This window comes from Somniosus microcephalus, chromosome 13 (genome assembly GCF_052327205.1).
Source record: "Somniosus microcephalus isolate GS21.2 chromosome 13, FLI_Smic_1.0, whole genome shotgun sequence".
Classification (NCBI taxonomy): domain Eukaryota; kingdom Metazoa; phylum Chordata; class Chondrichthyes; order Squaliformes; family Somniosidae; genus Somniosus; species Somniosus microcephalus.
In genome coordinates this window covers 62632869-62902994 of record NC_140999.1, presented here as the reverse complement: position 1 = coordinate 62902994, position 270126 = coordinate 62632869, and the positions used below count along the sequence as shown (strand labels likewise).

The window sequence follows — 270126 nt, the reverse complement described above, 5'->3', positions numbered from 1 at the left end:
CTCTCTCTTACTTCGCTGGACCACAGGTGAGCAGAGTGTTCTGACTCCTCAACAAGGCAACCTAGCAGGAGTTAAGGGGTGGTGATTTAAGGGTATTGCTAAGATTGTTTAAATAACATTGTAGCCATTGTATCCCTCGTTTTCGCCGTCTGCAACCCCCTGTTATATAGTTTTATTGTAATTACTGTGTTCGTGTGGTATTCTTTTGGTTGTAGTTTATTTAGGTAATATAACTTGATTTTTTTCTCTCATCCAAACCACTTGTTCCATTTTAATATCATTAATTATAAGTTCCTCCACTCAGAACTAAAGGAGGGGTAGCGATTCGGAACCGCTGTTTTAAAATTGGTTTTATTGGAATTGGTCTGAGTGCAGGCAAAGGCTGCAAGACCAGGAAAAATTACTTTAAACCAGTTTAAAGAAGCCCCCAACCCTTACAGATGGGGTTAGGGGGGCCTACCTGCGGCCAGGGAGGCATAATTTAAAGGTGAGGTGCTGGGCAGCCATTTTTGTTGCTGGTTGTCTGCCAGCACCTGCTTGCGCTCCCGTCCCCGGCCTCCTGACCAGCCCCCCCACGGAGTGCCAGCTGCACTCAATGAGCCCGTCACTTCTCTTGAGTGCCGGGCTCTTTTGCCGGCACTTGCAATCCCCGGGGGCCCAAATGGGCCCAGGTCACGCTGCGCAAGGCCCCTCCCCTTTAAGAAGGGGAGGAAGGCCTGCAGTACTGCGTCACGTAGTGCCGCGATATTGACTCGCAGCACCCCAAGATGGATGTGGGGTGCTTCCAGTAGTGCCCCGCTTCCCTCTTGAGGCGCAACCACTCAATTTCCGGTGCTGGAGTGTTAATTTTTCCGGGCCGGCGAAGTTTGGGGTGCTACTCAATTTTTAGCTCCAAAACTGTACGCAGTACTCCAGGTGTAGTCTCACCAACACCCTGTACAGTTGTAACAGGACTTCCCTACTTTTATACTCCAACCCCACCCACTTGCAATAAAGGCCAACATTCCATTTGCCTTCCTAATTACTTGCTGTACCTGCATGCTAACTTTTTGTGATTCATGTACAAGGCCCCCCAGATCCCTCTGTACCTCAGTATTATGTAATCTCTCTCCATTTAAATAATAATTTGCTTTTTTATTTTTCCTACCAAAGTGGAAATCTTCGCATTTTCCCCCATTAAACTCCATCTGCCAGATTTCTGTCTACTCACTTAGCCTATCTATACCCCTTTGGAGATTCTTTGCGAACTCCACACAATTTGCCTTCACCTGTCCTAATATCTCATTACGAGGCTCGGTGTCAAGTTTTGTTGGATAATCGCTCCTGTGAAGCGCCTAAATTTCAGGAGCTACATAAATGCAAGTTGTTGTTGTTTTACACCCCGTCCGATTTTACTCTCCATTGAAGTTAACGGTGAGCAATATTGGACGGGGTGTGAAACCACCATTCTATCCGATCCCGTGGATCTCCTGCCCGGCACGTTAAGTTAGAATTAGCCCCGACATTTCAGGTCGATGGCCTTTCATCGTAACTGGAAAATGTTAGAGATGAGCAGCTTTGAAGCAAGTACAGAGCCAGGAAAAAGGGCAAGACAAGAACAAAGGGAGGGTCTGTGATAGAGGGGCGTGCCGGAGTGTCTGCCATGGCTCAGTGTGTAACACTCTTGCCCCGGAGTCAGAAGGTTGTGGGTACAGTCCAGAGACTTGAGCACAAAATCTAGGTTGAAACTCCAGGGCAGTGCTGAGGGAGTGCAGCGCTGTCGGAGGTGCCATCTTTCGGATGAGACATTAAACCGAGGCCCCGTCTGCGCTCTCAGGTGGATGTAAAAGATCCCATGGCACTATTTCGAAGAACAGCAGGGGAGTTATCCCCGGTGTCCTGGCCAATATTAATCCCTCAACCAACATCACTAAAACAGATTATCTGGTCATTATCTCATTGCTGTTTGTGGGAGCTTGCTGTGCACAAATTGGCTGCCGCGTTTCCTACATTACAACAGTGACTACACTTCAAAAATAGTTCATTGGCTGTAAAGTGATTTGGGATGTTGTGAAAGGTGCGGTATAAATAGAAACATAGAAACATAGAGATAGGAGCAGGAGTAGGCCATTCGGCCCCTCGAGCCTGCTCCGCCATTCAATGCGATCATGGCTGATCATCCAAATTCAGTACCCTGTCCCTGCTTTCTCCCCATAACCCTTGATCCCTTTAGCCTTAAGAAATATATCCAACTCCTTCTTGAATATATTTAATGAATTGGCCTCTACTGCCTTCTGTGGTAGAGAATTCCACAGGTTCACCACTCTCTGGGTGAAGAAATTCCTCCTCATCTCTGTCCTAAATGGCTCACCCCTTATCCTTAGACTGTGACCCCTGGTTCTGGACCTCCCGACCATCGGGAACATCCTTCCTGCATCTAGTCTGTCTAGTCCTGTTAGAATTTTATAAGTTTCAATGAGATCCCCTCTCATTCTTCTAAACGCCAGCGAGTATAAGCCCAATTGACCCAATCTCTCCTCATACGTCATTCCTGCCATCCCAGGTATCAGCCTGGTGAATCTTTGCTGCACTCCTTCCATGGCAAGAACATCCTTCCTCAGATAAGGCGACCAAAACTGCACACAATACTCAAGGTGTGGTCTCACCAAGGCCCTGTACAACTGCAGCAAGACATCCTTGTTCCTGTACTCAAACCCTCTCGCTACGAAGGCCAACATACCATTTGCCTTCTTAACCACCTGCTGCACCTGCATGCTTACCTTCAGCGACTGGTGCACAAGGACGCCCAGGTCTCGTTGCACTTCCCCTTCTCCCAATCTATTGCCATTCAGATAATAATCTGCCTTCTTGTTTTTGACACCAAAGTGGATAACCTCGCATTTATCCACGTTATATTGCATCTGCCATGCTTCTGCCCAATCACGCAACCTGTCCAAATCATACTGGAGTTTCTCGGCATCCTCCTCACAGCACACATGCCCACCCAGCTTTGTGTCATCTGCAAACTTGGAGATATTACATCTAGTTCCCTCGTCCAGATCATTAATATATATATTGTGAATAGCTGGGGTCCAAGGACCGATCCCTGCGGTACCCCACTAGTCACTGCCTGCCACTTGGAAAAAGACCCATTTATTCCAACTCTTTGCTTTCTGTCTGCCAACCAGATCTCTATCCAAGTCAATACCTTGTCCCCAATCCCATGTGCCTTACCTTTACACGTTAATCTCTTATGTGGGACCTTATCGAAAGCCTTTTGAAAGTCCAAATACACCACATCCACTGGTTCTCCCTTATCTATTTTACCAGCTACATCCTCAAAAAATTCCAGTAGATTAGTCAAGCATGATTTACCTTTTGTAAATCCATGTTGACTTTGTCCGACCCTGCCACTGTTTTCCAAGTGCTCTGCTATTACATCTTTTATAATGGACTCTAGCATTTTCCCCACTACCGATGTCAGGCTTACCGGTCTGTAATTCCCCGTTTTCTCTCTACCACCTTTTTTGAACAGTGAGGTAACATTAGCTACCCTCCAATCCATGGGTACAGTTCCAGAGTCTATCGAATTTTGGGAGATGACCAGCAATGCAAGTCTTTCTTTATTAAATGACAAAAAGTGGTAATAGTACAAGACAAAATGAGGTGATAATTAGACAAGTAAATAAACAAACTATGGGTCTAGAGGAGATGTCAAGCTTGACTTTACGTTTGCCTTTCATGAATCTATGATCCAAGTCACACAAGCCAGCATGAATCATGTCTATTTGAATCAGTAATTGTTTACTGATAGAAACTGTGAACAGTTAGTCAGAGGAAAGGAATGTACACAAAGTAATCAACAGCAAGTTCCACAGTTTGCCTTTGTTGATAGAACGAATTCCTGTTTCTCAGGAGGTAAATGGGGAACAGAATTCAAAGGTTCTGCAGCAGTTACAGGAACTATTAACGCACAGCAAACATGACGAAATCCCATCTTAGTTTTTTCCGTTGTTTCATTGTGTTTATGAAAAATTGGGGATTTTAGTCCCGGCTGTTCATGTTAAAGGGACACCACCATCATAAGAAAAGTGCTTGCAAAGCTTTGTTTATGTTTTGGAAAAGAAAAAAGTGCAGTAATTCATGGATTGTTTTTATTAATTTGTATGTGGAATGTGGACAGCACTGGCAAGGCAGAATTTATCACCATCTCTGATTGCCCTGAGGGCCCTGAGTCACCCACATGGTGTGGACTGGAGTCACATGTACGCCAGGGGTAGTGGTGGCAGGTCCCCTTCCCTGAAGCAGATTAATGAACCAGCTGGGTTGTTAGGACAATCCGACAGCTTTTCATAACATTTTTCTTCTGGTCGACCAACATCCACTATAATCCGGAAAAACTCAGCAGGCCAGACAACATCCGTGGAGAGAGAAATAGAGTCAACGTTTCAGGTCGAAACCCTACGTCCTGACGAAGGGTTTTGACCTGAAATGTTGACTCTATTTCTCTCTCCATGGATGTTGCCTGGCCTGCTGAGTTTTTCCAGCATTTTCTGTTGTTATTTCGGATTTCCAGCATCCGCAGTATTTTGCTATCATCCACTATAAGCCCACTGACTCCCACAGCTACCTGGGCTACACTCCCTCCCACCCCGCTTCCTGTAAGGACTCTATTCCATTCTCCCAGTTTCTCCATCTCCACCTTATCTGCTCTGACGATGCCACCTTCCATACCAGTGCTTCCGATATGTCTTCCTTTTTCCTCAACCGAGGATTCCCCTCTACCATGGTTGACATGGCCCTCGACTGTGTCCGTTCCATTTCCCGCACTTCTGCTCTCACCGCTTCCCCTCCCTCCCAGAACCACGATAGAGTTCCTCTTGTCCTCAGCTTTCACCTGACCAGCCTCCACATTCAACGAATCGTCCTCCGCCATTTCCACCACCTCCAGCGTGATCCCATCACCAAGCACATCTTCCCCTCCCCCTCCGTTTCAGCATTCCAAAGGGACTGCTCCTTCTGAAACACCCTGGTCCACTCTTCTATCACCCCCAACACCCTTTCCCCTTCGCCCGGTACCTTCCCGTGCAAGCACAGGAGATGCAACACATGCCCTTTTACATTCTCCCTTCCCACTGTCCAGGGCCCCAAACACTCCTTCCAGGTGAAACAACGATTTACTTGTACTTCTTGAAATTTAGTATACTGTATTCGCTGCTCATATTCGCTGCTCACAATGTGGTCTCCTCTACATTGGGGAGACCAAACACAGATTGGGTTACCGCTTTGTGGAACACCTCCATTCAGTCCGTAAAGGGGACCCAGAGCTTCCAGTCGCCTGTCACTTTACTGCCTCTTATGCTGTTCCAACGAAGTTCAATGTAAGCTCGAGGAACAGCACCTCATCTTTTGATTAGGCACTTTACAGCCTGCCGGGCACAACATTGAGTTCAAAAATTTCAGATCATAACCTCTGCTCCCATTTTTTCAGATGGCAGCTGTTGATGATTCTGCCATTGCCATTTACGCCTCTAGCCCCATCTTTTGTTTCTTTACTTGTCCCATTACCATCCTCTTTTGCCTTGCACCATCATCCCTTTTGTCATTTAATCTCTCCTGCCTTCCACCCTATCACAGACCTTCCCTTTTGTTCTTTCCTCCTCCACCCACTTTCCCTGCCTCTGTGCTTGCTTAAAACCTGTTACATCTCTAACTTTTTCCAGTTCTGATGAAACATCAACACCTGAAGCGTTGGGCTGGATTTTACCAACCTCGGCAGGTCCGTGGTGGGCAGCGTGGGTGGCAGTTCCCGGCCTCACTATCGGCTCAAGCCCGCTGTCCAAAATGATTTTCCCCGATTGGGATTGTTAAGCCCGCCCTGCAACATTCCCGGCCAATTGAAAGAAGTGAATCTGATGATGTCATTTGATGTCACGTCATCAGCCGGTTTCCTTAAAGGGACCATGCGCAAATTAAATTTGACATTTGTGCTGTCAGTGTTCTACAGCATTGAGGTGCTGCAAACACTGACAAGCACTACACAGAGGTTCAGGGCTGCACCCAGGCTCTCCCATGACTCCTTCCATATATGCTTATGGAGGGAGTCACAGCACGCAGGGAGGTTCTCTTCCCTTCCCATGGGCAGAAGAGGCCTCCCCAGGAGACCAACGCAGCCTGGTTGCACATTGCACAGGAGGGCACAAGCAGGGATGTCATTAGGAGGACCAGGCTGCAGTGGCGCAAACCTTTCAATGATCTGAGTAGATTATGAAAGGTTACTGCAAAGCCACACTCAACCTCATCCTGCTGTGCCACTCATCACATCCCCATCACTTTGCCTTCCCTACCCTACTCCTGCACATCCTTACTCACACCAACTTACCTTGCACCTCCACCCATCCCTCTCTATCTACATTATCACTTCCCATCTCACTAGCCACCCCTCACACCCTCATCCTAGTCCAATCATACCAACTAACAACACACAAGGGTAGGCATTTGGGTGTTTTATGCAATTACATAGGATTACAGAGGATATACAGCATAGAAGCAGCCCATTCGGCCCAACCAGTCCATGCCGGTGTTTATGCTCACTCGAGCCTTCTCCCGTCTTTCCTCAGCTAAATTTCCACATCCTGTGCCATGTGGTAAATCCTGGATGCTTCTTGCAGCCTGGATGACCACGTGAGCAGGAAGTGTTGCCAACTGCAACAACTCGAGCTCCGGGTTTCAGAGCTTGAGCAGCATCTGGAGTCACCGCAGTGCATCCGTGAGGCTCAGAAATACTTGGAAAGCACGTTTCAAGAAGTGGTCACCCCGCAGCCTCAGAATGTGCAGGCAGAGAGGGAATGGGTGACCACCAGACAGAGAAAGAGGACCAGGCAGGTAGGGCAGGAATCTCGCTCGCTAACAGGTTCACAGCTCTGGAAACTGGTGGGGGTGATGGTTCCTCTGGGGAGAGCAGCCAGAGCCAAGGCCAAAGCACAATGGGTGGCTCAGCTGCACAGGGGGGCAGGAAGAAGAGTGGGAGAGCAATAGTGATAGGGGATTCATTAGTTGGGGAACAGATAGGCGTTTCTGTGGACGGAGACGTGACTCCAGGATGGTATGTTGCCTCCCTGGTGGCAGGGTCAAGGATGTCACTGAGCGGCAGCAGGACACTCTGAGGGGGGAGGGTGAACATAGAAACATAGAAACATAGAAGATAGGAGCAGGAGTAGGCCATTCGGCCCCTCAAGCCTGCTCCGCCATTCAATGCGATCATGGCTGATCATCCAAATTCAGTACCCGGTCCCTGCTTTCTCCCCATACCCCTTGATCCCTTTAGCCTTAGGAAATATATCGAACTCCTTCTTGAATATATTTAATGTATTGGCCTCTACTGCCTTCTGTGGTAGAGAATTCCACAGGTTCACCACTCTCTGGGTGAAGAAATTCCTCCTCATCTCTATCCTAAATGGCCTACCCCTTATCCTTAGACTGTGACCCCTGGTTCTGGACTCCCTGACCATCGGGAACATCCTTCCTGCAACTAGTCTGTCCAGTCCTGTCAGAATTTTATAAGTTTCAATGAGATCCCCAGCCAGAAGTCGTTGACCCACGTTGATCAACGACATAGGCAGAAAGAGGGAGGAGGTCCTGTAGGCAGAGTTTAGGGAGCTAGGGGAGAGATTATAAAGCAGGACCTCAAAGGTAGTAATCTCCGGATAACTCCCAGTGACACATGCTAGTGAGTACAGGAATAGAAGGATAGAACAGATGAATGCGTGGCTGGAGAGATGGTGCAGGAGGGAAGACTTTAGATTCCTGAGACATTGGGACCGTTTCTGGGGAAAGGGGGACCAGTACAAGCCGGACAGGTTACACCTCAACAGAGCCGGGACCAATATTCTCACGGGGAGTTTTGCTAGTGCTAGTTTTGCTAGTGCTGTTGGGGAGGGTTTAAACTAGTTTGGCAGTGGGATGGGCACCAGCATATAGGAGTAGAAAGGAGGAATTAGGTGCATAAAAAAGCGATTGTTTTGGATAGTACTAGAGAAGATAGTACGAGAGGCGGTAGTAGTACCATATTAGATAGGAGCAGACTAAGAAAGACAACGAAAAATTCAAAAATGGGCTTAGAATGCATGTACGCAAATGCACAAATAATGTTGCTGAACTACAAGCACAATTAGCCATGTGGCAATATGATGCTGTGGCAATAACGGAAACGTGGCTTAAAAACGGTGGGGACTGGGCACTTAATATTCAAGGGTACAAGGTGTTCAGAAAAGTTAGGGAAGGGAAAAAGGGAGGTGAGGTGGCAGTGCTGATTAAGGAAGACATTGGGCCAGAAATTCCAGGCCAGAAGCGTGAGTGCGCTCGGGGTACTCACGCTTCTGGCCGTTGGAAATGCCGGCGTTCAGCAGGAACAGCGCATGCGGGGAACGCCGGCATTTCCAGACCTCGAGCGCGTGCGACTGCACAGGCAGCGCTTGCGCAGTGAACTTCGTGGATTTCATTCATGAAATCCGTGAGGGTAAGTCCTCAGAACTTACACTGAAAAAAAGCAAGTGTAAAGTGGTTCATTGGCTGCGGAGGAAGATATATTTTATCGTGGAGCTTTTGAAATGCAATATTTTTGTTTGGGAAAGGGAGGGAAGTTATTTTAAGAAATTTTAAGTAAGTTTTAAAGTTAAAATTTTTTTTTTTTTAAAGGGTTTTCAGAACGGTAGGTAGAAGGAGCAATTGTGGCTGTGTGAATGGAATGTGAGAATGAGTTATGTATGTATGTCCACATATATTCCTTTACGTATATGTATGTATGTTTTATATTCCTTTACTATGAATGTATGTTTTTAATTATGATTTTGCAATAAGTTACTTTCTCTGAAAGTCATAATTAAATAATACATTCATACACATAAGTAAAGGAATATATACATAACACGCAAAGGAATATATACAGACATACATACTTTCAGAAGCTCCACGATAAGAAATATCTTCCTCCGCAGCCTCTGTAGCAACTGTACCCATGCTTTTTTCATGTGTAAGTTGTAATGACTGGACCTCACTGAAAGCATTAATGAAAGCGGCGAATTATACTGCGCACGCGCTGCATGTGCAGTCGCACGCGTTCTGCCTCTGAACCCCTTCGTTCAGAGGACAGGAAATGCCGGTTTTCCCCACATGCACTGTGCATGCTGAAAACCGGCATTTCATCCGGCCAGATGCATAAGTACCCCGACCGTACTAGCGCATTTGGAAGGGAATTATTGGGCCAACATTTTACATGTCAATAAAATAAAAAATTTAACACTTGCACCACTTGCCCCCTCGCACCTGCGACTGAGGGTCCAAGGAGGTGCATTGCGCAAGAGGTCATCATCGGACGTATCCTCACACTGTTCCCTTTGGGGAACTGTATGAAGTGGTGGAAGGATTTATGGCCGTGATTAACGCTCATTCCGTGACCGTAACCATCTTTGAACCAGCCATTAGGGTGGTTAGTCCTATGGCGGGAGGGTTTTACGGGCTCCCACAACCGATCTGAGGGGGGGGGGGCGGCCACCAACACCCACGGACGCAAGTATCCCGCTGGATGTCCACCCAGAATTTAAAGTTGGAGCTCCGACTCCACTTGCCGGGACTGTCTGGAGTGGGGTTCAAAACCCTACTCCTTCTGGCCCAGCGGCGGGGATGCTTACTGCTACGCAAAAGGCCCACTCCGCACAAAAGGTGACACCCATACGTTTCCTGCACCTTTTCCCTCCCCGTGACTGGAGCCCTATGCTGCCATTTCACGTTGCTAATCGGATTGGGCCTTTGTCATAGCGGTAGGATCCCTGCCGCTGGGCCAGATCAGGGTAGGGTTTCGAACCCCGCCCCAGACAGTCCCGGCAAGTGGAGTCGGTGTTAAGTATGTGTATTGTATTGAACAATTAACACAAAGACTTAAACGTATAACTCAAACAGGTCTTTACTGGTTGGAGGTAGGGACTATACGTAGGTCTTTACTTCATGCCCACAGGCGGGAACTGAGGGGAGATCAGTACCCACAGTACTATTTATACCCCTATGGCCAGGAGTGGTACTGCGTATCACTACGCCCTACAAGTAGTGCAGTCCTGTCCATAGGTTCAAAGTAGCACACATATTACATACACAACATTCCTCCCTTCCTAGCTTTACAGTCATCTCCCCATTTAACATAACATAATAACATATATACATATATAACTTCAGGTTTACATAACAGAATAACATAGATACATAGATAACTTCATGTCAAAACAGATCACAGATTCAGTCTCTGCGGAAAACAGTTCACAGATTCAATCTCTGTGGTGTAGTCGGTTCACGTTGCTGGAGTGACTCATTCAATAGTCCTTCCATGGATTTAACAGTTTGAACTTCCGAACTGAATTGGCTCCGTTCGGAGGGACCACGTGTGTGATCTGGTAGAGGTAATAATGGTTCAGATGGGTCATCTTCTGTTTCGACTTTTCCTTTTCTGCTTCTTGGAGACTCTCTGGTGATCCACTGTCAGCTGCCAGCTGCATGCGCAGTTCCTCCTTCTCTTCCTCCTTTTTCCGTAGTAGAGCCACCTTCTCCCGATGTTCCGTAGACTTTCGGTGCTCCTCCATGATTTCTGTATGGTGGGAGTCGAAGTTACAAGTTGGGCAGGACAGGACATAGTAATATTCGGTGTCGTCCTGATCTAGGCCAGCGAGAGGGTCTTCTATTTCCTCCATACCCAGCTGGGCATTAGCCAGCTTTTGTTCCAAGTCCAGACATCTTTCCTGAAGAGACTTCTTCATGCGTACCTCTTCATCCAGCTTTTTCTGGGCTTTCAGCAAATCGTTTACTAATGACCTCATTTGAGATTTTACTACTTCAACTTCTTTTGGAGATTGATTGATCGGACTATTCAATCCCTCTACCGGAGCAGCTGTTTCAGCGGTCTGTTGTTCTACGTTGACGTGAGTCAGCGTACTTTTGGCATCCAAGGGCTGCTCTGTTGCAGTCATCTCAGTCTGTGTTGCCACCTCAGCTCTTCCAATAACCTTTGAGAGCTCCGAACCCCTTTCATTTGAATATTGAAGTTCGTGTTCAAGTTTTTCCCATTTCAGAGTCCTGTCCTTCAGCATATGCAAGAGTTGGCTGACCGTTAACTCCTCTGACATCAGACGTTTTGTGTGCTCCTGCTCCATTTTCTCCATCAGCTGCTTCGGTTGTCTTTCCAGATTCTCCAACTCTATATCAAAGAACTCTTTCGTTGCATTCAACTCTTGCTCACAACGGCAAAGCATTTGTTCTAATTGCTGTTGTAGTTTGAAATGGAGTTGAGTTCGAGCCCGGTGTCCCTCAGAAATGGGCACATCAGTAGACTTGCCAGACTCAGAATCCACAGTTAAACTATGCTGTTGTTGCTCAGTGGAATTCTGTGCTGAAACTTTGTCTTTTGCACCTGAGTTGGGCTTACCATCATCCGTTCCAGAGCCTGGGCTGACTATCTTCACCGAGCTCTCACTCGTTATTGTTTGTAGGAAATGCCAGTCCATATTCATTTTCCTAATCCACTCCCATCCTAGTAGTGGAGAACCTCCTTCAGATATCACATATAAGTCCATTATTTGACTGTCTTCGCCCTTGTGGACCACTGCAACCTCTATTTTCCCGATGGGGTACACTCTTTGCCCCGTGTATGTTTTCAATATAATCCCCGTATCTTGTAGGGGAATATGTTGGAATAACTTTCCGTAATCTTTCTTATTTATGACCGTCAATGCCGATCCAGTGTCCAATTCCAGTTTTACTTGGACTCCTTCTATCTGAAGAGTGACCCAAATTGTCTGGAGGTCTGCACCCTTACCAGCGTTGAGTACTCTTAAGTTAGCCAGTTCATTACAGCTTAAGCTAGCCAGTTCATTACTGCTAGCGTCTGAATCGGACTCCTGTTCGGTCACCTTGTGTACCTTTGCGTATTTTCCTTGCGGTGACTTCTTGTTGCTGGTCTTCTTCCCTGACCTGCATACTCTAGCTATATGTCCAAGCCTACCACAAGTTCTACATTCTTGGTTTTTAAACCAACACTGGTTCTGATCATGCGTTGTCTTTCCACAACGATAACATTTGCCAGAACTCACACCCAATTTGTGTGCACTGAGCTCCGGTGACCGTAGCTGCATTACTGCCGTGCCTCTCGCTGCGGCTTCATGTGCTGCTGCCATAGTGACCGCCTTCTCAAGCGTCAGCTCATTCTCCTCGAGCAGTCGCTTTTGTGTATCCTGTTTAAATAAACCACACACAAATTTGTCTCGTAGTGCATCTGTCAGTCCCGTTCCAAACTGGCAATATTTCGCTAATTTACGCAATTCCAGCAAATATTCAGCATTGCTTTCATGCTGTAGCTGCCTTCTGTCGTAAAATTTAAATCATTCCGCTAGCATCAGCGGCGTGGGGTTTAGATGATCTTTCAGGACAGTAACAATCTCATCAAACGTCTTATCCGCCGGTTCATCTGGTGATAACAGGTGTTTCAATTGCCCGTATGTCTTCGCACCCATTAAATTTAATAATGTTAGAGCTTTATCTTGGTCACGAATTTTATTGGCCTTACAATAATTTTTTTACTCTTTCAACATATATGGCCCAATCTTCGAGGTCACTATCAAAGGTGCTAATATTCCCGTGTTTAGGCATTGTAGATTTGCAATTTCTCAGATTTTATTTTGTTTACTTGTTATCAAAGATGGCGGCTTCCCGCTCTTGCCGTCGTCCTCCGCCCACAAAATGGCGGTTTTCCCGCGCTTGGCGGTCTTCACCCGTCCCCCGACGCCATCTCCCTTCAGCCCCCGAGTGCGGCCCTTATCTTCGCCGCGATCGATAGCCCGCGCTGTGCACCGCGGCTCTCGCACCTTGAGCTTCTGCAGCCGCCGCGCCTTTCAGTCCAAGTGCGGCCCTTATCTTTGGTCCCGATCGCTGGCCCGCGCTGCGCCTCGCACTTGAAGCGGCTCCCGGCCTCTGGCTCACCCGCTCGCGCGGCTCTTGCTCGCTCCCTCCCGGGCTCTGGCTTACCCGCTCGCGCGTTTCACCGCGGCTCTTATCAGGGATTGCGATCGCCCTTATCTTCTCCAACTTCCCCAGCCCTGTCTTTGCAGCCAACGCTGCACGGCTTACCCCACCACCTAGGTTGAACAAGGAAACTGCAGAAAGACTTCTGTCAGTCGCTGGAAGCTGTCAGGATGGCTGCTGCACTCCAGTGCTCAGTCGCTGATGGAGGCTTCAGAGTCCTAAAGCCTGTCGCTTCTAGTGGGGTGGTGATGTTTGAAACCTCTCTTCAACTGCCGCAGGGTAAGAACCTGACTCATCGCCAGTGTTAAGTATGTGTATTGTATTGAACAATTAACACAAAGACTTAAACGTATAACTCAAACAGGTCTTTACTGGTTGGAGGTAGGGACTATACATAGGTCTTTACTTCATGCCCACAGGCGGGAACTGAGGGGAGATCAGTACCCACAGTACTATTTATACCCCTATGGCCAGGAGTGGTACTGCGTATCACTACGCCCTACAAGTAGTGCAGTCCTGTCCATAGGTTCAAAGTAGCACACATATTACATACACAACAGTCGGAGCTCCGGCTCTAAATTCTGGGTTGACATCCAGTGGGATATTTGCATCCGTGGGTGGCCCCCCCTCCTTGTATAGCTTGTGGGAGCCCGTAAAACCCTCCCGCCATAGGACTAACCGCCCTAATGGCTGGTTCAAAGATGGTTACGGTCACGGAATGAGCGTTAATCACGGCCATAAATCCTTCCACCACTTCATACAGTTCCCCAAAGGGAACAGTGTGAAGACACGTATGACGACGACATTGCTAAATATATAAATGGAATTTAAAAAATTCTTTTAGGGCTTTTAAAAGTCTTTAAATTGCTTTAATTCTCTTTAAAACTACTTCAGATTACTCAAAATAATGTAAACATTTTAAAACGTTTATAAAAGTTACCAAAATCTTCAAAAAACTTCCAAAAACCTATTTAAACTGCTGCTTTGCATGTAAAAAAGCAAAGCAGCTTGACAGAAACATTGGGGGCGTGTCCAGTGAAACTGAGACCTCAAGGGGCGTGTCTCACTTACACTGCACGCTCCTGGGTCCGCGCTGGCTGCGCTCCTGGGCGGCGTGACGTCATACGCTGCCCGGGATTCTTGCTTCAGTTTCTGGAAGTGCAGGCGTCCCTGGAGCTGATCGGCAGGAGCGCGGGGTAAGTGCAAATACGGGGCTTGCACGCGCTGCAAGCCCCGTTCTGGAATTTCTGGCCCATTGTAATGTTAGAAAGGGAGGATGTTCTTGAGGGGACAAGGACAGAATCCACTTGGTTAGAGTTGAGGAGCAAAAAGGTATGATCACGCTATTGGGGGTATTCTATAGGCCTCCAAATAATGAGAGGGAGGTAGAGGAGCAAATCTGCAGGGAAATCGCAGAGATATGCAAGAGCTATAGAGTGGTGATATTGGGGGATTTTAATTACCCAAATATCGATTGGGATAATGCTAGGGTAAAGGAAAAGGAGGGGCAGGAATTTCTGAAATGTGTTCAGGAGAATTTCCTTGACCAATATGTTCTTGGCCCAACTAGGAAGGAGGTATTACTGGATCTGATGCTGGGGAATGTGGTGGGCCAGGACGACCAAGTGTCTGTGGAAGAACACTTGGGTACGAGTGATCATCATATCATAAGATTTAGATTAGCAATGGAGAGGAGCAAGGAACAATCTTGAGTGAAACTTCTAAACTGGAATAGGGCTAACTTCAATCGGATGCAAAAGGATCTAGCCAGGGTAAAATGGAACCAAAGACTGACAGGAAAATCTGTAACAGAACAATGGGTGATCTTTAAGGAGGAGATGTTCCAAGTAAAGGCTAGGTACATTCCAACAAGAGGGAAGGGTAAGGGAACTAAAGCAAGGGCTCCTTGGATGACGAGGGAGATAGAGAAGATGATAAAACAAAAAAAGAGTGTATGATGCATGTCAGGTGAATTCTTCAAGGGAGAACCAGACCAAATACAATAAGTTGAGAGGGGAAGTGAAGATGAAAATATGATTGGCAAAGAGAGAATATGAGAGTAGAATGACGGTTAACATAAAAGGGAACCCAAAAATCTTCTACCGGCAGGTAAATAGTAAGCGGGTAATAAGAGGCGGGGTGGGGCTTATTAGAGACAAAGAAGGTGATATATGCTTCGAGGCACAGGGCAAGGCTAGAATACTCAATGAGTACTTTGTATTGGTGTTTACTAAGGAAGTGGATGCTGACAAAATATCGGTAGAAGTGGAAAAGGTAGAAGCAATGGAAGGGGTGAAAATTGATAGACAGGATGTACTCGAAAGGCTGGGTATGCTTAGAGTGGATAAGTCACCTGGTCCAGATGGCTTGCATCCCAGGTTGCTAAGGGAATTGGGGGAGGAGATAGCGGAAGGGCTTGCCATAATTTTAGTCTTCCCTAGATGCGGGGTAAGTGCCTGAGGATTGGAAAGTGGTAAATGTGACACCATTGTTCAAGGAAAGGGTGTAAGGACAATCCTAGTAACTATAGGTCGGTCAGTTTAACATCAGCGGTGGGTAAAGTTTTAGAAATAATAATCAAGGAAAAAATTAACGGGTACTTGGAGAGGTTTAAGATAATTAAGGCGAGCCAACATGGATTTGTAAAAGACAGATGGTGTTTGACTAATCTCATTGAATGTTTTGATGAAGTAACAGGGAGGATTGATGAAGGGAATGCAATGGATGTTGTCTACATGGATTTTAGGAAGGCGTTTGACAAAGTACCACATAGAAGGCTGGGTAACAAAATTGAGGCTCATGGAATAGGTGGGTCAGTGGCAGCTTGGATAAGGAATTGGCTTAATGACAGAAAACAGTGAATTGTGGTAAATGGCTGTTTTTCAGGCTGGAGGATGGTAGACAGTGGTGTTCCCCAAGGGTCAGTGCTGGGGCCACTGACCTGGATATTGGAATACAGAGTAGAATTTCTAAATTTGCCAATGACACCAAACTTGGGGGTGGGGCAAACAGTGAGGATGATACCAATCGACTGCAATGGGGCATTGAAAGGCTAGCAGAATGGGCAGACAAGTGGCAGATGGAATTTAATACAGAGAAGTGTGAGGTGATGTATTTTGGCAGAAGGAACAGGAAGAGGCAATATACACTTAATGGCACAATTTTAAAGAGTGTGCAGCGACAGAGGGACTTGGGAATTAATGTGCATAGGTCCCTGTAGGTGGCAGGACATATTGAGAGACTGGTTAGCAAAGCATATGGGATCTTGGGCTTCATAAATAGAGGTATTGAGTACAAAAGTAGAGAAGTTATGCTGAACCTTTATAAAGCGCTGGTTAGGCCACAACTGGAGTATTGCGTCCAGTTCTGGTCACCACACTTTAGGAAGGATGTGAAGGCCCTTGAGAGGGTGCAGAGGAGATTTACCAGAATGGTTCCAGGGATGAGGGATCTTAGCTACAAGGACAGGTTGGAGAAGCTGGATTTGTTTTCATTGGAGCAAAGGAGGGTGAGGGGTGACTTGATAGAGGTGTACAAGATTATGACGGGTTTGGATAGGCTAGATGGGAATAGGCTGTTCCCACTAGTTGATGGTACAAGGGCTAGGGGACACAGATTTAAGGTTTTGGGCAAGAGATACAGGGGGGATGTGAGGAAAAACATTTTTACGCAGCGAGTGATGATGACCTGGAATTCACTGCCGACGGAAGTGGTGGAAGCGGAGACACTCAATGTTTTCAAGGGGAGACTGGATAGACACTTGAGGGACATAAACTTGCAGGGCTACAGGGATAGAGCCGGGGAATGGGACTGACTGGATTGCTCTACAGAGGGCTGGCACAGACTCGATGGGCTGAATGGCCTACTTCTGTGCCGTTATGACTGTATGGGGGAAAAATTTGGTTGGTTTGCGCCTCCCGTTAGCACCTTAAGAATGCGCTAATGGGGCGCAAAGCAACTAGTGCCCGGGTGCGGCGATGTATGCGCTGCTCGCAAAATTGACCAGACATTTTGCAGCAGCGCTAAACACTACCGCCATGATCTCCTGCGCCTGCAGATCGTGACGTCAGTCGAGCGTGCAACGTCTCGGAAGCACCCCGGACTGGATATTGAGTGGCGCCCCCTGTCTTACTGCCTGCCACTAGCAACGACAGGTTGAGGGGAGCGTTTTGCAGTCAGGAAGGGACTGGGGGAGCGCTATTTAAAGGCGACCGCTTCCTGCCTTTTTTTTCAGTGACATTTTTGCACCACGCATTCTGAGAGAGAGAGAGACTTCTGGAGAGATTCAACGCTGTGTGAAGGAGTTTTGGGTACTGAGCAGCTCTTTGCAGGTTCATTTTGATTTCATCTTCCTTGCATCAATTTAGAAGAGACAATGGGGGCTGCACTCTGACATCTTTCCCTGGGCCTCTCCATTGTTCTTTCCAGCAGATTTGATGTACAGGTCTCTCCAGGCCGAGATTCAAGCCTGCAATGAGCAGGGTGTGGATGGAGAGCAAGATCGACCCTCCCCTTTAAGAACTGGCCAGCGCCAGTGTGTCTGTGTTCCATTGCTGACTGACATCACATGAGCTTCGCCAAGCGCTTTGAGATAGCATCTCGCACCTCGGCGTTAGCGCCTTGAAAGGTGTGTAGTGCCTGATTTACCGCTCCAATCACCTCCAGGAGCGATAGAAGCCAAGTTTACAGTCGGAGGCGATAATTAGCGGCAGGCGCTAAACTTTGCACCCGGCCGATAATTGTACCCAAAACGGGGCGATACCGAATTTCTCCCCATGACTCAATCTATCAGCATAACCATTTATTCCCTTCTCCCTCATATGCTTGTCTTCGCTCTGTTCCTCTGTTCTTCAAAAATACTTCACCCTCCCTCTCCTCAAAAAGCTCACCCTCAGTACCTCGATTCCCTCCAACTATCATCACCTCTCCAGCCTCTCTTTCCTTTCTCAGGTCTTTGAACTCATCATCACCACCCAGTCCTTTGCTCACCTCTCCTGTCACTCCCTGTTCCAATCCATTCAGTTCAGTCTCCACCCTGTTCACGGCACCGAGACCATCCTGGTCAAAATCACCAATGTAACTTCAATAATGGCACCCTATTCATCGACCTCTCCATGGCATTCAACCATTCCACCCTCCTAAACCATCTCCCCTCTTTGGGCCATCTCTGTGGCACTGCTCTTGCTTCGTTCCTTTTCTCCCTGTCTGAACATGGCCAAAACATTACCTGTAATGGCTTCTCCTTCCAAACCTGCAAAGTCACACCATGAATGTCCAAGATTCCATTCTAGGCCTCCTCCTATTCCTTGTCTACAAAATGTCCCTTGCGAAATTATCCACAGACATGCAGTCAACCTTAATTTAATTCTGATGACACTCAGTGCTACCTCTCTGCCATCACTCCCAAATCTATGACCGTGCTCTATTCTCTGTCTTCTTGAATAACTTCTGGATGAACCAGAACTTCTTCCGTCATAGCATTGGCAAGAATGAAGCCACTTCATTTGAATTACACCAAAATTTTGCAACTCAGACTCAACTCCATCTTCCACCTGGCTGCTTCCTCAGCGTAAGCCTCATGTCCTATTTGACCCGGCTCTGAAAACCCATCCAGTCTATCAACTCAACTGGTACGATAGCAAAATACTGCAGATGTTGGAAATCCAAAATAACAACAGAAAATGCTGGAAAAACTCAGCAGGTCAGGCAACATCCGTGGAGAGAAATTTGAGTTGACGTTTCGGGTTGGACCCTTCTTCAAAACTGGAAAGAAAAGAAACTAGATCGGAGGCAGGGCTGCGATCGGACAAAAGAATAAAAGAAACAAAAGAAGTAAAAGAGATTAGAAGCTAGACGGTAATAGGCTGGGATTAGGTGTAAAGTGTACTGGCAGGGCAAAAGATAGCTGCCAGGTGTGAGAGAGAAACAAAAGGAAAGGGGGGGGGGGAAAGGAGTGGAACAATTACAAGAGAAAATGAAATGGGGGCCGAGCTTATGATCTGAAATTGTTGAACTCAATATTGAGTCCGGAAGGCTGCAGACTGCCTAATCGGAAGATGAGGTGCTGTTCCTCGAGTTTACGTTGAGCTTCCGTGGAACAATACAAGAGGCCAAGGACGGTGAGGTCCGAGTGGGAATGGAGCGGTGAATTAAAATGACAGGCGACCGGAAGCTCGGGGGTCACCCTTACGGACTGAACGGAGGTGTTCCGCAAAGCGGTCACCCAATCTGCGTTTGGTCTCCCCAATGTAGAGGAGGCCGCATCGTGAGCAGCGAATACAGTACACTAGATTGCGAGAAGTACAAGTAAATCGCTGTTTCACCTGGAAGGGGTGTTTGGGGCCCTGGACAGTGGGAAGGGAGGAGGTATAGGGGCAGGTGTTACATCTCCTCCGCTTGCACGGGAAGGTGCCAGGCGAAGAGGAAGGGCTGTTTGGGGTGATAGAGGAGTGGACTAGGGTGTCTCGGAGGGAGCGGTCCCTGTGGAATGCTGAAAGGGGAGGGGAGGGGAAGATACGTTTGGTGGTGGGATCACTTTGGAGGTAGCGGAAATGCCGGAGGATGATCCGTTGAATGTGGAGGCTGGTGGGGTGAAAGGTGAGGACAAGGGGAACCCTATCGTGGTTCCGGGAGGGAGGGGCAGGGGTGAGGGCAGAAGTGCGGGAGTTAGAACTGACACGGTCGAGGGCAGTGTCAACCACAGTAGAGGGGAATCCTCGGTTGCGGAAAAAGGAAGACATGTCTGAAGCACTGGTGTGGAAGGTGGCGTCGTCGGAGCAGATACGGCGGAGGCGGAGAAACTGGGAGAATGGAATAGAGTCCTTACAGGAAGCGGGGTGGGAGGAAGTATCAACTCAACTGTTTGTTTTCACATCCACAACATTGAACATTACCTCTACTTCCCAACGAAACTCCTATGCATGCTTCAATCATCTTCGGACTCAACTTCCCCAGTGCTCTACTCACTAGTCTCCTGTACTACACCCTACATAAACTCCAACTCGTCGTCAACACCACTGTCTGCATCCTATTTCATACGTCTCCTATTTCCCCTGTCATCACCAACCTTCATTGGCCATCCCCGAACATCTCAATTTCAAGGTCCTTGTTGTCATTTACAAGACCCTCGTCAGCCTCACCCCTGCGCTGCAATGTCCTTTAGCCCGATGTTCAAGTACCTCCGTTCTTCTGATTCTGGCTTCCATTGTCCCCTTCCTCCACTCCACCTTTAGCCTTTCTGGTCCTACACTGTGGAACGGTCTCCCTAAACTTCTCCATCATGCTATTTCTCTGCCTTCCTTCAAAAGCCCCTTCTTAACTCATTTGATCATGCCTTCAGCCACCTCCCCAACCCTTCTTCAAACACTGTTCAGCATCCGATTATTTATTTATTCTGCCTTTAGGAAGTTCTATTACATTAAAGGAGTTATATCAGTATAAGTTGCTGAAAGGGACAATGGATAGTTGCATAGATACAAACAACATTACCTGTTTTTATTTATTATGTTGCTGGTGATCTTAATGTTCCTTTCAGAGACAGATTAGCAGATTATGATGATGGGGAAGCTCAGGACAGAACAATCATAAATTGACTCTGGATGGAGTGGGCGTGAGGGTTCGAATAACAATTATTTACTTGTTTTATTAATTTATGAGATGTGGATGTCACTGGCAAGGCCAGCATTTATTGCCCAGCCCTAATTGCCTTTGAGCAGGTGGTGGTGAGCCACCTTCTTGAACCGCTGCAATCCGTGTGGTGAAGGTACTCCCACAGTGCAGTTAGGGAGGGAGTTCCAGGATTTTGACCCAGTGACGATGAAGGAACAGCGATATACTTCTAAGCCAGGATGGTGCGTGACTTGGAGGGGAACTTGGAGGTGGTGGTGTTCTCGTGCGCCTGCTGCCCTTGTCCTTTTAGGTGGAAGATGTAGTGTATGTGCCTTTAAGTCAGAACTACTTTTACAGCTCCTGTATACTGTAGTACCGGCAGTGACCACACCTGTATATAAGCTTTGCGCATGCCTTTGTACCCCCAGTCTTGAGACTACCCTCCTCCAGTAAATACCTGTTTATTGTTAATTTACAGCATCCGTGTGATTATTGAATAATAACATATCCTCAGAATCACGGATCTAAAAGTGGCGACGAGTGTCGATTCGAATCTACCTGCAACATAAAAAAAAAGTCGAGGCCAGGAACACGGGCGTCGACCACGAGCAACCGCCCAGCCGTCAGGCAGAGAGTGAACATCGCAGGGGAGGCTGTGGAGAGCCGGGCTTGGTTCCCCAGCCACGACGATCAGCAAGAGACCGACGACAGGTCCAGCGCAGACCCTTCCTGAGCAGCGGCGGCTGGAGCCGACCGACGGCGGAGAGAAAGCTGAGCAGCGTCGACAGGGTAAGACAGAGGGTGAAGCATGCAGGGCACAGCCGGGGGTTGAACACTGGGCGTCGTCGAGAAAAAGAAAACAAACCAGAGAGAGAGAGGGTAAAGAAACAGCCGGGTTCAAGACTGAGCGGCGTCGAAAAAAAAAAAAGAGAACACGCAGAGCACAGCCAGGGCTCACGGGCTGAACAGGGTCCGCGTGGAGAAGAGGGAAGAGCGCAGGAGATGCCATTGAGCCGCGGAGAAGAAGGAAGAGCGCGGGAGACACCATTTTTAGAAGCCGCAGCGGAGAAGAAGGGCGAGCGCGGGAAGGAAGGAAGAGCGCGGGAGACGCCATTTTTAGAAGCCGCAGCGGAGAAGAAGGGCGAGCGCGGGAAGGAAGGAAAGCGCGGGAGACGCCATTTTGTGCCAGCGGAGAAGAAGGGGAAGCGTGGGAGACGCCATTTTTGTCAGTTAACTCACACCCAGGGATGCCGAAGAGTGGCAGTATCTCTACGTTCGACAATGAAGTCGAAGATTGGGCAACCTATGTGGAACGTATTGAGGTGTACTGCAGGGCGAATGAAGTGCCAGATGCTAATAAAGCACTGGTTTTGTTAAATTCCATGGGTGCAAACACTTATGGGTTATTGCGAAATCTAATAACCCCAGAGAAGCCGGTGAACAAGAATTTTGAAAGCATAGTAGAAATCCTACAGGACCACTTAAACCCCACACCGCTGCTGATAGCAGAACGATTTAAGTTCCATAAAAGGAACCAACACAAAGACGAAAGCAATGCTGAGTACCTAACGGAAATGCGCAAGCTATCGAAACACTGCCAGTTTGGAGCAGGACTAGCAGATACGTTAAGGGACAAGTTGTGTGTGGGCTACAAAGTGAAGGAACCCAGAAATGGCTTCTATCAGAAAAGGATCTTACGCTGGACAAAGCTTTCAGTATGGCAGTATTACACGAAGCAGCCGCAAGGGGCGCTGCAGAGATACAACGGAGACCGCAAGAATATGGCACCAATGAAATGTCCTATGGAACAGGGAAGTGTTATCGCTGCGGCAGAACAACACATGGCCAGAAAGATTGTTGGTTCAAGGACGAAGTGTGCAGACAGTGTGGGAAAGCAGGACACATAGCAAGAGTCTGCAGGTCTGGGAAGAAAACCAACAGTAAGAAATCTCCACAGGAGAAGTACAAAAAGGTACACCAGGTGATGGACAGTGGTTCAGATGAACAGAAAAGTGACACAGACTCCGGAAGCAAGGAGCTGGGTTGTCTGAAACTACATAAGGTAACCGAAATGGAAGATCACAGACTATCTGGGTAACACTCAAGATAGACGGAGTCCAAGTGAAAATGGAATTGGACACAGGATCAGCTCTAACAGTCATAAATCAATGAGACTACAAGCGGCTATTTTCACACATACCCTTGAAAGCTACTGAGATAGTCTTGAAGATGTATACGGGGCAAAAAGTCTACCCCAAAGGAAAAATAAGGGTGAAAGTGGTATATAAAGGCCAGGAAATACCTAAAATGGATATATATGTATTGCCAGATGGAGGACCGCCACTGCTAGGATGTGAATGGATCCGGAAGATACAATTAGATTGGCATTCCATACAGGCACTGAAGGTGGAGGCCAAAAAGGATGACGACGTCACACCTGGACGACTGTCAAAAATGCTAACTGACGCAAAAGAAGTGTTCCAGGAGGGACTAGGAATACTAAAAGGCATAACAGCAATGATTAAAATAGAGGAAAATGCAAGCCCAAAGTTTCTGAAGGCCAGACCAGTGCCTTATGCGATCAGACCAGCTGTTGAAGCAGAGCTGGAAGGGTTGGAACGTTCAGGAGTACTGTCCAAAGTGGACTGGTGCGAGTGGGCTACACCCATCATTCCTGTAATGAAGAGGTCGTTGAGTAATACGCCTGGGGAACCAAAGAAGGTCCACATCTGTGGGGATTTTAAGGTGACAGTGAACCCAGTCCTTCACACGGTACAATATCCGCTTCCACGAATTGAGGATATTTTCGCCTCGCTATCTGGAGGTAAACTCTTCACCAAAATTGACCTAGCCCAGGCGTACTTGCAAATGGAGGTAGAAGAAGCTTCGAAACAATACCTTACGATTAACACTCATAAAGGTCTCTATCAATACAACCGGCTGGTGTTTGGAGTAGCCTCGGCTCCGGCTATCTGGCAAAGGGCGATGGATCAAGTCCTGCAAGGGATTCCAGGGACCCAGTGTTATTTGGACGACATCTTGGTCACGGGCGAAAATGGCAGTGATCACCTCGCCAACTTGGAGAAGGTGCTCACCAGATTAAAGGAGTATGGGCTACGAGCTAATCGCCACAAGTGCGAGTTTTTCCAGAAACAGATCTCGTATTGTGGCCACGTCATCGATGAAGAGGGGTTACATAAGTCCCCTGAAAAGATTGAGGCAGTAGTCAAGGCTCCAGCACCGGAAAATGTGTCACAACTGAGGTCGTTCCTCGGGCTGGTAAACTACTACCACAAGTTCTTACCAAATTTGTCCACGGTATTACACCCACTGAACACCCTACTGCAAACAGGGGTACCATGGAAGTGGGATGACGAACGTAGACGAGCTTTCCAGAAGTGTAAAGAATTGATCACATCAAAAGAGGTGTTGGCCCATTTCAACCCAGCACTACCAATTTGTTTGGCATGTGATGCATCACCCTATGGTGTTGGAGCGGTGCTGTCGCACAAATTCCCAGACGGGTTAGAGAGGCCAGTAGCCTTTGCGTCTCGGTCACTAACCTCAGCCGAGCGCAACTACGCCCAGATTGACAGGGAGGCCCTCAGCCTAGTATGGGGAGTAAAAAAATTGAACCACTTTCTGCATGGGCAGAAGTTCACCTTGCTGACTGACCACCAACCACTTGTCTCCATCTTTAATCCTAAGAAGGGCATTCCAGTGATGACTGCACAGCGGTTGCAAAGATGGTCCCTGTTTCTAGGGGCGAATCAATATGAAATAGAATATAAAGGCACGAAACAGCATGGGAATGCTGATGGGCTATCGTGCCTGCCACTGCCTACTGTGGAGGAAGCACCAGCAGTGGACCCTATCGAGATATTTTATTCGTCAATAATTGAACAATTGCCAGTAATGAACGCGGATATAGAGAAGGAGACCCGCAATGATCCGACGCTGTCTCGGGTATATGAATTGACGGTGAGGGGATGGCCAACACATGGCGACTCACTGTTGCCAACATTCTCATCCAGAAGAGAACAGCTGTCAGTATGCCAGGGGACAGTGATGTGTGGATCCAGAGTGGTGATTCCACCCAAGTTAAGGGAGAGAGTGCTAAATGAGCTACATGAAGTCATCTGGGGGGAGTGAAAATGAAAAGCCTTGCTAGGGCTTATGTGTGGTGGCCGGGAATCGATCAACAAATCGAAGACCTAACTAAGAGCTGCTTAGGATGCCAGAAGTTCCAAAATGCACCACCACATGCCTCTGTACACCCATGGGAGTGGCCCTCCTCTCCATGGCAATGGGTGCATATTGATTTTGCTGGTCCATTCATGGACTCAATGTTCTTAATAGCAGTGGATGCTCATTCAAAGTGGCCTGAGGTGAAAAAATATCTTCAACCACTACAGAGAAAACAATTGCAGTCCTACGGACCATATTTGCCAGAAATGGGTTGCCAGAGCAGATTTGCTCTGATAATGGACCACAGTTTGTGTCCGACGAGTTTCAAAAATTTATGAGAAGGAATGGGGTAAGGCATTACACATCCGCCCCGTATCATCCAGCCACAAATGGATTGGCTGAGAGGTTCGTACAAATCTTTAAGAAGGCGATAAAGGCCATGTGCGATGATGAAATTCCACTACAGCATAAGATGGACAATTTCTTATTAGCCTACCGAAATGCAACAGATGCAGTTACCAACCAGACCCCGGCCATGATGTTCTATAACCGAAGGTTGAGATCTCGTCTGGACTTGCTCAGACCAAATGTGCGAAGAAATGTTGAGGACAAACAATTCCAGCACATCAATGAGAAGCTGACAAGGAGCTTCAATGTAGGGCAACCAGTCTTGGCCCGTGACTATCGAACAAAGAAATGGCAACCCAGAACGATATGCACAAGGCAGGGGCCATTAATGTACACAGTGGATGTCGGGGAGAACATTGTGAGACGCCACGTCGATCAGATCTTAGCGTCACAGGAACGCGTCAACCCCATGTCTCGAGTACCTGGGAATGAACCTGACATACCGGTAGCATCTACCTCAGACCCAGTAGCAGTGGAACCCGATGAACTACCCGATGAAAAGGGGTCAGAATCGCCTCTGCACCAAGAACAAGACCCTCCGGAAAGGCGCTATCCCGAAAGGGTCAGGAAGCCGCCCCAAAGACTGAATCTATAAATGGACTTTTGTTGTTTAATGTACATGTTAAAATGTTAATTGTTATTTGAATATTAGGGGTACTACTAATCTTAAAGGGGAGGAATTGTAGTGTATGTGCCTTTAAGTCAGAACTACTTTTACAGCTCCTGTATACTGTAGTACCGGCAGTGACCACACCTGTATATAAGCTTTGCGCATGCCTCTGTACCCCCAGTCTTGAGACTACCCTCCTCCAGTAAAGACCTGTTTATTGTTAATTTACAGCATCCGTGTGATTATTGAATAACAGCATATCCTCAGAATCACGGATCTAACAGAAGAGGTCACGGGTTTTGGGAGGTGCTGCCGAAGAAGCCTTGGCAAGTTGCCGCAGTGCATCTTGTAGATGGTACACACTGCAGCCACGGTACGTTGGTGGTGGAGGGAGTAAATGTTTTAGGTGGTGGATGGGGTGCCAGCCAAGCGGGCTGCTTTGTCCTGGATGGTGTCAAGCTTCTTGAGTGTTGTTGGAGCTGCACTCATCCAAGCAAGTGGAGGGTATTTCATCACACTCCTGACTTGTGCCTTGTAGATGGTGGAATGTCTTTGGGGAGTCAGGAGGTGAGACACTCGCCATAGAATACCTAGCCTCTGACCTGCTCTTGTTGCCAATGTATTTATGTGGCTGGTCCAGTTAAGTTTCTGGTCAATGGTGACCCCCAGGATGTTGATGGTGGGGGATTCAGCGATGGTAATGCTGTTGAATGTCAAGGGGCATTGTTTAGACTCTCGCTTGTTGGAGGTAGTCATTGCCTGGCACTTCTGTGGCGTGAATGTTACCTGCCACTTATCAGCCCAAGCCTGAACATCATCCGGGTCTTGTTGCACGCGGGCATGGACTGCTTCATTATCTGAGGAGTCATCAGTGAACATCCCCATTTCTGACCTTCATTTGGAGGGATTGTCATTGATGAAGCAGCTGAAGATGGTAGGGCCTAGGACACTGACCTGAGGAACTCCTGCAGTAATGTCCTGGGGTTGTGATGATTGACCTTCAACCACCACAACCATCTTCCTTTGTGCTAGGAATGATTCCAGCCAGTCGAGCATTTTCCCCCCGATTCCCACTGACTTCAGTTTTACTAGGGCTCCTTGCTGCCACACTCGGTCAAATGCTGCTTTGATGTTAACGGCAGTCGCTCTCACCTCACCTCTGGAATTCAACTCCTTTGTCCATGTTTGGACCAAGGATGGGCCGAATGGCCTGTTTCTGTGCTGTATGTTCTATGTTAATTCTATGTATGCAACTTCCTCCCCCACCTCCAACCCCCACACACCCCCCCCAAATCAGGGAATTCCCCGGTGTCCATCTTCCGTGTTTGTGGGTTCCGCCTGATTTCCCAGACCCACCAGCCCTCTCCCTCTCCCTCGGATACCAGATCGCTGACACAGACCCCAGGGAAATTCGGGGCCCCTGACTTTTGGATGCAGAAGCTTCAAGTGTCTCAAAAAGAGCAAGATAAATTGGTTGTCGTTTAAATATTTCCACTTTATTGGTTCGGAGTCCATACCGGTACATTCAGTGTAGGCCTGCAACACCAGCTGACTTATCCACCATACCGGTTTCATTTTCACACCTTATCCATTCGATAAAATAAGTGCAACACCACACAGGCTATGTCTCTGTTTCTCTTAAAGTTGAACTGCTTCTTTAACATCTTGAAAGAGGTAAAAGGGGAAAGAAAAAATGTACTAGATAATTTGAACCTTGTCGTTGGGGGCGATAACTAGCTCATTATCATTAAAATACTATTGTTGTCATCTTAAAAAGTGTCACATTGTCTGCTCGTGATGTTTGTGCATTTTTAAGATCTGAAGTAAGACATTTTGGACATCTTCATCCATTCGACCCTGCAAAAGGGACACAACAAATCAGCTCTTTTAACCAGTGATAAGAATCACCTCAATTCCTTTCATATGCCAAGTTTCAAACTTTTGAGTTACATTATAAGCTGCAAATTAGCAGAGTTATTAGTCATGGAGTTGTCTCCCTCTTAGCTCCAGGATTTCCTCTTATTCGCACACGCACAACTTCAAAACTACAGGATCTCACGCACACAAACAAAAAGTTTGGCTCACTCCCAGTAACTTCAGTGCATTACCAAGCCCGTGCCTTCTTACCATGCCTCAGTTGGCAGCACTCTCACCTCTGAGTCAGCAGGTAGTGGGTTTCAGTCCCACTCTAGAGACTTGAGCACAAAATCTAGGCTGACACTCCGCTTCAGTACTGAGGGAGTGATGCACTGTCAGAGATGCCGTCTTTTGGATGAGACGTTAAACCGAAACCCCGTCTGCTCTCTCAGGTAGAAGCAAAAGATCCTATGGCACTATTTCATAGAAGAGCAGGGGAGTTCTCCCCAGTGTCCTGGCCAATATTTATCCCTCAACCAACATCAATAAATCAGATTATCTGGCCATTATCGCATTGCTGTTTGTGGGGCCTTGCTGTGTATCAATTGGCTGCAGTGACTACGCTTCAAAAGTACTTCATTGGCTGGAAAGCACTTTGGAATATTGAGGTCAGGAAAGGTGCTATAGAAATACAAGTTCTTTCTTTTCTTCTTTTACCAGTGACAGTGCAAGTGGCTGAGATAACCCCATCTGCTGCTCTTGACTCAGTGCAAGCAAAGCCAGGCAGACCAGTGGTGAGATTGGTCTCCAGCATGTTGGGGAGCTCATCCTCTCCAGCACTGAGGGTTGCCAATCCATTTCCAGATTATGGCTGGGGCAGCACCACGTGTTGCTGGTGCTTATGCCAACGACGCAAGGGTCGCTGCAGATCCTTCGATGTTCTGTGTCGTACAACAGCTACACTCAGAGTGCCAACGCCAGCATGCACATTCTGCCGCCACTTTTTGAGGAACTCCCTGCCACTTGGAAATCTCCCTTGCATTGGGTCACCAACCCTCCTGGAGTCCCCAGGAATTAAAGCTAGACACTGCTGAAAGCAACAACCGGGAGAAAAATCATAGGAGCATTAAACAAAAATTGTGCGATCTTCTCATTCTTTTTTTTTGAACGCTTTCATTTATTCATAAAAATAGTGGCGATGGAAAAGGAGGCAGTTTGACTGGGCGGAGGGAGGTCATGTGATGTAACGTCCAGGAATATGCCCAACCAGAGTTGGCAACCCTGCCCTTGCTAGCAGCAGGTTAACTATCCAAAAATGTTAACCTGCCTTTTGTTTGTGGATGTTGACAGACCTGCTGCCTATTTCTAGCATTTTCCTTTTGTAAAATCCCCAAACTGCAGCATTCCCAGTTCTTTTACTTTCTGAGCTGCAGGATTGCTGGAGCGTCCATTAAGCCATAAGACATTCGTTGGTCTTTGGTACAATCTCTCCAACTTTTGGACACATCGCCAGAGAGGAGAGAAAATGGGATAGGGAATCTCCACCGGGCCATTGTCACTTGCCTGCTGGCAATGGGCAAAGAGCTTTCTTGGTGGTGGACCAGAAGCAGGCCATCACCTGACCTGTCAGAGAGTCAAAGCCTCAGGATGGGGCGGGGGGTGGGGGAGAATGAGCCAACAAAATAGGTGGAAATGGAGGGTGTGTGTCCTCGGTGGAGAGTACATCTCTCGAAACAGAAGAGTAACTCCTAATAAAATCAATCTTGCCATTGTAAATGTCTTTGGTGCTAATTTTCAAACAACCCATCCTCTGGATCCAACTGTGGTGAATCAACCCTGTCAGACGTGTGATCTCCACACTGAGCTCCTTACCTGAACAGCATAAAGGAGATGTGATCGGTAAATGGTCACAATGGCTCTATGGTCGCTCTCTGCTTGCTGTCAAGAACAAAAGACCCAGTTTTACTGGAGCATTTCCAAACAATGACATTTTGTGACAAATTGGCCGAGAATTTCCTCAAAGTGAGTTAAGCCATTGCTGCCCTTGTAAAAGAAAAACGCGCCCACCAGTGGCCAGTAGAGAGAGTTGCACGCAAGTTTCCTGGGTCTGTTGATTTGCTTTCCCATTGGTGCAGTCATTAGTGTAAAATGGGCCTAAGTAGCAGAACTGGAAACTCCTGTGCAGCCTTTAATAGCACAGTTCAACCTGCAATCTTCAGTAACAGACTGGGGGACATCCAGGTAGGAGAGAATCAGCGATTAGCTCTTTCACTTCATGCTCTAATAATTTCACTGTATGTCTTAGTGACATTTTTATTATATAGGTCAGGGCACTGAACCACAGAAGAAGAAAGCAGAATTTCACTGATTGGGATCCTCCAAACCCTCCTCGAGGAATTCGAAGGCAGGAAGCAGAGCCTCCTGGGTGTGGGGGCATCCCAGAAATGTAGCTCATGCCACCTGGAGGGAGGAGGCACTGGCACTGAGTGCCAACTCCTTCACCTGAAGAACAGTGCAGTAAAAGTTCAATGTCCTCAGCAGGGCTGGTAAGGTAACATATTAGACACTCTCTTGCCCACCCTCGGAATCAGAATACTCTTCACCCGCTTAAAGCAACACTTTCACAACCAACCCTTCACACTGCACTCTGCTAAATAACCCAGCTCCCTTCACAGCAATTACATGCACAACCCTAAAACCCCTCTTTCCACTTGAACACCACACCCCCCCGCCCCCCTTCCCCCCAAAAAATGCCCCCACATCTCTTACTTCACCTCTCCCATGCCACTTGGCACACACTCCACAAATGGTAGCCTTATGTCTAATTCTGGGCACACCACATTAGGAAGGATGTAAAGGTCTTGGAGAGGATGCAGAGCAAATTTACTGGAATGGTAGCCGGGATGAGGAACTTCAGTTATGTGACGAGACTGGGGAAGCTGGGTTTGATAAATTCCTTTCTTTACTAATTAGTCACTGGTGTCAGGGTGATTGGTTTATAGTGACTGAATAAATCACAGAGGATTCCCGGAACATTACCATTGTATTGGAGATTGCATTCCACAGTTCTGTCCAGCAGACAAGTGGCCCTGCTGTGAGCGAGTGGTCAATCAATGGAGCAAGCTCCCTGGGGAGATGGAGGAGGCAGAGAGTGTTGATTCATTCAAATGCAAGTTAGATAGTTTTCTTTCAGAAAATAATATTTTGGGATACAGTATATGAGTAATTTGAGATGTGACGTGTGGTGAGTGAAGCATGTTTGGGAGCAACAGGTGACTTTGGACCTGTGGTTCCCAAAGCTCTCCACCACTGGGATATCCTCACTGTAGTGTATGTACCCGTCTACCTTTAAGAGAACTATTGTATGTAACCGTTCACCTTTAAGAGAACTATTTTAGGTGTGGCACTACTTTGTTTGGCTTCTGTATACGGTAATACCGACGGTGACCACACCAGTATATAAGTGTTGTGCCAGGAGTTATTGGGCAGATTCGCCCTGACCTTCGAATAGTAAAGTCCTGTTTTAAGTTACTCTTGGAGTCTGTGTATTAATTAACTAAACAACCCACAGACTTTACAGTGGCGACGAGTCCGATCGTACCCTGCGGCAACAATAATTCCGAAGCAGTTAACGAGCGTCGAGAAGAGGCAACCGCCCTCGTCATTCTGCTGGGAGAAAACTCGAGTCTGCAGAGCTGGAAAGGAGGAAGAATTCAGAGACAAAGACTTCCATCAGCAACAGGCACTGACTGTCCCTTCTGCCACGGGGAGGAGTGAGCCCATCAGCACGAGAAGCAAGGCGGCCACGGTGACTGTGAGTAAGGGAAAAGTAAAAAGAATAACCGGAGGATAAGGGCGGTGCACTCGACCACGGTCGAGGGGGAAAGGAGCCGGACAGAAGTCGGGCCCAGAGGCGCTGAGGCTGGGGCAGCGTGGAGCAAGGAAGCCGCGGTACAGACAGGCTGGAGACGCAACGGCGTCATGAGACAGCTAGACCGTGACCGGCGAAAAAGGCCGGGCAGCGACCGAAGCCACGAAGCGCTGCGACTGGGAGCGTAGGCGCGGGAAGATATAAAAACTCAGCCGCAGCCGGGGAGGGAAGCACCGGACTGCGAGACGGCTGGGAGAGGCGTTTGGGAGCCGAGCGAGCGGGAGAGGCAGAGCCGACCAAGGGAGACTGCGCGAGAGCCAGTCCAGCGGCTGAAACTGTTCTCCGTCAACGGGGTGTACCCAGCGCCGGTAGAGCCGAGAGAGCGGGAGAGAGACCGAGCCCGAGCAAGGGGAACTGAGCGAGAGCCAGCCCAGCGGCTGAACCTGTTCTCCGTCAACGGGGTGTACCCAGCGCCGGTTGCCTTGCCGAGAAAAGGGAAAGCACTGAAGCCGACGCGCAGGCTGTGAATCTGAAAGCCAGCGGCCATCGCCTATAGGGGAAAGTGTACCCCTCCCGCTAGGGAAGAAACGCGGGAAGCCGCCATTAGGCGGGGAAGAAGACAGAAGCGGGAAACAGCCATTGAAGTGGGCGGGGAGAGAAGGTAAGCGCGGGAAACCGCCATTTTCGCGGGAAAACCGCCATCTTAGAGAGAAAAAAAAATAAGTTAAAGAGATAATTCGGGGTGTTATCAGAAAGAGAGGAAGATGCCTAAGCGTGGTAACATCAACGATTTTAATGCCGAGGTAGAAGACTGGGCCACATACGTGGAACGCATCGAGATCTATTGTGAGGCCAATAAAATAGAAGAAGATGACAAAGCTATAACCTTGCTAAACTCGATGGGCGCGAAGACATACGGGCTCTTGAAGCATCTACTATCACCAGCTAAACCGGCGGATCAGACTTTCGATGATATTGTGGCTGTTCTGAAGGATCACTTGAACCCCACACCGTTGATGTTGGCGGAACGATTCAAATTCTATGCGAGAACGCAACGGAAAGACGAAAGCAACGCAGAATACTTGGTCGAACTGCGTAGACTAGCGAAATACTGCCAGTTTGGAGGGAATCTGACAGAGGCATTGCGAGACAAGTTCGTGTGCGGGTTGGCAAAGGAAGGAACGCAAAAGCGACTACTCGAAGAGAACGACCTTACACTTGACAGGGCTGTCCTTATTGCAGCATCGCACGAAGCCGCAGCGAAGGGAACTGCGGAAATGCAGCTAAAGACAGCAGCACTAAGTGTGGATCAAATTACCTCGACAACAACAAAATGCTATCGTTGTGGGAAGACAACACACGACCAGAACCAATGCTGGTTTAAGATGCCAGGAATGTAGGAAATGTGGCAAACTGGGTCACATAGCTAAGGTATGCCGGTCAGGGAAGAAGACCAACAACCAAAGGACCAACAACCAAAGGAAGCCATCACAGGAAAAGTACAACAAGGTACACAAGGTGGCTGAGAAGAGTTCAGATGAACAGAATTCAGACTCAGACCCAAACGGCCAGGAGCTGGGTAGTCTGAGAATTCACAATGTGAGTAAGGAAGCTGACCTACAAACTATCTGGGTCATGCTAAAAATAGCTGGAATCCAAGTGAAAATGGAGTTGGACACTGGATCAGCTCTATCAGTCATAAATCGAAGGGATTACCACCGGCTATTCTCACATATACCCTTAAGAGATACCAAGTTCGTATTGCAGACATACACGGGGCATAAAGTATACCCCATGGGAAAGATAAGAGTCAAAGTGAGAGATAGGGGTAAAGAACACCCAAGAATGAACTTATACGTACTACATGAGGGAGGACCACCACTTCTAGGACGGGAGTGGATCAAGAAAATAGACATGGAATGGCACTATCTAAAAGCCATAACGAGTGAGGACTCGGTGCAGACAATCAGCTCAGATTCTGAAACGGATGACGATAAGACCAACCCAAATATGAAAGACAAGGCTGAAATGGACTTGCCGACGAAGGTTGGAAAAACGAAGGCATGCATAAAGGCTTATGCTCCAGAGAAGAACAAAGTTTCAGAGCAGAACTCCACCGAACAACGACAACCTAGTTTGACAGAAAATTCTGAGCCTCTTCAAGTTACGGACATATCCATGACGGAAGAACACTGAGCTCGGACTCAAACTTATTTCAAATTACGACAACAATTAGAACAATTGAGTTACCGTCTCGTACAAGAGATGAAAACAATGAAAAAGTTCTATGACACCGAATGGGAGAATCTGGAAAGACAACAGAAGCAGCTAGCTCAAGCAGAGAGCGACCATAGAGCCATCGTGACCAATTACCGATCACATCTCCCTTATGCTGTTCAGGAGTTAGAATATTTGCAGGAAGAAGCAAATGAAGAGGAATCTTCAGGAAGCCAGGATTTTATTCCAGTTCTTCTCTACGACTCCTTACAAGCAGAGTGTGAGAAGTTGAAGGAACAGTATGAACAGGCCCAGGCCACAATTCTGGAAGGGGTTAACTCGGCAACCTCCGAAAAGCTAGTTTCAGTGGAAGCATATGAGCAACTGAAGGTTGAACATGAGCAAGAAGTCCAAAGGCTGCAGGAAATTCTTGATGAGCTCAAGGCCAAGACAGACTCATCGGTAGAAGTTCCATCCATAGATGAGAAATTAGAGGTGAAAGACATGGCAGAACATGAAAGACAAGATGTACAAGAACTCATAAAAATATTAAAGGAAACCCAAGACAAATATGGGGCGGCAATGACCGAGATTCAACAACTTGAAGAACAGATTCAACTGGGAATCCGTTCAGTGGAAGAAAAGGGAACTGTAAGAAACACAGAGACTGTAAGCATGGCCTCTGAACATGAGCTAGAGAGCATCAAGGCGCAACTTCTCCGAGCGCTGGAAGCCAAAGTACAAGAGGAAAAGAAGGTGAAAGCATTGGAGGAAAAAGGTGGATGAAATGGAGAAGACTCTGACCCACAGTGTTCCCGTGGAAGAGTTAACGGTCAGCCAACTCCTTCATATGCTGAAGGACAAGACTCTACAATGGGAACAATCTGAACACGAGCTTCAATCTTCAAAGGGAAGGAGTTCGGAGCTCTCAAAAGTTATGGAAATAGCTGAGGTTGCAACACAGATTTTACAGGGATGCCAAAAGTATGCTGAATCACGTCAATGTGAACAGCAGAATGTTGAAACAGCTGCTCCAGTAGAAGGATTGAATAGCCTGATCAATCAATCCCCGAGGGAAGGGGAAGTATTGAAATCACAAACGAGGTCATTAGTGAAGGATTTGCAGGAAACCCAGGAAGAGCGGGATGAATATGAACGCATGAAGAAGTCTCTTCAGGAAAGATGTCTAGGGAGGGAACAACAGTCGGCTAACGTCCAGTTGGGTACGGAAGAAGTAGCAGGCCCTCTCGCTAGACTAGCTCAGGACGACACCGAATATTACCATGACCTGTTGAGTGACACGGAATATTACGATGACTTGGTCTGCCCAGCTTGTGATGAAAACTCCCAAAGTGCAGAAATCAGGATGAAGCACTTAAAGTCTAAGGAACATAGGGAGATGGTGGCGCTACAGCTGGCAGCGGATAAGGGAGCCCCGAGAGTCTCCAAGAAGCAAAAAAGAAAAAGACGAAGCAGAAGACGATAACCATCTAAATCATTATCACTTCTATCAGATCATGCACGTGGGCCCCACGAAGGGGGCCAAATCAGTTGGAAAGTAGGAAAAATTACCAAGGCAGTCCAGCTGTTTGTAAAAGTCAGCACTGCTGGTTCAGCAGGACGGAAGTTCAAGCTGTTAAGCCAAGGGAAAGACTATTGGATGAGTCATGCTAGAAATGTGAACCGGCTACACCACAGAGATGTTGTTCGGACCGAGTCAAGACCAGAGACTGAATCTGTGAACTGTTCCCACAGAGACTGAATCTGTGAACTGTTTCCCGCAGAGACTATATCTGTGAATTGTTTTACATGAAGTTGATTATATGTTATGTTTAATGGGGAATAAGTATGTTGTAAGCTAAAAAGGGAGGATTGTAGTGTATGTACCCGTCTACCTTTAAGAGAACTATTGTATGTAACCGTTCACCTTTAAGAGAACTATTTTAGGTGTGGCACTACTTTGTTTGGCTTCTGTATACGGTAATACCGATGGTGACCACACCAGTATATAAGGGTTGTGCCAGGAGTTATTGGGCAGATTCGCCCTGACCTTCGAATAATAAAGTCCTGTTTTAATTTACTCTTGGAGTCTGTGTATTAATTAACTAAACAACCCACAGACTTTACACTCACCTCATGTGATAGAGATTGATAGCGATGATTCGGCAACAAAATTTAGAGCCAGGCCATTCAGGAGTGAAATCAGGAAGCACTTCTTCACACAAAGGGTAAATTTTCATGACTGAGATCGATAGATTTCTGTTGGGTAAGAGTGTCAAGGGATAAGGGGCAACGTCGATTAAATGGGATTGAGGTGCAGATCAGCCATATCTAATTGAATGGCAGAACAGCCTTGTGGGGCCGAATGGCCTCCTCCTGTTCCTATGTTAACAACTCCATTATCGTCTCACGCAACTACCAGGATGGTAGAAGACCAGCTCGATGAACTGTGGTCTTTTCTCAGTCTAGCAATTCCGATGCCTAGGTTATCCTCCTACCAATCCCCCGCTGCGGCAGAATGTCCTACTTACAGCTAGCTGCTGCTGTAGCAACCTGATCTGCCTCTGCGTGGATTCTGCATGCTGCTGGTTGGGCTGGGAGGCTGGTTTGGGAGGGAGTGCTGCAGTGTTAGACCGCTCCGACAGACTGTTCAAAGCCTCCTTCAGTTTAAACACCTCTTTGGATAGTTCGGTTATCTACAAAAAAAAGAATTACAACAGGAAACTAGCAGCAAGAAACATTCTGGATACAATAAGAAGATACCAACATGGAGAGCAGGGACTCCATTTGGGATCTTATTGAAACATATAAGATTCTGAAGGGGCTTGACAGGGTAGATGCAGAGAGGATGTTTCCCCTCGTGGAGGAATCTAGAACTAGGGGGAATAGTTTCAGAATAAGGGGGCACCCTTTTAAATCGGAAATGAGGAGGAATTTCTTCTCTCAGAGGGTCGTGAATCTTTGGAATTCTCTTCCCCGAGAGCTGTGGAGGCTGGGTCATTGAATATATTTAAGGTGGAGATAGACAGATTTTTGAAAGGTAAGGGAGTGAAGGGTTATGGGGAGTGGCAGAGAAGTGGAGTTGAGGCCAAGATCAGATCTTATTGAATGGCAGAGCAGGCTCGAGGGGCCGAATGACCTACTCCTGCTCCTACGTCTTATGTTCTTATAAACCTGCCTTTCCCACCCCTACCCTTTGATCTCGGGAGGATGGGGTCAGAGGGCGATTGACAAACACACTTGAATGTAACTGTCCAGAAGGAAATAATTCTTAATGCACCAATCCATTGACTGATAGCTAAGCAGAAGGTAATTGAGAGCAATTTGATCAACACTAATGGTCTTGCAATTAAAATGTGCTCAGAAATTAAGTCTGTCTAGACTCCTTCTGTCTCAATTCGCCATTCATGGAGCAATGCAAGCAAACTGGCGCTGAAGTATGCACAGTTAGTTTTAGAGTATCCTGTGATTTTGTACATTCAACGAGCGAAGCAGTTGCAATGAGTTAAATGCAAAGTTAGCTGCCCGCTCTCATCCCAGAATTGTATGTGGTTAAGAGCTTTCCCCAGTTGGATACAGGTGTCCTTTGATTTTACCCTATAAATTGGCAGTTGTGTTTCGGGATGTTTGACTATTTTGCTACGGAGGCCCTGGGTATGTTTTATATTGAATTCTTACTTTTAAGTTAAATTGAATTCACAAATGATTAAAACGCCCCTCTTCTGCAGGAAGCTGGTGCTGGGGATAGGTGGGGGAAAGATGTACATTAAAGTCAGATGGGCCGGCCTGTGGAATGTGGAGTATCTTCAGATGAGACAATGGGCTGGATTTTCATTGAGGAGGTGTGTAGGAGGCGGGACTACAACTTTCGGGGTTGTAGTCCCGCCTTCATCGAGTTGTGGCCAACCCACGCGATTATCACTTGATTGACCTTGTTGAGCCCACCCAGCAGGCTCAGCAGGCCAATTAAGGGCCACCCGGCAACAGGTGACGTCACAGATTGACATTTCATCTGTCAAGAGATTTTGACAGGTGAAATATCAGCGTTTGACAGCTGTTTGAAGCTATCAAACACTGACAATCTGTACTCTAAGTTAATTCCTTCCTTTCAGGATGATTTAGAGATCTCTCCGAAACAGAAAGCTGAATGCTGCAAATTTTGACAGATCACAGTCATTCTGCTTTCTGTGCCGGTGAGATGAGGGACTCCCGAGACCTGAAGGAAGGAAGGCTGTAAAGGTAAGTAGAACTTCTTTAAACACTTTACACACACCAAACACACTTACCTCTGCACTCATGCACCCATCACTCACCTGAACACTGGACATCTCGACCCCTCCAAGCCCTTCATCCCGACGGCCTGCCTCGCTAACTTGGCACGGTTTGAAGCCATCGGGAATCCCACACTTCACCAATAAAAATAGGGATTAGGCTAAAAACTGCTTGTTAACTACCTGTTAACAGGCAGTTAATTGGCAATAATCCTCTTCCAGCCTCGGGGAGGCGGGTCCCAGCGCGGGTTGGGTACCCGCCTCCTTTGAAACTGGCATGGAGGCGGGTTGGGGGCGGGATGGGTTCGTGCCCCCCGATTTTGAGATTTTAACTCCCCACACGCCTCCAATCCCGCTTCCACGGCCCAATGAAAATCCTGCCCAAGGTGTTAAGATGACCCTGTTTATTTTGAAAGAAGCCTTGGGTTAATTGCCAGGGGTCTCCACCCAGAGGTAAGTTAGTAAGATGGTATGGATTCCACAATATTACTTTAAATTAAGCTGTGGGAATAGGACAAGGGGATATCGATTCAAACTAGTTAAAGGTAACTTTGGGACTGCTAGCAGGAGGAGGTTGTTCTTCACACCGAGTGATCAACACTTGGAATGGACTCCCGAGCAGTGGTGGAGCAAATAAATGCAGGAATCATTTAAGGAACAATTAGATGCTGCAATGCTGCACGTGGGGTAGTTTAGGGTTGTTCTGGGTGGATGCATTAAGATGGGCCGAATGACCATCCTCAGCCTGAATTATTTTGTGATCTTGTTGGCTGGAACACTGAGAGAACTCCCCTACTCTTCTTCAAATAGTGCTGTGGGATCTTTAACATCCATCTGAACAGACAGAAGGGACTTCAGTTTAACATATCATCTAAAAGACACTATCTCCAACAGTACATCACTCCCTGAGTATCAGCCTAGATCATGGGCTCAAGTCAGGAGCAAGGCTAGAACCCACAACCTTCCAACTCAGAGGTGAAAATGCTAGCACTAAGCCAAACTGGCATTTATCTCAGCTAGATTAACAATGATTATAAATACCTCGACTACAACAAGAATTGCACTTAGCTGCTTCATATAGGAAATGATCTCACAGCACTTTACAATGGAGGGTACCGCACAGGAGATGGGAAACATTAATAGATGGAGGGAATCACAGTCAATCAAAGAGTTAGGTTTTTAGGAGGCTTTTGAAGGAAGGAAGAGAGTGAGTGAGGCAAAGTGGTTTGGGGAAAGGGTCCCAAACAGCAGGTTATAGTGTAGCTCCCAGTAAGGAAACTCTGCATAGCTTTGAGATTTACTGGTATCTTTAGGTAGGAGATTAAATCAATGCGGTGGGTTCACGATTGGGTGGATTGCACATGTTCAGTGGAAGGAGTGATTTTCATTAGCTAAGAGGCCTGCATCAATCCATGTTTCATCTCGTTAAGAGATGAAACGGAAGAAAATTGGCAATTAAATTTCAGAATGTACAGCAAAAACATCTAAGAGCGATCAGACAGACACGTGAGATAATATTGATTCCACAGCACTGAAGACTTGAATGATTGTGAAATCTTTCAATACCTTCTTATCCTTTTCCTTAACAAGATCAGCGGAGTCCTCAATGTGTTTATGCAGTTCAATGACCCTCTTTGACTCCGACTTTAAGTTGTTGAGCTGTTTCTGCACTGCAGCCACCTGGTCCTCTGCAGCGTGCTTTTCGCTCTTCATAAAGAGTGCCTCCCTCTGGACCTGGAACACCTCAGTGCAGGTCTTCTCATGCTTCTTGGTCAGATCGTTTAATTTAATTATCAAAGAATTTACCTCAGCCTTCAGTGAGGTAGTGATCTTTTCGTGCTCTTCTTTTTGAATGGTTTGTCCTTTCATTGCCTTCAGCTCCTCCAGTCGCTGGGAAATCTCTTTTTCCTTCAAGGACAATTGATTCTTCAGATTGTTTACCATCCCTTTTGTATCCTGCAGGGATTGCTCAAGTGATTCCTTCATTTTCACGTGCTCATTCCGAGATATGGAACTCATCCGTTGATGTTCTACCTCATTTTGTAGCCTTGTGATTTCTCGCTGGATTGCATTGTGCTTCGCTTTTAAATCAGAGAGTTGCTTGTTAGCTTCACTGAGGGATTTACTTAACTTCTCCCTCACCTCTTCGTGCTCCTCTTTTGGGACATACGTAGACTGTACTGACCCGAGTTCCTCAACTTTCATTTCATATTCTGTTTGAAGCTCTCTGCATTTTTCCTGCAATTCTTTGTGGGCTTTTGTCAGCTCTTCCAACTGCTCCTTGTCTTCTTTGGATACTTTAGTTGCCTCCCCGCAATGGCTTCTCTTCAGTTCTTTGAGTTCATCTTCTACCTCATTGCATTTTTCTATTAGCACGGAATTCTTTTTAGAAATTTCTTCAAGTGAAATATTTAGTGACATTCTCATTTCATCGTACTCTTCCAAAGGGACACTGTGAGTCAGAGTCTTCTCCATTTCATCCACCTTTTCCTCCAATGCTTTCACCTTCTTTTCCTCTTGTACTTTGGCTTTAAGTGCTCGGAGAAGTTGCACCTTGATGCTCTCTAGCTCATGTTCAGGGGCCATTCTTACAGTCTCTGTGTTTCTTACAGTTTCCTTTTCTTCCACTGAAAGGATTCCCAGTTGAATCTGTTCTTCAAGTTGTTGAACCTCGGTCATTGCCGCCTCATATTTGTCTTGGGTTTCCTTCAATATTTTTATGAGTTCTTGGACATCTTGTCTTTCATGTTCTGCCATGTCTTTCACCTCTAATTTCTCATCTATGGATGGAACTTCTACCGATGAGTCTGTCTTGGCCTTGAGCTCATCAAGAATTTCCTGCAGCCTTTGGACTTCTTGCTCATGTTCGACCTTTAGTTGCTCATATGCTTCCACTGAAACTAGCTTTTCAGAGGTTGCCGAGTTAATCCCCTCCAGGATTGTAGCCTGGGCCTGTTCATACTGTTCCTTCAACTTCTCACACTCTGCTTGTAAGGAGTCGTAGAGAAGAACTGGAATAAAATCCTGGCTTCCTGAAGATTCCTCTTCATTTGCTCCTTTCTGCAAATATTCTAACTCCTGAAAAAAAATGCAAGGGTGATAAAGTTGAAGATCTTAAATACTGATTAGTAACTCACTCTGTAATAGGTCATACATTGTCCATGTGTTAATTATCTTGGCTTGGTATCATTTATACCACCCAGGTACGGTTGAGAATGTTGGTTTAATGCCCCAATGTACCATTGCTGCAACTACTTTGCAAGTCTATTTTCACATGACCCAAACCCACTGAGCTGCTCTTTTGCACAACTCAGATGTTCCTTCCTGCATGTTCCTATCTTCTCTCTGTCATTCCAATCTTCTTATGTTTTAATACAGGCCAACCCAACAAGCTAATAAACAACTGACAAGTCAGAATACCGCCCGCCTCAGTACAGCGCTAATCACACGTCAATGTTAATTTTCCGACCAGCATTACTAACCTGTTTAAAATAAACTTGTTAATTTTTTTTAATTCATTCTTGGGATGTGGGCATTGCTTGCCCATCCCTAGCAGTTCACTACAAGCGAGCGGCTCGCTCGGTCACATTAGATGGCAGTTAACAGACTATAGGCTGGTGCGGGACTGGAGCCACGTATAGGCCAGACCGGCTAAGGATGGTAGGTTTCTTTCCCCAAAGGACATTAGATTTATTTTATTCATTCACAGGACATGGGCGTTTCTGGCAAGGCCAGCATTTATTGCCCATCCCTAACTGCCCTGAGAAGGCGGTGGTACCACTGAGTGGCTTACTAGGCCGTTTCAGAGGAATGTATTTTAAACTGAATTCAAATTCTCAAACTGCCATGGTGGGACTTGAACTCATGTTCCCTAGATTAGTGGCCTAGGCCTCAGGATTACTGGTCCAGTTACATAACCATGACACTACTATACCCGAATGTCAGCACTGAAATTGGACAGAGAGTCTGGCCTATGGAGGCAAGAGGAGAATTTTAAAAGAAAGACTTGCATTTCTATAGCGCCTTTCACAACCACCAGATGTCTCAAAGCGTTTACCGACAATGAAATACTTTTGAAGTGTAGTCATTGTTGTAAATGTGGGAAACACGGCAGCCAATTTGCACACAGCAAGATCCCACAAACAGCAATGTGCTAATGACCAGATAATCTGTTTTTGTTATGTTGGTTGAGGGATAAATATTGCCCAGGATACCGGGGAAAACTCCCCTGCTGTTTTTCGAAATAGTGCCACGGGATCTTTTACATCCACCTGAGAGAGCAGACGGGGCCTCGGCTTAACGTCTCATCCGAAAGACAGTACCTCCGACAGTGCAGCACTCCCTCAGCACTGCACTGGAGTGTCAGCCTAGCTTTATGTGTTTGAGTCCCTGGAGTGGGACTTGAACCCACAACCTCCTGACTCAGAGGTGAGAGTGCTGCCCACTTTTTTTTTTATTACTTTATTGAACATTAAGAACATTTACAACATCGTGATCATTTCATTGTATGATACAAATCAATTCCGCCGCTCTGCACAGCCATTCTGCCACCACACTTTAACATCAAAACCTGAAGTTTAATTTGTCCTCTGTAACATATATTAATCGATTGTACTTTAAAACTTGGTTGTAAAATACTGTCCTTAAATTCCTTTCTGAATAAAACATCCAGAGAGCCGTATAATGATCTTTTAGCTTATATTTAAAATACTCTTTTAGATTGATTCTCCTCCCCTTAAAAAACAGAGCATTCCTTCTTTGCACAATCACGGATCTAGCCAAACTGAACATTAAATTAATTGCCGCTCCGCTAGACTCGGGCAGACTCTCCTGCAATCCCCATCTCAAAATTGAGTCCCACGGGATTCCCATTCTCGCTCTTCGGTCCCCACCCAGCACAAAAGCTTCACACAACTGTCGAACATAGTACTTAAAGTCATTTAACTGCGGACATAACACCAGTAAATTGGACAGAGTCTCATCCCGTGTCCCACACATTGGGCAAGTTGCCGCCTCCACTCGTCCAATCTTGCACAAGACTGTCATGGTAAAAATCTGGTTATGAGCCAATTTGAAATCCAGTTCAATCCACTCTGGGCATTTAAAATTTGCCCACACTCCGTTCCAAATCCTGTTGAAGTCCAGCTGTGGGTATATACTCTGCCAAAACTCCTGACCAGCAGGGGTCTTGAATCTCCATTCTCTGAATACCTCATAGAAATCTCGAGTATTACAGTTGTCAAATTGGACCAACTCTCCCCCTTTCTCCAGTACAAAGCTTGGAAAAGCAGGACGCATTTTACTTCCTTTGGAGATTTCCGCAGTTATTTCTTCCATCCAATCCTGTGGCATTGCCCTCACAATCTTCTCATACATGATTCCTATTGCTTTTTCCTCTACCTCCTGATCCTCCTCCCACACCATGTCCCTCATTATCGCTTCCGGCAACCAACCTGGAATTACCTCGTATAATACATCTTTCACAGATATAATCCCAGCTTTTATAAAAGCTTGATTAAATAATACCTCCCCTTCGATGTTGACCCACCTATTCAAAAATAAGGGCTGTTCTAAAAATTCCTCAGCCCCCTTGGGCATAAACTGCACACTCTTTAAAAATTGGGCCCAAGTCTCTACAACCCCCTTATAAAACCTAGGGAGAAGTTTAATCGATTTCAAAAACATATTATTGTATTCCATATACAATATCCCCTGCCCTCCTATCCCACTTCGTTTTAAAAAATGCTCAAAACAACAGGGTTGATTTTCCCGAAGCTGTTGGGAAGGAGGCGGAGCTACAACTTTTGGGTTTTAGACCCGCCTACTTCGACGTCCGGCCAATCCACGCGAATTTCCCTTGATTGACCTTGTTGAGCCCGCCCAGCGGGCTCAGCAGGCCAATTAGGGCCACCCGGCAACAGGTGACATCACAGACTGAAATTTCATCTGTCAAGTGTTCTTGACAGATGAAATATCAGCGTTTCACAGCTCAATAACAACAGAAAATGCTGGAAAAACTCAGCAGGCCAGGAAACATCCGTGGAGAGAAATTAGAATCGATGTTTCGGGTCTAACCCTTTTTCAAAACTGGAAAGGAAATGAAATAGATCGAAAGGCAGGGCTGCAAGAGAACAAAAGAAATGAAGAGACATTAAGAGGTATTCAAAACAAGACGAGATGGTGATAGGACTAGTGGAGACAAAAGATGGCTCAGATTAGGTGTTAAATGTTCTGGCAGAATGAGAGACAGCTGCCATGTGGGAGAAAGAAAAAAAAAGGAAAGGGGGGGGTGGAGGGAAAAACCAAAACAAAGGGGTGGATAAAATACATAAGTAAAAATGTAATAGGGGCCGAGGTTATGATCAGAAATTGTTGAACTCGATATTGAGTCCGGAAGGCTATAAAGTGCCTAATCGGAAGATGAGGTGCTGTTCCTTGAGTTTACGTTGAGCTTCCGTGGAACAATGCAAGAGGCCAAGGATGGTGAGGTCCGAGTGGGAATGGAGTGGTGAATTAAAATGACAGGCGACCGGAAGCTCGGGGTCACCCTTACGGACTGAACGGCACTTTACAGGCTTCCGACCCTCGCTGCCCGCTGCTGTCTTTGTTCCCCTCCACAGCACTTGGCGTGTTTTCCGCCATCTCGATCCCGTTCTCCGCTCCACCATCCTCTGCCTCTTCCTGTGCTCCTTTCTCCTTCATTTTACCGGCTGTGTCCTCCGACCGCACCGCTCCTCCAGCCGTTCCACTCTCATCTCCTGCTCCTTCTCCCATCTCCTCATCACTCATATCGCTCCCTTTTGCCACACACTCACAGCGGGTGGGGCCTTTGTGACACACCCCACAGCTCTCCGCCTTGCAGCTCCGAGCGATGTTTCCTGACTCACTGCAATTGTAACAATACAGGTCTGGACAGTTTCTTACGAGATGGTCATGTCCAAGACAATAATAGCACACCTTTACTTGGTTATCATGCAGCACACGAAAGTACTGCACTCCTGCCAGTGTCTCGAACTTCATACTGTACGGCAATGATCTCACCCCCTCTGGGAACCGCACCTTTATATACCGGGTTCCGTCTGCTACCCGTGTTCCCGGATAGTACCTCCTCTTTATTGCAGAACAGATTTTAATGTCCCACGACTCCAACTTTTTGCTTAGCACTTCATCTTCAATGTAAACTGGCAAGTTTAAAAATTAAACCACCACCTCCTCTGAATATAGCACAGTGTGGAAATTGACATTATACTTAGCATGCTGGGTAGAATAAAATGGCCAAGTAAAAGAACAAACTTGCTTAGGTTGTAGCTAAAGCAAGAAAAAGTAAATGTGTCACAACGTGTCCAGGACCAAGAGATCTTTCATAATACCCACCCACATTGAGGATGTGATAACAGCTATAATTGACTCACTAGCACAAAGGAGGCATAAGGCTATAGAATAGATAAACTAGTAATGATTGTCGCTAGACAAAGAAGCAAAACGATTGAGTAAGCCAATCATCTTGGTAACAAGATGGTCAGACATGAGTAAGTAAATCATTTTGGTAACAAGATTCAGACAGAACCTCCTGACAGAATATATGATTAACTAACCTTGTCTGGAGATATTTCTGTCCTGCTGACCTTTTGATTGTCCTTGTGCAAACTCTTAATGTGTTTAAAATGATGCAATGCCATTACACGTGATTTATGGAACGCTTGCTTGTTTGAGTATATAAATATGCTGCATTCACTGATGTTCAGTGGAGATGTTGGCCTAGCCTTTGTCCAGGCAGCTCTCCCCTTGTACAAGTAAAAATTAAACTAACAATCTGACGGTACTGCTTGTGTTTTAGAGTCTTACTCGGAGTCGAGATTTCGACAGTAAAACTTGGAGGTTCCACCGAGATCGCTTACTACCTACCGGTGAGTAAACGGACAAAAACACGATGACTCTCTAAGAACGTACCCTAACTGGCCAGTTATCAGTGGTGCTTAGTCACCAAAGGGGTTCCTCCTTGGACAAGTACAGTAGTGTAGTCTGTTTGTCTCGGCGGGAGTACTGCGATCTGTTAAGACTCATTTCAGGGTTGAGTTGGAAATTTTTGTTATCACTTCCTCTTTCAGCTTGACAGAAAAGGGAGACAGATTTCGAAAACCTGAACTCTGAAAACAGGCCGGGCAGATTGTTGAAAGGAAGGTAAGAAGAGACGTCTGTAGAGGTCCCTGTTTCTTGAAGGAAGGAAACGATTACCCTTGAAAGGAAGGGAGAGATATCCTTGAAATAGAGGAAAAGTAAAAAAAAAGGGACGCTCGTCCTTGAAAGATAGGACTTATCCTTGAAAAACAGGATTTTAAAGTAATAAGTTTTACTGTTAAGGACTCAGTCTGTAGGTGCGTACAACACAGACCGAGAATTGGCTATTTGTTTAGTTAGTGTATAAGAATTTTGATCTGTATACCCCTCTGGGTTTTTGCAATTTTTGTCATCTCTGTAATTTTTTTTAGCTTTGTATTATTGTGCTACTATTGTCTGTGAGCTCTTGGAAAAACATAACAGGGGATTCAACAGGGGAGGTTGGGTCTTAGAAATACTTAAATTGGTAAAGAGTAAAAAGTGATCAGGGGATCGCACCCAATAAAAATGGGAGCCAGAGCAAGTAAAACACCAGAAAAAGGCACACCTGCCTGTTACATGCTCCAGAATTGTGGTCAGACATCAATAGATGACTTACCCAAATGGGTAAAATGGACCAAAAAGGGAAAAACGCCATTCCCACCGGATGGTACATTTAATCTAGACCAAATAACGTGTCTCGAGGGGTGTCTCTTAGAAAGGGACCCAGGGAGAAGCAGTAGAAAGAAAGTCAAAACTGGCAATTACAACAAAATGGGGGACAAGGTAATGAATTTACCCAGGGAAATGGTTCTACCCAAGCACAGGCTCACACCCGCCCTCAAGCGAATTTTTCAGTCCACAACCAGTGGGGAGCACAAAATGCTACCCAGAATCAAAGTGGACAAAGTTTAAATTTACCCTATTCAACATGACGCCTGGGACCTGACCCGCAGATTGCCCAAAAGCAATTACCCCTAGTACGATTGCCTGCAGTTTCAACCAATATGACAAAAGAACCCACCTTAATAATAAATATGGAGGGAAAAGAAATTCCTTTTCTGGTAAATACGGGAGCCACCAACTCAGTGTTGACAAATCAATATGCAGAAGGAATTCCGTGTACAGCCAGTAGTGCCAGTTGCGTAGGATTGTCAGGAGTTACTCAGACCATGACTTGGTCAGAACCCCTCAATGTGCAAGTAGATAATTACAGGAATCTCGAGAAGTACCAGTGAATTTATTAGGAAGAGACTTATTATGCAAAATGAAGGCAACGATTGTTTGCTCTGAAAAAGGACTTGAAGTCCATGTTCCCGTAGACAGATGTGGTATGCACCCACTACAGATCAAATTGTCCCCAGTCCTATACGCATGGCAGATTTGTGAAGATGGTCTTAGCAAAACATTGTCAACTATTATAGGCTCCCTCCAATTTGTCCTTAGATCAGTGTCCGAATACCAGAAAGAATTGCATTTGGGCCATTGGCATACAGAGCCCCACTGCACAGCCTTTTATGATGAGACAGGAATGGACAAATACCACAAAAGATATTATAAGCCTGTTCTGCAACACAGATATTTGCTGAAAATTCAGAAAATTTTAATTGGTCCCGAAGGCATAACCACCGCTGTTCTTTTACCCGTGGAAGCATGGGACCTGTTAGAAGAAAAAGACAGTAAACCACATTGCACCCTAGCGGTGGCACAAGGACATGCACCAAGGGACTTGGGACCAATGGTTAAAAGAATGGGAGGACTAGGAATAGAAAAAGAGTGGCAAGTGTCTCAGGGTACCTTGGTCCAGTATGAAGAAAAGCAGGGATACGGGGTGGAATTGCAGACAAGCCTGCTGTTCGAAGGCAAATTTGAGGCAAGGGCGTTGGACATCCATAACTTCCCGCTCCTACCAGAAGTAGAGAAACTTCTGAGTCAAATCCCCAAGCAAGTATGGTCCAGCCACCCCAATGAGGTTGGAAAGATGTTAACTGCACAACCCTACAAGGTTACCCTCAATCCTGCAGTCCCACTCCCAAGATAGGCACAATATCCTCTCTCCCAAGCAGCAGAACAAGGCATTGAACCAGTAATCAAGTCCTTACTTGACCAGGGCATTATAATACCAACAAGAAGTCGGTCTGCCGGGATGCCTGCCTGCACTCGCCGCCGCTTACTATGCTGTACAACAAGCACAAACTGTGTCTCTAAATCATCATACAGTACTACATGTCCCACACTCTGTCGAGGTGCTGTTAACCAAATATGCCACTCAACACCTAACATCAGCACATACCATTAAGTACGAAGTAGAATTACTGTCCAATTCAAACTTGACCATAAAGCGATGCGCAACCCTAAATCCAGCTACGCTCCTCCCGACCATTGAGGATGGCACACCCCACTGCTGTGAGACGGTAACCCAGCTGGTCACCAAACCCCGAGTGGACTTAAGTGAAACACAGCTAGAAAATCCAGATTTAATATATTTCGTCGATGGCTCAGCCCTCCGAGATGACAAAGGTACTTCCCGCACTGGCTACGCCATCACGACGGACAATTCAACTGTGAGGCAATGTTATTACCAAACTCCTTTTCAGCACAACAAGCAGAATTATTCGCGCTCACAAGAGCATGCATCTTGGCCACAGACAAAACTGTTAATATTTATACAGATTCAAGGTATGCCTTTGGAGTTGCCCATGATTATGGACAGATCTGGAAATTTAGGGGTTACTTGACCTCCGCAGGCTCAATGATCAAGAATGCAGAACAAGTTGACAATCTTTTACGTGCTGTCCAGTGTCCACGTAAAATTGCTATTATTAAATGTCACGCACACACAGGCAATCAGGACCAAATTGCATTGGGCAATGACAGGGCTGACAGGGCTGCAAAAGGTGCTGCTTTGTCAAATACAGGTTCCCAGGTGTCAGCCTATGTTCTTAAAAACACAAAACCCGTTGATTTGCCGCCCACATTGGATGATGTATTGGCCTTTCAGTCACAGGCCAGTACTGAGGAGGTGTTAGCCTGGGCACAAGATCAATGTGATAAAACACCTAAGGGAGTGTGGGTTCACCATGACGGCCGCATGGTGGCACCAAGATCTTTGCTCCCATGGATTGCCCGCTGTGTTCATACTTTCACACATGCAGGCAAAGGGGGGATGGCAGACTATATCGCACAGACCTGGTACGCACCGGGTATTTCGGCAATTGCAAAACAAATTAGTGAAAAGTGTACTACCTGTCAGGCGATGAATCCGGGAAAAACGGAGAAGGTACAGTCTGCCTCCCACCCAAATCCAACAGGACCTTTTGTGAATTTGCAAATGGATTTTATTGAATTACCCGCATGTATGGGTTTTAAGTATGTATTAGTTATTATAGATGTGTTTTCTAAATGGGTTGAAGCTTTTCCATGTAAAAAGAATGATGCTGTTACCGTCGCTAAACATTTGTTAAAGGAAATTCTACCACGATTCGGTATACCTGTACAACTCTCGAGTGACAATGGGTCACATTTTACTGGGACAATTATGCGAGAGATGTGTAAGGCTTTGCAAATCAATCAGCATTTTCACTGCAGCTATCACCCACAGTCAGCTGGGCTGGTGGAGCGATATAATGGAATGTTGAAAAATAAGTTAGCTAAGCTATGTGATGAGACTGGACTCAAATGGATCGAACTGTTACCCCTAGCATTGATGGTAATGCGGTCAGCAACAAACAGAACAACAGGATTATCACCACATGAAATCATCATGGGACGTCCCCAACGATTGCCTTTTTCCGCACCGTTTACTGCTAAACAAATGGACCTTCACAAAATGGAAGAAAATATGCTAAACTATTGCATTGCTCTAACAAAATGTATTTCTAGTTTCCATTCGCACGTAAAAGAAGCCCAAGTTGACCCTGCCGAAGGAAGATGCCATAGCTTGGAGCCCGGCGAGTTCGTCTACGTAAAGGTGTTCAAGAGAAAGAGTAGCCGTCATCCAAGATTTGAGGGTCCGTCCCAGATCCTGTTAACCACCAACACTGCTGTAAAGGTGAAAGAGAGACCAACATGGATCTACGCCTCGCACTGCAAATGAGCCCCAGAACCCAAGGAAGAGGAATCGCCAACCCCATCAGTAAATGGAAATGGACATTAGGACTATGTTTCCTTGTGACACTTATAATACCTGTAATGCCTGAATTGCATGTAAACACCTTTTTGTATATGTCTTACACTTATGCTAGGGGAACTAATGCCTCCAGTTGTTGGGTATGCACACAGGTGCCCATCCGTATGAAGGGAGGAATTCCATTAAGACCTATCCCCTTTAATTCCAATAAAATGGCATATTGGCTGTTTCAACAAAATTCAGAAAAGGCAGAAGCCATTGAGTTAGAAAGGCTCCGAAGAATCCAGATCTGATTAGATTATTGTCCTAGTTAGGGCAAAAGGGGGGAATGTGGAAAGTGACATTATACTTAGCATGCTGGGTAGACTAAAATGGCCAAGTAAAAGAACAAACTTGCTTAGGTTGTAGCTAAAGCAAGAAAAAGTAAATGTGTCACAACGTATCCAGGACCAAGAGATCTTTCATAATACCCACCCACATTGAGGATGTGATAACAGCTATAATTGACTCACTAGCACAAGGGAGGCATAAGGCTATAGAATAGATAAACTAGTAATGATTGTCGCTAGACAAAGAAGCAAAACTATTGAGTAAGCTAATCATCTTGGTAACAAGATGATCAGACATGAGTAAGTAAATCATTTTGGTAACAAGATTCAGACAGAACCTCCTGACAGAATATATGATTAACTAACCTTGTCTGGAGATATTTCTGTCCTGCTGACCTTTTGATTGTCCTTGTGCAAACTCTTAATGTGTTTAAAATGATACAATACCATTACACGTGATTTATGGAACACTTGCTTGTTTGAGTATATAAATATGCTGCATTCACTGATGTTCAGTGGAGATGTTGGCCTAGCCTTTGTCCAGGCAGCGCTCCCCTTGTACAAGTAAAAATTAAACTAACAGTCTGACGGTACTGCTTGTGTTTTAGAGTCTTACTCGGAGTCGAGGTTTCGACAAGAGTCACCTCCAAGAATTTCTCACCAACTTTCAGACTGAGTAACAGTCTTTCCACCTCCTCACGGCCACTGACCGTCACCTCGAATCCCACATTCGGTTTTGGTCGGCAGGCAAAGCAGCTTCCCTCGCCACAGTCCTCATGAACCGCCTGGATAATATCCCAAGCTCGAATCTTCTTATCCTCACACTGCACCACCACCGTGTTTTCTTTACCAAACCTCCTGGTGTCCCGGCCCAAATCTTTGGGCCTTTTTTTTCCTTTCCCACCACAGTTTCTTCCCTAATTAAATTCCTCTCGGGAACATTGTCCTCTGAGAGGCCCAGCACTCCGGACCCCTCAGCAGCCATCTGGCTGTTTTTGTGGGCCAAAAAGGCCCTAAAACCTGAAAACAAAACCCCAAAACCCACCACCAACTTTTTACAAAACTCCCTCCAACTCCCAGCTGCAATCAGGCAACCAGTAACACCTGGCTCACTCCTAGCCCCTCCCACCTAGAGAGTGCTACCCACTGAGCCACAGCTGACATTTTAACCCCCATGACGGGTGGGAGAGGGGGTTAAAATTTCAAAAATCTGAAACCTGACCCAACCCGCCTCGGAGACACCCATTCTAACAGGCGGGCTGGGGGCGGGCGGGCAACTAACCTGCTCACCAGAGGCGGGTCAGTTATTTAAATATGTTAATGAGGCTGCGGGCCTCAGATTTGAGCAGCCATTTAGATTGAACGGCTGCGGCCAATGTATCCCAGGGCTCCGGTAACCCGGCAACTGGAGGGAGGTGAGAAAGGCCGGATCCAGCAGGTCAGTGCCTTTCCAGCACTGCTTGTGGGCCAGGAGGAGCAGGAGTCCTTCCCCCCATCCCCCTTCCCCCCCTCCCCCGTCCCCTTCCCACCTCCCCCGCGGAACCCCCAAACGAACCTGCTTCCCATCCCCCGTGATCGGCCTCCCTCCCGCGATGCCTCCACCAGCCCCCCCATGATCACTTCAACCCCTGACCCATGGTCTCCCCCGCCTTGACCCTGCAATGTCTTCAAACCTCCTGTCGGATACAAGATTGTTTCGGGTCATTTAAATGTCAGGAATATTTGACACTTTGCCTAATGGGAAACCCAGGCTGTAAGTTAACATCAAACTACAGACTTTTGTCCACTGCTAGAAAAAAACAGAAAACAGAAAAGGTAAAGGTCGTGACTTTGGACATTGCAACAAAAAATAACAATGACAGTTTATGGGAGTCGACTCAGCTGCCCAAACTCTATAAATAGGAAAGGAATCATCAAGCAGAGGCACCGCAGATACAGGAACAAGATAAGGAAGTATCGCTTGGGTGGACACTCCTGGGCTCTCCTCCAGAACAAGGGTCTGGTTAATCTGTGCTCCCAGTTGTGAGTACTGTTTAGAGTTTATTGTTGTTCGGGAACCGATAAAGTGTTTAGTAATCTTAGTACCAGTTTCTGTATTATTTTTCTCTGCTTAAGGTTAGAACTAGTAATAGAGATATTTCCCTAAACACAGGGACAAATTAATAATAATCCTACACCCCCCATGTTAACTTCAACCCCCGACCCATGATCTCTCCCCGACCCGCAACCTCTCCCCGACCCGCGACCTCTCTCCCGACCCGCGATCTCTCCCCCAACTCGCGATCTCTCCCCCAACCCACGACCCCTCCCCTGACCCGCAACCTCTCCCCGACCCGCGATCTCTCCCCCAACTCGCGATCTCTCCCCCGACCCGCGAACCCTCCCCAGACCCGTGAACTCTCCCCCAACCCGCGACCTCTCCACCGACCCAATCTCCAATCTGATCCACAGTGTCCCCCTGCCTCCCCTTGACCTACGACCTCCCTGACCCACGACCTCCCCCGACCCACAATCTCTACCCTGACCCGCGATCTCCCTCCCGGCCTGCGATCTCCCTCTGAGTTTGGTAGAGCAAGTAGGGAGAAACTGTTTCCTCTGGCGAGTGGGTCAGTAACCAGAGGTCACAGATTTAAAATAGTTGGCAAAAGAACTAGAGGGGAAATGAGGAGAAATTTCTTCACACGGGGTTGTTAAGACCTGGAACGGACTACCTGAAATGGTGGTGGATTCAAATTCCATAGGAGCTTTCAAAAGGCAATTGGACATGTATTTAAAAAAGACTAATTTGCAGGGTTATGGGGGAAAAGCTGGGGTGTGGGAATAAATTGTGCAGCTGTTTCAAAGAGCCGGCACAGGCACGATGGGCTGAATGGCCCCCTTCTGTGCTGTAAAAGTCTATGGGGGAGAAATTTGTCTGTTTAGCGCCACATGTTAATGCCACGAGATGGTGCTAAAATGCTATTCAGAGCTCTCCCGCCAGCTGATGGCGGTTCCAGTGCCGCATGCCATATCCGTCTTGCCGGTAGAGCTGGCGCTAAACTCGATCCCCGGGGACATCGCAATCACTGAGTGAGTGTGCAACGCTCACATGATGCCCGATCACCCATCTTCATTTTGGCTGGAGAAAGCAACGACAGGTTGAGGTGGCGGCAGCAGCAGGAAGCCGGCTCCAGCGACACCATTTAAAGGGATCCTCACCAATCACTTGGGCCTGGCAGGGTTCTGAAGTTTGAGTGGCTGTGTGCGCTACTTCCTGCTACTGCAAGAGTTTTCTTCATTCCTGTTAAGGTTCTTTGGTATCAGGGAGTGTTGTGGCAAGTACAAAACTCCATAATTATTTCAGAAAAGCTCCAGCATACAACACTTGCTAAAAGTCATGGGGAACTGTACTGGCAGTGGACCTCGCCCTCTAGGATCTACGGCAGAGGCAGGGAGACAACCGGCCTTCTGGACGGGCTGTCTGTGACTGGCTCATCAGAGTCCGATTCGCATGAATGAAACCCCAGATCTCCGTGGCTCACCACATGCCCATCCTACAATCCCTGTCTCAGGTCATATCACAGCATCCTCCTGGGTGCAAAGGTGAAATGAGAGAGACCACAAAATATTCCAAACACAATCAATAACTTTATCTATAAACATATCACACATATCACATGAATCTAATAACTAATGATCCTTGTGCCTGCCATAGTTGAATAGCTATCATTGTGTGCAAGGTGTGAGACATGGGTGTGAGTATTGCCAGGTAGAGATTGTTGGTAAGTGAGTGCTGGAGGTGTGGTGCATTGAGCAGCGTGTGAAGCTTGTGGTACAGATGGTGGTATGGAACATTTGTTGAAGCCTTCACTCACCCTGACCACCCGTGTGGGGTCATTAACATAGAAACATAGAAGATCGGAGCAGGAGTAGGCCATTTGGCCCCTCGAGTCTGTTCCGCCATTTAATGAGATCATGGCTGATCATCCAAATTCAGTACCCTGTCCCTGCTTTCTCCCCGTATCGCTTGCTCCCTTTAGCCTTAAGAAATATATCTAACTCCTCCTTACTAAACTTCTTCCTGCACTGGGTATGGATCTTGGGGAGCACAGTGCTGCCCATGATGTGGTGGGCCACCTCCCTCCACATAGTCCAGCTGACTTGTGGCGAGGGCCTCCTGCCAGTTGACAGGTACAGGACTGCCCGCCTTCTCTCCACCGCTAAAACTAATGCCTCCAAAGCTTCATCGGTAAACCTCCGGGCCCTCTCCCTGGGGCGGCGATCTGCCATCAGGATTTGTAAATAAGTGCTCCTTCTCCTTCTTCTTATGGTTGTTGAAGCAGCTGCACACTCAACACTGCTGAGAATGAGGTGCTGCAGCATCAATGAACCTCCCCTTTAAACAGTGAAAAAGGCCTGTGACAATCATTACTTGCATTTAGCGCCACACGTTAACACCACGAGATGGCGCAAAAACACCATTCAGAGTCTACTGTCTTTTCCATCTTTTCAGTGTAATGCCAATGAGCTTGGGTTTTTAGATGAGAATCATGACTGCAATCATTTTAATGAGGAGTGAGGACGAATTTTGTGTGCAGCCTAGACGATTTTCAACTGGCGCTACTTAACCATTTTTAGTCAAAACACTGCCCATTTCTTGGCTATAATGATTTTATGACTTCGATTTCTGATACTTTTTTTGGTTTGTTTTAGAGCCTAAGAAATTATTGTAAGATTTGTTCTCGGGCTGTTGGTGACGAGGGCAAAAACAGATTTATTGCCTGTACCTAGTTGGCCAGAAAAGGTTGTGGTGGACCTTCTCCTGGAACTGCTGCAGTCCATGTGGTGATGGTGCTCCAAAGATAGTGTTTGGTTGGGAATTCCAGGATATTGACCCAGCGATAACTGCAATTCTGCCTTTCCAATCCAAAAATATTTGAAACTTAAGTTAAAAGTAGTTGTGAGGGCTTCAATAAAATTTTAAGAAAAAAAGAAAGAACTTGCATTTCTATAGCAAAGGAAGTCCTTTTGAAGCATAGTCACTGTTGTAATGTGGGAAACACTGCAGCCAAGTTCTGCAAAGCAAGCTCCCACAAATAGCAATGAATAAATACCAGATAATCAGTTTTCGTGATGTTGGCCAGGACACTGGGGAGAACTCCTTTGCTCTTTTTCGAATCGTGCCATTGGATCTTTTATGTCCACACGGGGTCCTAGGTTTAACTTCTCATCCAAGAGATGGCACCTGTGACAGTGCAGCACCTCCTCAGCACTGCACTGGGAGGGCTACCCGAATGGCAATTGTTAAATTTAAATCAGGCTCTCAATTGAAATGTGGGACCCTAATTTAAATATGTTAATGAAGTGTCCCGCCACCCCACGACGCCACACTTGCATGCCTCGAAACCAGCCTGACGTAAGAAAACTACTAGGCAATTGGTCTAAGCGTTAAACAAAGCTTTAATCAACTGTTTTACAACATGGAGGTCTAGTTGTGTCCTTCACTGGTTCCTGTTAAGAATGTCCTGTGCAAGCTGGGCCCGTGCCCAAGTATTTATACTCTCCCTGGACAGCCACACCCGAAGGCCGCTCAGTATTATTTCATAAGTCTTTCTTTCATGAATGACTGATTCATGTCACTGCCGACATGAAAATGGCGACAGGTGCATACACAGCACCTTCAGGGCGCATTCCTTTTTTATCCATTTTTAGCCCCTCCCTCAATCCTCTCCCGCCCATCATGGGGAGGGCGGGGGGGGGTTAATAGCAAGGCCCAAGTTTTGAGGGTTCATTACCTGCAGTCTTCCTTGCAGCTCCTGGTTTTCAGTAGTGAGTGACTCCACTTGACTCTGCAGTGATCCAAGCCATTCTTCGCTAGATTGATTCATACACTTTTTAGAAAATAGCTTCTCAGTCCCTGAAACAACACAATGCAAAAAAGAGTAGGCAACGTAATGAAGCACTTTATGGTTCAATCTAAACTAAAACTGAATCAAAATCAAGACCAGTGAGAGTCAGGGCCAAACTGTACCCCAGTGAGAGTCAGTGCTGGGGAACTACACCCCAGTGTGAGTCAGTGCCGGGGAACTGTACCCTAGTGAGAGTCAGTGCTGAGGAACTGTATCCCAGTGAGAGTTAGTGCTAGACGAAATGTACCAAAGTGAGAGTCAGTGCTGGGGAACTGTACCCGAGTGAGAGTCAGTGCTGAGGAACTGTACCCCAGTGAGAGTTAGTGCTAGACGAAATGTACCAAAGTGAGAGTCAGTGCTGGGGAACTGTACCCCAGTGAGAGTCAGTGCTGAGGAACTGTACCCCAGTGAGAGTTAGTGCTAGACAAAATGTACCAAAGTGAGAGTCAGTGCTGGGGAACTGTACCCCAGTGAGAGTCAGTGCCAGGATAACTGTACCCCAGTGAGAGTCAGTGCTGGGGGAACTGTACCCGAGTGAGAGTCAGTGCTGGGGAATTGTACCCTAGTGAGAGTCAGTGCTGGGGAATTGTACCCCAGTGAGAGTCAGTGCCAGGGGAAATGTACCCCAGTGAGAGTCAGTGCTGAGGAACTGTACCCCAGTGAGAGTCAGTGCTGGGGAACTGTACCCGAGTGAGAGTCAGTGACAAACTGTAACCCACTGAGAGTCAGTGCCGGGGGAACTGTACCAGAGTGAGAGTAAGTGCTGGGGAACTGTACCACAGTGAGAGTCAGTGCTGGGGAACTGTACCCGAGTGAGAGTCAGTGCTGGGGAACTGTACCCCAGTGAGAGTCAGTGACAAACTGTAACCCACTGAGAGTCAGTGCCGGGGGAACTGTACCAGAGTGAGAGTAAGTGCTGGGGAACTGTACCACAGTGAGAGTCAGTGCTGGGGAACTGTACCCGAGTGAGAGTCAGTGCTGGGGAACTGTACCCCAGTGAGAGTCAGTGACAAACTGTAACCCAGTGAGAGTCAGTGCCGGGGGAACTGTACCAGAGTGAGAGTAAGTGCTGGGGAAGTGTACCACAAAGAGAGTCAGTGTCGAACTGCACCCCAGTGAGAGTCAGTGCCAGGGGATCTGTACCCCAGAGAGAATCAGTGCCGGGGAACTGTACCATAGTGAGAGTCAGTGCTGGGGAACTGTACCACAAAGAGAGTCAGTGTCGAACTGTAACCCAGTGAGAGTCAGTGCTGGGGAACTGTACCCCAGTGAGAATCAGTGCCATGGTAACTGTACCCCAGTGAGAATCAGTGCCGGGGAACTGTACCCCAGTGAGAGTCAGTGCCAGGGGAACTGTACCCCAGTGAGAATCAGTGCGACGGAACAGCACCCCAGTGAGAGTCAGTGCCAGGGAACTGTACCCCAGTGAGAGCCAGTGCCGGGGAAGTGTAACCCATTGAGATTCAGTGCTGGGGAACTGTACCCGAGTGAGAGTCAGTGCCGGGGTAACTATACCCCAGTAAGAGTCAGTGCCAGCGGAACTTTACCACAGTGAGAGTAAGTGCTGGGGAAATGTACATCATTAAGAGTCAGTGCCAGGGGAACTGTACCCCAGTGAGAGTCAGTGCTGAGGAACTGTACCCCAGTGTGAGTCAGTGCCAGGGGAACAGTGCACCAGTGAGAGTCAGTGCAGAGGAACTGTACCCCAGTGAATGTCAGTGCGAGAAAACTGTACCCCAGTGAGAGTCAGTGCTGGGGAACTGTACCCCAGTGAAAGACAGTGCTGGGGGAACTGTACTCCAGTGAGATTCAGTGCCAGGGGAACTTTACCTTGGTGAGAGATAGTGCTGGGGAACTGTACCCCAGTGAGAGTCAGTTGCATGGGAAATGTACCCCAGAGAGAGTCAGTGCTGGGGAACTGTACCCCAGTGAGAGTCAGAGCTGGGGAACTGTATCCCAGTGAGAGTCAGTGCTGGGGAACTGTACCCCTGTGAGAGTCAGTGCTGGGAAACTGTATCCCAGAGAGACTCAGTGCTGGGTAACTGTATCCCAGCGAGAGTCAGTGCCAGGGGAACTGTACCCCAGTGAGAGTCAGTTGCATGGGAAATGTACCCCAGAGAGAGTCAGAGCCAGGGTTGCTGTACGCAAGTGAGAGTCAGTGCCGGGGAACTGTACCCCAGTGAGAGTCAGTGCCAGGGTAACTGTACCCCAGTGAGAGCCAGTGCCGGGGGAACTTTACCCCAGTGAGAGTAAGTGCTGGGGAACTGTACATCATTAAGAGTCAGTGCCAGGGGAACTGTACCCCAGTGAGAGTCAGTGCTGGGGAACTGTACCCCAGTGTGAGTCAGTGCCAGGGGAACAGTACACCAGTGAGAGTCAGTGCAGAGGAACTGTACCCCAGTGAGAGTTAGTGCCAGGGGAAATGTACCAAAGTGAGAGTCAGTACTGGGGAACTGTACCACAGTGAGAGTCAGTGCCAGGGGAACTGTACCCGAGTGAGAGTCAGTGCTGGGGAACTGTACCCCAGTGAGAGTCAGTGACGAACTGTAACCCATCGAGAGTCAGTGCCAGGGGAACTGTACCAGAGTGAGAGTAAGTGCTGCGGAAGAGTACCCCAGTGAGAGACAGTGCCAGGGGAAATGTACCCCAGTGAGAGTCAGTGCTGGGGAACTGTACCCCAGTGAGAGTCAGTGCCGGGGAACTGTACCCGAGTGAGAGTCAGTGCTGGGGAATTGTACCCCAGTGAGAGTCAGTGATGAGGAACTGTACCCCAGTGAGAGTTAGTGCTAGGGGAAATGTACCAAAGTGAGAGTCAGTGCTGGGGAACAGTACCCCAGTGAGAGTTAGTGCTACGGGAACTCTACCCCAGAGAGAGTCAGTGCTGGGGAACTGTACCCCAGTGAGAGTCAGTGCTGGGGAACTCTACCTCAGGGAGAGTCAGTGCCAGGGGAACTGTACCCCAGTGAGAATCAGTGCCGGGGAACTGTACCACAGTGAGAGTAAGTGCTGGGGAACTGTGCCCCAGTGAGAGTCAGTGCCAGGGTAACTGTACCCCAGTGAGAGTCAGTGCTGGGGAACTGTACCCCAGTGAGAGTCAGTGCTAGGGAACTGTACCACAATGAGAGTCAGTGTCGAACTGTAACCCAGTGAGAGTCAGTGCCAGGGGATCTGTACCCCAGTGAGAGTCAGTGCTGGGGAACTGTACCCCAGTGAGAATCAGTGCCATGGTAACTGTACCCCAGTGAGAGTCAGTGCCGGGGAACTGTACCCCAGTGAGAGTCAGTGCCAGGGGAACTGTACCCCAGTGAGAATCAGTGCTGCGGAACTGCACCCCAGTGAGAGTCAGTGCCGGGGAACTGTACCCCAGTGAGAGTCAGTGCCAGGGGAACTGTACCCCAGTGAGAATCAGTGCTGCGGAACTGCACCCCAGTGAGAGTCAGTGCCGGGGAAGTGTAACCCATTGAGATTCAGTGCTGGGGAACTGTACCCCAGTGAGAGCCAGTGCCGGGGGAACTATACCCCAGTAAGAGTCAGTGCCAGCGGAACTTTACCACAGTGAGAGTAAGTGCTGGGGAAATGTACATCATTAAGAGTCAGTGCCAGGGGAACTGTACCCCAGTGAGAGTCAGTGCCAGGGGAACTGTACCCCAGAGAGAGTCAGTGCCAGGGGAACTGTACCCCAGTGAGAATCAGTGCCGGGGAATTGTACCATAGTGAGAGTCAGTGCTGGGGAACTGTGCCCCAGTGAGAGTCAGTGCCAGGGTAACTGTACCCGAATGAGAGTCAGTGCTGGGGAACTGTACCCCAGTGAGAGTCAGTGCTGGGGAACTGTACCACAATGAGAGTCAGTGTCGAACTGTAACCCAGTGAGAGTCAGTGCCAGGGGAAATGTACCCCAGTGAGAGTCAGTGCTGGGGAACTGTACCCCAGTGAGAGTCAGTGCCGGGGAACTGTACCCCAGTGAGAGTCAGTGCCAGGGGAACTGTACCCCAGTGAGAATCAGTGCTGCGGAACTGCACCCCAGTGAGAGTCTGTGCCAGGGGAACTGTACCCCAGTGAGAGTCAGTGCCGGGGAAGTGTAACCCATTGAGATTCAGTATTTGGGAACCTGTACCCCAGTGAGAGTCAATGCCGGGGAACTGTACCCCAGTGAGAGTCAGTGCCAGGGGAATTGTACCCCAGTGAGAGTCAGTGCTGGGGAACTGTACCCCAGTGAGAGTCAGTGTCTGGTGAACTGTACCCCTGTGAGAGTCAGTGTCTGGGGAACTGTACCCCAGTGAGAATCAGTGCTGGCTAACTGTACCCCAATGAGCGTCAGTGCCAGGGGAAATGTGCCCCAGTGAGACTTTGTGACAGAGCAGCTGTGCCCCAGTATGGGTCTGTGCTGGGAAACTGTACGCCAGTGAGAGTCAGTGCCAGGGGAAGTCTACCCCAGTGAGAGTCAGTGCTGGGGAACTGTTCCCCAATGAGAGTCAGTGCCAGGGGAACTGTATCCCAGTGAGAGTTAGTTCCATGGGAACTGTACCCCTGTGAGGGTCAGTGCCAGGGGAACTGTACCCCAGTGAGAGTCAGTGCTGGGGAACTGTATCCCAGTGAGAGTCAGTGCTGGGTAACTGTATCCCAGTGAGAGTCAGTGCCAGGGGAACTGCAGCCCAGTGAGAGTCGGTGCCAGGGGAAATGTACCCCAGTCAGAGTCAGCGCCAGCGGAACTGTACCCCAGTGAGAGTCAGTGCCAGGGGATCTTTACCGCAGTGAGAGACAGTGCTGGGGAACTGTACCCCAGTGAGAATCAGTGCCGGGGATCTGCACCCCAGTGAGTGTCATTGCTGGGGGAATTGTACCCCAGTGATAATCGGTGCTGGGGAACTGTACCCCAGTGAGAGTCAGTTCCCGGGGAATTGTACCCCAGTGAATGTCAGTGCCAGAAGAAATGTACCCCAGTGAGAGTCAGTGCTGGGGAACTGTACCCCAGTGAAAGTCAGTGCTGGGGGAACTGTACCCCAGTGAGAGTCAGTGCTGGGTAACTGTATCCCAGTGAGAGTCAGTGCCAGAGGAGTTGCACCCCAGTGAGAGTCGGTGCCAGGGGAACTGTACCCCAGTGATAGTCAGAGCTGGGGAACTGTACCCCAGTGTGAGTCAGTTCCCGGGGAATTGTACCCCAGTGAATGTCAGTGCCAGATGAACTGTACCCCAGTGACAGTCAGTGCTGGGGAAATGTACCCCAGTGAAAGTCAGTGCTTGGGGAAATGTACCCCAGTGAGAGTCAGTGCCAGGGGAACTGTACCCCAGTGAGAGTCAGTGCTGGGGAACTGTACCCCAGTGAGAGTCAGTGCCGGTGAACTGTACCCCAGTGAGAGTCAGTGTCTGGGGAACTGTACCTCAGTGAGAGTCAGTGCCAGGGGAACTGTACCCCAGTGAATGTCAGTGCGAGAAAACTGTACCCCAGTGAGAGTCAGTGCTGGGGAACTGTACCCCAGTGAAAGACAGTGCTGGGGGAACTGTACTCCAGTGAGATTCAGTGCCAGGGGAACTTTACCCTGGTGAGAGATAGTGCTGGGGAACTGTACCCCAGTGAGAGTCAGTTGCATGGGAAATGTACCCCAGAGAGAGTCAGTGCAGGAGAACTGTACCCCAGTGAGAGTCAGAGCTGGGGAACTGTATCCCAGTGAGAGTCAGTGCTGGGTAACTGTATCCCAGTGAGAGTCAGTGCTGGGGAACTGTACCCCTGTGAGAGTCAGTGCTGGGGAACTGTATCCCAGAGAGAGTCAGTGCTGGGTAACTGTATCCCAGCGAGAGTCAGTGCCAGGGGAACTGTACCCCAGTGAGAGTCAGTTGCATGGGAAATGTACCCCAGAGAGAGTCAGAGCCAGGGTTGCTGTAACCAAGTGAGAGTCAGTGCCGGGGAACTGTACCCCAGTGAGAGTCAGTGCCAGGGTAACTGTACCCCAGTGAGAGCCAGTGCCGGGGGAACTATACCCCAGTAAGAGTCAGTGCCAGGGGAACTTTACCCCAGTGAGAGTAAGTGCTGGGGAACTGTACATCAGTAAGAGTCAGTGCCAGGGGAACTGTACCCCAGTGAGAGTAAGTGCTGGGGAACTGTACCCCAGTGAGAGACTGTGCTGGGGAACGGTACCCCAGTGAGAGTCAGTGTCAGGGGGACTGTACCCCAGTGAGGGTCAGTGCTGGGGAAATGTAACCCAGTGAGAGTCAGTGCCAGGGGAACTGTACCCCAGTGAGAGTAAGTGCTGGGGAACTGTACCCCAGTGAGAGACTGTGCTGGGGAACGGTACCCCAGTGAGAGTCAGTGTCAGGGGGAATGTACCCCAGTGAGGGTCAGTGCTGGGGAAATGTAACCCAGTGAGAGTCAGTGCCAAGGGAACTGCACCCCAGTGAGAGTCACTGCAGGGGAACTGTACACCAGTGAGAGTCAGTGTCAGTGGAACTGTACCCCAGTGAGAGTCAGTGTCAGTGGAACTGTACACCAGTGAGAGTCAGTGTCAGGGGAACTGTACCCCAGTGAGAGTCAGTGCTGGGGAACTGTACCCAAGTGAGAGTCAGTGCCGGGGAACTGTACCCCTGTGATAGTCGGTGCTGGGAAACTGTGCCCCAGTGTGAGTCCCTGCCAGGGGAACTGTACACCAGTGAATGTCACTGCGAGAAGAACTGTGCCCCAGTGAAAGTCAGTGCTGGGGGAACTGTACCCCAGTGAGAGTCAGTGCCAGGGTAACTGTACCCCAGTGAGAGCCAGTGCCGGGGGAACTATACCCCAGTAAGAGTCAGTGCCAGGGGAACTTTACCCCAGTGAGAGTAAGTGCTGGGGAACTGTACCCCAGTGTGAGTCAGTGCCAGGGGAACAGTACACCAGTGAGAGTCAGTGCAGAGGAACTGTACCCCAGTGAGAGTCAGTGCCAGGGGAAATGTACCAAAGTGAGAGTCAGTACTGGGGAACTGTACCCCAGTGAGAGTCAGTGACGAACTGTAACCCATCGAGAGTCAGTGCCAGGGGAACTGTACCAGAGTGAGAGTAAGTGCTGGGGAAGAGTACCCCAGTGAGAGACAGTGCCAGGGGAAATGTACCCCAGTGAGAGTCAGTGCTGGGGAACTGTACCCCAGTGAGAGTCAGTGCCGGGGAACTGTACCCGAGTGAGAGTCAGTGCTGGGGAATTGTACCCCAGTGAGAGTCAGTGATGAGGAACTGTACCCCAGTGAGAGTTAGTGCTAGGGGAAATGTACCAAAGTGAGAGTCAGCGCTGGGGAACAGTACCCCAGTGAGAGTTAGTGCTACGGGAACTCTACCCCAGAGAGAGTCAGTGCTGGGGAACTGTACCCCAGTGAGAGTCAGTGCTGGGGAACTCTACCTCAGGGAGTGTCAGTGCCAGGGGAACTGTACCCCAGTGAGAATCAGTGCCGGGGAACTGTACCATAGTGAGAGTCAGTGCTGGGGAACTGTGCCCCAGTGAGAGTCAGTGCCAGGGGATCTGTACCCCAGTGAGATTCAGTGCTGGGGAACTGTACCCCAGTGAGAATCAGTGCCATGGTAACTGTACCCCAGTGAGAGTCAGTGCCGGGGAACTGTACCCCAGTGAGAGTCAGTGCCAGGGGAACTGTACCCCAGTGAGAATCAGTGCTGCGGAACTGCACCCCAGTGAGAGTCAGTGCCAGGGGAACTGTACCACAGTGAGAGTCAGTGCCGGGGAAGTGTAACCCATTGAGATTCAGTGCAGGGGAACTGTACCCCAGTGAGAGTCAGTGCCGGGGAACTGTACCCCAGCGAGAGTCAGTGCCAGGGTAACTGTACCCCAGTGAGAGCCAGTGCCGGGGGAATTATACCCCAGTAAGATTCAGTGCCAGGGGAACTTTACCCCAGTGAGAGTAAGTGCTGGGTAACTGTACATCAGTAAGAGTCAGTGCCAGGGGAACTGTACCCCAGTGAGAGAAAGTGCTGGGGAACTGTACCCCAGTGAGAGACAGTGCTGGGGAACGGTACCCCAGTGAGAGTCAGTGTCAGGGGGACTGTACCCCAGTGAGAGTCAGTGCTGGGGAACTGTAACCCAGTGAGAGTTAGTGCCGGGGAACTGTACCCCAGTGAGAGTCAGTGCCAGGGGAACTGTACCCCAGTGAGAATCAGTGCTGCGGAACTGCACCCCAGTGAGAGTCAGTGCCGGGGAAGTGTAACCCATTGAGATTCAGTATTTGGGAACCTGTACCCCAGTGAGAGTCAATGCCGGGGAACTGTACCCCAGTGAGAGTCAGTGCCAGGGGAATTGTACCCCAGTGAGAGTCAGTGCTGGGGAACTGTACCCCAGTGAGAGTCAGTGTCTGGTGAACTGTACCCCTGTGAGAGTCAGTGTCTGGGGAACTGTACCCCAGTGAGAATCAGTGCTGGCTAACTGTACCCCAATGAGCGTCAGTGCCAGGGGAAATGTGCCCCAGTGAGACTTTGTGACAGAGCAGCTGTGCCCCAGTATGGGTCTGTGCTGGGAAACTGTACGCCAGTGAGAGTCAGTGCCAGGGGAAGTCTACCCCAGTGAGAGTCAGTGCTGGGGAACTGTTCCCCAATGAGAGTCAGTGCCAGGGGAACTGTATCCCAGTGAGAGTTAGTTCCATGGGAACTGTACCCCTGTGAGGGTCAGTGCCAGGGGAACTGTACCCCAGTGAGAGTCAGTGCTGGGGAACTGTATCCCAGTGAGAGTCAGTGCTGGGTAACTGTATCCCAGTGAGAGTCAGTGCCAGGGGAACTGCAGCCCAGTGAGAGTCGGTGCCAGGGGAAATGTACCCCAGTCAGAGTCAGCGCCAGCGGAACTGTACCCCAGTGAGAGTCAGTGCCAGGGGATCTTTACCGCAGTGAGAGACAGTGCTGGGGAACTGTACCCCAGTGAGAATCAGTGCCGGGGATCTGCACCCCAGTGAGTGTCATTGCTGGGGGAATTGTACCCCAGTGATAATCGGTGCTGGGGAACTGTACCCCAGTGAGAGTCAGTTCCCGGGGAATTGTACCCCAGTGAATGTCAGTGCCAGAAGAAATGTACCCCAGTGAGAGTCAGTGCTGGGGAACTGTACCCCAGTGAAAGTCAGTGCTGGGGGAACTGTACCCCAGTGAGAGTCAGTGCTGGGTAACTGTATCCCAGTGAGAGTCAGTGCCAGAGGAGTTGCACCCCAGTGAGAGTCGGTGCCAGGGGAAATGTACCCCAGTCAGAGTCAGTGCCAGGGGAACTGTGCCCCAGTGAGAGTCAGTGCCAGGGGAACTGTACCCCAGTGATAGTCAGAGCTGGGGAACTGTACCCCAGTGTGAGTCAGTTCCCGGGGAATTGTACCCCAGTGAATGTCAGTGCCAGATGAACTGTACCCCAGTGACAGTCAGTGCTGGGGAAATGTACCCCAGTGAAAGTCAGTGCTTGGGGAAATGTACCCCAGTGAGAGTCAGTGCCAGGGGAACTGTACCCCAGTGAGAGTCAGTGCTGGGGAACTGTACCCCAGTGAGAGTCAGTGCCGGTGAACTGTACCCCAGTGAGAGTCAGTGTCTGGGGAACTGTACCTCAGTGAGAGTCAGTGCCAGGGGAACTGTACCCCAGTGAATGTCAGTGCGAGAAAACTGTACCCCAGTGAGAGTCAGTGCTGGGGAACTGTACCCCAGTGAAAGACAGTGCTGGGGGAACTGTACTCCAGTGAGATTCAGTGCCAGGGGAACTTTACCCTGGTGAGAGATAGTGCTGGGGAACTGTACCCCAGTGAGAGTCAGTTGCATGGGAAATGTACCCCAGAGAGAGTCAGTGCAGGAGAACTGTACCCCAGTGAGAGTCAGAGCTGGGGAACTGTATCCCAGTGAGAGTCAGTGCTGGGTAACTGTATCCCAGTGAGAGTCAGTGCTGGGGAACTGTACCCCTGTGAGAGTCAGTGCTGGGGAACTGTATCCCAGAGAGAGTCAGTGCTGGGTAACTGTATCCCAGCGAGAGTCAGTGCCAGGGGAACTGTACCCCAGTGAGAGTCAGTTGCATGGGAAATGTACCCCAGAGAGAGTCAGAGCCAGGGTTGCTGTAACCAAGTGAGAGTCAGTGCCGGGGAACTGTACCCCAGTGAGAGTCAGTGCCAGGGTAACTGTACCCCAGTGAGAGCCAGTGCCGGGGGAACTATACCCCAGTAAGAGTCAGTGCCAGGGGAACTTTACCCCAGTGAGAGTAAGTGCTGGGGAACTGTACATCAGTAAGAGTCAGTGCCAGGGGAACTGTACCCCAGTGAGAGTAAGTGCTGGGGAACTGTACCCCAGTGAGAGACTGTGCTGGGGAACGGTACCCCAGTGAGAGTCAGTGTCAGGGGGACTGTACCCCAGTGAGGGTCAGTGCTGGGGAAATGTAACCCAGTGAGAGTCAGTGCCAGGGGAACTGTACCCCAGTGAGAGTAAGTGCTGGGGAACTGTACCCCAGTGAGAGACTGTGCTGGGGAACGGTACCCCAGTGAGAGTCAGTGTCAGGGGGACTGTACCCCAGTGAGGGTCAGTGCTGGGGAAATGTAACCCAGTGAGAGTCAGTGCCAAGGGAACTGCACCCCAGTGAGAGTCACTGCAGGGGAACTGTACACCAGTGAGAGTCAGTGTCAGGGGAACTGTACCCCAGTGAGAGTCAGTGCTGGGGAACTGTACCCAAGTGAGAGTCAGTGCCGGGGAACTGTACCCCGGTGAGTGCCATTGCTGGGGGAACTGTACCCCTGTGATAGTCGGTGCTGGGAAACTGTGCCCCAGTGTGAGTCCCTGCCAGGGGGACTGTACACCAGTGAATGTCACTGCGAGAAGAACTGTGCCCCAGTGAAAGTCAGTGCTGGGGGAACTGTACCCCAGTGAGAGTCAGTGCCAGGGTAACTGTACCCCAGTGAGAGCCAGTGCCGGGGGAACTATACCCCAGTGAGAGCCAGTGCCGGGGGAACTATACCCCAGTAAGAGTCAGTGCCAGGGTAACTGTACCCCAGTAAGAGTCAGTGCCAGGGGAACTTTACCCCAGTGAGAGTAAGTGCTGGGGAACTGTACCCCAGTGAGAGTAAGTGCTGGGGAACTGTACATCATTAAGAGTCAGTGCCAGGGGAACTGTACCACAGTGAGAGTCAGTGCTGGGGAACTGTACCCCAGTGTGAGTCAGTGCCAGGGGAACAGTACACCAGTGAGAGTCAGTGCAGAGGAACTGTACCCCAGTGAGAGTCAGTGCCAGGGGAAATGTACCAAAGTGAGAGTCAGTACTGGGGAACTGTACCCCAGTGAGAGTCAGTGACGAACTGTAACCCATCGAGAGTCAGTGCCAGGGGAACTGTACCAGAGTGAGAGTAAGTGCTGGGGAAGAGTACCCCAGTGAGAGACAGTGCCAGGGGAAATGTACCCCAGTGAGAGTCAGTGCTGGGGAACTGTACCCCAGTGAGAGTCAGTGCCGGGGAACTGTACCCGAGTGAGAGTCAGTGCTGGGGAATTGTACCCCAGTGAGAGTTAGTGCTAGGGGAAATGTACCAAAGTGAGAGTCAGCGCTGGGGAACAGTACCCCAGTGAGAGTTAGTGCTACGGGAACTCTACCCCAGAGAGAGTCAGTGCTGGGGAACTGTACCCCAGTGAGAGTCAGTGCTGGGGAACTCTACCTCAGGGAGTGTCAGTGCCAGGGGAACTGTACCCCAGTGAGAATCAGTGCCGGGGAACTGTACCATAGTGAGAGTCAGTGCTGGGGAACTGTGCCCCAGTGAGAGTCAGTGCCGGGGAAGTGTAACCCATTGAGATTCAGTATTTGGGAACCTGTACCCCAGTGAGAGTCAATGCCGGGGAACTGTACCCCAGTGAGAGTCAGTGCCAGGGGAATTGTACCCCAGTGAGAGTCAGTGCTGGGGAACTGTACCCCAGTGAGAGTCAGTGTCTGGTGAACTGTACCCCTGTGAGCGTCAGTGTCTGGGGAACTGTACCCCAGTGAGAATCAGTGCTGGCTAACTGTACCCCAATGAGCGTCAGTGCCAGGGGAAATGTGCCCCAGTGAGACTTTGTGACAGAGCAGCTGTGCCCCAGTATGGGTCTGTGCTGGGAAACTGTACGCCAGTGAGAGTCAGTGCCAGGGGAAGTCTACCCCAGTGAGAGTCAGTGCTGGGGAACTGTTCCCCAATGAGAGTCAGTGCCAGGGGAACTGTATCCCAGTGAGAGTTAGTTCCATGGGAACTGTACCCCTGTGAGGGTCAGTGCCAGGGGAACTGTACCCCAGTGAGAGTCAGTGCTGGGGAACTGTATCCCAGTGAGAGTCAGTGCTGGGTAACTGTATCCCAGTGAGAGTCAGTGCCAGGGGAACTGCAGCCCAGTGAGAGTCGGTGCCAGGGGAAATGTACCCCAGTCAGAGTCAGCGCCAGCGGAACTGTACCCCAGTGAGAGTCAGTGCCAGGGGATCTTTACCGCAGTGAGAGACAGTGCTGGGGAACTGTACCCCAGTGAGAATCAGTGCCGGGGATCTGCACCCCAGTGAGTGTCATTGCTGGGGGAATTGTACCCCAGTGATAATCGGTGCTGGGGAACTGTACCCCAGTGAGAGTCAGTTCCCGGGGAATTGTACCCCAGTGAATGTCAGTGCCAGAAGAAATGTACCCCAGTGAGAGTCAGTGTCTGGTGAACTGTACCCCTGTGAGAGTCAGTGTCTGGGGAACTGTACCCCAGTGAGAATCAGTGCTGGCTAACTGTACCCCAATGAGCGTCAGTGCCAGGGGAAATGTGCCCCAGTGAGACTTTGTGACAGAGCAGCTGTGCCCCAGTATGGGTCTGTGCTGGGAAACTGTACGCCAGTGAGAGTCAGTGCCAGGGGAAGTCTACCCCAGTGAGAGTCAGTGCTGGGGAACTGTTCCCCAATGAGAGTCAGTGCCAGGGGAACTGTATCCCAGTGAGAGTTAGTTCCATGGGAACTGTACCCCTGTGAGGGTCAGTGCCAGGGGAACTGTACCCCAGTGAGAGTCAGTGCTGGGGAACTGTATCCCAGTGAGAGTCAGTGCTGGGTAACTGTATCCCAGTGAGAGTCAGTGCCAGGGGAACTGCAGCCCAGTGAGAGTCGGTGCCAGGGGAAATGTACCCCAGTCAGAGTCAGCGCCAGCGGAACTGTACCCCAGTGAGAGTCAGTGCCAGGGGATCTTTACCGCAGTGAGAGACAGTGCTGGGGAACTGTACCCCAGTGAGAATCAGTGCCGGGGATCTGCACCCCAGTGAGTGTCATTGCTGGGGGAATTGTACCCCAGTGATAATCGGTGCTGGGGAACTGTACCCCAGTGAGAGTCAGTTCCCGGGGAATTGTACCCCAGTGAATGTCAGTGCCAGAAGAAATGTACCCCAGTGAGAGTCAGTGCTGGGGAACTGTACCCCAGTGAAAGTCAGTGCTGGGGGAACTGTACCCCAGTGAGAGTCAGTGCTGGGTAACTGTATCCCAGTGAGAGTCAGTGCCAGAGGAGTTGCACCCCAGTGAGAGTCGGTGCCAGGGGAAATGTACCCCAGTCAGAGTCAGTGCCAGGGGAACTGTGCCCCAGTGAGAGTCAGTGCCAGGGGAACTGTACCCCAGTGATAGTCAGAGCTGGGGAACTGTACCCCAGTGTGAGTCAGTTCCCGGGGAATTGTACCCCAGTGAATGTCAGTGCCAGATGAACTGTACCCCAGTGACAGTCAGTGCTGGGGAAATGTACCCCAGTGAAAGTCAGTGCTTGGGGAAATGTACCCCAGTGAGAGTCAGTGCCAGGGGAACTGTACCCCAGTGAGAGTCAGTGCTGGGGAACTGTACCCCAGTGAGAGTCAGTGCCGGTGAACTGTACCCCAGTGAGAGTCAGTGTCTGGGGAACTGTACCTCAGTGAGAGTCAGTGCCAGGGGAACTGTACCCCAGTGAATGTCAGTGCGAGAAAACTGTACCCCAGTGAGAGTCAGTGCTGGGGAACTGTACCCCAGTGAAAGACAGTGCTGGGGGAACTGTACTCCAGTGAGATTCAGTGCCAGGGGAACTTTACCCTGGTGAGAGATAGTGCTGGGGAACTGTACCCCAGTGAGAGTCAGTTGCATGGGAAATGTACCCCAGAGAGAGTCAGTGCAGGAGAACTGTACCCCAGTGAGAGTCAGAGCTGGGGAACTGTATCCCAGTGAGAGTCAGTGCTGGGTAACTGTATCCCAGTGAGAGTCAGTGCTGGGGAACTGTACCCCTGTGAGAGTCAGTGCTGGGGAACTGTATCCCAGAGAGAGTCAGTGCTGGGTAACTGTATCCCAGCGAGAGTCAGTGCCAGGGGAACTGTACCCCAGTGAGAGTCAGTTGCATGGGAAATGTACCCCAGAGAGAGTCAGAGCCAGGGTTGCTGTAACCAAGTGAGAGTCAGTGCCGGGGAACTGTACCCCAGTGAGAGTCAGTGCCAGGGTAACTGTACCCCAGTGAGAGCCAGTGCCGGGGGAACTATACCCCAGTAAGAGTCAGTGCCAGGGGAACTTTACCCCAGTGAGAGTAAGTGCTGGGGAACTGTACCCCAGTGAGAGACTGTGCTGGGGAACGGTACCCCAGTGAGAGTCAGTGTCAGGGGGACTGTACCCCAGTGAGGGTCAGTGCTGGGGAAATGTAACCCAGTGAGAGTCAGTGCCAGGGGAACTGTACCCCAGTGAGAGTAAGTGCTGGGGAACTGTACCCCAGTGAGAGACTGTGCTGGGGAACGGTACCCCAGTGAGAGTCAGTGTCAGGGGGACTGTACCCCAGTGAGGGTCAGTGCTGGGGAAATGTAACCCAGTGAGAGTCAGTGCCAAGGGAACTGCACCCCAGTGAGAGTCACTGCAGGGGAACTGTACACCAGTGAGAGTCAGTGTCAGGGGAACTGTACCCCAGTGAGAGTCAGTGCTGGGGAACTGTACCCAAGTGAGAGTCAGTGCCGGGGAACTGTACCCCGGTGAGTGCCATTGCTGGGGGAACTGTACCCCTGTGATAGTCGGTGCTGGGAAACTGTGCCCCAGTGTGAGTCCCTGCCAGGGGGACTGTACACCAGTGAATGTCACTGCGAGAAGAACTGTGCCCCAGTGAAAGTCAGTGCTGGGGGAACTGTACCCCAGTGAGAGTCAGTGCCAGGGTAACTGTACCCCAGTGAGAGCCAGTGCCGGGGGAACTATACCCCAGTGAGAGCCAGTGCCGGGGGAACTATACCCCAGTAAGAGTCAGTGCCAGGGTAACTGTACCCCAGTAAGAGTCAGTGCCAGGGGAACTTTACCCCAGTGAGAGTAAGTGCTGGGGAACTGTACCCCAGTGAGAGTAAGTGCTGGGGAACTGTACATCATTAAGAGTCAGTGCCAGGGGAACTGTACCACAGTGAGAGTCAGTGCTGGGGAACTGTACCCCAGTGTGAGTCAGTGCCAGGGGAACAGTACACCAGTGAGAGTCAGTGCAGAGGAACTGTACCCCAGTGAGAGTCAGTGCCAGGGGAAATGTACCAAAGTGAGAGTCAGTACTGGGGAACTGTACCCCAGTGAGAGTCAGTGACGAACTGTAACCCATCGAGAGTCAGTGCCAGGGGAACTGTACCAGAGTGAGAGTAAGTGCTGGGGAAGAGTACCCCAGTGAGAGACAGTGCCAGGGGAAATGTACCCCAGTGAGAGTCAGTGCTGGGGAACTGTACCCCAGTGAGAGTCAGTGCCGGGGAACTGTACCCGAGTGAGAGTCAGTGCTGGGGAATTGTACCCCAGTGAGAGTTAGTGCTAGGGGAAATGTACCAAAGTGAGAGTCAGCGCTGGGGAACAGTACCCCAGTGAGAGTTAGTGCGACGGGAACTCTACCCCAGAGAGAGTCAGTGCTGGGGAACTGTACCCCAGTGAGAGTCAGTGCTGGGGAACTCTACCTCAGGGAGTGTCAGTGCCAGGGGAACTGTACCCCAGTGAGAATCAGTGCCGGGGAACTGTACCATAGTGAGAGTCAGTGCTGGGGAACTGTGCCCCAGTGAGAGTCAGTGCCAGGGGATCTGTACCCCAGTGAGATTCAGTGCTGGGGAACTGTACCCCAGTGAGAATCAGTGCCATGGTAACTGTACCCCAGTGAGAGTCAGTGCCGGGGAACTGTACCCCAGTGAGAGTCAGTGCCAGGGGAACTGTACCCCAGTGAGAATCAGTGCTGCGGAACTGCACCCCAGTGAGAGTCTGTGCCAGGGGAACTGTACCCCAGTGAGAGTCAGTGCCGGGGAAGTGTAACCCATTGAGATTCAGTGCAGGGGAACTGTACCCCAGTGAGAGTCAGTGCCGGGGAACTGTACCCCAGTGAGAGTCAGTGCCAGGGTAACTGTACCCCACTGAGAGCCAGTGCCGGGGGAATTATACCCCAGTAAGATTCAGTGCCAGGGGAACTTTACCCCACTGAGAGCCAGTGCCGGGGGAATTATACCCCAGTAAGAGTCAGTGCCAGGGGAACTGTACCCCAGTGAGAGAAAGTGCTGGGGAACTGTACCCCAGTGAGAGACAGTGCTGGGGAACGGTACCCCAGTGAGAGTCAGTGTCAGGGGGACTGTACCCCAGTGAGAGTCAGTGCTGGGGAACTGTAACCCAGTGAGAGTCAGTGCCAAGGGAACTGCACCCAAGTGAGAGTCACTGCCAGGGGAACTGTACACCAGTGAGAGTCAGTGTCAGGGGAACTATACCCCAGTGAGAGTCAGTGCTGGGAACTGTACCCCAGTGAGAGTCAGTGCCGGGGAACTGTACCCCAGTGAGTGCCATTGCTGGGGGAACTGTACCCCTGTGATAGTCGGTGCTGGGAAACTGTGCCCCAGTGTGAGTCCCTGCCAGGGGAACTTTACACCAGTGAATGTCACTGCGAGAAGAACTGTGCCCCAGTGAAAGTCAGTGCTGGGGGAACTGTACCCCAGTGAGAGTCAGTGCCAGGGTAACTGTACCCCAGTGAGAGCCAGTGCCGGGGGAACTGTACCCCAGTGAGAGTCAGTGCTGGGGAACTGTACCCCAGTGAGAGTCAGTGCCAGGGGAACTGTACCCCAGTGAGAGTCAGTGCTGGGGAACTGTACCCCAGTGAGAGTCAGTGTCTGGTGAACTGTACCCCTGTGAGAGTCAGTGTCTGGGGAACTGTACCCCAGTGAGAGTTTGTGACAGAGCAGCTGTGCCCCAGTATGGGTCTGTGCTGGGAAACTGTACGCCAGTGAGAGTCAGTGCCAGGGGAACTCTACCCCAGTGAGAGCCAGTGCTGGGGAACTGTTCCCCAGTGAGAGTCAGTGCCAGGGGAACTGTATCCCAGTGAGAGTTAGTTCCATGGGAACTGTACCCCTGTGAGGGTCAGTGCCAGGGGAACTGTACCCCAGTGAGAGTCAGTGCTGGGGAACTGTACCCCAGTGAGAGTCAGTGCCATGGGAAATGTACCCCAGAGAGAGTCAGTGCTGGGGAACTGTACCCCAGTGAGAGTCAGTGCTGGGGAACTGTATCCCAGTGAGAGTCAGTGCTGGGTAACTGTATCCCAGTGAGAGTCAGTGCCAGGGGAACTGCACCCCAGTGAGATTCGGTGCCAGGGGAAATGAACCCCAGTCAGAGTCAGTGCCAGCAGAACTGTACCCCAGTGAGAAGCAGTGCCAGGGGATCTTTACCCCAGTGAGAGTCAGTGCTGGGGAACTGTACCCCAGTGAGAATCAGTGCCGGGGATCTGCACCCAGTGAGTGTCATTGCTGGGGGAATTGTACCCCAGTGATAATCGGTGCTGGGGAACTGTACCCCAGTGAGAGTCAGTTCCCGGGGAATTGTACCCCAGTGAATGTCAGTGCCAGAAGAAATGTACCCCAGTGAGAGTCAGTGCTGGGGAACTGTACCCCAGTGAAAGTCAGTGCTGGGGGAACTGTACCCCAGTGAGAGTCAGTGCTGGGTAACTGTATCCCAGTGAGAGTCAGTGCCAGGGGAACTGCACCCCAGTGAGAGTCGGTGGCAGGGGAAATGTACCCCAGTCAGAGTCAGTGCCAGGGGAACTGTACCCCAGTGAGAGTCAGTGCCAGGGGAACTGTACCCCAGTGATAGTCAGTGCTGGGGAACTGTACCCCAGTGAGAATCAGTGCCGGGGAACTGCACCCCAGTGAGTGTCATTGCTGGGGGATCTGTACCCCAGTGATAGTCGGTGCTGGGGAACTGTACCCCAGTGAGAGTCCGTTCCCGGGGAATTGTACCCCAGTGAATGTCAGTGCCAGATGAACTGTACCCCAGTGACAGTCAGTGCTGGGGAACTGTACCCCAGTGAAAGTCAGTGCTTGGGGAACTGTACCCCAGTGAGAGTCAGTGCCAGGGGAACTGTACCCCAGTGAGAGTCAGTGCTGGGGAACTGTACCCCAGTGAGAGTCAGTGCCGGTGAACTGTACCCCAGTGAGAGTCAGTGTCTGGGGAACTGTACCTCAGTGAGAGTCAGTGCCAGGGGAACTGTACCCCAGTGAATGTCAGTGCGAGGAAACTGTACCCCAGTGAGAGTCAGTGCTGGGGAACTGTACCCCAGTGAAAGACAGTGCTGGGGGAACTGTACCCCAGTGAGATTCAGTGCCAGGGGAACTTTACCCTGGTGAGAGATAGTGCTGGGGAACTGTACCCCAGTGAGAGTCAGTTGCATGGGAAATGTACCCCAGAGAGAGTCAGTGCTGGGGAACTGTACCCCAGTGAGAGTCAGAGCTGGGGAACTGTATCCCAGTGAGAGTCAGTGCTGGGTAACTGTATCCCAGTGAGAGTCAGTGCTGGGGAACTGTACCCCTGTGAGAGTCAGTGCTGGGGAACTGTATCCCAGAGAGAGTCAGTGCTGGGTAACTGTATCCCAGCGAGAGTCAGTGCCAGGGGAACTGTACCCCAGTGAGAGTCAGTTGCATGGGAAATGTACCCCAGAGAGAGTCAGAGCCAGGGTTGCTGTACCCAAGTGAGAGTCAGTGCCGGGGAACTGTACCCCAGTGAGAGTCAGTGCCAGGATAACTGCACCCCAGTGAGAGCCAGTGCCGGGGGAACTATAGCCCAGTAAGAGTCAGTGCCAGGGGAACTTTACCCCAGTGAGAGTAAGTGCTGGGGAACTGTACATCAGTAAGAGTCAGTGCCAGGGGAACTGTACCCCAGTGAGAGTAAGTGCTGGGGAACTGTACCCCAGTGAGAGACTGTGCTGGGGAACGGTACACCAGTGAGAGTCAGTGTCAGGGGGACTGTACCCCAGTGAGGGTCAGTGCTGGGGAACTGTAACCCAGTGAGAGTCAGTGCCAAGGGAACTGCACCCCAGTGAGAGTCACTGCAGGGGAACGATACACCAGTGAGAGTCAGTGTCAGGGGAACTGTACCCCAGTGAGAGTCAGTGCTGGGGAACTGTACCCCCGTGAGAGTCAGTGCTGGGGAACTGTACCCCGGTGAGCGCCATTGCTGGGGGAACTGTACCCCTGTGATAGTCGGTGCTGGGAAACTGTGCCCCAGTGTGAGGCCCTGCCAGCGGAACTGTACACCAGTGAATGTCACTGCGAGAAGAACTGTGCCCCAGTGAAAGTCAGTGCTGGGGGAACTGTACCCCAGTGAGAGTCAGTGCCAGGGTAACTGTACCCCAGTGAGAGCCAGTGCCGGGGGAACTATACCCCAGTAAGAGTCAGTGCCAGGGGAACTTTACCCCAGTGAGAGTAAGTGCTGGGGAACTGTACATCATTAACAGTCAGTGCCAGGGGAACTGTACCCCAGTGAGAGTCAGTGCAGAGGAACTGTACCCCAGTGAGAGTTAGTGCCAGGGGAAATGTACCAAAGTGAGAGTCAGTACTGGGGAACTGTACCACAGTGAGAGTCAGTGCTAGGGGAACTGTACCCGAGTGAGAGTCAGTGCTGGGGAAGAGTACCCCAGTGAGAGACAGTGCCAGGGGAAATGTACCCCAGTGAGAGTCAGTGCCAGGGGAACTGTACCCCAGTGAGAGTCAGTGCCGGGGAACTGTACCCTAGTGAGAGTCAGTGCTGGGGAATTGTACCCCAGTGAGAGTCAGTGATGAGGAACTGTACCCCAGTGAGAGTTAGTGCTAGGGGAAATGTACCAAAGTGAGAGTCGGTGCCAGGGGAAATGTACCCCAGTCAGAGTCAGTGCCAGCGGAACTGTACCCCAGTGAGAGTCAGTGCCAGGGGATCTTTACCCCAGTGAGAGTCAGTGCTGGGGAACTGTACCCCAGTGAGAATCAGTGCCGGGGATCTGCACCCCAGTGAGTGTCATTGCTGGGGGAATTGTACCCCAGTGATAATCGGTGCTGGGGAACTGTACCCCAGTGAGAGTCAGTTCCCGGGGAATTGTACCCCAGTGAATGTCAGTGCCAGAAGAAATGTACCCCAGTGAGAGTCAGTACTGGGGAACTGTACCCCAGTGAAAGTCAGTGCTGGGGGAACTGTACCCCAGTGAGAGTCAGTGCTGGGTAACTGTATCCCAGTGAGAGTCAGTGCCAGGGGAACTGCACCCCAGTGAGAGTCGGTGCCAGGGGAAATGTACCCCAGTCAGAGTCAGTGCCAGGGGAACTGTACCCCAGTGAGAGTCAGTGCCAGGGGAACTGTACCCGAGTGATAGTCAGTGCTGGGGAATCGTACCCCAGTGAGATTCAGTGCCAGGGGATCTTTGCCCCAGTGAGAGTCAGTGCTGGGGAACTGTACCCCAGTGAGATTTAGTGCCAAGGGAAATGTACCCCAGAGAGAGTCAGTGCTGGGGAACTGTACCCCAGTGAGAGTCAGTGCTGGGGAACTGTATCCCAGTGAGAGTCAGTGCTGGGTAACTGTATCCCAGTGAGAGTCAGTGCCAGGGGAACTGCACCCCAGTGACAGTCGGTGCCAGGGGAAATGTACCCCAGTCAGAGTCAGTGCCAGGGGAACTGTACCCCAGTGAGAGTCAGTGCCAGGGGAACTTTACCCCAGTGAGAGTCAGTACTGGGGAACTGTACCCCAGTGAGAGTCAGTGCCGGGGAACTGTACCCCAGTGAGTGCCATTGCTGGGGGAACTGTACCCTTGATAGTCGGTGCTGGGGAACTGTGCCCCAGTGAGAGTCAGTGCCAGGGGAAGTGTACACCACTGAATGTCAGTGCGAGAAGAACTGTACCCCAGTGAAAGTCAGTGCTGGGGGAACTGTACCCGAGTGAGAGTCAATGCCAGGGGAACTGTAACCCAGTGAGAGTCAGTGCTGGGAAACTGTACCCCAGTGTGAGTCAGTGCCAGGGGAACAGTACACCAATGAGAGTCAGTGTCTGGCGAACTGTACCCGTGTGAGAGTCAGTGTCTGGGTAACGGTACCCCAGTGAGAGTCAGTGTTGGGTAACTGTAACCCTGTGAGAGACAGTGCCAGGGGAATTGTACCCCAGTGACAGTCAGTGCTGGGGAACTGTACCCCAGTGAGAGTCAGTGCTGGGTAACTGTAACCCTGTGAGAGTCAGTGCCAGGGGAACTGTACCCCAGTGAGAATCAGTGCTGGCTAACTGTACCCCAATGAGCTTCAGTGCCAGGGGAACTGTGCCCCAGTGAGAGTTTGTGACAGAGCAGCTGCGCCACAGTAAGTGTCTGTGCCGGGGAACTGTATGCCAGTGAGAGTCAGTGCCAGGGGAACTGTACCACAGTGAGGGGCAGTGCCAGGGGAACTATGCCCCAGTGAGAGTCAGTGCCAGAGGAATTGTACCCCAGTGAGATTCAGTGCCAGGTGATCTATGCCCCAGTGAGAGTAAGTGCTGGGGAACTGTACCCTAGTGAGAGTCAGTGCAATGCGAAATGTAGCCCAGAGAGAGTCAGTGCTGGGGAAGTGTATCCCAGTGAGAGTCAGTGCTGGGTAGCTGTATCCCAGTGAGAGTCAGTGCCAGGGGAACTGCACCCCGGTGAGATTCAGTGCCAGGGGAAATGTACCCCAGTGAGAGTCAGTGCCAGGGGAACAGTACACCACTGAGAGTCAGTGCAGAGGAACTGTACCCCAGTGAGAGTTAGTGCCAGGGAAATGTACCAAAGTGAGAGTCAGTACTGGTGAACTGTACGACAGTGAGAGTCAGTGCTAGGGGAACTGTACCCGAGTGAGAGTCAGTGCTGGGGAACTGTACCCCAGTGAGAGTCAGTGTCGAACTGTAACCCAGTGAGAGTCAGTGCCAGGGGATCTGTACCCCAGTGAGAGTCAGTGCTGGGGACCTGTACCCCAGTGAGAATCAGTGCCATGGTAACTGTACCCCAGTGAGAGTCAGTGCCGGGGAACTGTACCCCAGTGAGAGTCAGTGCCAGGGGAAATGTACCCCAGTGAGAATCAGTGCCGGGGAACTGCACCACAGTGAGAGACAGTGCTCGGCAACTGTACCCCAGTGAGAGTTAGTGTCAGGGGGACTGTACCCCAGTGGGAGTAAGTGCCAGGGGAAGTGTACCCCAGTGAGAGTCAGTGCTGGGGAACTGTACCCCAGTGAGAGTCAGTGCCAGGGGAACTGTACCCCAGTGAGAGTCAGTGCTGGGGAACTGTACCCCAGTGAGAGTCAGTGCCAGGGTAACTGTACCCCAGTGAGAGCCAGTGCCGGGGGAACTGTATCCCAGTAAGAGTCAGTGCCAGGGGAACTTTACCCCAGTGAGAGTAAGTGCTGGGGAACTGTACATCAGTAAGGGTCAGTGCCAGGTGAACTGTACCATAGTGAGAATAAGTGCTGGGGAACTGTACCCCAGTGAGAGACAGTGCTGGGGAACGGTACCCCAGTGAGAGTCAGTGTCAGGGGGACTGTACCCCAGTGAGAGTCAGTGACAAACTGTAACCCATCGAGAGTCAGTGCCAGGGGAACTGTACCAGAGTGAGAGTAAGTGCTGGGGAAGAGTACCCCAGTGAGAGACAGTGCCAGGGGAAATGTACCCCAGTGAGAGTCAATGCCAGGGGAACTGTACCCCAGTGAGAGTCAGTGCCGGGGAACTGTACCCTAGTGAGAGTCAGTGCTGGGGAATTGTACCCCAGTGAGAGTCAGTGATGAGGAACTGTACCCCAGTGAGAGTTAGTGCTAGGGGAAATGTACCAAAGTGAGAGCCGGTGCCAGGGGAAATGTACCCCAGTCAGAGTCAGTGCCAGCGGAACTGTACCCCAGTGAGAGTCAGTGCCAGGGGATCTTTACCCCAGTGAGAATCAGTGCCGGGGATCTGCACCCCAGTGAGTGTCATTGCTGGGGGAATTGTACCCCAGTGATAATCGGTGCTGGGGAAATGTACCCCAGTGAGAGTCAGTTCCCGGGGAATTGTACCCCAGTGAATGTCAGTGCCAGAAGAAATGTACCCCAGTGAGAGTCAGTACTGGGGAACTGTACCCCAGTGAAAGTCAGTGCTGGGGGAACTGTACCCCAGTGAGAGTCAGTGCTGGGTAACTGCATCCCAGTGAGAGTCAGTGCCAGGGGAACTGCACCCCAGTGAGAGTCGGTGCCAGGGGAAATGTACCCCAGTCAGAGTCAGTGCCAGGGGAACTGTACCCCAGTGAGAGTCATTGCCAGGGGAACTGTACCCCAGTGATAGTCAGTGCTGGGGAATCGTACACCAGTGAGATTCAGTGCCAGGGGATCTTTGCCCCAGTGAGAGTCAGTGCTGGGGAACTGTACCCCAGTGAGAGTTAGTGCCATGGGAAATGTACCCCAGAGAGAGTCAGTGCTGGGGAACTGTACCCCAGTGAGAGTCAGTGCTGGGGAACTGTATCCCAGTGAGAGTCAGTGCTGGGTAACTGTATCCCAGTGAGAGTCAGTGCCAGGGGAACTGCACCCCAGTGACAGTCGGTGCCAGGGGAAATGTACCCCAGTCAGAGTCAGTGCCAGGGGAACTGTACCCCAGTGAGAGTCAGTGCCAGGGGAACTTTACCCCAGTGAGAGTCAGTGCTGGGGAACTGTACCCCAGTGAGAATCAGTGCCGGGGAACTGCACCCTAGTGAGTGTCATTGCTGGGGGAATTGTACCCCAGTGATAGTCGGTGCTGGGGAACTGTACCCCAGTGAGAGTCAGTTCCCGGGGAATTGTACCCCAGTGAATGTCAGTGCCAGAAGAAATGTACCCCAGTGAGAGTCAGTGCTGGGGAACTGTACCCCAGTGAAAGTCAGTGCTGGGGGAACTGTACCCCAGTGAGAGTAAGTGCTGGGCAACTGTATCCCAGTGAGAGTCAGTACTGGGGAACTGTACCCCAGTGAGAGTCAGTGCTGGGGAACTGTACCCCAGTGAGAGTCAGTGCCGGGGAACTGTACCCCAGTGAGTGCCATTGCTGGTGGAACTGTACCCCTGTGATAGTCGGTGCTGGGAGACTGTGCCCCAGTGTGAGTCCCTGCCAGGGGAACTGTACACCAGTGAAGGTCACTGCGAGAAGAACTGTGCCCCAGTGAAAGTCAGTGCTGGGGGAACTGTACCCCAGTGAGAGTCAGTGCTGGGGAACTGTACCCCAGTGAGAGTCAGTGTCTGGTGAACTGTACCCCTGTGAGAGTCAGTGTCTGGGGAACTGTACCCCAGTGAGAATCAGTGCTGGCTAACTGTACCCCAATGAGCGTCAGTGCCCCAGTAAGGGTCTGTGCTGGGGAACTGCACGCCAGTGAGAGTCAGTGCCGGGGAACTGTTCCCCAGTGAGATTCAGTGCCAGGGGAACTGTATCCCAGTGAGAGTCAGTGCCAGGGGAACTGCACCCCAGGGAGAGTCAGTGCCAGGGGAAATGTACCCCAGTGAGAGTCAGTGCCAGGGGAAATGTACCCCAGTGAGAGTCAGTGCCAGGGGAACTGTACCCCAGTGTGAGTCAGTGCCAGGGGAACAGTACACCAGTGAGAGTCAGTGCAGAGGAACTGTACCCCAGTGAGAGTTAGTGCCAGGGGAAATGTACCAAAGTGAGATTCAGTACTGGGGAACTGTACCACAGTGAGAGTCAGTGCTAGGGGAACTGTACCCGAGTGAGAGTCAGTGCTGGGGAACTGTACCCCAGTGAGAGTCAGTGACGAACTGTAACCCATTGAGAGTCAGTGCCAGGGTAACTGTACCAGAGTGAGAGTAAGTGCTGGGGAAGAGTACCCCAGTGAGAGTCAGTGCCAGGGGAACTATACCCCAGTGAGAGTCAGTGCTGGGGAACTGTAACCCAGTGAGAGTAAGTGCAGGGGAATTGTACCCCAGTGAGAGTCAGTGCTGAGGAACTGTACCCAAGTGAGAGTAAGTGCCAGGGGAACTGTACCGCAGTGAGAGTCAGTGCCGGGGAACTGTACCCCAGTGAGAGTCAGTGCCAGGGGAACTGTACCCCAGTGAGAGTCAGTGCCGGGGAACTGTACCCTAGTGAGAGTCAGTGCTGGGGAACTGTACCCGAGTGAGAGTCAGTGCTGGGGAACTGTACCCCAGTGAGAGTCAGTGACAAACTGTAACCCAGTGAGAGTCAGTGCCGGGGGAACTGTACCAGAGTGAGAGTAAGTGCTGGGGAAGTGTACCCCAGTGAGAGTCAGTGCCAGGGGAAATGTACCCCAGTGAGAATCAGTGCCGGGGAACTGTACCATAGTGAGAGTCAGTGCTGGGGAACTGTGCCACAGTGAGAGTCAGTGCCAGGGTAACTGTACCCCAGTGAGAGTCAGTGCCAGGGGAACTGTACCCCAGTGAGAGTCAGTGCCAGGGGAACTGTACCCCAGTGAGAGTCAGTACCAGGGTAACTGTACCCCAGTGAGAGTCAGTGCCGGGAAACTGTGCCCCAGTGAGAGTCAGTACCAGGGCAACTGTACCCCAGTGAGAGTCAGTGCTGGGGAACTGTGCCCCAGAGAGAGTCAGTGCTGGGGAACTGTACCCCAGTGAGAGACAGTGCTGGGGAACTGTACCCCAGTGAGAGTCAGTGCTGGGGAACTGTACCACAATGAGAGTCAGTGTCGAACTGTAACCCAGTGAGAGTCAGTGCCAGGGGATCTGTACCCCAGTGAGAGTCAGAGCTGGGGAACTGTACCCCAGTGAGAATCAGTGCCATGGTAACTGTACCCCAGTGAGAGTCAGTGCCGGGGAACTGTACCCCAGTGAGAATCAGTGCTGGGGAAACTGCACCACAGTGAGAGACAGTGCTCGGCAACTGTACCCCAGTGAGAGTTAGTGTCAGGGGGACTGTACCCCAGTGGGAGTAAGTGCCAGGGGAAGTGTACCCCAGTGAGAGTCAGTGCTGGGGAACTGTACCCCAGTGAGAGTCAGTGCCAGGGTAACTGTACCCCAGTGAGAGCCAGTGCCGGGGGAACTGTATCCCAGTAAGAGTCAGTGCCAGGGGAACTTTACCCCAGTGAGAGTAAGTGCTGGGGAACTGTACCCCAGTGAGACAGTGCTGGGGAACGGTACCCCAGTGAGAATCAGTGTCAGGGGGACTGTACCCCAGTGAGGGTCAGTGCTGGGGAACTGTAACCCAGTGAGAGTCAGTGCCAAGGGAACTGCACCCCAGTGAGAGTCACTGCCAGGGGAACTGTACACCAGTGAGAGTCAGTGTCAGGGGAACTGTACCCCAGTGAGAGTCAGTGCTGGGGAACTGTACCCCAGTGAGAGTCAGTGCCGGGGAACTGTACCCCAGTGAGTGCCATTGCTGGGGGAACTGTACCCCTGTGAGAGTCAGTGCTGGGAGACTGTGCCCCAGTGTGAGTCCCTGCCAGGGGAACTGTACACCAGTGAAGGTCACTGCGAGAAGAACTGTGCCCCAGTGAAAGTCAGTGCTGGGGGAACTGTACCCCAGTGAGAGTCAGTGCCAGGGGAACTGTACCCCAGTGAGAGTCAGTGCTGGGGACCTGTACCCCAGTGATAGTCAGTGTCTGGTGAACTGTACCCCTGTGAGAGTCAGTGTCTGGGAAACTGTACCCCAGTGAGAATCAGTGCTGGCTAACTGTACCCCAAAGAGCGTCAGTGCCCCAGTAAGGGTCTGTGCTGGGGAACTGTACGCCAGTGAGAGTCAGTGCCAGGGGAACTGTACCCCAGTGAGAGACAGTGCTGGGGAACTGTACCCCAGTGAGAGTCAGTGCTGGGGAACTGTACCACAATGAGAGTCAGTGTCGAACTGTAACCCAGTGAGAGTCAGTGCCAGGGGATCTGTACCCCAGTGAGAGTCAGTGCTGGGGAACTGTACCCCAGTGAGAATCAGTGCCATGGTAACTGTACCCCAGTGAGATTCAGTGCCGGGGAACTGTACCCCAGTGAGAGTCAGTGCCAGGGGAAATGTACCCCAGTGAGAATCAGTGCTGGGGAACTGCACCACAGTGAGAGACAGTGCTCGGCAACTGTACCCCAGTGAGAGTTAGTGTCAGGGGGACTGTACCCCAGTGGGAGTAAGTGCCAGGGGAAGTGTACCCCAGTGAGAGTCAGTGCTGGGGAACTGTACCCCAGTGAGAGTCAGTGCCAGGGTAACTGTACCCCAGTGAGAGCCAGTGCCAGGGGAACTGTATCCCAGTAAGAGTCAGTGCCGGGGAACTTTACCCAGTGAGATTCAGTACCAGGGTAACTGTACCCCAGTGAGAGTCAGTGCTGGGCAACTGTGCCCCAGTGAGAGTCAGTGCTGGGGAACTGTACCCCAGTGAGAGACAGTGCTGTGGAACTGTACCCCAGTGAGAGTCAGTGCTGGGGAACTGTACCACAATGAGAGTCAGTGTCGAACTGTAACCCAGTGAGAGTCAGTGCAAGGGGATCTGTACCCCAGTGAGAGTCAGTGCTGGGGAACTGTACCCCAGTGAGAATCAGTGCCATGGTAACTGTACCCCAGTGAGAGTCAGTGCCGGGGAACTGTACCCCAGTGAGAGTCAGTGCCAGGGGAACTGTACCCCAGTGAGAGTCAGTGCTGGGGACCTGTACCCCAGTGAGAGTCAGTGTCTGGTGAACTGTACCCCTGTGAGAGTCAGTGTCTGGGAAACTGTACCCCAGTGAGAATCAGTGCTGGCTAACTGTACCCCAATGAGCGTCAGTGCCCCAGTAAGGGTCTGTGCTGGGGAACTGTACGCCAGTGAGAGTCAGTGCCAGGGGAACTGTACCCCAGTGAGAGACAGTGCTGGGGAACTGTACCCCAGTGAGAGTCAGTGCTGGGGAACTGTACCACAATGAGAGTCAGTGTCGAACTGTAACCCAGTGAGAGTCAGTGCCAGGGGATCTGTACCCCAGTGAGAGTCAGTGCTGGGGAACTGTACCCCAGTGAGAATCAGTGCCATGGTAACTGTACCCAGTGAGATTCAGTGCCGGGGAACTGTACCCCAGTGAGAGTCAGTGCCAGGGGAAATGTACCCCAGTGAGAATCAGTGCTGGGGAACTGCACCACAGTGAGAGACAGTGCTCGGCAACTGTACCCCAGTGAGAGTTAGTGTCAGGGGGACTGTACCCCAGTGGGAGTAAGTGCCAGGGGAAGTGTACCCCAGTGAGAGTCAGTGCTGGGGAACTGTACCCCAGTGAGAGTCAGTGCCAGGGTAACTGTACCCCAGTGAGAGCCAGTGCCGGGGGAACTGTATCCCAGTAAGAGTCAGTGCCGGGGAACTTTACCCAGTGACATTCAGTACCAGGGTAACTGTACCCCAGTGAGAGTCAGTGCTGGGCAACTGTGCCCCAGTGAGAGTCAGTGCTGGGGAACTGTACCCCAGTGAGAGACAGTGCTGGGGAACTGTACCCCAGTGAGAGTCAGTGCTGGGGAACTGTACCACAATGAGAGTCAGTGTCGAACTGTAACCCAGTGAGAGTCAGTGCCAGGGGATCTGTACCCCAGTGAGATTCAGTGCTGGGGAACTGTACCCCAGTGAGAATCAGTGCCATGGTAACTGTACCCCAGTGAGAGTCAGTGCCGGGGAACTGTACCCCAGTGAGAGTCAGTGCCAGGGGAAATGTATCCCAGTGAGAATCAGTGCTGGGGACCTGCACCACAGTGAGAGACAGTGCTCGGCAACTGTACCCCAGTGAGAGTTAGTGTCAGGGGACTGTACCCCAGTGGGAGAAAGTGCCAGGGGAAGTGTACCCCAGTGAGAGTCAGTGCTGGGGAACTGTACCCCAGTGAGAGTCAGTGCCAGGGGAACTGTACACCAGTGAGAGTCAGTGCCGGGGAACTTTACCCCAGTGAGAGTCAGTGCTAGGGTAACTGTACCCCAGTGAGAGCCAGTGCCGGGGGAACTGTATCCCAGTAAGAGTCAGTGCCAGGGGAACTTTACCCCAGTGAGAGTACGTGCTGGGGAACTGTACATCAGTAAGGGTCAGTGCCAGGGGAACTGTACCCCAGTGAGAGTAAGTGCTGGGGAGCTGTACCCCAGTGAGAGACAGTGCTGGGGAACGGTACCCCAGTGAGAGTCAGTGTCAGGGGGACTGTACCCCAGTGAGGGTCAGTGCTGGGGAACTGTAATCCAGTGAGAGTCATGGCCAATTGAACTGCACCCCAGTGAGAGTCACTGCCAGGGGAACTGTACACCAGTGAGAGTCAGTGTCAGGGGAACTGTACCCCAGTGAGAGTCACTGCTGGGGAACTGTACCCCAGTGAGAGTCAGTGTCTGGTGAACTGTACCCCTGTGAGAGTCAGTGTCAGGGGAACTGTACCCCAATGAGAATCAGTGCTGGCTAACTGTACCCCAATGAGCGTCAGTGCCCCAGTAAGGGTCTGTGCTGGGGAACTGTACGCCAGTGAGAGTCAGTGCCGGGGAACTGTTCCCCAGTGAGAGTCAGTGCCAGGGGAACTGTATCCCAGTGAGAGTTAGTTCCATGGGAACTGTACCCCTGTGAGGGTCAGTGCCAGGGGAACTGTACCCCAGTGAGAGTCAGTGCCAGAGGAATTGTACCCCAGTGAGATTCAGTGCCAGGGGATCTTTGCCCCAGTGAGAGTCAGTGCTGGGGAACTGTACCCCAGTGAGAGTCAGTGCCATGGGAAATGTACCCCAGAGAGAGTCAGTGCTGGGGAACTGTACCCCAGTGAGAGTCAGTGCTGGGGAACTGTATCCCAGTGGGAGTCAGTGCTGGGTAACTGTATCCCAGTGAGAGTCAGTGCCAGGGGAACTGCACCCCAGTGAGAGTCGGTGCCAGGGGAAATGTACCCCAGTCAGAGTCAGTGCCAGCGGAATTGTACCCCAGTGAGAGTCAGTGCCAGGTGATCTTTACCCCAGTGAGAGTCAGTGCTGGGGAACTGTACCCCAGTGAGAATCAGTGCCGGGGAACTGCACCCCAGTGAGTGTCATTGCTGGGGGAAATGTACCCCAGTGATAGTCGGTGCTGGGGAACTGTACCCCAGTGAGAGTCATTTCCCGGGGAATTGTACCCCAGTGAATGTCAGTGCCAGAAGAAATGTACCCCAGTGAGAGTCAGTGCTGGGGAACTGTACCCCAGTGAGAGTCAGTGCCGGGGATCTGTACCCCAGTGAGAGACAGTGCTCGGCAACTGTACCCCAGTGAGAGTTAGAGTCAGGGGGACTGTACCCCAGTGGGAGTAAGTGCCAGGGGAAGTGTAACCCAGTGAGAGTCAGTGCTGGGTAACTGTAACCCAGTGAGAGTCAGTGCCAGGGGAACTGTACCCCAGTGAGAGTCAGTGCCGGGGAAGTGTAACCCATTGAGATTCAGTGCCGGGGAACTGTACCCCAGTGAGTGTCAGTGCCAGGGTAACTGTACCCCAGTGAGAGTCAGTGCCAGGGTAACTGTACCCCAGTGAGAGCCAGTGCCAGGGGAACTATACCCCAGTGAGAGTCAGTGCCAGGGGAACTTTATCCCAGTGAGAGTAAGTGCTGGGGAACTGTACATCAGTAAGAGTCAGCGCCAGGGGAACTGCACCCCAGTGAGAGTAAGTGCTGGGGAACTGTACCCCAGTGAGAGACAGTGCTGGGGAACGGTACCCCAGTGAGAGTCAGTGTCAGGGGGAATGTACCCCAGTGAGAATCAGTGCTGGGGAACTGTAACCCAGTGAGAGTCAGTGCCAAGGGAACTGCACCCCAGTGAGAGTCACTGCCAGGGGAACTGTACACCAGTGAGAGTCAGTGTCAGGGGAACTGTACCCCAGTGAGAGTCAGTGCTGGGGAACTGTACCCCAGTGAGAGTCAGTGCCGGGGAACTGTACCCCAGTGAGTGCCATTGCTGGGGGAACTGCACCCCTGTGATAGTCGGTGCTGGGAAACTGTGCCCCAGTGTGAGTCCCTGCCAGGGGAACTGTACACCAGTGAATGTCACTGCGAGAAGAACTGTGCCCCAGTGAAAGTCAATGCTGGGGGAAATGTACCCCAGTGAGAGTCAGTGCCAGGGGATCTGTATTCCAGTGAGAGTCAGTGCTGGGGAACTGTACCCCAGTGAGAGTCAGTGTCTGGTGAACTGTACCCCAATGAGCATCAGTGCCAGGGGAAATGTGCCCCAGTGATAGTTTGTGACAGAGCAGCTGTGCCCCAGTAAGGGTCTGTGCTGGGGTAATGTACGCCAGTGAGAGTCAGTGCCGGGGGAACTCTACCCCAGTGAGAGTCAGTGCTGGGGAACTGTTCCCCAGTGAGAGTCAGTGCCAGGGGAACTGTATCCCAGTGAGAGTTAGTTCCATGGGATCTGTACCCCTGTGAGGGTCAGTGCCAGGGGAACTGTACCCCAGTGATAGTCAGTGCCAGAGGAATTGTACCACAGTTAGATTCAGTGCCAGGGGATCTTTGCCCCAGTGAGAGTCAGTGCTGGGGAACTGTACCCCAGTGAGAGTCAGTGGCATGGGAAATGTACCCCAGAGAGAGTCAGTGCTGGGGAACTGTACCCCAGTGAGAGTCAGTGCTGGGGAACTGTATCCCAGTGAGAGTCAGTGCTGGGTAACTGTATCCCAGTGAGAGTCAGTGGCAGGGGAACTGCACCCCAGTGAGAGTCGGTGCCAGGGGAAATGTACCCCAGTCAGAGTCAGTGCCAGGGGAAGTGTACCCCAGTGAGAGTCAGTGCCAGGGGAACTTTACCCCAGTGAGAGTCAGTGCTGGGGAACTGTACCCCAGTGAGAATCAGTGCCGGGGAACTGCACCCCAGTGAGTGTCATTGCTGGTGGAACTGTACCCCAGTGATAGTCGGTGCTGGGGAACTGTACCCCAGTGAGAGTCAGTTCCCGGGGAATTGTACCCCAGTGAATGTCAGTGCCAGAAGAAATGTACCCCAGTGAGAGTCAGTGCTGGAGAACTGTACCCCAGTAAATTGTCAGTGCTGGGGGAACTGTACCCCAGTGAGAGTCAGTGCTGGGTAACTGTATCCCAGTGAGAGTCAGTGCCAGGGGAACTGCACCCCAGTGAGAGTCGGTGCCAGGGGAAATGTACCCCAGTCAGAGTCAGTGCCAGGGGAACTGTACCCCAGTGAGAGTCAGTGCCAGGGGAACTGTACCCCAGTGATAGTCAGTGCTGGGGAACTGTACCCCAGTGAGAATCAGTGCCGGGGAACTGCACCCCACTGAGTGTCATTGCTGGGGGAACTGTACACCAGTGATAGTCGGTGCTGGGGAACTGTACCCCAGTGAGAGTCAGTTCCCGGGGAATTGTACCCCAGTGAATGTCAGTGCCAGATGAACTGTACCCCAGTGACAGTCAGTGCTGGGGAACTGTACCCCAGTGAAAGTCAGTGCTGGGGGAACTGTACCCCAGTGAGAGTCAGTGCCAGGGGAACTGTACCCCAGTGAGAGTCAGTGCTGGGGAACTGTACCCCAGTGAGAGTCAGTGCTGGGCAACTGTGCCCCAGTGAGAGTCAGTGCTGGGGAACTGTACCCCAGTGAGAGACAGTGCTGGGGAACTGTACCCCAGTGAGAGTCAGTGCTGGGGAACTGTACCACAATGAGAGTCAGTGTCGAACTGTAACCCAGTGAGAGTCAGTGCCAGGGGATCTGTACCCCAGTGAGATTCAGTGCTGGGGAACTGTACCCCAGTGAGAATCAGTGCCATGGTAACTGTACCCCAGTGAGAGTCAGTGCCGGGGAACTGTACCCCAGTGAGAGTCAGTGCCAGGGGAAATGTATCCCAGTGAGAATCAGTGCTGGGGACCTGCACCACAGTGAGAGACAGTGCTCGGCAACTGTACCCCAGTGAGAGTCAGTGCCAGGGGAACTTTACCCCAGTGAGAGTCAGTGCTGGGGAACTGTACCCCAGTGAGAATCAGTGCCGGGGAACTGCACCCCAGTGAAGGTCATTGCTGGTGGAACTGTACCCCAGTGATAGTCGGTGCTGGGGAACTGTACCCCAGTGAGAGTCAGTTCCCGGGGAATTGTACCCCAGTGAATGTCAGTGCCAGAAGAAATGTACCCCAGTGAGAGTCAGTGCTGGAGAACTGTACCCCAGTAAATTGTCAGTGCTGGGGGAACTGTACCCCAGTAAGAGTCAGTGCTGGGTAACTGTATCCCAGTGAGAGTCAGTGCCAGGGGAACTGCACCCCAGTGAGAGTCGGTGCCAGGGGAAATGTACCCCAGTCAGAGTCAGTGCCAGGGGAACTGTACCCCAGTGAGAGTCAGTGCCAGGGGAACTGTACCCCAGTGATAGTCAGTGCTGGGGAACTGTACCCCAGTGAGAATCAGTGCCGGGGAACTGCACCCCAGTGAGTGTCATTGCTGGGGGAACTGTACACCAGTGATAGTCGGTGCTGGGGAACTGTACCCCAGTGAGAGTCAGTTCCCGGGGAATTGTACCCCAGTGAATGTCAGTGCCAGATGAACTGTACCCCAGTGACAGTCAGTGCTGGGGAACTGTACCCCAGTGAAAGTCAGTGCTGGGGGAACTGTACCCCAGTGAGAGTCAGTGCCAGGGGAACTGTACCCCAGTGAGAGTCAGTGCTGGGGAACTGTACCCCAGTGAGAGTCAGTGCTTGGGAACTGTACCCCAGTGTGAGTCAGTGCCAGGGGAACTGTACCCCAGTGAGAGTCAGTGCCGGTGAACTGTATCCCAGTGAGAGTCAGTGTCTGGGGAACTGTACCTCAGTGAGAGTCAGTGCCAGGGGAAATGTACCCCAGTGAATGTCAGTGCGAGAAAACTGTACCCCAGTGAGAGTCAGTGCTGGGGAACTGTACCCCAGTGAAAGTCAGTGCTGGGGGAAATGTACCCCAGTGAGATTCAGTGCCAGGCGAACTTGACCCTGGTGAGAGATAGTGCTGGGGAACTGTACCCCAGTGAGAGTCAGTTGCATGGGAAATGTACCCCAGAGAGAGTCAGTGCTGGGGAACTGTACCCCAGTGAGAGTCAGTGCTGGGGAACTGTATCCCAGTGAGAGTCAGTGCTGGGTAACTGTATCCCAGTGAGAGTCAGTGCTGGGGAACTGTACCCCTGTGAGAGTCAGTGCTGGGGAACTGTATCCCAGAGAGAGTCAGTGCTGGGTAACTGTATCCCAGCGAGAGTCAATGCCAGGGGAACTGCACCCCAGTGAGAGTCAGTTGCATGGGAAATGTACCCCAGAGAGAGTCAGTGCTGGGGAACTGTACCCCAGTGAGAGTCAGTGCTGAGGAACTGTACCCCAGTGAGAGCCAGTGCTGGGGAACTGTATCCCAGTGAGAGTCAGTGCTGGGTAACTGTATCCCAGCAAGAGTCAGTGCCAGGGGAACTGCACCCCAGTGAGAGTCAGTGCCAGGGGAAAAGTACCCCAGTGAGAGTCAGTGCCAGGGGAAATGTACACCTGTGAGATTCAGTGCCAGGGAAACTGTACCCCAGTGAGACTCAGTGCTGGGGAACTGTAACCCAGTGAGAGTCAGTGCTGGGAAACTGTACCCCAGTGAGTGCCATTGCTGTGGGAACTGTACCCTTGATAGTCGGTGCTGGGGAACTATGCCCAAGTGAGAGTCAGTGCCAGGGGAAGTGTACACCACTGAATGTCAGTGCGAGAAGAACTGTACCCCAGTGAAAGTCAGTGCTGGGGGAACTGTACCCGAGTGAGAGTCAGTTCCAGGGGAACTGTAACCCAGTGAGAGTCAGTGCTGGGGAACTGTACCCCAGTGAGAGTCAGTGCTGGGAAACTGTACCCCAGTGTGAGTCAGTGCCAGGGGAACAGTACACCAGTGAGAGTCAGTGTCTGGGGAACTGTACCCGTGTGAGAGTCAGTGTCTGGGGAACTGTACCCCAGTGAGAGTCAGTGTTGGGTAACTGTAACCCTGTGAGAGACAGTGCCAGGGGAACTGTACCCCAGTGAGAGTCAGTGCTGGGGAACTGTACCCCAGTGAGAGTCAGTGCTGGGAAACTGTACCCCAGTGTGAGTCAGTGCCAGGGGAACAGTACACCAGTGAGAGTCAGTGTCTGGGGAACTGTACCCCTGTGAGAGTCAGTGTCTGGGGAACTGTACCCGAGTGAGAGTCAGTGTTGGGTAAATGTAACCCTGTGAGAGTCAGTGCCAGGGGAACTGTACCCCTGTGAGGGTCAGTGTCAGGGGAACTGTACCCCAATGAGAATCAGTGCTGGCTAACTGTACCCCAATGAGCGTCAGTGCCCCAGTAAGGGTCTGTGCTGGGGAACTGTACGCCAGTGAGAGTCAGTGCCGGGGAACTGTTCCCCAGTGAGAGTCAGTGCCAGGGGAACTGTATCCCAGTGAGAGTTAGTTCCATGGGAACTGTACCCCTGTGAGGGTCAGTGCCAGGGGAACTGTACCCCAGTGAGAGTCAGTGCCAGAGGAATTGTACCCCAGTGAGATTCAGAGCCAGGGGATCTTTGCCCCAGTGAGAGTCAGTGCTGGGGAACTGTACCCCAGTGAGAGTCAGTGCCATGGGAAATGTACCCCACTGAGAGTCAGTGCTGGGGAACTGTACCCCAGTGAGAGTCAGTGCTGGGGAACTGTATCCCAGTGAGAGTCAGTGCTGGGTAACTGTATCCCAGTGAGAGTCAGTGCCAGGGGAACTGCACCCCAGTGAGAGTCGGTGCCAGGGGAAATGTACCCCAGTCAGAGTCAGTGCCAGCGGAATTGTACCCCAGTGAGAGTCAGTGCCAGGTGATCTTTACCCCAGTGAGAGTCAGTGCTGGGGAACTGTACCCCAGTGAGAATCAGTGCCGGGGAACTGCACCCCAGTGAGTGTCATTGCTGGGGGAAATGTACCCCAGTGATAGTCGGTGCTGGGGAACTGTACCCCAGTGAGAGTCATTTCCCGGGGAATTGTACCCCAGTGAATGTCAGTGCCAGAAGAAATGTACCCCAGTGAGAGTCAGTGCTGGGGAACTGTACCCCAGTGAGAGTCAGTGCCGGGGATCTGTACCCCAGTGAGAGACAGTGCTCGGCAACTGTACCCCAGTGAGAGTTAGAGTCAGGGGGACTGTACCCCAGTGGGAGTAAGTGCCAGGGGAAGTGTACCCCAGTGAGAGTCAGTGCTGGGTAACTGTACCCCAGTGAGAGTCAGTGCCAGGGGAACTGTACCCCAGTGAGAGTCAGTGCCGGGGAAGTGTAACCCATTGAGATTCAGTGCCGGGGAACTGTACCCCAGTGAGTGTCAGTGCCAGGGTAACTGTACCCCAGTGAGAGTCAGTGCCAGGGTAACTGTACCCCAGTGAGAGCCAGTGCCAGGGGAACTATACCCCAGTGAGAGTCAGTGCCAGGGGAACTTTATCCCAGTGAGAGTAAGTGCTGGGGAACTGTACATCAGTAAGAGTCAGCGCCAGGGGAACTGCACCCCAGTGAGAGTAAGTGCTGGGGAACTGTACCCCAGTGAGAGACAGTGCTGGGGAACGGTACCCCAGTGAGAGTCAGTGTCAGGGGGAATGTACCCCAGTGAGAATCAGTGCTGGGGAACTGTAACCCAGTGAGAGTCAGTGCCAAGGGAACTGCACCCCAGTGAGAGTCACTGCCAGGGGAACTGTACACCAGTGAGAGTCAGTGTCAGGGGAACTGTACCCCAGTGAGAGTCAGTGCTGGGGAACTGTACCCCAGTGAGAGTCAGTGCCGGGGAACTGTACCCCAGTGAGTGCCATTGCTGGGGGAACTGCACCCCTGTGATAGTCGGTGCTGGGAAACTGTGCCCCAGTGTGAGTCCCTGCCAGGGGAACTGTACACCAGTGAATGTCACTGCGAGAAGAACTGTGCCCCAGTGAAAGTCAATGCTGGGGGAACTGTACCCCAGTGAGAGTCAGTGCCAGGGGATCTGTATTCCAGTGAGAGTCAGTGCTGGGGAACTGTACCCCAGTGAGAGTCAGTGTCTGGTGAACTGTACCCCAATGAGCATCAGTGCCAGGGGAAATGTGCCCCAGTGACAGTTTGTGACAGAGCAGCTGTGCCCCAGTAAGGGTCTGTGCTGGGGTAATGTACGCCAGTGAGAGTCAGTGCCGGGGGAACTCTACCCCAGTGAGAGTCAGTGCTGGGGAACTGTTCCCCAGTGACAGTCAGTGCCAGGGGAACTGTATCCCAGTGAGAGTTAGTTCCATGGGATCTGTACCCCTGTGAGGGTCAGTGACAGGGTAACTGTACCCCAGTGATAGTCAGTGCCAGAGGAATTGTACCACAGTTAGATTCAGTGCCAGGGGATCTTTGCCCCAGTGAGAGTCAGTGCTGGGGAACTGTACCCCAGTGAGAGTCAGTGGCATGGGAAATGTACCCCAGAGAGAGTCAGTGCTGGGGAACTGTACCCCAGTGAGAGTCAGTGGCAGGGGAACTGCACCCCAGTGAGAGTCGGTGCCAGGGGAAATGTACCCCAGTCAGAGTCAGTGCCAGGGGAACTGTACCCCAGTGAGAGTCAGTGCCAGGGGAACTTTACCCCAGTGAGAGTCAGTGCTGGGGAACTGTACCCCAGTGAGAATCAGTGCCGGGGAACTGCACCCCAGTGAGTGTCATTGCTGGTGGAACTGTACCCCAGTGATAGTCGGTGCTGGGGAACTGTACCCCAGTGAGAGTCAGTTCCCGGGGAATTGTACCCCAGTGAATGTCAGTGCCAGAAGAAATGTACCCCAGTGAGAGTCAGTGCTGGAGAACTGTACCCCAGTAAATTGTCAGTGCTGGGGGAACTGTACCCCAGTAAGAGTCAGTGCTGGGTAACTGTATCCCAGTGAGAGTCAGTGCCAGGGGAACTGCACCCCAGTGAGAGTCGGTGCCAGGGGAAATGTACCCCAGTCAGAGTCAGTGCCAGGGGAACTGTACCCCAGTGAGAGTCAGTGCCAGGGGAACTGTACCCCAGTGATAATCAGTGCTGGGGAACTGTACCCCAGTGAGAATCAGTGCCGGGGAACTGCACCCCAGTGAGTGTCATTGCTGGGGGAACTGTACACCAGTGATAGTCGGTGCTGGGGAACTGTACCCCAGTGAGAGTCAGTTCCCGGGGAATTGTACCCCAGTGAATGTCAGTGCCAGATGAACTGTACCCCAGTGACAGTCAGTGCTGGGGAACTGTACCCCAGTGAAAGTCAGTGCTGGGGGAACTGTACCCCAGTGAGAGTCAGTGCCAGGGGAACTGTACCCCAGTGAGAGTCAGTGCTGGGGAACTGTACCCCAGTGAGAGTCAGTGCTTGGGAACTGTACCCCAGTGTGAGTCAGTGCCAGGGGAACTGTACCCCAGTGAGAGTCAGTGCCGGTGAACTGTACCCCAGTGAGAGTCAGTGTCTGGGGAACTGTACCTCAGTGAGAGTCAGTGCCAGGGGAAATGTACCCCAGTGAATGTCAGTGCGAGAAAACTGTACCCCAGTGAGAGTCAGTGCTGGGGAACTGTACCCCAGTGAAAGTCAGTGCTGGGGGAAATGTACCCCAGTGAGATTCAGTGCCAGGCGAACTTGACCCTGGTGAGAGATAGTGCTGGGGAACTGTACCCCAGTGAGAGTCAGTTGCATGGGAAATGTACCCCAGAGAGAGTCAGTGCTGGGGAACTGTACCCCAGTGAGAGTCAGTGCTGGGGAACTGTATCCCAGTGAGAGTCAGTGCTGGGTAACTGTATCCCAGTGAGAGTCAGTGCTGGGGAACTGTACCCCTGTGAGAGTCAGTGCTGGGGAACTGTATCCCAGAGAGAGTCAGTGCTGGGTAACTGTATCCCAGCGAGAGTCAGTGCCAGGGGAACTGCACCCCAGTGAGAGTCAGTTGCATGGGAAATGTACCCCAGAGAGAGTCAGTGCTGGGGAACTGTACCCCAGTGAGAGTCAGTGCTGAGGAACTGTACCCCAGTGAGAGCCAGTGCTGGGGAACTGTATCCCAGTGAGAGTCAGTGCTGGGTAACTGTATCCCAGCGAGAGTCAGTGCCAGGGGAACTGCACCCCAGTGAGAGTCAGTGCCAGGGGAAAAGTACCCCAGTGAGAGTCAGTGCCAGGGGAAATGTACACCTGTGAGATTCAGTGCCAGGGAAACTGTACCCCAGTGAGACTCAGTGCTGGGGAACTGTAACCCAGTGAGAGTCAGTGCTGGGAAACTGTACCCCAGTGAGTGCCATTGCTGTGGGAACTGTACCCTTGATAGTCGGTGCTGGGGAACTATGCCCAAGTGAGAGTCAGTGCCAGGGGAAGTGTACACCACTGAATGTCAGTGCGAGAAGAACTGTACCCCAGTGAAAGTCAGTGCTGGGCGAACTGTACCCGAGTGAGAGTCAGTTCCAGGGGAACTGTAACCCAGTGAGAGTCAGTGCTGGGGAACTGTACCCCAGTGAGAGTCAGTGCTGGGAAACTGTACCCCAGTGTGAGTCAGTGCCAGGGGAACAGTACACCAGTGAGAGTCAGTGTCTGGGGAACTGTACCCGTGTGAGAGTCAGTGTCTGGGGAACTGTACCCCAGTGAGAGTCAGTGTTGGGTAACTGTAACCCTGTGAGAGACAGTGCCAGGGGAACTGTACCCCAGTGAGAGTCAGTGCTGGGGAACTGTACCCCAGTGAGAGTCAGTGCTGGGAAACTGTACCCCAGTGTGAGTCAGTGCCAGGGGAACAGTACACCAGTGAGAGTCAGTGTCTGGGGAACTGTACCCCTGTGAGAGTCAGTGTCTGGGGAACTGTACCCGAGTGAGAGTCAGTGTTGGGTAACTGTAACCCTGTGAGAGTCAGTGCCAGGGGAACTGTACCCCAGTGAGAATCAGTGCTGGCTAACTGTACCCCAATGAGCGTCAGTGCCAGGGGAACTGTGCCCCAGTGAGAGTTTGTGACAGAGCAGCTGCGCCACAGTAAGTGTCTGTGCCGGGGAACTGTATGCCAGTGAGAGTCAGTGCCAGGGGAACTGTACCACAGTGAGGGTCAGTGCCAGGGGAACGATGCCCCAGTGAGAGTCAGTGCCAGAGGAATTGTACCCCAGTGAGATTCAGTGCCAGGTGATCTTTGCCCCAGTGAGAGTCAGTGCTGGGGAACTGTACCCCAGTGAGAGTCAGTGCCATGGGAAATGTAGCCCAGAGAGAGTCAGTGCTGGGGAAGTGTATCCCAGTGAGAGTCAGTGCTGGGTAGCTGTATCCCAGTGAGAGTCAGTGCCAGGGGAACTGCACCCCAGTGAGAGTCAGTGCCGGGGAACTGCACCCCACTGAGAGTCAGTGCCAGGGGAAATGTACCCCAGTGAGAGTCAGTGCCAGGGGAACTGTACCCCAGTGCGATTCACTACCAGGGGAACTTTTCCCTGGTGAGAGATAGTGCCGGGGAACTGTACCCCAGTGAGAGTCAGTTGCATGGGAAATGTACCCCAGAGAGAGTCAGTGCTGGGGAACTGTACCCCAGTGAGAGTCAGTGCTGGGGAACTGTATCCCAGAGAGAGTCAGTACCGGGGAACTGTACCCCAGTGAGTGCCATTGCTGGGGGAACTGTACCTGTGATAGTCGGTGCTGGGGAACTGTGCCCCAGTGAGAGTCAGTGTCAGGGGAAGTGTATACCAATGAATATCAGTGCGAGAAGAACTGTACCACGGTGAAAGTCAGTGCTGGGGGAACATTACCCGAGTGAGAGTCAGTGCCAGGGGAACTGTACCCCAGTGAGAGTCAGTGCTGGGGAACTGTACCCCAGTGTGAGTCAGTGTCTGGGGAACTGTACCCCAGTGAGAGTCAGTGTTGGGTAACTGTAACCCTGTGAGAGTCAGTGCCAGGGGAACTTTACCCAGTGAGAATCAGTGCTGGCTAACTGTACCCCAATGAGCGTCAGTGCCAGGGGAACTGTGCCCCAGTGAGAGTTTGTGACATAGCAGCTGCGCCACAGTAAGTGTCTGTGCCGGAGAACTGTACGCCAGTGAGAGTCAGTGCCAGGGGAACTGTACCCCAGTGAGGGTCAGTGCCAGGGGAACTGTGCCCCAGTGAGAGTCAGTGCCAGAGGAATTGTACCCCAGTGAGATTCAGTGCCAGGGGATCTTTGCCCCAGTGAGAGTCAGTGCTGGGGAACTGTAACCCAGTGAGAGTCAGTGCCATGGGAATTGTGGCCCAGAGAGAGTCAGTGCTGGGGAAGTGTACCCCAGTGAGAGTCACTGCTGGGCAACTGTACCCCAGTGAGAGTCAGTGCTGGGCAACTGTATCCCAGTGAGAGTCAGTGCTGGGTAGCTGTATCCCACTGAGAGTCAGTGCTGGGTAGCTGTATCCCAGTGAGAGTCAGTGCCAGGGGAACTGCACCCCAGTGAGAGTCAGTGCTAGGGGAAATGTACCCCAGTGAGAGTCAGTGCCAGGGGAACTGTACCGCAGTGAGAGTCAGTGCCAGGGGAACTATACCCCAGTGAGAGTCAGTGCTGGGGAACTGTACCCCAGTGAGGATCAGTGCCGGGGAACTGCACCCCAGTGAGTGTCATTGCTGGGGGAACTGTACCCCAATGATAGTCGGTGCTGGGGAACTGTACCCCAGTGAGAGTCAGTTCCTGGGGAATTGTACCCCAGTGAATGTCAGTGCCAGATGAACTGTACCCCAGTGACAGTCAGTGCTGGGGAACTGTACCCCAGTGAAAGTCAGTGCTGGGGGAACTGTACCCCAGTGAGAGTCAGTGCCAGGGGAACTGTACCCCAGTGAGAGTCAGTGCTGGGGAACTGTACCGCAGTGAGAGTCAGTGCTTGGGAACTGTACCCCAGTGTGAGTCAGTGCCAGGGGAACTGTACCCCAGTGAGAGTCAGTGCCGGTGAACTGTACCCCAGTGAGAGTCAGTGTCTGGGGAACTGTACCTCAGTGAGAGTCAGTGCCAGGGGAACTGTACCCCAGTGAATGTCAGTGTGAGAAAACTGTACCCCAGTGAGAGTCAGTGCTGGGGAACTGTACCCCAGTGAAAGTCAGTGCTGGGGGAAATGTACCCCAGTGAGATTCAGTGCCAGGCGAACTTGACCCTGGTGAGAGATAGTGCTGGGGAACTGTACCCCAGTGAGCGTCAGTTGCATGGGAAATGTACCCCAGAGAGAGTCAGTGCTGGGGAACTGTACCCCAGTGAGAGTCAGTGCTGGGGAACTGTATCCCAGTGAGAGTCAGTGCTGGGTAACAGTATCCCAGTGAGAGTCAGTGCTGGGGAACTGTACCCCAGTGAGAGTAAGTGCTGGGGAACTGTACCCCAGTGAGAGACAGTGCTGGGGAACGGTACCCCAGTGAGAGTCAGTGTCAGGGGGACTGTACCCCAGTGAGGGTCAGTGCTGGGGAACTGTAATCCAGTGAGAGTCATGGCCAATTGAACTGCACCCCAGTGAGAGTCACTGCCAGGGGAACTGTACACCAGTGAGAGTCAGTGTCAGGGGAACTGTACCCCAGTGAGAGTCACTGCTGGGGAACTGTACCCCAGTGAGAGTCAGTGTCTGGTGAACTGTACCCCTGTGAGAGTCAGTGTCAGGGGAACTGTACCCCAATGAGAATCAGTGCTGGCTAACTGTACCCCAATGAGCGTCAGTGCCCCAGTAAGGGTCTGTGCTGGGGAACTGTACGCCAGTGAGAGTCAGTGCCGGGGAACTGTTCCCCAGTGAGAGTCAGTGCCAGGGGAACTGTATCCCGGTGAGAGTTAGTTCCATGGGAACTGTACCCCTGTGAGGGTCAGTGCCAGGGGAACTGTACCCCAGTGAGAGTCAGTGCCAGAGGAATTGTACCCCAGTGAGATTCAGTGCCAGGGGATCTTTGCCCCAGTGAGAGTCAGTGCTGGGGAACTGTACCCCAGTGAGAGTCAGTGCCATGGGAAATGTACCCCAGAGAGAGTCAGTGCTGGGGAACTGTACCCCAGTGAGAGTCAGTGCTGGGGAACTGTATCCCAGTGAGAGTCAGTGCTGGGTAACTGTATCCCAGTGAGAGTCAGTGCCAGGGGAACTGCACCCCAGTGAGAGTCGGTGCCAGGGGAAATGTACCCCAGTCAGAGTCAGTGCCAGCGGAATTGTACCCCAGTGAGAGTCAGTGCCAGGTGATCTTTACCCCAGTGAGAGTCAGTGCTGGGGAACTGTACCCCAGTGAGAATCAGTGCCGGGGAACTGCACCCCAGTGAGTGTCATTGCTGGGGGAAATGTACCCCAGTGATAGTCGGTGCTGGGGAACTGCACCCCAGTGAGAGTCATTTCCCGGGGAATTGTACCCCAGTGAATGTCAGTGCCAGAAGAAATGTACCCCAGTGAGAGTCAGTGCTGGGGAACTGTACCCCAGTGAGAGTCAGTGCCGGGGATCTGTACCCCAGTGAGAGACAGTGCTCGGCAAATGTACCCCAGTGAGAGTTAGAGTCAGGGGGACTGTACCCCAGTGGGAGTAAGTGCCAGGGGAAGTGTACCCCAGTGAGAGTCAGTGCTGGGTAACTGTACCCCAGTGAGAGTCAGTGCCAGGGGAACTGTACCCCAGTGAGAGTCAGTGCCGGGGAAGTGTAACCCATTGAGATTCAGTGCCGGGGAACTGTACCCCAGTGAGTGTCAGTGCCAGGGTAACTGTACCCCAGTGAGAGTCAGTGCCAGGGTAACTGTACCCCAGTGAGAGCCAGTGCCAGGGGAACTATACCCCAGTGAGAGTCAGTGCCAGGGGAACTTTATCCCAGTGAGAGTAAGTGCTGGGGAACTGTACATCAGTAAGAGTCAGCGCCAGGGGAACTGCACCCCAGTGAGAGTAAGTGCTGGGGAACTGTACCCCAGTGAGAGACAGTGCTGGGGAACGGTACCCCAGTGAGAGTCAGTGTCAGGGGGAATGTACCCCAGTGAGAATCAGTGCTGGGGAACTGTAACCCAGTGAGAGTCAGTGCCAAGGGAACTGCACCCCAGTGAGAGTCACTGCCAGGGGAACTGTACACCAGTGAGAGTCAGTGTCAGGGGAACTGTACCCCAGTGAGAGTCAGTGCTGGGGAACTGTACCCCAGTGAGAGTCAGTGCCGGGGAACTGTACCCCAGTGAGTGCCATTGCTGGGGGAACTGCACCCCTGTGATAGTCGGTGCTGGGAAACTGTGCCCCAGTGTGAGTCCCTGCCAGGGGAACTGTACACCAGTGAATGTCACTGCGAGAAGAACTGTGCCCCAGTGAAAGTCAATGCTGGGGGAACTGTACCCCAGTGAGTGTCAGTGCCAGGGGATCTGTACCCCAGTGAGAGTCAGTGCTGGGGAACTGTACCCCAGTGAGAGTCAGTGTCTGGTGAACTGTACCCCAATGAGCATCAGTGCCAGGGGAAATGTGCCCCAGTGATAGTTTGTGACAGAGCAGCTGTGCCCCAGTAAGGGTCTGTGCTGGGGTAATGTACGCCAGTGAGAGTCAGTGCCGGGAGAGCTCTACCCCAGTGAGAGTCAGTGCTGGGGAACTGTTCCCCAGTGAGAGTCAGTGCCAGGGGAACTGTATCCCAGTGAGAGTTAGTTCCATGGGATCTGTACCCCTGTGAGGGTCAGTGCCAGGGGAACTGTACCCCAGTGATAGTCAGTGCCAGAGGAATTGTACCACAGTTAGATTCAGTGCCAGGGGATCTTTGCCCCAGTGAGAGTCAGTGCTGGGGAACTGTACCCCAGTGAGAGTCAGTGGCATGGGAAATGTACCCCAGAGAGAGTCAGTGCTGGGGAACTGTACCCCAGTGAGAGTCAGTGCTGGGGTACTGTATCCCAGTGAGAGTCAGTGCTGGGTAACTGTATCCCAGTGAGAGTCAGTGGCAGGGGAACTGCACCCCAGTGAGAGTCGGTGCCAGGGGAAATGTACCCCAGTCAGAGTCAGTGCCAGGGGAACTGTACCCCAGTGAGAGTCAGTGCCAGGGGAACTTTACCCCAGTGAGAGTCAGTGCTGGGGAACTGTACCCCAGTGAGAATCAGTGCCGGGGAACTGCACCCCAGTGAGTGTCATTGCTGGTGGAACTGTACCCCAGTGATAGTCGGTGCTGGAGAACTGTACCCCAGTGAGAGTCAGTTCCCGGGGAATTGTACCCCAGTGAATGTCAGTGCCAGAAGAAATGTACCCCAGTGAGAGTCAGTGCTGGGGAACTGTACCCCAGTAAATTGTCAGTGCTGGGGGAACTGTACCCCAGTGAGAGTCAGTGCTGGGTAACTGTACCCCAGTGAGAGTCAGTGCCAGGGGAACTGCACCCCAGTGAGAGTCGGTGCCAGGGGAAATGTACCCCAGTCAGAGTCAGTGCCAGGGGAACTGTACCCCAGTGAGAGTCAGTGCCAGGGGAACTGTACCCCAGTGATAGTCAGTGCTGGGGAACTGTACCCCAGTGAGAATCAGTGCCGGGGAACTGCACCCCAGTGAGTGTCATTGCTGGGGGAACTGTACACCAGTGATAGTCGGTGCTGGGGAACTGTACCCCAGTGAGAGTCAGTTCCCGGGGAATTGTACCCCAGTGAATGTCAGTGCCAGATGAACTGTACCCCAGTGACAGTCAGTGCTGGGGAACTGTACCCCAGTGAAAGTCAGTGCTGGGGGAACTGTACCCCAGTGAGAGTCAGTGCCAGGAGAACTGTACCCCAGTGAGAGTCAGTGCTGGGGAACTGTACCCCAGTGAGAGTCAGTGCTTGGGAACTGTACCCCAGTGTGAGTCAGTGCCAGGGGAACTGTACCCCAGTGAGAGTCAGTGCCGGTGAACTGTACCCCAGTGAGAGTCAGTGTCTGGGGAACTGTACCTCAGTGAGAGTCAGTGCCAGGGGAACTGTACCCCAGTGAATGTCAGTGCGAGAAAACTGTACCCCAGTGAGAGTCAGTGCTGGGGAACTGTACCCCAGTGAAAGTCAGTGCTAGGGGAAATGTACCCCAGTGAGATTCAGTGCCAGGCGAACTTGACACTGGTGAGAGATAGTGCTGGGGAACTGTACCCCAGTGAGAGTCAGTTGCATGGGAAATGTACCCCAGAGAGAGTCAGTTCTGGGGAACTGTACCCCAGTGAGAGTCAGTGCTGGGGAACTGTATCCCAGTGAGAATCAGTGCTGGGGAACTGTATCCCAGAGAGAGTCAGTGCTGGGTAACTGTATCCCAGCGAGAGTCAGTGCCAGGGGAACTGCACCCCAGTGAGAGTCAGTTGCATGGGAAATGTACCCCAGAGAGAGTCAGTGCTGGGGAACTGTACCCCAGTGAGAGTCAGTGCTGGGGAACTGTACCCCAGTGAGAGCCAGTGCTGGGGAACTGTATCCCAGTGAGAGTCAGTGCTGGGTAACTGTATCCCAGCGAGAGTCAATGCCAGGGGAACTGCACCCCAGTGAGAGTCAGTGCCAGGGGAAAAGTACCCCAGTGAGAGTCAGTGCCAGGGGAAATGTACACCTGTGAGATTCAGTGCCAGGGAAACTGTACCCCAGTGAGACTCAGTGCTGGGGAACTGTAACCCAGTGAGAGTCAGTGCTGGGAAACTGTACCCCAGTGAGTGCCATTGCTGTGGGAACTGTACCCTTGATAGTCGGTGCTGGGGAACTGTGCCCCAGTGAGAGTCAGTGCCAGGGGGAGTGTACACCACTGAATGTCAGTGCGAGAAGAACTGTACCCCAGTGAAAGTCAGTGCTGGGGGAACTGTACCCGAGTGAGAGTCAGTTCCAGGGGAACTGTAACCCAGTGAGAGTCAGTGCTGGGGAACTGTACCCCAGTGAGAGTCAGTGCTGGGAAACTGTACCCCAGTGTGAGTCAGTGCCAGGGGAACAGTACACCAGTGAGAGTCAGTGTCTGGGGAACTGTACCCGTGTGAGAGTCAGTGTCTGGGGAACTGTACCCCTGTGAGAGTCAGTGTCTGGGGAACTGTACCCGAGTGAGAGTCAGTGTTGGGTAACTGTAACCCTGTGAGAGTCAGTGCCAGGGGAACTGTACCCCAGTGAGAATCAGTGCTGGCTAACTGTACCCCAATGAGCGTCAGTGCCAGGGGAACTGTGCCCCAGTGAGAGTTTGTGACAGAGCAGCTGCGCCACAGTAAGTGTCTGTGCCGGGGAACTGTATGCCAGTGAGAGTCAGTGCCAGGGGAACTGTACCACAGTGAGGGTCAGTGCCAGGGGAACTATGCCCCAGTGAGAGTCAGTGCCAGAGGAATTGTACCCCAGTGAGATTCAGTGCCAGGTGATCTTTGCCCCAGTGAGAGTCAGTGCTGGGGAACTGTACCCCAGTGAGAGTCAGTGCCATGGGAAATGTAGCCCAGAGAGAGTCAGTGCTGGGGAAGTGTATCCCAGTGAGAGTCAGTGCTGGGTAGCTGTATCCCAGTGAGAGTCAGTGCCAGGGGAACTGCACCCCAGTGAGAGTCAGTGCCAGGGGAAATGTACCCCAGTGAGAGTCAGTGCCAGGGGAAATGTACCCCAGTGAGAGTCAGTGCCAGGTGAACTGTACCCCAGTGAGAGTCATTGCCAGGGGAACTATACCCCAGTGAGAGTCAGTGCTGGGCAACTGTACCCCAGTGAGAATCAGTGCCGGGGAACTGCACCCCAGTGAGAGTCAGTGCCAGGGGAAATGTACCCCAGTGAGAGTCAGTGCCAGGGGAACTGTACCCCAGTGCGATTCACTACCAGGGGAACTTTTCCCTGGTGAGAGATAGTGCTGGGGAACTGTACCCCAGTGAGAGTCAGTTGCATGGGAAATGTACCCCAGAGAGAGTCAGTGCTGGGGAACTGTACCCCAGTGAGAGTCAGTGCTGGGGAACTGTATCCCAGAGAGAGTCAGTACCGGGGAACTGTACCCCAGTGAGTGCCATTGCTGGGGGAACTGTACCTGTGATAGTCGGTGCTGGGGAACTGTCCCCCAGTGAGAGTCAGTGTCAGGGGAAGTGTATACCAATGAATATCAGTGCGAGAAGAACTGTACCACGGTGAAAGTCAGTGCTGGGGGAACTGTACCCGAGTGAGAGTCAGTGCCAGGGGAACTGTACCCCAGTCAGAGTCAGTGCTGGGGAACTGTACCCCAGTGTGAGTCAGTGTCTGGGGAACTGTACCCCAGTGAGAGTCAGTGTTGGGTAACTGTAACCCTGTGAGAGTCAGTGCCAGGGGAACTTTACCCAGTGAGAATCAGTGCTGGCTAACTGTACCCCAATGAGCGTCAGTGCCAGGGGAACTGTGCCCCAGTGAGAGTTTGTGACATAGCAGCTGCGCCACAGTAAGTGTCTGTGCCGGAGAACTGTACGCCAGTGAGAGTCAGTGCCAGGGGAACTGTACCCCAGTGAGGGTCAGTGCCAGGGGAACTGTGCCCCAGTGAGAGTCAGTGCCAGAGGAATTGTACCCCAGTGAGATTCAGTGCCAGGGGATCTTTGCCCCAGTGAGAGTCAGTGCTGGGGAACTGTAACCCAGTGAGAGTCAGTGCCATGGGAATTGTGGCCCAGAGAGAGTCAGTGCTGGGGAAGTGTACCCCAGTGAGAGTCACTGCTGGGCAACTGTACCCCAGTGAGAGTCAGTGCTGGGCAACTGTATCCCAGTGAGAGTCAGTGCTGGGTAGCTGTATCCCACTGAGAGTCAGTGCTGGGTAGCTGTATCCCAGTGAGAGTCAGTGCCAGGGGAACTGCACCCCAGTGAGAGTCAGTGCTAGGGGAAATGTACCCCAGTGAGAGTCAGTGCCAGGGGAACTGTACCGCAGTGAGAGTCAGTGCCAGGGGAACTATACCCCAGTGAGAGTCAGTGCTGGGGAACTGTTACCCAGTGAGGATCAGTGCCGGGGAACTGCACCCCAGTGAGTGTCATTGCTGGGGGAACTGTACCCCAATGATAGTCGGTGCTGGGGAACTGTACCCCAGTGAGAGTCAGTTCCTGGGGAATTGTACCCCAGTGAATGTCAGTGCCAGATGAACTGTACCCCAGTGACAGTCAGTGCTGGGGAACTGTACCCCAGTGAAAGTCAGTGCTGGGGGAACTGTACCCCAGTGAGAGTCAGTGCCAGGGGAAATGTACCCCAGTGAGAGTCAGTGCTGTGGAACTGTACCCCAGTGAGAGTCAGTGCTTGGGAACTGTACCCCAGTGTGAGTCAGTGCCAGGGGAACTGTACCCCAGTGAGAGTCAGTGCCGGTGAACTGTACCCCAGTGAGAGTCAGTGTCTGGGGAACTGTACCTCAGTGAGAGTCAGTGCCAGGGGAACTGTACCCCAGTGAATGTCAGTGCGAGAAAACTGTACCCCAGTGAGAGTCAGTGCTGGGGAACTGTACCCCAGTGAAAGTCAGTGCTGGGGGAAATGTACCCCAGTGAGATTCAGTGCCAGGCGAACTTGACCCTGGTGAGAGATAGTGCTGGGGAACTGTACCCCAGTGAGCATCAGTTGCATGGGAAATGTACCCCAGAGAGAGTCAGTGCTGGGGAACTGTACCCCAGTGAGAGTCAGTGCTGGGGAACTGTATCCCAGTGAGAGTCAGTGCTGGGTAACTGTATCCCAGTGAGAGTCAGTGCTGGGGAACTGTACCCCTGTGAGAGTCAGTGCTGTGGAACTGTATCCCAGAGAGAGTCAGTGTTGGGTAACTGTATCCCAGCGAGAGTCAGTGCCAGGGGAACTGCACCCCAGTGAAAGTCAGTTGCATGGGAAATGTACCCCAGAGAGAGTCAGTGCTGGGGAACTGTACCCCAGTGAGAGTCAGTGCTGGGGAACTGTACCCCAGTGAGAGCCAGTGCTGGGGAACTGTATCCCAGTGAGAGTCAGTGCTGGGTAACTGTATCCCAGCGAGAGTCAGTGCCAGGGGAACTGCACCCCAGTGAGAGTCAGTGCCAGGGGAAAAGTACCCCAGTGAGAGTCAGTGCCAGGGGAAATGTACACCTGTGAGATTCAGTGCCAGGGAAACTGTACCCCAGTGAGAGTCAGTGCTGGGGAACTGTAACCCAGTGAGAGTCAGTGCTGGGAAACTGTACCCCAGTGAGCGCCATTGCTGTGGGAACTGTACCCTTGATAGTCGGTGCTGGGGAACTGTGCCCCAGTGAGAGTCAGTGCCAGGGGAAGTGTACACCACTGAATGTCAGTGCGAGAAGAACTGTACCCCAGTGAAAGTCAGTGCTGGGGGAACTGTACCCGAGTGAGAGTCAGTTCCAGGGGAACTGTAACCCAGTGAGAGTCAGTGCTGGGGAACTGTACCCCAGTGAGAGTCAGTGCTGGGAAACTGTACCCCAGTGTGAGTCAGTGCCAGGGGAACAGTACACCAGTGAGAGTCAGTGTCTGGGGAACTGTACCCGTGTGAGAGTCAGTGTCTGGGGAACTGTACCCCAGTGAGAGTCAGTGTTGGGTAACTGTAACCCTGTGAGAGACACTGCCAGGGGAACTGTACCCCAGTGAGAGTCAGTGCTGGGGAACTGTACCCCAGTGAGAGTCAGTGCTGGGAAACTGTACCCCAGTGTGAGTCAGTGCCAGGGGAACAGTACACCAGTGAGAGTCAATGTCTGGGGAACTGTACCCGTGTGAGAGTCAGTGTCTGGGGAACTGTACCCGAGTGAGAGTCAGTGCTGGGTAACTGTACCCCAGTGAGAGTCAGTGCCAGGGGAACTGTACCCCAGTGAGAGTCAGTGCCGGGGAAGTGTAACCCATTGAGATTCAGTGCCGGGGAACTGTACCCCAGTGAGTGTCAGTGCCAGGGTAACTGTACCCCAGTGAGAGTCAGTGCCAGGGTAACTGTACCCCAGTGAGAGCCAGTGCCAGGGGAACTATACCCCAGTGAGAGTCAGTGCCAGGGGAACTTTATCCCAGTGAGAGTAAGTGCTGGGGAACTGTACCCCAGTGAGAGTCAGCGCCAGGGGAACTGCACCCCAGTGAGAGTAAGTGCTGGGGAACTGTACCCCAGTGAGAGACAGTGCTGGGGAACGGTACCCCAGTGAGAGTCAGTGTCAGGGGGAATGTACCCCAGTGAGAATCAGTGCTGGGGAACTGTAACCCAGTGAGAGTCAGTGCCAAGGGAACTGCACCCCAGTGAGAGTCACTGCCAGGGGAACTGTACACCAGTGAGAGTCAGTGTCAGTGGAATTGGACCCCAGTGAGAGTCAGTGCTGGGGAACTGTACCCCAGTGAGAGTCAGTGCCGGGGAACTGTACCCCAGTGAGTGCCATTGCTGGGGGAACTGCACCCCTGTGATAGTCGGTGCTGGGAAACTGTGCCCCAGTGTGAGTCCCTGCCAGGGGAACTGTACACCAGTGAATGTCACTGCGAGAAGAACTGTGCCCCAGTGAAAGTCAATGCTGGGGGAACTGTACCCCAGTGAGAGTCAGTGCCAGGGGATCTGTACCCCAGTGAGAGTCAGTGCTGGGGAACTGTACCCCAGTGAGAGTCAGTGTCTGGTGAACTGTACCCCAATGAGCATCAGTGCCAGGGGAAATGTGCCCCAGTGATAGTTTGTGACAGAGCAGCTGTGCCCCAGTAAGGGTCTGTGCTGGGGTAATGTACGCCAGTGAGAGTCAGTGCCGGGGGAACTCTACCCCAGTGAGAGTCAGTGCTGGGGAACTGTTCCCCAGTGAGAGTCAGTGCCAGGGGAACTGTATCCCAGTGAGAGTTAGTTCCATGGGATCTGTACCCCTGTGAGGGTCAGTGCCAGGGGAACTGTACCCCAGTGATAGTCAGTGCCAGAGGAATTGTACCACAGTTTGATTCAGTGCCAGGGGATCTTTGCCCCAGTGAGAGTCAGTGCTGGGGAACTGTACCCCAGTGAGAGTCAGTGGCATGGGAAATGTACCCCAGAGAGAGTCAGTGCTGGGGAACTGTACCCCAGTGAGAGTCAGTGCTGGGGAACTGTATCCCAGTGAGAGTCAGTGCTGGGTAACTGTATCCCAGTGAGAGTCAGTGGCAGGGGAACTGCACCCCAGTGAGAGTCGGTGCCAGGGGAAATGTACCCCAGTCAGAGTCAGTGCCAGGGGAACTGTACCCCAGTGAGAGTCAGTGCCAGGGGAACTTTACCCCAGTGAGAGTCAGTGCTGGGGAACTGTACCCCAGTGAGAATCAGTGCCGGGGAACTGCACCCCAGTGAGTGTCATTGCTGGTGGAACTGTACCCCAGTGATAGTCGGTGCTGGGGAACTGTACCCCAGTGAGAGTCAGTTCCCGGGGAATTGTACCCCAGTGAATGTCAGTGCCAGAAGAAATGTACCCCAGTGAGAGTCAGTGCTGGGGAACTGTACCCCAGTAAATTGTCAGTGCTGGGGGAACTGTACCCCAGTGAGAGTCAGTGCTGGGTAACTGTATCCCAGTGAGAGTCAGTGCCAGGGGAACTGCACCCCAGTGAGAGTCGGTGCCAGGGGAAATGTACCCCAGTGAATGTCAGTGCCAGATGAACTGTACCCCAGTGACAGTCAGTGCTGGGGAACTGTACCCCAGTGAAAGTCAGTGCTGGGGGAACTGTACCCCAGTGAGAGTCAGTGCCAGGGGAACTGTACCCCAGTGAGAGTCAGTGCTGGGGAACTGTACCCCAGTGAGAGTCAGTGCTTGGGAACTGTACCCCAGTGTGAGTCAGTGCCAGGGGAACTGTACCCCAGTGAGAGTCAGTGCCGGTGAACTGTACCCCAGTGAGAGTCAGTGTCTGGGGAACTGTACCTCAGTGAGAGTTAGTGCCAGGGGAACTGTACCCCAGTGAATGTCAGTGCGAGAAAACTGTACCCCAGTGAGAGTCAGTGCTGGGGAACTGTACCCCAGTGAAAGTCAGTGCTGGGGGAAATGTACCCCAGTGAGATTCAGTGCCAGGCGAACTTGACACTGGTGAGAGATAGTGCTGGGGAACTGTACCCCAGTGAGAGTCAGTTGCATGGGAAATGTACCCCAGAGAGAGTCAGTGCTGGGGAACTGTACCCCAGTGAGAGTCAGTGCTGGGGAACTGTATCCCAGTGAGAATCAGTGCTGGGTAACTGTATCCCAGTGAGAGTCAGTGCTGGGGAACTGTACCCCTGTGAGAGTCAGTGCTGGGGAACTGTATCCCAGAGAGAGTCAGTGCTGGGTAACTGTATCCCAGCGAGAGTCAGTGCCAGGGGAACTGCACCCCAGTGAGAGTCAGTTGCATGGGAAATGTACCCCAGAGAGAGTCAGTGCTGGGGAACTGTACCCCAGTGAGAGTCAGTGCTGGGGAACTGTACCCCAGTGAGAGCCAGTGCTGGGGAACTGTATCCCAGTGAGAGTCAGTGCTGGGTAACTGTATCCCAGCGAGAGTCAGTGCCAGGGGAACTGCACCCCAGTGAGAGTCAGTGCCAGGGGAAAAGTACCCCAGTGAGAGTCAGTGCCAGGGGAAATGTACACCTGTGAGATTCAGTGCCAGGGAAACTGTACCCCAGTGAGACTCAGTGCTGGGGAACTGTAACCCAGTGAGAGTCAGTGCTGGGAAACTGTAACCCAATGAGTGCCATTGTTGTGGGAACTGTACCCTTGATAGTCGGTGCTGGGGAACTGTGCCCCAGTGAGAGTCAGTGCCAGGGGGAGTGTACACCACTGAATGTCAGTGCGAGAAGAACTGTACCCCAGTGAAAGTCAGTGCTGGGGGAACTGTACCCGAGTGAGAGTCAGTTCCAGGGGAACTGTAACCCAGTGAGAGTCAGTGCTGGGGAACTGTACCCCAGTGAGAGTCAGTGCTGGGAAACTGTACCCCAGTGTGAGTCAGTGCCAGGGGAACAGTACACCAGTGAGAGTCAGTGTCTGGGGAACTGTACCCGTGTGAGAGTCAGTGTCTGGGGAACTGTACCCCAGTGAGAGTCAGTGTTGGGTAACTGTAACCCTGTGAGAGACAGTGCCAGGGGAACTGTACCCCAGTGAGAGTCAGTGCTGGGGAACTGTACCCCAGTGAGAGTCAGTGCTGGGAAACTGTACCCCAGTGTGAGTCAGTGCCAGGGGAACAGTACACCAGTGAGAGTCAGTGTCTGGGGAACTGTACCCCTGTGAGAGTCAGTGTCTGGGGAACTGTACCCGAGTGAGAGTCAGTGTTGGGTAACTGTAACCCTGTGAGAGTCAGTGCCAGGGGAACTGTACCCCAGTGAGAATCAGTGCTGGCTAACTGTACCCCAATGAGCGTCAGTGCCAGGGGAACTGTGCCCCAGTGAGAGTTTGTGACAGAGCAGCTGCGCCACAGTAAGTGTCTGTGCCGGGGAACTGTATGCCAGTGAGAGTCAGTGCCAGGGGAACTGTAACACAGTGAGGGTCAGTGCCAGGGGAACTATGCCCCAGTGAGAGTCAGTGCCAGAGGAATTGTACCCCAGTGAGATTCAGTGCCAGGTGATCTTTGCCCCAGTGAGAGTCAGTGCTGGGGAACTGTACCCCAGTGAGAGTCAGTGCCATGGGAAATGTAGCCCAGAGAGAGTCAGTGCTGTGGAAGTGTATCCCAGTGAGAGTCAGTGCTGGGTAGCTGTATCCCAGTGAGAGTCAGTGCCAGGGGAACTGCACCCCAGTGAGAGTCAGTGCCAGGGGAAATGTACCCCAGTGAGAGTCAGTGCCAGGGGAAATGTACCCCAGTGAGAGTCAGTGCCAGGTGAACTGTACCCCAGTGAGAGTCATTGCCAGGGGAACTATACCCCAGTGAGAGTCAGTGCTGGGCAACTGTACCCCAGTGAGAATCAGTGCCGGGGAACTGCACGCAAGTGAGAGTCAGTGCCAGGGGAAATGTACCCCAGTGAGAGTCAGTGCCAGGGGAACTGTACCCCAGTGCGATTCTCTACCAGGGGAACTTTTCCCTGGTGAGAGATAGTGCTGGGGAACTGTACCCCAGTGAGAGTCAGTTGCATGGGAAATGTACCCCAGAGAGAGTCAGTGCTGGGGAACTGTACCCCAGTGAGAGTCAGTGCTGGGGAACTGTATCCCAGAGAGAGTCAGTACCGGGGAACTGTACCCCAGTGAGTGCCATTGCTGGGGGAACTGTACCTGTGATAGTCGGTGCTGGGGAACTGTGCCCCAGTGAGAGTCAGTGTCAGGGGAAGTGTATACCAATGAATATCAGTGCGAGAAGAACTGTACCACGGTGAAAGTCAGTGCTGGGGGAACTGTACCCGAGTGAGAGTCAGTGCCAGGGGAACTGTACCCCAGTGTGAGTCAGTGCTGGGGAACTGTACCCCAGTGTGAGTCAGTGTCTGGGGAACTGTACCCCAGTGAGAGTCAGTGTTGGGTAACTGTAACCCTGTGAGAGTCAGTGCCAGGGGAACTTTACCCAGTGAGAATCAGTGCTGGCTAACTGTACCCCAATGAGCGTCAGTGCCAGGGGAACTGTGCCCCAGTGAGAGTTTGTGACATAGCAGCTGCGCCACAGTAAGTGTCTGTGCCGGAGAACTGTACGCCAGTGAGAGTCAGTGCCAGGGGAACTGTACCCCAGTGAGGGTCAGTGCCAGGGGAACTGTGCCCCAGTGAGAGTCAGTGCCAGAGGAATTGTACCCCAGTGAGATTCAGTGCCAGGGGATCTTTGCCCCAGTGAGAGTCAGTGCTGGGGAACTGTAACCCAGTGAGAGTCAGTGCCATGGGAATTGTGGCCCAGAGAGAGTCAGTGCTGGGGAAGTGTACCCCAGTGAGAGTCAGTGCTGGGCAACTGTATCCCACTGAGAGTCAGTGTTGGGTAACTGTATCCCAGCGAGAGTCAGTGCCAGGGGAACTGCACCCCAGTGAGAGTCAGTTGCATGGGAAATGTACCCCAGAGAGAGTCAGTGCTGGGGAACTGTACCCCAGTGAGAGTCAGTGCTGGGGAACTGTACCCCAGTGAGAGCCAGTGCTGGGGAACTGTATCCCAGTGAGAGTCAGTGCTGGGTAACTGTATCCCAGCGAGAGTCAGTGCCAGGGTAACTGCACCCCAGTGAGAGTCAGTGCCAGGGGAAAAGTACCCCAGTGAGACTCAGTGCCAGGGGAAATGTACACCTGTGAGATTCAGTGCCAGGGAAACTGTACCCCAGTGAGAGTCAGTGCTGGGGAACTGTAACCCAGTGAGAGTCAGTGCTGGGAAACTGTACCCCAGTGAGCGCCATTGCTGTGGGAACTGTACCCTTGATAGTCGGTGCTGGGGAACTGTGCCCCAGTGAGAGTCAGTGCCAGGGGAAGTGTACACCACTGAATGTCAGTGCGAGAAGAACTGTACCCCAGTGAAAGTCAGTGCTGGGGGAACTGTACCCGAGTGAGAGTCAGTTCCAGGGGAACTGTAACCCAGTGAGAGTCAGTGCTGGGGAACTGTGCCCCAGTGAGAGTCAGTGCTGGGAAACTGTACCCCAGTGTGAGTCAGTGCCAGGGGAACAGTACACCAGTGAGAGTCAGTGTCTGGGGAACTGTACCCGTGTGAGAGTCAGTGTCTGGGGAACTGTACCCCAGTGAGAGTCAGTGTTGGGTAACTGTAACCCTGTGAGAGACAGTGCCAGGGGAACTGTACCCCAGTGAGAGTCAGTGCTGGGGAACTGTACCCCAGTGAGAGTCAGTGCTGGGAAACTGTACCCCAGTGTGAGTCAGTGCCAGGGGAACAGTACACCAGTGAGAGTCAGTGTCTGGGGAACTGTACCCCTGTGAGAGTCAGTGTCTGGGGAACTGTACCCGAGTGAGAGTCAGTGTTGGGTAACTGTAACCCTGTGAGAGTCAGTGCCAGGGGAACTGTACCCCAGTGAAAATCAGTGCTGGCTAACTGTACCCCAATGAGCGTCAGTGCCAGGGGAACTGTGCCCCAGTGAGAGTTTGTGACAGAGCAGCTGCGCCACAGTAAGTGTCTGTGCCGGGGAACTGTATGCCAGTGAGAGTCAGTGCCAGGGGAACTGTACCACAGTGAGGGTCAGTGCCAGGGGAACTATGCCCCAGTGAGAGTCAGTGCCAGAGGAATTGTACCCCAGTGAGATTCAGTGCCAGGTGATCTTTGCCCCAGTGAGAGTCAGTGCTGGGGAACTGTACCCCAGTGAGAGTCAGTGCCATGGGAAATGTAGCCCAGAGAGAGTCAGTGCTGGGGAAGTGTATCCCAGTGAGAGTCAGTGCTGGGTAGCTGTATCCCAGTGAGAGTCAGTGCCAGGGGAACTGCACCCCAGTGAGAGTCAGTGCCAGGGGAAATGTACCCCAGTGAGAGTCAGTGCCAGGGGAAATGTACCCCAGTGAGAGTCAGTGCCAGGTGAACTGTACCCCAGCGAGAGTCATTGCCAGGGGAACTATACCCCAGTGAGAGTCAGTGCTGGGCAACTGTACCCCAGTGAGAATCAGTGCCGGGGAACTGCACCCCAGTGAGAGTCAGTGCCAGGGGAAATGTACCCCAGTGAGAGTCAGTGCCAGGGGAACTGTACCCCAGTGCGATTCACTACCAGGGGAACTTTTCCCAGGTGAGAGATAGTGCTGGGGAACTGTACCCCAGTGAGAGTCAGTTGCATGGGAAATGTACCCCAGAGAGAGTCAGTGCTGGGGAACTGTACCCCAGTGAGAGTCAGTGCTGGGGAACTGTATCCCAGAGAGAGTCAGTGCCGGGGAACTGTACCCCAGTGAGTGCCATTGCTGGGGGAACTGTACCCGTGATAGTCGGTGCTGGGGAACTGTGCCCCAGTGAGAGTCAGTGTCAGGGGAAGTGTATACCAATGAATATCAGTGCGAGAAGAACTGTACCACGGTGAAAGTCAGTGCTGGGGGAACTGTACCCGAGTGAGAGTCAGTGCCAGGGGAACTGTACCCCAGTGAGAGTCAGTGCTGGGGAACTGTACCCCAGTGTGAGTCAGTGCCAGGGGAACAGTACCGCAGTGAGAGTCAGTGTCTGGATAACTGTAACCCTGTGAGAGTCAGTGTCTGGGGAACTGTACCCCAGTGAGAGTCAGTGTTGGGTAACTGTAACCCTGTGAGAGTCAGTGCCAGGGGAACTTTACCCAGTGAGAATCAGTGCTGGCTAACTGTACCCCAATGAGCGTCAGTGCCAGGGGAACTGTGCCCCAGTGAGAGTTTGTGACGTAGCAGCTGCGCCACAGTAAGTGTCTGTGCCGGAGAACTGTACGCCAGTGAGAGTCAGTGCCAGGGGAACTGTACCCCAGTGAGGGTCAGTGCCAGGGGAACTGTGCCCCAGTGAGAGTCAGTGCCAGAGGAATTGTACCCCAGTGAGATTCAGTGCCAGGGGATCTTTGCCCCAGTGAGAGTCAGTGCTGGGGAACTGTAACCCAGTGAGAGTCAGTGCCATGGGAATTGTAGCCCAGAGAGAGTCAGTGCTGGGGAAGTGTACCCCAGTGAGAGTCACTGCTGGGCAACTGTACCCCAGTGAGAGTCAGTGCTGGGCAACTGTATCCCAGTGAGAGTCAGTGCTGGGTAGCTGTATCCCACTGAGAGTCAGTGCTGGGTAGCTGTATCCCAGTGAGAGTCAGTGCCAGGGGAACTGCACCCCAGTGAGAGTCAGTGCTAGGGGAAATGTACCCCAGTGAGAGTCAGTGCCAGGGGAACTGTACCCCAGTGAGAGTCAGTGCCAGGGGAACTATACCCCAGTGAGAGTCAGTGCTGGGGAACTGTACCCCAGTGAGAATCAGTGCCGGGGAACTGCACCCCAGTGAGTGTCATTGCTGGGGGAACTGTACACCAGTGATAGTCTGTGCTGGGGAACTGTACCCCAGTGAGAGTCAGTGCTGGGTAACTGTACCCCAGTGAAAGTCAGTGCTCAGGGAACTGTACCCCAGTAAGAGTCAGTGCCAGCGGAACTGTACCCCAGTGAGAGTCAATGCTGGGGAACTGTACCCCAGTGAGAGTCAGTGCTGGGGAACTGTATCCCAGTCTGAGTCAGTGCCAGGGGAACTGTACCCCAGTGAGAGTCAGTGCTGGGGAACTGTACCCCAGTGTGAATCAGTGCCAGGGGAACAGTACCCCAGTGAGAGTCAGTGCCGTTGAACTGTACCCCAGTGATTGTCAGTGTCTGGGGAACGGTTCCCCAGTGAGAGTCAGTGTCTGGGGTAATGTACCCCTGTGAGAGTCAGTGTCTGGGGAACTGTACCCCAGTGAGAGTCAGTGTTGGGTAACTGTACCCCTGTGAGTGTCAGTGCCAGGCAACTGTACCCCAGTGAGAGTCAGTGCTGGGGAACTGTACCCCAGTGAGCGTCAGTGTCTGGGGAACTGTACCCCAGTGAGAGTCAGTGTCTGGGGTACTGTACCCCTGTGAGAGTCAGTGTCTGGGGAACTGTACCCGAGTGAGAGTCAGTGTTGGGTAACTGTAACCCTGTGAGAGTCAGTGCCAGGGGAACTGTACCCCAGTGAGAATCAGTGCTGGCTAACTGTACCCCAATGAGCGTCAGTGCCAGGGGAACTGTGCCCCAGTGAGAGTTTGTGACAGAGCAGCTGCGCCACAGTAAGTGCCTGTGCCGGGGAACTGTACGCCAGTGAGAGTCAGTGCCAGGGGAACTGTACCCCAGTGAGGGTCGGTGCCAGGGGAACTATGCCCCAGTGAGAGTCAGTGCCAGAGGAATTGTACCCCAGTGAGATTCAGTGCCAGGGGATCTTTGCCCCAGTGAGAGTTAGTGCTGGGGAACTGTACCCCAGTGAGAGTCAGTGCCATGGGAAATGTAGCCCAGTGAGAGTCAGTGCTGGGGAAGTGTACCCCAGTGAGAGTCAGTGCTGGGCAACTGTATCCCAGTGAGAGTCAGTGCTGGGTAGCTGTATCCCAGTGAGAGTCAGTGCCAGGGGAACTGCACCCCAGTGAGAGTCAGTGCCAGGGGAAATGTACCCCAGTGAGAGTCAGTGCCGGGGGAACTGTACCCCAGTGAGAGTCAGTTCCAGGGGAACTATACCCCAGTGAGAATCAGTGCTGGGGAACTGTACCCCAGTGAGAATCAGTGCCGGGGAACTGCACCCCAGTGAGTGTCATTGCTGGGGGAACTGTACCCCAGTGATAGTCGGTGCTGTGGAACTGTACCCCAGTGAGAGTCAGTGCCAGGGGAACTGTACCCCAGTGAGAGTCAGTGCCAGCGGAACTGTACCCCAGTGAGAGTCAATGCTGGGGAACTGTACCCCAGTGAGAGTCAGTGCTGGGGAACTGTACCCCAGTGTGAGTCAGTGCCAGGGTAACTGTACCCCAGTGAGAGTCAGTGCCGGTGAATTGTACCCCAGTGATTGTCAGTGTCTGAGGAACTGTACCCCAGTGAGAGTCAGTGTCTGGTGTACTGTACCCCTGTGAGAGTCAGTGTCTGGGGAACTGTACCCCAGTGAGAGTCAGTGTTGGGTAACTGTACCCCTGTGAGCCTCAGTGCCGGGGCAACTGTACCCCAGTGAGAGTCAATGCTGGGGAACTGTTCCCCATTGAGAGTCAGTGCCGGGGAACTGTACCCTCGTGAGAGTCATTACCAGGGGTACAGAACCCACGAAATAGTCTGTGTCATATACCAGGCAGGATCCTATTGAGTCTGCACTCTACTGTCTCCAAAGCCTGAACACCCTTCCTATTGTGTGGAGCCCAATACCGCGCACAGTACGCTAACCGAGATCTTATTAAGGTTTAAAATAGGCTCATTATTAACTCTTAACTTTTATATCGTATACCTTGTGCGATAAAACACGACTTGCGCACGATGCGCAGTGGTCGGTATAACGTGGTGGCGCTATTACAGTACGCTACTAAATAATAAGAGTGGTCCCTATGTGTCGTGACCTTTTGCCCCATTGTTTCCAGCTCTACTCTGACCTGCAGCTTTTCTTAGATTGCAGTCAGTGTTTAATACAATCTGTGACCCCACACACCACTGACGGTGGGTTAGAAGGGTGTAAGCTCAGAAATGGTAACTAAACATTAACGAGGGGTCATTTGGTTATATCTGTTCTTGCATCCAGTGCACCTTACCGAGGTGTGAAGTAGAAAGTAAGCACAGTTGTTTCTGCCCGAAATATATGGAGCGCTTAAGACACTGGCAACTTTGAAATAGGCATTAATACAAATAGATAATGAGTAGAATGTTTTGGTCAATAGAAGCGAATGCCCATTTTAGACGTGGCCGTTTTAAGTGATGGGGACTGTATTGAATTCCATCTGCCACATTTTACTCCATTGCATCACCTTAACTATATGTTATAGTTTCCCAAATCAGTTTCTCCATTGGCGGAATTTGGAAATTAAAGGAAGGCTTTTATTAATACATCTTCCATATCAGGATAACTCTACCCAACTTCTTCTGTACAGCAGAGTTAAGAGGAGTTTGTTATAAGACTGGAGTTTCGCCCCATTACCTTTACACACAGGCTATGAGGTTCGAGCCCAGCAACCAATGGGATCTGTGCCCTGGGACCAATGGGATCAGTGCCCAGCAACCAATGGGATCCGTGCCAAGCAACCAATGGGATCTGTGCCCAGGGACCAAAGGGATCTGTGCCCAGGGACCAATGGGATTCGTGCCCAGCGACCAATGGGATCCGTGCCCAGCAACCAATGGGATCCGTGCCCAGGGACCAATGGGATCTGTGCCCAGTGACCAATGGGATCCATGCCCAGCGACCAATGGGATCCGTGCCCAGCAACCAATGGGATCCGTGCCCAGGGACCAATGGGTCTGTGCCCAGGGACCAATGGAATCAGTGCCCAGCAACCAATGGTATCTGTGCCCAGGGACCAATGGGATCTGTGCCCAGGGACCAATGGGATCTGTGCCCAGGGACCAATGGGATCAGTGCCCAGGGACCAATGGGATCTGTGCCCAGGGACCAATGGGATCAGTGCCCAGGGACCAATGGGATCTGTGCCCAGCGACCAATGGGATCCGTGCCCAGCAACCAATGGGATCCATGCCCAGGGACCAATGGGATCCGTGCCCAGGGACCAATGGGATCTGTGCCAAGCAACCAATGGGATCCATGCCCAGCAACCAATGGGATCTGTGCCCAGGGACCAATGGGATCTGTGACCAGCGACCAATGGGATCTGTGACCAGCGACCAATGGGATCAGTGCCCAGGGACCAATGGGATCCGTGCCCAGCAACCAATGAGATCTGTGCCCAGGAACCAATGGGATCAGTGCCCTGGGGCCATATGGGATCTGTGCCCAGGGACCAATGGGATCTGTGCTCAGGGACCAATGGGATTCGTGCCCAGGGGCCCCAGTTGAATCTGGGGCCCCCACAAGAATTGTCTCATGAGGCACGGTGCTGAGGAGCATGCAGAGTGCAGCGGGGAAGCTTCACTGGGTCCCACCTCAGTCAGAAGCCATGGCTCGGGTCAGCTGAGAGCAGAGGGCCAGTGCCAGGTGCAACGCTGACTGACAGTTCTGCCGCTGGCTGATTGCTCCCTGCCAAGCTGAGCTCCTGAACACCTCAGAAGGCACCGCCGGACTCCCTCACCCGATCCAGGCTGAGCCCCTGAACACCTCAGAAGGCACCGCCGGACTCCCTCACCCGATCCAGGCTGAGCCCCTGAACACCTCAGAAGGCACCGCCGGACTCCCTCACCCGATCCAGGCTGAGCCCCTGAACACCTCAGAAGGCACCGCCGGACTCCCTCACCCGATCCAGGCTGAGCCCCTGAACACCTCAGAAGGCACCGCCGGACTCCCTCACCCGATCCAGGCAGAGCTCCGGAACCCCTCAGAAGGCATTGCTGGACTCCCTCACCCGATCCAGGCTGAGCCCCTGAACACCTCAGAAGGCACCGCCGGACTCCCTCACCCGATCCAGGCTGAGCCCCTGAACACCTCAGAAGGCACCGCCGGACTCCCTCACCCGATCCAGGCAGAGCTCCGGAACCCCTCAGAAGGCATTGCTGGACTCCCTCACCCGATCCAGGCTGAGCCCCTGAACACCTCAGAAGGCACCGCCGGACTCCCTCACCCGATCCAGGCTGAGCCCCTGAACACCTCAGAAGGCACCGCCGGACTCCCTCACCCGATCCAGGCTGAGCCCCTGAACACCTCAGAAGGCACCGCCGGACTCCCTCACCCGATCCAGGCTGAGCCCCTGAACACCTCAGAAGGCACCACCGGACTCCCTCACCCGATCCAGGCTGAGCCCCTGAACACCTCAGAAGGCACCACCGGACTCCCTCACCCGATCCAGGCTGAGCCCCTGAACACCTCAGAAGGCACCGTTGGACTCCCTCACCCGATCCAGGCTCTGCTCCGGCATAGCGCCCCCTCTCGGGACCAGGCTGAAAACTTGGGGCAGGTCTGTAAGAATTCGCAATGATTTACAGTTCTGAAGATTCATTTTTTTGATTAAAGGATCCCTGAGCAATGTGCTTTTAAATTTCCAGGGATAAAAATGGCGGACACCACATGGCCGAGACAAAAGAGGCTTGGAATGCAGCTTTCTGTGTCTGGAAGGAAGGTTCAATGAAGACAAAGGACATCTAAACTGCAAAAGAGACTTTTGTATCTTGAATGGGAAGCGTTAACATTTGAATGGATTTTAAATCACCCAGTACTGGACAATAGAGCAGTTGTATCTCCCTTTTGTTTCAGCCCAGGGAGCTCCGAAAATCACATTAACTCAGTCTAACCACTTTGAGTTAGCCTATCACAGCTTTCTCTTGTGTATTGGACCCTTTTGGGTGGGGAATTTTGCACACAGCCCTTGCAAGGCAGAACGGGAGGGGCTCACCAGATATAAAGGTAAGGGCTGAAAAGCCAGCTCTCTCTCTTGACTTCCTGGGACCATAGGTGAGTCTCTCGCTCTCTCTCTCTCTCTTCGCTGGACCACATGTGAGCAGAGTTTCTGACTCCTCAACAAGGCAACCTAGCAGGAGTTAAGGGGGGGATGGTGATTTAAGGGAATTGCTAAGATTGTTTAAATAACATTGTAGCCATTGTATCCCTCGTTTTCACCGTCTGCAACCCCCCTGTTATATTGTTTTACAATTTCACTGTGTTCGTGTGGGATAGTTTGATATTGTGATTATAGTTTCTTTTAGTTAATAAAGCTTGATTTTTTGCTCTCATCCAAACCACTTGTTCCGTTTTAATATCAATAATTATAAGTTCCTCCACTCAGAACTAAAGGAGGGGTAGCGATTCGAAACCACTGTTTGTAAATTGGTTTAGAGTGCAGCAGCAAAAAGACTGCTGGCCAGGTAGATTACCTTAAACCAGTCAAGAAGCCCCCGAAATCCTTACAGGTCCACGGCTCTTGGAGGGAGAGGGAGCACCCTCTGTCTTGGGGACGCAAGGTGGAGTGGGGAGGGGGGGGCGACCCTGAATAATCTTGGTGCACAGGGCCCCCAAGAATTCTCGATTCAGCTCCACATTTGAGTGTTTGGGAGCGGTGTCTTTGAGCTTTATCTCCCTGGGTTTCACTGGTGCTCAGCTGTGTTCTCAGGGGATTGCGTGAGCCATGTGGATTCCTCAGTATGTGCGTGGTCTGAGGTGGCAGCAGGCCCGATGAGTTCAAGGTCCTTTTCCTGTTTGCTGCTTTTACGCTCTTTGGTATCTAAAGCTGCATTTCACTGCACTACAGCCTCAGACCGGGAGCAGTAGAGCGTGAAGTGCCCACCGGAAAACCCAAGTTACACTGCGGGCTGCGAACAACACTCGGCCTGCCAGGACAGAGCTCCGTGTATGCTGCTTCCCCCCAACTCCCCATGACTAGGAGGGCACAGACAGCAGTGTTAGGGTCGCCAATCCTCCAGGATTGCCCTGGAGTCTCCAGGAATTAAAATATTAATCCCTAGAAAAAAACAGGAGAGGAATCCGGGAGAAAACTCAAACAGGGTGGGTTTTTTCCATTTTCTTTGAACACTTTTGTTTATTATTAGTTATAAAAATATTGGAGCTGGAAACAGACTGTTTGAGTGTATGGGGTGGTTGGAGACAAAAGCTGAGGCAATGAAACCTCCCAGCGTAGGTCCAACCAGAGTTTTTTTTATTCGTTCCTGGAATGTGGGCGTCGCTGGCAAGGCCAGCATTTATTGCCCATCCCTAATTGCCCTTGAGAAGGTGATGGTGAGCCACATTCTTGAACCACTGCATTCCGTACGGTGAAGGTACTCCCACAGTGCTATTAGGGAGAGAGTTCCAGGATTTTGATCCAGCGACGATGAAGAATCGGCGATATATTTCCAAGTCAGGATGGTGTGTGACTTGGAGGGGAACTTGGAGGAGGTGGTGTTCCCATGCGTCTGCTGCCCTTGTCCTTCTAGGTGGTAGAGGTCGCGGATTTGGGAGGTACAGTCGAAGAAGCCTTGGCGAGTTGCTGCAGTGCATCTTGTAGATGGTACACACTGCAGCCACGGTACGCCGGTGGTGGAGGAAGTGAATGTTTAAGATGGTGGATGGGGTGCCAATCAAGCGGGCTACTTTGTCCTGGATGGTGTCGAGCTTCTTGAGTGTTGTTGGAGCTGCACTCATCCAGGCAAGTGGAGAGTATTCCATCACACTCCTTACTTGTGCCTTGTAGATGGTGTAAAGTCTTTGGGGAGTCAGGAGGTGAGACACTCGCCACAGAATACCTAGCCTCTGACCTGCTCTTGTTGCCACAGTATTTATGTGGCTGGTCCAGTTTAGTTTCTGGTCAATGGTGATCCCCAGGATGTTAATGGTGGGGGATTCGGCGATGGTAATGCCGTTGAATGTCAATGCCGTTGAATGTCAAGAGGCGGAGGTTAGACTCTCACTTGTTGGAGATAGTCATTGCCTGGCATTTGTGTGGCGCGAATGTTACCTGTCACTTATCAGCCCAAGCCTGAACGTCAACCAGGTCTTGTTGCATGCGGGCATGGACTGCTTCATTATCTGAGGAGTTGTGAATGGTGTTGAGTTGGTAACCCTAAGCCATGCCCACTTTCTCATAACATTAAAAAGGCTCTGGAGTAAGTTTATAAAGTTCCCAAGGGAGCCAATACATTGTGTGAGCAATTTATAAAGCTGGTTTCACACCAGGCTGCAGCGCTGCAGCGATAATGCAGCGCTCCCTCGGGACTGGCCTGCAATATCAGCCTAGATTGTGTCCTGGAATAAAGATTCAGCGTGTTCCAGAGTCAGATCAGGATCCGACCTTGCATTGAGTCACACAAGAAACTGCCTCGCATGAGTGTGAAAGTTACAGTATAACTACATTCTAAACTCACGTGATTACATAGTTACAATGGATGCAAAAATGTAATTGCATTCAAGAATACAGTGTACCTGCGAAACTGCAGAGCATCTCTTCCTCATCCATGAGTTCACTCTCACCGTCCTCATGATGTTTGCCCTGCTAAGATTAGAAAGTTGTTCAGTTAGAGAAGGGACCTCTAGATATTCCCAGTGTCTTGGCCAATATTCATCTCTCAACCAACACTACCAGAAGCAGACTACCTGGTCATTTATCTCACTGCTCTTTGTGGGAGCCTGTTGTGTACAGATTGGCTGCAGTGTTTGCCTTTTTAACAACAGTGAATGAGCTTTAAATGTAATCCATAGGATGTCCCAAGGCATTTTGCAGCCTGAGGATAATGTGCAATATATTTGCAGGGTTATGGGAAAAGAGCGGGAGAGTTGGATGAATTGAATAGTTCTTGCAAAGAGTCAGCACAGGCACAATGGGGCGAAAGGCGTCCTTCTGAGCTGTATGATTCTATAAATGAAAGTTCTTTCTTTCCTCTCCTTGATGGCCATTCGAGGGAAATATTCAAAGTACTGGGGGGGTGGAAGGTAACGATATGTATCAGGCATGCTTGACACACACCATTATTATAAAGTAATGGTGGGAACTGCTACCTTAGCTCATTCAGTCAAACAACAACAACTTGTATTTATATAGCGCCTTTAACATAGTAAAACGTCCCAAGGCGCTGCACAGGAGTGTTACAAGACAACAAATTCAGGTTATTAAACTTCTTGCAGCACTCCAGCCAGGTAGTTAGAGTTTCTTATTTATTCAATTTTGGGATGTGGGCACCGCTGGCAAGGTCACATTTATTGCCCATCTCTAGTTGCTCTGAGGAGGTGGTGGTGGGCCATCTTTTTGAACCACTGCGATGCTGCAACAGAGTGGCTTGTGAGGTCACTTCAGAGGGCAGTTAAGAGTCAACTCCGTCGGTGTAGGACTGGAGTCACATACAGGCCAGATTGGGTAGATCGGCAGATTTCCTTCCCTGAAGTGTTAATGTTTGTGCCCATCTCCTGCCATGTAGCCTGAGCCACTCGCCTAGCCACCTGGCCGGAGGACCTGCCTCCTCTGGGCACTTGCTCCAGGAACAACTCCACCATCCCGTCTGAAAATTACACAGTTTGCTGCTCAGGTGACTCCTGGAAATTCCTGTGCTGCCCCTTTGAACTCAGAAATGGCAGTGTCCTGGAGGACTGCGGTGGGACTTCCTGCCAAGCTCCCAATGAGAGGCGAACATTGATGCATGGGGCTTGCCCAACCTTTGCCAATGAGGCTCAATCTGGGAAAAGAGCACCAACATTTAGACACTTGCCAAATCGCATCACCCATCTGAGGTCAGAGCCCAGGGCACCAGTGCCATTGTCAACCACTCCCAGCTCAGATGGGAAACGGTTAGACCCAAACTTAAGTTGCCTCCACTGTAACGCAAAATCTGCCATAACCCCAATCTTAGATGAGTTACCCCAACCCCCCAGCCCCCCTCCCTCCACCCGTCATTACTCCAGCAGTGAGATATGTTCATATCCCACACTCGCCAACCTGTGGTCCCTGAGTGACTTTGCCAATTTAGTGCTGGTTTGTGCTGAGTTGTGGACTGTTCTATACTGTGGGTCTGTGCCCACTTTGAGCTTAATTGAAATCGACCCATTTGGTGTCCGTCGCAGCCAGCAGAGAATGAGGAGCCTTCGATCTGGTCAGAATGGCTGGGTACAAACCTCGATGCTAGAAACGAGGATACAGAACCCTCCAGGTTCCCCTCCAATTTACACAATATCCCAACACGGACTTGTATTGTCGTTCCTTCGTCGTCGCTGGGTGAAAATCCTCCCTCCTTACCAGCACTGTGGGGGCACCTTCACCACACGGACTGCAGTGTTTCAAGAAGAAGGCCCACCAACACCTTCTCAGGGGCAACTAGGGGTTACTAGCGATGCTCATACCTCGAGAGTTAATGAATTAAAAACTAATCTCTGCTGCACTTCAAATACCCCAAGGTAATACACTCTTACATCAAACTTGTTTTTCCCACTTTCCCAACCAAGGACCCACAAAATTGACCTCTGCCGTGATGGATTACCCTAAAAGTTGGTTATCAAAGGCAAAACTAGGATCGCTAGGCTTCTCAGTCTTTGCAGCCTATATTCCTATTTTAATGTTATAATTTATAATTAAATGCAGAAATCTGGATCTATAATCCAGAGATCATGAATTCAATTTTTTTTTAAACCTGGAAATAAAAAGCTGGTACCAATAAAAGTGACCATGTGTCAGCTGTGGCTCAGTGGGTGGCACTCTTGCCTTTGTGTCAGAAGGTCGTGGGTTCAAGTCCCACTCCAAAGACTTGAGCACATAATGTAGGCTGTCACTCCAGTGCAATACTGAAGGAGTGCTGCACTGTCAAAGGTGCTGTCTTTCAGATGAGATATTAAACCGATGCCCCGTCTGCTCTCTCAGGTGGATGTAAAAGATCCCATGGCACTATTTCGAAGAAGAGCAGGGGAGTTATCCTTGGTGTCCTGGGCCAATATTTATCCCTCAACCAACATAACAAAAACAGATTATCTGGTCATTAGCACATTGCAGATTATGGGAGCTTGCTGTGTGCAAATTGGCTGTTGCGTTTCCTACATTACAACAGTGACTACACTTCAAAAGTACTTCATTGGCTGTAAAGCGCTCTGGGACGTCCTGAGGTCATGAAAGGTGCTATAGAATTGCAAGTCTTTCTTTTTCTTTCATTAAAAGCTGTCAGGTTGTCATTAAAAACCCAACTGGTTCACTAATGTCCTCTGGGGAATGAAGCCTGCTGTCCTTACCCGGTCTGACCTATATGTTACTCCAGGCACACACCATTGTTAAGTCTGTGTGTTATAGTGAGAATTACTACACAGACCACAAGAGTAAATTCAACAGGTCTTTACTGGTTGGAGGTCGGACTATACTGAATACAATATTATTACACTGTGCTTATATACCGGTGTGGTCACCACTGGTATTACGTATACAGCAGCCAAAGAAAGTAGTACCTTTCTTAAGGTGGACCAGGCTTAAGTTCTCTTAAGGTGGAACAGGTTACATACACCACAATCCTCCCTTTTTAGCTTAACAGTCATATCCCCAAATAAACATAACATATATACATATATAACTTCAGGTATAACAGTTCAAAGGTTCAGTCTCTCAGGAGGCTTTCTGATTCGGCTTGGATAACGCCTTTCAGTGGTCTCTGATTCTTGTTGTTGAGGTGCCTCCTCTAGTTGGTTGCCAATGTATTGGGTGTCATCATCATCAAATACATTCTCGGCCGAGGTAGATGCTTCAGGTTCATGAACGTCTTCCACAGCTGTCTCGGTCACAACCATGGGTTCGACCCTTGCTCTCGACTCTACCAGTTGATCCGCATGACGCCTTATCACATTATGACCAATATCTACGGTGTACATCAGAGGTCCTTGTCTGGCCCGGATTGTTCCGGACTGCCATTTGTCGTTTCCATAGCCCCTTGCCATCACTGGTTGTCCTACGTCGAAAGTTCGAGTGGTCTTGCTGTTGATATGCCGAAACTGTTTGTTTTCCACTTCCCTCCGCACATTTGGTTTTAACAAGTCCAACTTGGACCGCAACCTCCTGTTATAAAACATCATGGCAGGACTTTGGTTAGTCACGGCATGATCGGCGTTTCTATATGACATCAGGAACTTATCGACCTTGTGTTGCAGCGGAATCTGATCATCATTCATGGCCTTAATAGCCTTTTTGAATGTCTGGACAAATCTTTCAGCCAACCCGTTTGTCGCCGGATGATATGGGGCAGAGGTATAATGTTTAACTCCATTCTTCTTTAAGAATTGTTGGAATTCTTCCGATACAAACTGTGGTCCGTTGTCCGAACAGATCTGTTCTGGCAATCCGTTCCTTGCGAATATTGTTCTTAACACCGCAATTGTCTTTTCTGAAGTAGTGGTATTCATCTTGATGACTTCTGGCCATTTGGAATGTGCGTCCACCGCGATTAGGAACATGGAGTCCATGAATGGACCAGCAAAGTCAATGTGTACGCGTTGCCATGGGGCTGAAGGCCATTCCCATGGGTGTAGCGGTGCTATCGGAGGTGCATTTTGCACTTTTTGACGCCCAGCGCAGCTTTTCGTTAACTCCTCAATCTGTTGGTCAATACCCGGCCACCATACGTAAGCCCTAGCAAGACTTTTCATTTTAACTCCCCCCAGATGACCTTCATGTAGTTCTTTTAAAACTCTTTCCCTTAACTTGGGAGGAATAATCACTCTTGTCCCGTACATCAAAGTACCATGGCAGACGGACAGCTGGTCTCGCCTTGCCGAGAATGCCGGTAACAGAGGATCACCCCGTGTTGGCCATCCTTTCACTGTCACCTCGTAGACTCTGGACAGTGTTGGGTCGTTCCTGGTTTCTCTTTCAATACTTGCGTTGGTGACAGGTAAACACTCGATAATGGTCGAATGAAATAACTCAACAGGGTCAACTTCCTTCGTGTCTTCATCTTCAGGTAGTGGCAGGCGCGACAGGCCATCAGCATTGCCATGCTGTTTCGTACCTTTGAATTCTATCTGATATTGATGTGCCCCTAAGAAAAGAGACCATCTCTGGAGACGCTGTGCTGTCATCACCGAAACACCCTTCTTAGGGTTAAAAATGGACACCAACGGTTGATGGTCCGTCAGAAGTGTGAATTTTTGGCCCTGTAGGTAATGATTAAACTTCTTCACTCCCCATACAAGGCTAAGGGCCTCCCGATCGATCTGCGCATAGTTGCGCTCAGCGGAGGTCAATGATCTGGATGCAAACGCGACTGGCCTTTCCATGCCATTTGGCAATTTATGTGAGAGTACTGCCCCAATACCATATGGAGAAGCATCACAAGCCAACCGAATAGGCAGTGTCGGGTTGAAGTGAGCCAACACTTCCTCTGAGGTGATCAATTCTTTGCTTTTGCGAAATGCCTTCTTACAGTTTTCGCCCCAGTCCCATGGTACCCCTTTCTGTAAAAGAGCGTTCAACGGATGCAGCACCGTGGATAGATTTGGCAGAAATTTATGGTAGTAGTTAATTAATCCTAGAAATGACCTCAACTGAGAGACATTCTCCAGAGCGGGAGCCTTTACAACTGCCGTTATCTTGTCAGGAGACTTATGAAGCCCCTCCCGGTCAATGACATGACCACAGTACGAGATCCGCTTCTGGAAGAACTCACATTTCTGCCGATTTACTCTAAGTCCATACTCTTTCAGTCTGTTGAGCACCAGTTCCTAGTTAGCGAGATGCTGTTCATCACCATCACCTGTGATCAGAATGTCGTCCAGGTAACATTGTGTGCCTGGAATTCCCTGTAATACCTGCTTCATGGCCCTCTGCCAAATTGCTGGAGCCGATGCCACACCAAAAACCAGCCTATTGTACTGGTACAACCCTCGATGCGTGTTGACCGTGAGGTATTAGCGTGACTCTTCTTCAACCTCCATCTGCAAGTACGCCTGTGCCAGGTCTATCTTGGTGAAGTGTTTCCCGCCAGACAGTGAAGCGAAAATATCCTCAATCCGTGGAAGCGGATACTGCACCGTGTGAAGCACCGGATTAACGGTGATCTTGAAATCTCCACAGATGCGAACCTTCCCTGGATCTCCTGGCTTATTGTTCGCAGGACGTTTCATAATGGGAACAATGGGCGTAGCCCACTCACTCCAATCTACTTTAGACAGTACCCCTGAACGTTCTAGTGCTTCCAGCTCCGCTTCAACCGCAGGTCGTATTGCATAGGGTACCGGTCTGGCTTTAAAAAATTTTGGTTGTGCATGTTCATCAATCTTGATGTTTGCCGTAATTCCTCTCAGTGTTCCCAGTCCCGGCTGGAACACCCCTTTAGCCTCATCCAATATTCTGGACAATCGTTTAGGTTTGACAGCTGTTTCCCCGGAATCTACCGTTAGTGCTTTCAAGGAGTGCCAGTCCATATTCATTTTCCTAATCCACTCCCGTCCTAGTAGTGGTGGACCTCCTTCAGGTAGCACATATAAGTCCATTACTTGGCTTCCTTCGCCCTTGTGGACCACTTCTACCTCTATTTTTCCGATGGGGTACACTCTTTGCCCCGTGTACGTTTTCAATATAATCTCCGTATCCTGTAAGGGAATATGTTGGAATAACCTTCTGTAATCTTTCTTATTCATGACCGTCAATGCCGATCCAGTGTCCAATTCCATTTTTACTTGGACTCCTGCTATCTTAAGAGTGACCCAAATTGTCTGGAGGTCTGTATCCTTACCAACGTTGTGTATTCTTAAGCTATCCAGTTCATTACTGCTAGCGTCTGAATCTGACTTCTGTTCAGTCAAACTGTTCTTTGTCACCTTGTGTACCTTTGCATATTTTCCTTGCAGTGACTTTTTATTGCTGGTCTTCTTTCCTGACCGGCATACTTTAGCTATGTGTCCAAGCCTGCCACACGTTCTGCATTCTTGGTTTTTAAACCAACACTGGTTCTGATCGTGCGTTGTCTTTCCACAATGATAACATTTGACAGAACTCAAACCCAATTTGTTTGTACCGAGTTCCGGTGACCGTAGCTGCATTACTGCCGTGCCTCTCGCTGCGGCCTCATGTGCTGCTGCCATAGTGACCGCCTTCTCGAGAGACAGCTCATTCTCCTCGAGCAGTCGCCTTTGTGTATCCTGTTTAAATAAACCACACACAAATCTATCTCGAAGTGCCTCTGTCAGTCCCGTTCCAAACTGACAATATTTTGCTAGCTTACGTAATTCCATCAAATATTCAGCATTGCTTTCATTTTGCAGCTGTCTTCTATCGTAAAATTTAAATCGTTCCGCTAGCATCAGCGGCGTGGGGCTAAGATGATTTTTTAGGACAGTAACAATCTGTTCGAACGTCTTATCCACCGGTTCATCTGGTGATAACAGGTGTTTCAATTGCCCGTATGTCTTCGCACCCATTAAGTTTAGTAATGTTAGTGCTTTATCTGTCTCAGGAATTTTATTTGCCTTACAATAGTTTTGTATGCGTTCTACATACATAGCCCAGTCTTCTATATCACTGTCGAAGGCATTAATGTTCCCATGTTTAGGCATCGTAGCAATTTATCGGATTTTTAATGTTATCTAAGATGGCAGCTTCCCGCTCTTGCCGTCGTCCTCCGCCCACAAAATGGCGGTTTTCCCGCGCTTGGCGGTCTTCACCCATCCCCCGACGCTGTCTCCGCTTCACCGCGGCTCTCGCGCCTTCAGTTTCCCCAGACGCTGCGCCTTTAGCCCGAATGCGGCCCTTATCTCTGGTCGCGATCGACCTCACCGCCCTTATTCCTCCGTCTTCCCAGCCCCGTCTGTACAGCCAACGCGGTTGACTATCTGTCGCGTCGCTGCCCGGCTTACCCACCACGAGGTAGTAGAAGAAGCTGACAGTCGCTGATGGAGGCTTTGAGGTCAGGATGTCTTCTGCACTCCGGTTGCTCGATGCCTGCCGCTCGACGTGACTTCCCATAGGTGATGAGGGTGGAAACCTCTCTTCGACGTCCTGTCTGTGGACGAAGTCGCCGTGGAAATTACTGCAGCAGGGTAAGAATCGGACTCGTCGCCACTGTTAAGTCTGTGTGTTATAGTGAGAATTACTACACAGACCACAAGAGTAAATTCAACAGGTCTTTACTGGTTGGAGGTCGGACTATACTGAATACAATATTATTACACTGTGCTTATATACCGGTGTGGTCACCACCGGTATTATGTATACAGCAGCCAAAGAAAGTAGTACCTTTCTTAAGGTGGACCAGGCTTAAGTTCTCTTAAGGTGGAACAGGTTACATACACCACAACCATCGTGGTTGATTCTTACCTGCCCTCTGACGTAGCCTAGCAAGATACTCTCAGAGCAACTAGTGATGGGCAGTAAATGCTACCCTTACCAGCGATGCCCACATCCCGAGAATGAATAAAAAATAGATAGCCTATTGTACAATGTTAATCTAATATATCTTTTTAAATGAATCATTTACCTCATGCAAAGACAGTCTGCCCTGTAGGATTTCAACCTGCTTGGTAACATCGTGATGTTCTTGCTCTTTCTCAGTTAGTTTGTTTGTCAGCTCCTGTATCTGTCAACGTTACCAAAATTATTAACGAGGCAGTAAAAGGTTTAGATCGTGCTTAACTTCGAAAAGGTTATGTAGATTTTCCTCTTCAGCGATCTGAGGCCATCACAGAGGAATATCTAACCTCCTATTGTTTTGTCTAACAGAAATGACTCGGCCTGCAGATATTGACCCCGAATTTCCACTGGATTCTCCCAATCTCCTGCCACAACAGTGTAGCCTGCTGGCGTTTAAAGGCCTTGCCTTTGCCTTCTGTTAATGAAATCTACAGCATTTCTTGAACGAATGGAGTCAGGTGTAAACACAGTTGAATTTTACCTCAAGGGATGTTACAGATCAGTGAATTATGTTGATAAATTTAGAATGTGATAGTCTCACTGATAACCCAAAGGCTTTCACAGATACTTTGACCATTGAATGGTTGAGGGGTTGTATCATTACATAAATACTTCTATTCTGGGGTCATGCAAATACGCCAAGATAATCAGAATGGAAAGCGCTGCTATTTTGCAAATTAAATGTGGATTGTTATTAACCCCAAAATGTACATCCAGATCCCTGTTGATATTCAGAAGTACAGTCTACTCCTGTTCATTTTACATTCAGCAGTTGGAACAAAACAGCACTAGACGCTTTTTTAGTGTGAGCAAATCTGAATTACCCGTTAATTCGAATTAATCTGCTTCGAATTAACAGCAGTGGACTGTACCAACTAACATTATCCAAACTCATTGCTGCCCAGCTCTGAAAGATTGGTGAGACAGTTTGACTGCCAGAAATGATTTAAAAATTAAAGTACCTGATTCTCCAGTTTCTGGATTCCACTGTCTTTTGCAATCAGCACTTTCTGAAATCAAAAGGAATTTCAAAGATATTTTTGTTTCTTTTCCATGTGGTCCACTTATGCCACAGCCAATGTCATGCAGTTGACTAAAAACATGGTCCACCAATCCCTAACTCCAGTACAGCTGATAAAACAACCAATTAAGAGTTGACCTGTACGGATGTCAGAAATGCTAACTTAAAAAGAATGTTAGAAGTTTGTAAGTCGAAATGGATGTGACATGACTATAGAGCACTTTCATTAATGCAAAGGAATAGAATCATAGCATCATAGAATAGTACAGCACAGAAGGAGGCCATTCGGCCCATCGAGTCTGCGCCGGCTCTTTCGAAGAGCAATCCAGTTAGTCCCCCACCCGCTCTTTTCCCATATCCCTGCAATTTTTCCTCCTTCAAGTATTTATGCAATTCCCTTTTGAAGGCTACTATTGAATTTGTATCCAGCACCCTTTCAGGCAGCACATTCCAAATCCTAACCACTCGTTGCGTAAAAAGGTTTTTCCGCATTTCACCTCTGGTTCTTTTGCCAATCTGTGCCATCTGGTTATCAACCCTTCAGCCATTGGAAACAATTTCTCTTTATTTACGCTATCTAAATCCTTCATGATTTGAAACGCCTCTATCAAATCTCCTCTTCGCCTTCTCTGCTCCAAGGAGCATGGGTAAGTACTAGCACCATGAGTTCCGCTTCCAAATGAGTGTGAGCTTAAGTGAGGGCTGGAGAAAGATAGACCTAGAGTGGACAACTCAGGTTAAAATCTACAGATTTAGGATTCTGTTTTGGGAGACAGCAAATGTAAACTGAATAGAGGAAACCTAGTCAAGATTGGTATAGAATGATAGTTTGGTTTGGTTACACATACAGGGTTTGTGTTTTCTAATTTGTAAAATTCCCATTTTCAAATAAGAAATCCTTTACAGACATCCTTATAATGTTCTGAAACACTGACCTGGTTTAATCTCTCATGGCTTTGATTGGATTGGTACAATTTTAAAAGGGGTGCAGGAACAGAGAGACCTGGGGTTCACACACACAAGTTTTTGAACGCGACAGGCCAAGTAGGATTGTACCTGTGCCCGGATTGTACCTGTGCCCGGATTGTACCCGCGCCTGGTGTGTCTCCACAGGCTGTTAAAAAAGCGTACAGGACCCTTGGCTTTATAAATAGAGGCATCGAGTACAAAAGCAAGGAAGTTATACTAAACCTTTATAAATCACTGGTTAGGCCTCAGCTGGACTATCGTGTCCAATTCTGAGCACCACACTTTAGGAAAGTCACAGAGGAGATTTACCAGAATGATACCAGGGATGAGGGACTTCAGTTATATGGAAAGACTAGATAAGCTGGGATTGTTCTTAGAGCAGAGAAGGTTAAGAGGAGATTTAATAGAGGTGTTCAAAATTATGAAATTATGGTTTGATAGAGTAGATAGGGAGAGACTGTTTCCACAGGCAGGAAGGTCGGTAACCAGAGAACACAGATTTAAGATAATTGGCAAAAGAACCAGAGGGAAGGTGAGGAGAATTTTTTTTACACAGCGAGTTGTTGTGATCTGGAATGCGCTGCCTGAAAGGGTGGTGGAAGCAGATTCAATAGTAACTTTCAAAAGTGAATTAGATAAATACATGAAAAAGAAACATTTGCAGGGCTGTGGGGAAAGAGCGGGGGAGTGGGGCTAATTGGAGAGCTCGTTCAAAGAGCCGACACAGACACGATGGGTCGAATGGCCTCCTTCTGTGCTTTATGATTCTATAATTCTATAACCCAGCCGTATATTTTACAGCAGCGATTGATTCGGTTCCTGCTTTGATTCAGTCACAGTTTGCCGTTGTATTGTGAATCTGAAATTGGAGCCAATCAGGTGTGGGTGTGACAGAGGTTTGCATGTGTAACAAGTGTGGGGGTAAATGATGCGCTAGATGCAAGACCTTTATAGAGATTATTAGTTATTATATTAAATGTGACGTATTATGAAACCTGGACAAGAAACTCACTCTGGTTGAAGTGATTGATACATTTTTAATAAGGCTAACTGATGCTTTCTAATAGAGAGCAGAGCTTTTTGACAGCCGGCCCGAGGCCTGCAGTTGGATTAATGGCAAACCGTATAAGATGGTGCAAAGGATTACCTCCCGCTGGCACTTGTCCACCAGCTGCTCCAGGTTGCTAATCGTCTGCAGCAGATGCTGTCGCTCCTGTTGAAGAAGGAATACCTCCTCGCTTAGCCTCTGATCGTCCTGTGAGACCAACACAGGTGGTTAAGAGTTGTGTGCACAGGTGAACCTGCACTGGACGTACTTTACTCACCCCGCCCCGCCCCCACCTCCCCTCTAGTGGTCTCCCTTATTTTCCTGCATCAGTTGGGTATTCAACCATGTGAGGCACTGCTGCTGAGTCCTATGTTATCCTCACATGATGACCACACACATGCACATTCCAGTGTCAGTCAACAGACAGCAGTGATGAGCATTTAAAACAGATTTTAAGGAAAAATTAAAAATTGTGAACACACCATTGTCTCTACTTCACTCCTCCCAAATCTCTCTTTTTTCCATTCTCTTTCTGCCATATTTATTTTTTTTTAAAATTTTTTGATTTAGCTTTTTTAACAATTTTCCCTTAAAATCTTTTAAGAATTTGCATTTAAATAGTACCTGAATTTGCATTTATAAAGGGCCTCTGAATGTCCCAATGCGCTTTACAGCCAACAAAGTACTTTTTGAAGTACAGTGACTGTTGCAATGTAGGGAGGCACAGCAACCAGTTTGCGCACAGCAAGGTCCCACAAACAACAATGAGGTACATGACCAGATAATGGGAGTTTGGTGGCACTGGTTGAGGGATAAGTGCTGGCCAGGATACCTCTCCTGCCTTTCTTCAAATTGTACCATGGGCATTCTGGACAGCCTTGGTTTAATATCTCATCTGAAAGACAGTACCTCCAGACACAGCACTCTCTCCGTCCCGCATTGCGCATCAGTCTACAACAGATACCTAACTCCTGCAGTAGGTTTGTACCTGGAGAGTCAAAGGTGAGCGGGCTACCACTGACAGAAGTTGGTTCGTGGCTTTGTGATCTAACATCTTAGCATCCATGTGGTCCAATATGGCACAGACTTGATTGGCAGATGTAAATGGGTTTGATTGATTCACGTGGAACAGGTTTGAATAGTTAATGCTGAACGGCTTTGATTGGCTAATGAGGAACGGGTTTGATTGGCTAATGAGGAACGGGTTTGATTGGCTAATGAGGAACGGGTTTGATTGGTTAATGAGAAATGGGTTTGATTGGCTAATGAGAAACGGCTTTGATTGGCTAATGAGGAACGGGTTTGATTGGCTAATGAGAAACTGCTTTGATTGGCTAATGAGGAACGGGTTTAATTGGCTAATGAGGAACGGGTTTGATTGGCTAATAAGGAACAGGTTTGATTGGCTAATGAAGAACGGCTTTGAATGGCTAATGAGAAACAACTTTGATTGGCTAATGAAGAACAGGTTTGATTGGCTAATGAGGAACAGGTTTGATTGGCTAATGAGGAACAGGTTTGATTGGCTAATGAGGAACGGGTTTGATTGGCTAATGAGGAACGGGTTTGATTGGCTAATGAGGAACGGGTTTGATTGGCTAATGAGGAACGGGTTTGATTGGCTAATGAGGAACGGGTTTGGTTGGCTAATGAGGAACGGGTTTGATTGGCTAATGAGGAACGGGTTTGATTGGCTAATGAGGAACAGGTTTGATTGGCTAATGAGGAACGGGTTTGATTGGCTAATGAGGAACAGGTTTGATTGGCTAATGAGGAACGGGTTTGATTGGCTAATGAGGAACAGGTTTGATTGGCTAATGAGGAACGGGTTTGATTGGCTAATGAGGAACGGGTTTGATTGGCTAATGAGGAACGGGTTTGATTGGCTAATGAGGAACGGGTTTGGTTGATGAATGTGGAACGGGTGTGATTGGATAAAAGGCCTTTATTATTCCGTATGTTCTGAAGGCTGAGTGAGTGGGATGAGCTCACCTTTGGTGTAAGTGTTTCTGTTGAAGAGTAGGATGGACTCGTTGAATCACCAGTGGAGAGAAAGTCACAGGATTGTGAAGGGCTCTGGAACCAGCAGCACAAGAGAAGAGATGTTTCAGTTTTAATGCAACAAATGACAACTGTGACACAGAAATCAATCAATCACTTCTGTGTCCCCCTCCCCCCTCACTCCCCTTCTGAAAGTAAATGACTTATACTGAGGTTGGTTCAAACAACACCATCAATTCTCTGGTTCTTTGTTTAAAAAGCCATGCTTTATTTGTGATGCTAAACAGTGAGAACTGGCAGACTATTCCAACATGGGGGGATCACAGTGAAGCCCAATCCTGTCTTCATTTAATGTACACACGGGCACACTAACAAAAGGAGTCACTGCATAGTGATCAGGAGCAGGAGCCCTGCCCGATTCCTTTCACCTCACTAGACTAAGACAAGTTGCAGTTCACCCACTGCTAAGATCAGGTAACTCGGCATAAACTGGTGTCACTGAATAGTGGGGTGCCTGGCCGGTTTCCCTCCCAGGGATTGAGCCTAGGACCTTCTGGTCTCTGAAGCTGACTCTCGCACAGAGCCTTCATTTGCCAAATGAGTTATTAAGGAAGCCTTGTGCCAACATTCAAGCTCAACAACTTCACTGGATTCATTCTCAAGAATTCTTTAACATATTCGCCCGGAATCTCCACGAGGGTTATCGGCAGGAGATTGGCGGATCCCCTCCTGGGGAAACATCATGGCTGTTTATGCCAGCTCGCCAGGGTTTGCCGTCCATCTTACGGCCAAAATTACAGGGCGAGATTTGGAGAACTCCCACTCCCGTTATTTTAACCTCTTCCCATACACATTAACTGGTGACGTAGTTCAGAAATAGGGCTTGAAATTTGACCCGTGACCTTTTCAATTGAGGGCAAAGTTGATCTCCAGATTGGTGCATCAAAAAGAGGTTAAAACAGTATCTGTGTTTGTGCCTCCGATTCTACACCGAATGCAGCTGGATTGCTACAGTCTATTTGGATTATTAGAGTGGGTTCTCGTTACCTGGGTCGAAGGGGTGCTGGGTGGCAAGGGGGCTTGCCTCTTTCGGGGACTTGTAGCTTTCTCTTTTGCCAAAACCTGTAGAATTTGAGAATAATCGAATGAAAGAAGCCAGCAAATAGGATAATAATCTGAATGAGTGGAGAGGAAGGAGTTCCGGGTGCAGACAAACTGGAAGGGTGGAATCTCAGGCATGCAGGTGGTAGGAGGGCTTTCTGAGGAGGACAGAGAGATGCAATTCTCAGGCGGGCCTGTAAATGAACGAGCAGCCTGTCTGCCTGATTCCGGTGGCAGGCTGCCTAAATGCACAAACTGGGGTCCTATGCTGGTTGTAGGGCTCCGGTTTTCAATTTTCAGGTACAGTCGGGGGGTCCGTGTGCCACGCTCACTCCGTCCATTTATGCCGGGTGGTGGGGGCTGCTCCAGTAAATGCCCAGAAATGTCGTTTTTGGTGAATTCCTGTCAAGTCAGGGGGAGTAGCAGTGCTCCTCCTGTCTCCACACAAATACTGTGGGCCGTGGGTGCCGGTTCCGTGCATGGCCCCATCTGCAATCGCCCCACACTTCCCGAAACCCAACCTTGCCGGCCGGTTACAGTGGGGAGTGATGGTGTCCAGCTCTCGCATGGCTAGCAGGCTGCAGCACAGCGTCCACTTGTTGCCTGCCGCTCACCAAGGTTATGTAAATGATGCCCAAATCTAAAAATGGCTCAGGCCTCCTGGCGCAGGCCTTCGATAGTCCACTGGGGGTCTTCTTCACGTAATTTCTGGGTCTGTTGTAGACTAATTGATAGAGATCAATTGGTATGATTAGGCAACAACTCCAGTGTCATTGTATCATCTGACGACCAGGAGGGTAGAAGAAGAACTAAATGGACCTTGGACTTTTACCATCCTGTGTTCATCTAGGGAGAATGGCAATGCATCACAAAGATTACTTAATACGTGGAATAATGTCGTAGACTTCTCCACTCCTCCTTATTTCTATAGGGGGGGCACAGAGAGACGATATTTAGTGTGTGTACGAGCGAGAACTGGGAGAAAAGAAAGGGCAGAAGACCATAGGAAATATGAGGGATAGAAAGAGAGGAGAATCCTGAAGGAAGAGAGGAGAATCCTGAAGGAAGACAGAGAAACTGGAGGGAAGGGAAAGAGGGAGATTCAGGAGCAGCAATCAATCTCTATCAATTAGTCTACAACAGAAATGGAGTAGGAAATACCCCAGTAGACTATGTTCCTAGGAAATCTTCAGAAGCATGATCACAATATTGTTACCCCTAAAGATAGGAAGGTAGGAGCATAGGAACTGGAGGAGGCCATTCAGCCCCTCGAGCCTGTTCCACCATTCAATTCGATCATGGCTGATCTTTATCTTAACTCCATCTAACCGACTTGGTTCCGTACCCATTATTATCTTTATCTAACAAAAATCTATCAACCTCAGTTTTGAAGTTTTCAATTGACCATTGTGAGCCTGCAAATTCTTGCCCCTCCATCTGGATTTTACTGCTAGCAATGTGGAGTAAACATGCTGTAAATGGCATTAAAGTTGTTGTCTATACCAAAGGAAGCTATACCTCCCTGATTTGATTTTGGACAAAGCTGGATAATGTAATGGGAGCACATCTAATGTGGCTCTGATCATGTTGTGGTTCTGATAATGTTATGTGAACATTGACAATCAAAAGTCCAGTTCCTTTACCTGATGTTGCCTCCTTCTTAATTCTGGCTCTGCTGAGGAATAAATGAAACACAGAAATAAGGTCCATGCAACATGGAATATTTTACAGCGTCTCGCAATCAAAATCACTCGGGGGCACAGTGTGCTGGCACAGGCACTGCTCTTCCTGGGCCCAGTGCCACAGGTGGGAGGGCACCAGTTATGCCCACCCCACCCCAGCCACAGTTTGTTCGCCCCCCTGCCATCTGGGAGACGCTACAGATGCATTCGCACCCGAACGACCAGATTTAGGAACAGCTTCTTTCCCAGGGCTGTCATCCTATTGAACTCTGCAAATAAACTCTAAAGCCTGCACATCTGCCAATGCACTTTTATGGGGCAGAAATTCGGATCGGGGGTTTGCCACGCGTGCAAGCCCCCGATCTGCACTTACCCGACGCGCCTGCCGTTCACCTCCAGGGACGCCTGGAATTCCTTTTTGAAAGAGAAGAATCCCGGGCAGCGTCTGACCGCCCAGGAGTGCAGCCAGCGCGAAGCCTGTAGCACGCTGTGCAACTGAGACACGCCCCTTGAGGTCTCCGTTTAATAGGACATGCCCCCAATGTTTCTCACAAGCTGCAAAGCATTTTTACATGGAGAGCAGCATTTCAAATAGGTTTATGGTATTTTTATGAAGCTTTTGGTAACTTTTATAAACTTTTAAAAACATTTACATTATTTTGAAGAATCTGAAGTAGTTTTAAACAGAATTAAAGCAATTTAAAGACTTTTAAAAGCCCTGAAAGAATTTTTTTCATTCCACTTATTTATTTAGCAACGTCGTTGTCATACGTGTCTTCACACTGTTCCCTTTGGGGAACTGTATGAAGTGGTGGAAGGATTTATGGCCGTGATTAACGCTCCTTCCGTGACCATAACCATCTTTGTACCAGCCATTAGGGTGGTTAGTCCTATGGCGGGAGGGTTTTACGGGCTCCCACAACCTATACGAGGGGGGGGGGCCACCCACACCCACGGACACAAATATCCCACTGGATGTCAAACCAGAATTTAGAGCCGGAGCTCCGACTCCACTTGCCGGGACTGTCTGGAGCGGGGTTTGAAACCCTACCCCGTCTGGCCCAGCGGCAGGGATCCTACCGCTACGCCAAAGGCCCACTCCGATTAGCAACGTAAAATGGCTGGAATGAGCACAATTCACGGCATTAAAAGAACTCACAATTGAACTGATGATGACCTCAGCAATCTCCTCAACGAGGTGGAGGCGCAGCGCCTGCTCATCATTGGTAATGAGAAGTCCAAGGCGCCGCAAAAAGGACAGATGATAGCTTGGTCTTTCAAGTGGCAGCATAGGGCTCCAGTCACGGGGAGGGAAAAGGCGCAGGAAACGTATGGGTGTCACCTTTTGCGCGGAGTGGGCCTTTTGCATAGCGGTAAGCATCCCCGCCGCTGGGCCAGAAGGAGTAGGGTTTCGAACCCCGCTTCAGACAGTCCCGGCAAGTGGAGTCGGAGCTCCAACTATAAATTCCGGGTGGACATCCAGCGGGATACTTGCGTCCGTGGGTGTGGGTGGCCCCCCCCCTCAGATGGGTTGTGGGAGCCCGTAAAACCCTCACGCCATAGGACTAACCACCCTAATGGCTGGTATGAAGATGGTAATGGTCACGGAAGGAGTGTTAACATGGCCAAAAATCCTTCCACCACTTCATACAGTTCCCGAAAGGGAACAGTGTGAGGATACGTACGACGATGACCTCTTGCGCAATGCACCTCCTTGGACCCTCAGTCGCAGATGCGAGGGGGCAAATTGTGCAATTGTTAAATTTTTCATTTTATTGACATGTAAAATGTTGGCCCAGTAATTCCGTTCCAAACGCGTGAGTACGGTTGGGGTACTCACGCATCTGGCCAGAGGAAATGCCAGTTTTCAGCATGCACAGCGCATGCGGGGAAAACCGGCATTTCCTGTCCTCTGAACGAAGGGGTTCAGAGGCAGAACGCGTGCGACTGCACAGGCAGCGTGTGCGCAGTAAAATTCGCCGGTTTCATTCATGCTTTCAGTGAGGTTAAATCCTTACAACTTACACATGAAAACAGCATGAGTACAGTTACTCCAGAGGCTGCGGAGGAAGATATACTTTATCGTGGAGCTTCTGAAAGGCAATATTTTTGTTTGGGAAAGGGAGTAAAGTTATTTTAAGAAATGCTGAGGTAAGTTTTAAAGTTTAATTTTTTTTTTTTAAATGGGTTTTCAGTACTGTAGGTAGAAGGAGCAATTGTGGCTGTGTGAATTGAATTTGCTGTGTTTATTAAATGTGAAAATGACTGTTCCAAAATGAGTAATGTAACATTTCCAACATTTTTAAGAAAGAAACTTTTCATCAGTAATATATTCTTTTAAGTAATTATGTATGTATGTCTGTATATATTCCTTTGCGTATATGTATGTATGTATATATTCCTTTACCTATGTGTATGAATGTATGTATTTAATTATGATTTTCCAATAAGTTACTTTCTCTGAAAGTCATAATTAAATACATACATTCATACACATAAGTAAAGGAATATATACATACATACATATACACAAAGGAATATATACAGACATACATACATAATTACTTAGAAGAATATATTACTGATGAAAAGTTTCTTTCTTAAAAATGTTGGGAGTCATTTTCACATTTAAGAAACACAGCAAATTCAATTCACATAGCCACAATTGCTCCTTCTACCTACAGTACTGAAAACCCGTTTTAAAAAACAAAAATAAACTTTAAAACTTACCTCAGCATTTCTTAAAATAACTTTCCTCCCTTTCCCAATCAAAAATATTGCCTTTCAGAAGCTCCACGATAAAATATATCTTCCTCCGCAGCCTCTGGAGCAACTTTACACATGCTTTTTTCATGTGTAAGTTGTAAGGACTTAACCTCACTGAATCCATGAATGAAATCGACGAAGTTCACTGCGCACGCGCTGCCTGTGCAGTCGCACGCGCTGTGCCTCTGAACCCCTTCGTTCAGAGGACAGGAAATGCCGGTTTTCCCCACATGCGCTGTGCATGCTGAAAACCGGCATTTCCTCCGGCCAGACGCGTGAGTACCCCAACCATACTCACGCGTTTGGAACGTAATTACTGGGCCATTATGTTTATGTTTATGTTACAAGTCAAAGGAATGTTAAATGTCTTAATCAAAATGTACACTCTCGGGAGCTGCAAGCTTAAATTTCGTTGTACTGCACTTGTGCACTAACAATGGCAATAAAGTTGATTATTATTATTATGCGGATGCACTGCACGGATCCAAGCTCTTGCCAACAGACTGGCAGGGAGGGAAAATCAGGATGCTTCCATGCTTTCCGCATGGCCCTCTATAATGCAGCATGGCTACCTCCTGTGCTACCTCCAGCCAATCTTCTTAGACATGGAAGGTAAGTGTGCAGGAAAAAAATACATTTATCCAATGTTCTCTCCACCTGCCCTTTCCTGAATCCTCAGAGTTCTTGCTGGTTCCCCTGGTGCCGGCAGATCTCCAGTACTTCACCATTAACTCTTGGTATGGTTTTTGCCATGGTTTGGGGGATAGAAAAGAACTATTCTCATTCCATCATAATGAGAATTTTACATCTGACGACCCATCTCAATGTGAATTATGTCCCTGTGTTAAGCGTTGACAAGCCAAGGATTACATGTTTGCCAAACACTTTTCACGGATGATGAGCCATCTTTAAATTGAGCTTTTCTACCAACAGGAAGCACTTCCTGTGCCACAATAAAAAAGTTTGCCACGAGTTCCTCTCACTTTTAAAGGGCCAGTATTACCTTGGCTATCTGTCTTGAAAAACATTTTACTTCCCTTCCTCCACCCCGCCCTGTCAAGGCTCACTGGTTAAGCCCAACGGAGCAGAAAGGCCCCAGGTTTGGCCTCCAGGCAGCGTTAGGAGGCTCTACGATTGGACCCAGCACCCATGGGGAGTGAGCGAGGTGAAGATCGACCAGGGTTCCCGCTACTGAACACGACCCAGCAACTCCTGCTGGATGTGCGGTTGCATGGGTGTTAAGTGAGGACAGGATCAGGCTGTCAACCCAATGGCTGCTTGAGGGAGATGCCAGGAGTGAAATCAGTGTCCATGGAACTGCAGCCCAGCAAGGAATCAACACTTGGTAGAGAGATGGGAGGAGAAAGGAGGGAGAAACAACTTTAACATGTGTATGCAAAGGAAGGAGACTGCCTCAGCAATGGAGTGGAGCCACTGCATTGTCACAACATCTAGTATGTCCTGGCCAGTATTTATCCGTCAATCAACATCACTGAAACAGATTATCTGGTCATTATCACATTGCTGTTTGTGGGATCTTGCTGTGCGCAAATTGGCTGCCGCGTTTCCTACATTACAACAGTGACTACACTTCAAAAGAACTTCATTGGCTGTAAAGCGCTTTGAGACATCCGGTGATCGTGAAAGGCGCTATATAAATGCAAGTCTTTCTTTTATTCAGTCGATACAGGATCATTTATACTGCATAGCAAAAACTCATCACAGGCCTACAAACATGCCACTATTTCTAAGCATTAAAAATCATTGCAAATGTAGGAGGGGGAGGGGCCTATCTCGCCCCCTTAGGGAACGTGTTTAGTCTCAGGTTTCAGCTCACTTCTCTCTCCTGTCGAATGCTGTCGAGAGGAACGTGGCGGCTCCTGTGCTAATGGGGCTTTGGCTAAATTATCTGTGGAACGTGACTGGTCAGAGCTGTAAGTCGGCTGGATGGCATTTTGGTTGATGTCTGCAGAGGCATTTCAGGGAGATTTTTCTCTTGGATTCATCATTTGTTGGTTGTCAGAAATAGAGGCCTAGAAATTCAGTAAGGCGCTGCAAGCTTTGCGCCCAGTTACCGCCTAAAGAGGGCTTCTGCACCAGTATAGGAGGTTGCGCTGATATTGACTTCGGCGGTAATGGCGGCGGTAGCCGGTAGCGCTGCGCCGGCACCGATGACGTCATCGGTGTGCGCAGTGCCCCGTTTCCGCCCCGATGCCGGCCCGACGCCCATATTCAGTTGCCGCCGCCTCCTCCGTGGCGGCCGCTACTAACATCCGGAGACCAGGGCCTTACTGCAGCCTTAGTGGGGCGCATAAAGGTGGAGGTGCGGCCGGCTGCTTTTTCGGCGGCCGCCTGCCCGCACCTCCTTCCCCGGCCTCCTCCACCCGCCCCCCGCGGCATTGCCGGCTGCTTTCCGCGAGCCCGGCACTTCTCCGTGGTGCCGGGCTCATTTGCCGGCACAATCCAGCGGCGATCTCCCCGTTGCAGGCACCTCCACCTTAAGAGAAGGAGGAGGCCTGCAGTACCGCAGCCTGCCGCACCGCATCGGGTGGCGCAGCGGCACTTAGAGCGCTGAAATTCAGTTTCAGCGCCCCAAGCGGGGGCGGGCACGCCCTGGAATAGCGCCCGGTTCCGACTTGGGGCGCAAAAAGTGAATATTTGACGGTCGCACATGGCTCCGCGCCCAGCGCTAACTTTTGGCCGTTAGCCAGCTGGCGGGGCCATAGTGAATTTCTAGGCCAGAGTCCATAATGCTGCAATTGGTACATGGCCTGTGGAGGGAAAGGGGCTGATAGACCAAATCACCCTTCTTCTTGTCCCATGCCTCCTCTTGTACGATCTGCACAAATGAGCCATCAGTGCAGGAACTCTTTCCGCCAATCATGAGGAACTGGTGGGGAACTGGCAGCGCCACAGGTTAGGAGGGTGTCTGACTGCCTGTAAAAATTCCAGGATTGCCAGTTCCTGATGCAACTTGGCAGAAAAATCATTCCTTGGCATTCCCAGAAGAAGTCCATCTCCCGTTGATCCCTGGTTTGAGACTTGGACTATCAAGGCGGGAGATATCTATTTTGGGGGGAGAGGAGGAGGAAAAGAAAGGGATCTTTTGTTTGGCCGAAGGATAATGTAATGTCGTGCAAAAGATGTTGGGCCATAAAGAACACAACCTACCATTGTTCCAATAGCTTCTGTGAGGGGCTGCGTGAAGCAGCTGCAGAATATCTGTATTTCCAGTTACCATACTGTAGTGTATAGCATCGTGCCCCAAAGCATCCACAAGGCTGATGTTAGCTCCACTCCTGACAAGAACATCCACCGTCTCCACACTGTCATTTTCGCAGGCCAGCATCAAAGCTGTCCTGTGTTTAGGAAAAAAAGCAGTGAATAAGCCTGCTTGTTAGCAGTGAGAAAACCCAACACTAAGCATCTTCCTGCATGGCTATCTGAGACTGAGCTCTCCCTACAGTCAAGAGGTTAACGGCCAAAGGTTGTGGTGGTCCTCAGCTTCACTGCTATGTAGGAAGTCTTGTGGCAGTGGAGTGCGGTCAGCTTGGGGGCGGGGATTTGGACAGCGAGACCCTTGTGAATCAAGACGTGGTTCATGTGAGTCGATAAGGAGCTAATCTATGACAAGCTGTTTCATCCCGTCCAGGACGGTAGAACCAGAGGACACGGCCTGTGCTTGAAGGGGAGTAAATTCAAAACTGATCTGCAGAAACAATATTTCAGTGAGCGAGTGGTCAATCTATGGAACAGACTCCAGTGTTGATTCATTCAAATGCAAGTTAGATTTCTTTCAGGATATTTTGGGATACAGTATATGAGTAACTAATATGATAGCAAAATACTGCAGGTGCTGGAAATCCGAAATAACAACAGAAAATGCTGAAAAACTCAGCAGGCCAGGCAACATCCGTGGAGAGAAAATAGAGTCAACGTTTCGGGTCAAACCCTTTGTCAAGACTGGAAAGGCACAGGAAATTAAATAGATTGAAAGGGCAGGCTGGGAGAGAACAAAAGAGAAGTGAAGAGACATTAAGAGGTATTCAAAACGAGACGAGATGGTGATCGGACTAGTGGAGACAAAAGATGGCTCTAGATTAGGTGTGAAATGTGCTGGCAGAATGGGAGACAGCTGCCATGTGGGAGAGAGAGAGAAAAAAAAGGAAAGGGGGGGGGGCGGGGGGAAAGGGCCAAAACAAAGATGTGGATAAAAAATAAGTAAAAAATGTAATGGGGGCCGAGGTTATGATCTGAAATTGTTGAACTCGATATTGAGTCCGGAAGCCTGTAAAGTGCCTAATCGGAAGATGAGGTGCTGTTCCTCGAGCTTACGCTGGGCTTCTGTGGAACAATGCAAGAGCCCGGGTACAGTGAGGTCTGAGTGGAAATGGGGCGGTGAATTAAAATGACAGGCGACCGGAAACTCGGGGTCATCCTTACGGACTGAATGGAGGTGTTCCGCAAAGCGGTCACCCAATCTGTGTTTGGTCTCCCCAATGTAGAGGAGACCACATTGTGAGCAGCGAATACAGTATACTAGATTGCAAGAAGTACAAGTAAATCGCTGTTTCACCTGGAAGGGGTGTTTGGGGCCCTGGACAGTGGGAAGGGGGGAGGTATAGGGGCAGGTGTTGCATCTCCTGCGCTTGCACGGGAAGTTGCCGGGCGAAGGGGAAGGGGTGCTGGGGGTGATAGAGGAGTGGACTAGGGTGTCTCGGAGGGAGCAATCGCTACGGAATGCTGAAAGGGGAGGGGAGGGGAAGATACGTTTGGTGGTGGGATCACTTTGGAGGTGGCGGAAATGGCGGAGGATGATCCGTTGAATGTGGAGGCTGGTGGGGTGAAAGGTGAGGACAAGGGGAACCCTATCGTGGTTCCGGGAGGGAGGGGCAGGGGTGAGGGCAGAAGTGCGGGAGATAGAACGGACACGGTCGAGGGCCGTTTCCTGCTCTCACCCTGAACGAGACAATTTCATTCACTTTGCCTCCAATTTCCACCCTTCCCTCACCTTCACATGGTCCATCTCCGACTCTTCCCTTCCTTTCCTCGACTTCTCCATCTCCATCTCTGGGGATAGGTTATTGACCAACATTCACTACAAGCCCACTGACTCCCACAGCTACCTGGACTACACTTCCTCCCACCCCGCCTCCTGTAAGGGCTCTATTCCTTTCTCCCAGTTTCTCCGTCTCCGCCGCATCTGCTCCGACGATGCCACCTTCCACACCAGTGCTTCCGACATGTCTTCTTTTTCCTCAACCGAGGATTCCCCTCTACCGTTGTTGACACGGCCCTCGACCGTGTCCGTTCTATCTCCCGCACTTCTGTCCTCACCCCTGCCCCTCCCTCCTGGAACCACGATAGGGTTCCCCTTGTCCTCACCTTTCACCCCACCAGCCTCCACATTCAACGGATCATCCTCCGCCATTTCCGCCACCTCCAAAGTGATCCCACCACCAAATGCATCTTCCCCTCCCCTCCCCTTTCAGCATTCCGTAGGGACCGCTCCCTCCGAGACACCCTAGTCCACTCCTCTATCACCCCCAGCACCCCTTCCCCTTCGCCCGGCACCTTCCCGTGCAAGCGCAGGAGATGCAACACTTGCCCATATACCTCCCCCCTTCCCACTGTCCAGGGCCCCAAACACCCCTTCCAGGTGAAACAGCGATTTACTTGTACTTCTTGCAATCTAGTATACTGTATTCGCTGCTCACAATGTGGTCTCCTCTACATTGGGGAGACCAAACACAGATTGGGTGACCGCTTTGCGGAACACATTCCTTCAGTCCATAAGGATGACCCCGAGCTTCCGGTCGCCTGTCATTTTAATTCACCGCCCCATTCCCACTCAGACCTCACTGTACTCGGGCTCTTGCATTGTTCCACGGAAGCTCAGCGTAAACTCGAGGAGCAGCACCTCATCTTCCGATTAGGCACTTTACAGCCCTCTGGACTCAATATCGAGTTCAACAATTTCAGATCATAACCTCGGCCCCCATTACATTTTTTACTCATTTTTTATCCACACCTTTGTTTTGGCCCTTTCCCCCCGCCACCCCCCCCCCGCATTTTTTCTCTCTCTCTCTCCCACATGGCAGCTGTCGCCCATTCTGCCAGCACATTTCACACCTAATCTAGAGCCATCTTTTGTCTCCACTAGTCCGATCACCATCTCGTCTCGTTTTGAATACCTCTTAATGTCTCTTCACTTCTCTTTTGTTCTCTCCCAGCCTGCCCTTTCAATCTATTTAATTTCCTGTGCCTTTCCAGTCTTGACAAAGGGTTTGACCCGAAACGTTGACTCTATTTTCTCTCCACGGATGTTGCCTGGCCTGCTGAGTTTTTCCAGCATTTTCTGTTGTTATATGAGTAACTAAGACTGGCAATAGTCAGCCAACACTCGCTGTCAAGATTCTGACTTTAAGAACATAAGAAATAGGGGCAGGAGTCGGCCATACAGCCATGGTCGATCCTCAAACTCAACTCCACTTTCCCGCCCAACCTCCATATCCCTTGATTCTCTTAGAGTACAAAAATCAAGCTTTTGGTCACCTGTCTGATAACGCTCCTGTGAAGTGGCTTAGGATGTTTTATTATGTAAAAGGCGCTATATAAATGCAAAATTCTATAGATTATGGAACAGTTCCTGCTGTTTGGAGGGTGGCAAATGTAACCCCACTATTTAAAAAAGGAGGGAGAGGGAAAACAGGGAACTACAGACTGGTTAACATCTATAGTAGGGAAAATGCCAGAGTCTATTATAAAGGATGTGATAACAGGACACTTGGAAAATATCAACGGGATTAGACAAAGTCAACACAGATTTATGAAAGGGAAATCGTGTTTGAGAAGAGTTTTTTGAGGATGTAACTGGTAGAATAGATAAGGGAGAATGTGGTGTATTTGGATTTTCAGAAGGCCTTTGATAAAGTCCCACATTAGAGGTTAGTGTGCAAAATTAAAGCACATGGGATTGGGGGTAATATACTGGCATGGATTGAAAATTGGTTAACAGACAGGAAACAGAGAGTAGGAATAAATGGGTCTTTTTGGGGTGGCAGGCAGTGACTAGTGGGGTACCGCAGGGATCAATGCTTGGGCCCCAGCTATTCACAAGATATATCAATGATTTGGATGAGGGAACCAAATGTAATATTTCAAAGTTTGCTGACGATATGAAACTAGGTGGGATTGTGAGTTGTGAGGAGGATGCAAAGAGGCTTCAAGGCAATTTAGACAAGTTGAGTGAGTGGGCAAATACATGGCAGATGCAGTATAACGTGGATAAATGTGAAGTTATCCACTTCAGTAGGAAAAACAGAAAGGCAGAGTATTATTTAAATGGTGACAGATTGGGAAATGCTGCTGATGCACAAAGGGACCTGGGTATCCTTGTACACCAGTCACTGAAAGCAAACATGCAGGTGCAGCAGTTAGGAAGGCAAATGGTATGTTGGTCATTGCAAGAGGATTTGAGTACAGGAGCAAGGATGTCTTACTACAGTTGTACAGGGCTTTGGTGAGACCACACCTGGAGTACTGTGTGCAGTTTTCATCTCCTTACCTAAGAAAGGATATACTTACCATAGAGGGAGTGAAGCGAAGGTTCACCAGACTGATTCCTGGGATGGCAAGACTGTCGTCTGAGGAAAGATTGGGTCGACTAGGCCTGTATTCACTAGAGTTTAGAAGAATGAGAGGGGATCTCATTGAAACGTATAAAATTCTGACAGGGCTAGACAGACTGAATTCAGGGAGGATGTTTCCCCTGGCTGGGGGTCTAGAACCAGGGGTCACAGTCTCAGGATAAGGGGTGGGACATTTAGGACTGAGACAGGAGACATTTCTTCACTCAGAGAGTGGTGAACCTGAGGAATTTTCTACCACAGAAGGCTGTGGAGGCCAAGTCACTGAATATATTTAAGAAGGAGATAGATAGATTTCTAGACACAAGGGGCATCAAGGGGTATGGGGAGTGAGCGGGAATATGGTATTGAGATAGCGGATCAGCCATGATCATATTGAATAGCGGAGCAGGCTCAAAGGGCTGAATGGCCTACTCCTGCTCCTATTTTTCTATGTCTCTAAGTTGTTGTTGTTGAGTACAATGCAATCGTCACCCATTGGTGTTGCAGAGTGCTTTGGGATGTCCTGAGAATGTGATAAGGTGCTTTTAGTGCAAGTTTTTAATTACTGCCCACTCACCACACCTTACCTCCCTTCCTGTTGACTAGCAGTTGCTTGCATACTTTCACGGCTGACAGACACATCTCACCTTCCCTGCTTGTCCCTGCTGTTGACATCTCCTCCTCTTACCATCAGGCACCTGCACATCTCGTAGTTGCTCATCTGTGCGGCCAGAATCAGTGGAGTGCAGCCATCCTGCAGCGACAAGAGAGAGAGAGAGAGAGAGAAGATGCTTCACCTATCCAGTGCCAAGACAACTACCAGAACACTACAGCTGTGGGTCCCTTTGTTGAGCTCACCGGCCTCCCATTCAGAGGGTGATGGGTCTGAATCCTAGGAGTCCCTGTCCCTCAAGCTAGCTGGACTCCAATGGGCTGAGACCTTGCTTAGACAACCTTGTCTGTGTTGTGTATGTACCTTTAAGAGAGAACTGCTTTTATACTGTAGTACCGGCAGTGACCACACCTGTATATAAAGCCGTAGCAGGCTTCTGTACTTTCAGTTCCAGCATACTCTCTGTTCAGTAAACACCTGTTATTACCGTTCTCCTGCAGTCCGTGTGTTATTGATACGCGGACACTACAGTGGCGATGAGCAGATTCGAACTCACCTGCAGTACTGCATCACCTCACGGGGATCCATCCCTGAAAAGAAGCTTCTTGGAGGTCAAAGCCAGAGCAACGGGCGTCGACCGTGGGCAACCGCCCAGTGATCCATCGGAGTTCAGTGAATCGCAGGGGAAGCTGTGGAGAGCTGGGCTTGGCTCCCCAGTCAAGGTGTTCCAGCAAATCGTGCTGTTAGCAGGTAGTGCGCTGACCCTTCCGGACTGCGGCGGGCTTGAGCTCGATCGAGCAGCTCTGCAAGGGGGCTGTGCAGCGTCATCGGGAAGGAAAAGAGAGAGAGAGGGTGGAGCACACAGGGCGTGGTCGGTGCTCAAGAGCCGGGCAGCGTTAGAGAAAATAAAAGAGGGGAAGGAAAAGAGAAGCGCAGTGGACAGCGTCAAAGAAGAATAAAACTAAAGAATTTAACTAACAAAACAGAGACACGCCGAAGCCGCGGGGCGCCGCCATTACTATTTAGAACACTAGGAGCAGCATTGGCAGCAAGGGGAAGAAGGAAAAGCGCGGGAGGCGCCATTTTAATCCATTGGGGAAGAAGGAAAAGCGCGGGAGGCGCCATTTTAAGCCACCCAAGATGCCGAAGAGTGGCAGTATCACTGCTTTCGACAACGAAATAGAAGACTGGACCACGTATGTGGAAAGAATTGAAGAGTACTGCAAGGCAAATGGGGTGGCCGAAGAAAAGAAGGCGTCGGTATTATTAAATTTGATGGGCGCGAGAATGTACGGCCTATTGCGGAATTTAATTACCCCAGCTAAACCAATGGAGAAAAAGCTTTGAAGAGATTGTCAATATCTTACAGGAACATCTAAACCCTACACTGCTGCTGGTAGCAGAAAGATTCAAGTTCCATAAAAGAAACCAGCACAAAGATGAGAGTAATGCTGACTATCTTACGGAACTACGCAAGTTATCGAAGCACTGCCAGTTCGGAGCAGGACTGGCAGATACCTTAAGGGATAAGTTTGTCTGCGGGCTCCAGAGTGAAGGAACCCAGAAACGACTACTTTCAGAAAAGGACCTTACGCTAGAAAAGGCTTTCAGTGTGGCAGTATCCTACGAAGCAGCAGCACGGGGAGCTGCGGAAATACAACAGAAACCGCAAGAATATAGCACCAACGAAATGGCATATGGAGCAGAAAAGTGCTATCGCTGCGGCAGAACAACCCATGACCAGAAGGACTGCTGGTTTAAGGACAAAGTATGCAGGCAATGTGGAAAAGTGGGACACATAGCACGAGTCTGCAGGTCGGGAAAGAAAACCAACACTAAAAGAACTACTAAGGAAAAGTACAAGAAAGTAAAAAAAATGACAGACAGTAGTTCAGAAGATCAGGAGAGTGATAATGACTCTGGGAGCAGGAGACTAAGTTGTCTAAAGTTACACAACGTGATCGCAAAGGAGGATCACCGAACCATTTGGGTCACCCTCATGATAGCAGGGTCCCAAGTAAAGATGGAATTGGACACAGGATCAGCCCTAACAGTCATGAATCGACGAGACTATGAGCGGCTATTCTCACACATACCCTTGAAGGACACGTCCATTGTATTGAAGACATATACGGGGCAAAAAGTCTACCCCAGAGGAAAAATAAGGGTGCCCGTTAAATACAACGGCAAGGAAACACAGAAACTGTATCTATATATACTACAAGATGGAGGACCACCATTATTGGAACGTGAATGGATCCGAAAAATACAATTGGATTGGCATTCCATTCAGGCGCTAACTGTGGCTGACAAAAAGGGTGACGACGTCACACCTGGACGACTGTCAAAAATTCTAACTGACGCGAAAGAGATGTTCCAGCAAGGACTTGGGACTCTAAAAGGAGTAACGGCAACGATAAAAATTGAAGATAACGAAAACCCAAAATTTTTTAAGGCCAGACCGGTACCGTACGCGATCCGCCCAGCCGTCGAAGCAGAGCTGGAGAGTCTGGAGCGTTCGGGTGTGCTGTCCAAGGTGGACTAGAGCGAGTGGGCCACACCCATCGTTCCTGTAATGAATAAATCATTGAGCAGCACGCCTGAGGAGCCGAAGAAGGTTCGCATCTGTGGGGACTTTAAGGTAACTGTGAACCCAGTCCTGCACACAGTACAATATCCACTTCCGCAGATAGAAGATATTTTCGCCTCACTATCTGGAGGGAAACGCTTTACGAAGATTGATCTGGCCCAAGCGTATCTACAAATGGAGGTAGAAGAAGCATCTAGAAAATACCTCACGATAAACACTCACAAAGGTCTTTACCAGTACAACCGACTGGTATTCGGGGTAGCATCAGCTCCGGCTATTTGGCAGAGGGCGATGGAACAAGTCCTGCAAGGGATCCCGGGGACCCAGTGTTATTTGGACGACATCCTGGTTACGGGCGAAAATGACAGTGAACACCTTGCCAACCTGGAGCAGGTGCTCACTAGATTACAAGAATATGGGCTACGAGCCAACCACCCCAAATGCGAGTTTTTCAGGAAGCAAATCTCGTATTGTGGCCACATGATTGATGAAGAGGAGTTACATAAGTCCCCAGACAAGATTGAGGCAGTAGTCAAGGCTCCAGCACCAGAAAATGTGTCGCAACTGAGGTCGTTCCTCGGGTTGGTGAACTACTACCATAAGTTCTTGCCAAATTTATCTACAATTCTGCACCCACTGAACACCCTGCTGCAAACTGGAGTAGCATGGAAATGGAGTGATGAATGTAAGCGTGCCTTTCAGAAATGTAAATGCCTAATCACTTCAAAAGAAGTATTGGCCCACTACAATCCAACACTACCGATTCAGTTGGCATGTGATGTGTCTCCCTACTGCATTGGAGCGGTGCTGTCACACAAATTCCTTGACGGTTCAGAGAGGCCAATAGCCTTTGCGTCGCGCTCGTTAACCTCAGCCAAGCGTAACTACGCCCAGATTGACAGGGAGGCCCTCAGCCTGGTGTGGGGGGTGAAGAAGTTCAATCTCTATCTGCATGAGCAGAAATTCACCCTACTGATTGATCACCAGCCTCTTGTCTCCATTTTTAACCCAAAGAAGGGCGTTCCGGTGATGACGGCGCAACGGCTGCAAAGATGGTCCCTTTTTCTAGGGGCACATCAATACGACATAGAGTACAAGGGTACGAAACAGCATGGAAACGCTGATGGGCTGTCGCGCCTGCCTTTGCCTACGGTGGAGGAAGCACCTGCAGTGGACCCTGTTGAGATATTCCATTCGACCATAGTCGAATGTCTACCTGTTACAAACTCAAGTATAGAGAAGGAAACCCGAAATGACCCAACACTCTCTCGGGTCTACGATTTGACGGTGAAGGGATGGCCAGCACATGGCGACTCACTGTTGCCAGCATTCTCGCCAAGGAGAGAACAGCTGTCAGTGTGCCAGGGGACCTTGATGTGTGGATCCCGAGTGGTAATTCCACCCAAGTTGAGAGATAGAGTGTTCAATGAGCTTCATGAGGGTCATCTGGGCGGGGTAAAAATGAAGAGCCTAGCCAGGGCGTTTGTGTGGTGGCTGGGAATCGATAAAGAAATCGAGGATATGACCAAGAGATGCACAGGATGCCAGAAAGTCCAAAACGCTCCACCACAGGCCCCGCTACACCCATGGGAGTGGGCCTCATCTCCATGGCAACGGGTACACATTGATTTTGCTGGTCCATTTATGGACTCAATGTTTTTAATCGCCGTGGATGTACATTCGAAATGGCCAGACGTCATAAAAATGTCCTCCACCACCACGGAGAAAACTATTGCAGTCCTACGGACCATCTTCGCCAGGAATGGCTTGCCAGAACAGATTTGCTCCGACAATGGACCACAGTTTGTGTCCGAGGATTTCCGGAGGTTTTTGAGGAATAATGGGGTGAAACATTACACATCTGCTCCATATCATCCAGCCACAAATGGATTGGCTGAGAGGTTTGTTCAGACCTTTAAAAAAGCAATAAAGGCGATGTATAACGACAACATACCACTACAACACAAGGTGGATAATTTCTTGTTTGCTTACTGGAATGCGACACATGCAGTCACCAACCAAGCTCCAGCCATAATGTTCTTTAACCGAAGGTTAAGATGTCGCCTGGATTTGCTCAAGCCAAACATAAGACGAGATGTTGAGGATAAGCAATTCCAGCACATCAATGAGAAGACAACCAGGAGCTTCAAGATAGGGCAACCAGTCTTGGCCCGCGACTACCGAACAGAAAAATGGCAGCCAGGAATGATATGCACACAGCAGGGACCACTGATGTACACAGTGGACGTTGGAGAGAGCATCGTGAGACGCCATGCTGACCAGATTCTAGAGTCACAGGAACAAGTCAAACCCATACCACGAGCATGCGCACCTGGTGATGAACCCGAAGTACAGATTGCGTCTACCTCAGAATCAGTGGTATTGGAAGCTGACGAACCAACCAATGACAATGAGCCAGAATCGACTCCGCCGCAAGAACAGGATATTCGAGAAAGGCGCTATCCAGACAGGATCAGGAAGCCGCCTCAAAGACTGAACTTATAAATGATTACTTCAGTTGATGTATATAGTACAGAAAAAAATTGTAATTGTAATTAGTTATTATTTAATTGTTAAATGAATGTTATGTACTGTTTATCTAAAAGGGGAGGAATTGTTGTGTATGTACCTTTGAGAGAGAACTGCTTTTATACTGTAGTACCGGCAGTGACCACACCTGTATATAAAGCCGTAGCAGGCTTCTGTACTTTCAGTTCCAGCATACCCTCTGTTCAGTAAACACCTGTTATTACCGTTCTCCTGCAGTCCGTGTGTTATTGATACGCGGACACTACAGTCTGCAAAGCTGGGACATTACAAACGGAAGGATTTGAAGGGGAGTAATTCTAAACTTTACACATTTTGGCATTTCTCATCTTTTGTGAGTTTGTTATGTTTTAGAACTGTTAGGGACAGCCAGAACTGACACTTTGTGGAGAATTTGGCCCTCCTGTCACATCAGGAATGGATTACAACTTCTTTGAGCATCCTGCAGCCACCCAAAGGGTGTTTTATAAAGAGGAACTGTTAAAGTGGCACCATCACGGGGAGCTGTCGGCCTCGGTTGTTGGAGCAGCCAGGTACAGCTCCTGCTAGATCCTCAACTTTTTGGGCAGCCAAGTAAGGCCAAAAATCCACTGTCCTTGCAGTGCATTCCCACCATACACCTGAGAGGAGGACTCGATCATGGACCAGGGCTCCGTGTTGCCAGGTCCCGCCCATTCCTTCAATTTACATGGGCTCCAAACAAGGAGACCGGCATCGGAGAGGTCACGGTCAGGGTAGGAGGCCTCCCAGCCCAGGAGTTTCACAGTCCCCAGTCTGGGCATCCACTGGAAGGCTGGTACACCCAGGAATACCAGCTGGCAAAGTGAGGCCCAGGAACATGGCAGTGGATCGCTGAAGAGGTTGAAACATTTGGAAGTATTTTCCGACCCCCCCTTATAAACGTTCCAAATGTTTTCAGGAAGGCTCGGGGCTTCTCCCAGCAAGCGGAGCAGATATCCACTGAGAATCCCAGTCTCTCCCGACTGGCACCTGCCCAGGACACTACCTTAATCGTGAGAAGCTCCCCGCCAGGGATATGGCACTTTCCCCACTGACCCCATGTACTTGCTGGGATGGGGGCCGGAGATTCCGAGCGCGCTCGATCACGGCACTTACACACGTGGGTCATCAGGGCACTGGCCCCACAGGTTATTAGCACCTGCAGCACAGATAACTGGGTAAGGGTCTCAGACACGCATCCATCGCTGGTTTAAATAACCAGAATTAACCCTTGCACCATCGGTCACGTGATGCCATCATGGCGTCTCCATTCGCATGTCTGTTAGATAAGTCACCAATCCAAGATAATGACTCCCCTTAATGAGGGAGTTTTAAATCCCTAGTTTTCAGATTTGAAAGTCTTTTCACACATTTTCAGTCTGGAGATTTGAATTCCTCGCTGCACTATTTTAATGCAGTTGTTAACCCAATACTAATAAACAGAAGGAACTGACCATCAGTTTCACACAATCTGCCTCTCAATCAATCCGCAGAGGGCAGGTAAGAAACGTCACTTACCTCATCGCGCACATTTAAAGGGCCCTTGAAATCGCACAGTGTCTGAACACAGCAAAAACTCCCACTTGTAGCTGCAACAAGAGAGAGGAAAACGAAGAGGATCTTGTTAGCACAGAGAACATGGTTACACTTAACATGATCACAGTGAACCTGAACTGAAACATCTCCCCTTAATAATGCGTGTGAGTGGCAGAAAGGACTTCACTGTCTTTTATTACAGTTGTTTGAATGAACGGGAAATGGATCTGTCCTGATCCTGATCCAGGAGGATTGATCCTGATCCTGGTCCAGGAGGATTGGTCCTGATCCTGGTCCAGGAGGATTGATCCTGATACTGATCCTGATCCAAGAGGATTGATCCTGATCCAAGAGGATTGATCCTGATCCAAAGGATTGATCCGGATCCTGATCCAGGAGGATTGATCCTGATCCTGGTCCAGGAGGATTGATTCTGATCCTAATCCAGGAGTATTGATCCTGATCCTGGTCCAGGAGGATTGATCCTGATCCTGATCCAGGAGGATTGATCCTGATCCTGTTCCGGGAGGATTGATCCTGATCCTGATTCTCTCCTCAAACAACCAACCCTTGACCCCTCTGTCCTTGCAAACTGCCGCCCCATCTCCAACCACCCTTTCCTCTCCAAAGTCCTTGAACATGTTGTCACCTCCCAAATCCGTGCCCAGCTTTCCCGCAACTCCATGTTTGAATCCCTCCAATCAGGTTTCCGCCCCTACCACAGTACCGAAGCGACTCCCATCAAAGTCACAAATGACATCCTTTGTGACTGTGACAGAGGTAAACTATCCCTCTATCCCTCCTCATCCTTCTTGACCTGTCTGCAGCCTTGACCACTCCATCCTTCTCCAACGCCTCTCCACCATCGTCCAGCTGGGTGGGACTGCACTTGCCTGGTTCCATTCTTGTCTATCTAATCGTAGCCAGAGAATCACCAGCAACGGCTTCTCTTCCCGCCCCGCATCGTTACCTCTGGTGCCCCCAAGGATCTATCCTTGGCCCCTCCTATTTCTCATCTACATGTTGCCCCTTGGCGACATCATCGGAAAACACCGCATGTTTCCACATGTACGCTGACGACACCCAGCTGTACCTCACTACCATTTCTCTCGACCCCTCCACGGTCTCTAAATTGTCAGACGGCTTGTTGTTGTTATTATACAGGAGGATTGATCCTGATCCTGATCCTGGTACAGGAGGATTGATCCTGATCCTGATACAGTCATTGCGCCACCCCCCACTCCCCATCCTCATTGCCGCCAAAAACCAGCCACCCTCCCAGGACTTACCGTCGAGCTGCTGCTGGTGAGACAAGCAGCCCAACATTCATCCTCTCCAAAATATTAATGAGGCCTGAGGTCCAATTGCAGGGTGGTCTTGGGCCTCCCGGTTGGGGTGATCGCTCCCTGCGGAGACCCGGGTCTGGGCCCGAAAACATGCTCAGGCGAATTTCCACCCCCTTTTCCCTCTGCATGGTTTCCAGCTCAGACAGTAGGCTGTACGGCCTGCTCCACTTGCCTGGTGCTGCTAGCTGACCATTAGCAAGAGAGCAGGAACGGCCCAGAGTGATGGTGCCTCTCTGCCCTGCCCTCGGCTGACCCCCCAAGCAGAGAATGTCAGGTGTGAGGCATAGCCCTTGTGCTACGTTCCAGGGGACTCCGCGGTCACTATTATTAAACGTGTCGTGCCGCAGGCTCACTGCCAATACATTCAGACTGGCAGACAGAAAGGATGGCAGCTTTGAAAGGCACTGACCTGCATGATGTAACGCGATCCTCCCATAACTGTCAACTGCATTCACTGGGCATTTTTCCTAAAGAAAGAAAGACTTGCATTTATATCGCACCTTCCATTACCTCAGGATGTCCCAAAACACTTTACAGTTAATGAAGTACTTTTGAAGTGTAGTCACTGCTGTAATGTAGGAAACACGGCTCCCAATTTGCACACAGCAAGCTCCCACAAACAACAATGTGATAATGACCAGATCATATGATTTAGTGATGTTGGTTGAGGGATAAATGATCCTCTTTCTGGACGCCTCAACTACTGGAAACAGTCTGCTTCTATCTACCCTGTCGCATCCATTCATAATTTTAAATACTTCTATCGTATCGTCCCCTAATCTGTGTTATTCTAATGAAAACAGCCTCCATTTTTCAAGTCTTTCTTTGTATTTGAATTTACTTATCCCAGGCAGAATCCCAGTGAATCTGAGCTGTACCCTCTCTAAAGCCTCAATATCTTTCCTGTAGTGCGGAGCCCAATACTGCGCACAGTCCTCTAACTGAGGTCTTACTAAGGTTTTATATCGGCTCAGCATTGGCTTTTATATTCTATGCCTCTTGAGATAAAACCTAGAATTCTATTATTTTTTTTATGGCCTGATCAAGCCGAGGTGCTGCCTTTAATATCCTGGGAACCTGGATCGTGAACTCGCTCTGCTCTTCCACAGCGTCGAGCCTACTTCCATTCAGAGTATCATTACTGCTGTTTATTTTACCAAAAATATATCACGTCACACTTACTGACATTGACTTCCATCTGTCACTTTTTAAGCCATTCCCCCATCTTATCGATATCCCTTACAGCTTCCTTTGGTCTTCTAAAGAGTTAACTATCCCTCCTATTTTGGTATCATCTGCAAATTTCCAAACCACTCCCTCTCGTCCTGTATCTAAATCATTGATATACACAGTGAAGCGAAGCGGCCCTAGAACTGAACCCTAGACACCGCCATCCACTCTCAACCACTCGGAAAAGCCCCTCCTAACTCTTACTCTCTTTCCTCCCTTTTCACCACTTCTTCCATTCAGTTTGCTCTCCTCCAGCAATTCCATTCCTTTAATGTTCTCTAATCTCTATTGTGGTATGATTGCCTCCCTCCTGGCCACACAAAAATATTCCGGTGTGCCCACCTGCCGCAACCCCCCCTTCACCCGCCGCCCCCACCCACCCCACCCCGCACCCCCACAACGCAATTGCCTCCCCCCTTCACTTTAACATTGAAATTTCCTGCTGGGCTCCACGGTGGAGCCGTGGGATTTCCTGCCCCTCCCCCGACCAGCAAGTGGCCCGTGGCTATTATGCAGATGTGGCCTGGCATTGTAAATAACTCAGGCCCTCTCGCCCAGGACATCGCACAGGTGGCACAGTCACACCCCCACCACTCGCCCCACCCCACCCCCACCGACGTACGCCCAAAGTCAAAATTGCCGCCCAAACGGTTCCATCTTTCATACTCCTCAAACACGATCCCTGCCAAAGTCCTCCTTGAATGTGCTGACAAGATCCATTGAAACGAATAGGGAGTTTCATCATTTTGAACCATAAAGAAGTTTATATATTTCTAATATCTATCTACGAGAAATGACGGATCACTTTAAATTTAGTTACATTCATCGAATCTTATAGCACAGAAGGAGGCCATTCAGCCCATCGTGCCTGTGCTGGCTCTTTGGAAGAGCGATCCAATTAGTCCCACTCCCCTTGCTCTTTCCCCAGAGCCCTGCATTTTTTTTTTCAAATATTTATCCAATTCCCTTTTGAAAGTTATTATTAAATTAGCTTTCACCCTTTCAGGCAGTGCATTCCAGATCACAACAACAGTGATCCTAAGCTGCTCCTTCCACTAGTTTGAACCTATGCCCCTTTGTTTTAATATCCTGCTACACCTTGGTGTTGTGCTCTGGATTGTGCCAATGAATGCCTTGTGTACCCTGACAAGAATCTATTCCTATGCCATTCCTCTGTGTGTTCCTGATATGCAGGTGTTCATCCATCTAACAGTAATATCAGGCTCTTACAGTCTCTGTGACCCCTGTAAAGGTTTGGCACTGTGAGCATGGGACCCAGTGTTCTGTACACTTGGTATATGGCTTGGAAACAGCACATTGAAAGTAGCACTTCCAGGGCATCAGCCAGGTTGGGCCAATTGCGCGTCCTCTGTGCAAACAAGTAAGGGAGTCAGCCCCAGACTCTCCCGGACTGTACAAAGCCCACATCCATCTAGACTGGTCGTCCAGACTGCTGCACTCCAAGTCAGCCACAGATTCAGTGGCTACAAGCAATTGCGAACGAAGCAGCAAGATCTGACTCCCTCACTGAGGTACAGTGCTGCTGGTGGTTGCCCTCCTGTATCTTGACCAAGTTGTCATTATTCAGGAGTCTTCACTGCTGGAAGGCTTGTGAAAATGGAAGGAACGTCAGAGCCAAGCTCTGGCCTGACCTCACCTGGTGCCCACATGTGTAGGAGTCTCTATAGTAATCAAGAATAGACACCCGGGGGTAATTTTTACCTTCACTGCTTGGGTGGTGAAATATCGGAGCAGATAATCTATTATAGAACTAGGCTTGATTTTTAATTCCCATATGTCTACATAGGAATAAGATGAGGCCATTCAGCACCTCGAGCCTGTGCCACCGTTCAATTAGATTTTGGCTGATCTGCCCTTAACTCCATTTAGCCATTCCATTTCCTTGGTTCCATATCCACGAATACTCTTGCCTAACAAAAAACTATCAATCTCAGTTTTGAAATTTTCAATTGACCCTCAGCCTCAACAGCTTTTTGGGGGAGAGAGTTCCAGATTTCCACGACCCTTTGTGTGAAGCAGTGCTTCCTGACATCACCCCTGAATGGCCTGGCTCTAATGTTAAAGTTATGCCCCCTTGTTCTGGACTCTCACATCAAAGGAAATAGGTTCTCGCTATCTACTCCTCGAATCACCTCAGGCACTTGAAATCAGTGGAATTGAAAATTGGGAGATGATCCACTACTCCAACTGAGCAGCACATCACCCTCCGAGCTTTATATAGACCAATCTGTACAAACTCCAAACAATGAAAGAAGTGACTCCTGAGTCTCCAACAGAGATACCTGCACAAGGTGGGAACTACAGCAAAAGCAACTCACATTTATATAGCTCCTTTAACGTAGTAAAATGTCCCAAAGCACTTCACAGGAGCGTAATCAAACAAAGTTTGATATAGAGCCACAAAGAGAGATACTAGGACAGGTGACCAAAAGCTTGGTCAAAGAGGTCGGTTTTAAAGTGCGACTTAAAGGCCGAGAGAGAGGTGGAGAGGTTTAGAGAGGGAATTCCAGAGTTTAGGGCCGAGGGAGCTGAAGGCACGGCCGCCAATGGTGGAGCGAAGGAAATCATGGATGCGCAAGAGGCCAGAATTGGAGGAGCACAGAGATCTCGGAAGGTTGTAGATCTGGAGGAGGTTACAGAGTTAGGGAGGGGTGAGGCCATGGAGAGATTTGAACACAAGGATGAGAATTCTTAAATCGAGGCGTTGCCGGGACAGGAGCCAATGTAGGTTAGTGAGCACAGGGGTGATGGGTGAATGGGACTTGGTGCGGGTTAGGATATGGGCAGCTGAGTTTTGGATGAGCTGAAACAAATAGAGGAAGAACAGAACCCATCCAATAGATTTTCAACACGACCCTGTCTGTTGGTGTGCAATAGATGGTAGATCTTAGCAACAATTGTGGCACAAGGTAAAGGTGAGTGGCATTGAAATGCACACCAATTCCAGAATATCCAATGTAAAGAAGGATGTGAATGGGGTAATAAACCATGGGCCGTCCTTAGCAAGCTCCCAGTGTTATTACTAGGGCCCAGTCTAAGGTGGGCCGATGCCTTCCATCCAGAGCACCTTCCGATCTCTACTCATCCTGGGACAGAAGTTCGCTTGTGATTTGGGAATTGGAGTATCTCAGAATAACAAGATATTACAGGTTTGCTGTGGTGTTTCCCTGGACTGCCTCTTTAATATGAACAAGGATTATCCCGGAGTGCTCATACCTGGAGAAGTCTCTTCACACACTGATGGTGCCCGTGCTTCGCTGCCAAATGTAACGCATTCAACCCTAGGTTACAACCAGATACACACGTCAGATAAATAGAATGAGGTTTGTCCCAAATAGCATTCTCTGGAACAACAACAACTTGTATTTATCTAGCACCTTTAACATAGTAAAACGTCCCAAGGCGCTTCACAGGAGTATTATAGGACAAAATATTTGACACCGAGCCACATAAGGAGAAATTAGGGCAGGTGACCAAAAGCTTGGTCAAAGATGTAGGTTTTAAGGAGCGTCTTAAAGGAGGAAAGAGAGGTAGTGAGGTGGAGAGGTTTAGGCAGGGAATTCCAGAGCTTAGGGCCTAGGCAACAGAATGCACGGTCACCGATGGTTGAGTGATTATAATCAATCAGGGATCCTCAAGAGGGCAGAATTAGAGGAGCGCAGATATCTCGGGGGATTGTGGGGCTGAAGGAGGTTACAGCGATAGGGAGGGGCGAGGCCATGCAGGGATTTGAAAACAAGGATGAGAATTTTAAAATCGAGGCGTTGCTTAACCGGGTGCCAGTGTAGGTCAGCGAGCACAGGGGTGATGGGTGAATGGGACGGTGCGAGTTAGGACACGGGCAGCTGAGTTTTGGATGACCTCAAGTTTCCGTAGGGTAGAGTTTGGGAGGCCAGACAGGAGTGCGTTGGAATAGTCAAGTCTAGAGGTAACAAAGGCATGAATGAGGGTTTCAGCAGTGGATGAGCTGAGGCAAGGGCGGAGACAGGCAATGTTATGTAGGTGGAAACAGGCGATCTTTGTTATGCTGCAGATATGTGGTCGGAAGCTCATTTCAGGATCAAATATAACACCAAGGTTGTGAGCAGTGTGGTTCAGCCTCAGACAGATGTTAGGGAGAGGGATGGAGTCGGTGGCTAGGGAACACAGTTTGTGGCGGGGACTGAAAACAATGGCTTCGGTCTTCCCAACATTTAATTGGAGATAATTTCTGCTCATCCAGAACTGGATGTCGGACAAGCAGTATGTCAATTTAGAGACCGTGGCGGGGGTTGAGAGAAGTGGTAGTGAGGAAGAGCTGGGTGCCATCAGCGTACATGTGGAAACTGAGACTGTTTTCGGATGATGTCACCAAGGGGCAACATGTAGATGAGAAATAGGAGGGGCCAATGATAGATCCCTGGGGGGACACCAAAGGTAACAATGCGGGAAAATAAACATCTGGCATTCACCTCCTCGGTGTGCTATTTTTAGTACACCACTTAATTTGCTTTCATTAAATCCTTTGCGCCATTTGAACACATTTCAACCCGCCTGTAACACTATCCAAACATGATAGGCAACCGCATTCCAGATCCTAAGAACTCGCTGCGAAAACACATTTATCGTCATTGTTCTTTTGCCAATGATCTTAAATCTGTGTCCTCTGGTTACTGGTCCTCCTGCCAATGGAAACAGTTTCTCTATCAAAACCTTACATAATACTGAACATTTCTATTAACTCTTCCTTTAACCTTCCCTGCTCCAAGGGTCAACATATCAGAAAAACGGCTTGGTTGTTTCTCTCTGCCATTAGCTCAGGGGTGCTGAGGCCAACAGTAGTGCCTGTGCCACTGTCCCAACTCATACTATCAAACTCAGACCGTGGGTCAAAGCTGGGACCTTCCTGGTCTGTATCTCAGTACCATGCCAGACAGTGCAAAGGGGAACTCAGACACTTACTGTTTAACCAAACTACCGCCGACGATTTGAGCCCATTACTGATCTCTGTGCATGAATAACAAAAACACTGAGGTGTGTGTCAGAACTGAGGAAGAGCCAATAATGTTACATTAAAGCGGCAACCAGAAAGATTATGTAGTTATGTGACAGAGTGACTTGTACAGCAGGCAGTTGAATTTCCCCAGGGGTCTCCCGATCATCCATCATAAATTGGGTCCAAGATCCGCGGAGACCCCAGAGAAACAGTGTAAGTGTTCTGGCGATGATCGGGAGACCCCACTCCCCCCTCTGTAATGATATCAGCAAATAGTGATGGTATTTGCCTGTTTGATTATGATGCCTTACCAGCATATTTGCCTGTTTGATTATTTATGCCTTACCAGCAGAGGGCATGTGAGAGAGACAGTTTAGTTTTAGTTTCGTTTTAGATGGATCTCTAAGATGGTGTCTCCTGTAATGCTGTTAACATAGTTGAATAAACTTTAGATTAAAGACAGTCTCTTTCATGAATGTGTCGTCATTGAACCCACATAGAAATCAATACATGGTGTCAGAAGTCAGAAGTGATTGAAAGAGATGAAGAGGAAAAATCTGAAGTTAAATCAGCTCTCCACATATTAGCAAGCCAAAAGAGAACATCGTTACTTACCTTTGGAGAATAGCTAACGAAGTGAAAAAATGGAAGGTTTACACCCACCAGCGAAGCTTCAGTTGACAGGTAATGTGGCTGAAAATTGGAGGAGGTTCAAACAACGTTTGGAGTTGTATTTAGCGGCAATCGGAGCTGACGAGAAAAGTGATAAAATGAAATCGTCAGTGTTCTTACATGTCGTGGGTGATGAAGCGCTGGAGGTGTATAATAACTTCACATTCGCTGCTGATAGAGACAAAATGAAGCTGGATAAAATAATGGAACAGTTTGAGGCCTACTGCATACCAAAACGTAATGTGACGTTTGAGAGGCACAGATTTTTCACATGTGTACAGAAAACGGGAGAGACTATTGATCAGTATGTGACTGAACTGAGAAACAGAAGCAAAACATGTGAATTTGGGGGACTGACAGACTCGCTGATAAAAGACAGACTGGTGTGTGGTATTCCAGATAATGGTCTAAGGGAAAGACGGCTAAGAGAGCAAAATCTAGACCTGGGAAAAGCCATAGCACTGTGTAGGGCTACAGAGATTGTGAAGTCGCAGGCAAAGGAGCTGTTCAGTGACAGTAGCTGCAACGTGGATGCAGTGAGAAAGAACGGACACAAACCGTTTAACAAAAAGAGCGCCAATGTGAAAAAAGAGGCGTGGCCAGCGAACAAAAATGAAAGGGACAATCGAAAGTCATGTAGTCGATGCGGTACACAGCATCCACCAAAAAATTGTCCAGCATATGGTAAAACATGCACTAGTTGCAACAAAAACAACCATTATGCCCGTTGCTGTAAGAACCAAGCGCAACAAAGCAAGGTCCATGCAGTAGATGAAAGCGAGATAGAGGAGTTCAATGTGGATGTTGTGTCTGAAAACAAAAAATAAAAAAGAGACTGGATGTTGACACTAAAAGTGGATGACACACACATTCCATTTAAATTGGATACTGGAGCACAAGTTAATGTGATATCAGAGACTGATTTTAAGAAAATTAGACCCAGACCAAAGATACATGGAATAAAAGTGAAAGTGACAGGATACTCAGGTACTGATATACCAGTGAAAGGAAGATGCATTGTCAAAGTGACACACAAGGACAGAGAGCACACACTAGCATTAATCGTAGTGCCAAAGGATGTGCAGGCCATACTAGGTTTAATAGCCTGTGAGAGACTGAACCTAGTAAAGAGAGTCCTCGTTGTGGAAAGCGAAGGAGAGACAGTCTATGATGAACTCATGAAAGAGTACAACGACCTATTTCAGGGTCTAGGCTGCCTTCCAGGAGAACACATGATCAGAGTAGATAAAAGTATGCCAACGGTCATACATCCATGCAGAAAAGTTCCATTTGCTCTTCAAAAGCAACTGAAGGCAGAGTTGGACAGGATGGAAAGCCTGTACGTGATTCAGAAGATAGATGAGCCAACTGAGTGGGTGAGTTCCCTTGTCGTAGTGGACAAAAAGAATGGAAAGCTCAGAATTTGCCTGGATCCAAGAGATCTAAACAGAGCAATAAAGAGAGAGCACTTCAAGCTTCCTACACGTGAGGAAATCATGTCACAGTTTGCAAATGCAAAGTATTTCAGCAAGTTAGATGCATCATCAGGATTTTGGCAGACGAAATTGGACGAGGCAAGTTCAAGACTGTGCATGTTCAACAGTCCATTTGGCAGATACAGATTCCTAAGGTTACCATTTGACATTGCCTCAGCTCCTGAAGTGTATCACAAAACTATCCATATGATCTATGAGCACCTGGAGGGAGTTGATACATCAATGGATGACATCATAGTATGGGGAACCACGAGAACTGAGCATGACGAGAGACTGAAAAAAGTGCTGGAAGCAACAAGGAAAACAAACCTGAAGCTGAATAGAGAGAAATGCCAGCTCGGGGTGACAGAACTGACATTCGTGGGAGATATCCTTAGCAGTGAGGGCATCAGACCAGATCCCAGAAAGGTGTCCGCCATTGAGAATATGCCAAAGCCACAATGCAAAAAGGACGTGCAGAGGTTTAATGGAATAATCAACTACATGGGTAAATTCAAATCCAACCTCTCAGAAAAGATGGCGCCACTGAGAAGACTAACTGAAAAGAACATAGAATGGGAATGGAATCATGAGCATGAGAAGTCATGGAGCGATCTAAAGAAACTGCTCACAGAGGAACCAGTTCTGAGGTTTTATGACCCAGCGAAACCCATCAAGATATCATCAGATGCATCACAGAGTGGGCTCGGTGCCGTTCTTCTGCAGAAATATGACTACTGGCAACCTATTGTATATGCATCGCGCTCAATGACAGACACGGAGACGCGATATGCTCAAATAGAAAAGGAGCTGCTCAGCATCACATACGCCTGTGAAAGATTTCACCAGTTTGTGTCAGGACAAGCAATCAGTGTAGAGACTGACCATAAGCCCTTGATTGCATTGTTCCAAAAGCCACTAAATAGCTGTCCGCTTAGAATACAAAGGATGATGATCAGGCTGCAACGTTATACACTGAATGTTGCGTACACACCGGGTAAGCTGATGTATACAGCAGACACGTTGTCCAGAGCTGTTGACCCAAGTGAGCCCGCAAACACCAAAATGGATGAAAAAGTGAACGCCTACGTGGACATGATCACAAGTGCACTGCCCATAGCAGATGCAAAAATGGGGCTCATAAAGAATGAGACAAACAAAGATGAAACAATGAGACGACTGAGGAAAAGCATCTTGGATGGATGGCCCAACATGAAGCAAGACTGCTCACCTGACATGGCAGAGTACTGGAACTGCAGGGCGGAACTATCACTGGTCGAAGACATCATCTACAAAGGAAGTAAAATAGTTATCCCAAAGAGTCTGAGAAAAGAGATGCTAAAAAGGATCCATGGAGGACATCTGGGAATCGAAAAGTGTAAGAAAGGAGCACGATAGGTGATGTACTGGCCACGAATCAACCAAGATGTGACAAATGAGGTGTCAAACTGCACAATATGCCTGAAATATCGAGCAAGCAATCCGGTAGAACCACTAAAGCCACACCCAGTGCCAGACAGACCTTACCAGAAGGTAGGCGCTGACCTATTCGTATGTCAAGGGAAGGACTATCTTGTAGTTACAGACTATTACTCCCTGTATCCAGAGGTTTGTAGACTGTACACCACCACTGCAGATGCTGTGATAACATGTATGAAAGCCATATTCTCCAGACATGGCGTGGCAAGCGAGGTCTTCACAGACAACGGACCCCAGTTTTACAATGCAAGTTTCCGACACTTTGCCAAAGAGTGGGACTTTGTCCACACAACGTCAAGTCCTCACTTTCCACAGTCCAATGGACTAGTGGAAAAATCGGTCCAGACAGTGAAAAGACTGATGTACAAGGCAAAAGGCAGTGGAACTGACTTCTACCAGAGCATGCTTGTATACTGCACAACGCCGCTCGAGTGTGGTATGTCACCAGCCCAACTCCTTATGGGACGTCTGCTAAAGTCAAACCTACCCATCCCGGAGAACCTCCTGAAAACAAAAGAAGGGGAGAAAGTGAGGAAGTTCAAAGAACAACAGAAAGAAAAGCAAAAGTACTACTGTGACAGAGGAACACAAAACCTACCTGAACTCCACACTGGTGACCAAGTAAGGTTCAAAGACAAAACAAACATATGGACTCAGAAGGGAACTGTCCTGAGTGAAGTTCAACCAAGATCATACACCATTCAGACAGATGAGGGTGCTGTTCTGAGAAGAAATCGTCGAGATATTCTCATGGGACCAGCCACAGCAGGTCAAAAGACTGATACTGTTGAACAACCTGATCACACAGCTGAGAAACCATCATCGGAGGCAACAACTCAGATTCAAGGACAATCAATCAGAAAATCCTCAAGACATGTGAAGCCTCCTGAGAGACTCATTGAACAAGTTTAAGGACTCTTGTTATAGAAGGAAGTAATGTTATCTTATTCTTTCTTCAAGTTCTAGTGTATTTACATATTTCATGTGAACACACAAAACAAGGTTAACTAACTTTGATAATGATAATGATAATGTAAGTTCATTAAGTGTTACAGTTAAAATGCAGAGTAATACAAAGAAAACATGTTGTTAGATAAAAGTAAAATACTTTTGTTTTAAGAAAGGGAGATGTAATGATATCAGCAAATAGTGATAGTATTTGCCTGTTTGATTATGATGCCTTACCAGCATATTTGCCTGTTTGATTATTTATGCCTTACCAGCAGAGGGCATGTGAGAGAGACAGTTTAGTTTTAGTTTCGTTTTAGATGGATCTCTAAGATGGTGTCTCCTGTAATGCTGTTAACATAGTTGAACAAACTTTAGATTAAAGACAGTCTCTTTCATGAATGTGTCGTCATTGAACCCACATACAAATCAATACACCCTCCACCTCAGAAATTGAACTCCCAGATCTTACGGCTCCATCTCAGTGGAAACGGATTCTGCCAGAAAACGCTTTGAGTGTGAAATAATTACCTGAGCCATCGGGTGTGGTGACGTCCACCCCATGTGCCAAGATGACCTCCAGGCAGTCCACGTGACCCCTCATTGCTGCCAGGTGGTACCTAAGGTAGAGATGGGCAGAGCTGCTGAATTAATGACAGAGGCACAGAGTACAAAAACCTTCATAAAACACTGGTTAGGCCTCAGCTAGAGCATTGTGTTCAATTCTGGGCCCCACATTTTAGGAAGTATGTGAAGGCCTTGGAGAGGTTGCGGAGGAGATTTGCCAGAATGGTACCAGGGATGAGGGACATCAGTTACCAAGAGTGGAGAGACTGGAGAAGCTGGGATTGTTCTCCTTATAGCAGAGAAGGTTTAAGGGGAGATTTAATAGAGGTGTCAAAATTATGAATGGTTTTGATTTAGTAAATAAGGAGAAACTGTTTCCAATGGCAGAAGGGTCGGTAACCAGAGGACACAGATTTCAGAACCGGAGGGTGATGAGGAGAAATGGTTTTACGCAGCGAGTTATGATCTGGAATGCACTGACTGAAAGAGTGGTGGAAGCTGATTCAGTAGTAACTTTCAAAAGTTAATTGAATATCTGGGAAAGAGCAGGGGAATGGCACTAATTGGATGGGCGTGATGGGCCGAATGGCCTCCTTCTGTCATGTATTATTGTATGTTTCAAAGGTGATCTCACTGTTGTCACTGGGTTACAGTTGGCTGCGGTTTGACTGTAATTGGCTTTCAGAACAGGACTAGTGGAGACTGTGATCTGCTTGGGTCAAGGAACCGCACTCATGTAATGCTGAACGCTGGTCTTTAGCTAGTATGAAAGTGGTCTGTGATGAAATATGTCATTCATCAGACTCTGTAGTTAACTGTATATATTGTATTGCCTGCTCCGGTGTTTGTACCTTGTATTGTGTATAGGGCACCGCGCCCTTTGTGTGTCGGCTCCACCCATACCTGGCCCTACTTAAGACAAGTCCAGCTTGTCTGGCAGTAGAACAGCAGCACGCTAGGTGAAGCTAGGTGCAGACACCGGCATCTTTTCTTTGCTAATAAAAGCCTTGTATTATTCTGCTAACTTCGAGTCTTGAAGTTATTGAGGCGCATCATGGTCTACATTCTAACTGTCCAACATCAAACTCATGTGGCTTTGAACTAACCGAGCTTGCTGCAGCGGCTCAGTTACTCACTCATCAAATATCCCCTTAACCTTCTTTGCTTTCAGGAGAACAACCCCAGCAATCCCAATGTTGTGCACAGGACAATTCCTGATGCAGATGTGACAGTAATTAAATGTTGATGAATATGGGAGTGTAGCAAAAGATAAATGTGCCCATTATGTCACTGGTACACTTAAAGCAAAGAAAGGGAAATGTTAAACTATTGGTTATTTAACTCATAGTCAATAATCTGCTGGCAGACGGTGTGAGTTTTCAAATCATCATCTGCCAGGAATTCCAGATCCACCGTTGACTGATAATCAGGTCTTCGGGGTAGCAGTCACTGTGTGATATTGTAGCGGTTCGTGTAGATCGCCACTAAATAAGAGAGTTTGACTTCGACGAACTATAAATAAGTTGTTTATTTACAGGAACAGGCTAATTACATCAGGTAAGATAGCAGGTAAGATGGCTGACTGTAGGAGCACCGTGGTGTAGGTCTTGTCCCAGCGGAGACTCCACGAGGACTGAGTTCGCAGTCCTGTGGGGAGCGTGATGATGTCATCGCGTTTGTGTTGTGACGTCATCACGGTATTCGCGTTTCCCGTGCTTAGGGCATCACGTGATGCGCGTCGTTGCGTCGCTGGCCGTTGAGGCCGAAGTCGCGAGGCCGGGCTGTGCCGGTGCTTGTCGTGGGAGCGGAAGATCGCGTCGCTCCCGTCGGCTGGCTGTTGAGGCCGAATACGCTAGGCCGGGCTGTGCCGGTGCTTGTCGCGGGAGCGGAAGATCGCGTCGCTCCTGTCGGCTGGCCGTTGAGGCCGAAGACGCTAGGCCGGGTTGTGCCGGCGCACGCACATCACGTTGTACGTGACGTGACGTCAGCACGCTAGGGCGTGTCTTAAAGGGGCAATGGCCCCAAGAGGTAAGTTAAAAGGGCAACAGCCCCAAAAAGTAAGTTAAAGGGAATTATGTGTCTTAATGTAAGGGACAACCAGTGGTACCGCCACATAGGCCCCCCCAGAATTCGCTTTAACGAAAGTCCAAGGATGAGATGGTCTGACGAGCTGGTGGTCACGGCGGTTGTGCTGTCTCGACTTGGTAGGCGAGGTATGAAGATGCTGCTCGTGAGCGGATCCTTACGCGCGTCGTGGCAAATAAAACGTATCCGTCAGGCGAAGGACCGTGGAGACGTGCAAAACAGCAGGCCTTGTCAGAGTGACGGGCAGGTTGGGCGGACGCGGGCGATGTCTCCGTTGGCTGGTGAGCGAATCCTTCGGGAGGCTGGAACGCACGGAACGGTGCGTGCCATAGTGCTACGACGTGAACACAATGGAGGCAACTTTCACGTGGCTGATCACGGCCGCAGGATGCCCGTTGGACCCGTCCTCGATGTGTGCAGCTTCAGTCGATGTTTGCGTTTGTTAAAGGGAAAACTGGAGAAAGGGCGGCAATGGTCCAGGTTGTTGTTGCTTTCAGGAGGGGTTAACTCTGCCTGGAGGGCGGCAACACTTGTAACAGTTGTAGATTTAGGAGAAAACAGCCGGGAGGGCGGCACGCTTTTGTTCACACCGAATCGTGTAGTAGGTAACACAACCAGCAAGCTGAAGGGCTGGTGCGTCGTCGGCGGAGAAGGAGTCGTCGGTGTTCACGAGGGATGTGTCCTCGTGCACGAGGAGTGCGTCCTCATGTTTCGCGGGGGTGAGTCCTCGTGGTATCCCCGCGGGGCGCGCTCCGATCTTGTGGGCCCGAACATGCTGTACCCCGCACTTGGAGAGATGTATACTTGCTGTTGCTTTGGACGTAGAGGCGGACGATCCGTGTGGCGGTAGAAGAGTCGAATACGGAGACCGTGAGCACGTGCGTGGTCTGTGCCGCATCGATGTTCTCGGCGAACAGGGCTTCTACCTGCATAAAGCACGAGGGAGACCGTGGCTCCCTGGATTGCAGTAGCGACAGCAGAACGGCTGATGCTTCCATAGCGTGCTTCGTTTGTGAAAGACGTTCACAAACCCACCAATTGTAGCGCTGGTGGATGACGGTTGCCGTTGGTCGTGCTCTACTTCTGTGAAATCGTTCGTGAAAAACGGGCTCACCTCCAAGCTGCGCTTCCATTGCGAATACGTACGCAAAGATGGGGTTGCTTTTGGTGAAATCGGTGTTAGGCGGTTGCTGTTCCGTGGTTGTTCATCGGTTGTGCGTTGGCCGTCTTGAGTGAAGACGAGGTTCAGGCGCGCGTTGCTACCATGAAAATCGTTCACGGATACGGGTTCACCAATTGTAGCGTTGGAATTGATGAGCTCCCGTACTCACGTCGTGGGGTCTCCAATGTAGCGGTTCATGTAGATCGCCACTAAATAAGAGAGTTTGACTTCGACGAACTATAAATAAGTTGTTTATTTACAGGAACAGGCTAATTACATCAGGTAAGATAGCAGGTAAGATGGTTGACTGTAGGAGCACCGTGGTGTAGGTCTTGGCCCAGCGGGGACTCCACGAGGACTGAGTTCGCAGTCCTGTGGGGAGCGTGATGACGTCATCGCGTTTGTGTTGTGACGTCATCACGGTGTTCACATTTCCCGCGCTTAGGGCATCACGTGATGCGCATTGTTGCATCGCTGGCTGTTGAGGCCGAAGTCGCGAGGCCGGGCTGTGCCGGTGCTTGCCGCGGGAGAGGAAGATCGCGTCGCTCCCGTCGGCTGGCCGTTGAGGCCGAAGACGCTAGGCCGGGCTGTGCCGGTGCTTGCTGCAGAAGCGGAAGATTGCGTCGCTCCTGTCGGCTGGCCGTTGAGGCCGAAGACGCTAGGCAGGGCTGTGCCGGCGCACGCACATCACGTTGTACGTGACGTGACGTCAGCGCGCTAGGGCGTGTCTTAAAGGGGCAATGGCCCCAAGAGGTAAGTTAAAAGGGCAACGGCCCCAAAAGGTAAGTTAAAGGGAATTATGTGTCTTCATGTAAGTGACAACCAGTGGTACCGCCACAATATCAGCAATGTTCATATTAACAGCTCTATGGCCCCAGTGCTGCCGGAGAGCGGGTTGGGGGTGGGGGGGAGACCCGGAAATCCCGGGAATTCGGAGGTTCTGCCGAATTTTATGATGGGACCATGTTATAATTTTTTAACTAATTTTCCCAGATTTACAGGATGATCGTCTGCCGGGCAGGAAATCCAGCGGTAGAAGGCTGCAACCCGGGGACCCTTGGGGATGGTTCCCGGCAATCGGCAAAGATCGGGGGCTGTGGGGGAGGGAGAGAAAGATCCTGGGTTGACGTCTCGGGATCGCGTGTTTGAAGGGAAGGGTCGCCGATCACAGCAGCGTGGAGAGGCTGCGTTCTGCAGAAGTTTTGTTTGAGGGGTCGGGTAGGCACACCTGCACTCACCTGCCTGATCTGGCTACTCACGCCTCCATTTGGCTGCCGGGTTTTCCCGAGCCTTGGGAAACCCGGCCGGCCAGCGTTAAATTTAAATCAGGCTCCCAATTGCACTGTGCGGTCCTGATTGAAATGTTATAATGAAGTGCCCCGCCTGTCGAGTGCGGGACACTGGTACGCCACACAACCCGCCATCGTACAAACGGCAACGGGCGCGTACATGGTGGGCTGGGGACGCCTTTCACAATTATTGGCCCAGAACTTGGTGTCGGGGGCTTGCCGCGCGTGCAAGCCCCCGATGTGCACTTACCCTGCGCGCCGACATCTGAAACCTGGCCCACAGTGGATTTCCTGTCAGTGGCCCGGTTCTGATGTCGGCGCGCTGTTCTAACCTGACCCAGCGGCGTAGTTAGTGCGATGTGCCGGCTGGGATCAGGTGAGCACTGTTCAGCCAATCAGGGGAGGGGAAACTTCATTCATAAGTTTGAGAGTAAGAACTGTCAAACTCATGAAAAGTACTGCACCCCAAAACACTACTTAAACTTTAAATAAAATTTTTAAAAACATCCCAATCATTAAATTAAGTATAAATAAGTTTAAAAAAATAATTTAAACAATAATTTTTTTTTTGAAAAAAATACATTTTTAATAAAAAGGGTCTAAAACTAAACTTACCTTATTGTAGATTCTTTAAAATAATAAATCTGTGGAAAAAAAAATACTAAATTGCACTAAAACCACTTACCTGTAAAAATAAATACTTACGTGTGCTTTTTACAAGTGAAAAGACCGGAGGCCTTTACACATGCACAAATCCCCCAAAACAGAGGAAATCCAAGACGCACGCGCTGCCTCCTACAGCGCACGCGCTAGCCTCTTCACCTCTTGGGTTAGAGGAGAGGAAATGCCGGTTTTCAGCGCATGCGCTGTGCATGCTGAAAACCGGCATTTCCTCCGGCCAGACGCGTGAGTACCCCTTCCGTACTCACGCGTTTGGGGAGGAATTACTGCCCCAATACATTTTAACTCCTCGCCTGCCCATTGTGAGGGGCTAATATCCACCCCAATGTATCCGTCTAGCATTCCGATGTCGCCTATTTTAATGAGTGTGGTGACATGTTTATTCTGAGTGGGTTTAAACGCCTCTGTTAAAACAACAGAATTTTGTACAAATTTGTTATTGTGCCTGTTATTAATGTCGCACACAGTGGGGGTAGATTCTGGCTTTGTATGATAGTGTAACACAGGTGATAGTGAATCGCCAGCTCGTTTTACACCTCTCCCCATTGTTATTTCCACTGACAGGGGTTCTGTGCACAGTGTTGGTCTACTTACCCAAGGGAGGATATACTTGCCTTAGAGGGAGTGCAACGAAGGTTCACCAGACTCCAGGCATAAGGGAATTGTCCTATGAGGAGAGGTTGAGTAGAATGGGCCTATGTTCTCTAGAGTTTAGAAGAATGAGAAGTGATCTCATTGAAACATACAAAATTCTTACAGGGCTTGACAGGGTAGATGCAGGGAGGATATTTCCCCTGACTGGGGAGTCTAGAACCAGGGGTCACAGTCTCAGAATAAGGGGTCAGCCATTTAGGACTGAGCTGAGGAGAAATTTCTTCACTCATCTTTGGAATTCTCTACCCCAGAGGGCTGTAGAGACTCAGTCATTGAATATATTCAAGACAGAGATTGATATATTTTTGTATATTAAGGGGATAGTGCAGGAAAGTGGAGTTGAGATAGAAGATCAGTCATGATCTTATTGAATGGCAGAGCAGGCTCGAGGGGCCGTATGGCCAACTCCTGCTCCTATTTCTTATGTTTTTATGACTTCAATGGGGGAGAGATGTATAATGGGCTGCTGACTCGCCATCACCCATTTTACACTATTGCAGAGTCAAGATCTACCCCATTGTGCCTCATCACAGAGAGAGAGGAAATCAGACACAGATCCTCATGGAGGTCATTAAGACTTCCCACACTTAGTGTACCAACATCAGGTCCCAACTGAGGCTCAGGAACAAAAACTCCCATCTTAGGGTGTCTTTGCCCTGGCAAGAAAATCTCCCCCACCCCGCCCCGCACCCCGGCCTCAGCCGGGACCTATCATCATCCCACAAGGGACGAGTGGACTTTGGGCCCTTTATGAGGCTCTGAGAAAGGTGGATGGTCGGAGTAACTGGGTCCCCCATTGGTTTTCTACTGGTTTTGCCGGAGTTACGGCAGGAGACTGGGTGAACACCGGTGGAGTTTCAGGGACGCGGTAATTTGTCCACCGGCTATGAGTGAGGTGGTACTGGTACAGAGCACCCAAATGATGGCTCCAGATGTTTCCAGTCACTGTCAACGGATGGACACTGGGGATGCGCCTGAAAGTGGCACTTGCACCCGCCTGTCCCATGGTAATGGAGCGCCCTCAGATTGACCCTGCCAACGGTGGTAAGATCATGGTTGAGGAGCAATGGTGAGCGGGATCCCAGCTCCTCTGCCAGCAATCGCAACCCGTTAGATTTACAGCCGCCATGTTTTTTCTCTTATTAAGGGCTTGTTGACAAAACTGCGGGAACGTGAAGCTTCTTAAACACGAGAATGCGATTGTTGAGTGGGTAATCACAGAGAAAACCGGACCTTGTGTCCTTTCCTTTTTGTTAATACAGGAAGTCCACCCCACCCTCTGCCAGATTCTATTCTGTCGACTGCCATATAATTGGGCCCAACGAGTTAAAAAAACATCTCTTCAAATACAGAAAGTTGCGGACTCACGCTGATTGGCCCTCGGAGTCAAGCTTCGTCGTGAGAAGAGTCCTTTTGTTGAGGAGCGAGGCCACTTTCTCTGGGTCACTGCCGTCCACGGCCTGTAGCAACTTCTCGTCATACTTACTCCAGTCCTGGCTCTGAAACGATGCAGGGTCATTAAAGACAGAAAGACTCGCATTTCTACAGCACCTTTCACATCCTCAGGATGCCCCAAAGCGCTTTACAGCCAAGGAAGTATTTTTGCGGTGTAGTCACTGTTGTAATGTAGGAAACGCAGCAGCAAATTTGTGCAGAGCAAGATCCCACAAACAGCAATGGGATAATGACCAGATAATCTGTTTTTTTACTGATGCTGGTTGAGGAATAAATATTGGCCGGGACATCGGAGGGAACGCAACTGCTCCTGTTCGAATAGTGCCAGGGGATCTTTCGCTTCCACCTGAGAGGGCAGATGGGGCCTAGGTTTAACGTCTCATCTGAAAGATGGCAACTCAAACAGTGCAGCACTCCCTCAGCACTGCACTGGGGTGTCAACCTAGATTATGTGCTCAAGTCTCTGGAGTGGGACTTGAACCCACAATCTTCTGACACACAGGCAAGAGTGCTACCCACTGAGCCACAGCTGACATCAGGGATACGCCTTTTACTTGGTCGGCCGACACATCCATCCTCGCGGGGCCCCGCCCCCACGCTCCCGCCATTGGTCGTCCGACACGTCCATCCTCGCGGGGCCCCGCCCCCACACTCCCAACATTGATTGCCTGACACTTCCATCCTCACGGGGCCCCGCCCCCACACTCCCACCATTGGTCGCCCAATACGTCCATCCTCGCGGGGCCCCGCCTTCCCATGGTCCCGCCATTGGTCGCCCGACATGTCCATCCTCGCAGGGCCCCGCCCCCATGCTCCCGCCATTGATCGCCCGACATGTCCATCCTCACAGAGCCCCGCCCCCACGCTCCCGCCATTGGTCGCTCGACACGTCTATCCTCGTGGGGCCCCGCCTTCCCACACCAATGGGAAAGCAAACAGACTCTTCATTACCCCTTGGATGATTCATGACTGACGGTCAAACAGCCATTGTTCCCCCATGTCCAATCTTTTTCTGATGAGTAAACCAAATTGTTCAAAGGAATTTTTTTTTAAAACACAATCGGGGGAATTTTAACCCCCAAAAAAATGTGGGTTGGTGTTGCTTGGGAAGTTAAAGTGTTCAAAGTCTGAATCCTGACCAGAACCCGCCTCCAATCTGTTCATTTCCGGTTTTAACAGAGGCGGGACGGGGGGCGGGCGGGCAGCCAACCTGCTCCCAGGAGGCAGGTCACCATTTAAATATTCTAATGTGGCTGGCATGCCTCAGATTTAACCACCATTTCAAATTTAACTGTAGCTGGTCGGGTTTCTCAGGCCTTGTGAAACCCGCCAGCTAAAGTAAGGCGCAGCCTGCTGGATCCAGGGTCCCTGCCTAACCCAACCCCTGTGATTGGAGATTCCCCCCCACAAGACGCCTCCTCTACACCCCCGATGCCTCCCCCACCTCCCCGCCAAGCTCCTCCGGCCCCATAATCATGCTGCTCCTGGCCCCCAAACATCAGCCGCTCCTGGCCCTCCGATGATCACCACCTGGTCCCCCTCCCCCTGCTCCTCCGGCCCTTCAATCGTTCCCAAAGCCCCTCTTCCCCTGTTCCTCCGCCTCTTAATCTGGCTGCAGGTGGGAAACAGAGGTTTCCCATGCAAATCAAGCCCTGCCGTTAAATTCTGCAGGAAATCCATTCTCCTGGGTTTCCTGACCGCTTCCGAGCCCCCGCCCCCGCTCCTAACTCACCTCTCGATTAAAACTCAGGCCAATTATTTTATTGCCCCTAGGATTTTTCTCCTGGTATGCTCGCAGCGGTGTCCTAGTGATTCATCTTTAATTCCGGGAGACTCCAAGACAATCCTAAAGGATTGGCACCCCTTGCCTGAATTGGGCCTCGGGCCTCATTTCAATAATTGGCACCTGTTGCGCCTCCATTTCAAGGCGATCCGATTCGGGCCGCTTGGCTCAGGGAAGTCCCGGGATTGGTGGAGGGACAATGGGATGGAGCCCGATTGCAGGTGGGCAGCTGCCCTCGGGAGTGCTGTGGAGCTGGTGAGGAATACTCCTGCTCCTCATCAAACTATAAAAAACAATTTTATTTCACTCTATGTTGGCAGCCGCAGAAGAATCCTGAGCACAGTAGGCCCGACACCGTCCAAATAGGAGAGGGGTCCTGAAGCAGGCCTTGGGCCTCTCACGTAGCCATGTAAGGGCCCAACGCCCGCTTTAGGTGGCTGCCTGGGGTGAAAAATCACCCATTCGGGATCGGACGTATTCCAGGAGACCTTGGGGAGTGGGGGACAGCACCATGAAATTGGTGCTTTTTGGCCCGGTTTTACAATCCAATATCTCCTTTAATGTAACGGGCTCTATTTATTTGTACCTTTGCCCCTGATATCCTCGACATAGGGAGTGCAGTGTTTACACTAAAAGGGGGAAATTACTGCTGGTGATACTGTCAGACTTGGCACACTCACTTAACAAAGTCCTCTCTCTGCGCTATTTTCACCCTCGGAGAGAGGAATTTGACGCGGGTAGGTGTTTGAACAATAATATCGCTTCCAACGATACCTCCCCTTTAACACAACAGGATGCTGTGGGCAAATGTTGAACGCCCTCTAATTGGAGGCATACAGTGGCAATACTCCAAAGGAATATGTCCAACCAGAGTTGGCAACCCGTAGATAGTTTCCATCAGTGGTTTTAAATTAAAAGTACGGCAAAGGATTTATTCCTTAAAGGGGCGAGTCACTTGTACTGTTTTGTAATGTTTTCGATTATGTCACATCATACGACCACAGGCCGCAACGATCATTATTAATAACAGCCCTAATTGTTCTGCTGTGCAATACAGATTAAACTCTGGAGATTCCCACTGGCCCCTCCACCAGGTACAGAATGACTACACCTTCACGATGGTTTGCAGCGACAGTGCTCTCTGCTCAACCACGGCTGAATGCAGCAGGGAGAATGCAGGAAGGATGAGTATATGAAGGAGAGAGAAAGCAGACATACTGACAGAGAGGCAGCACAGAGACAGATGCGTTTCATCACCGACTGCAGCCGTCTGATTGCCATACAGCTCCGGTGGATAATGCCACCACCCCGCCCCCCCCCCACCCCACACCACACAGAGCCTTCCTCAGATACCGTCCTGCTGCTGCTCCGCTTCCCCAGCCAGGGTCAGTCCTGCTTCACAGCCGAGTCGCTCCCTCACGAATGCCCGTGCCTCCATCTCCCCAGCACGGCAATCACACTGCAGCTTGCTGCAGCATCTGGCCTCCGATCTATCCCCTCTCCCAGCTGGGAGATCACAGCCAGCTTGCAGGACAGCACACTCTGTCGCAGGTCCAGATATCCTCCACCTTGCTTTTGAGCGGCAGCATGCAATGCTCAGGGTCATCAATCAGCCGCTCTGCATTTAAATACAACACCAGGAATGTATGCAGGGCTGCAATCAGAAGCCAGCCAGCTTCTGCGAGCTTGCTTGCATTGCTTGCTCACAGGACGAGTGCCAGTGTAGTGCGTCTCTCTGAATTAACACCTCACACACGTTAGCTTTTCCAAATCCATAAATTATTTTTACGCTTGAATGTGTAGTCTCGTCACAACTTAATACTATTGCTGGGAGTTGCACTGAATGCTGCCTCATTAACTCTTTGCTCAGATTTTTAACAGTTTAAATATTTCAGGTGTGTTTTGATGGCGATCCTTTGGCCACGTATTCGTTTTCTCCAGAGGAGGTGAAACTAGTGCTCGCGCTTTGGTTTCCAGTGATTGCTGACCTCTGCCCTTCAGCCCTTGAGTCTGTCTTTGTGAATGGTAGGATCCAGGAGCAAAGGGCAAAGGTCAGTAACAAATAAGGCTGCAACAGCCCGCCAACACTGAAAATATTTGGATCAAGGAGAAAGGGGTTGAAACTGGACTATACAATATTATTTAGTGAAAGCATAACGTGTTGGGATCAAATTCTTTTGTCTGTTAATCAAACAAAGGCTTGAGGCTAAATTTTCTCCATGATCCTGCCTGGCTGGAAACGGTGGGAAAATGGGGCAGTGAGGCCTACTGTCGCCTCCCAGTCCTGACCTGGATTTCCCTACCCGTGCCCCCACCAGGGTGGCCACTGGGCACGCCCTGCTTACCCGTGACACATGTAAGTGTTAGTGGGGTGTGGGGGGGGGTGCATTGGGAAGTGGAGTCCGGGTTTCCCGTCCCAAATCCCACTCATCCACCACGCCACGGGAACACCTAGTGGAAGGTGAAGCCTATAAAAAAACCGTGGCGAAGATTCTCTTTCCAGGCTCCTCTGCCCCTTTGACGGTTGTTACACCTCTCTGGGTGCTGCGGCAGTGCCCGATGACCCTGGGTGGCAGTGGTGGGCTCCCTCTTCACGCTGGGATTTCCATCAGGAGCCCACCATGCATCAATAACGACCCACTACACCAACCTGGGGAAATGGGTCAGGGTTGGAGTGGAATCCGAGGGGACGGCAGATGTTCTGCCTGTCTGCTACGCCATTCCAAAGAGGAGAACGAAGCCTTTGGTTTGCTGAAATAATAGACAGAGGAACATCATACAAACACCCTGTCCTCAGTGACAATAACCAACTTAAAGATCTGTGTGGCAGGTCCACCTTGGTACTAAACCACCATCTTCTCCAAGCCCTGACAATAATCTCTGTACCCATCAGCACTGGAGGTGAGCAGCTTCCAGCCCTTGGAAGATCTTATAAACATGAATCATAGAACCTTACAACACAGTAGGAGGCCATTTGGCCCATCGTTCCTGTTAGATCGGTGATTCTTTAAATAGGATGTTTCCCCAAGAACTACACAGAGGCTGTAACTTAACAATCAACAGGTGTTTACTAGAGTAGAGTAGTCTCAAGACTGAAGTACAGAAGCCTGCTCCAGCTTTATATACAGGTGTGGTCACTGCCGGTACTACAGTATACAGGAGCTGTAAAACAGTTCTCTCTTAAAGGTACATACACAACAATTCCTCCCCTTTTAGATTAACAGTACCATAACATTCATTTAACAATTAACATTTTTAACATGCACCATTAACTGAAAATAGTCCATTTATAAATTCAGTCTTTGGGGCGGCTTCCTGATCCTTTCTGGATAGCGCCTTCCCTGAGGTTCTTGTTCTTGGTGCGGAGGCGATTCTGGCCCCCTGTCGTCGGTTAGTTCATCAGTTTCCACTGCTACTGTTTCTGAGGTAGATGCTACCGGTTTGTTGGGTTCATCCCCAGGTACGCGAGTCATGGGGTTGACTCGTTCCTGTGACGCTAAGATCTGGTCAACGTGGCATCTCACAATGTTCTCCCCGACATCCACTGTGTACATTAATGGCCCCTGGCGTGTGCATATCGTTCCGGGTTGCCATTTCTCTGTTCGGTAGTCACGGGCCAAGACTGGTTGTCCTACATTGAAGCTCCTTGTCGGCTTCTCATTGATGTGCTGGAATTGTTTATCCTCAACATTTCTTCGCACATTTGGTCTGAGCAAATCCAGACGAGATCTCAACCTTCGGTTAAAGAACATCATGGCCGGGGTCTGGTTGGTAACTGCATGTGTCGCATTTCTGTAGGCTAACAGGAAATTGTCCACCTTATGCTGTCGTGGAATTTCATCATCGCACATGGCCTTTATCGCCTTTTTAAAGGTTTGTACAAACCTCTCAGCCAATCCATTTGTGGCTGGATGATATGGGGCGGATGTGTAATGCCTTACCTCATTCCTTCTCATAAATTTCCGAAACTCTTCGGACACAAACTGTGGTCCATTATCAGAGCAAATCTGCTCTGGCAAGCCGTTCCTGGGAAATATGATCCGTAGGACTGCAATCGTTTTCTCTGTAGTGGTTGAGGATATTTTTATCACCTCAGCCCATTTCGAGTGCGCATCCACTGCTATTAAGAACATTGAGTCCATGAATGGACCAGCAAAATCAATATGCACCCGTTGCCATGGAGAGGAGGGCCACTCCCATGGGTGTAGAGGGGCATGTGGTGGTGCATTTTGGACCTTCTGGCATCCTGAGCAGCTCTTGGTTAGGTCCTCGATTTGTTGATCAATCCCCGGCCACCACACATAAGCCCTTGCAAGGCTTTTCATTTTTACCCCTCCCAGATGACCTTCGTGAAGCTCATTGAGCACTCTCTCCCTTAACTTGGGTGGAATTACCACTCGGGATCCACACATCACTATCCCCTGGCATACTGACAGCTGTTCTCTTCTGGATGAGAATGCTGGCAACAGTGAGTCGCCATGTGTTGCCCATCCCCTCACCGTCAAATCATATACCCGAGACAGTGTCGGATCATTGCGTGTCTCCTTCTCTATATCCGCGTTAGTTACTGGCAATCGTTCAATTATTGACGAATAAAATATCTCGATAGGGTCCACTGCTGGTGCTTCCTCCACAGTAGGCAGTGGCAAGCGGGATAGCCCATCAGCGTTTCCATGCTGTTTCGTGCCTTTATATTCTATTTCATATTGGTTCGCCCCTAGAAAAAGGGACCATCTTTGTAACCGTTGTGCAGTCATCACCGGAACGCCCTTCTTTGGATTAAAGATGGAAACAAGTGGTTGGTGGTCAGTCAGCAAGGTGAACTTCTGCCCATGCAGATAGTGGTTGAATTTTTTTACTCCCCATACTAGGCTGAGGGCCTCCCTGTCGATCTGGGCGTAGTTGCACTCGGCTGAGGTTAGTGACCGAGACGCAAAGGCTACTGGCCTCTCCAACCCGTCTGGGAATTTGTGCGACAGCACCGCTCCAATACCATAGGGTGATGCATCACATGCCAACCGAATTGGTAGTGCTGGGTTGAAATGGGCCAAAACCTCTTTTGATGTGATCAATTCTTTGCACTTCTGGAAAGCTTGTTTACATTCATCATTCCACTTCCATGGTACCCCCGTTTGCAGTAGGGTATTCAGTGGGTGTACTACTGTAGACAAATTTGGTATGAACTTATGGTAGTAGTTTACCAGCCCGAGGAACGACCTCAGTTGTGACACATTTTCTGGTGCTGGAGCCTTGACTGCTGCCTCAATCTTTTCAGGAGACTTATGTAACCCTTCTTCATCAATAATGTGGCCACAATACGACATCTGCTTCTGGAAAAACTCGCACTTGTGGCGATTAGCTCGTAGCCCATATTCCTTTAATCTAGTGAGCACCTTCTCCAGGTTGGCGAGGTGATCGCTGTCATTTTCGCCCGTGACCAGGATGTCGCCCAATAACACTGGGTCCCTGGAATCCCTTGCAGGACTTGATCCATTGCCCTTTGCCAAATAGCCGGAGCCGATGCTACCCCGAACACCAGTCGGTTGTATTGATAGAGACCTTTATGAGTGTTGATCGTGAGGTATTGTTTCGAGGCTTCTTCTACCTCCATTTGCAAGTACGCCTGGGCCAGATCAATTTTGGTGAAGCGTTTACCTCCAGATAGCGAGGCAAAAATATCCTCAATTCGAGGAAGCGGATATTGTACCGTGTGAAGGACTGCGTTCACTGTCACCTTAAATCCCCACAGATGCAGACCTTCTTTGGTTCCCCAGGCGTATTACTCAACGACCTCTTCATTACAGGAACGATGGGTGTAGCCCACTCGCTCCAGTCTACTTTGGACAGTACTCCTGAACGTTCCAACCCTTCCAGCTCTGCTTCGACGGCTGGTCTGATCGCATAAGGCACTGGTCTGGCCTTAAGAAACTTTGGGCTTGCATCTTCCTCTATTTTAGTCATTGCTGTTATGCCTTTTAGTGTTCCGAGTCCCTCCTGGAACACTTCTTTTGCGTCAGTTAGCATTTTTGACAGTCGTCCAGGTGTGACGTTGTCATCCTTTTTGGCCTCAACCTTCAGTGCCTGTATGGAATGCCAATCTAATTGTATCTTCCGGATCCATTCACATCCTAGTAGTGGTGGTCCTCCATCTGGCAATACATATAGGTCCATTTTAGGTATTTCCTGGCCTTTGTATATCACTTTCACCCTTATTTTTCCTTTGGGGTAGACTTTTTGCCCCGTGTACATCTTCAAGACAATCTCTGTAGCTTTCAAGGGTATGTGTGAAAATAGCCACCTGTAGTCCCTTTGGTTTATGACTGTTAGGGCTGATCCTGTGTCCAATTCCATTTTCACTTGGACTCCGTCTATCTTGAGTGTGACCCAGATAGTCTGGTGATCCTCCATTTTGGTTACCTTATGTAGTTTCAGACAACCCAGCTCCTTGCTTCCGGAGTCTTTATCACTTTTCTGTTCGTCTGAACTACTGTCCATCACCTTATGTACCTTTCTGTACTTCTCCTGTGGAGATTTCTTGCTGCTGGTTTTCTTCCCAGACCTGCAGACTCTTGCTATGTGTCCTGGTTTTCCACACTGTCTGCACACTTGGTCCTTGAACCAACAATCCTTCTGGTCGTGTGTTGTTCTGCCACAGCGATAAAACTTCCCTGCTCCATATGACATTTCATTGGTGCCATATTCTTGCGGCCTCCATTGTATCTCTGCAGCGCCCCTTGCAGCTGCTTCGTGTGATACTGCCATGCTGAAAGCCTTGTCCAGCGTAAGATCCTTTTCTGATAGAAGCCATTTCTGGGTTCCTTCACTTTGAAGCCCACACACAAACTTGTCCCTTAACGTACCTGATAGTCCCGCTCCAAACTGGCAGTGTTTTGATAACGTGCGCAGTTCCGTTAAGTACTCAGCATTACTTTCGTCTTTATGCTGGTTCCTTTTGTGGAACTTAAATCTTTCTGCTATCAGCAGTGGTGTGGGGCTTAAGTGGTCCTGTAGGATTTCTACTATGCTTTTGAAATTCTTCTCCACGGGCTTCTCTGGGGTTATCAGGTTTCGAAGTAAGCCATAAGTTTTTGCACCCATGGATTTTAACAAAACCAGTGCTTTCCTAGCATCTGGCACTTCATTTGCCCTGCAGTACACCTCAATGCATTCCACATATGTCGCCCAATCTTCGACTTCATTGTCGAATGCCGTGATACTGCCATTCTTCGCCACCCCTGGGTGTAATTTAACTGTCTAAATGGCGTCTCCCGCGCTCTCCCTTCTTCTCCGCTGGAACAAAATGGCGTCTCCCGCGCTTTCCTTCCTTCCCGCGCTTGCCCTTCTTCTCCGCTGCGGCTTCAAAGAAAAATGGCGTCTCCCGCGCTCTCCCTTCTTCTCCGTGGCTCAATGGCATCTCCCGCGCTCTCCCTTCTTCTCCCCGCGGACGCGGTTCAGCCCTTGAGCCCTGGCTGTGCTTTGCGCGTTCTCCTGTGCGCCTTTCCCGTTGCCGTCGCTCGGTCCTGAACCCGGCTGCTGCTTTACCCTCTCTCTCTCTCTGCTTGTTTTTCCTCAACGCCGCTCGGTTCTTTAACCCCCGGCCGCGCCCTGTGCGCTTCACCCTCTCTCTTACCCCGTCGACGCTACTCGGCTTTTCTATGCCGTCGGTCGGCTCCCGCCACCGCTGTCCGGGATGGGTGTGCGCTGCACCTGTTGCCAGTCTGTTGCTGGATCGTCGTGGCTCTCAACAGCCACTCCTGCGATGTTCACTTGCTGCCGGATGACTGGGTGGTTGCTCGTGGTTGACGCCCGTGCTTCTGGCCTCGACTTTCTTCCACCGTCCTCCCGGAGCGACTCCTTGACGGGAAATGCAGAGTTGCAGGCAGATTCGAATCAACCTCATCGCCACTGTTAGATCTGTGATTCTTTAAATAGGATGTTTCCCCAAGAACTACACAGATGCTGTAACTTAACAATCAACAGGTATTTACTAGAGTAGAGTAGTCTCAAGACTGAAGTACAGAAGCCTGCTCCGGCTTTGTATACAGGTGTGGTCACTGTCGGTACTACAGTATACAGGAGCTGTAAAACAGTTATCTCTTAAAGGTACATACACAACAGTTCCTGGGCCAGCTCTTTGAAAGAGCTATTCAATTAGTCTCACTCCCCCGCTCTTTCCCCATAGCCCTGCAAATTATTCCTTTCAAGTATTTATCCAATTTTCTTTTGAATGTTACTTTTGACTCTGCTCCCACCACCCTTTCAGGCAGCGCATTCCAGATCACAACAACTCGCTGCGTAAAAAAATTCCCTCATCTCCGCTCTGGTTTTTTCTCTCTTTGCATTAAAACTCTATGGGTGAAAAATTGAGTTGCGCCCCCTTTGGGGCGCTAACTTCACTGGGGCGCTACTTTTAGGCAGGTGCTGGCAGGCAGCCAGCAACAAAAATGGCTGCCTGGCACCTCACCTTTAATTAGCGCCGCCCCGGCCACAGGTAAGCCCCCCTGACCCAGTCGGACATAGCGTCCAGCGGTAAGTCAGGGGGCGCTCCCGAAGATCATGGCTGGGGTGCAAGCGGGGCGCTGCGCATGGTGATGACGTCTTAGGGCGCTAACGGGAGGCGCAAAGCAACCGAATTTTTCCCCCATGTGAGGCCTTCTTCACTTGAAACCTGTGCTCACCTGTGCTCTTCAGCTGAGCTTCTCCACACCCTGCCACCCTGCCCCTCCCCAACCTTTCTCATTGATGAATTGATGTTCTGTATTTCATCTCTTACTGTTGTGTCGGTGGAGCACTACCCTTGATTTGTTGGCAGGTGAAAGAGGTAACTGGGCTGGGGAGCAGAGAGGGAGAGAAGAACCATGTGCACATGGCTCATGGTCATGTCTAACTGGTCAGTTTCCCTTATGTCCCAAGGAATGCTTTCACTAGCCCAGGTATCGAGGTAAATGAGTAGCTTCCCAGGGATCAGACAGAGAGCTCCCCTCGCTTTGTTTTGAATTACTGGCTTGATCGTCCTTGTCTTTGTAAGGCAGCAAATAACACTACACTCACTAGATTGTGGTTTACAGTCTAACAGCAAAAGTATATATTAAACAGTAAAAGAATGAGGAAACTGTAATAATGTCAAAATGTCGATTCTACAGGAGCTCAACCCTCTCCACGAGGAAGTAGAAAAGAACAAATGGCCGCAACTACTGCGCTAAACTGTAATGTATTGGCCCAGAAATTCGGCTCTCCACGGGTGAGTACGCACGGGGTACTCACCCGTAGGCCGAATGGAAATGCCGGTTTCTTGCATGCACTGCGCATGCGCGGGAAACCGGCACTTCCGATCCTCTGAACAAAGGGGTTCAGAGGTCGAACGTGCGCGCAGGGGAGGCTGTGCATGCGCTTTGAACTTAGGTTTTTTTTGCAGGTTTTCACGCGAGGTTAAGCCTGCAGGATTTACACATTTAAAAAGCAGGCATAAGGCCTGCTTTTTACAAGGTAAGTGGTCAATTAATTAAAATTAAAACATTTTTTCCACAGGTTTATTATTTTTAAATACTTTAAAGCAAGGTAAGTTATTTTTAACCCCATTTTTTTATAAAATTATATTTTTCAAAAATTTAAATTATTGTTTAAAATAGTTATTTAATGTAATTTATAGTTTATTTAAAAAGTGTGATTAAAAAAAAAATTATTTGAAGGTTTACTGCTATTTTGGGGCCCGTAGTATTCATAAGTTTTCACAGGTCTTCCTGTCAATCTTATGAATGGGCTTTTCCCTCCTCCGATTGGCTGCCCATGGCTCACGTGATCCCAGGGGACGCATCGCACTAACTACGCCCCTGGGACACGCAAGCACAGCGCGCCGGCAGCTGGGCCAGGCCCCGGAGTGGAATTCCATGGGGCCCTAGAGTTCAACTGCCGGCGCGCAAGGTAAGTGCAGGTCGGGAACTTGCACCCACGGGAAGCCCCCGACCCGAATTTCTGGGCCATTGTTACGTGACAATTTGCTTTCACCATCAGTGGAAGTTGTCTCATCTAAATCTGCCTCAAGGCTTCAGATGGACATTCCAATATGGACCGGACAGGCTGAGAAATACTTTAAAACAATGGCCAAGCTAACTTAAATAACTGCCTGTTGAATTAGAAAAAAGGAACTAATCGTATTTGAAAAAGTCCCGTAGGATGTTCGTATTTGAATTGAGTGGGTTGACGTGTTCCCACTCCCTTGGACAAAATGATTAAAATCTGAAACATTTGTATTAGAATAAATGAGGGCATGTTTGTTCTGTGAGTTAAGCTGGCTTTAAACCCATTTGTGTAGCATAATAGAATTCAAGAAATCAACACCATGCTAAATCTTAGACAAGAATGCTTCAAATCGGGGCTTCTGTATCTCTATCTCTCTCCCTCCCTCTGGAATGCTCTTCAAGGAGTGGAGACTGAATGCTGGCAGTAGAACAGTTGCCTTTCAGCACCAACAGTCTGCTAGTTAAAAATAATAATGATTTGTAACTGCCTCTTAGTGTGGTAGGATTCCTGACTCTGTTTCTCCGGTCAGCCTGTGAGTCAGTGAGTGACACAGCAGGGTACTGAGTCTGTTGCTGGGGAGACAGGGAGAGGAGTGACAGGCTGGGGGCTCACCAGGTACGGTTGTTAAGAGCATTCCCTTTCAAAGGGGTGGGAGTAAATGACACCCGGTTTTAAGTAAAGCAGTGGTGTGGATAACAAGGCACACTCATCATCAGAGAAACATGCTGTTGCGTCTTGGTAAATTTTCAAGTGATGGTACAATTCACTCCCAGGGAGTGAGGTTAGTAACCAGGCGATAGCCAATCGGTAGCCCAACTTAGACCCCGCCCCAATTTCTTTTGCACTAACTTCAACAGGCTGCAGAATCTCTATTGCCTGATCTGCACTGCCGGCCAAGCTGGATTTCACCACCCCCACCCCCATGTCATGACCCAGCACCTGACATTACAAAACAGGCTGCTTTGACTCTTCTCTCCTCACCCAGGACAACAGCATCTCGTGCAGCAACTTACATCTTTTTAAAGAAAGTTAGGATGAGTGCAAAAAATGCTTGGGAGCGAGCGAGCGAGCAAGCAAAGGAAAACGTTGGCATTCATTTTTGAGGAGCTGTTTCTGAGTCTTACCCAGGCCCTTTGCCCCATCACCACAAGATCAAAGCTCCCCTCCTCCAGCTCTCCGAGGAGGAAATTCTGCTCTAAATTTAAGGGGGAAATATTCGGTTGCTTTGTGCCTCCTGTTAGAGGGCGCTAATGGGGCGCAAAGCAACTAGTGCCCGGGCACGGCGATGTTTGTGCCATGCGCGAAATTGACCAGACATTTTGCGGCAGCGCCCGCAGATCGTGACGTCAGTCGAACGTGCAACGCCCAGGTAGCGCCCTGGACTGGATATTGAGTGGCCCCCCCTCCTTACCGCCTGCCGCTAGCAACGACAGGTTGAGGGGAGCGTTTTGCAGTCAGGAAGGGACTGGGGGAGCGCTATTTAAAGGCAACCGCTTCCTGACTTTTTTTGTCGGCGACATTTTTGCATCACGCATTCTGAGAAAGAGAGAGACTTCTGGAGAGATTCAACGCTGTGTGAAGGAGTTTTGGGTACTGAGCAGCACTTCACAGGTTCATTTTGATTTGACCTTCCTTGCATCGATTTAGAAGAGACTGTGGGGGCTGCACTCTGAGATCTTTCCCTGGGTCTCTCCATTGTTCTTTCCAGCAGGATTGATGTACAGGTCTCTCCAGGCCAAGATTCAAGGCTGCAATGAGCAGGGTGTGGATGGGGAGCAAGATCGACCCTCCCCTTTAAGAACTGGTCGGCGCCAGTGTGTCTGTGTTCCATTGCTGACTGACATCACATGAGCTCCGCCAGCGCTCTGAGGTAGCGCCTCGCTCCTCGGCGTTAGCGCCTTAAGAGAGGTGTGAAGCACCTGATTTAGCGCTCCAATCACCTCCAGGGGCGACAGAAGCCAAGTTTGCTGTCAGAGGCGATAATTAGCACCAGGCGCTAAACTTTGCGCACGGCTGATAATTGCGCCCCAAACGGGGCGATACCGAATTTCTCCCCCTAGGAGTTTCTTGTCTTCAGTTCCTTCTCCGTCCCTCACGCCGCTCACTGATTTATTAGTTGTGAATCAAAATGTCAGCACAATGGAAAAAAAAGTAGCAATGTCCTCTCCAAGGGAAGACCAATTGCTAATTATGTAAAGTCTGTGGGTTGTACAGTTAATAACGACACAGACTTCAGGAATAACAAACAACAGGTCTTTAATATTCGAAGGTCAGGGCGAATCTGCCCAAGGAATCATGCCACAACACTTATATACCGGTGTGGTCACCGTCGGTATTACAGTATACAGAAGCCAAACAAGTAGTGCCACACCTAAAGTAGTTCTCTTAAAGGTGAACGGTTACATATAATAGTTCTCTTAAAGGTAGACGGGTACATACACTACAAATTATAGTTAAGATCGCTTCATTTATTCAGTACAGAGTCCTGCGGCATCAGTGAAAACTGATAGACAAATGCTACCTTCGCTTTTTATTGACCTACCTACCCTTTAGCCGACCAATTAACCATTCACTCTCACTACAAGGGGCTTTCTCCCCCATTGAAAGCAATCGGCTTCGCTGGAAGGAGTTCCGTTCAATGTCAGAGGGCCCCACACCTTAGTTAAGAGGTCACTTACCATGGTAGTCAGTACTTTGTTTCTTTCCTATTCAGCACGGTTACCAGTGTCACAGCAGGGGAGCGCGCACAGTTCACTGCCAGAGGTTCCAGAGAGTCGGTCTACACAGGCACACAGTTACTGTTCCACACGCTCCTCAGCTGCTGCTCGCACTGGATTCAGTCGCTTCTATTTTTTTGATTTTGCTTAAAACCTCCCGAAAAGAGAAGTGACAGCTTTCTCCGCTCAGCTTGGTCATTTCCACAGGTAATTGTCTTGAGGCCGATCACTCAATACTATTTAAAGAGCCACAGTCTTCACAGTAAAGTGCTTTTTCAAACCTTCTCCTTCTTTTATAATAAAAGAAAGACTTGCATTTATATAGCGCCTTTCACGACCACCGTACGTCTCAAAGCACTTTTGAAGTGGAGTCACTGTTGTAACATTCCAGTTCTGACGAAGGGTCATCGACCTGAAACATTAACTCTGTTTCTCTCTCCACAGATGCTGCCTGACCTGCTGAGTATTTCCAGCATTTCCAGCATCCGCAGTATTTTGCTTTTATCTTCTCCTTCTTTTGTTTGGAGAGGCAAGAACCAGGTGTCACATGCGTTACGATGTCACATAGGAACAGGAGGGGGCCATTCAGACCATCAAGCCTGTTCCACCATTTAACTAGATCATGGCTGATCTGTACCTCAACTCCATTTACCCGCCTTGGTTCCGTAACCCTTAATACCCTTGCCTAACAAAAACCTATCAATCTCAGTTTTTAAATTTTCAGTTGACCTCCAGCCTCACTAGTTTTTTGGAGGAGAGAGTTGCAGATTTCCGTTATCCTTTGTGTGAAGAAGTGCTTCCTGACATCACCCTGAACGGCCTGGCTCTAATTTTAAGGTTTATGCCCCCTTGTTCTGGACTCCCCCACTAGAAGAAATAGTTTCTCTCTATCTAACCTATCAACTCCTGTAATCATCTTAAACACATCAATTAGATCACCCCTTAACCTTCTAAACTCAAGGGAATACAAGCCAAGTTGATGCAACCTGTCCTCATAAATTAACTCTTTTAGCCCTGATATCATTCTGGTGAATCTGCGCTGCTCCCCCTCCAAGGCCGATACATCTTTCCTGAGGCACGGTGCCCAGAACTGAACACAGTCACCTATTTCTAAAAATATTTTTTATTTCTTTCCGCAGTGTCCCCTGCTCCACTGACTCAATGTAGGGTTGGACATCCAAGAATCTGAAACCCGACCCCAGCCCGCCTCCAACTTCCAGTTTTAACGGAGGCAGGCTGGGGGCGGGCGGGTGACGAACCTGCTCTCCAGAGGCGGGTCAGTTATTTAAATATGTTAATGAGGCTGCGGGCCTCAGATTTGAGCAGCCATTTAGATTGAACGGCTGCGGGCCGGGTATCCCAGGGCTCCGGTAACCCGGCAACTGGAGGGAGGTGAGAAAGGCCGGATCCAGCAGGTCAGTGCCTTTCCAGCACTGCTTGTGGGCCGGGAGGAACAGGAGTCCTTCCCCCCGGCCCACCAAGCTAACCTGCTTCCCCCCCGCGATCGGACTTCCCCCCCCACCCCCCCGCGATCGGACCCCCCCCCCCACCCCCGCGATCGGAATCCCTTCCCGCGATCGGGCTCCCCCCCCGCGATCGGCCTCCCGCCCCATGATCGGACTCCCTCCCCCACGATCGGACCCCATCCCCGCGATCGGACTCCCTCCCCCACGATCGGACTCCCTCCCCCCCCGCGATCGGCCTCCCCCCCGCCGCGATCGGCCTCCCTCCCCGCGATCGGACTCCCTCCTCCACGATCGGACTCCCTCCCCGCGATCGGCCTCCCCCCCCCGCGATCGGCCTCCCTCCCCGCGTTCGGACTCCCTCCCCGCGATCGACCTCCCTCCCCGCGATCGGCCTCCCTCCCCCGCGATCGGACCCCCTCCCCACGATCGGACTCCCTCCCCACGATCGGACTCCCTCCCCGCGATCGGACTCCCTCCCCGCGATCGGACTCCCTCCCCGCGATCGGACTTCCCTCACCGCGATCGGACTTCCCCCCCGCAATCGGACTCCCTCCCCGCGATCGGCCTCCCTCCCCGCGATCGGCCTCCCTCCCCATGATCGGACCCCATCCCCGCGATCGGACTCCCTCCCCGCGATCGGACTCCCTCACCGCGATCGGACTTCCCCCCCGCAATCGGACTCCCTCCCCGCGATCGGCCTCCCTCCCCGCGATCGGCCTCCCTCCCCATGATCGGACTCCCTCCCCCACGATCGGACCCCATCCCCGCGATCGGACTCCCTCCCCCACGATCAGACTCCCTCCCCCCCCGCGATCGGCCTCCCCCCCCCCGCGATCGGCCTCCCTCCCCGCGATCGGACTCCCTCCTCCACGATCGGACTCCCTCCCCGCGATCGGCCTCCCCCCCCCCGCGATCGGCCTCCCTCCCCGCGTTCGGACTCCCTCCCCGCGATCGACCTCCCTCCCCGCGATCGGCCTCCCTCCCCCGCGATCGGACCCCCTCCCCACGATCGGACTCCCTCCCCGCGATCGGACTCCCTCCCCGCGATCGGACTCCCTCCCCGCGATCGGACTCCCCCGCCGCGATCGGACTTCCCCCCCGCAATCGGACTCCCTCCCCGCGATCGGCCTCCCTCCCCCACGATCGGACTCCCCCGCCGCGATCGGACTCCCCCCCCGCAATCGGCCTCCCTCCCCGCGATCGGACTCTCTCCCCGCGATCGGACTCCCCCCCCCACCGCGAGCGGACTCCCCCGCCGCGATCGGACTCCCCCCCCGCAATCGGCCTCCCTCGCCGCGATCGGACTCCCTCGCCGCGATCGGACTCCCTCCCCGCAATCGGACTCCCTCCCCGCAATCGGACTCCCCCCCCGCCACGATCAGACTCCCTCCCCACGATCGGACTCCCTCCCCAAGATCAGACTCCCTCCCCATGATCGGACTCCCCCCCACGATCGGACTCCCTCCCCGCGATTGGACTCCCTCCCTGCGATCCAAAGCCCCCCCCATGACCTGCTGTCCGACCCCGCCCCCCGTGATCTTCCCCCCCCCCAACCCACTATCTTTCCCGACCCATGATTTCTTCAACATGCCCCCCCGACCCTCGTTCACGATCTCTCCCTCCTCTCCACTCCCTGGCTGCAGCCAATGCAGGCCTTCCCGCCCGACGGCCTCTCAATCTGGCTGGCTGCTGGCCGTGAAACAGAGAAAAATAATTCAAATGAGACCCTGCCGTAAAATTTGGCAGGACCTTCGCATTATCAACATTTCCAGATGGCTATCACATCCCTATCCCCCCCTCCCCCCACTCATAATATCCCTTTAAAAATAGACGCAGTTCCTTAAAGGTGAATTCTTTCCACTGAAGATCTGCGTTGTCCCACTTGAGTTTATAAAAAGAAGCGTCAGCCCCAGTGTCCTTGTTGGTTCTGTCTCTACCAGGTTAGCTGTCAGCAGATGATGAAGTGCACAATCTGCAGTATCACAGCCTGCTGCATACTCTGGGTATGGGGCACCATGCTGCTCTCAACTGAACAGCTCAGTAACATATATATGTATGGTTAATGAATATTATGTATAATATGTTATATACAAAATGCATATAACATATTATATATAAATATGTGTGCGTATATTTGTGTGTGCATATGCCTATATATAGTGTGGGTGTGTATATGTCTACATACACATATGTATGTATGTGTGTGGTTTTATATATATATACATATCTGTATATACACAAATATATTTAAGATAGATAGGGGGAGATCATTCATAAACTAATCAAAATTAGAGAGGATAAAAGCCCTGGTCCGGACGAATTACATCCACACATATTAAAGGAATTTAGGGAAGAGATAGCAGAGGCACTATTACAAATATATAACAATTCATTAGAAAAGGGAAATACTGTCAGAGGACTGGCGGACAGCTAATGTGGTTCCTATATTTAAAAAGTGAGATAGAACAAGCCCAGGGAACTATAGACCAGTTACCTTAACATCGGTGGTATGAAAGATAATAGAATCCTTAATCAAAGGTGTAATAGAAAAACATCTAGAAACTGAAAATATAATAAAGAGTAGTCAGTACCAATTCCAAAAGGGAAGGTCATGCTTGACCAACCTTATTGAATTATTTGAAGAAGTAACAAAAAAGGTAGTTAAGGGTATTGCAGTAGACATAATGGGGGAAAAATTCAGTTGTTTGCGCCTCCCGTTAGCGCCTTAAGAGAGCTTGTAGCGGTTCGTGTAGATCGCCACTAAATAAGAGAGTTTGACTTCGACGAACTATAAATAAGTTGTTTATTTACAGGAACAGACTAATTACAGCAGGTAAGATAGCAGGTAAGATGGCTGACTGTAGGAGCACCGTGGTGTAGGTCTTGTCCCAGCGGGGACTCCACGAGGACTGAGTTCGCAGTCCTGTGGGGAGCGTGATGACGTCATCGCGTTTGTGTTGTGGCGTCATCACGTTGTTCGCGTTTCCCGCACTTAGGGCGTCACGTGATGCGCGTCGTTGCGTCGCTGGCCGTTGAGGCCGAAGTCGGGAGGCCGGGCTGTGCCAGTGCTTGCCACGGGAGCGGAACATCGCTTCGCTCCCGTCGGCTGGCCGTTGAGGCCGAAGACGCTAGGCCGGGCTGTGCCGGTGATTGCCGCAGGAGCGGGAGATCGCATCGCTCCCGTCGGCTGGCCGTTGAGGCCGAAGACGCTAGGCCGGGCTGTGCCGGCGCACGCACATCACGTTGTACGTGACGTGACGTCAGCGTGCTAGGGCGCGTCTTAAAGGGGCAATGGCCCCAACAGGTAAGTTAAAAGGGCAACGGCCCCAAAAGGTAAGTTAAACATACAGTAAGGTAAGTTAAAGGGAATTATGTGTCTTTATATAAGGTACAACCGATGGTACCGCCACATGGGCCCCCCCAGAATTCGCTTTAACGAAAGTCCAAGGATGAGATGGTCTGACGAGCTGGTGGTCACGGCGGTCGTGCTGTCTCGACTTGGTAGGCGAGGTATGAAGATGCTGCTCGTGAGCGGATCCTTACGCGCGTCATGGCGAATAAAACGTATCCGTCAGGCGAAGGACCGTGGAGCCGTGCGAAACAGCAGGCATTGTCAGAGTGACGGGCAGGTTGGGCGGACGCGGGCGATGTCTCCGCTGATGTTGAAACAAGTCCTTGTTCCGACGAAATCTGCAGGAACGCCGACAGGCGATCTAGGAGGGCTTGACTGGTGAGGTCGGTGAACTCGCCGACAGGTGAGCGAAACCTTTGGGAGGCTGGAACGCACGGTACGGTGCGTGCCATAGTGCTACGACGATAACACAACGGAGGGTGAAGAGTTGCTGCGTTGATCAGTGATCGGTGAGGCCAGCAACTTTCACGTGGCTGATCGCGGCCGCAGGATGCCCGTTGGACCCATCCTCGATGTGTGCAGCTTCAGTAGACGTTTGCGTTTGCTAAAGGGAAAACTGGATAAAGGGCAGCAATGGTCCAGGTTGTTGTTGCTTTTGGGCGGGGTAAACTCTGCCTGGAGGGCGGCAACACTTGAAACTGTTGTAGATTTAGGAGAAAACAGCCGGGAGGGCAGCACGCTTTTTGTTCACGCTGAATCATGTAGTGGGTAACACAACCAGCAAGCTGAAGGGCTGGTGCGCCATCGGCGGAGAAGGAGTCGTCGGTGTTCACGAGGGATGGGTTCTCGTGGTTCGCGAGGGATGGGTCCTCGTGCGCGAGGAGTGCGTCCTCGTGTTTTGCGGGGGTGAGTCCTTGTGGTATCCCCGCGGGGCGCGCTCCAATCTTGTGGGCCCGAACATGCTGTACCCTGCGCTTGGAGAGATGTGTACTTGCTGTTGCTTTGGACGTAGAGGCGGACGATCCATGTGGTGGTAGAAGAGCGGAATACGGAGACCGTGAGCACGTGTGTGGTCTGTGCCGCATTGATGTTCTCGGCGAACAGGGCTTCTACCATCATAAAGCACGAGGGAGACCGTGGCTCCCTGGATTGCGGTAGCGACAGCGGAACAGCTGATGCTTCCATAGCGTGCTTCGTTTGTGAAAGACGTTCACAAACCCACCAATTGTAGCGCTGGTGGACGACGGTTGCCGTTGGTTGTGCTCTACCTCTGTGAGATCATTCGTGAAAAACAGGCTCACCTCCAAGCTGCGCTTCCGTTGCGAATACGTACGCAAAGACGGGGTCGCTTTTGGTGGAATCGATGTTAGGCGGTTGCTGTTCCGTGGTTGTTCGTCGGCTGTGCGTTGGTCGTCTTGTGGGAAGACGAGGGTCAGGCTGCGCGTTGCTACCATGAAAATCGTTCACGGATACGGGTTCACCAATTGTAGCATTGGAATTGATGAGCTCCCGTACTCACGTCGTTGGGTCACCAATGTAGCAGTTCGTGTAGATCGCCACTAAATAAGAGAGTTTGACTTCGACGAGCTATAAATAAGTTGTTTATTTACAGGAACAGACTAATTACAGCAGGTAAGATAGCAGGTAAGATGGCTGACTGTAGGAGCACCGTGGTGTAGGTCTTGTCCCAGCGGAGACTCCACGAGGACTGAGTTCGCAGTCCTGTGGGGAGCGTGATGACGTCATCGTGTTTGTGTTGTGGCGTCATCACGTTGTTCGCGTTTCCCGCACTTAGGGCGTCACGTGATGCGCGTCGTTGCGTCGCTGGCCGTTGAGGCCGAAGTCGGGAGGCCGGGCTGTGCCAGTGCTTGCCACGGGAGCGGAACATCGCTTCGCTCCCGTCGGCTGGCCGTTGAGGCCGAAGATGCTAGGCCGGGCTGTGCCGGTGATTGCCGCAGGAGCGGGAGATCGCATCGCTCCCGTCGGCTGGCCGTTGAGGCCGAAGACGCTAGGCCGGGCTGTGCCGGCGCACGCACATCACGTTGTACGTGACGTGACGTCAGCGTGCTAGGGCGCGTCTTAAAGGGGCAATGGCCCCAACAGGTAAGTTAAAAGGGCAACGGCCCCAAAAGGTAAGTTAAACATACAGTAAGGTAAGTTAAAGGGAATTATGTGTCTTTATATAAGGTACAACCGATGGTACCGCCACATGGGCCCCCCCAGAATTCGCTTTAACGAAAGTCCAAGGATGAGATGGTCTGACGAGCTGGTGGTCACGGCGGTCGTGCTGTCTCGACTTGGTAGGCGAGGTATGAAGATGCTGCTCGTGAGCGGATCCTTACGCGCGTCATGGCGAATAAAACGTATCCATCAGGCGAAGGACCGTGGAGCCGTGCGAAACAGCAGGCATTGTCAGAGTGACGGGCAGGTTGGGTGGACGCGGGCGATGTCTCCGCTGATGTTGAAACAAGTCCTTGTTCCGACGAAATCTGCAGGAACGCCGACAGGCGATCTAGGAGGGCTTGACTGGTGAGGTCGGTGAACTCGCCGACAGGTGAGCGAAACCTTTGGGAGGCTGGAACGCACGGTACGGTGCGTGCCATAGTGCTACGACGATAACACAACGGAGGGTGAAGAGTTGCTGCGTTGATCAGTGATCGGTGAGGCCAGCAACTTTCACGTGGCTGATCGCGGCCGCAGGATGCCCGTTGGACCCATCCTCGATGTGTGCAGCTTCAGTAGACGTTTGCGTTTGCTAAAGGGAAAACTGGATAAAGGGCAGCAATGGTCCAGGTTGTTGTTGCTTTTGGGCGGGGTAAACTCTGCCTGGAGGGCGGCAACACTTGAAACTGTTGTAGATTTAGGAGAAAACAGCCGGGAGGGCGGCACGCTTTTTGTTCACGCTGAATCATGTAGTGGGTAACACAACCAGCAAGCTGAAGGGCTGGTGCGCCATCGGCGGAGAAGGAGTCGTCGGTGTTCACGAGGGATGGGTTCTCGTGGTTCGCGAGGGATGGGTCCTCGTGCGCGAGGAGTGCGTCCTCGTGTTTTGCGGGGGTGAGTCCTTGTGGTATCCCCGCGGGGCGCGCTCCGATCTTGTGGGCCCGAACATGCTGTACCCTGCGCTTGGAGAGATGTATACTTGCTGTTGCTTTGGACGTAGAGGCGGACGATCCATGTGGTGGTAGAAGAGCGGAATACGGAGACCGTGAGCACGTGTGTGGTCTGTGCCGCATTGATGTTCTCGGCGAACAGGGCTTCTACCATCATAAAGCACGAGGGAGACCGTGGCTCCCTGGATTGCGGTAGCGACAGCGGAACAGCTGATGCTTCCATAGCGTGCTTCGTTTGTGAAAGACGTTCACAAACCCACCAATTGTAGCGCTGGTGGACGACGGTTGCCGTTGGTTGTGCTCTACCTCTGTGAGATCATTCGTGAAAAACAGGCTCACCTCCAAGCTGCGCTTCCGTTGCGAATACGTACGCAAAGACGGGGTCGCTTTTGGTGGAATCGATGTTAGGCGGTTGCTGTTCCGTGGTTGTTCGTCGGCTGTGCGTTGGTCGTCTTGTGGGAAGACGAGGGTCAGGCTGCGCGTTGCTACCATGAAAATCGTTCACGGATACGGGTTCACCAATTGTAGCATTGGAATTGATGAGCTCCCGTACTCACGTCGTTGGGTCACCAATGTAGCAGTTCGTGTAGATCGCCACTAAATAAGAGAGTTTGACTTCGACGAGCTATAAATAAGTTGTTTATTTACAGGAACAGACTAATTACAGCAGGTAAGATAGCAGGTAAGATGGCTGACTGTAGGAGCACCGTGGTGTAGGTCTTGTCCCAGCGGGGACTCCACGAGGACTGAGTTCGCAGTCCTGTGGGGAGCGTGATGACGTCATCGTGTTTGTGTTGTGGCGTCATCACGTTGTTCGCGTTTCCCGCACTTAGGGCGTCACGTGATGCACGTCGTTGCGTCACTGGCTGTTGAGGCTGAAGTCGGGAGGCCGGGCTGTGCCGGTGCTTGCCGCGGGAGCGGAAGATCGCTTCGCTCCCGTCGGCTGGCCGTTGAGGCCGAAGACGCTAGGCCGGGCTGTGACGGTGCTTGCCGCGGGAGCGGAAGATCGTGTCGCTCCCGTCGGCTGGCCGTTGAGGCCGAAGACGCTAGGCCGGGCTGTGCCGGCGCACGCACATCACGTTGTACGTGACGTGACGTCAGTGCGCTAGGGCGCGTCTTAAAGGGGCAATGGCCCCAACACGTAAGTTAAAAGGGCAACGGCCCCAAAAGGTAAGTTAAACATACAGTAAGGTAAGTTAAAGGGAATTATGTGTCTTTATGTAAGGTACAACCGGTGGTACCGCCACAGGCTCTAATGGGGCGCAAAGCAACTAGTGCCCGGGCGCAGCAATGTTTGCGCCGCTCGCGAAATTAACTAGACATTTTGCGGCAGCGCTAAACACTACCACCACGATCTCCTGCGCCAGCAGATTGTGACATCAATCGAGTGCACAATGCCCCGTTAGCGCCCCGGACCAGAAATTGAGTGGCGCGCTCTGCCTTACCACCTGCCGCCAGCAATGACAGGTTGAGGGGAGCATTATGCTCTCAGAAAGGGACTAGGGGAGTGCTATTTAAAGGCGACCACTTCCTGCCTTTTTTTGTCGGTGACATTTTTGCACCACGCATTCTGAGAGAGAGAGAGAGACTTCTGGAGAGATTCAACGCTGTGTGAAGGAGTTTAGAGTACTGAGCAGCACTTTGCAGGTTTATTTTGATTTGCCCTTCCTGGCTTCGCCAGCGCTCTGAGGGAACGCCTCGCTTCTCGGCCTTTGTGCCTTAAGACAGGTGTGAAGCGCCTGATTTAGCGCTCCAATCACCTCCAGGGGCAATAAAAGCCAAGTTTGCTGTCGGAGGCGATAATTAGCACCAGGCACTAAACTTTGCGCACGGCCGATAATGGCGCCCCAAACGGGGCGATACTGAATTTCTCCCCCAATATATTTCAATTTCCAAAAAGCCTTCAATAAGGTACACTCATGAATAAGGGCAGAACATGTGGAGTCAGGGGACATGTAGCAGAATTGATAGCAAGGTGGCTACAAAACAGAAAACCGAGAGTCGGGGTTAAAGGTAGTTGCTCGGATTGGCAAATGGTGGGAAGTGGTGTTCCACAGGGATCAGTGCTGGGACTGCTGTTGTTCACCATTTACATAAATGATTTGGACTTGGGAATCAGAAGCACAATTTCAAAATTTGTGGAGACCAAGTTTTAGTTAATACAAAGGAGAACTGTGAAGTCTGTGTGTCAGCCCATATACAGGTAGACATTAATAAACTTGAAGAATGGGCGCGTAATTGGCAAATGAACTTCAATATAGATAAGTGTCAGGTAATACATCTTACATAGAAACATAGAAGATAGGAGCAGGAGTAGGTCATTCGGCCCCTCGAGCCTGCTCCGCCATTCAATGAGATCATGGCTGATCATCCAAATTCTGTACCCTGTCCCTGCCTTCTCCCGATATCCCTTGATCCCTTTAGCCTTAAGAAATATATCTAACTCCTTCTTGAATATATTTAATGAATTGGCCTCAACTGCCTTCTGTGGCAGAGAATTCCACAGGTTCACCACTCTTTGGGTGAAGAAATTCCTCCTCATCTCTGTCCTAAATGGCTTACCCTTATCCTTAGAGTGTGACCCCTGGTCCTGGACTCCCCGGCCATCGGGAACATCCTTCCTGCTTCAAGTCTGTCTAGTTCTGTTAGAATTTTATATGTTTCAATGAGATCCCCTCTCATTCTTCTAAACTCCAGCAAGTATAAGCCCAATCGACACAATCTCTCCTCATACGTCATTCCTGCCATCCCAGGTATCAGTCTGGTGAATCTTCGCTGCACTCCCTCCATGGCAAGAACATCCTTCCTCAGATAAGGTGACCAAAATGGCACACAATACTCAAGATGTGGTCTCACCAAGGCCCTGTACAACTTCAGTAAGACATCCTTGTTCCTGTACTCGAACCCTCTTGCTACAAAGGCCAAAATACCATTTGCCTTCTTAACCGCCTGCTGCACCTGCATGCTTACTGTATTGATCAATAACATGTCATTCTATAGTGGACACTAGGTGGAGCCGTAGAGCTGTGTAGAGCTGTATATAGCTGTATGTATATAAGACTACACTACCCAGCTGTATGTGTTTAAGACTACATTACCCACGAGGCACTAGGCTGCCCAGAAGGCAGTAGTCAAGATGGAAACCTCTAGAAGGATGCTGTAGAAGTCCTCATGTACTGAAGTCCTCATATACTAAATAAAGTGACTAGCTTAGAAGCTAGCTGTGTTCATAATAAGAATGTCTAGTTATTAATGAACATAATATGGTACCAGGAGTTGTGAAACTCTGCTAAACATTGTGAAACGCGACATGGAGTCTTTGAAGCCACCAGGAGGTTTGAATCTCATGGGAAATGATGTAAGAAAAAGGAGTCTCACACATTAAGTAACTTTAAAGTAAGCTTTAAACAACTTATAATCACACTACATACAGGAGAGGTCTTCACCATGCCTCTGGTAGAAGCCCCTTACAATACTGAGTAGTTCAGTATTTATACCAGTCCAACAGGAAGTGATGTATGACAGGAAGTGATGTATGTACAACGTTCACAGTTCATAGTTTCACAGTTCACAGTTCACAGGAAGTGACACATAACTTCCCGGAAGTTATCATTATTATCACATTCTTCCCTCCTGCAGGATTAGAAGGCTGTGGTCTTCCTTTTGTTCTGCAGCCACCGCACGAGGAAGAGTCGCACCCGTTTGGGTTCCCGTCGTAGAGGGTCGCTGGTCCGCTTACATGCGGTTGGCCATTGGTCAGAGTCTGTGTGGCTTGGATTACCCTGTGAAGGGTCGGGGAGGTCATGGCTTCGCGTACGAGCCCCAATAGGTTCAAAGTCGGTCTGCCTCTGTTCAGAGAGAGGTGCAGAGCTGGTCTGTGGCGGATCAGTACTTTCATGCGCGGTACTGGGAGGATCGCAACTTTGAGTACGTGGTTCTACCGGCACCAAGCTAGTTGGTGTCTGATCAGGGTCCTGGAGAGGGGTACCCAATATGTTCCAAGAGTTTCCTGGTGAAATATCATCACCCGATGTCCCATTGGGTCCTGGTGGGCAGGGAGCCAGATCTCGTAATGATACGGTAGATTCTCGGCCGTCGGGATATCGTATGTTTGCATAGGTGGGGTTGGCATCGGTTAGTTCGACCTCGTCTACGAGAGGGTCATTTTTAGACGTCCGAACGTATCTTCGGAGTAGAACAAGTCCAGGAGTAGTTAGCCATGACGAGAGTGATGTCCCATGAGATGAGCGACGCTGGAATCCAAAGAACCGCTCATGAGGTGTAGTATTTGTGGCTGTAGAAAGAAGGGACTGTATAGAGTGCAATGCATCCGGAAGCACTGCTTCCCATTGCTGGTCTGGTAGGCCCCGAGATCTTAAAGCAAGACGTATGGAATTCCAGATGATACCGTTATACCTCTCTACCTGCCCATTTCCGATGGGATGGTATGGTGTTGTTTTGCTTGTAGCAACTCCCCGTTCTGAGAGGTAGTCCTTGAGTTCCTTTGACATAAAGGATGGACCCCGATCTGAGTGAATATAAGCCGGCATGCCACAGAGAGAAAATACCTGCTCAAGGCAGCAGATTACTGTGGACGCCAGCATATTGGAGCAGGGGAAGGTAAACGGAAAAAGTGAATATTCATCAATCATGGTGAGCAAATATGTGTTCCGAGTGGAAGAGGGCACTGGGCCCTTAAAATCGATGCTAAGTCGTTGCATCGGTTGGGTTGCGTGTATGAGCATACCATCTGAGGGGCAGAAGAACTGAGGTTTTAATTCCGCACAAAGCCGGCATTCCGAGCATATTTTCTTTACATCTCCAGTAGAGATGACACAATCCATTATGGACATCTATGAGAGTAGAGCAGAATGCCCGTGTGATGGTGTCCGGGGCCACATTCTCCTTGCCAGGTCGATAGTGAATAGTATAACCAAAAGAGGCCAGTTCCATCCTCCAAAGTTGTATTTTATTATTCTTAATTTTGGTTCGTTTTCGATTATCGAGCATGAAGGCGACTGATCGCTGGTCCGTGATTAATGTAAAGTGCTGGCGAGCTAGAAAATGGTTCCACTTCCGTACTGCCTCTATGATGGCTGTGGCTTCCTTCTCAACCGGAGGATAATGTAGCTCGGCACCTTGTAAGGTCCTGGACATAAATGCTACAGGACGACCTTCCTGATTTAGAGTAGCCGAGATCGCCACCTCCGAGGCATCACATTCAACTATGAAAGGGAGATTCTCATCGATGGAGTGAAGAGCCGCTTTCTCCAACTGTTGTTTGAGAAGGTTAAAGGCTGCAACAGCCGCTGTTCCCAATGGAAATGATCTAGCATGCAGCAAGGGTTGGATTTTGTCCGAAAAATGAGGAATCCATTTAGCGTAGTATGCAAACAGACCGAGAGCCCGACGTAAAGAAGCCGGATTCTTAGGTGATGGGAGTTCTTGGAGCGGGCAAAGTCTTTCTGGGTCTGGCTGAATGATACCATTGCCTATGCAGTAGCCGAGGATGTTGATGGTCGGTTGCGACTCAACAGATTTAGATTCATTCAGGGTTAAGTTACGGCGATGGAGGGCATCCCGAAATTTTTGGAGGTTGCCGTCATGTTCCTGTAGATCGTGACCTGCAATAGTAATGTTATCAAGATAGGGAAAAGTGTCCCTTAGGTTTTCCTGTTTAACCAGGCCATCCATTGCCCGTTGGAAGACAGCCACTCCATTAGTAACCCCGAATGGGAGGCGACGAAATTGGTACAGCCGTCCATTAGCCTCAAAGGCCGTATACTGCTTATCTGAGACCTTCAAGGGTACTTGATGATAGGCACTTTTTAAATCGTAAGTTGAGAACACTTTGTATTCGGCCAGTTTATTAACCATATCATCAATGCGTGGCAATGGGTAGGCGTCCAAGTCGGTATATTGATTGATGGTTTGCGAATAATCAATGCATAGTCGTTGTTTGTGAGGTTTTAGAGGGTTCTTGACAATGACGACTTGAGCCCGCCAGGGCGACGAATATGGTTCAATGATATCCTCTGCTAGAAGTCGAGAGATTTCAGCCTCAATAAAAGATTGGTCTTCCTGATTAAAGTGCCGCGATTTCATTATTATTGGTTTGCATCGAGGCGGAATACTGGCAAATAATGAGGGTTCATCAAGTGAAGCTGCTGACAATGCACAAAACGGTAATTTAGACAGTATATTAGAAATAGTAAGTCCAGGTTTGGATCCGCCGAACTCAATGGTGAGTTTCTTATGCTGTTTTTGGAAATCCAGCCCTAAGAGGAGATCACTACATAAGTCCTTGAGCACCGAAAGTCGGGTGGAGGGATACAGGCGACCATTAAGTGTCATATCAACAACACAAAAGCCGGAGGTTCTGGTATTAAGTGATGACTGAGCCATCGCAATTGCCTGGTCCAATGGGAAGACATGTAGTTTCAATTTCGCAACAATCTGTTCTTTAATGAAACTATCAGTACTTCCTGAGTCAATTAAGGCATCTAAGGTATGCCCTTTAATTGAAACTTTTGTAGCTGCATGAAACAGGTTCTGTGGGCAAGCAGCTGTAATTGGTGTCATTGCACAGAGAGTGGCTGAAACTCTCGGTGTGCTTCTTCAGGAGAGAGCTCGAGGGGAAGCTTGATAGGTCTTAGCTGGAGCATCTCGATAGGCCCTAATTGGGGCAGTTCGGTAGGCCTTAGCTGGATAGGCCCTCGTAGAGGCTTTTGATTGGCAAACTTTAGCAAAGTGTCCTTTTTTTTTGCAATAACTGCAGATTGCATTGCGAGCAGGGCAGAATTTCCTAGGGTGAAAAGCATCTCCACAAAAGAAGCATTCCTTCCTAGATTGCCAAGAGGCTGCTAAAGTGGGGTCATCCTCCTCTTCTTCATCAGAATTAGATTCCTCCATGATAGGGTTCACCTGAGACCACTTGAATTGTCTGGTTGCAGTTACAGCAGCAGATCGAGATCTGGGCAGCTGATAGAGGTCTGCATTTTTCTTTGCCAAATCCAGAGAACAAGCTAGGTCAAAAGCTTTTTGTAGCTCAAGTGTTTTACTTTCTAGTAGACACTGGCGTATAAATGGAGAGGCAATCCCGCAGATGAAAGCATCACGAATCATTTCTTCGCGGTACAGCTCAGCTGAGGCTGCCTGAAAGTTACAATCTATGCTGAGCCTGCGAAGTTCTTGAAGGAATTCGTTAATCGATTCCCCTGGCCCTTGTCGGGCTGTGGCCAGTAGATGTCTAGCATAGACCTCATTTGGAGTCTTGGCATACAGTTTCTTAAGTGCCCGAATCACCTCATCATAATTATCCCATTCATCAACATATTCAAACACTGTTGGGGTCACATAGTTGATAAGCATCCTCAGTTTAGTAGGAGCAGTCGCTTTACATTCATCAAGGAAATTCTCAAAAGTACGGTACCAATGCTTCCATACCTTGCCAGCTGCTGGTGTGTTTGGGTACAAGTCCAGACGAGTAGGTTTAAGGAGGTTTTCCATGATGGGTGGTTCCCTGGATCCTTAATTCCGAGTTTGTCCAAAGGTCTAGTATTTGTGAGTGTAAATACTAAGTTGTTTAAATTGATGTAAGAAAAAGGAGTCTCACACATTAAGTAACTTTAAAGTATGCTTTAAACAACTTATAATCACACTACATACAGGAGAGGTCTTCACCATGCCTCTGGTAGAAGCCCCTTACATACTGAGTAGTTCAGTATTTATACCAGTCCAACAGGAAGTGATGTATGACAGGAAGTGATGTATGTACAAAGTTCACAGTTCATAATTTCACAGTTCACAGTTCACAGGAAGTGACACATAACTTCCCGGAAGTTATCATTATTATCACAGGAAATGTCGACTACAATTGGCGGACTTTTAAACAACAATTCGAACTCTACATTGCTGCCATCGGATTCGGTACGAAGCCAGATGCAAGAAAAATAGCGTTGCTGCTCACGGTTGCAGGCCCACAGGCGATAGAGGTATTTAATACATTTGTATTTAATCCAGAGGAGAACAGAGACAAATTCGACGATGTGCTAAAGAAATTTGATGCACATTGTTCTCCCAAAAAGAATGAAACCTATGAGAGGTATGTCTTCTGTTCAAGGACACAGCAGCAAAATGAGACTTTTGATAGCTTTGTGACCGATTTGAAACTGAAAGCACAGACATGTAATTTCTCTGAACTGAAAGCATCCATGATTCGTGACCAAATTGTGTTTGTTATTCATGATGAAAAGGTTAGGGAACATCTGTTGAGAGAAACCGAACTAACATTGGAAAATGCTGTGACAATATGCCAAGCCAGCGAGCTAGCTCAAAAGCATGCGCAGACTTTCAGTGAAATCAATAATGATGCGATTGTAGTAAATGCTGCTGTCGGTGCTGTGTCCTACAAGGGAAAGAAACGTGGGCAGAACAGAAATGAAAAGCAATCGGAGGAAGGAAATTATTAATTGTAAATGCTGTGGTTACAAACACCAGTTAAAACAATGCCCAGCGTTTGGAAAAATATGCACAAAATGTCATGGAAAGAATCACTTTGCCAAACAATGCTTTTCAAAAGTAAAAACAAAGAAAGGGCAATGAGTTAATGTGACTGAGGACACTGATTTAAGTGAGACATTTTTTGAACGAATGGTGTCATGTGACGATATCAAAAAGGATACAGAAAATGTGCAGCCCTCAGAAATGGACAATGCTGAACATAAAGTCAATGCAGTAAAAGTGGACAAATGGATAATCCCACTGCAGGTAAATGGAGCATTAGTTAAATTGAAACTAGACACTGGGGCAAAAGCAAACTTAATCAGTATGAGTGACATTAAAAACATGAAAGAAAAGCCCAAAATACAGAAAAAGTCAGTACTACTGAAGAGCTATAATGGACAAAAAATAGATAGCTTAGGTGTATGCAGACTTAAAGTGACAGTCAAAGACAAAGTGCATCATCTCATGTTTTCTGTTGTGGCTGAAGCACTTGATTCACTACTAGGTGACAAAGCTTGTGAAGACTTAGAACTGGTCAAGAGAGTCTACCGCATAAACTGTGCCATAAGCAGACCAGATGACTCAGTGGATTCTGTAGTAAATAATTTCCAGGATGTGTTCAAAGGATTTGGAGTTCTACCATTCACTTACAAGATCCAGCTCAAGGAGGATGCTCAGCCAGTGGTACATGCTCCACAAAGAGTTCCAGCACCCCTGCGTGACCGGCTCAAGAATGAACTGGACAGAATGACCACACTAGGATTCATCAGGAAAGTCGAAGAGCCAACAGACTGGGTTAACTCCATGGTATGTGTAAAGAAAAAGAACAATGATCTAAGAATATGCATGGATCCAAAGGACTTAAATGCAAACATAAAACGTGAACACTACCAGATTCCCAAGCAAGAAGAAATCACCAGTGAAATGTCAGGTGCCAGATACTTTACAAAGCTCGATGCCTCACAAGGATTTTGGCAACTAAAACTGGATCAAGAGAGCACCAAATACAGTACCTTCAACACACCATTTGACAGGTATTGTTTCCTCAGAATGCCTTTCGGGATAATATCTGCATCTGAAATCTTTCATAGAGTGATGGAACACATAATTGAAGGTCTGGAAGGAGTTCGAGTCTATGTTGATGACATCATCATCTGGGGCTCCACACTGAAAGAACACAATGAGAGACTGACTAAAGTGCTACAGAGCATACGCCGGAATGGACTGAAGCTCAACAAAGCCAAGTGTCAGTTTGGCGTCCAGGAAGTCACTTTCCTAGGAGATAATCTATCTGGTAAAGGAATAGAGCCAGATATGGAAAAAGTAAACGCCATACTCAAAATGCCCCGACCCACTGACAAAAAAGGAGTGCTTCGCATCATGGGGATGATAAACTTCATTGGAATGCTTTGTGCATTGAGTGCTGTTGGAGTTTTGCTAAGTGGGAGAAAAATCATTTAAGTGTATTTTGTGAATTTTAGTGTGTTAAGAAGTCAATTATTTGAAGTAAGTTTAATTTTTTAAGGGTTTTTTAAACTCTTGGGCAGTTTAAACAGGAAGTAGAATCCGGGTATAAAAGGGGAGGGGCTAGTGCGGTGCACGGAGTGCTTTGTGCATTGAGTGCTGTTGGAGTTTTGCTAAGTGGGAGAGTTCGGATAAGTGGGAGGTGAGGGTGTGTGTTTTTTGCTCTGTTTTGTTCCCCACTCCCAGGCTTAGACATCACTGCGGAGGCGGAGCAGCGAGACGAGTCAACCAAACAGGCTCCACAGACAGTATTCAAGGAGGAGGTTGGTGATCAGCTGGTTGGTTGGTTTTCTTCCTTCTCTTCTCTTTCATACCTTTAAGTTGGTAAGTCCTATTGAATAGTGGTGTGATATTATCATATATATCCGGGCAGGGTCTTCATAACTAATAATAAGAAATTTAATTAATTATATAGAATGGAGCAGGTGATGTGTTACTGTTGCGAGATGTGGGAGCCGGTGAACCCCATTGAGGCTAACGGTGATTACATCTGCGACAAGTGTTTGCTGCTAGAGGAACTCAAGTTCCATGTTATGGAGCTTGAGACCGAGCTTCGGACACTGCGACACATCAGGGAGGGGGAGAAGTTCCTGGACTCTATGTTTCAGGAGATGGTCACACCTATGAAGTTAATTACTGCAGATGTAGTCCGTGGTCAGGGACAGGACGGTGTGACTACGAGTGAGGAAGGTACAGGGATCCAGGATGTAGTGTTGAAGGAGACGCAGCCCTTGTTCTTGTCCAGCAGGATCGAGGTTCTTACTCCCTGTGAGGGCGGGAGCGGGGACTGCAGGGAGGATGAGCAACCTGGCCACAGCACCGTGGTACAGGGGGCCATTCAAGTGGAGGGAGTAAAAAGAAATGTTGTAGTGGTAGGGCATAGTATCATTAGGGGGATAGATAGGGTTCTCTGCAGTCAAGAGCGGGAGTCCCGAAGGCTGTGTTGCCTGCCTGGTGCCAGGGTTAAGGACATCTCTTCTGGGCTGGAAAGAAACTTGCAGTGGGAGGGGGAGGATCCAGTTGTCGTGGTCCATGTTGGTACAAACGACGTAGATAGGACAAGGAAGACGGTTCTGTTAAAGGAGTATGAGCAGCTAGGGGTCAAATTAAAAAACAGAACCTCAAGGGTAATAATCTCTGGGTTATTACCTGAGCCACGAGCGAATTTGGCTAGGATAAATAAAATTAAAGAGTTAAATGCGTGGCTCAAAGACTGGTGTGGGAGAAATGGGTTTTGCTTCTTGGGACACTGGCACCAGTACTGGGACAGGAGGGAGCTGTTCTGTTGGGACGGACTCCACTTGGCCAGTGCTGGGACTAGAGTCCTGGTGAATCATATAACTAGGGCTGTAGAGAGGGCTTTAAACTAATTAGTGGGGGGGAGGTTTCTAGAGAGCAAATCATAGAAATGACAACAGAGAAGGTCATAGACTTAGGTAGCAGTGGGGGAATTAAAAAACAGAATGTGTCAGGAAGGGACAGAAGGTATGGAGTAAAAAGTAAAGTACTAAAAAGGGAAAAAACAGGAACTAAGTGTTACAAAACATATTTGAAAGTTCTTTATCTGAATGCACGTAGCATTCGTAACAAAATGAATGAGTTAACGGCACAAATAATGACATATGGGTATGATCTTGTGGCCATTACAGAAACATGGCTGCAGGGTGACCATGACTGGGAATTAAACATACCAGGTTATTTAACAATCAGGAAGGACAGGCAGGAAGGGAGAGGAGGTGGGGTGGCTATGTTAATAAAGGAAGGAATCACTATAATACAGAGAAATGATATTGGGTCAAAGGAGCAGGATAGTGAAACAGTTTGGGTGGAGGTAAGGAATAATAAGGGGAAAAAAACACTAGTGGGTGTAGTCTATAGGCCTCCGAACAGTTGCAACTCTGTTGGACGGAGTATTAATCAGGAAATAGTTGAGGCTTGTAATAAGGGAACAGCTATAATTATGGGGGATTTTAATTATCATATTAACTGGACAAATCAAATTGGGCAGAGCAGCCTTGAGGAAGAGTTCATTGAGTGTATTAGGGATGGGTTTCTTGAGCAGTATGTAACTGAACCGACCAGGGGGCAAGCAACCTTAGATTTGGTCCTGTGTAATGAGACAGGATTAATTAAAAATGTCCTAGTAAAGGATCCCCTTGGAATGAGTGACCATAACATGGTTGAGTTCCATATTCAATTAGAGGGTGAGAAGGTTGGATCTCAAACAAGCGTGCTGAGCTTGAATAAAGGAGACTATGAAGGTATGAGAGCGGAATTAATTAGAGTGGACTGGGAAAATAGATTAAAGGGTAAGACGGTACATGACCAGTGGTGTACATTTAAGGAGTTATTTTACAACTTCCAAGAAAAATATATTCCACTGAGGAAAAAAGGGTGTAAAAGAAAAGATAGCCATCCGTGGCTAAGTAAAGTAATTAAGGATAGTATCCGACTAAAAGCAAGGGCATATAAGGTAGCCAAATCTAGTGGGAGGATGGAAGATTGGGAAGTCTTTAAAAGACAGCAAAAAATAACAAAAAGATTGATTAAGAAAGGGAAGATAGATTATGAAAGTAAATTAGCAAAAAATATAAAAACAGACAGTAAAAGTTTCTATAGTTATATAAAAAGAAAAAGGGTGGCTAAAGTAAATGTTGGTCCCTTAGAGGATGAGACCGGGAAATTAATGGTGGGAAACATGGAGATGGCAAAAACACTGAACAATTATTTTGTATCAGTCTTTACAGTAGAGGACACTAAGAATATCCCAACACTGGACAAACAGGGGGCTCTAGGGGGGGAGGAACTAAATACAATTAAAATCACTAAGGAAGTGGTACTTGGTAAAATAATGGGACTCAAGGCGGATAAATCCCCTGGACCTGATGGCTTGCATCCCAGGGTCTTGAGGGAAGTAGCGGTAGGGATTGTGGATGCATTGGTAATAATTTTCCAAAACTCACTGGACTCAGCAAAGGTCCCGGCAGATTGGAAAACTGCTAATGTAACACCATTATTTAAAAAGGGTAGTAGGCAGAAGGCTGGAAACTATAGACCTGTTAGCCTAACATCTGTGGTTGGTAAAATGTTAGAGTCCATTATTAAGGAGACAGTAACGGGACATTTGGATAAACATAATTTAATAGGGCAAACTCAGCATGGTTTCATGAAGGGGAAGTCATGTTTAACAAATTTGCTTGAGTTTTTTGAGGAAGTAACATACAGGGTGGATAAAGGGGAACCAGTGGACGTAGTGTATTTAGACTTCCAAAAGGCATTTGACAAGGTGCCACACAAAAGATTATTGCTCAAGATAAAAAATCACGGGATTGGGGGTAATATTCTGGCATGGGTGGAGGATTGGCTCTCTAACAGAAAGCAGAGAGTTGGGATAAATGGTTCGTTCTCAGATTGGCAACCAGTAACTAGTGGTGTTCCGCAGGGGTCAGTGCTGGGTCCCCAACTCTTTACAATCTACATTAACGATTTGGAGGAGGGGACCGAGTGTAACTTATCAAAGTTTGCAGATGATACAAAGATGGGACGGAAAGTAGTGAGTGAGGAGGACATAAAAAACCTGCAAAGGGACATAGACAGGCTAAGTAAGTGGGCAGAGATTTGGCAGATGGAATACAATACTGGAAAGTGTGAGGTTATGCACTTTGGCAGGAAAAATCATAGAGCAAGTTATTATCTTAATGGCAAGAAACTGGAAAGTACTGTAGTACAAAGGGATCTGGGGGTCCTGGTGCACGAAACTCAAAAAGTTAGTATGCAGGTGCAGCAAGTGATCAAGAAGGCCAATGGAATGTTGGCTTTTATTGCTAGGGGGTTGGAATATAAAAACAGGGAGGTATTGCTGCAGTTGTACAAGGTATTGGTGAGGCCGCACCTGGAATACTGCATACAGTTTTGGTGTCCATACTTAAGAAAAGACATACTTGCTCTCGAGTCAGTACAAAGAAGGTTCACTCGGTTAATCCCGGGGATGAGGGGGTGGTCATATGAGGAGAGGCTGAGTAGATTGGGACTCTACTCATTGGAGTTCAGAAGAATGAGAGGCGATCTTATTGAAACATATAAGATTGTGAAGGGGCTTGATCGGGTGGATGCGGTGAGGATGTTCCCAATGATGGGTGAAACTAGAACTAGGGGGCATAATCTTAAAATAAGGGGCTGCTCATTCAAAACTGAGATGAGGAGAAACTTCTTCACTCAGAGGGTGGTAGGTTTGTGGAATTTGCTGCCCCAGAAAGCTGTGGAAGCTACATCATTAAATAAATTTAAAACAGAAATAGATAGTTTCCTAGAAGTAAAGGGAATAAAGGGTTACGGGGAGCGGGCAGGAAATTGGACATGAGTCTGGGTTCGGAATGGTCATGGCCCTGTGGGTAGTGGAGCAGGCCCAGGGGCCGTGTAGCCTTGTTCTGCTCCTACTGTGTTCTAATTCTGTTAGATTTCAGGAGATGGTTTTATTCCTGTTCCTGGCTGGGGTGGAGATCGCCTTTACAGAAGGTAAGTACTGTAGAAAATATAGGGACAGAGTGATCTCCTGGAAGAATTTCGATCGCCTAGATGGGTCGGAGAGGAATTTCCCAGATTTTTTTCTCCCAAATTGGCCATTGGGTCTTTATCTGGTTTTTCGCCTCTCCCGGGAGATCACATGGGTTCGGGTGGATGCAGAGTGATAGAAGATTTGAGGTTAGGATCAGATCAGCCATGATCTTATTGAATGGTGGAGCAGGCTCGAGTGGCCGATTGGCCTACTCCTGCTCCTATTTCTTATGTTCTTATGTTCTTATGAAAGTTCATTCCTAACTTGTCAACCAAGACAGCCTGTCTGCAAGACCTGCTACGTAAAACAAATGAGTTCGCATGGACAGAAAGACATGAACAAGAGTGGATAAACCTCAAAACAGTACTGACAACCACACCTGTACTCACCTTCTTTGAACCAACAAAAAGAATCAAAATGTCAACGGATGCATCAAAAGATGGCCTAGGTGCGGTCTTGCTACAAGCAGAGGGTGAAGATTGGAAGCCTGTTGCCTATGCCTCCAGGTCTATGACTGATACTGAGTGTCGATACGCCCAGATTGAAAAGGAATGTCTAGGCTTGGTAGTTGGACTAGAAAAGTTTCATGGCTACATATATGAACTTCCCACCTTCACAGTTGAGACAGACCACAGCCCACAGGTTGCCATCATAAAAAAAATTCTGAATGAGATGTCTCCAAGGATTCAATGACTCATGATGAAGCTGCAAAGATATGACTTTGAACTGATCTACACACCAGGCAAATACATAGTGTTAGCAGATGCACTATCCCGAGCACCCACAATGAGTCAAGTGAGCTCTACTGAAGAAGACGTGGAAGTTCATGCGAGTATGGTCACTGCTGCGCTGCCTGTGTCAGACACAAAATCAAAGCAAATAGCAGAAGAAACAGTAAAAGATACAGTGTTACAAACAGTAATAGAGAACATTCATCATGGTTGGCCAAAAGGTTCCTGTCCAAAATACTTTCACATAAGGTCAGAATTGAGTGTCGCAAGTGGACTATTACTAAAACAGAACAGAATAGTCATTCCACAGGCTCTACGTCAAGACATGCTAAAAAAGGATTCATGAGGGACACCTCGGAATTGAAAAATGCAAAAGGAGAGCAAGAGACACTGTTTATTGGCCTGGCATAAATAAGGACATTGAGAACATGATAGGCAAATGTGAGACATGTCAGAAACACCAAAACAAACAAACAAAGGAACCAATGATAGTAGCGGGCATACCAATAGCACCATGGCAAAAGGTTGGTATGGACCTTTTTCATTTAAATGGTAAAGAATATCTAATAGTGATTGACTACTATTCTAACTATCCCGAGATGGCGCTGCTCTCAAGCACCACAGCAAGCAGTGTAATAATGCATGTGAAATCCATCTTCGCCAGACATGGAATTCCCAGGATTGCCATTAGCGACAATGGTCCGTGCTTCAACTGTAAGGAGTGGCAACAGTTTGCAGCACATTATGACTTTCAGCACATCACATCCAGTCCTCTGTATGCTCAGTCAAATGGTAAGGCAGAGAAAGGTGTTCAAGTTCTCAAGCAGCTACTGAAGAAAGCGACAGAAAGCAAGTCTGATCCTTATCTCGCCCTGCTGAGCTACCGAGCCTCACCTTTAGACTGTGGTTCTTCACCTGCTGAACAACTAATGGGTCGCAAGTTGCGCACCACGCTACCCTGCTGTGCAAAAGAAAAGCAAAGTAAGGAACTGAGACAGAGACTTCAACTGTTAAAGCTGAAACAGAAATCATACTATGACAAGTCATCCAAACCTCTAAAACCATTGACAAGGGATGATGTTGTCAGGATTGAGGATCCAGATGCATGGAACATGAAAGCTACAGTTCTTGAGGAAGTAAGACCAAGGTCATACACTGTTAGAACTGAGGAAGTACAGATTCTCAGGAGGAACCGCCGTTCCCTCCTGAAAACACGAGACTATACAAGAGCAGATCGATGACAATGCCGCAACTGCATCTTGTCAATCACCACCAGAACAATCTCATGAAGACACATCAGACTTACCCGTGTTGAGAAGATCCACACGTGAAGTGAAAAAGCCTGATAGACTTAGGCCTAGAAATTCAGTCGCGTTTGCGCCCACTTATTGGCTATAAAGTGGTTTGCGCCGGAAGTTTTTTAGCGCCCGAAATTCAGTTGGTCCCTAACATCGGCATTAGCCGGTAGCGCTGCGCCGGCACCGATGACGTCATCGGTGTGCGCAGCGCCCCGGTTCCAATGGTAATCCGTCCCGATGGCCAAATTCAGTTGCGGCCGCCTCACCCGTCGCGGCCGCAAACAGCGTTTGCAAAACGGTGCCTTGCAGCTCGGAGAGGCCGGCGCATAAAGGTGGAGGGGCGGCCGGCCGCTTTCCCGGCGGCCGCCTGGCCGCACCTCCCTCCCCGGACTGCTGCACCACCCCCCCGCGGCATTGGTGTCTGACTCCCGCGAGCCCGGCACTTCTCCGTGGTGCCGGGCTCATTTGCCGGGGGAATCCAGTGGCGATCTCACAGCTGCAGGCAGCTCCTCCTCAAGAGAAGGAGGAGGCCTGCAGTATCCCAGCCTGCCGCACCGCATCGGGTGCCGCAGCGGCAGCTGGACGCCTGAAACTGACATTCTTCGCCCCAAACGAGGCGGCCAAACCCTGCAATAGCGCCCGCCTCCGTCTTGGGGTGGCGCAACTGAATTTCAGGCGGGCGCTACGGGAATCCGGGCGAGCGCAAAATTTCGGGCACTAAAGACCTGGCGCGGCGATACCGAATTTCTAGGCCTTAATCTTTGAGTAAAAAGTGAAACTTTGAAAATGTGTTGACTGTTGTGAAAATGTTTATGTTTATAGAGCGCTAACAAAAGTGTTACTGATATCATCTTTATTGTTTTTCTTGAAAGTTGATTGATATTGATTTTGTTTAACCTCAAAGAAAGGGGGATGTAATGATCAATAACATGTCATTCTATAGTGGACACACGGTGCAGCCGTAGAGCTGTGTAGAGCTGTATATAGCTGTATGTATATAAGACTACACTACCCAGCTGTATGTGTTTAAGACTACATTACCCACGAGGCACTAGGCTACCCAGAAGGCAGTAGTCAAGATGGAAACCTCTAGAAGGATGCTGTAGAAGTCCTCATGTACTCTTGTCCTCATATACTAAATAAAGTGACTAGCTGAGAAGCTAGCTGTGTTCATAATAAGAATTTTTAGTTATTAATGAACATAATACTTACCATCAGCGACTGGTGCACAAGGACACCCAGGTCTCATTGCACTTCCCCTTCTCCCAATCTATTGCCATTCAGATAATAATCTGCCTTCCTGTTTTTGCCACCAAAGTGGATAACCTTGCATTTATACACATTATACTGCATCTGCCATGCATCTGCCTAATCACCCAACCTGTCCAAATCATACTGGAGTTTCTTGGCATCCTCCTCACAGCACACACGCCCACCCAGCTATGTGTCATCTGCAAACTTGGAGATATTACATCTAGTTCCCTCGTCTAGATCATTAATATATATTGTGAATAGTTGGGCCCTAGGACCGATCCCTGCAGTACCCCACTAGTCAGTGCCCGCCACTCGGAAAAAGACCCGTTCATTCCAACTCTTTGCTTCCTATCTGCCAACCAGTCAGTACCTTGCCCCCAATCCCATGTGCCTTAGCTTTACACGCTAATCTCTTATGCGGGATCTTATCAAAAGCCTTCTGAAAGTCCAAATACACCACATCCACTGGTTCTCCCTTATCCATTTTACCAGTTACATCCTCAAAAAATTCCAGTAGATTAGCCAAGCATGATTTACCTTTTGTAAATCCATCCAGGGGTATTCAATATTCAGGGGTAGGAAGAATAAGGAAGCCACATACTCCTTGGAAAATAAATGTCTAAATGGGGTAGAGCAACAGGGGGGTACAGATACACAAAACACTAAAAGTAACGACGCAGATTAATAAGGCCATAAAAAAGCAAACAAAGCACAGGGGTTAATCAGTATGAGTGACATTAACAATATGAAAGAAAAGCCCAAAATACAGAAAAAGTCAGTACTACTGAAGAGCTATAATGGACAGAAAATAGATAGCTTAGGTGTATGCAGACTTAAAGTGACAGTCAAAGACAAAGTGCATCATCTCATGTTTTCTGTTGTGGCTGAAGGACTTGATTCACTACTGGGTGACAAAGCTTGTGAGGACTTAGAACTGGTCAAGAGAGTCTACCATATAAACTGTGCCATAAGCAGACCAGATGACTCAGTGGATTCTGTAGTGAGTAATTTCCAGGATGTGTTCAAAGGATTTGGAGTTCTACCATTCACTTACAAGATCCAGCTCAAGGAGGATGCTCAGCCAGTGGTACATGCTCCACGAAGAGTTCCAGCACCCCTGCGTGACTGGCTCAAGAAAGAACTGGACAGAATGACCACGCTAGGAGTCATCAGGAAAGTCGAAGAGCCAACAGACTGGGTTAACTCTATGGTATGTGTGAAGAAAAAGAACAATGATCTAAGAATATGCATGGATCCAAAGGACTTAGATGCAAACATAAAACATGAAAACACATCAGACTTACCCATGCTGAGAAGACCCACACGTGTTGTAAAAAAGCCTGATAGACTTAATCTTTGAGTACAAAGAAAAACTATATTGAAAATGTATTGACTGTTGTGAAAATGTTTATTTTTATAGAGCACTAACAAAAGTGTTACTGATATCATCTTTATTGTTTTTCTTGAAAGTTGATTGATATTGATTTTGTTAACCTCAAAGAAAAGGGGATGTAATGATCAATAACATGTCATTCTGGAGTGGTACACTAGATGGAGCCATAGAGCTGTATAGAGCTGTATATTTAGTTGTATGTGTTTAAGACTACACTACCCATGATGCACTAGGCTACCCAGAAGGCAGTAGTCAAGATGGAATCCTGCACACAGAAGTACACATGCTGAATCTCTACAGATGCTGTACCTAGAGAATGTGTACTAAATAAATGACTAGCTAGAAGCTAGCTGTTCATAATAAGAATGTCTAGTTATTAATGAACATAACAACCAGGGCTTTGTATAGCTGCAGCATAACTTCTACCCCCTTGTACTCGATATACTAGATATAAAGTTCAGCATCCCATTAGCCTTTTTGATTATTTTCTGTACCTGTTCATGACATTTTAATGATCTATGTACCTGGACCCCCAAGTCTCTTTGGACCTCCACTGTTTTTAGCTTTTCACCATTTAGAAAGTACCCGGTTCTATCCTTTTTAGGTCCAAAGTGGATGACCTCACATTTGCCTACATTGAAATCCATTTGCCACAGTTTTGCCCATTCACTTAATCTATCAATAACTCTTTGTAATTTTATGCTTTCATCTACATTGCCTATGATGCCATCTCTCTTTGTGTCATCAGCAAATTTGGATATGTGGCTTTCTATCCCATCATCTAAGCCGTTAATAAATACGGTGAATAGTTGAGGCCCCAACACAGATCCCTGCGGGATACCATTCATCATATCCTGCCAATTTGAGTACCTACCCATTATCCCTACTCTCTATCTCCTGCCGCTCAGCCAATTTCCTAACCAGGTCAATAATTTGCCTTCAATTCCATGGGCTTCCAGCTTAGTCAACAGTCTCTTATGTGGGACTTTATCAAATGCCTTCTGGAAGTCCATATAAATAACATCCATAGACATAGCCCTGTCCACTACTTTAGTCACCTCTTCAAAAAATTCCATCCGGTTTGTCAGGCATGATCTGCCTTTCACAAATCCATGCTGGCTCTCTCTGATCAACTGAAAATTTTCAAAATGTTCATCACTCTATCCTTAATTACAGACTCTAGCAATTTCCCGGCAACATATGTTAGGCCAACTGGTCTATAATCCCCTGGTTTCCCTCTCTCACCATTCTTAAATAGCGGAGGGACATGCACAATTTTCCAATCTAAAGGAATGGGTTCCTGAATTGAGAAAACTTTGGAAGATTATAGTTAGGCCATCTGCAGTGTTCTCACCTACTTCCTTTAAAACCCTGGGATGGAAACCATTTGGCCCTGGGGATTTGTCACTCTTCAGTGCCATTATTTTCTTTAATACTGTTACAGGAAACTCTTTGGTATCCGGCACCGATGGGACCGGGATGGTGCCGGTTGATTAAAAATTCCGAGTGACGGAGAGGATTATCTACCGAGGCTATTTTTGACAAACAAAAATAAAAAAAATCAAGAAATGTGCAGTATACAGTAACTGGGTACTCACCTACAGAATGTTGTGTTAAATGGATGGTGGAAGATGCTTGATTAAGTACAGTACTGCCAGTTGAGGGTAATCCATAACTCTTTAATTACTTAACAGTAAAACAAAACTTATACAGTAAACAGAAAAATGGTGGATCGGAAGAGACTACCGGCAGCGCGGGAGAGTCAGGCTCCTGTTATTGAGGTGTTTGGACTTCTGACAGCGCCAAGAAGCCGAGTAGTGGCAGTTTGGAAAACTACTCCCACTGACTAACTCGGCCACTGCGGGAGACTTGGACTCGGCAACATTTCTGGTTATTGAGGTGTTGTTTTCGGAGTATGAATTTTGCCGGTTAATAGGGAATTCCGGATATTTAGGTGTCGTTTAAACGAGAGTTTCCTGTACTTTGCTTACGTTAGTTTTGGTGAGTCCCTGTCGCTGATTCAATATTCGTTTCCACTTCCTCTATTGTAAATACTAACGCAAATAATTATTCAACATGTCCTCCATTTCCTTATTATCATTGACAATATCACCGATATCAGTTTTTACGGGGCCAACATTGCTACTGACCACCCCCTTTTCCCTAATATAATTGTAAAAATGTTTGTGTTGATTTTGATATTCCTTGCAAGTTTATTTTCATACTCCCTTTTTGTAGAAAAAGAAAGCCTTGCATTTATATAGATTAAAAGAGCTGAGCTTCCAACCCCATATCCTCTCCATTACCAAGGCTGCCTAAATGCACCTCCGTAACAGCACCGTCTCCACTCATCAACTACTGAAAACTTCACTCATGCCTTTGTTACCTCTAGACTCGACTATTCCAATGCTCTCCTGGTCGGCCTCCCACCTTCCACCTTCCGTAAATCTGAGTTCATCCAAAACTCTGCTGCCCATACTCTGACTCGCACCAAGACCTGTTCACCCACCAACCCTGTGCTCACTGACCTACACTGCCTCCCAGTTCAGCAACGCCTTGATTTTAAAATTCTCATCCTTGCCCTACAACCGCCCCCCCCAACCCCCCGCGCAACCCCCCCCACCCCCCCGCCGAGATCTCTGCACTCCTCCAATTCTGACCACTTGCTCATCCCTGATTTTCATCACTCCACCATTGGCGGCCGTACCTTCAGCTGCCTGGGCCCTAATCTCTGGAATTCCCTCCCTAAAGCTCTCTGCCTCTCACCACCTTTAAAATGCCCCTTTAAACGTACCACTGACCAAGCTGTTGGTCGCCTGTCCCAAATCTTCCTTATGTGGCTTGGTGTCTAATCTTACTTGGTAACCCTCCTGTGAAGCGCCTGAGGACGTTTTACTGTGTTAAAAGCGCGATGTAAATGCAAGCTGTTGTTGTTGAGTACAATACAATCGTAGCCCATTGGTGCTGCAGAGTGCTTTGGGATGTCCTGAGAATGTGATAAGGTGCTTTTAATGCAAGTCTTTACTTACTGCCCACTCACCACACTTTACCTCCCTTCCTGTTGACTAGCGCTTGTGCACTTTCCCAGCTGACAGATACAGCTCACCTTCCCTGTTTGTCCCTGCTGTTATTCTTGGGAAGTGCAACGAGACCTGGGTGTCCTTGTGCACCAGTCGTTGAAGGTATGCATGCAGATGCAGCAGGCAGTTAAGAAGGCAAATGGTATGTTGGCCTTCGTAGCGAGAGGGTTTGAGTACAGGAACAAGGATGCCTTGCTGCAGTTGTACAGGGCCTTGGTGAGACCACATCTTGAGTATTGTGTGCAGTTTTGGTCGCCTTATCTGAGGAAGGATGTTCTTGCCATGGAAGGAGTTCAGCGAAGATTCACCAGGCTGATACCTGGGGTGGCAGGAATGACATATGAGGAGAGATTGGATCGAGTGGGCTTATACTCGCTGGAGTTTAGAAGAATGAGAGGGGATCACATTGAAACTTATAAAATTCTGACAAGACTGGACAGACTAGATGCAGGAAGAATGTTCCTGATGGTCAGGGAGTTCAGAACCAGGGGTCACAGTCTAAGGATAAGGGGTAAGCCATTTAGGACAGAAATGAGGAGGAATTTCTTCACCCAGAGAGTGGTAAACCTGTGGAATTCTCTACCACAGAAGGCAGTAGAGGCCAATTCATTAAATATATTCAAGAAGGAGTTGGATTTATTTCTCAAGGCTAAAGGGATCAAGAGGTATGGGGGGAAAGCAGGGACCAGGTACTGAATTTGGAGGATCAGCCATGATCGCATTGAATGGCGGAGCAGGCTCGAGGGGCCGATTTGTAGGATTCGCAAAGTTGAACATTGTCCTATAAGGGTCTATTGGCAGAAAAGGCCTTAATTTTAAAGACTGTTTTTAAAGAAGCCCAGGAAAATGGGCACACAAAATGGCCACCAGACCCCGTGACCAGCTTTTTGGGACATTTTAAAGTGGTTCCTGCAGTCCACAGACAGCTTTTGTGGATTCAGCCCACAGTAAGTTCTGGAATGCAATTTCAGAGAATGCGAAACCAGACAGAACCCCATACATATGGATTGGATGCAGATCCAATCAGATCGGCCTGTAGATAAAGGCCATCAAAATGTTTACCCAGACAAAGGTAAACAGCTTCAAGTTCAAAGGGGGACATCAAGACCCATTAAAGACAATACAAGGTCATTCCAGACCAGAGATGGCAGTTACCGGCCATCCCAAAAGTACTTTAAACACAATGACTACCCCTCTGTGCTACAAGCCCGCCAAAAATTTAAACAAAGACTAACCTTGAGATGGCGGGAGATAAGGGCCTCCATGAGAAGTATAACTGGAGACCTGGGATAGCCATCAGAAGTGCGGAGAGAGAGCAGTGCGGAAGAGCAAGAAGAGCATTGTAGAGATCATTTTCTAGAGATCGTTCGGGGGTCCGAAGAAGGTGCAGTTCGGTTAGGAGTTCGGGTTCGGTAGAGAGGCCACTCAGACTCGGAAGAAGAAGACGATTCGGTAGACGATTGGGATCGGAGACATTTTGAAGACTCAGAGTAGCCATTGGTGGTTCAGGTTGAGTCAGCGTCCAGACCCGGGGTAGCTATCGGGAGATCATCGACAAACCCCGGGCCATTGACGAGACGAAAAGACGGCGACCCTCCAAGAAGCGACCTTATGAAAATGTTCAAACAGTTGGGCTCTCTCCACGCCGACGTCCAGGCCTGCTAATATCCGGCCTGTCCGTGTCCATTACCTCGAGGGAGAAAAGAGTGTGTCGCAGCCCGCTGCGTTCCGCTGACCACGTGGAGACAGGACGCCTGAGAGGACCAAAATGCAGACTTCAAAACCTTTATTTTCTAACTGGGGCTGGTGAGCATGTTTCTGGCCCCTCATAATCTACTCTAGCTAGGTTTAGGGGGTGGGCATTTTAGGGGATAATTAACAATGAGTTGTTGTCCCTCGATGTTCCGTGTGTTTCCCTATTTCATGGTGAACCTTGTAAAGTATAATATGCCTGTGGATATATTGGTTAGTACTGTATTATGATTTGTTTTTCCCTCCCATGTACCTTATTGGCTTACATTCAATTTTTCCTTTATGCAATAAAATTTCACTTCGTTTTCATTAAACTTGGTCGACAGAGTATTCTCTGCATTGTAGTTCCTGCCTCAAAGTCCAGTGTGCAGAACCTAAGGGGTGAGTGGGTCGAACCACTCAGTAAATTACTGTGCAAAAGAGAGAGAGGTCTCACCAGAGAGAGAGACCTAGCAAAAACCTCTGACAGAAAATGGCGACCACGGCAGGACATTGGCAGCAGGATTGCAATGTATTAGACCCAGGTTTAAATGGACGAAATGTTATGGATGAGAGGATAGTGGATTATGTTTTTGGTAAGGTAAATCTCACTAAGCAGTGGATTTCCGATCTCTTACTGGATGGGCATCCGGTAGACGCAGCCGTCAGGTGGACAGAGAGTAAAGAACATAAAAAGTCAGTAGAGAAGGCAGTGTGGCTGATGTGCTACAAAAGACAAGTCCAGATTTTGGACAGAGTCGTTGCAGCGCAGGCAGCCAAGATCAAAACCCAGGTATCAGAAATAGAGGAAAAGGTCATGGGTGGGGAAAAGCTGATCGCAGCGCTTCACGCGCTGAATCAGGAACGACAAACTGTAGCCAGCCAACATCAGGCTAAAGTAGAGTACCTGGAATGTCAGGTTACTGAGGCAAAGATTCATGAAGCGAGAGTACGGGAGAAAAGTGCCCACCTTGCACAACAGCTAAGAGCGCAGGAGGAGAAAGTAGTGGAGGTTAAGGCAGCTTACAGGCTGGCCATCGAGCAGGGGTTTGAAAGTGCAGACCACGGCCCCTGCCAGAAGGTGGTAGAAGACCTAAGAATGGCCCTGGCTAAGGCAAAAGGCATGGTATGCCTCGTAAGCCCAAAGGCAAGTCACATAGACTTCCTGAAGGAATCCAAAAAACCGATTCCACGTGAAGTAGTTGTGGCACCAGCCACCGAACCCTCAGCACCACCGAGCTATAGTGAGGTTTGGCCCGAAGGGGGGGGTGGTAGAAGAGGAGGAAGCCGAGGTAGAACAGGAGGAAGAACAACCCCCAGTAGTGAAGCCGAAGCCAGCACCAATGTGTCCTGCTCGGCACCAGAGGTACGGTCCCGCCGCCGCAAATGGCGATGACGGACCCCTCCAGAACTATCTCGTGCTGCCCCACAGTGCCCAACAAATCAGAGCGATGGTGAGCCACCTCCCAAAACTTTCCGAGAAGGGAGATCCCTCAGTCCCTTTCAGGGAGATAGAGCAGACAGCCGCCATCAATGACTGCGATGGTCCAGAGCAGTCTAAGATGTTGCTATTCTCCCTGGATAGCACAATCCTTCAGTGCCTCTCAGACGGGAGTAAGAGGGGGCAGTGAGGGTATGAGGAACTCTGGGACGAGGTCCTGGAGGTTATGGGAGTGGACGACGACAACCCGTTCCTCTGTGTGGAAGGGACTATGCAGCTAACTGGAGAGCCCCCACGGGTTTTCGCAGAAAGGCTGTGGCCAGTGTATCGGCGCAGCTGTCCAGGCATGCCTGAATGGGCCGCAATGAACGATGTCCAGCAGGTTCATTGGCTCCGCTGCCTGGTTGCCAACAGCTTACTGCAGATACAGGGCCAAGCCAAATCTTGGATTGACCCCCAAGGTCCCGGTACCACAGAGGAGACAGTGCTCCGACAGCTCACCATTGCGTATAAGAATTGCAGGGGTCAGGAGGCACCTCCCTCTAAGGGAAAAGTGCATGAGGCAAAACCCGCAGCCCCAAGTAAAAAAGGAGTGGCATCAGGACGGGAATCGCCCTCCCCAGGCCAAGCTCAATTGCTACGGGTGTGGGAAGGATGGACATTGGCGCAGGGACTGTAAAAATCCGTGGAAGGATAATAAGGGAAAATCTCCCACAGCCCAAGCCCAAGCCCAGACCGCCGCCCCAGCACGAGTCCAGGTCCAAGCCGCAGCCCCTGTCCCAGGAAAAGGAGCCGGTGCAGCTATAGATCCCACTGCGAAAGAATCAAATTTAGAGACAATGCGGTCTCTTATGATCTCACAGGGGAAGATAGCAGTCACCACCGGTCCCGTTGTTCCGTCGGCCCCGACCGCTTCACCCCAATGACTAGAGCCAGCGCAGCCCGTTTACCTGTGCTCATTGCGATATGATTTATGGAGGCGACCCCTCGTGGTGATGGAGGTAGAGAAGGTAAAAGGGACCTATCTGTTGGATACGGGGGCATCGTGCACCGTGATCCACACAGCTAACCCTACCACCTCACCTCTGTCCACCGGGGTTCCATATATTCTGTCGGGCTTCACGGGCAAAGAACAGGCTGGCGCATTCTCCATCCCCCTCTTCATTCATTTAGGACCACTCCGCACCACGTGGAAGTGTATACTGATGAAGTGGGAGGTGGAGGGTGGAAAAGGGATCCTTGGGTCCAATTTCTTAGTAGAACACAGGATCCTCGTGGATCTTAGAAATCACTGTCTCTGGGGAGCGAGTATGGGTAAGAAAGGCGAGGTAGTCATCATCCCAGGGAAGGAAGGGAAAGGGACCCTATGTACCATGAAGCCAAAAGAGGGCTACGACCTCGAGCTCATGGTCGCCAGCGTCCCACAATATCTGCAGGCATTCGTGTCAGACCACCTGACTACGTTTGCCACTCACAAACACGATTGCGGGAGGGTCACCGGGTTTGAGGTCAGAGTAGACGGGGACACCATGGCCCGACCCCAAAAACAATACAACTTCCCCAGGGAAGCGGAGCCCGACATGGAGACAGCAATGTCTTCACTGGTGCAGCAGGGCATGTTGAGACTGATAGCCACCCATGTAAACTCTCCTTTGTGGCCGGTGAAGAAGCCGGACAATTCATGGAGAGCCACGGTGGACTACAGAGTCCTCAACAGTAACATCCCAGCCTGCGCGCCGACGGTAGCAGCAGTTGCCGACCTGATAGGGAGTATTCCAGCATCCGCGACCACGTTCACGGTGCTGGATATTTCCAACGGGTTTTGGTCCATCCCTTTAAGGAGGGAGGATCAGTACAAGTTTGCCTTTACTTTTAAAGGGCAACAGTACACCTGGAACTGCTTGCCACAGGGTTTCCATAACAGCCCCAGCATTTTCCATCAATGTATGGCAGGGAGCTTAAAAGAGTTCAGCCAGCCCAATCAGCTAGTGCAGTATGTGGACGACCTGCTCCTGTTCACAGATTCCAGAGAGGAGCACGGCCCACTATTGGCCGAGCTATTGGAGCTGTTAGGCAGAAAGGGTTTCAAGGTAAACCCAAAGAAGGCACGGATCGGCCAGCAGGAAGTAAAATTCTTGGGTCTGACCATCCGCGCTGGAGAGAGAGCCATAGACAAGGTTAGACGGGAATCGGTGCAAGACCCACCGGTCCCCACCACCGTAGCCCAGAAGTGGGAAGTAGGAGACAAGGTCATGGTAGGAAACTCTGCCCGAATGGGGAGTTTAGAACCACTGTACATGGGGCCCTACAGTACTGTAGATAAAGTCAGCTCCATGGTATACGCAGTGAAGTTGCCCCGGCGCACTAAATGGTTTCACGTAAACCAGTGCAAACTATTTAAGCCGGGTGCAAAAGAGCCAACAAGCGAGGCCAGGTCTGAGGGTAAAAATCCTCAGCCTGAGGCGTGCAAAAAGTCACAGACCACACAGACTGGCGCCGCAGCCTGCTTGAGGGGAGGAGCTATCCTGCCCACCTGGGAGGTTTCCCCATTGGCCTGGGACTCGGACGGGAAAGAGCCCGAAGACCAAGGCCCTCCCCCTGACCCGAGTACAGTTAGGGGGGAGCCCGAACAGCTAGGCCCCGCCCCGACACAATTCTGGAGGAGGTAGGGTCGGAGGACGGAGGTCCCGCCCTCGGCTCAAGCTTAGGGGAGGTAGAACTTGGGGGCGGAGATTCTCCACCTGTAGGGACAGGTAGGGAGGAGTCATCTGCCACAGACCAAAATCCCAAAGGGGCGGAGTCTGAGGGAAGAGAGCCGAAGCCGATAGTCGTGGAGAAGCCACGGGCTGTGAGGGCTAAAGTCCCAATCAAAGGTCCACTCGCAAAGGGAGCCTCGCCCAAAGTACCCCCTCGCAGGTCGTCTCGGACGCCTCAGCAAATAAAACTCTGGCCAGATTCCCCTCTACTTCAGCAGACACCGACGTGGGAAATCCCTAGAAAGACGCAGTCCCCAATTGGCAGCAAAAGGCTGCGAGGGACTCAAGCTACAGGTCAGTGCAGCCCCGCCACAGGGAGCGGTGAGCTGCAGTCCGAACAGGGATTAGACAGGCCGCCCGGGGACGGGCGGCGCTGTACATAAGTTTAGTTAAGTTTAAATTTGGTTAAGTATAAGGTGTGTAAATTTTTACGGTGATGGGTGTTATAAGAAATAGTTTTGGAATCTGCCCAGCATGTGTGTTTGTTTTGGATCGAGGTCGAAAGACCCGATCCTGCCTTCACCTAGGCCAGAATCTCTCGGGAGCCTGGCTGTATCGTTTAATCTGTTGCAGGAACCAAAGGTACCATGGAGAGGATTCTCATCATGTTCACGGTGATCGGGTGTAGCTTAGCCTATCGGGGCTAAACCAAGGACTCCATCGTGTATGGATGCTCCAGGGACACAGCCCCCATCGCGACTGATGGGACAAGTGAACGGGACGTTGAGGAAACAGCCACCTACTTCCACGAAGGGAGGTGGACAGGATGGCTGGGGTCGAACTCTACGGAATACTCCAGCTAGTCCAGGTTTGTATACAGAGAGACTTCTCTAATGTGTCCCAGAGTGAGGATCATCGCGCCCAGAGTCAGCGTAACCGTCGGGAGGAAGATTTGTTTAGTATGCAATGGACATGTTCCTTTGGACAGATGGTGGTGGCTTCAGAAGCTGAGTAAGACCATGAAAAGCTCCACGGTCGAGTGGGAGCAACTGGGTAACAATACCCATCGGACTATTACGGGGACTCATGGGGGATTGAGTGTCTGTTGGGACAAATGGTGGGAACCAGATGAGGGGATTTACATCTGCATGTGGGGTTCAGAACGCGTCTGCCCCACAGGCATCTCCATCTTTTTCCAGAGACAGTGGCAGGATGCTGGGAAAGGGATGAGGTGGAACGTCAGCACGTGGGCATGCGGAGTCCCATACTCTCCGATCCCGGTGAATGCCACTGAGCTCATCACCTGCCCCCGCAAGCCCCTGCCCACGATTCCGGTAGCCAAAGCCCGCAAGGAAGGGTGCCCCGCCACTACCAAGGGACCCGGGAACGGACTGGTATTGGTACCCACAGGTCAGGTGCTGTACCAAGGGGTGCACTGCGCGGTAGCCTCAGTGATTTTAAACCTCACCGAGGTGCGATTGCCAGAGTGGTGCCCCAAGGAAACGAAGCAATTGTACCAGGTCCTGTTAACAAATATGTTCAGACAATTTTATGAGTTCAACTTTGCCGATGTCAAAAGAGCCGGATTGTACACCACACCACATGAGGTCTTGGACAGGGTAGGGAGACAAAGAATGATATTTTTACCGCCTTTAACACAGGGACTTCCATCATCAACACTCTGGATGATGTGGAGCTGCAGACCCAGATCAATGGTGTAAAAGCGCAGTTAAGAGAGATACTGATGGACGAGAATAAGGTAGTAGGTTCTGAGTTACATGAGGACCAGGCCATGACACTACACCTAAAAGAAATCATAGCTGAGCTGGAGAAACACGCTAAAACGGTAAATGCTCTCATCAGAGAGGATCGGAATGCATCAGATCAGGCTGCGCAGAACGAGGCGTGCGTGCTGAACGGGGTGTGGTTACTGGGCGAGGGCTGCAGTAATCTGGAGGATTTAAAACAAGGTTTGGTCCCCTCTTGGATCAGCAATAAGCACCTCGCAGCCCTCTACCCTTTCAAGAATGCATTAAGTCCATGCCAGCTCAGACTAGCTTCAGAGGCCTACCCAGTCCCAGTGGACTGTGGGCGGTCTAATCACACCATTATGGGTATAGTGGTAAGAATGCCGGTTATGGGAAAGACAGCTAAACCCGCCCCGGTATACAGGGTGGAGAACATTGGAGTCATTCAAGGGGGTGCACACATCGCTACACAGCGGTCCCACCTTACGTCATTCGATGGGAGCATGCAATGATGGGTACCGACCTCTCGGGGTGCCGGAGCCGGGGAGCACACATCATCCTGTGTCCCCAGCACTTGAATGCCTATTCGAAACCACAGTGCGGGTTCAGAACTGCTGGCGCGAAGCCTATAAATTGCACCATGGAGGCAATGGCACAAAGCCATGTGCCCCCGCAGGTGGCATATATAGGAGGTGGGACATACTGTGTCACCACTGCAGTGCCCCACTACCAACATGGACAGCACGGCTGGTGTCCGGTCAGTGATAGCAGTTTCTGCTTCAAACCCAAGGCAGAAGACCAAGTGGCCCAAGAGCGAATTGTCCCTATTCCTGAACCTTCTACAGTTCACCTCATTGTCAAAGAAAATTTCACCGATCTGCAACGATTCGTTGCACATTTTGGCTACATCATTCCCCCTCTCCCTGAACACCTCACCAAGATACTAAAAGCCGTTGCCATTTCACAGAAACATTTTTACACGCTGGAGCAGAAGACATTAGAAATAGGGGCAGACATATTAGATATAGTGACCCCATAGTGGTGGGACCTGTTCACTAACATAATAGTCCCTTCATGGATTAGGATAGCCTCCCACATCCTCGTAGTATGTCAGATTTTTATTGTGATTTATTTACACTTTGTGCATTGTAAGAGGGACAAACGTTTCCAGAAGTTTGAGAACAGAGGAGAATGGAGGGAGCATTATGTGCGGCTAGACAAGGAGACACCCGTTTAAATTTTGCTGCTATGTATAGAGTTAGAGTTTCCCTCCCTCCTCTATTTTTGATAGTAGTCATGTGTGATTTTGTGTGTATTTTCTTTCTTTATTATTTTTATTGAAGTTTATTATGTGTGTTGTTATTAATAAAAGATAATATGTATGAACCAGGTGGTGGAGGGGTGTTAGGCCCCCCTCCACGCCTGGAAATATGTGTGTCAGATTTTAACTCCAATGTATTGCCATCTATAGATGCTTAATGTACACTGTGGGTTTTCTGAAATGGGAAATGCATGTGTCGTGGGGTCATTGATAGGTAAATACAGGGGATGGTTTGATTATGGAGGGTCAGAAAATTTTGCTCACCCAGAATTATGATACTTCAAGCAAGTTATACTATCATCAGGGGGGACTGTAGGATTTGCAAAGTTGAACATTGTCTTATAAGGGTCTATTGGCAGAAAAGGCCATAATTTTAAAGACTGTTTTAAAAGAAGCCCAGGAAAAGGGGCACACAAAATGCCACCAGACCCCGTGACCAGCTTTTTGGGACATTTTAAAATGGTTCCTGCAGTCCACAGACAGCTTTTGTGGATTCAGCCCACAGTAAGTTCTGGAATGCAATTTTGGAGAATGCGAAACCAGACAGAACCCCATACATATGGATTGGATGCAGATCCAATCAGATCGGCCCATAGATAAAGGCCATCAAAATGTTTACCCAGAGAAAGGGAAACAGCTTCAAGTTCAAAGGGGGACATCAAGACCCATTAAAGACAATACAAGGGCATTCCAGACCAGAGATGGCAGTTACCGGCCATCCCGAAAGTACTTTAAACACAATGACTACCCCTCTGTGCTACAAATCTGCCAAAAATTTAAACAAAGATTAACCTTGAGATGGTGGGAGATAAGGGCCTCCATGAGAAGTATAACTGGAGACCTGGGGTAGCCATTAGAAGTTCAGAGAGAGAGCAGTGCGGAAGAGCAAGAAGAGCATTGTAGAGATTATTTTTGAGAGATCGTTCGGGGGTCCGAAGAAGGTGCAGTTCGGTTAGGAGTTCGGGTTCGGTAGAGAGGCCGCTCAGACTCGGAAGAAGAAGACGATTCGGTAGACGATTGGGATCGGAGATGTTTTGAAGACTCAGAGTAGCCATTGGTGGTTCAGGTTGAGTCAGCATCCAGACCCGGGGTAGCTATCGGGGGATCATCGACAAACCCCGGGCCATTGACGAGATGAAAAGACGGCGACCCTCCAAGAAGAGACCTTATGAAAATGGTCAAACAGTTGGGCTCTCTCCACGCCGACGTCCAGGCCTGCTAATATCCGGCCTGTCCGTGTCCATTACCTCGAGGGAGAAAAGAGTGTGTCGCAGCCCGCTGCGTTCCGCTGACCATTTGGAGACAGGACGCCTGAGAGGACCAAAACACAGACTTCAAAACCTCTATTTTCTAACTGGGACTGGTGAGCATGTTTCTGGCCCCTCATAATCTAATCTAGCTAGGTTTAGCGGGTGGGCATTTTAGGGGATAACTAACAATGAGTTGTTGTCCCTCGATGTTCTGTGTGTTTCCCTATTTCATGGTGAACCTTGTAAAGTATAATATGCCTGTGGATATATTGGTTAGTACTGTATTATGATTTGTTTTTCCCTCCCATGTACCTTATTGGCTTACATTCAATTTTGCTTTATGCAATAAATTTTCACTTCGTTTCATTAAACTTGGTCTACAGAGTATTCTCTGCATTGTAGTTCCTGCCTCAAAGTCCAGTGTACAGAACCTAAGGGGTGAGTGGGTCGAACCACTCGGTAAATTACTGTGCAAAGGAGAGAGGTCTCACCAGAGAGAGAGACCTAGCAAAAAAAAACTTACAGAATGGCCTACTCCTGCTCCTATCTTCTATGTTTCTATGTTTCTATGTTATATAGCGCCTTTCACAACCTCAGCAGGCCCCAAAGCGCTTTACAGCCAATGAACTATTTTTGAAGTGTAGACACTGCTGTTATGTAGTAAATGCGGCAGCCAATTTGCACACAGCAAGCTCCCACAAACAGCAATGAGATAATGACCAGATAATCTGTTTTAGTGATGTTGGTTGAGGGATAAATATTGGCCAGGACACCGGGGAGAACTTCCCTGCTCTTCTTTGAAATAGTTCCGTGGGATCTTTTACGCCCGCCTAAGAGAGCAGACGGGGCCTCGGTTTAACATCTCATCTGAAAGACGGCACCTCTGACAGTGCAGCACTCCCTCCGTGCAGCACTCCCTCAGTACAGCACTAGAGTGTCAGCCTAGATTATGTGCTGAAGTCTCTGGAGTGGGACTCTGAACCCGTGGCGTTCTGACCTTAGAGGCGAGGGTGCTGCCCACTGAGCCCCGGCTGACACCTTTAATAAATGAATAATCCGGATCGTTGGCACCAGCGAACCCATCTCGTTCCCTGTGGGGCATGCCGCCAACTCCCAGCATGCAAGCCTCACTCAGCCAGCAGCACTAAGACGCCAGCTGAGCAACCCAAGAGCAGCTTTGGGCTCTCGATCTATCTCTTACATTATTATCCAGTGCTTCTTTTATATGGGTCGGAAACAGTTCCCAGTTGCTGTGCAACCCCAAGCCGATTATACTTTCTACTATTCTAAAGTGAGCACAGCTCGGAGTGAAATAAACTGCTGAATAAACTGAGGGTCATGCTGCTGTGTGGCTTGAACATACAGCAGTTAGAATGGAGGGGAATGAATTGTTAATTGTGAGTCATTCATATAATTCTTCCATGGTCATCATTGTCCCATTGACATCGAGAAACCAATGACACTACTATCTGTCCCTGGGCCTTGCTGATGAATGATTTGCATTGTGTGTGCTGAGTGGAGTTTAAGTGATGTTACCTGACATGGGGGAAGAGGTAGTGAATTTCCTCACTGTCGGGCTTTCAGGCTCTGCGTGTGTCAATGACACTCATTAAATGGAGCCTATACCCATCTGTCTTGAGACCAAGATCAGTAACAGCAGGGCTATGGGTGTCATCGTGAGTGAGAGCTGCTTACTGGAGCAAGAATGACAAAGGGAGCAAGGGGTTAGGATCCCTATCGCCATAGCTTGCAGCGTAAAAGCACCACATGGTACAGTACAAGCTATATCCAAACCAAAAGGACCCACATTCAGGCCTATGCTGAGTTAGTTAATCTCAGCCAGGGTGGGCATCAGACGAACAGGATCGGCCTCATCATCTCCAGGTCAGAGAAGCTTGTCCCCTGTTGCAAAGTACACATGTGCAGACTTTGGGGGCACAGAGGTTTTTCCTTGGCTTTGATGCTCTCCTGCGATCAAAAATAACTTGTTGGTGCTCACTTTCCTGGCTAACCCATGAAGGGCTGCCTTTTGGGTGAGGTAGAGGAGTGAACCCAACTGTTGCCGAAACTTCCCCAGCATCATGTGGGAGAGCAAAGAGAATAAAATAAAGGGACCTGGCTCAATGTGCCTGAAGGGACCTGCATTTTTTAATATTGGTTATCGGGATCTGGGTTGTCGCTGGCAAGACCAGCATTTATTGCCCATCCCTCGTTGCCCTTGAGAAGGTGGTGGTGAGCTGCCTTCTTGAACTGCTGCAGTCCGTGTGGTGAAGGTACTCCCACAGTGCTAATAGGGAGGGAGTTCCAGGATTTAGACCCAGCGACGATTAAGGAATGGCGATATAGGTCCAAGTCAGGATGGTGTGTGACTTGGAGGTGAAACCACAGGAGAATTGTATTCCTTTAGAACTAGCTTGATGATGATGACATCAGCACCATGGGGCAAAGGTCAAAGACCACCAACTAAAATACCCATGTATAAGATGACCCCCAAACTTCCACCCAAAATTGGGGAAAAATCCAAGAATCGTATATGACAAGGGTCAACATTCCAAACCTTCCAATGACCAAACTTCTCACCTTCAAGTTAGCTGGTGCCCACAAATACATTTTTACACCCTCTTCTTTCACATTTCAACCAGTGTATTCCTACCTAAGATGTCAGCCTTGGCTTAGTGATACTCCAGAGACTTGAGCACATAATCCAGGCTGACACTCCAGTGCAGTACTGTGGGCGTGCAGGCAGCACTGTCGGAGGTGCCATCTTTCAGATGAGACATTATAACCGAGGCCCCGTCTGCCCTCTCTGGTGCACATAAAAGATCCCATGACGCTATTTTGAAGAAGAGCAGGGGAGTTCTCCCCGGTGTCCCTCAACCAACATCAATAAAACAGATTGTTTGGTCATTATCTCATTGCTGTTTGTGGGAGCTTGCTGTGTTCAAATTGGCTGGGGCGTTTCCTGCATTACAACAGTGACTACACTTCAAAAAGTACTTCATTGGCTGTGAAGTGCTTTGAGACGTCCTGAGGATGTGAAAGGTGATACAGAATTTATTTACCCACTTCTCCTGTGCAGCGAGAGTTAAGTAACCACTCCACCTCCCGCCTCAGTCCCGCTGTTGTGTATGCACCTTTAAGAGAATAACTGGTCTCAGACTGCAATACCGGCAGTGACCACCCCTGTATAAAAGGCGCCAGTGAGCCTCTGTTTTTTTAGTTTTCACTATTGACTTCCACCAGTAAAGACTTATTTTGTTCCACTCCTGCTGTCCGTGTCTCAACCATTCACGGACGTAATACTGGCGACGAGTAAGAAACGAACTTACCTGCAACTCGGCAGCACATCAGATGACGTTATTGAAGGTCGAAGCCAGAAGAAAGAAAAAAAAAATAATCCAAAGAAACTCGAGAAACGGGCGTCGACCGTGGGCAACCGCCCTCCAAATCGTCGGATTGAAAACTTGCAGGAGAGACTGTCAAGAGCCAGGCTTGGTTCCCCAGTCTGTGGTTTCCCAGCTAATCGGGCTGGTGGCAGGTAGTACACTGATCCTTCCTGGGCTGCGGCGGGCTAGAGCTCGATCGGGTGGCTTTTCAACGGGGCCGGGCAGTGAGTCGGGAAGCAAAGAGAGAGAGAGAGGGTGGAGCACACAGGGCGTGGCCGGTGCTTCGAAGCCAGGCAGCGTTCGGACCTAAGAAGAGGGAGGGAAGTGTCCAAGAGGGTCCGCTCCACGACGGGAAAATAATAAAGAAAAAAATATTAAACGTGCAAGAAACCGTGGAAAGCAACGCTAACAACAGCGGGGAAGAAGGCAAAGCGCGGGAGGCGCCATTTTGTTAAATCGGGGAAGAAGGCAAAGCGCGGGAGGCGCCATTTTAGATTTGCAAGATGCCGAAGACTGGCTGTATCACTGCTTTTGATAATACAATAGAGGACTGGACCATGTATGTGGAAAGAGTCGAGGTATATTTCGAGGCAAACGAAATAGCGGAGGAGAAAAAGGCATCGATATTGCTAAACTTAATGGGCGCTAGAACGTACGGCCTATTGCGGGACCTGATTACTCCAGCCAAACCGAAGGCGAAGAGTTTTAACGAAGTTGTTGCTGTCCTACAGGAACACCTAAACCCTGCACCGCTGTTGATAGCAGAAAGATTTAAATTCCACAGGAGAGCTCAGCACAAAGATGAGAGCAATGCTGAGTTTCTTACGGAACTACGCAAGCTATCAAAGCACTGCCAGTTCGGAGCAGGACTGGCAGATACCCTACGGGACAAATTTGTCTGTGGATTCCTGAGTGAAGGAACACAGAAGAAGTTACTCTCAGAGAAAGAGCTGACGCTAGATAAGGCTTTCAGCGTGGCAGTATCGTATGAAGCAGCAGCCAGGGGAGCTGCAGAAATTCAACAAAAACCACAGGAATACGGCACCCACGAAATGACACAGGGATTTGCTAAATGTTATCGCTGCGGCAGAACTAACCATGACCAGAAGGACTGCTGGTCCAAAGACAAAATATGCAGGCAATGCGGGAAAATGGGACACATTGCATGAGTTTGCAGGTCTGGGAAGAAGACCAGCAACAACAAAAAGGCTACTAAGGAACCGTACAAGAAAGTACAAAAGATGACGGACAGTAGTTCCGAAGACCAGATGAGCGATAGTGAATCCGGGAACCGGAGACTAAGCTGTCTCAAACTTCACAATGTAATCGCAAAAGAGGATCACCGAACCATTTGGGTCACCCTCACGATAGCAGGGTCCCAAGTTAAAATGGAATCGGATACAGGATCAGCGCTAACCGTCATGAATCGACGAGACTACGAGCGGCTATTTTCACACATACCCTTGAGAGAGACATCCATCGTCTTGACGATGTATACGGGGCAAAAAGTATACCCCAGAGGAAAAATAAGGGTGCCTGTCGAATACAACGGCAAGAAAATACGGAAATTGTATCTCTACATACTGCCAAATGGTGGACCACCGTTATTGGGACGGGAATGGATCAGGAAGATAAACTTAGATTGGCACTCCATTCATGCAATGACGGTGGACGGTAAAAAAGATGAAGACGTCACTCCTGGACGATTGTCAACAATCTTAGCCAATGCCAAAGAGGTATTTCAACAAGAACTGGGCACGCTTAAAGGCGTAACCACCTCGATAAAAATAGAAGAGAATGTAGTTCCCAAGTTTTTCAAAGCAAGACCGGTACCATATGCAATTCGCCCAGCCGTCGAGGCAGAGCTGGAGAATCTGGAGAAGGCGGGCGTGTTGTCTAAGGTCGACTGGAGCGAGTGGGCGACACCCATCGTTCCTGTCATGAAGAAAACGTTAAGCAATAAGTCCGGGGAGCCAAGGAAGATTCGCATCTGTGGGGATTTCAAGGTGACGGTGAACCCAGTCCTTCACACAGTACAATATCCTCTTCCAAGGATAGAAGACATCTTCGCCTCACTGTCTGGAGGGAAGCGTTTTACAAAAATTGACCTAGCACAAGCATATTTGCAGATGGAGGTTGAAGAGTCCTCTAGGAAGTATCTCATGATAAACACTCACAAAGGTCTTTACCAGTATCATCGATTGGTATTCGGAGTAGCATCGGCTCCGGCGATATGGCAAAGAGCGATGGAACAAGTCCTGCAAGGGATTCCGGGGACTCAGTGTTACTTGGACGACATCCTTGTGACAGGTGAAGATGACAGTGAACACCTTAACAACCTAGAACAGGTGCTCACTAGACTACGGGAACATGGGCTGCGAGCCAACCGCCCCAAGTGCGAATTTTTTAAGAAACAGATATCGTATTGTGGCCATGTGATTGATGAAGAGGGGTTACATAAGTCCCCTGACAAAATTGAAGCGGTTGTTAAGGCCCCAGCGCCTGAAAATGTGTCGCAACTGAGGTCATTCCTCGGATTGGTGAATTACTATCATAAGTTTTTGCCGAATTTGTCGACAATTTTGCACCCACTGAACGCCTTGCTACGAATGGGGGTAGCATGGAAATGGAGCGATGATTGTAAGCGTGCATTTCAGAAGAGTAAGGACTTAATCACTTCAAGGGAAGTATTGGCTCACTACAACCCAGCACTGCCGATCAGACTGGCGTGTGATGCGTCTCCCTACGGCATTGGGGCGGTACTGTCACATAAATTCCTTGATGGTTTAGAGAGGCCGATAGCTTTTACGTCACGCTCGTTAACTTCTGCCGAGCGTAACTACGCTCAGATTGACAGAGAGGCCCTCAGCCTAGTGTGGGGGGTGAAGAAGTTCAATCACTACCTGCACGGTCAAAAATTTACTCTACTAACCGATCATCAACCTCTTGTCTCCATTTTAAACCCTCAGAAGGGCGTACCGATTATGACAGCACAACGGCTGCAGAGATGGTCCCTTTTCCTAGGGGCACACCAGTATGACATCGAGTACAAAGGAACTAAACAGCATGGAAATGCTGATGGATTGTCACATCTACCGTTGCCGACGGTGGAAGAAGAAGACCTTGCAGTGGATCCAATGGAGTTATTCCACTCGACCATAGTCGAATGTCTCCCTGTGACGAATGCAAACATAGAAAAGGAAACACGGAATGACCCGACACTATCACAGGTCTATGATTTAACGGTGAAGGGATGGCCAGCACATGGCGAACCACTGCTGCCAGCATTCTCGCCGAGAAGAAAACAGCTGTCAGTGTGCAGAGGAACCTTGATGTGTGGATCCAGAGTAGTAATTCCACCTAAGTTGATGGATAGAGTGCTCAATGAGCTTCATGAGGGTCATCTGGGTGGGGTAAAAATGAAGAACTTAGCCAGAGCGTTTGTGTGGTGGCCAGGAATCGATAGAGAAATCGAAGAGATGACCAAGAGCTGTGCAGGATGCCAGAAGGTCCAAAACGCCCCACCACAAGCTCCTCTGCATCCATGGGAGTGGCCCTCATCTCCATGGCAAAGGGTGCACATTGATTTTGCTGGTCCCTTCATGGACTCGATGTTTTTAATTGTGGTGGATGCACATTCAAAGTGGCCAGAGGTAATAAAAATGTCCTCAACCACCACGGAAAAAACTATCACAGTTTTACGAACCATATTCACCAGGAATGGGCTGCCTGAACAGATTTGCTCTGACAATGGACCACAGTTTGTGTCTGAAGAGTTCCGGAGGTTCTTAAAGAACAATGGTGTTAAGCACTACACATCTGCCCCATATCATCCAGCCACTAATGGATTGGCCGAGAGGTTTGTCCAAACATTCAAGAAGGCTATCAAGGCAATGTGTAATGAAGATATACCCCTACAACACAAGGTGGACAACTTCTTGTTTGCCTACCGGAATGCGACACATGCGGTTACCAACCAAACCCCAGCCATGATGTTCTTCAATCGAAGACTACGATGCCGCTTGGATTTGGTTAAGCCAAACGTCCGAAGAGATGTGGAGAACAGGCAGTTTCAGAATATGAATGAAAGGCCGACCAGGAGTTTTAAGATAGGTCAACCAGTTTTGGCCCGGGACTACCGCACTGAGAAATGGCAGCCAGGAATTATTTGTACACGGCAAGGACCTCTCATGTATACCGTGGACGTTGGAGAGAGCATTGTAAGACGCCATGCTGACCAGATTCTAGAGTCACTGGAAAACGTCAACTCCACACCACGATCTGATACACCTGGCAATGAAATCAACGTACCAATTGCAGCTACCGCAGAATTGGTGATATTGGAAGCAGACGAACCAAACAACGACATTGATCTCGACTCAACATTGCCAGAAGAACCTAATACACCAAAGAGGCGTTATCCAGACAGAATCAGGAAGCCTCCTCAAAGACTGAACTTATAATTGCTTAAACTTAACCAATGTGTCTAGCAACCGTAATTGTGATTGTAATTAGTTATCATTTAGTTGTTAAATGAATGTTATGTACTGTTTATCTAAAAAGGGAGGAATTGTTGTGTATGCACCTTTAAGAGAATAACTGGTCTCAGACTGCAATACCGGCAGTGACCACCCCTGTATAAAAGGCGCCAGTGAGCCTCTGTGTTTTTAGTTTTCACTATTGACTTCCACCAGTAAAGACTTATTTTGTTCCACTCCTGCTGTCCGTGTCTCAATCATTCACGGACATAATACTCGCCGTCTATCCTGGAGGGCTGTCTCCGAATTTGAACCAGCAGTGGTGCCTGGGCTGAAGCTAGAGGGGAAACCGCTATGTAAATATTGCAGAGCTGGAGGAGTCGGGCGGAGCAACAGCTTATGGATCCAGGGGAGCCAGCCAGGAGGAGAGCCTTAGGGAATACTTGACCGCTGTAAAAGTAGGCATGACCACTCTGGTTGGATGTATCCATGGAGGTTTCGTCACATGACTTCCTGCCACCAACTGCCCCGCCCCCACGCTCCCGCCATTGGTCGCCCGACATGTCCATCCTCGCGAGGCCCCGCCCCCATGTGCCTGCCATTGGTCGCCCAACATGTCCATCCTCGCGGGGCCCCGTCCCCACGCTTCCGCCATTGGCCGGCTGACATGTCCATCATCGCGGGGCCCCACCCCCACGCTCCCGCCATTGGTCGCCCGACATGTCCATCCTCGCGGGGCCCTGCCCCCACGCTCCCGTAATTGGTCGCCCGACGCGTCTATTCTCGCGGGGCCCCACCCCCACGGCCAATTGGAAAGCGAATAGACTCTTTGTTATGCGATTGGATGATTTTTGACTGTGATTCAAGCAGCTTTTTCCCAGCTCAGTTCATTTTCTAATTAATAACCCTATGATATTTCTCCTGGGTTGCTGGCAGTGTCCTGGAGATTAGTCTTTAATTCCTGGAGACTCCAGGCCAATCCTGGAGGGTTGGCAACCCTATTCAGAAGGCAGCCCTCTGCTTTAGCCTCAAACTGGGAGATAAATCTCCAGTCTTACACAGGAGTACATGCAGTGGTAAAATTGCCTTGGCAACATATAGGCTCGCTCGATTACCCTGTGGCGATCAGGGAATATAGCCCCAAACACATCCCTCTAAAGTTGACCCTCTGGGTAGAGTCCATGATAGGGTGGATTGTACATGGTAGGAGAGATTTACCTGGGTTTGTGCCCAGGCACCGTGGATGGCCCAGGCGTAGCAAATATCGGGCGGATTGGAGCTCACCCCTCTAAAGGAACCCCAGTGAGGTAAAACTGGGCATGTTCCTTCACAGGTATACCTTCCAATATTTGCTTCACTCAGGTGATCCAGGTACAGAGCCAGGAAAATCTCCTCGAGCTGTAAACTGTGAATGACCTTTTCTAATTCCACACTCTCATATGCTGTTAACTTACCCATATGGTCAGGTAACTCCTTCATGGAGCCGCACTCTAAATCTTCCACAATGTGGTTAATAGAGGGGATTATTACTGGTCAGGTTGTATGCTTTTAATAGCATGACCGACTCTAATTCAAGACACTTTAGCAGCGGTGCTGCGGCCATCAAATCTTAACGTAACTTACTGGCCAGTGTTGCGAGTTAGTGCCAGTGTCTGGTAAACTCTTCAGTGGGTTACATGTCCTATCTGCAGTACTTTTATACCTCTTCCCTTTTCCAGCTTCAGTGGGACTTGAGCTTTGCCGGAAGATGGCAGTGGACAAGGACCAGGGACCAGTGCCAAGAGGCCACAACTGGGGAGCAGGGAGCAGGGACCTGGAACTAGGGACGAGGCACCAGGGACCAGGGGCCGGGAACCAGGAACAAGGGACCAAGTGACCAGGGACAGAGGACCAAGGACCAGAGCCAAGAGGCCACGACTGGGGAGCAGGGACCTGGAGTTTGGAACTAGGCACCAGGGACCAAGTGACTGGGGAGCAAGGACCAAGGAGCAAGGACCAAGGGGCCAGGAACCAGAAATCCAGTTGTTCCTGGGACAGCTCCTGTCTAGCACCCAGGCAGAAGAGGGCAGAGGAGAATTGGCCCTCATGTCACGTATTACCGGAGGATGGGGACCTGCTCATGCACAATACAAATTTCCCCTCTATATAGCTTTAAAAAATCCAAGCCACACATTCCTGTAAATGCTATTCTATTCATGGATTATACTATAGGTGTGCAGCAGGCTATTCCAGGTTAGTAACCCATGTCTCAGTCTCAATAGAATCAAACACAGCTCACACGGACATTAAACCCGTGTAATTAGACAGTTGATAGCTCAATAAATAATTCAGTGGTCAATGCATTGATAGGCAGCAGGGGTTACTGACCGCGCACATCAGTCAGTATTCCAAGCAGTTTATAAGTAGCCACCTAGTAAGGGAGCCACGTCTTTGTGTAGATGACTGATGGGCAGTCACACAGGAGCAACAGGATGAGATATTACCAACCATTGATGGCAAAGCTCGGCCTGGAAAAGGTCACAACTCTCTGTTTCCTGATAACAGACTGTTTGAAGACAAACGCCGGGAATTCAAGTTTTTTTTATTCATTCACGGGATGTGGGCATCGCTGGCAAGGCCAGCATTTATTGCCCATCCCTAATTGCCCTTGAGAAGGTAGTGGTGAGCCGCCTTCTTGAACCGCTGCAGCCCGTGTGGTGAAGGTACTCCCACAGTGCTGTTAGGGAGGGAGTTCCAGGATTTTGACCCAGCGACGATGAAGGATTGGCGATATGCTTCTAAGTCAGGATGGTGTGTAACTTGGAGGGGAACTTGGAGGTGATGGTGTTCCCATGAGTCTGCTGCCATTGTCCTTCTAGGTGGAAGAGGTCACGGGTTTAGGAGGTGCTGCCGAAGAAATTGGTCAGGGACTCCTCCCGATCGGCCATCGTAACTTTGACGGAAGAATGGCTGAAGCCTCATTTACCCCCTTTATCTGGGGTTTTCGCTGAAGTTACAACAGCCGATCGGGAGATTCCCCCCCCCACCCCAAGGAAATTCCCAGCAACAGTTCCTTCCGGTTTTCTCCCCTCCTGTCCTGAAAGTGCTGATTCCTGATGGAACTTGGTGCCATTGAAACTGCTCATCCCTCCCTAGTGGCTGCAAACCTTGAGGGTGACTGTCGGTCAGCTGTGGGGCATCACAGTCGAGCCTCAGCTGACATCTGCCTGTAATGATCAGTAACATGTCATTCTAGAATGGTACACTAGGTGGAGCTGTTTAGCTGTATAACTGTATGTCTAGCTGTATATGTATATATACACTAGGCTACCCACAAGGAAGTACTCAAGATGGTTGCCTGCGTGGATGCTGTATACAAGTCCACATAGCTGAATAAATGACTAGCTCCAAGCTAGCTGTTCATAATAAGAATGTCTATTTATTTATGAACATAACACTGCCGACATTCATCTTCCAGCAGGGTCCTGGGATAGGTAACAGGAGTAGAAGCCTACCTGATCTTGCCCGTCTGGGGAAACTGAATCTAATTGTACTCTCCCAGCTGAGTTGAGCTGAGCTGAGCTTACTCAGGCCAGGAATCAAATTTGGAATGCTCCTGGTTCGGGTGAGGGCAGGATTAGGCTCGATAGCGATGCCCTCCACAGTCCGATAGCCTGCTACCCCTTACTGCCGAGGCTCACACATTAACAACGGGTCCTTGGGTGGAATACTGGAAGGTGACTACCACTGTTTCTCTTTTAAAACGGTAACAATTATGAGATTATGACTAACTTTGATTTCCTGTTGTTGGTTCCTGTTTTTAATTCGACAGCGAATCCTGACGATATGAACAAGGGGACTAGTTTGATGAGTTACTGAATCTGAATAAATTAAATGAACATTACCCGCAGTTGGAATGTCAAAGTCTGCTGATGCACCATGTTAATGGCAGATACTGATATTAAGCTTGACTCTCTTGCACCGTGGGAGTTAGTACCCTCTGTTACGGCTGACTTATTTCCCAATTATTTTGTATGACTTGTGCCAGAGTGTCTGTGTCTTTTGTATGCTCCCCAGTCTAACATTGCTGATTGGGCACCACAGAACGTAGAACCGTAGCAACAGGAGGAGACCATGCAGCCCATCCTGCCTGCTCCGCCATTTTGTTTGCTATGGCAGTTCCCTCTTTTCAATCCCAACTCCCTGCTTTTTTCTACATCACTCAATTCCTACACTTCCCAAGTGAGCATCCATCTCCTTTCTAAATATCTCAGTGTCTTTGCATCTATAAAGAAAGACAGACTTGCATTTCTATAGCACCTTTCACAACCTCAGGATGTCCCAAAGCGCTTTACAGCCAATGAAGTACTTTTGAAGTGTAGTCACTGTTGTAATGTAGGAAATGCAGCAGCCAATTTGCGCACAGCAAGCTGCCACAAACAGCAATGAGATAATGACCAAATAATCTGTTTTAGTGATGTTGGTTGAGGGATAAATATTGGCCAGGACACCAGGGAGAACTCCCCTGCTCTTCTTCAATTTAGTGCCATGGGATCTTTTACGTCCATCTGAGAGAGCAGAGGGGGCCTCGGTTTAACGTCTCATCCGAAAGATGGCACCTCCGACAGTGCAGCTCTCCCTCAGCACTGCACTGGAGTGTCAGCCTAGATTTTGTGCTCAAGTCTCTGGAATGGGGTTCGAACCCACAACCTTCTGACTCAGTTGCAAGAGTGCTACCCACTGAAGCACTGAGACAGTGGGGTAGCAATTTGGTCGCATATGCAAAGGGTCTAATGTCTGTTTCAGGCGTGGGCACTGTACGATAATTTTTTTTTTCCTTCCCCAAAATGGTGAACGACGCACTTCCAGATGGAAATGTGCATGCAGTTACTGCCCGCCATATTGGGAGCTTAGTGGGCCAATGGAGTGCCTGAAAATCCTGCCAAATTTCTAGGCTACTGGGTTCCATCTGCTCTCAACTCTTTGCGTGTGGGTTTCTTTGGCTCTTCTTGCTGGGGATCATAACCGAGCATCACCTTGCCCTCATCTGACAGCCACAAACTCCCACCTTCAGCAGGGATCGCTGAACATCGCAACTGGCTAATCGAGGGATTCAAACTTACTGCACCCATTGTTTCAAGCTGGCAGATCTGGTAGACCTATGTCAGCTCCTTTGAATCTGCTTGCCAGTCTTCCCAAGTTTTCTAGGTTGGTCTATACGGACCACCCCAATGTAAACCGCTTCAAAGTCCCACTTTGAACTGGGTAGGTAGGGTGCGAGTTATACTGCCCTTTCACCTCAGGCTGAATTTGTAGTGTATGTGCCTTTAAGTCAGAACTACTTTTACAGCTCCTGTATACTGTAGTACCGGCAGTGACTATAAGCTTTGCGCATGCCTCTGTACCCCCTGTCTTGAGACTACCCTCCTCCAGTAAAGACCTGTTTATTGTTGATGTACAGCATCCGTGTGATTATTTTATAACAGCATATCCTCTGAATCACGGATCCAACAGTGGCGACGAGTGTCGATTCGAATCTACCTGCAACATAAAAAAAAAAAAAAAATAGTCGAGGCCAGGAACACGGGCGTCAACCACGAGCAACCGCCCAGCCGTCAGGCAGAGATTGAACTTCGCAGGGGAGGCTGTGGAGAGCCGGGCTTGGTTCCCCAGCCACGATGAGCAGCAAGAGACCGATGACAGGTCCAGCGCAGACCCTTTCCGAGCAGCGGCGGCTAGAGCCGACCGACGGTGGAGAGAAAGCCGAGCAGCGTCGACGGGGTAAGACAAAGGGTGAAGAGCGCAGGGTGCAGCCAGGGGTTGAACACCGAGTGGCGTCGAGAAAAAGAAAACAAACCGGAAAGAGAGAGGGTAAAGAAACAGCCGGGTTCTAGACTGAGCGGCGTCGAGAAAAAAATAAATAAATAAAAAGAAGAACGCGCAGAGCACAGCCAGGGCTCACGGGCTGAACAGGGTCCGCGGGGCGAAGAAAGGGGAGCGCAGGAGACGCCATTGAGCCGCGGAGAAGAAGGAAGAGCGCGGGAGACGCCATTTTTAGAAGCCGCAGCGGAGAAGAAGGGCGAGCGCGGGAAGGAAGGAAAGCGCGGGAGACGCCATTTTGTGCCAGCGGAGAAGAAGGGGAAGCGCGGGAGGCACCATTTTTGACAGTTAACTCACACCCAAGGATGCCGAAGAGTGGCAGTATCTCTACGTTCGACAATGAAGTCGAAGATTGGGCGACATATGTGGAACGTATTGAGGTGTACTGCAGGGCGAATGAAGTGCCAGATGCTAATAAAGCACTGGTTCTGTTAAATTCCATGGGTGCAAAAACTTATGGGTTACTGCAAAACATAATAACCCCAGAGAAGCCTGTGAATAAGAATTTCGAAAGCATAGTAGAAATCCTACAGGACCACTTAAACCCCACACCACTGCTGATAGCAGAATGATTTAAGTTCCATAAAAGGAACCAACACAAAGACGAAAGCAATGCTGATTACATAACGGAACTGCGCAAGCTATCGAAACACTGCCAGTTTGGAGCGGGACTAGCAGATACGTTAAGGGACAAGTTTGTGCGTGGGCTACAAAGTGAAGGAACCCAGAAATGGCTTCTATCAGAAAAGGATCTTACGCTGGACCAAGCTTTCAGTATGGCAGTATCACACGAAGCAGCCGCAAGGGGCGCTGCAGAGATACAATGGAGACCGCAAGAATACGGCACCAATGAAATGTCCTATGGAACAAGGAAGTGCTATCGCTGCGGCAGAACAACACATGACCAGAAAGACTGTTGGTTCAAGGACCAAGTGTGCAGACAGTGTGGGAAAGCAGGACACATAGCAAGAGTCTGCAGGTCTGGGAAGAAAACCAAAAGTAAGAAATCTCCACAGGAGAAGTACAAAAAGGTACACCAGGTGATGGACAGTGGTTCAGACGAACAGAAAAGTGACACAGACTCCGGAAGCAAGGAGCTGGGTTGTCTGAAACTACATAAGGTAACCGAAATGGAGGATCACCAGACTATCTGGGTTACACTCAAGATAGATGGAGTCCAAGTGAAAATGGAATTGGACACAGGGTCAGCTAACAGTCATAAATCAAAGAGACTACAAGCGGCTATTTTCACACATACCCTTGAAAGCTACAGAGATTGTCTTGAAGACGTATACGGGGCAAAAAGTCTACCCCAAAGGAAAAATAAGGGCGAAAGTGACATATAAAGGCCAGGAAATACCTAAAATGGATATATATGTATTGCCAGATGGAGGACCACCACTGCTAGGACATGAATGGATCCGGAAGATACAATTAGATTGGCATTCCATACAGGCACTGAAGGTTGAGGCCAAAAAGGATGACGACGTCACACCTGGACGACTGTCAAAAATGCTAACCGACGCAAAAGAAGTGTTTCAGGAGGGACTAGGAACACTAAAAGGAATAACAGCAACGATTAAAATAGAGGAAAATGCAAGCCCAAAGTTTCTGAAGGCCAGACCAGTGCCTTATGCGATCAGACCAGCTGTTGAAGCAGAGCTGGAAGGGTTGGAACGTTCGGGAGTACTGTCCAAAGAGGACTGGAGCGAGTGGGCTACACCCATCGTTCCTGTAATGAAGAAGTCGTTGAGTAATACGCCTGGGGAACCAAAGAAGGTCCGCATCTGTGGGGATTTTAAGGTGACAGTGAACCCAGTCCTTCACACGGTACAATATCCGCTTCCACGAATTGAGGATATTTCCGCCTCGCTATCTGGAGGTAAACGCTTCACCAAAATTGATCTAGCCCAGGCGTACTTGCAAATGGAGGTAGAAGAAGCTTCGAAACAATACCTCACGATCAACACTCATAAAGGTCTCTATCAATACAACCGGCTGGTGTTTGGAGTAGCCTCGGCTCCGGCTATCTGGCAAAGGGCGATGGATCAGGTCCTGCAAGGGATTCCAGGGACCCAGTGTTATTTGGACGATATCTTGGTCACGGGCGAAAATGACGGTGATCACCTCGCCAACTTGGAGAAGGTGCTCACCAGATTAAAGGAGTATGGGCTATGAGCTAATCGCCACAAGTGCGAGTTTTTCCAGAAACAGATCTCGTATTGTGGCCACGTCATCGATGAAGAGGGGTTGCATAAGTCCCCTGACAAGATTGAGGCAGTACTCAAGGCTCCAGCACCGGAAAATGTGTCACAACTAAGGTCGTTCCTCGGGCTGGTAAACTACTACCACAAGTTCTTACCAAATTTGTCTACGGTATTACACCCACTGAACACCCTACTGCAAACAGGGGTACCATGGAAGTGCAATGACGAACGTAGACGAGCTTTCCAGAAGTGTAAGGAATTGATCACATCAAAAGAGGTGTTGGCCCATTTCAACCCAGCACTACCAATTCGGTTGGCATGTGATGCATCACCCTATGGTATTGGAGCGGTGCTGTCGCACAAATTCCCAGACGGGTTGGAGAGGCCAGTAGCCTTTGCGTCTCGGTCACTAACCTCAGCCGAGCGCAACTATGCCCAGATTGACAGGGAGGCCCTCAGCCTAGTATGGGGAGTAAAAAAATTCAACCACTATCTGCATGGGCAGAAGTTCACCTTGCTGGCTGACCACCAACCACTTGTCTCCATCTTTAATCCTAAGAAAGGCGTTCCAGTGATGACTGCACAGCGGTTACAAAGATGGTCCCTGTTTCTAGGGGCGAATCAATATGAAATAGAATATAAAGGCACGAAACAGCATGGGAACGCTGATTGGCTATCGCTCCTGCCACTGCCTACTGTGGAGGAAGCACCAGCAGTGGACCCTATCGAGATATTTTATTCATCAATAATTGAACGATTGCCAGTAACGAACGCGGATATAGACCCAGACTTCAGACCCAGTAGCAGTGGAACCCAATGAACTACCCAATGAAAAGGAGTCAGAATCGCCTCTGCACCAAGAACAAGAACCTCCGGAAAGGCGCTATCCCGAAAGGGTCAGGAAGCCGCCCCAAAGACTGAATCTATAAATGGACTTTTGTTGTTTAATGTACATGTTGAAATGTTAATTGTCATTTGAATATTAGGGGTACTACTAATCTAAAAGGGGAGGAATTGTAGTGTATGTGCCTTTAAGTCAGAACTACTTTTACAGCTCCTGTATACTGTAGTACCGGCAGTGACCACACCGGTATATAAGCTTTGCGCATGCCTCTGTACCCCCTGTCTTGAGACTACCCTCCTCCAGTAAAGACCTGTTTATTGTTGATGTACAGCATCCGTGTGATTATTTTATAACAGCATATCCTCTGAATCACGGATCCAACAGAATTCACTCAGGCTGATTGGATTAAGGTCTCCCCATCTCGCTCTCTCTCTGTCTGCTGGCTGTAAGGGTCCCGAGTCTGAGAAATCTTTACCCGACATTACAACAGTGACTACACTTCAAAAAAAGTACTTCATTGGATGTAAAGCGCTTTGGGACATCCTCAGTTTGTGAAAGGTGCTATATAAATGCAGGTTTTCTATTTACCCAGTTCTTAGTGGGCTCCAGTCCACATCAGTCTTTACATTGGCACTAATTACCAATGAATTTGCACAAAAAATTAGTTTGGTTTGTCTCAACTCGCTAGTTAGCGTACATCCATATTTTGGAACTCTTTAGCTTTCACAATCTCACTTGGTGAGGCAATAAGGAATGACTGGTTTCAGGAATGTAAATGTCTTCTGGTGTTGGCTTTAAGGCGCATTGTTGGGACAGAGTAGAGAGAGCTTTAAGCAGCATCTGACCTATATTACACTGAGGCTAACTGTTAAGGGTCAGCCTTGGCTTGGTCGTAACATTCTCGCCTCTGAGTCAGAAGGTCGAGCTTTCAAGTCACACTCTGGAGACTTCAGCACATGATCCAGGCTGACACTCCAGCGCAGTACTGAGGGAGCGCTGCACTGTCGGAGGTGCCATCTTTCGGACGAGACATTAAACTGAAGTCCCGTCTGCCCTCTTAGGTGGACGTAAATGATCCCATGGCGCTATAGGAAGAAAAGCAGGTGAGTTCTCCTCGCTGTCCTGCCCACATTTCCTTCAACCAACATTGCTAAAGCAGATTATCTTGGCATTAGTTCATTGCTGTTTGTGGGAGCTTGCTGTGTGCAATTTGGCTGTTGCGTTTCCTACACTACAACAGTGACTACAATGCAAAAATACCTCATTAGTTATGAAGCGCTTTGGGACATCCTGAGGATGTGAAAGGTACTACATAAATGCAAGACTTGCTTTTTTGTACTCTCCCAGCAGTTTTAAAAAATCTGACACAGCCCAACAAAGCTAACAGTAGAAAAACAGTCTCGAATAAAGGCCTAGAGCCAGGGCCACAGCTTCAAGGTGAATGAATACATTAAATTCCTCTTGATCACAGTGGCTGTCAGGATCTGCATTTGTGCTTTGGGGTCACATTCTGCCATGAGTATATAATGAAGGTGCACTTGCACTGAGCAATACTGGACTGGTTCTCAGGAGTATAACACCGACAGGTTGAAGGACCATTCTGGTGCACCTCTGGCAGTAGTTCCACTGCTGAGGAAAACCGAGCCCACCCTGATTATTGGGAAGCTATTTTACTACAGAGGGCGCTTGCCTACAGGAGTCACTGGAAACAGTGAGGATTGGCTGATTTTCTCCTTGCTGGCCCGGGGGTTCTGAGGCTAACATGGCCCAGGCTAAGCATCGAGCCTGGGAGGTAGCGGGGAGGCATCAGGGCAAAGTAGGAAAACAGAGAGTTAGCTTAGATGCCAGGAGGAGGTAGTCCTTCTCACAGAGAGTCATCGAGCCTCTGCAATAGATTAGGAATTTGTGAGGTAAGTGATGTAAGAAAACTACTAGGCACTTGGTCTAAGCGTTAAACACAGCTTTAACCAACTGTTTTACAACATGGAGATCTAGTTGTGTCCTTCACTAGTTCCTGTTAAAGAATGTCCTGAGCAAGCTGGGCCCATACGCGAGTATTTATACTCTCCCTGGACAGCGTCACCAGCAGGCCGCCCAGTATTATTTCATAAGTCATTTTCACGTGAATGAAAAGATTCATGTCAGTAAGTATGGAAATGATTGGAGGCCTTCAAAAGGGAGCTGGATGAGTTCCTGAGAGTTACCAAAAACTCACGTTGTACAAGGTAAATATGGGGTAGCTGTAATTATTGATATGGCTTCCTGTAGTCTTCTGGAATTTGTACGAACAACTTTGGAAATCAGAGAGGAATTTCCCATAATTATTTTTCCTGAATTGACTGAATGTTTTGTTTTCCTCTGATGTTTGCCTCTCCCAGAAGATTGTGAGACCGGGGTGGGGAGTGGTTTATGGAGGGGGAGGGTTTTATGGAGGGTTTGGGGTTTATGGAGGGGGAGGGTTTCATGGAGGGTTTGGGGTTTATGGAGGGTTTGGGGTTTATGGAGGGGGAGGGGTTTATGGAGGGGGGGTTTATGCAGGGGGAGGGGTTTATTTAGGGGTGGGGTTTATGGAGGGGGAGGGGTTTATGTAGGGGTGGGGTTTATGGAGGGAGAGGGGTTTATGGAGGGGGAGGGGTTTATGGAGGGGGAGGGGTTTATGGAGGGGAGGGGTTTATGGAGGGGGAGGGGTTTATGGTGGGGGAGGGGTTTATGTAGGGGGTGGGGTTTATGGAGGGGGAGAGGTTTATGGTAGGGGGAGTGGTTTATGGTAGGGGGAGTGGTTTATGGTAGGGGGGGTGGTTTATGGTAGCGGGAGTGGTTTATGGTAGGGGGAGTGGTTTATGGTAGGGGGAGTGGTTTATGTTAGGGGGGTGGTTTATGGGCGGGGCAGAGGTTTATGGTAGGGGGAGTGGTTTATGGTAGGGGGAGTGGTTTATGGTAGGGGAAGTGGTTTATGGTAGGGGGAGAGGTTTATGGTTGGGGAAGTGGTTTATGGTAGGGGGAGAGGTTTATGGTAGGGGGAGTGGTTTATGGAGGGGGAGAGGTTTATGGTAGGGGAAGTGGTTTATGGTAGGGGGAGAGGTTTATGGTAGCGGGAGTGTTTTATAGTAGCGGGAGTGGTTTATGGGAGGGGGAGAGGTTTATGGTAGGGGGAGGGGTTTATGGTAGGGGGAGTGGTTTATGGGAGGGGGAGAGGTTTATGGTAGGGGGAGTGGTTTATGGTAGGGGAGAGGTTTATGGTAGGGGGAGTGTTTTATGGTAGGGGGAGAGGTTTATGGTAGGGGGAGTGATTTATGGTAGCGGGAGTGTTTCATGGTAGGGGAGAGGTTTATGGTAGGGGGACTGTTTTATGGTAGGGGAGGGGTTTATGGTAGCGGGAGTGTTTTATGGTAGGGGGAGGGGTTTATGGTAGGGGGAGTGTTTTATGGTAGGGGAGAGGTTTATGGTAGGGGGAGTGTTTTATGGTAGGGGAGGGGTTTATGGTAGCGGGAGTGATTTATGGTAGGGGAGAGGTTTATGGTAGGGGAGGGGTTTATGGTAGCGGGAGTGTTTTATGGTAGGGGAGAGGTTTATGGTAGGGGGAGTGTTTTATGGTAGGGGAGAGGTTTATGGTAGGGGGAGTGTTTTATGGTAGGGGAGGGGTTTATGGTAGGGGGAGTGGTTTATGGTAGGGGGAGGGGTTTATGGTAGGGGGAGTGTTTTATGGTAGGGGAGAGGTTTATGGTAGGGGGAGTGTTTTATGGTAGGGGAGAGGTTTATGGTAGGGGGAGTGGTTTATGGAGGGGGAGTGGTTTATGGTAGCGGGAGTGTTTTATGGTAGGGGAGGGGTTTATGGTAGGGGGAGTGATTTATGGTAGTGGGAGTGGTTTATGGTAGGAGAGGGTTTTATGGTAGGGGGAGTGTTTTATGGAGGGGGAGTGATTTATGGTCGGGGGAGAGGTTTATGGAGGGGGAGTGGTTTATGGTCGGGGGAGAGGTTTATGGAGGGGGAGTGATTTATGGTAGGGGGAGTGGTTTATGGAGGGGGAGTGTATTATGGTAGGGGAGTGGTTTATGGTCGGGGGAGTGGTTTATGGTAGCGGGAGTGGTTTATGGTAGGGGGAGTGGTTTATGGAGGGGGAGTGATTTATGGTAGGGGAGAGGTTTATGGTCGGGGGAGTAGTTTATGGTAGCGGGAGTGGTTTATGGTCGGGGGAGAGGTTTATGGAGCGGGAGTGGTTTATGGTAGGGGGAGAGGTTTATGGAGCGGGAGTGGTTTATGGTAGGGGAGAGGTTTATGGTCGGGGGAGTAGTTTATGGTAGCGGGAGTGGTTTATGGTCGGGGGAGAGGTTTATGGAGCGGGAGTGGTTTATGGTCGGGGGAGTGGTTTATGGTAGGGGGAGTGGTTTATGGAGGGGGAGTGGTTTATGGAGCGGGAGTGGTTTATGGTAGGGGGAGCGGTTTATGGAGGGGGAGTGATTTATGGTAGGGGAGAGGTTTATGGAGGGGGAGTGTTTTATGGCAGCGGGAGTGGTTTATGTTCGGGGGAGAGGTTTATGGTAGCGGGAGTGGTTTATGGTAGGGGGAGTGGTTTATGGAGGGGGAGTGGTTTATGGAGGGGGAGTGGTTTATGGTAGGGGGAGTGGTTTATGGAGGGGGAGTGGTTTATGGAGGGGGAGTGGTTTATGGTAGCGGGAGTGGTTTATGGTCGGGGGAGAGGTTTATGGTAGCGGGAGTGGTTTATGGTAGGGGGAGTGGTTTATGGAGGGGGAGTGGTTTATGGTAGCGGGAGTGTTTTATGGTAGGGGGAGGGGTTTATGGTAGGGGGAGTGTTTTATGGTAGGGGAGAGGTTTATGGTAGGGGGAGTGTTTTATGGTAGGGGAGGGGTTTATGGTAGCGGGAGTGATTTATGTAGGGGAGAGGTTTATGGTAGGGGAGGGGTTTATGGTAGCGGGAGTGTTTTATGGTAGGGGAGAGGTTTATGGTAGGGGGAGTGTTTTATGGTAGGGGAGAGGTTTATGGTAGGGGGAGTGTTTTATGGTAGGGGAGGGGTTTATGGTAGGGGGAGTGGTTTATGGTAGGGGGAGGGGTTTATGGTAGGGGGAGTGTTTTATGGTAGGGGAGAGGTTTATGGTAGGGGGAGTGTTTTATGGTAGGGGAGAGGTTTATGGTAGGGGGAGTGGTTTATGGAGGGGGAGTGGTTTATGGTAGCGGGAGTGTTTTATGGTAGGGGAGGGGTTTATGGTAGGGGGAGTGATTTATGGTAGTGGGAGTGGTTTATGGTAGGGGAGGGTTTTATGGTAGGGGGAGTGTTTTATGGAGGGGGAGTGATTTATGGTCGGGGGAGAGGTTTATGGTAGCGGGAGTGTATTATGGTAGCGGGAGTGGTTTATGGTAGGGGGAGGGGTTTATGGTAGGGGGAGTGGTTTATGGTAGGGGGAGAGGTTTATGGAGCGGGAGTGTTTTATGGTAGGGGGAGAGGTTTATGGAGGGGGAGTGGTTTATGGAGGGGGAGTGGTTTATGGTCGGGGGAGAGGTTTATGGAGGGGGAGTGGTTTATGGTCGGGGGAGAGGTTTATGGAGGGGGAGTGATTTATGGTAGGGGGAGTGGTTTATGGAGGGGGAGTGTATTATGGTAGGGGAGTGGTTTATGGTCGGGGGAGTGGTTTATGGTAGCGGGAGTGGTTTATGGTAGGGGGAGTGGTTTATGGAGGGGGAGTGATTTATGGTAGGGGAGAGGTTTATGGTCGGGGGAGTAGTTTATGGTAGCGGGAGTGGTTTATGGTCGGGGAGAGGTTTATGGAGCGGGAGTGGTTTATGGTAGGGGGAGAGGTTTATGGAGCGGGAGTGGTTTATGGTAGGGGAGAGGTTTATGGTCGGGGGAGTAGTTTATGGTAGCGGGAGTGGTTTATGGTCGGGGGAGAGGTTTATGGAGCGGGAGTGGTTTATGGTCGGGGGAGTGGTTTATGGTAGGGGGAGTGGTTTATGGAGGGGGAGTGGTTTATGGAGCGGGAGTGGTTTATGGAGGGGGAGTTATTTATGGTGGGGGAGTGGTTTATGGAGGGGGAGTGATTTATGGTGCGGGAGTGGTTTCTGGTAGGGGGAGAGGTTTATGGAGCGGGAGTGGTTTATGGTAGGGGAGAGGTTTATGGTCGGGGGAGTAGTTTATGGTAGCGGGAGTGGTTTATGGTCGGGGGAGAGGTTTATGGAGCGGGAGTGGTTTATGGTCGGGGGAGTGGTTTATGGTAGGGGGAGTGGTTTATGGAGGGGGAGTGGTTTATGGAGCGGGAGTGGTTTATGGTAGGGGGAGCGGTTTATGGAGGGGGAATGATTTATGGTAGGGGAGAGGTTTATGGAGGGGGAGTGTTTTATGGCAGCGGGAGTGGTTTATGTTCGGGGGAGAGGTTTATGGTAGCGGGAGTGGTTTATGGTAGGGGGAGTGGTTTATGGAGGGGGAGTGGTTTATGGAGGGGGAGTGGTTTATGTTCGGGGGAGAGGTTTATGGTAGCGGGAGTGGTTTATGGTAGGGGGAGTGTTTTATGGTAGGGGAGGGGTTTATGGTAGGGGGAGTGGTTTATGGTAGGGGGAGGGGTTTATGGTAGGGGGAGTGTTTTATGGTAGGGGAGAGGTTTATGGTAGGGGGAGTGTTTTATGGTAGGGGAGAGGTTTATGGTAGGGGGAGTGGTTTATGGAGGGGGAGTGGTTTATGGTAGCGGGAGTGTTTTATGGTAGGGGAGGGGTTTATGGTAGGGGGAGTGATTTATGCTAGTGGGAGTGGTTTATGGTAGGGGAGGGTTTTATGGTAGGGGGAGTGTTTTATGGAGGGGAAGTGATTTATGGTCGGGGGAGAGGTTTATGGTAGCGGGAGTGTATTATGGTAGCGGGAGTGGTTTATGGTAGGGGGAGGGGTTTATGGTAGGGGGAGTGGTTTATGGTAGGGGGAGAGGTTTATGGAGTGGGAGTGTTTTATGGTAGGTGGAGAGGTTTATGGAGGGGGAGTGGTTTATGGAGGGGGAGTGGTTTATGGTCGGGGGAGAGGTTTATGGAGGGGGAGTGGTTTATGGTCGGGGGAGAGGTTTATGGAGGGGGAGTGATTTATGGTAGGGGGAGTGGTTTATGGAGGGGGAGTGTATTATGGTAGGGGAGTGGTTTATGGTCGGGGGAGTGGTTTATGGTAGCGGGCGTGGTTTATGGTAGGGGGAGTGGTTTATGGAGGGGGAGTGATTTATGGTAGGGGAGAGGTTTATGGTCGGGGGAGTAGTTTATGGTAGCGGGAGTGGTTTATGGTCGGGGGAGAGGTTTATGGAGCGGGAGTGGTTTATGGTAGGGGGAGAGGTTTATGGAGCGGGACTGGTTTATGGTAGGGGAGAGGTTTATGGTCGGGGGAGTAGTTTATGGTAGCGGGAGTGGTTTATGGTCGGGGGAGAGGTTTATGGAGCGGGAGTGGTTTATGGTCGGGGGAGTGGTTTATGGTAGGGGGAGTGGTTTATGGAGGGGGAGTGGTTTATGGAGCGGGAGTGGTTTATGGTAGGGGGAGCGGTTTATGGAGGGGGAGTGATTTATGGTAGGGGAGAGGTTTATGGAGGGGGAGTGTTTTATGGCAGCGGGAGTGGTTTATGTTCGGGGGAGAGGTTTATGGTAGCGGGAGTGGTTTATGGTAGGGGGAGTGGTTTATGGAGGGGGAGTGGTTTATGGAGGGGGAGTGGTTTATGGTAGGGGGAGTGGTTTATGGAGGGGGAGTGGTTTATGGAGGGGGAGTGGTTTATGGTAGCGGGAGTGGTTTATGGTCGGGGGAGAGGTTTATGGTAGCGGGAGTGGTTTATGGTAGGGGGAGTGGTTTATGGAGGGGGAGTGGTTTATGGTAGCGGGAGTGTTTTATGGTAGGGGGAGGGGTTTATGGTAGGGGGAGTGTTTTATGGTAGGGGAGAGGTTTATGGTAGGGGGAGTGTTTTATGGTAGGGGAGGGGTTTATGGTAGCGGGAGTGATTTATGGTAGGGGAGAGGTTTATGGTAGGGGCGGGGTTTATGGTAGCGGGAGTGTTTTATGGTAGGGGAGAGGTTTATGGTAGGGGGAGTGGTTTATGTTAGGGGGAGGGGTTTATGGTAGGGGGAGTGTTTTATGGTAGGGGAGAGGTTTATGGTATGGGGAGTGTTTTATGGTAGGGGAGAGGTTTATGGTAGGGGGAGTGGTTTATGGAGGGGGAGTGGTTTCTGGTAGCGGGAGTGTTTTATGGTAGGGGAGGGGTTTATGGTAGGGGGAGTGATTTATGGTAGGGGAGGGTTTTATGGTAGGGGGAGTGTTTTATGGAGGGGGAGTGATTTATGGTCGGGGGAGAGGTTTATGGTAGCGGGAGTGTATTATGGTAGCAGGAGTGGTTTATGTTAGGGGGAGGGGTTTATGGTAGGGGGAGTGGTTTATGGTAGGGGGAGAGGTTTATGGAGCGGGAGTGTTTTATGGTAGGGGGAGAGGTTTATGGAGGGGGAGTGGTTTATGGAGGGGGAGTGGTTTATGGTCGGGGGAGAGGTTTATGGAGGGGGAGTGGTTTATGGTCGGGGGAGAGGTTTATGGAGGGGGAGTGATTTATGGTAGGGGGAGTGGTTTATGGAGGGGGAGTGTATTATGGTAGGGGAGTGGTTTATGGTCGGGGGAGTGGTTTATGGTAGCGGGAGTGGTTTATGGTAGGGGGAGTGGTTTATGGAGGGGGAGTGATTTATGGTAGGGGAGAGGTTTATGGTCGGGGGAGTAGTTTATGGTAGCGGGAGTGGTTTATGGTCGGGTGAGAGGTTTATGGAGCGGGAGTGGTTTATGGTAGGGGGAGAGGTTTATGGAGCGGGAGTGGTTTATGGTAGGGGAGAGGTTTATGGTCGGGGGAGTAGTTTATGGTAGCGGGAGTGGTTTATGGTCGGGGGAGAGGTTTATGGAGCGGGAGTGGTTTATGGTCGGGGGAGTGGTTTATGGTAGGGGGAGTGGTTTATGGAGGGGGAGTGGTTTATGGAGGGGGAGTGGTTTATGGAGGGGGAGTGGTTTATGGAGGGGGAGTGGTTTATGGAGGAGGAGTGGTTTATGGTAGCGGGAGTGGTTTATGGTCGGGGGAGAGGTTTATGGTAGCGGGAGTGGTTTATGGTAGGGGGAGTGGTTTATGGAGGGGGAGTCGTTTATGGAGGGGGAGTGGTTTATGGTAGGGGGAGTGGTTTATGGAGGGGGAGTGGTTTATGGAGGGGGAGTGATTTATGGCAGCGGGAGTGGTTTATGGAGGGGGAGTGGTTTATGGTAGGGGGAGTGGTTTATGGAGGGGGAGTGGTTTATGGAGGAGGAGTGGTTTATGGTAGCGGGAGTGGTTTATGGTCGGGGGAGAGGTTTATGGTAGCGGGAGTGGTTTATGGTAGGGGGAGTGGTTTATGGAGGGGGAGTGATTTATGGTAGGGGGAGTGGTTTATGGAGGGGGAGTGGTTTATGGAGGGGGAGTGATTTATGGCAGCGGGAGTGGTTTATGGAGGGGGAGTGGTTTATGGAGGGGGAGTGGTTTATGGAGGGGGAGTGTATTATGGTAGGGGAGTGGTTTATGGTCGGGGGAGTGGTTTATGGTAGCGGGAGTGGTTTATGGTAGGGGGAGTGGTTTATGGAGGGGGAGTGATTTATGGTAGGGGAGAGGTTTATGGTCGGGGGAGTAGTTTATGGTAGCGGGAGTGGTTTATGGTCGGGGGAGAGGTTTATGGAGCGGGAGTGGTTTATGGTAGGGGGAGAGGTTTATGGAGCGGGAGTGGTTTATGGTAGGGGAGAGGTTTATGGTCGGGGGAGTAGTTTATGGTAGCGGGAGTGGTTTATGGTCGGGGGAGAGGTTTATGGAGCGGGAGTGGTTTATGGTCGGGGGAGTGGTTTATGGTAGGGGGAGTGGTTTATGGAGGGGGAGTGGTTTATGGAGGGGGAGTTATTTATGGTGGGGGAGTGGTTTATGGAGGGGGAGTGATTTATGGTGCGGGAGTGGTTTCTGGTAGGGGGAGTGGTTTATGGTAGGGGGAGTGGTTTATGGAGGGGGAGTGGTTTATGGTAGGGGGAGTGGTTTATGGAGGGGGAGTGGTTTATGGTAGCGGGAGTGGTTTATGGAGGGGGATTGGTTTATGGTAGGGGGAGTGGTTTATGGAGGGGGAGAGGTTTATGGAGGGGGAGTGGTTTATGGTAGGGGAGAGGTTTATGGTCGGGGGAGTAGTTTATGGTAGCGGGAGTGGTTTATGGTCGGGGGAGAGGTTTATGGAGCGGGAGTGGTTTATGGTCGGGGGAGTGGTTTATGGTAGGGGGAGTGGTTTATGGAGGGGGAGTGGTTTATGGAGCGGGAGTGGTTTATGGTAGGGGGAGCGCTTTATGGAGGGGGAGTGATTTATGGTAGGGGAGAGGTTTATGGAGTGGGGAGTGTTTTATGGCAGCGGGAGTGGTTTATGGTCGGGGGAGACGTTTATGGTAGCGGGAGTGGTTTATGGTAGGGGGAGTGGTTTATGGAGGGGGAGTGGTTTATGGAGGGGGAGTGGTTTATGGTAGGGGGAGTGGTTTATGGAGGGGGAGTGGTTTATGGAGGAGGAGTGGTTTATGGTAGCGGGAGTGGTTTATGGTCGGGGGAGAGGTTTATGGTAGCGGGAGTGGTTTATGGTAGGGGGAGTGGTTTATGGAGGGGGAGTGGTTTATGGAGGGGGAGTGGTTTATGGTAGGGGGAGTGGTTTATGGAGGGGGAGTGGTTTATGGAGGGGGAGTGGTTTATGGTAGCGGGAGTGGTTTATGGTCGGGGGAGAGGTTTATGGAGCGGGAGCGGTTTATGGTAGGGGGAGTGGTTTATGGAGGGGGAGTGATTTATGGTAGGGGAGAGGTTTATGGTCGGGGGAGTAGTTTATGGTAGCGGGAGTGTTTTATGGTAGGGGGAGTGATTTATGGTAGGGGGAGAGGTTTATGGAGGGGGAGTGATTTATGGTAGGGGGAGAGGTTTATGGAGGGGGAGTGATTTATGGTAGGGGAGGGGTTTATGGTAGGGGGAGTGGTTTATGGTAGGGGGAGGGGTTTATGGTAGGGGGAGTGTTTTATGGTAGGGGGAGTGTTTTATGGTAGGGGAGAGGTTTATGGCAGGGGGAGTGTTTTATGGTAGGGGAGGGGTTTATGGTAGCGGGAGTGGTTTATGGAGGGGGAGTGGTTTATGGAGTGGGAGTGGTTTATGGAGGGGGAGTGGTTTATGGAGGGGGAGTGGTTTATGGAGGGGGAGTGGTTTATGGAGGGGGAGTGGTTTATGGAGGGGGAGTGGTTTATGGAGGGGGAGTGGTTTATGGTAGGGGGAGTGGTTTATGGAGGGGGAGTGGTTTATCGTAGCGGGAGTGGTTTATGGAGGGGGAGTGGTTTATGGTAGGGGGAGTGGTTTATGGAGGGGGAGTGGTTTATGGAGGGGGAGTGGTTTATGGAGGGGGAGTGGTTTATGGTAGCGGGAGTGGTTTATGGTAGGGGGAGTGGTTTATGGAGGGGGAGTGATTTATGGTAGGGGAGAGGTTTATGGTCGGGGGAGTAGTTTATGGTAGCGGGAGTGGTTTATGGTCGGGGGAGAGGTTTATGGAGCGGGAGTGGTTTATGGTAGGGGGAGAGGTTTATTGAGCGGGAGTGGTTTATGGTAGGGGAGAGGTTTATGGTCGGGGGAGTAGTTTATGGTAGCGGGAGTGGTTTATGGTCGGGGGAGAGGTTTATGGAGCGGGAGTGGTTTATGGTCGGGGGAGTGGTTTATGGTAGGGGGAGTGGTTTATGGAGGGGGAGTGGTTTATGGAGGGGGAGTTATTTATGGTGGGGGAGTGGTTTATGGAGGGGGAGTGATTTATGGTGCGGGAGTGGTTTCTGGTAGGGGGAGTGGTTTATGGTAGGGGGAGTGGTTTATGGAGGGGGAGTGGTTTATGGTAGGGGGAGTGGTTTATGGAGGGGGAGTGGTTTATGGTAGCGGGAGTGGTTTATGGAGGGGGATTGGTTTATGGTAGGGGGAGTGGTTTATGGAGGGGGAGAGGTTTATGGAGGGGGAGTGGTTTATGGTAGGGGAGAGGTTTATGGTCGGGGGAGTAGTTTATGGTAGCGGGAGTGGTTTATGGTCGGGGGAGAGGTTTATGGAGCGGGAGTGGTTTATGGTCGGGGGAGTGGTTTATGGTAGGGGGAGTGGTTTATGGAGGGGGAGTGGTTTATGGAGCGGGAGTGGTTTATGGTAGGGGGAGCGCTTTATGGAGGGGGAGTGATTTATGGTAGGGGAGAGGTTTATGGAGTGGGGAGTGTTTTATGGCAGCGGGAGTGGTTTATGGTCGGGGGAGACGTTTATGGTAGCGGGAGTGGTTTATGGTAGGGGGAGTGGTTTATGGAGGGGGAGTGGTTTATGGAGGGGGAGTGGTTTATGGTAGGGGGAGTGGTTTATGGAGGGGGAGTGGTTTATGGAGGAGGAGTGGTTTATGGTAGCGGGAGTGGTTTATGGTCGGGGGAGAGGTTTATGGTAGCGGGAGTGGTTTATGGTAGGGGGAGTGGTTTATGGAGGGGGAGTGGTTTATGGAGGGGGAGTGGTTTATGGTAGGGGGAGTGGTTTATGGAGGGGGAGTGGTTTATGGAGGGGGAGTGATTTATGGCAGCGGGAGTGGTTTATGGAGGGGGAGTGGTTTATGGTAGGGGGAGTGGTTTATGGAGGGGGAGTGGTTTATGGAGGAGGAGTGGTTTATGGTAGCGGGAGTGGTTTATGGTCGGGGGAGAGGTTTATGGTAGCGGGAGTGGTTTATGGTAGGGGGAGTGGTTTATGGAGGGGGAGTGATTTATGGTAGGGGGAGTGGTTTATGGAGGGGGAGTGGTTTATGGAGGGGGAGTGATTTATGGCAGCGGGAGTGGTTTATGGAGGGGGAGTGGTTTATGGAGGGGGAGTGGTTTATGGAGGGGGAGTGTATTATGGTAGGGGAGTGGTTTATGGTCGGGGGAGTGGTTTATGGTAGCGGGAGTGGTTTATGGTAGGGGGAGTGGTTTATGGAGGGGGAGTGATTTATGGTAGGGGAGAGGTTTATGGTCGGGGGAGTAGTTTATGGTAGCGGGAGTGGTTTATGGTCGGGGGAGAGGTTTATGGAGCGGGAGTGGTTTATGGTAGGGGGAGAGGTTTATGGAGCGGGAGTGGTTTATGGTAGGGGAGAGGTTTATGGTCGGGGGAGTAGTTTATGGTAGCGGGAGTGGTTTATGGTCGGGGGAGAGGTTTATGGAGCGGGAGTGGTTTATGGTCGGGGGAGTGGTTTATGGTAGGGGGAGTGGTTTATGGAGGGGGAGTGGTTTATGGAGGGGGAGTTATTTATGGTGGGGGAGTGGTTTATGGAGGGGGAGTGATTTATGGTGCGGGAGTGGTTTCTGGTAGGGGGAGTGGTTTATGGTAGGGGGAGTGGTTTATGGAGGGGGAGTGGTTTATGGTAGGGGGAGTGGTTTATGGAGGGGGAGTGGTTTATGGTAGCGGGAGTGGTTTATGGAGGGGGATTGGTTTATGGTAGGGGGAGTGGTTTATGGAGGGGGAGAGGTTTATGGAGGGGGGAGTGGTTTATGGTAGGGGAGAGGTTTATGGTCGGGGGAGTAGTTTATGGTAGCGGGAGTGGTTTATGGTCGGGGGAGAGGTTTATGGAGCGGGAGTGGTTTATGGTCGGGGGAGTGGTTTATGGTAGGGGGAGTGGTTTATGGAGGGGGAGTGGTTTATGGAGCGGGAGTGGTTTATGGTAGGGGGAGCGCTTTATGGAGGGGGAGTGATTTATGGTAGGGGAGAGGTTTATGGAGTGGGGAGTGTTTTATGGCAGCGGGAGTGGTTTATGGTCGGGGGAGACGTTTATGGTAGCGGGAGTGGTTTATGGTAGGGGGAGTGGTTTATGGAGGGGGAGTGGTTTATGGAGGGGGAGTGGTTTATGGTAGGGGGAGTGGTTTATGGAGGGGGAGTGGTTTATGGAGGAGGAGTGGTTTATGGTAGCGGGAGTGGTTTATGGTCGGGGGAGAGGTTTATGGTAGCGGGAGTGGTTTATGGTAGGGGGAGTGGTTTATGGAGGGGGAGTGGTTTATGGAGGGGGAGTGGTTTATGGTAGGGGGAGTGGTTTATGGAGGGGGAGTGGTTTATGGAGGGGGAGTGGTTTATGGTAGCGGGAGTGGTTTATGGTCGGGGGAGAGGTTTATGGAGCGGGAGCGGTTTATGGTAGGGGGAGTGGTTTATGGAGGGGGAGTGATTTATGGTAGGGGAGAGGTTTATGGTCGGGGGAGTAGTTTATGGTAGCGGGAGTGTTTTATGGTAGGGGGAGTGATTTATGGTAGGGGGAGAGGTTTATGGAGGGGGAGTGATTTATGGTAGGGGGAGAGGTTTATGGAGGGGGAGTGATTTATGGTAGGGGAGGGGTTTATGGTAGGGGGAGTGGTTTATGGTAGGGGGAGGGGTTTATGGTAGGGGGAGTGTTTTATGGTAGGGGGAGTGTTTTATGGTAGGGGAGAGGTTTATGGCAGGGGGAGTGTTTTATGGTAGGGGAGGGGTTTATGGTAGCGGGAGTGGTTTATGGAGGGGGAGTGGTTTATGGAGTGGGAGTGGTTTATGGAGGGGGAGTGGTTTATGGAGGGGGAGTGGTTTATGGAGGGGGAGTGGTTTACGGAGGGGGAGTGGTTTATGGAGGGGGAGTGGTTTATGGAGGGGGAGTGGTTTATGGTAGGGGGAGTGGTTTATGGAGGGGGAGTGGTTTATCGTAGCGGGAGTGGTTTATGGAGGGGGAGTGGTTTATGGTAGGGGGAGTGGTTTATGGAGGGGGAGTGGTTTATGGAGGGGGAGTGGTTTATGGAGGGGGAGTGGTTTATGGTAGGGGGAGTGGTTTATGGAGGGGGAGTGGTTTATGGAGGGGGAGTGGTTTATGGTAGGGGGAGAGGTTTATGGTAGCGGGAGTGTTTTATGGTAGGGGTAGAGGTTTATGGAGGGGGAGTGGTTTATGGTAGGGGGAGTGGTTTATGGAGGGGGAGTGATTTATGGTAGGGGGAGAGGTTTATGGAGGGGGAGTGGTTTATGGTAGGTGGAGTGGTTTATGGAGGGGGAGTGATTTATGGTAGGGGGAGTGGTTTATGGAGGGGGAGTGATTTATGGTAGCGGGAGTGGTTTATGGTAGGGGGAGAGGTTTATGGAGGGGGAGTGGTTTATGGTAGGGGGAGTGGTTTATGGAGGGGGAGTGATTTATGGTAGGGGGAGTGGTTTATGGAGGGGGAGTGGTTTATGGAGGGGGAGTGATTTATGGCAGCGGGAGTGGTTTATGGAGGGGGAGTGGTTTATGGAGGGGGAGTGGTTTATGGAGGGGGAGTGGTTTATGGTAGGGGGAGTGGTTTATGGAGGGGGAGTGGTTTATGGTAGGGGGAGTGGTTTATGGAGGGGGAGTGGTTTATGGTAGAGGGAGTGGTTTATGGAGGGGGAGTGGTTTATGGTAGGGGGAGTGGTTTATGGAGGGGGAGTGGTTTATGGAGGGGGAGTGGTTTATGGAGGGGGAGTGGTTTATGGTAGGGGGAGTGGTTTATGGAGGGGGAGTGGTTTATGGAGGGGGAGTGGTTTATGGTAGGGGGAGAGGTTTATGGTAGCGGGAGTGTTTTATGGTAGGGGGAGAGGTTTATGGAGGGGGAGTGGTTTATGGTAGGGGGAGTGGTTTATGGAGGGGGAGTGATTTATGGTAGGAGGAGAGGTTTATGGAGGGGGAGTGGTTTATGGTAGGGGGAGTGGTTTATGGAGGGGGAGTGATTTATGGTAGGGGGAGTGGTTTATGGAGGGGGAGTGATTTATGGTAGCGGGAGTGGTTTATGGTAGGGGGAGAGGTTTATGGAGGGGGAGTGGTTTATGGTAGGGGGAGTGGTTTATGGAGGGGGAGTGATTTATGGTAGGGGGAGTGGTTTATGGAGGGGGAGTGGTTTATGGAGGGGGAGTGATTTATGGCAGCGGGAGTGGTTTATGGAGGGGGAGTGGTTTATGGAGGGGGAGTGGTTTATGGAGGGGGAGTGATTTATGGTAGGGGGAGTGGTTTATGGAGGGGGAGTGGTTTATGGAGGGGGAGTGGTTTATGGTAGCGGGAGAGGTTTATGGAGGGGGAGTGGTTTATGGAGGGGGAGTGATTTATGGTGGGGGAGAGGTTTATGGAGGGGGAGTGGTTTATGGTACGGGGAGAGGTTTATGGAGGGGGAGTTATTTATGGTGGGGGAGTGGTTTATGGAGGGGGAGTGATTTATGGTGCGGGAGTGGTTTCTGGTAGGGGGAGTGGTTTATGGTAGGGGGAGTGGTTTATGGTAGGGGGAGTGGTTTATGGAGGGGGAGTGGTTTATGGAGGGGGAGTGGTTTATGGTAGCGGGAGTGGTTTATGGTCGGGGGAGAGGTTTATGGTAGCGGGAGTGGTTTATGGAGGGGGAGTGGTTTATGGTCGGGGGAGAGGTTTATGGAGGGGGCGTGGTTTATGGTCGGGGGAGAGGTTTATGGAGGGGGAGTGATTTATGGTAGGGGGAGTGGTTTATGGAGGGGGAGTGTATTATGGTAGGGGAGTGGTTTATGGTCGGGGGAGTGGTTTATGGTAGCGGGAGTGGTTTATGGTAGGGGGAGTGGTTTATGGAGGGGGAGTGATTTATGGTAGGGGAGAGGTTTATGGTCGGGGGAGTAGTTTATGGTAGCGGGAGTGGTTTATGGTCGGGGGAGAGGTTTATGGAGCGGGAGTGGTTTATGGTAGGGGGAGAGGTTTATGGAGCGGGAGTGGTTTATGGTAGGGGAGAGGTTTATGGTCGGGGGAGTAGTTTATGGTAGCGGGAGTGGTTTATGGTCGGGGGAGAGGTTTATGGAGCGGGAGTGGTTTATGGTCGGGGGAGTGGTTTATGGTAGGGGGAGTGGTTTATGGAGGGGGAGTGGTTTATGGAGCGGGAGTGGTTTATTGAGGGGGAGTTATTTATGGTGGGGGAGTGGTTTATGGAGGGGGAGTGATTTATGGTGCGGGAGTGGTTTCTGGTAGGGGGAGTGGTTTATGGTAGGGGGAGTGGTTTATGGAGGGGGAGTGGTTTATGGTAGGGGGAGTGGTTTATGGAGGGGGAGTGGTTTATGGTAGCGGGAGTGGTTTATGGAGGGGGATTGGTTTATGGTAGGGGGAGTGGTTTATGGAGGGGGAGAGGTTTATGGAGGGGGAGTGGTTTATGGTAGGGGAGAGGTTTATGGTCGGGGGAGTAGTTTATGGTAGCGGGAGTGGTTTATGGTCGGGGGAGAGGTTTATGGAGCGGGAGTGGTTTATGGTCGGGGGAGTGGTTTATGGTAGGGGGAGTGGTTTATGGAGGGGGAGTGGTTTATGGAGCGGGAGTGGTTTATGGTAGGGGGAGCGCTTTATGGAGGGGGAGTGATTTATGGTAGGGGAGAGGTTTATGGAGGGGGAGTGTTTTATGGCAGCGGGAGTGGTTTATGGTCGGGGGAGAGGTTTATGGTAGCGGGAGTGGTTTATGGTAGGGGGAGTGGTTTATGGAGGGGGAGTGGTTTATGGAGGGGGAGTGGTTTATGGTAGGGGGAGTGGTTTATGGAGGGGGAGTGGTTTATGGAGGGGGAGTGGTTTATGGTAGCGGGAGTGGTTTATGGTCGGGGGAGAGGTTTATGGTAGCGGGAGTGGTTTATGGTAGGGGGAGTGGTTTATGGAGGGGGAGTGGTTTATGGAGGGGGAGTGGTTTATGGTAGGGGGAGTGGTTTATGGAGGGGGAGTGGTTTATGGAGGGGGAGTGGTTTATGGTAGCGGGAGTGGTTTATGGTCGGGGGAGAGGTTTATGGAGCGGGAGCGGTTTATGGTAGGGGGGAGTGGTTTATGGAGGGGGAGTGATTTATGGTAGGGGAGAGGTTTATGGTCGGGGGAGTAGTTTATGGTAGCGGGAGTGTTTTATGGTAGGGGGAGTGATTTATGGTAGGGGGAGAGGTTTATGGAGGGGGAGTGATTTATGGTAGGGGAGGTGTTTATGGTAGGGGGAGTGGTTTATGGTAGGGGGAGGGGTTTATGATAGGGGGAGTGTTTTATGGTAGGGGGAGTGTTTTATGGTAGGGGAGAGGTTTATGGCAGGGGGAGTGTTTTATGGTAGGGGAGGGGTTTATGGTAGCGGGAGTGGTTTATGGAGGGGGAGTGGTTTATGGAGTGGGAGTGGTTTATGGAGGGGGAGTGGTTTATGGAGGGGGAGTGGTTTATGGAGGGGGAGTGGTTTATGGAGGGGGAGTGGTTTATGGAGGGGGAGTGGTTTATGGAGGGGGAGTGGTTTATGGTAGGGGGAGTGGTTTATGGAGGGGGAGTGGTTTATGGTAGCGGGAGTGGTTTATGGAGGGGGAGTGGTTTATGGTAGGGGGAATGGTTTATGGAGGGGGAGTGGTTTATGGAGGGGGAGTGGTTTATGGAGGGGGAGTGGTTTATGGTAGGGGGAGTGGTTTATGGAGGGGGAGTGGTTTATGGAGGGGGAGTGGTTTATGGTAGGGGGAGAGGTTTATGGTAGCGGGAGTGTTTTATGGTAGGGGTAGAGGTTTATGGAGGGGGAGTGGTTTATGGTAGGGGGAGTGGTTTATGGAGGGGGAGTGATTTATGGTAGGGGGAGAGGTTTATGGAGGGGGAGTGGTTTATGGTAGGGGGAGTGGTTTATGGAGGGGGAGTGATTTATGGTAGGGGGAGTGGTTTATGGAGGGGGAGTGATTTATGGTAGCGGGAGTGGTTTATGGTAGGGGGAGAGGTTTATGGAGGGGGAGTGGTTTATGGTAGGGGGAGTGGTTTATGGAGGGGGAGTGATTTATGGTAGGGGGAGTGGTTTATGGAGGGGGAGTGGTTTATGGAGGGGGAGTGATTTATGGCAGCGGGAGTGGTTTATGGAGGGGGAGTGGTTTATGGAGGGGGAGTGGTTTATGGAGGGGGAGTGATTTATGGTAGGGGGAGTGGTTTATGGAGGGGGAGTGGTTTATGGAGGGGGAGTGGTTTATGGTAGCGGGAGAGGTTTATGGAGGGGGAGTGGTTTATGGAGGGGGAGTGATTTATGGTGGGGGAGAGGTTTATGGAGGGGGAGTGGTTTATGGTACGGGGAGAGGTTTATGGAGGGGGAGTTATTTATGGTGGGGGAGTGGTTTATGGAGGGGGAGTGATTTATGGTGCGGGAGTGGTTTCTGGTAGGGGGAGTGGTTTATGGTAGGGGGAGTGATTTATGGAGGGGGAGTGGTTTATGGTAGGGGGAGTGGTTTATGGAGGGGGAGTGGTTTATGGTAGCGGGAGTGGTTTATGGAGGGGGAGTGGTTTATGGTAGGGGGAGTGGTTTATGGAGGGGGAGTGGTTTATGGAGGGGGAGTGGTTTATGGAGGGGGAGTGGTTTATGGTAGGGGGAGTGGTTTATGGAGGGGGAGTGGTTTATGGAGGGGGAGTGGTTTATGGTAGGGGGAGAGGTTTATGATAGCGGGAGTGTTTTATGGTAGGGGGAGAGGTTTATGGAGGGGGAGTGGTTTATGGTAGGGGGAGTGGTTTATGGAGGGGGAGTGATTTATGGTAGGGGAGAGGTTTATGGAGGGGGAGTGGTTTATGGTAGGGGGAGTGGTTTATGGAGGGGGAGTGATTTATGGTAGGGGGAGTGGTTTATGGAGGGGGAGTGATTTATGGTAGCGGGAGTGGTTTATGGTAGGGGGAGAGGTTTATGGAGGGGGAGTGGTTTATGGTAGGGGGAGTGGTTTATGGAGGGGGAGTGATTTATGGTAGGGGGAGTGGTTTATGGAGGGGGAGTGGTTTATGGAGGGGGAGTGATTTATGGCAGCGGGAGTGGTTTATGGAGGGGGAGTGGTTTATGTAGGGGGAGTGGTTTATGGAGGGGGAGTGATTTATGGTAGGGGGAGTGGTTTATGGAGGGGGAGTGGTTTATGGAGGGGGAGTGGTTTATGGTAGCGGGAGAGGTTTATGGAGGGGGAGTGGTTTATGGAGGGGGAGTGATTTATGGTGGGGGAGAGGTTTATGGAGGGGGAGTGGTTTATGGTACGGGGAGAGGTTTATGGAGGGGGAGTTATTTATGGTGGGGGAGTGGTTTATGGAGGGGGAGTGATTTATGGTGCGGGAGTGGTTTCTGGTAGGGGGAGTGGTTTATGGTAGGGGGAGTGGTTTATGGAGGGGGAGTGGTTTATGGTAGGGGGAGTGGTTTATGGAGGGGGAGTGGTTTATGGAGGGGGAGTGGTTTATGGTAGCGGGAGTGGTTTATGGTCGGGGGAGAGGTTTATGGTAGCGGGAGTGGTTTATGGTAGGGGGAGTGGTTTATGGAGGGGGAGTGGTTTATGGAGGGGGAGTGGTTTATGGTAGGGGGAGTGGTTTATGGAGGGGGAGTGGTTTATGGAGGGGGAGTGGTTTATGGAGCGGGAGTGGTTTATGTTAGGGGGAGTGGTTTATGGAGGGGGAGTGATTTATGGTAGGGGAGAGGTTTATGGTCGGGGGAGTAGTTTATGGTAGCGGGAGTGTTTTATGGTAGGGGGAGTGATTTATGGTAGGGGGAGAGGTTTATGGAGGGGGAGTGATTTATGGTAGGGGGAGAGGTTTATGGAGGGGGAGTGATTTATGGTAGGGGAGGGGTTTATGGTAGGGGGAGTGGTTTATGGTAGGGGGAGGGGTTTATGGTAGGGGGAGTGTTTTATGGTAGGGGGAGTGTTTTATGGTAGGGGAGAGGTTTATGGCAGGGGGAGTGTTTTATGGTAGGGGAGGGGTTTATGGTAGCGGGAGTGGTTTATGGAGGGGGAGTGGTTTATGGAGCGGGAGTGGTTTATGGAGGGGGAGTGGTTTATGGAGGGGGAGTGGTTTATGGAGGGGGAGTGGTTTGTGGAGGGGGAGTGGTTTATGGTAGGGGGAGTGGTTTATGGAGGGGGAGTGGTTTATGGTAGCGGGAGTGGTTTATGGAGGGGGAGTGGTTTATGGTAGGGGGAGTGGTTTATGGAGGGGGAGTGGTTTATGGAGGGGGAGTGGTTTATGGAGGGGGAGTGGTTTATGGTAGGGGGAGTGGTTTATGGAGGGGGAGTGGTTTATGGAGGGGGAGTGGTTTATGGTAGGGGGAGAGGTTTATGGTAGCGGGAGTGTTTTATGGTAGGGGAGAGGTTTATGGAGGGGGAGTGGTTTATGGTAGGGGGAGTGGTTTATGGAGGGGGAGTGATTTATGGTAGGGGGAGAGGTTTATGGAGGGGGAGTGGTTTATGGTAGGGGGAGTGGTTTATGGAGGGGGAGTGATTTATGGTAGGGGGAGTGGTTTATGGAGGGGGAGTGATTTATGGTCGCGGGAGTGGTTTATGGTAGGGGGAGAGGTTTATGGAGGGGGAGTGGTTTATGGTAGGGGGAGTGGTTTATGGAGGGGGAGTGATTTATGGTAGGGGGAGTGGTTTATGGAGGGGGAGTGGTTTATGGAGGGGGAGTGATTTATGGCAGCGGGAGTGGTTTATGGAGGGGGAGTGGTTTATGGAGGGGGAGTGGTTTATGGAGGGGGAGTGATTTATGGTAGGGGGTGTGGTTTATGGAGGGGGAGTGGTTTATGGAGGGGGAGTGGTTTATGGTAACGGGAGAGGTTTATGGAGGGGTAGTGGTTTATGGAGGGGGAGTGATTTATGGTGGGGGAGAGGTTTATGGAGGGGGAGTGGTTTATGGTACGGGGAGAGGTTTATGGAGGGGGAGTTATTTATGGTGGGGGAGTGGTTTATGGAGGGGGAGTGATTTATGGTGCGGGAGTGGTTTATGGTAGGGGGAGTGGTTTATGGTAGGGGGAGTGGTTTATGGAGGGGGAGTGATTTATGGTACGGGGAGAGGTTTATGGAGGGGGAGTTATTTATGGTGGGGGAGTGGTTTATGGAGGGGGAGTGGTTTATGGTAGGGGGAGTGGTTTATGGTAGGGGGTGTGGTTTATGGAGGGGGAGTGGTTTATGGTAGCGGGAGTGGTTTATGGAAGGGGAGTGATTTATGGTGGGGGAGAGGTTTATGGAGGGGGAGTGATTTATGGAGGGGGAGTGATTTATGGTGGGGGAGAGGTTTATGGAGGGGGAGTGGTTTATGGTAGGGGGAGTGGTTTATGGTGGGGGAGTGGTTTATGGAGGGGGAGTGGTTTATGGAGGGGGAGTGATTTATGGTAGGGGGAGAGGTTTATGGTAGGGGGAGTGGTTTATGGAGGGGGAGTGATTTATGGAGAGGGAGTGATGTATGGTGGGGGAGAGGTTTATGGAGGGGGAGTGGTTTATGGTAGGGGGAGTGGTTTATGGTGGGGGAGTGGTTTATGGAGGGGGAGTGGTTTATGGAGGGGGAGTGATTTATGGTAGGGGGAGAGGTTTATGGTAGCGGGAGTGGTTTATGGAGGGGGAGTGGTTTATGGAGGGGGAGTGGTTTATGGTAGGGGGAGTGGTTTATGGAGGGGGAGTGGTTTATGGAGGGGGAGTGGTTTATGGTA

The 270126-nt window shown here is 49.9% G+C and overlaps 1 protein-coding gene across 1 annotated transcript; it reads right to left on the bottom strand.

Annotated features, from left to right (window-relative positions):
* Positions 1-27326: 27326 nt before the first annotated feature.
* ankrd24 (ankyrin repeat domain 24) lies at positions 27327-179019 on the bottom strand. Its single transcript, XM_086004969.1, has 20 exons — positions 178957-179019; positions 175869-175999; positions 168594-168682; positions 161730-161794; positions 157672-157729; positions 155899-155969; positions 149278-149384; positions 144171-144358; positions 138195-138226; positions 136498-136572; positions 135442-135525; positions 133549-133656; positions 131374-131421; positions 130479-130577; positions 122473-122542; positions 56398-56519; positions 39635-41146; positions 36329-36493; positions 29582-29647; positions 27327-27709 (listed from the first exon to the last, which is right to left on the bottom strand). The coding sequence occupies exons 1-20, from the start codon at positions 179017-179019 to the stop codon at positions 27632-27634; spliced, it is 3231 nt and encodes a 1076-aa protein (XP_085861095.1). The 3' UTR covers positions 27327-27631.
* Positions 179020-270126: the final 91107 nt, after the last annotated feature.

What these genes read in the sequence shown, in the direction of transcription:
- ankrd24 (XM_086004969.1), bottom strand. Translation starts at nt 179,019, where the DNA reads ATGGCAATCAGACGGCTGCAGTCGGTGATGAAACGCATCTGTCTCTGT. An exon ending in GATGCTCTGCAGTTTCGCAG is followed by an intron (nt 56,520 to 122,472) that starts GTACACTGTATT and finishes GTGTTGTTTCAG; the next exon opens with GGACTGAGAAGCTATTTTCT. An exon ending in TTAAGGAAAAGGATAAGAAG is followed by an intron (nt 36,494 to 39,634) that starts GTATTGAAAGAT and finishes TTTTTTTTGTAG; the next exon opens with ATAACCGAACTATCCAAAGA.